Below are 278,121 nucleotides of genomic sequence, written 5' to 3' on the forward strand. Positions count from 1 at the left end.
TGACTTTCAGCGGAGGCCGATGACCATCGGCGTTGAAATAAGGGAACCCGAGGAAGGCAATGGATCGCCGAGGGTTCCCCGGCCACCACCCCAATCACCTCAAAAGACCCCTCCGCCACCTCCTGAGATGGAGGTGGATCAGAGAACTCCCGAATCTAAGGGAGGGGTCCAAGAAGCAATTCAGGAGAGTGCTGCTGAGCACAAAAATAAGGATGCCGTGATGCCCTGTGCTGAGGGTTTCACGGCAGACATTGCAAGAGAGGTTGAGGCTTTCGTCCTCACCCCTGAAGAAGAAGAGGTCATAGTAATTGACTCTTCTGAGAAGGATGATGTTGAGCCATCCAAAGCTAAAGAAGCTCCATCGTCATCCTTTCCTTCTTTCCAGACTCTGCAATCTAGAGAAATGGGTTTCTCGGCCCCCCGAATTCCAATCCCAGATCACACCTGGGACCTCATATGGGGTCAGAACCGTGAGGGTGCTGCAGCCTACTTCGGCGATTTTGCTGGCATGTCCGAAGTAGATAGGGCAAGAATCTGGTCGCTGAAGGCCACTGCTGGGATGGGCGAATCCAGCAGATCAGTTCCTGACCCAGCCAGGTCTAACCAACTGCTGATGATGCAGGTGATTTTCCTTGCCTTTATTTCCTCTAAAATTCAGCTCTATTTTTATTTACCTTTATTTTTTATTTTATTTTTTTTTAATTTGTGCTCCTTTTTTCAGTTCGTGCACAATCAGACTCTCACTGTAGAGCTGATAGATACCCTACAAGATAGGGTAGATGCTGCCGAGCACGACAAGAAGGTAGCTGAGGAGGAATTAAAGCTTGTTAAGCTAAAGCAAGCAGCAGCTGAAGAGAAGCAGCAGAAGGGTGAGGAGTACGAGAAAAAAGCTGCTGAAGCCCTCAAAACCTTCTGCGACGCTATGGAGAAGGAAGTTTTTCCCCCACTGATGGAAGGGGAAAAATTCCTCCAGGAGCACATGGGAGTGGACGTCTCCAAATTCAAGGCTGCCGTTGAGAGCCGTATTCAGGAAGGAGCTGCTGCACAAGCTGAAGTGCAGCAACGACTAGAAGCTCTTGAAGCCAGCCGAATGGCTGCTGAAGAGCTGCTCCAGGCCAGGGATGTCCAACTCTCAGAGGCTGCTGCTGCTGCTGAAGCTCAGAGAGCTAAACTCCATGAGGCTGAGGATCAACTGATGGCCAAAAAAGTTGAAGTGGCCCAGGCTCAGACACAGGCTTCCCAAGTTCAGCAGGAGCTGAATGAGCTGAAAGGTTCCTCCTCCAAGCTCGCCGATGAGCTGAAGAAATCCAAGGAAGACTTGGAGGAGACCCAGAAGAAGCTGGCTGATGCTGAGGCTCTACTCAAAGTCCGTGTCTATACCCAGGAAGAATATGAAATGGGTTTCAGAAACGGGTTCAGAGTATGCCGAAGAGTCTGCCTTCATGCTGAGCCGAAGCTGGACTGGTCCAAATGTGCTGAATGGGTCCAGAATCCCGAAGACCCTCATATGAAGTATGCAACTCCAGTCGAAACTGAAATTCTTAAGGCTGAGGAAGCCGAAGAGGAAGCTGAGAGAATGGAGTTGGAGGCTGAACAAAGGGAAAGGGAGGCTCGGCAGAGTGCAAAGCCTGCTTCTTCTGCTGCTGGGGCTGAGGCCACCATGGGGCTCAACAACGCTGATCAGTCTGATCCTCGGGCTGAAGCATAGGAACTCGGGCAGTCGTCTTCAGAATCTTGCGGTTCATCATGCGCTTAACTTTAGACTTGCCGCTTTCTGAATTTTTTGCCTTGTTTTTTGCTTCAGCTTGCCTTGTCGTACAACACTTTATTTTTTTGCTTATGTACGTATTTCGGCAGCTGTTATTTTCCGCTTGTGGGCGGCTGCCGATACAGTTTAATTGAACTTGTAGCTCAATTTCTGAGCATAAATTATTAATTTGATGCTCTTTTCTTCAGCTGCTTTGTTTTTTAATGCTTTATTGTTTCTTCAATTCTGCTGAACATAAACTTACTGAAGTTGGACTTCAGCTGAAAGACCTGTGTTCTTTAAAAGACGCATATCCGAAACACAGGGCCAACTGAAGGCAATGCTTCGGATAACGGATTTCTGAAACCCAGTTACCCGAAGGCGAAGGTTTCAGACGAGGCTGATTAAACAATTTTCAACTGTTGCTGTTATCCTTGATTTTCTGTCTATCTTTGAAAAATGGATACCCGAAACACAGGGCCAACTTAAGGCAATGTTTCAGATAATGGCTCTCTGGGATACAAGGCTCAGTTAAGGCAATATCCCAGAATTGTCCATGGACTCATGTCTTTGGAGAACAAGTCTTACTGAAGTTTGACTTCAGCTGAAAGACCAGTGTTCTTTAAAAAGACGAGTTTTGTCAGCAATCTGAAACCCAGTTACCCGAAGGCGAAGGTTTCAGACGAGGCTGATTAAACAATTTTCAACTGTTGCTGTTATCCTTGATTTTCTGTCTATCTTTGAAAAATGGATACCCGAAACACAGGGCCAACTTAAGGCAATGTTTCGGATAATGGCTCTCTGGGATACAAGGCTCAGTTAAGGCAATATCCCAGAATTGTCCATGGACTCATGTCTTTGGAGAACAAGTCTTACTGAAGTTTGACTTCAGCTAAAAGACCAGTGTTCTTTAAAAAGACGAGTTTTGTCAGCAATCTGAAACCCAGTTACCCGAAGGCGAAGGTTTCAGACGAGGCTGAATAAAAAACCCTTAAAGAGTAGATAGAACAAAGAAAATTTTGAAAGGATAAAAAGTTGTAAACATTTATATAAATGGCGGCTCTAAGGCCTTTCATTAGTTCAAAATGTACTTACAAAGATTGTTCTGCCCCGAAGGGTTTACACATGATATTTTTTCAGTACATCAGCGTTCCAGTGATTTTTCAACTCAGTTCCATCCAACTGCCGAAGTCGGTATGTCCCTGGCTGAAGCTCATCATAGATTTCATAAGGTCCTTCCCATGCAGCTGAGAGTTTCCCATGGATTCGGCCTTTCTGAACTGCAGCAGCATTCCGAAGGACAAGGTCTCCAATTTTGAGAGGCCTTGCATGGACCCTTCGGTTATAAAATTTGCTGATTCTCTGCTTATAGGCGGTCATTCTGTCTCGGGCTGAGTCTCTTACTTCGTCGAGGAAATCGAGAGATTCCATCATCAGTCGCTCATTCTCAGCCGAGAAGTGGTGCACTCGAAGGCTCTCAGAGCCAATTTCCACTGGAAGGACGGCTTCGGCACCATACACCAGTTCAAAAGGTGAGTGGCCCGTTGCCTCTTTTTCAGTTGTCCGAAGGGACCAAAGGGTTCCAGGGAGCTCCTCCAGCCACTTGGACTTTTGATCTTCCACCCTCTTCTTGAGGGCATTTAAGATCTGTTTATTTGCAGATTCGGCTTGTCCGTTACTTTGCGGGTGGCATACCGCTGAATATGCCAGTTTGATGCCGAACTGATCTGTATACCGCTTCAGCGGTAAGTTATCAAATTGCCTCCCATGATCGAAGACAAATACTCTCGGGATGCCAAAGCGAGTGATGATATTCTGCCAGATAAATTTCCTGACAGTTTGCTCTGTAATGTTCGAGGCTGCTTCGGCCTCGATCCATTTACTGAAGTAGTCAACTCCAACTATCAGCCATTTTTTCTGGTACACAGCCTCTGGAAATGGTCCCAGTATATCCAGTCCCCATTGGGCAAACGGGAGTGGATTAAGGATCGGCTGAAGATCCCTTGCTGGCTGATGGATAACTGGAGCGTATTTTTGACATTTTTCGCATTTCTGGACCAGCTCCTTAGCATCTGCGATCATGGTGGGCCAGTAATATCCAGCCCTCAATGCCTTGTGGGCTAAGGTTCTTCCCCCAATGTGGTTCCCACAGATGCCGAGGTGAATCTCCCGTAGGATATAATCTGCATCTGTTGGTCCCACGCATTTCAGCAATGGGGCTGAGAAGGACTTTTTCAGAAGTTCCCCCCTGAAGACAATGAACCTAGAGCTGGTTCTCTTCATCTTGGAGGCCAAAGCTTTATCTTCGGGAGTTTCTCCCCAAAGCTTGAAAGCTAGGATGGGGTCCATCCAACTAGGCTCTGGGTCACCGCAGCACACTTCAGGTGCTTCGTCGACACTTCTCTCTCGACGCACTTCTACATATACAGATCTGTTCAGCTCGGTAAGAGATGAACTGGCAAGTTTGGAGAGTGCATCGGCTTGAGTATTCTGACCCCTTGGGATCAGCTGAACCTCAAAAGTTTTCAGCTCTGCAATGACTGATTTGATCTTGGCAAGATAAGCTATCATGGAGGGCTCTTTGGCCTCGTAGCTGCCACTGATCTGATATGCAACTAGCTGAGAGTCTGTTTTTAGGCAGACATGATCGGCTTCCAATTCTAGGCCGGCGATTGCTGCCTCATACTCGGCTTCATTGTTCGAGGCCTTAAAAGAAAACTTTAGTGCATACTCAAAGGATTTGCCTTCGGGAGAAGTTATCACTACTCCTGCCCCTGAACCGTTTTCGGTGGAAGATCCATCCGTAAACACGGTCCAGACTTTCTTTTCACTGTCTAGCGCTTCTTGGTATGAGCATTCGGCCAAGAAATCCGCTAGAGCTTGAGCCTTAATGGCAGCCCTCGGACGGTAGCTGATGCTGAATTCGGTGAGCTCAAAAGCCCACTTGGCTAGCCTACCAGATTTTTCAACCTTGCCGAGAACTTTTTCCAACGGCTGATCAGTTAAGACCACTATCTGATGGTAATCAAAATAGGGCCTCAGCTTCCGAGCAGCTACTACTACCGCGAAAGCAACTTTCTCGAGTAGAGGATAGCGAGTCTCGGCATCCGTCAGTGTATGACTGACGAAGTAGATCGGTTGCTGACTTTTACTTTCTTCCTTCAGCAATACTGCGCTGATGGTGGCTGGGCTAACGGCCACATATAGGTACAAAGTTTCTCCTTCAGCTGGGCTAGCCAGCGTTGGGAGTTGAGCCAGATGCTCCCGAAGCTGTTTAAAGGCGTCTTTTTGCTCTTCCTCCCAAACGAGCTCTTTTGTTTTCGGGAGTTTCAGGGCTTTGAAGAAAGGTAACCCCTTATTCGAAGCTCTGGAAATGAACCTCGAGAGGGCTGCCATTCTTCCGGTGAGCCGCTGAACATCCTGCTTCGTTTTCGGCTCAAGAAGGTCGAGCGCCGCTTTGACTTTAGAGGGATTGGCATCAATCCCCCTTTTGCTGACTATGAACCCAAGGAATTTCCCTGACTTCACGCCGAAGACACACTTCTTCGGATTCAGCTTCATTTGATACTTTCTCAAGGTGGCGAAAGTTTCATCCAGGTCCTTTACATGGTCCTCTGGTTTTTTGCTTTTGACGATCGAATCGTCAACATAGACTTCCATGTTTCGGCCCTTTTGATCGGCAAAAACTTGATCCACCAGCCTTTGATAGGTTGCCCCCGCATTTTTCAATCCGAAGGGCATCATTTTGTAATTGTACACCCCAGCGTTCGTGACGAATGCTGTCTTTGCTCGATCGTCGGGGTGCATAAAGATCTGATGATACCCCGAGAATGCGTCCATGAAACTAAGCAAGGCATGGCCACTTGTCGAATCGACTAGCTGATCGATCCTCGGCAAGGGATAGAAATCCTTTGGACAAGCCTTATTTAGGTCCGTGAAGTCAACGCACATCCTCCAGGTACCATTGGGCTTCTGAACCATCACCACATTTGCCAGCCATTCTGGATATTGGCAAGGTTCGATGAATCCTGCCTCCAACAATTTTTTGACCTCGGCTGCGATGTCTCGGTTCTTATTGGCGGAGTAATTCCGCTTCTTTTGCTTAACTGGTCGACACGTCAGGTCAACATTAAGCTTATGGGAGATGAGGTCTGAACTTATCCCGGGCATATCAGCTGCCGAGAAAGCAAACACATCTCTGTTGTCCCGAAGGAGCTGAATAAGTTCACAACGGGTGTTCGGATCAAGGTCCATCCCGATTGTTACACATTTCTCAACGTCTCCTTCGGCCAACTCAATTGTTTCAGTTTGTTGGTCCATGTCCATTGCTGATGGACTGGACTCTTCATAATCTGGCTTGCTGCCAATGTCGGCAGGTGTCCCAGTCTTTTTGTTCTTCGGCTGGCTCTCTGAGTCTTGCGGCTCAGCTGAAGAGCTAGCCTTTTCCCTTTCGGGCCCTTCACCTCTGGGTACAGATCCTTGGGCCGAAGCACTTAGGCCTTTCGGCTTTTTTGTGCTCGGCTCTCTTTCTTTTTCTTTCTCCTCCTCATCCTTGTCATCTGGGCGACTATTGGATGGTTTGAGGTAGTTGCACCTTCGGGCGTCCTTTTGGTTGCCCTGTATCCTTTCGGGGAAGCCGGCGTCTGAGACGTAAATCAACAGCTGATGATAAGTTGAGACGACCCCTTGGATCTCATGAATTATGGGTCTCCCCAAAATCACGTTGTACACTGAAGGAGCGTCGATGACCAAAAATTCAATCATGACGTTCCTGGCTGCCTCATCGCAGCCGATGGTGACAGGAAGTGTCACCTTCCCATCTGGATAAGTTGAAGCCCCATTGAACCCGGATACCAGGTAGGGTACCGGCGTAAGGTGCTTGGGCTTCAGCTTGATTTGATTGTAGGCCTTTCGGAACATAATGTTTGCTCCGCTGCCACCGTCAACAAGGACCTTACTGACGTCGTGGTTGGCCACCGTGGCGATGATCACCAACGGATCCTCGTGAGGGAACGTAATCCCCCGGCAGTCGGCGGCTGTGAATGTCATGTTCGGCACCGGCGACTGGGGAGATTGAATGTCAGCGTTGTTCACCTGGTGAGTCAAAGCTCTAAGGTGTCGCTTGTGCTCCCTCCGAGAGTATATTCCTCCCGAGATAACATTGATCGGAGGGAATTTCCCCTCCGGCTTTTTACTGTTTTTCCGGGGTAAGTCGAGGTCTTGCCGAGAGTCCTTTGCTGACTTCTCGGATTCTTTTTTCTCGCGGTGATCCGCGATGTATTTTTTCAAGTATCCCTTCCGGACCATGTCCTCTATTTGGTCCTTCAGTTGGATACACTCCTCAGTGTTGTGTCCCGAAGACTCGTGGAACTCGCACCACTGATTTTTATTTTTTCGCTGATACCACTCTGAGAGTGGTCTCGGCTTTCGGTAACTCTGCTCCTCCTTCGTCACGCTGTAAATTTTGGCGCGTGGAAGAGAGAGCGGAGTGTAGGACTCGTATCTGCCTGTGTATGAGGCAGATCTTTCCTTCTTTGGGTCGCTGGCCAAAGATTGCTCCGAGGCCTTTGACTTTCCCTTTGCCTTATGGCCTTGGCCTTCATACAAGGGTATTTGCCTTTGTTTCCCTCCCCCAAATTGAGGTTGGGTTTTCGCTTTGTTCCATTCTTCAGCTCAGATGAACTTATCCGAGGCATTCAGAGCTTCCTCCAAGGTCTGCGGGGTATGCATGACCATGAAGTCTAGGAACTTTCCGGGTTGAAGGCCATTCTACATTGAAAAAACGGCTAGCCCCTGGTCCAGCTGAGAGACGCTGGATGACTCGTTACTGAAACGGGTCAGATAGTCTCGGAGGCTTTCGGTTTCCCCCTGTTGTAGACTCATGAGCTCTGCAGTAGTCTTCTCTCGGCGGTTTGCCGTGGAAAACTTGCTCCTGAACTTGGAGGACAGATCATCCCACCCTGTTATGGAGCCTTGCCTTACTCCCTTGGAGATCCACGCTTGCGCGATCCCCTTGAGAGTGGTTGGGAAATATTTGCACCAAGTCGCCTCGGATCTGGGGCAAAGATGCATATGAGTCTCATACGAGGCCACGTGATCCTTCGGATCCGATGTCCCGTCATATGTGATGTGCGACGGTATTTTAACCGTGGGTACGCGCTCTTCCAGTATCCATTGCTCGAATGGTGAACTGGCGGGTAGCATAACGGCCTTGCCCTTGTTCCTGGCCGAAGGGACCACGCTCCGCCCTCTTAGAGAGGTAGGAGTGGTTTTCGTCCCTGGCTGGGAAGTCTGGGCCTCGGCTGCAGGGAACGAGAGGCGACTGCGCACACTCGGTTCCTTGCCGCCGAGTCGGTCAAGGGCGCTTCGGCGAACAGTCTCAGGTTCTCGGTGAGTAGATTCTGGCCGAGAAGCTGAGCTGCTGCTCTTATGCGCTTCTGGTCTTGAGGATGAGGATCCTTTTAAAAATTGAGGGTTCTTTTTCCTCTCTTTTTCATTTTTCCAGGAATCCTCTTCCCACTCTTCCAGTTCCCGGAAGGAAGGAAGCTTCCCACCATCATGGTCTAACTTCCTCCGCTGATGCCGGGTATGCGGAGGAGTTCGATCACGAGGTGGTGGCATATTTTGTGCCCTCATCGCCTCCATGAGCACTGCCAGTGCTCTTGCCACCTCTTCCGAGCTGGGCCCCGTCAAAGGGGTCCTCGGCCGAGTATGGGAATGAGGGCGCGCAGCCGATGGTTAGCTTTGGGGCACTGAATGTGTCCTATGATCGGACTCACCCCTGCTAGACCGAGAGTGACTCGGCCTATAATGAGAGTCATGAATTACGGGAGAAAGGGAATCCTCCTTGTATGATCCTCCCCCCGAGCTGGCACCCTTGGGAGAGTTCCGGTCCGGCGAGGGTGATGGTGTAGGGGTTTTAGGCTTTTCGCCCGCTCCTTGACGGAGGCTTTTGCTCTTGCGGTTCTTAGCCATTGCTACTAAGATAATTGCAAGATGATCTTGGTTAGAAATTTGGCTTAAAGATTTTTGAAAGTCTTCCCCACAAACGGCGCCAAATTGTTTCGGGTGAAAACAATGGGACCTTGCCGAAGGTCCACTGAAACGGAGAAGACTGGATTCGGTCCAAGTTATGCTGGGCCGAAGGTTTCCTGCACAGTAAACACACGTAAACTAGCCTCGGGGGTGTTGCCGAGGAAGGCCCCTCCGATGCTAAAGTCAGTACAATGTGTAGAAAGAGAACACTATGCAAGAGAATTAGTTGCTTGTGGCTTTGCTTGAATATATCAGAATATATGAGAATGTATGAATGTGAATGTATGAATATTGATGGCTTTTATACCTCTTCATACATGGAGAGGTTGGGCCTTAGCCCAATTGGCTTGCTTTGAGGGCTGACCTTTGACTTTAGCACAATTGGAGAGTTGAACCTTGACCTTGGGCTTTTAATTGGATCATTTAATGCCTAGGCCCAATTGGACTAAATTGGACCCAAACATAAGTTATTATATTTGAAGTACAATTTGTACAATTGATAGTAGATAATATAAAAATACATAGATTAAGCAACTAATTGTATATATAATTGATATATACTAGTAGATTAATGGAAAGGGGAAATGGAATTCTTTAATGTTTGTATTATTAGTGTTGAAGTGTTCAGAGCTAAGAAGGCATGTTTCTTGCCTAATTGCTCATCATTGACTTCTTCTATATAATGATATTAGTACTATATAAAGCATGGTCCCTGTTATTAATTCTCAAACTTGCACCTAGACTTGAGTATAGTACCCTTCTTGTATTCATACACTTACAAGCCTATTGCAACGCTACGTAAACCTTCGAAATGGCCGGTGTTAGGGCAGTCGTCTTTGTTGTGCTGCTGGCATGTTCAATTGGGGCCTTTGCCAATGATCCAGACATGCTTCAAGATGTTTGTGTTGCTGATGCATCAGGTATATTCAAAGTAGCGAAAATATTGTACATTTTTAAGCACCTATGTTTCTTATTATGTGCATCAAAGAAATAGTTTGTACTATAAATATTACCCATTTGTTGCACATAATAAGAAACAGAGGTATATAGTATGTCAAACTCGTTTTTTATTACTTATGTCAACTCATATTTTGTATTGATCAATGTCACAGGAATACTAGTGAATGGATTTCCTTGCAAAAATATGGGCATGATAACCGCGGAAGACTTCTTCTTCATGGGGATTTCTAACCAGGCCAGATTACCAACAAAGTCCTTGGATCGAAAGTCACCGGGGCAAATGTTATGGACATCCCTGGCCTTAACACCTTAGGAGTCTCCATGGCTCGAGTCGACTTTGCTCCCTACGGTCTAAACCCACCTCACATTCATCCCCGTGCCACTGAGATAATCTACGTTCTTGAGGGTGAATTGTACGTTGCTTTCATAACAACCGGTAACAAACTCATTTCTAAGGTTGTTAAGACAGGTGAAGTATTTGTTTTTCCTAGAGGTTTGGCTCATTACCAGAAAAACAAGTCTAAATACCCGACTTCTGTTATAGCTGCCTTTAACAGCCAATTGCCAGGCACTCAACAGTTTGCTGCTGCTCTCTTTACTTCCAACCCTCCTGTGTCTAACGACGTATTGGCTCAAACATTTAACATCGACGAACACAATGTTGAGAAGATCAAGGCTGGCCTTGCTGCCTAAAATTAGCCTTAACGAATTTGAGTTCCTAAACACGTTTATTCATCACATTGACATTAATATTGCACGACTGTAAAGACCAAATTGGATTTTGATATCTTACGTTAATTCTATGTTTTCGTTGTTAAGATTGTTGTTCTTCATTGGTGTGTATTAATGCTATTTAATTTAACAGAATAAACGAAGTTGTTACTTGTTCAAACCTTCGTTCCTTGTATAATTTTGTGAAACTCCTTCGTTCCTTGTATAATTTTGTGAAACTACTAGTGGCTTTTGATGGGAAACTCCAACATCCTCATCCTCACCTATTTTTTTAATCCTTATAAGCAATTGACAACACGTCAACTTTTCAGCTGAAAACCGTAAAGATGGGGAAAACAGAAAGAGACGATCATGGAACTATACTAGGCACCTGATACAACAGACTAGTAGTAAAACAAAGAGATCGGGAACTAATATTAATACTCCAATTTTAATATTGGATCGACACAACAAAGTGAGGAGATAACACAAGAAAGTATTGATCTCCCTCTAGCAGCAAAAGAAAGCAGCAATCTATTTTATTCTACAATCATGGGACTATACTAGGCACCTGATAAAGCCAAGATGTCACAAGGAAATGAATGTTAAGCAGAAAACTAAATCCTGAGGCTCCTCCTGACTGGTGACTCCTTCAGCTTCAAGGGTGATAACTCCAGATCATGAAAATCCATACTCCAGTCAGGGGACCTTGGAGACTTTGGTGCTTGAGGACTTTCAGGAGCGCAGACATCCCAAGTTTCGATTTCCATCTCTTCGATCTCCATAGGAATTTCAAGCTGAAACATAGAAAACATGTGTACGATGAGCAAAACAGATAAAGAGGTGGGGCATGGGGGAGGAATAAGAGATGCAAGTCACATCATTATTAGGACAAACCTCCAGATTCGCGGCCTTAGACAGTTCAGGGTGCTGAGGAGTTGCAACTGATGCAGAATCTGAAATTGAAAACCATGTATAGTTTATCATCATAACAACCAAATCAGTAGAAAGTATATTATTATCCAGCTAGAAATTCTTTCTCTTAGGTATCATACCTCTTTTAAGGGCAACAGTTTCCAGGAAATAATCCAAGCTCATAGATTGTCGATTTGCCTTGATGCACTCATCATGGTTATGCAGAAAACCTTCCCCTAAAGCAAAACTCTGGACTTGCTCTTTCTTGACAGCAGCTGAAACACTCTGAGTGCAATTATTTTTAGCCGATTTCTCTTGAGCAGTCGGCTTCTTCGAGTTTGTTAGATCACCAAGAGGTTTCCTGCCAATCTTATTAGGCTGCAACACCTTCTCTGGAGCCTTGAAACCACTGATATTCTTCACTGATGACTTGTCCTTTGCAGTTGGCTTCCTAGAGTTGGTCATATCAGTAAGAGGTTTCCTGCCCACTCTAGGCTGCTGAATCTTCTCATGAGCTCTAAACGCATTTTCATCCATTCGAATGATAGGTTCAAACGACGTCATTGCTAAGTAATGGGCAGATTTCAGTATACTTCTGTTACAGAACTGCAAGGAAATCAACCAATGACACAATCAGAGTACAGATATAACCTTAACTTGCAAGAATCATCCTAACGGGGCAGTCAATTCGACAACACAACCACAATGCACACGATTACACAAAGAAAGACAGCACCACGAAAATACACAACAGACACAGAAATCCAGCAAATTTCACCACAATAAAGGCCAAAACTATGTATGCACTGAGAATATATTGAGTTGCCTAATTTACATCAAATAAATCCATTCCCAGAATTATATACGAGCTTTCATTTCCTAAACAATCCCGAAATAACAATTCGAGTAAGCAACAATTTTACAAAAGAACTGATCATGAATCATGATTAAGTAAATGACATAGACAGAAATCCTCTAAAATTATATCAATAAAACACTTTAAGTTTCAATAACATCAATTTTCTCATTTGCTTCCATTTACCGCAGTTGGACAATAATTCGTCAATCCATCAATAATAAGCTTTAATAGTGTTCTTTGAAAATTTGATTATAACCCACAAATAACAACCGATTTCTGACAAAGTATAAAGACACCCAAAATGATTGAAGCCGAAAAAACCCTAAAACCCTAACTGGAAATTTCGAAATTGCAGATTTCAAACACCAAGTGAAAAATTACCAAGATTTCTACAAAAAAATTTAATATTTTGCACATGATTTCAACAGAAACAATCAATAATTATGCTAACTTAATAATCAACCACTTTGACATATAATCGCTGCAGAAAATTTGTAAAAAAAAATTGTACCCAAAAAAAAATAGAGAAATTAGGGAAAGATTAAAGAAGAAATTGTTGCTTACTTATGTAAGAGCTTCTGTTGATCGAAAATTTGAGTGAATTTTCCGGCGCTTTATTCTTGATCTTCTCAACGGAACAAAAAACATCAAAGTATGAGTTTACAGGGAAAGAAAATGAAAGAGAGTTTGTTTGTGATGTGTGTATAAAAAGGCGGTCTTTGCTACAACGGTAACATTTTAAAGACGATTTACTATTTTACCCTTTTTGTTTCTTTACTTTTGTGGATCGTACTTCTTGGCCCATAAACTACTTGGATCATATAAATGGGCCGTTTGAGTTTATATGAATGAATGATCGGATTTGGACGAGTTTAATTACTAACTCTATGTTTGTATTATTGTATATAGACCCAAATTTAACTCAGTTCCTTTGTCAAAAGAAAAAAAAAATTAATTCAGTTCCACACTATTAATTAGTTTTATTTGTTTTCCAAAAAAAAAAAAAAATAGTTCTGTTAGATCCATAGTCGGAAGCAGAGGGGACTTTCAACCGGGGCCATTTTCGAGCCTGGCTTCCGGTAGATCATTGTAATTAATTAGTTTATGAACTTAAAAACTAATTTTACACAAAAAAAATATTACGACATGGGATAAGTATTAAGAAAACAGTAAAAGATTCGAATCCTTGCCCCTTTGTTTTATTTTTTTCCCTCGTCAAAAAAAAAAAAGTTTAAATCGAATCTCTTAGCTTTATCCTTGTTATACTTGCATAATATTCTATGTTAATTAGCCTGAATTGGTTCAGCTACAGCCCGCTTTTAGCCCAAAAAAAGATTACAGCCCCAATGCCCGAAATTGTTGGACCCTATCATTAGCTCCAATCCATACTTTATGTTTCTTAATAATACTTGTATAGTTGTATTGTTATATGAAGACAACGTATCGCAATAAACACAATCATTTTTATTAGTATAATATTTGGAAGGATGTAACTTAAGTTATAATTAATTGGATAATTTGCCAATTACTACCGCAAGTTAATACCACTTTGTAAATTACTACCGCAAATTTAAAAAGTTGTGAATTACTACCGCAAAAAATTTTAAAATGTTGCGATTACTACCAAACCCCCATTAAACCCAACTATGACGTCATTATATCCCTTTAACCCGTATTTGACCATGGTTAAGGGCTTTAACGAGCCCCCTCAAAAAAGAAAATGGATTAGGAATATAATGACGTCATGGTTAAGGGCTTTAACCATGGGTTAAAGTGATATAATGACGTCATAGTTGGGTTTAATGGGGGGTTTGGTAGTAATCGCAACATCTTAAAATTTTTTACGGTAGTAATTCACAACTTTTTTAATTTGCGGTAGTAGTTTACAAAGTAGTATTAACTTAAGGTAGTAATTGGCAAATTTTCCTAATTAATTATACAATAGTATCATAGTTAAAGTTTAAACTGTGAACCTTATATTATAACTGAATGAATAGAAAAATGCAAGTAGATGTGGAAATTTGTTAGGTAGAAATATAGTTGATTCTAGCTTCTAACAAAATTTCCATGACTTGCAACTTGAAATTAAAAAAAAAAAAAAAAAAAAAAAAAAAGGGTATAATTATAACGTGTGAAAGAATAAAGGTTTATTTTTAAATCCAAGTTTGTATGGAACGCTCTAGCTAGCTAGCATATACAGTAGTAAACAAAACTGTTAGTGAAAAAAAAAAATAGTAACACAATAAATTGTTTGTGAATTGTGATGCAATAAATGAATTTAAAACATTTATGAGGCTGGAAAGAAATGCAGTAACATTCTGTTACATCTTTTGGGTAATTTAGGCTCGCATAAGTACACGTACAAAATGTTGTTCTGTTGGAAACTAAATTTAGAATATTTGTTATTCCATTGGTTCTATAGTGGTTAAAAATTCTCTAAATACATTAGGAGTACGGAAAACTAATTTTTCTTGTTCAAATTTTGTCTTATTAAGGCCGATTGGTGAGCTTTATTTGTTATTACGACAATATTTACCGAGGAATAAGGATTTTCAATTCAAAAGTAGTCTACGAACTAAATAACAATTAAGATGGACAATTCGAACATGTAACTTGTGTAGTGTGTACACAAGCCCGGCCAATAAACCATTAGGCCAAGACCAAAAGACCTCACTAGTTTAGCGTGAAAGTTGTTGATTGTATTTAATAGGTCTAGTTTCTAAAATTTACTCTTATTGATATATTAATGACCGAAAATGAATCAAAAAAGATCGGTGATCCGCAACCTCTAATGGATAATATTGCTTAGTGTATCCTTTTGCTCAAATCACGTTGATACTACTTTTAATAAATGACTTTGTAATATTATTGAAATTGAAGATTGATATCTCCTTGAAGCAGATTAGCTGCATTTAGACTTGATCCTTAGTGGCCGCATAGTACAATTTGGCGTTGCATAGTTACATTGAGCGCAAATGAAGCAATTATTTTGGCATTAAGTAAAATAATATTTCCACATTGCATTCCATTCAAGGAAAATAAACTAACTTCCCCTTTTAGCTTGTTACAATCCATATCAGATGATAATAAGCTCTCATCTTTAATCCAAAGAAAGGCCAAATGAAAAATGTAGAAAGTACATACTAACATATTTTTACTCCGTTTTGCAATTTTCGGATTTTATAAAATTCATGTTTAACAACACTCGACTTTAACCATAAGTTGTAGCCAGTAGGGTTTGTTCAGTTCAACTCCTAATTTCTTTCTCTCATAAAATATTCAGTTCATTACATATGAACAGGCCCTTAGACTTGTAAATTACTAGATTAAAGTAATAAAAAGTTTACATTTTGAAATTTTGACTCAACAACAATTTTTTGTAAGATACATTATTATTACACAATAACCATAAAAAATGGTCACATTTATTAATCGTACAAAAACTTAAAAATAGTACATATAGTGAGAAACTTATAAAGTAATTGACGAGAGGATTGCCACGACTTATTATCTGTTTAATGTGATCGGTATTCTTTGTATTGCTAAAAGGTCAACGACCTAACAATGTACACTCGTACAAGTGATTAGTGAACCAACTAAATAATTGATGAGAGGAGTACGTATGAACTCCTATTAATTGCAAAAGTAAGTTAGATTTTTATATATCCTTAGAGAAATTTTTTAACCTCAACCAATCTTATTTATATGTGTAGTATGAGACTATGAGCGAGTATGTGTGCGTGCATCCAAAATGATACTAGTAATTAATTTGGCGAAATAAGTGCAACAAATAAATTCTAATTATAGTTGGTTGGCGTTTGACAAAATAAGTTGGCAACCAATTCGTGCTGACCTAACTTTTACATCTTGTTTGTACATGAATGAAGATAGAAAAATGCGAAAACCATTGTTGCAATTGTATCATAAATGATTATTGCAACTTGGTGAAAAAGATTAAAAAAAAATTGCCTGTTTAAGTCAAAGCATGCTTTAATAAGGCTCATAAACAACTTGCTATTCATAGCCCACAAAAGAAGGGAAAAAGGCCTAATCAATTATTTGTATTTTTTTTAATCAACTCGAGATATTATTAGGAAAAAAAAAAAAATTATTATTATCGTTCTACATTAGCCAATAAAAATAGGACAAGTAAACGCTATTTCTCTAACACAACCTTACATTTTGTTTGTTAAAAAGAACATATTCAAGCATATGATCCAAAGTATCCAATAACTTTATGATAAAAGAGAAAACAATTTATAAAAATATATACATACATGCCAAATAATAAAAAGGATATAATACAATAATAATAATAATAATACTTCAAATGCTAATAAAATAGTGGACCCCATTCAATATATTTTTGCCAATTAAGAGAAGAACCTATCCATACAAGTCAGCCCAATTTGCCAAACAAACTTTTCCAATTTCAACAATCCCTTAAATCCCACCTTCCTTTAACCACTTAAAATTAAAAATTAAAAACAAAATAAAATAATTGATCACAAGAATTTTCTCTCACATCCATCCAAACACTTCCCCCAACCTTCTTTTTATTACTTTGTTTGGTGGGGTTTTTCCCTCCTTACATTCCCCTCTCCCTAAAACAAAATTTAAAAAAGGAAAATTTGATTAAATATATAATACTAAAATTAAAATTAAGCATATACTATGACAATTGTGGGCAAAAGTAAGTAAACAATAATATACTAATACTAATTTTCCTTAAGGGTGTGTTTGGAAAGATAATGAGTGAAGTTAACGCCAAGCAGATGCGACGGTAAGAGTCCGACCCATCCACCCGAACCCGACCCCACCATTTTCTTCCTTAACCGTAAACCCCGGGTTCCCACCACGGGCCGAGTTTAACTTAGCCCGCATTGACTCCGCCACGCTCTGGCTAAGCGGTTTTAGCTCAAACCCAGCCATCCCCATCCGGGCCCGCCACTTTCCAAACACTTCCGCACGCTCCACGCGCTCCCTCCCTTCACACGCAATCGAATTCGACATCTTTCGCCCTAGCCCCTCCTCGACTCGAGCCCGGTCCGAATTCTCCTTAGGGAGGGTCGATTCGAGTGAATCCAACAAGGCTCCATAGTACGCACATGATTCATTCACGCGGGTCATAAAAGGAGCAGTATTCCCATTCATTTCCTGCTCCACTAACGTAACTGCGCGTGGGTTAAGCCCTTTCACGCGCCTAAGTAGCTCGTCACGTAAATTCTCCATTGAAACACTCTCATCCGGTACCCGGTGAAGCTTGAAAGCAAAATTCACAACAATCGCCTCTCCATCTTCGCACCCAAGTGACTCGCGACTCAATTCGGTGATCCTCCGAGTCAAACCCTGAAATTTCAAATTAATTCCAACCCGCTCAGCCAGCTTGATCAACCCTTCCTTCACAGACTCCTTAACCCGCGATTGTTAACCTCTGTCTCGACGACAGTAACCTTCAGCTCATAAGACCCGGCCCGGCCGATACGATTTGCGACCGACGCTCGGCCAGGGCGCGCAGCAGATTAATGTACTGCGCGCCGTGGCCGACGTCGAAGTCAATGACATGAACCTTAATCCCTTCCTGCAAAGCACTCGTGATTGCTTCCAACATCACGAGGTTTGCGGCCAATAGCCCGAACTTAAAGCAAGGGGAGATATCATACAGCGAGTACATCGCTAGCATTTGTTCCTCCGAGTAGAGTTCATGCACAGGGGCAGAGATCTCACTGGGGCACGCGCGACAACGTAGCGCGTTCCCCATGTAAAAGGCCAACCTTTGCTCCGAACTCCCTTTGGAGTTCGAAATTCGACTCAAACGAGCCAACAAATCAGTTGCTACCTCGTTCTTTCCTTCTGCGATAGTCATCGCTGCCTCGGCAATCAGTTGCTTAGCCGAGAGCGTCTCGGCCGGTGGTGGTTGTTGCTGCGGTGGAAGTGGTGGCGCAGACGTAGAGCAGCATGATGAAGTGGACGATGTTGGCGAAGGCGAAATCATGTTATTCTTATTGCTTGCAATGGTATTTGTATTATTGGTGTTGCTGCTCCCGCTTGTGCTGGAAGAAGCATGGTTGGTATTCGGGCTTGAGCTTGGACTCGGGCTTGGGTTCGGGTTCGGGTTTCCGCTCGGACTCACGAGATTCTGAAACGTTTCAGACCATTCACTGTTGGTGATTACCGAAACGGCATCGTTTTCATCGTCGTTGTCGTCGTCGTCGAGAAGCTGTTTCTCAAGCTCTTGAAGGGTGTTGAGAATCTTGTGATCTTCGGAATCCGCATCAATCTTGGGCTCAACGAGGTTGGGATTCTGCCCCAAATTTGAAAACCCAGAACCAGAAAAATTTTCGGGCTGAGGTTCGGGTTTTGGTTTGACCGAATTCGGCCCGTAATTTGAATACCCCATGTTCGGGTTTTGAATCGGGCTGATGAGATTATTGTTGGTATTATTAGAAAGGGTTGGGATTAAACAATTATTTGTGGGGTTGTTGAATTGGTTATGGTGGAGAAATTGGTGATTATTGTTGTTGTTATTGTTTAGGACAGAAATTGCTTGCTGTTGCTGGTGTTGTTGTAGTTGGTGTTGCTGTTGCAGTTGTTGTTGTTGACGGAGTTGCTGGTAAATCGGAACACCGAAACGAGTCGAGGATGAAGAGAGAGAATTGTTATTACTAGTAGGAGAACAAAGATCAATGGTTTGTGAAAGCGGAGAAATCGGGGAAGAAACAAAAGCATTGGTTCTTTGTTTTACCGATCGCATCAAGTATTGTTGTTGCAAGAACGACAACTGCTGATGAGATTGCTGTTGTTGTTGTTGCTGCTGCTGTTGCTGCGACTGTTGTTGTTTTTGCATATACAAAAGCGGATTCGGTTGCTGTTGTTGTTGCGGTTGTTGAAGGAGAATTTGTTGTTGGTAAAAATCACCAAAAGAGCGTTTACCCATCAACAAATCCGCTCTCCTTTGAGCGATCTGGTCAATCGGGGAGATTAACATCCCTTGCTGTTGTTGTTGTTGTTGCTGTTGTTGTCGAAAACCCGCCATCCCGGCTAACGACGACGGCCTTCCTGCACCCGTCCCTGCCCCTCCTCCGGCGTAGAAAAGATCACCGGAATACCCTGACGTCATCTTATTCTGGTGCTCTTTCAATTGATTGATTTGGGTAAAGAAATTGCTAATACATTAGAAACGGACAAAAGGAAGAGAAACAATTTAAGAGAGAGAAATTTCATACATTTGGTGTGATGTAAGGGAAGAAAGAAGGAGAGAGAATATCAATGTGAATGTTAAAAGAAGGGAGAGTTTCTCTTGCGATATTGAATTGATTCTCTTAATTATAACCCCCCAGGAGAGAGAAAACATTAGTTTCTTCTTAAAGCCTATGTGGTATTATTTTTTTATTTTTTTAAATTATTATTATTTCTTATTTTTGGAAATATTATAGGTACCCATCAAAGCGAGTTAAAGCAATAACACTGATCGACACGTAATTACTATGTACAACTTTCCTTTCATAATTCAAAATTATTATTCACTTATTGAATTAATTAAAATTAATACGGAGTATCATAAAGAATTATATAAAATATATTCAAAGCTCATACTTAATCACACTAATGCTGTAATAATGGTTGATTTTTTAAGATAAGGTGAAAGTTTTATCAAGTTAAAACCTCAGCACATGTCAATCCAATTCCAGAAAATATTGATGAAAAATTGTGGAAGAGTTGATTGCGTATTAGTGGCCGTTGGATTGGGTGTTAAGAGTGTTAGCGTCGATGAAAAGTAAATAACTCCGACGGTGCTGACTCACTAAACACGTATTCTATTTTGAAGTACTTAAAATTTTGTAGAGAATATTTTTAAATTAATTATTCATATAAATGGGTACAATTTCCAGCTCTTTCACACCACTACTAGCTATTAATTTCTTCACACACTCTCCTAACTTTGGCGCGTGTGGAATCATATAAATATTAAAAACACCTTTTCTTTTTTTTTTTTTTTTTGAACGCCTACTACAATTTGATGGGAAGGTATGTGGTCCCATGATAGTACATAGTTTCATATCAAAAGATTGGTACAAATTTAGCTTATCTTAAATTTGTTAAAATTGTTTTGGAATTATAGTGATACATCATAGGTAAGTGTGCAATAAATGTAAGATTTTAAAATTTTTGAAATTTACATAACTATTTACTTCTATTTTACCATGAAGAATATATAAATTGAAGGGGGTGAGAGTTGAACCCTATAAATCGTTGTTGGAAGTGAAAGTTTATCCATAGAAATATGGATTGTGTAATAAATTATACGGAGTACAAAATAGATATTTGTTTTATCGATAATGTGTTTGTGTGAATATAATATGAAATCTTTGATGGATACATTAGTTTGTAGTTTATTTTAGAATGTAAACTTATTAATAGTAATAAAGGGTAAAAAAAAAAATCAAATTTGGATTATTTTTTTTTTGAAGACAACAAATTTGGATAGTTGAATAGGGGTTACTTTGAATTTTTCTCATATTGATATTGTAAACATTATCATATCATTGATAGGTGTGTTGATCTCTAATTTATCTTATTGCATAAACTTAATCCAAAGGGTAAAACTTTTCTTTTTAAGGCGGAATAGGGTAAAAAAAATCTATGATTTATCCACCACCGGATTAACATAAACTAATGAGAAAAAATACCAGTAATCCATAAGTGTATAGTTGGTTTATATGTTTTTTGTTATTGGAAATTTTTGACATTCAATGTGACTGTATAAGTGTGTTTATTCAATGGACAATGTTGATTGATCAACTCTCATATCATTTTCAATGGCCAAACTTGATTACATGAGCATATACCGAACATATTAGCCTTTAGCTCCTCTAAAATCCGAGATGAGTGGTGAATAAAGAAAATCTTTGTATTTTACTTTTTTATAGGAAAATTTTAATTTGTGTAACTTTACTCAAGAGTACAACAATAAAATCCAATTATCGTGAATTTCTAAAAGAGAAAATTATTGAGAACTGTATTTTGTATACGACTTGAAAACTCACACACATTTGCATGACGGTTCATTATTTATAAGTAGAAACTGATCAATTAAATAGTTTTGGAGAAACAATCCGTTTAATACATGCATCCCATTTAAGTATTTAAGTGAAAATAAAGTAAGCATGAAAAAGGGCATTCCTTTTATTTTTTTATTTTTTTTATTAGATCTTCGTGTAAAATACGACCTAGCCAATAAAGAAAATTGAATGACATTTAGCTTCAATTGAACCCTTAGCTTTTTTTTTTTTTTTTTTTTTTTTTGGTGAATAGATCTTCGTGTAAAGTACAACCCAACCAATAGAGAAACTCGAATGACATTTAGCTTCAAAGCATCCCTTTATTTGCTAATCAACCAGCAACTATACTGCTTTCATCCCGCACGGTAGCTAGCAATGGAAAAATTAAAAGAAGCACTTTATGCTATTTAATCAATGTTAATTTAAAACTATGAATTGATTCAATAATGTGTGATAAAATCTCATATCAATCATATAGTATATTATTTTCACTAAAAGGTTGCATGTTAATTTTTTAAAATGAATTATATCTTTTCTCCTTGGTTTTATAAGCCATGTGGCCAAATGGGTATATAATTTTTAATTTATAAAGGTGCGTTAATATTAATCCCATTTATTTATTTATCCTTTCTAATAGAAATCTCAAATCCCATTCAAGATCTTTAGTGCGTGATGGAATTTTATAGAATAACAAATCACGAAATAACATTTAACGTGCACCCCCAAAAAAAAAAATTGTATCCACAAATCTTCATATTCGGACAAATCGGGTATGATTATGATTTTTTTTTTTAAATTAAAAAAAAAAATTGTTTGTGAGAGATTTACCGCCACGTGTCGGTGTGATCACGGGACTTTACGTCAAAATGCAAAATTTGAAACTAAAAAGGTAGCCATATGTTGGCCAAGCCCCAACCATTAAATTATTCCCACATATCCAACAACATTATTAGAGTATTAATCACGTATCATCCTCTATATACATATTCGACACTGTATTATTTTCCAACAATTATTTTTTTCCCTATAAAATATTTTAATAGTGACATTATTTAAAATATTATATCTCAATCGTTTATTTTTTAAGTGTTCCATTTGTGTGACATATAATTTACAACATTTAATTTACTTTATTATAATATGGAGTACAAATAAGTGATAAGTGGAGTAGTTTTGATGTTGAAACGTTATACGGTATCACTATATCATATAAAGAATATAGCTATTTGTTTGAGTCCGGCTTTAATATATTCATAATCACTTTCTTGTATCATACAAAAGGATTTTTTTTTTAATATGATTTATTTACAAAATAGAAAACATATATAATAATCAATAATATGTAGTTAATATCGCTAAGGAAATTCTTTCACACTAATCTTCATTGATGTGGTTTATTTTGAAAATAATTTTGGTCGGCCTTGTGGTAACAAATGTGTACGTATCAATATGGTTTGACTAATTAGGTTTTAAATTAATTTTCATAGGAAAAGAATGGTTACATATAAAAATATGATTAAAATTGACCATATTTCTCAGTGGCACTAGATACTTAAACTAACGACCTGTTTTCTTCAGCTTATTTTCAGTTTAGTTCAGTTCTTAATTTCCTTCTTTCATAAAATATTCAGTTCATCTCAGCTCTTTTTAGTAAATCAGAATAGGCGCTAAGTTAAATAAAAACCAACAAATTACTTTAACTATTGGAAAAAAAAAATAAGTATTATCATAAAATTGATATGGTAAATCCATCTCAAAATAATAATTAATAGAGTTAAAGAAAAATAGGAAAACTAATTACAAAAGGATGACAGACTACATCACTACATATTAATTTAATTTTTCTGAAACCAAGAATGAATAAGGTGGTGAAGGCAATCCATCTATCCAGGAGATCACCAATGCACGCAAGACAAGAAGCTAGGAAGAACTCCTTTCGATTTAATCATTAAAAATGTTTGTATATTAATCTCTAATTTCGTCTCTTTCTCTTGTATTTGCCATATCCGTAGGGCCAATTATGGTGTAACTCAATTAGTGGCTTGATTACCACCCTTAATGGGATTCATCGAGTATTCTAAACACTTACCCTCTTAACGCACTAGTTACCTTGGTGGAACTTGATTTGTTAGAATAATATCAATAATCCGATCAATATTCCTCTCGAAAATAAATAAAATCACAAACTTTTTTAAATGGTTCCTTCACGCGAGTTCTCAAATTTTTAAAGAAAATGTTGTCCCTGGCTAAGACAACCCTACTTCCATTTCAAGATTTTTAACTGATTAAGGTTAAAAATAAATAAAACCTTAAAATGTAGTAGGTCAAAGAAAAAAATAAATAATACGGAGTAATAAAAAAAAAAAATACTATTGAGTAGTTTTTCTTGAGATGATAACTAATTATTTTAATACATGGTATATTAAATTCACAAAAATCACGGTTAATTTAAAATTACATGATTGTCAAATGTCAACATGCATCTTTCATGCATGAAGAGTCAAATTCTCTTTCATTCACTTTTTTGCTTGTTCTTTTCCCCATTGATGATGATGAGGATGGTGAATAAGGTTTGTGAGGTGTTGACCACTTTTCCACAAGTTCCTTATTAGGGGGGTAAAATTTTGTTACTGCTACCTAAATTAATATAGAGTTTCACCTAATTTAAGATAACAGGGACTTGGGAAACACCGTATATATAAAGACTATATACTACCCCCGTTTTATATAATTTGCAACGATTAGACACTTTTTACACACACTTTATATCAAATCATTGAAAATAGTATGAAACGGGTGTAGTATGTGGATTATTATAGATATAATTAACGCTATGTTTAGTTCAAGTTATGAAGCTAATGCATACTTATATCATATGTACATGTATAATCAAATTAGATCAGATTATAATTTTTAAATCATCTAACCTCGCTAGCTAGTAATTATCGCTAAATATTCTTAGGGCCTATTCTGATTGACTGAAGTGAGCTGAATTGAACTAAACTGAATATTTTAAGAGAAGAAAATTAAGAACTGAACTGAACTAATTAGAGCTGAATTGAACTAAAAATAATTTGAAGAGAACAAGCCCTTAGTTTGTAAAAACAAAAATTGTAAAATTTTATTTGAAAATGTACACAATAACACGAGTACATGTATTATTGACGTACATAATTTTAATTATTCTAAATAGCAATATAATTGTAAGAACAAGGTCAAATTTAAGTCCGATTAGATCAAATAAAATCAATTCATAACCTAATAAATTAAGTGATTGTGATTTGATATGAAACAAGTTAAGATATGTTCGATAAAATAAATAGATCTGAACTCAATTTTTACTTTCCATGTTTTAGAGTTAATAAAAGCTGCGTGTTGCCGTGTTGGCAATAAAATAAGGACATTAGAAGAGATATAATTTGTAGTCTTATAAATAGAATATTTAAAGGGACAATCCACTGACAGTTGTCTAATAGTAAACCATGTTTAAGAAACTTGTACACTTGTTCAATTTTCCTGAAATGATCAAACCCTTTATTTAATTTGATTAATAATAATATATTATCTTCTAATTTAAATGGCTAAATACCAAACTACCCAGTTAATCTCCCTAATCCATACAGTGCCTTAGATTATTATAAACAAGTATTATTGTCTCACCAAACTCTCTCATTCTTTCTTTACCCTTTCCAATTTGCAACTAAGTTACAGCTAACTACCACTAATTAATAGGCGAAGGAACCACACGAAGGTCATGAGTTAATTAAATTTATTAATTAGTGCGGTTTATTTCATTTTTTTTTCTTTCATGAGATTAGTGTTGCAAAATTATTGTCATCATCATCATCAATATTTAGTTTTACAATTGTGTATCAGTGTATGTATTATTTGGAATACATTTCCCACTCCTCCTCCCTCTACCGCATATATATACATGTGTTGGGTCTTGTTTGATTATTCTCGACAAATAGTTTATTATTATTCAATTGTTATATATTTTATTAATATGTATTGTATATAAAAATAATATTTATGATCAAAGTAATGTGTAGACAACCCTATACGTTTAAAGCGGGAAGATTATTTTAAAACAGATTAATTATTTTTATAAAGGTATTTTTATTACATACATACGTAGTCCTAGCTACTACTCTACTAGAATACTAGGAGTATGTAATTAACTAATTTCTGAACCACATACAAAAAATACAATAAAATATTTATTTTTTGGTATTTATATATATATCAATGTGATCAACCACCAAAATAAGTATAATGTCAAATAGGGACTGCCTAACAGGAAAACGGATCACACACAAAGTCCAAATAGTCCCAACACGTTGCATCTGAAGGGTATGATGGTCATTTAACTGCTATTTTAAGGTCTTATTTCATTTGTTTAGCACAAATATTACAACATTTTCATTACTTGAAAAGTACTCAACTTTAATTGAAAAATGAATTGTTGTTATTGGCACTTTAATTTCTCTCTGTTTTTAAACTACAAGTAGACCTTTTTATTGGGTCCACAACATTATACCCTTTTAAAATTAATCATCATTTAGAATAATATAATTAATTACTCATAAAGCTACGGAATATATAATTATTGTACTCCGTATAAGCTAAGATGCAAAACTTTAAGATATACGAATTAATAAATACGAGTAGATTTTATAAATTATCTCGTCATTCATAGATTACAAAATTATATTGTAGTATATTTTACTCCGTATCAATGATTATTTCATGCGATATTTTATTTACGCAATTTGTAACTCTCGGAAATTTCATGTATGATACCATACATATTAGATACATAAACTTTCAAGTGCTTGATTTTTAATGATTATTTAATTACACAATTGTTAAAATGATAGTCCTTAAATCTAGAGTAACTTGTTTCTTAAATTAGTTGAATAAGTCAACTAGTTGTGACTAATTCTTAGAGCAATTAGAAAATGCGACAAATCTTATGCTTGTTAGACTGCATATATAATAAAAGACTAAATTTCTTAGACCTTGAAAATATTTTTTCCTAGCTGGTTTCAAACTTATAATTTTAGCTTACGCGTTGATGCGATTTTATGTGAGACGTTTTATAGTTTACACTATCACACATTATTTTAAGAGCAATAATATGTGCCCAAATTGTGAGATGCATGTGTTTAAAAAAAGAAAAAAAATAAAGAAGACATGTAAGATTATTTTTAGCATTTAAGAATACTCTGATTCTACATATTTGGATATTCATGTGTATTGCTTTAACATTTTTGGATATACGTATGTATATATAGAGAGAGGAAATTTCATTTTCTCAGGGATTATATATTTATACGTATCTTTATATTTTCTCGAATTCTAGGATGTGACTTTTTGTTAGAAAATTTTAATATTTTAACTTATAATTCATTATTAGCCTGAGTTGTGTAGGCTTTGTTTAATTTGGTATTTAAAGAGCTTTTTGAAAAGCTTTTAGCTTATTAAGCACTATTAGAGGTTTGACTATTTTAAAAAAGCTACTCGTAATTTGGGTGTTGGGTAAATTACTTACTAAAAGAGCTTTTTAGGTCCAAAAAACTCTTTTAGAAAAAGCTCATTATAAGAGCTTTGTGCAATTAGCTTATTGGGTAAATACACTAAGGGTCTGTTCTCTTCCGTTAAAATTCAGTTCAGTTCAGTTCATTTCAGCTCTTAATTTACGTCTAATGATATTGCTAATGATATAAAGCCAAATTTCATTCTTTTAAGCTCTTATTACAACGACGACGACAACAACGACGACGGCGGCGGCGGCGGCGGCGGCGGCGACGACGACGACGACAACAACAACAACAACAACAACAACAACAACAACAACAACAACAATAATAATAATCAATAATTAATAATAATAATAATATGCACATTTGTATATACACATATGTATAGTAATAAATAATCAATAAATAATCAAAGATCACTAATCCATATTTAAAAATCACTAATTAATAAGTTCAGTTAAGTTTAGTTCAGCTGAGTTCAGTCAATCGGAACAGGCCCTAAAACAACTATATATTGCAATAACAAATAGTTATTTACCAAACAGTGTTACATGATCAACTAATTATACCTGGCTAATATAACCAGCTAGTTAAACCATTTTATATAATTAGCTATATCAATTAGCTAAAAGATATATCTATTAAAGGTATTGGATATGTAATTTATGTGGGATATATTTGGGTAAATATATGGGGTTTGGGTGAATATTTTGAGCCTATCCTAAATAAAGACATTAAATTATTTGTGGCCTTATTAATTGAGAGAGGGTGTAAAATTGTACAAAATACTTAAAAGTGAATTAGCCAAACAGGTAATATAGAGGCCAGGGTTTAGTGAAAATAAGAATTTTGTATCTCACAAGAGTCACAACTGAGGGCAATTCTCACTAGCTAGGAGGCTATGAGCAGCTTAACTTAATTGAGGGCGGGGATTCTCTTACCTTCTCCCTTAGATTTTACCCACTAATTCGTGTTGGATTATCCTATAAAGGTTCGAGTTTGACGGGTACATTCTCTTTATTTCAATATAAATTAAAGAAAATAATACAGAATGCGTATGAATTCAAATTAACTAACTATTGATATTCATTTAAGGTTCTCCAAAAAAAAAAAATATCCATTCAAGATGATGCTTATTCTTCAATCATGAAAATATGTTAGTTGAAGTGTATATATTATTTTCTCAACATAGAAAAGTAATAATCACTTGTTCATATTAATCTCAATTAATTAGTCATATATTGAATATGATTACTTGCTTAACAAAAAATTTTAAAATCCCCCTAAGATTTTGAGGAGGAAAAATTGACATTTCTATGTTGCAGTTGAAAAATCTTATTATCTTACCACTTACGCAGACTTAAGAAGCTTTACCCATTCAATGCTAATTAAACTAAACTTGCACCATCTACTAATCCACATATTTTTATACCATATACCAAACTTTTTCTAAAATATAATTTTTTTTTTATTGAACTTTCAAGATAAATACCCTGGAAGTTTTTCATTCTAAGTAATAATTTATTATTGTTACATGATATATTCAAATACTGTATTTATCAATTCACAAATTACTGAGTTATGGAAAAAAGATAAACCAAATTATAACGATTAAAAAATATGTCTTTAGACTTTTTAATCTTAATTAAACTTTTGAGCAAGGCAAACATCATTGCTTTAAAAATCAAATCAACTAATAATAATCAAGTGCTAGACAGTAGACACTGGTAGCTGTTACCTGTTGGACGCAATTAACATATTTACAACTTAAGTTATGACCAAAACTTCAAAGTAACGTACGCAAATATTCAAATTAAACTAACCCTTTATATGTAACTATTACCCCCTCCGTCTCCTTTGATAGTCTTTTATGGACAAATTTGAGTCCCAAAATATTCACCTCATTTGCTTTTTCCAACAACTATTAGTATTAAATTTTTACCAAAATTTCCTCCAATTTGCAACAATATTTGTGCAAATTTAATTTTCGCATGTAAATTTTGTTTTCCCGTGTACTTTTATTACTTTCTCTCTCTACTTCTATTATTTTGTGTTTATTAATTCCCGTAAAAAATGCCCATAAGAAACTATCAAAAGGAGACGGAGGGAGTAACCTGTAAGGAAAATAATATATCAATTCATCCGTCATTTCTAAGAACTTATTTAACTCTGATCCGTTTTTAATACTTCTTCATTTCAAAATATCCTTTTTAAAAATATATCGAAGATTTAGGGCATGTTCTCATTGACTGAACTCAGCTGAACTGAATTGAATTGAACTGAACTGAGCTGAAGTGAACTGAAATGGAATGAATATTTTACAAGAGAAGGAAATTAGGAGCTGAATTGAACTGAACTGAAATGAGCTGAACTGAACTGAACTGAACTGAATTTCAACGTATGAGAACAAACCCTTAATTACTACACTGTGGAGTGTGAAAATAATTGAAGAGAAAAATTGTAACTAGGAGAGTACAGCGTTTGAAATAAGCTAGGCGGATCCAACAATTAAGATTATATAGGATAAAGAAATATTAATAATTCGCATGCTTAAATATTTTTAATGAACAACTCGAAACAAAAAGTATAAAGAAATTTAAGAAACATTTAGAGTATAAAATATGAGATTATCCAACACACCAACATCGTCTTTTAATATTTATGATTTAGATAAATTTCTTATAATTATATTAGGGTATTATTAGTAAAAGCAATATGAAGAGCAAGAGCTTCAAAGCAACCTTTGTTTGAAACGGTATAACTCGTATAAGCTATAGTCCTTAACGTGGCATGGACGAAGAGAGTTAATTAATTCTTTTATATTTGTTGCCGACATGTAATAAACAAGAGTATAATGTACGTATTATATCCTAAACTCATATGAAACACACACAAAAATAAGGGATTATTTAGATAGCCTGAATTTATACAAGTTTGATGTCATAAGTATTATTACTATTAAGGATCTGATCTCTTCAGCTTAATTTTAGTTCAGTTCAGTTCATTTTTTCCTTCTCTCATAAACAATTCAATTCAGTTCCTAATTTTCTTCTCTTATAAACAATTCAGTTCAGCTTCAATCAGTTCAGTTCAGCTTAGCTCAGCTCAGTAAATCAGAACATACCCTAAATCTCAATTCTACTCGACTTTTTTTTTTTTTTTTTCATTTTTTTCATTTTTTTTTACAATTTATTATTACGAGTAACATAAATAAATTTATTTGTAGGTATATGTACACCTTTGTCAAATTGTCAGTGCATAGCGTATCTACTACAAATACTTTTAATCATTATTTATTAATAATACGTAATTGTACAAAGTTGATATAATATATCAAGTACATTGAGATAAATTTAGTAAAATCTCGCATGAAAATATAGTCTTAAATCAAATAAAGCATGTAGATTGTACATAAAATCAATATGATTATATATCTAGAATCAAAAGAAGTATTACCTCCGTTAATTACTATCTGCAACTTTGAAATATTTTATATCTCACAAATAACAATACCCCAAAGTTGCAGATAACAATTAACGGAGGTACTAATTTTTTGCAATACGTACATTTATGAAAACTTACGTACTTTATGGAGTTATTTGTCATGACTCATGAAACATCTTAAACATTACGCTTTCGCCGCCTGATATACACATGTACGTATAAACGTATAAAGGCATTTTCATGTAAAAAAACGCGGAGATTTATATCATGCATAACTACCTACATCATTTTAATAAATAACAACCATAGCAAGAAAAAAGAAATTAGCTCGGATGCATTTTTCACCTGGTAAAATTAACTAATTTCACCTCAATAAGGATTTGTTCTCTTCAGCTTATTTTCAGTCGAGTTCAGTTTAGCTCCAATAAATTTAGTTTAATTCTTAATTTCCTTATGCAGTTCACTTCAACTTCAATAAATTCAGTTTAATAAATCAGAAACGTCATAGTCCATATTTTTTCTATACTACTAAGTTTTTGTTTTAATTAAATTTATAAATTATAGGTGCCGGCATAAAATTAATTAATATCCAAACTAAAATTCGAGTTAGTTAAAAGTCAAGAAAATTCATAAGTTGGGTAGAAGCTTTTATCCTTGGATTTCAGAACCGCCGCCCAATGGCTACACTCTACTCTTCACATCACTACTATTCCAAAGTTGATCACCTCACGCGCCGATTTCTGTTGAATATCACGCGCTTACAATATAAAAAATAAAAAATTAATAATAAGAAACGAATTTGGTAATTGACACACGCCAAATTGATTAATTTGACGGCATACGAAACCCCACAAATTACCAAATTATATAAGTTAACAGGTAATACCGGTTACCGGTCAACTCAATCCAACGATTTAGGTGTCTAGACTCTAGATCCAAAGACTTGGTTCAACCATACTTTAATTTTTAGTATTTTACAAATTTATTTTGATTTGAAAAATTAAAATTTTTATTTGATTTTGCCTACAATATGAAGCATCTACAGCTTTAACTACCCAACTAAGGGTTTGTATTTATTAATGATTCCAAAAAGACACCATCCCATAAAAAGGAGGATTATTTTCATGAATTTGTATTATTTTTGTTTTTCAAGGATTGCATTGCATAAGTGCCATTTTTGGGAACGTGTCTTCTCTTTTACTTGCATTGTCTTTAAAAACACTTTTAACTTCTTTTTTTTTTCTTCAATTTTTGTGGAATTTTATTTTGTAATTACTCCGAGTTTTATTCTCTAATTTCATATAAATTCGAGGTTTCAAGAGGTTTGGATGGTTGAGGAAACACTTATTTTGACAACAATCAATTATATGAGATGTTAAAGTATTTACATGAGTATTATATTCTTAACAACTATAATTGGTTATTTAAATTTTGAAATTTACGTTTCTGGTTATAGTTTATGAATTAAGGGTCTGTCCTCTTCCGTTGAAATTCGTTCAGCTCAGCTCAGTTCAGTTCAGTTCAGTTCAGTTCAGCTCTTAATTTACGTCTAATGATATAAAACCAAATTTCATTCTTTTAAGCTCTTATTACAACGATGACGACGACAACAACAACAACAACAACAACAATAATAATAAAATAATAATAATAATCAATAAGTAATAAATAATAATAATAATAATAATAATAATCAATAAATAATAATAATAATAATAATAAGGAAAAAGATATATGCAGCCCTAAGGGCTGCATATAAAAAGCTAAAAGTGCAAAGAATAAACATAAAATTAACATTTATTACACCGATTTACTCGTGAATTGTTGATAAATTCCCAACTTAATACTAAAAAAAGGAAGTATATTAAATGCTTATATGCAGCCCTAAGGGCTGCATATAGCATTACCCTAATAATAATAATAACAACAACAACAACAACAACAACAACAACAATAATAATAATAATAATAATAATAATAATCATCAATAATTAATTAATAATAATAATATTAATAATAATAATAATATGTACATTTGTATATACACATATGTATAGTAATAAATAATCAATAAATAATCAAAGATCACTAATCTGTAGTTAAAAATCACTAATTAATAAGTTTAGTTCAGTTCAGCTGAGTTCAGTCAATCGGAACAAGCCCTAAGTCAAGTTCAAGGTAAATCCTTGGTAAATTTTCAATGGAAAATATTCACATATAAGACGTGAGCATTAATAGTAGTCTTATATTAATGTCACTTGGATTTTACCCTTACATTGTTTGGGACAGCAAAAAAAATATATCTGACAATAATTACATTGCATGAAAATGTATGTGATAGAAGATTTGTTACTTATGAACTACCAAAAAGTATCACTTACCTACCACTAATAATAAGTTACTAGGGGGAAAAAAAGTTTTATAAATTATAAGACAAAGCTTTCATTAATTAATCTAGTCTTAATTGTATTCCTTAGCATAGAACAACGCTTGTTAAATGTTGGTATTTGGGAAACTTTCAGCTTTATTTTTCTAATACTATCTCCTATACGGCTATACGTATATTGGAGATCATGGGAAAGGGCATACGGTGTACAGCTCAAGTTGTTTAATTAAATTAGGAGTTGGTGAAGGTTCTTATTAATTAGACGGTATTCTATATTATATGCGTTAATCAAAGTTTATAAAAAAATAGAGTAGTCGAAACATGCATATTCACCAAGACTAATCCAACAATATATTACTAATCTAACAGAGTTCTAATTTTTATACATAATGTTTTTTTTTTAAATAAAAAAATAAAAAAATATTCATCATAGCACTTAATTTTTATTTTTATTTTTAAAAAGAATAGCACTTATAAAAGTAAGAGCATAGGAAATAGTTTAATAAAGCTTTATCCAATAAGATAGATTCTTCATCTCAATATTTTAATATCTCTACCAAACCAAACCAAATTATGTATATTGTGTTTATTATTTGGAAGGTCAAAGCTTTAAATAAATGACATTCTAGGGCACTACCTAATTGTGATTAGTTTGGTGTTTTACCCTACCAAGGGTAAGAAGGGGTGGGAAGGGAGGGTATTTTGAACATTAAGCATCCGATCCAACGTTAATTTAATAACTAAGTTCCTCAAAAACTAGTGCCATGTGTTGGAAATAATGCAAAGGAAGGTTTCTTATTTTTGGAGGAAAACTCTTTGTCCCACATTGGTGGGATAAGGAAGGTTTTACTTGGTTTAAATATGTGTCTTTATACTTTGGTGTTTGAAGTGCTTTCCCTATTGTTGTGGGCTAGAAGGGGGCATCCCCACGCGCATGCTGCCGCCCGACCGGTTCGGTTCGTGGCACGTGTGCGGTGGGGCTACCTTTTTGGGCCAAGTCGTAACTGATATTCCAGTTTTTATGAGATCGTTTAGTTACGAAAGCTCGCAACAACCACTAGTAGAAAAATGTACATTTGCGTCGCCATATTTGCGTCACTCATTCTAAGAAGCGAAGCAAATGTTTATTTTTACCATCCTTTTAAGTTATTTGCGTCGCATATTATTCAAGAAGCGACGCAAAACTCAAGTTCATTTCAACTTTCTATCATTTGCGTCGCTCTTATTTATTAAAGCGACGCAATTAATAAACTTATTTGCGTCACTCATTTGTTAACAAGCGGCGCAAATAAGTGATTGAGTAAATTGCGTCACTCTTTTACTAAATGAGCGACGCATATGAGCTGTGTACAACATTATAAACAAGGTTATTTGCGTCGCTTTTTTATAATAAAGTGACGCAAATAACTCTTTTGGCTTTAGGTTATTCTGCGTTTTTTGACCTTAGTTTTTCATCACGTACGTCTACATTCACTAAACAAAAAGAAAAAAAGCAAGAGTTATTCAATTCCAGTGAATTTCTACAGCAAAACACCCACAAATTCGTCTCTGAAATCCAACAAATTCGGCCAAAAAACTGTGATTCCCCAACAAATTTAACATCTAAAATCGCAGTCAAGTTGAAGACCCATAATCGGCAGCAAATCCGAGCAATTTAGACCAAAAACCCTAAGAAATTCGAACCCTTAAACCCAGAAAAATTGATTGTTTCCGACCAAAAATCCCCCATTTCGAGCAAAAAATCAACTCAAAAGCATATGAATTCGAACCCTAGAAACCCCAAAAAATTCAATTTCGGTCTTCAAGTTCGATTGGGGGATTTCGAGGGGGGATTTCTAGTGTTTTTGGCAGCGACGCAAAATACCCTAAGAAATTCGTCCCATTTCAGTCATAAATAGAAATTGTTCGAATTTCAGTCAAGAAATTACAGCAACAATAGTTGATTTCAAGAAATTACAGCAACAATAATTGTTCGAATTACGTCTTTTTCTGGGTTTAAGGGTTCGAAATCCCCTATTTCAGTCATAAATAGAAATTGTTCGAATTCCAGTCAAGAAATTACAGCAACAATAATTCGAGGAGGGATTTCGGCTTGACATTGTTGAATTTGTGAAGTCAATTTCACCTAAGGTAAGATTGCTTCTATTTATGTTCAATCTTTTCATGGTAGATAGAATGTAGCATTTAACTTGAACAATGACTTAGTTTAATTTCAGGTTTAGTGTTAGTTCATTAATTAGAAAATATATATGGCAGATTTTAGTTGAATATATAACTGGTTGCATCTTTGAGCTGCTGATTTTTGAGCTGCTGGTTTGCAATATATTATTGATTTCAAATATATAGCTGAAATCGAGTGCATAGTATGACTATGTGAGCGGTTTTGCAAAAATAGATAAGCCACGTGCTGTCGATCGTCATCCTGGCCATTAAATTCAGTAACATTGACCCTTGTTTTTCAACTGTCTTATCTTTAATTTGCTGTAAAAATGCTGCTAAATAAATTATAAAATACATGTAAAATCTATGACACAATAATGTTCATGGAATGTGCTCAAAATAAGCTTTTGCACCCTAGCGGCCTAGCATCAATGAAAACATATATGAAGCACATAAAGATAGATGCTATCTTGATCTAAATTTAAAAATAAATGTGTATGGTCTTTTACTTTTTGTTGGAAGCTATATATAAATGAATGTAACAACATTACTTACATAGATGAGATTAGATCCTAAATATTGATTACCATATACAAATTAATAGATGGAAGAGCTTAAATTTGAGGTGATGATTTGAGTTAAAAGGTTAAAAAATAGAAATATATATATATATATATATATATATATATATATATATATATATATATATATATATTTAGGGAATGTTATTAATTGAACTTATGGATTGGATGTCACGATTTCTCAAATTTCAACTCATAACAAACGTGGAAATTTTAACCTTTTAACTAAAATCATCACCTCAAATTTTAGCAATGTTGTTACATTCATTTATATATAGCTGTTATAAGGTTTTTTTATTCATTGGACTTTGATGGCAATATAACTTGGGATTTGTTAAACATCGCCCACAAATTACTACATAAAGCCCAAAAAATTCACTTGGTTTGACAAAATTGCCCTTGACCTTTAAAAAAAACACTCACACTCTCATCACTCACACTCTCATTGCTCATCTTCTTTCAACCTCTCTTAAAAAAAAAAATTCAAACAACGGCAATGTCGAGGCGGCAAGGCAAGGAATTGGCGGCGGCGGCGGAGGGAAGGATGTCCCAAGGTGGCAAGGTACAATTTCCTAAAAAAAAAAAAAAAAAAGGGAAAAACCGCTGTGACGGCGGTGGGGCGCCCTGGCTGGACGCCCAGCCAGCGGTGGTGGCGCCAGCTGCAGACGCCGCCACCAGTTGGCTGGCGCCTGGGCTGGACGCCATAGCCACGGTTGTGGCGTTTATTCAAGGCGCCGCAGCCGTGGCTGTGGCGTCCAGCCCAGGCGCCAGCCCACTGGTGGCGGCGTCTGCAGCTGGCGCCAGCCCACTGGTGGCGGCGTCTGCAGCTGGCGCCACCACCGCTGGCTGGGCGTCCAGCCAAGGCGCCCCCCCCCCCTTTTTTTTATATTTGTTTTAAAATATTGTTTTTTTTTTTGTGTAATATATTTTTGAATTGTTTTTATATTTTGTTGTTTATTTTTATAAATTTTTTCAATTTCGTTGTATTTTTTCTATGTTTATATTTTGTTTACAATTATTTGTATGTTTTTAGTTTATTTGATTTGGGAGTGGTAGCTATTTTTCGTATAAATTTTTGTATGTTTATATATTTTAAAATTTTGTGTAGAATTCACTGGGTCGTCATGGTGCGGGGAAGAATATAGAGCTTCTTAGTAGAAGCTATTCAGTGGAGAGGTCGGGGCATAGACATGTCAGATCCCGTGGTATTTCGGCCTCAACTCGTAGAGAACGGATCCACCGTCGGGATGAGGATGACGATGACGATGATGATGCTGAGGAGGGTGACCAGGAGGAGGAGCAGGAGGAGGGCGCAGATGAGGATGAGGATGTGGACGATGGCAGTGGACCGTATGATGATTACGATCCATTCAGTCAGAGGGTTGATGACATGTACGAGACACATATGGTGGAGGTGCGTAAGGGTAGGGGTGGTAGGTTTGTTAGTAGATCTGGCACATCATCTACATCCACTGTATCTGGGGCAAACAGGAAACGATCGAGGGCCGGTAATGATTCTTGGGTTGTTAGGAGTGAGGTGCCCGGTGGGCCTGTTGACGGGAGTGTGATTCCTAGCTTTCTAGGACACATAGCTGCCCGTATTTGGGAGGACCAGGAGAGGCCTTCAGTTACGGGGTTGTTGAAATGTCATACCCGGGAAAAGACTTGTAGCTTTTTGCGTACATGGGCTGAGGCCTGGCCGGCGGAGAGCGAGATGTTCGAGCGACTGGAGGGCACTGGGGTGAATCACGTTCCTGCCACCATGCACGATAAGATTGACAGTACGCTGATCACGGCTTTCATTGAGCGATGGCAGCCGGATACAAACTCTTTCCACCTTCCGTTCGGTGAGATGACGATCATGTTACATGACGTCGAGGCCATTCTGGGGATTCGTGTTGAGGGTAAACGACTTTGTGCTGTGGCTGATGCGGATCAGGCAGATTTGCTGGCGGAGTTGTTGGCGGTGGACAGGGCTGCACTGTACACCGAGGCGCTAGGTGTTTGGGAACACGGAGGTGTGAAGATCGCATCCGTGTTGCAGCGGTGTTTGTACCCCAGTGCACGCAGGACGCACGACGCACAACTGAGTGCTTATGTTTTTCTACTCCTCGGATGTACCTTGTTTCCGGATAAGAGCGGCGGAAACAAGCTCAGGCCACGCGACATAGTAGAGGCGTGTGACCCCGACAGTGTAGGCCAGTTTTCCTGGGGATCGGCTACGTTGGCGTATTTGTATCGCCAACTAGGATTTGCGAGTCGGGCTGACGCGGCAGGTATCACTGGGTGTCTGACTCTATTGCAGACCTGGATATACGAGTACTTTCCTGCATTGCGACCACATCGTGACCCAGTTCCTATTGATGAGGGGATGCCGCGTGCTTGTGCGTGGAGTCCGCGCTCGGAGAAGAAGTCCGTTGACCGCCTCCGATCGATACGGTTATTGCTGGACAGGCTGTCCCCCTTAGAGGTAACGTTTATAAATTGTTTCCACATTTTATTATTTGCACATATTATATTCATGTTATTAAATTTTATATGTTGTTATTGTACAGGTGAACTGGATGCCTTTCGGCCCGAACCCTAGTGTTAGGGTACCCAGGACCTTGTACACGGGACTCATTCAGTATCGTGAGATCGTCGAGGCGTACATGCCCCAGCGTTGTCTTCGCCAACTTGGATTTGTCCAAGTTGTCCCTCCTCCCCCGGCATGCCCGATGAAGGCGGTCCGACCTGCATCGTCGAGGGACTATGTCGTGCAATGGCCGGATATCATGACCGGGACGTGGGACCAGTTTCCGATGGTGGCCCGCTTATGGACTGCGGAGTTGCAGCGGCCGCCCTCTGGGGTTACTCCCATGTGTGACCATTACTACACGGAATGGTTCAACCGGTATTCGCACCCGAGGTTGATCGCAGATCTCGACCACAACGATGATGATTATGTGCCACCGCCTACTGCCACGGAAGCGGTATGTCTTTTATTATATTTATCGTTGTCTTTTAATTAAGTTTTATATGTTGTTATTGTATTTCATCTTCTGTTTTTTGTTGTATGCAGTGGATGGGAAAGATCATGCAGGACGTACAGAAACTCTCTCTTTAGAAGGACAGCATGAGTGCAACAGGGAGAGCTGTTGTTGATAGTCTGAAACAGACCCTTGCGCAGTGGGAGTCGTCATCGAGGAGGGATTACTGATGGTTTTGTCATTTTATTTATAGAGCATTATGTTGGACATTATGTTGTAAGATTGTAACATTTTAGATTGTTCTTTTAGCTTCCAACTTAAACATATTATCAGTGCTGTTTTTAAATTTTGATATAACCGTTCGTGGATCCGCGCAACTTACCCATGCAACATATAGAATGCAGTAAGCAATACAATATAAAATATTAATGTTCTCATTAAAAGAGCAACGTACAAATAAGATTACAAATAAAGAATGTAAACATGAAAAACTAAAATGCAGCTAGGGTGTTCCATTCGTGGATCCGGTCATGATATAGCGCATCCCAACCCTCTACGCTCGCTGTGCGAATGTTGTACCACCGAGGTATAATTGGTGGCACTGGAAAATCGGTTGACATGTCTAGTCGGATGAAATGTCTGTATGACGACCCAAGAAACGCAATAACTAGCTCTCTAACCGGTGTGGTGACAGTCTCACGCGACCGCCAAGGGAGAACCGTGGTACAAGGATAATAAGCTTGACTATGCACTCCCAGGCCGAAATGCATGACTGCGCATTTGTACGGAAACTGATCAACATCGTTTCTTCCTATTCACCATATAATTATAGACAGTTAAGAAGGCAGGAGTAACACTTTAAAACTATGTGCAATAAAAACAACCAAAACGTACCAGTTCTCAGGGGCATATTCACAGACGATGAAGATTGACTACGACTAGATGACGATGTCCGACCACGAGAACGACCACGACCAAGACCACGGATATACTTAAACGCACCCCTGTTCCGCCGTTGTCGACCTCGAGGACGGTCAACTCCTTCGGGTTCCTCATAATCTAAGGTAGACGGGTGGAACATGTCATGAAGTACATGAGTAGCGTCACGAATAATAGAAGGATGGCTGGAGGACACTCGGTCGTACATCGAACGAAACTGCTCCAACTCCTCCTGTTCACGGTCGACCGTTTGAGTGTCTGCATGCTCACCAATAACAAGCGTCCTCCGGAATGAATGGACCTGATCAATATGTAACGACGCCCTTTCTTCTGTAATAACGCGGTGAATGGTGCATGCGCAAGGTAATCCATGAGTTACTGAAATAGTACACACACACCGAGCATACACTTCGTCAGCCAAGTCCCTCACCCTGTTCAGCTCAGTGAGAATCAACCCCAAGCAGTAGTGCGACACACGACCATGGAGAATCTTAAATATAAATGGCTATACATCGTACCATGTCGTCGTCTGGAGTCCTCTAGAGAGTTCCTGATGTCGTTCTTCTGAGTTTCAATTGACTTGTTCAGTCTAGCGAACAGTGTATCCAAAGCAGCGGTCGATGAATCAATCCAGTCCTTGGTAGCTCTATGAGCGCTCTCAACTCTACATGTTGTAGTGTTCCCAAAATGAAGTACCTAGTTTGTCCAATATTTGACAAACTTTTCCCTGTGAGGGACCCATTGATGCATCACATAGTCCACCAGTGCCGGACACCACTGGTACGAATCCCTGAAGTTAGCCAATGCTCGCTCATACGCTTCCTCTGTGGTAGCCTGTAGGATCTTCCGCCACTTACCATTCACCAATCTCTCTGCCATTTCCAAATTCTTCTTGAAAAGGTTGTAGGCTTTCACTTTCACGCAGTTGTTGATGTGCCATGTGCACAATAAGTGGTTCGATTCGGGAAACAGCTCTGCTATGGGGGCAAAGTGACCTCCCTCGCAGTCGCTGACGATGGCTGCTGGATGAACATTAGGCCCGATGTAGTTTCTCAGCTTCTCCAACACCCAATAATAACTTGGAGCCGTCTCATCCTTGATGATTGCATGACCAATCAGAAAGTTCTGGTTCGTTGGAGCCATCCCAACCATCTCAACCAGTGGGAACTTGTACTTGTTTGACTTGTACGTTGAGTCGATCAAAATCACAAATGTCCAAGACTTGATCATATCAGCACAATCAGGATGCACAAGGAAAAGATGAGTCACCTCCGCTGTATCAGAATCAAACCAGAACAGGTAACCACGTGATTGTGCCTGGTGTAGCAGCTGTTGTATAGGGTTCCTTCCCTCTGACCGTTCAAACCTGAGTTGCTGTCTGACGTTGTAGATGTGTCTTCGGTTTGGATGGTCTTCTGGAAATTTCTCTAACACAGATGCTAATATTTTAGCAGGCTTCACTTGAGCATCACTCATTTCTTTCACAACTAGTTTCGCAGCAGGACTTAAGCCGCTCAGTTGTCGATGACCCTCTTCATATACTATCATCTCATGGTTGTGATACCCCCATTTAGAGTAACCAATCACTTCCCAACCGTCACGACTCCGTAGTTGTCGAACCTTTACTCTGAACTCACACCCACAACCTTTCCGCTTTGTATCAAACCGAGTGGTTGTACGAAAATCTCTTTCTTCTCTTTTGCGATAACGATCACATCTCAAAATGCGATCCATTCTACCATCCCGTTGAGATTTATGAGTTACTACTACCAAGCAAAATCCAGCTGCAATTGCAACCTGTTTTGCCCAATCAATCGCCTGTTGAGCTTCTTCGAATGGACCATCATGTCCAAATATCCCACTGTAATCATTTCCGTCTCCACCATATTCTTGCATCAATTATATATTACAATAAATACATTTAACGGATAATACATTTAATTTCTATATTTACACAGAATTAACACAAAAAAAAGCATAATTATATATAATCAAACTTAATTTTTATAAAAACCCAATTCGAATTTTCAAACTAAATTTAAAAATATACCATTTCGAATTTTCAAATTTAATTTTAAAAAAACCTATTTCGAATTTTCAAATTTAATTTAAAAAAAACCCATTTCGAATTTTTTTAAAAAATCATTTTCGATTTTTTTTTTTTAAAAAAAATTAAATAAAAAACAACAACAAAATCAAAAAAGAAAAAAAAATAATTTATAAGGGTGGCGTCTGCCAGGGCTGCCACAACCACTGGACTGGCGCCTGGCAGGGCCGCCTCACCCAGTGGAGTGGCGCCTGACCAGGACGCCAGTCTGGTGGTCTGGGCGTCTGGGCTGGACGCCACTCTAGTGGTTCTGGCGTCTGGCTTGGACGTCCAGGCTACGGTTTGGGCGTCCATCCTAGGCGTCGGAGCCACTCCGACGGTAAACCGTGAATTTTAACGGTGACTTACCTCGTTTTCCGTCGACGACGACGTACCTCCGGCGTCCCCCGCATCTCCGGCCTGCCCTCCGATCTCCCCCGGCGAGCCAGTACGGCTCCACATTTTTTACACCGAGATTATTTCAATTTTAGAAAATGGGCATAATGGTCAAATCATATCATATTTGTGGGCTTTATATGGTAAATTGCGGGCGATGTTTAGCGTTTCACTATAACTTTGATGGCAATAAAGACATGGATTAGTTTAAGATCTAAATACCTGCGGATGGCTTAACACTCGTTTCAGGTCTTCAAGTTTTACACCATGATTGGCTAATAAGCAATGCCGAATAACAACTTTTATTTCACATGGCAGATTAAGTTGAATCAACTATGTTGGTTTAATATATGTAATTTTTTATGGTAGATTCTTAATTATGCGGAAGTGAATACCACAAGTTGCTCGAGGTTCTGGTTGTGGACAAACGATTAAGGCGGTAGTACGCATATGAGATTGTCTTCACTTGTGGTATATATATCTAAACCATTCTTTGCAATATTAACTTATTTGTTCTGGTTGGTATAATGATTGTGAATTGTATGAGATTTTTAATTGTGATATAATTGATTGGAATTGCAATAATACTTGCATCATTGGCTTAGATACCCGTTCAGGGCTTACTCATTAGGAGTATGTCTTGAATAGTCCCCGGTTTGGGACTGTTCTTGAATGTTCTATCTCATTTAGGTGATAACTACTTGAATTGTTTTTGGGTCTAAGAAGATCATGGCTCACTATTTCCCGATTGTTCTCTGGGTACATATGTTGATAGCCGATTATCTACATTGTGTGCTCAAATCGAAGAAGATGAAGACAAGAAAAAAAAGGTCCTACGCACTTGTGATAAAACTTGGAGAGATTTTAAAACAAAATTGTTCAGTGGTTGGATCACATGTACTAGGAATATGCCGAAAGAGAAAAGAATGTTGTATGTACTCTATGATTTCATACATGAGGATATGTGGAAAACATTTGTGGAGGAGCATAGTACAGATGATTTTAAGGTTTGTGTGTATTAATATCAATGATCATGCGGGTTATTAATACTTTGTTAACGGATTCTTATGTACTAATCTTCATTTATGCTCGTGAAAATAGGAAATCAGTGAGAAGGCAAGACAAAGCCAGTCTTTCAACGAATACCCTCACCATTTAGGAGCCAAACCATATGGTGAAATGAATATTGTATGGCGTAGAAAAGGGTATATTCCCACGGCATCTTCAGCATCCAGTACTTCATCTTGTTCTTTGGTTGTGTCTAGTTTGTCGGATAGGACATATGCTTGGCTTCTAGAAAGATCAATAGAAGATGATAAGGGAAATCCTTATTTGCCGGATGAGAAAACAAGAGAGGTGAAAGAATCCATTGTAAGTATGTAATAAGTCTTTATTTCAATTTTGAATATATTTTGTTAAGTTTATGTATTGCAACCAAAGTTTTCTAACTTGAAGTCTTTGTGTAGGATAATTGGAGAAAGCAACAAGCTGATGGAAAATTTGTTCCTAATAGGCATGATGATATCTTATCTCGTGCCCTTGGGAAAAAAGATCGTAATGGTCGGGCAATAGCATTTGGCAGTGGAATTGGCATTAAAGCTGTATGGGGATCCGGAGAGAGGCGTAGTAGCCGACGGGGTAGGGAATTCGGAGATGATGAGTTGGAAGAATTAGAGGCAAAAGTAGCCCGGAGGGTATGAGAGGAGACTATGCAGGAGATGGATTCTAAAATGGATTCCATGGTTCAAGAGAAGTTTATGTTATTTGCTAAACAAATTGGTATTCAAATTCCAACTGAATTGATGGAAATGAATAACATAGGCCGGACGACTCAACAAAATCCTAGTAATAGCAAATCAGTGGGTGATGATCCATTTGCAAACATACAGGTATCCAAAACTTTGTTATTTTATATTTTTTTATCTTTTTTTTTAATGATTTATGACTGCGACATACTTTTAACTTTGTAACTCAGTTTTCTATTTTTTTAATAATGATTTTTTTCTATCTTTGTAAGGAACCGGTTCCTTGTCGGCTATCATTGTTGAAAAATGACTCTGAGAAAGTCATTGTCGCTGAAGGTACATATCATCCGGAGTTAATCCTTGATCATCACAATAACCTCCTTCCGGATCACGTGAGGGTAAGCTAAGTGTTGATGATTTTTTTGACGAGTTCAAAGAATTCTCGGTTCCAGTTCCTTCTTCAGTCATCAAGAAACTTAAGCATGCTCATGGTACATTTACCCAATGGTCGAAAGACTTGGTTTCACTCATGCATGACAAGGTAAATTATTTTTGTAACAATTTACATATAGTTTTCCATACAAAATATAGCAAATTGTTGAATAGATTTGCTTTACTATTGATTAGGAATTCATATCACATAAGAACGATGATAACAACAAAGCGGCCAAAGAAAACATGCAAGACAAACTGAAATTAGTTGAAAGTGGTCACGAAACAAAAGAGTCCAACACCAATCCAAAAAAAGTTTTTTTTATGGATTATGCTTTGGAAAACTTGTCTCAGAAGTGTGGGTCTTTGAATAGCTTGTTATCTTCATTACCCGAAGGTGAAACTATTAAGGTAAAGGTTGATGCTTGGACCTTTAGTTATGAAGATAGTAAGGACATCATTATCAAACGTGAAGATGTCAATCAACTTCTCACGGGAGCTTGGCTGAATATTTTAGTTTTGCAAGTTTTTATGATGTAAGATATTCAAATTTCACTCTTCCCATATATACTTATTTATTACCGTTTATAATGTTATTACATGATATATATGTAGGGACTTGAGTGACTTACTCGATACGGTGGATGTGGCTTCCATTGGATTCATGTGTCCGGAAATGATTTCAGAAACCTATTTGCATAGTGATGCAGATCGTATCCTACTATACATGACACATGTGATGGAAAAACAAAAATCTAAGCAGTTCATCTTATGCCCATACCATGAAAAGTATAAACTTTGAACTTATAAATATATTACATGTAGTGTCCTCAACAATTGGGTGGACGTGAGTGTGGCTACTACATCATGCGTTATATGTACGAAATACTTGAACATCACCATAGCAGTGAGGATCTTATTCGGGTATAAGTTGTCAAATATTTCATTTTTTGTTTGATAAATACAATTTGATGTTAGCTACAATCCTGAATAAAAACTTTCCTCTTGTTTATTTGTTGTGTTGATAGGATTTTTCAAGAACTACAATGTACACCGAGGAGGAGATAAATGAGATTCGAGATATTTGGGCAGAGTATTTTATATGTAATGTTGAACTTTAGATTTACACTTAGCGCATGTTGGACTCTTGTTTTGGATTATAGGCTTGACATGAATGATTTTGGTTAATTGGTGTTGGGATGATGAGTATAATGTCTATGATATTGAGATGTAAATTATTGGACAGGTTGTTAATATAATGTCGTCATTCCCAATTTTATGGGTAGGCCAAATTACAAAGGAGACTCTGCCGAAATTTACATTTGCATTATTCAATAATATTGCATTTTAATTTCAATTATATTAGCGTTAGCATATTACTTTATACCACTAGTAAGGAAAACGGGTACTACAAACATATACAAGGCAATTATTATATTTAAAAAAAAATTCACCTCATTTGCGTCACTCATTAAACAAACAAGTGACGCAAATAAAGCAATTTTGTATTGTCTAGTCAGTCATTTGCGTCACTCCTATATAAACAAGTGACGCAAATAACAAACAAGAAGTTTATCAGAAGAGTCATTTGCGTCGCTCCTTTATAAAGGAGTGACGCAAATAACAAAAAAGAAGTTTATAAAAGAGCGACGCAAATAACTCTTATTTGCGTCACTCCTTTATAAAGGAGCGACGCAAAATACAGTGGCGGATGTAGAATACTTAGTGTGGAGGGGCACTAAATAAAAAATATAAATAAAATGCTAGTATAAAGGCTTGAACCTAAGACTTTAAATTAGTCCAAACTAAATGCATTACCACTATGACAAAGCTAATTTGATGTTATTTATTGCATAAAAATTGTATTTAACTTATAAATCTATATATTTACTTAAATAAAAAAATAAAAAATAAAAAATTTGGGGGGGGGGGGGCGGTGCCACCCAGGCCCCTTCATAGATCCGCCAATGACGCAAATGACTCTTATTTGCGTCACGCCTAGGAGCGACGCAAATGACTTTTAAATCATTTGCGTCGCGAGCAGTTGCGTCGCTCATAAAAGCGACGCAAATACACTATAAATGAGCGACGCAAATGAGCCTTTTTCTACTAGTGAACGTTTGACTCGGTTTTTAAACGTTTGTAACTGCCCCTGATTTTTCTCCCACGAATTATTTTGTGGCTTGATTTTCTCCATCAGTTATGCCTTCCTTCTTCTATAAAAAACTGATTTTCGTGGCTTTCAAAATACACAAAAAAAAAACAATTTCCTTCTTCTCTCTATTTTTCTTCTAGTTTTCCTCTAAAATAATTCTGAGCATATTGTGAGTTCCTAGTCTCTCTTTTTTAGTGCACATTAAGAGAGATCGCTGTGTTAATTCTTGGGGGGCAACACCATCTCCGATTGCACCATAGTCGGGGCGAATTTTGCTTCTAAGACAGTGTTGTTAACACGTCACAACGTTTTACCTACATCAATCAAATTCGGCCTACATTTCAAACTATGTTTTTCTGATTTTACAGTACTTTATTTCTCACACCATGTACAATTAAATTACTTAGTCATATAGTGTACTCCGGAATTATGATTTGCACCCTAGCTTCAACATCACTTACACAATATATATTAATATTCGACACCAACATATCTACTGAGAAACAAATTAGGTAGTAAATTATTTACATCTAATTGAGAAACAAATTCAATACATAGTAGTTCCTCAAAAAAAAACAAAATCAATATATAGTAGATTATTTGTAAAACAAAATGCAATTTGATTTCTAATACATATAAATATAGTCCTTTAAAATGTACTCGTACTAGCTTGGTACAATAATTAATGTGTGTTCAGATGATAATGGTTGACTTTGGTTTTACAGTTTAACGGTGTTTAACCCCGGGTCAGAAATTCACGAACAAAAAAGAAGAGAGTGGAAGCATCATCATAGTTGACTTTGTTACTTGCATGCCTCAGTTAGCTGGCCCAAGCTATGCTAATTGCTAAGTTCTGTACTCTCTATACTATAATTAATACGAGTACGTATTAGTGTATAACTCTTTTCTGTTTAAAAAAAAAAATAAAAAAAAATAAAAAAAAAATCAGCTTTTTACTCCGTATTATAGAGTACTTGTATCATTGTATGGATGTACCCTTTTTTTCCCACCTTTTTTTTGGGTGATGCCAATTTTGGAGATAGTTGAAGAGTATTCTGAATTAACTAGATAGGTAAATATTACTTCGTAGAAGTTTTTACAGTTGATGTATGTATCGGAAAGGATATTGAAAGTTTGAAACTCACAGTAATTTCACTTATGAGTGTCTCACGTTGAGAAAAAAGATAAGTGTGTAGTTCTATTTTACAAGGTAAAGAAATTACTCATACTATCATCAGTTTGTTTTAATATGGAAACTTATTGGGCCTTGTAAGGTCCCATTCACTTCACCTCATTTTTGCCGAAATGAAATTATTTTTACTTAAAAAATTATTCTTGTTGAACTTAAATTATTTTTGTTGAGTTGAAATTATTTTACTGATTTTCTATTATATTTCTTCTTTAAAGTTACTAATTTTTACAGAAACGAACTTACTTTTGTTGAATTGAAATTATTTTTTTTTTTTATGATTTTCTATTATATTTCTTGTTTAAAGTTACTGATTTTTACATAATTGAACTTACTTTTGTTAAACTAAAATGCACAAGCAAGGTTACAATTTTAAAATGGTGGATGCGATTTATCCAATTAATGTTTTAGTTAGGAGTATGAAGTAATATTTCTCAGCTCTTTTTTTTTTTTTTTTTTTTTTTTTTTTTTTTTTTTTTTTTTTTTTCTCTTCTAATCGGTAAAAGGTTAAGGGCATGTTCGGCAAAATATAATTGTGAAGGTAGCTGTAGCTGTGAGTTGTGTATGTAGCTGTTAGCTGTCAACAAGCTGTTAGCTGTGAAGATAAATAATTTACATATGAGTGTTCGGTAAAGTAGCGGTTGACTAGCTGTTACATATAAAAATCAACATTTTATTTTTAAAAGTATAGATTAAATTTTCAACAACTACCTCAAAAGCTACCTCCAATTTCAAAAGCTAATCTTTCTAACTTTTCATAAAAGCTACCACCACCACTAAGGGGTTTTTTGACAATTGGCTTTTTGCCTAGCTTTTGGCTTTTAAGTTTGGTCAAACAGCCAAAAATTATGTTTGGTAGTTGGCTTTTAAGCTAGCTTTTTCCGCCAAAAGCTAATAAGAGTAGCCTTTTTTTTATTGGCTTTTGACTTGTTAACCCACTTTATCACTAATAAACAGCTAGCAATCATTTATAATTTTACCAAACACTTTTGAAAACAGCCAGCTTAACACAATAACTTAAAAAGCCAAGCAAACAAGCCAATAGCCAATAGTCAACCGCCGATTGCCAAACAACCCCTAAAAGCTATCTTAACCACTACTTTGCCAAACACCCACATTTTGTGTCAAGTAGTGATCTGACTTAGTCAAACCACTAAAAGCTACCTAAAAGTTACTCAAAAGCTAGCGCCGAACACGCCCTAAGGTATGAACATTATTTTAGCCTTTATAAAGTAGTACCGTACTCAACTACTCATTAGACATAGCCACATAAGTAACTATGAAAATTTTATTTAATTTTTTCTTTTATTTGATAAACTTATATAGGTGGTTAGACTTAAGTTTATAAGTAAAAAAATTACAAATCACAGGGTGAGTTTTCCATCATCTCCGCCTAGCAAGTTTGATTACTCCATATGATAATAGACATGTACAAGTGTATTTTCACAGCTCTACAAATATTTGTTGTATTTATAGAAAATTTTTAATCACAAAACCCAGCCCCTAAAAATCCAAAAAAATGGACAAAATTCCAGAATCTTAGGCAGTTTGCAATGATCAGTTAGCCAGATTCACCAGAAAAAGGGCACCAAAATGGAGGTGAGAGAAACCATCTTACGTTTCAGCTTCTCATTGGTTATAACTTTGAAAGATATCACGCATTACTTTTTAGAATTATTATTATTAATAATAATTTAAATTTAAAAATTTGATGATTCCATAATATCTGAGAAAATAAAACCGGTGACCCCTTTTTCTTTACTTAAAATCCAACTTGGAAAACTGATCCACGTAGCTTATTAACAAATGGTTATGATATTATGTGGTGCTCTTTAGCTGTCATTTTGTTAAGTCACTTTGTTGTACACGCAAATTCATCACAAACATAGTACATAGACAATTAGACATACCCTATTTCTATTTGCGGCTTTCAGTTTGTTTAACCCCCACAAACTCCCTTGTGGTTTTTTTATTTTTTTTTATTTTGTGAAACACATGCCGCGTTCGGTTTAATCACGGAAGTCGTAAATCTTTAATTGAATGTTTTGTGCACTAATCTTTTATCTTTCCTATATTTTGGTTATTATTTGAATAGGAAAAAAAAAAATTGTAGATTGTTACAACTTTGAGATTGGAGATTCAATTATCACTATGAGCTTTTTTAGGGTATGATCCTCTTTTAGCCTACTAATCTGAAACGGATTAACTTGTAAGAGATTTCAAACTTATAAAAAATTATGGAGTTACTAGAATCAATTATATACAAGTATTATGTTGTACTCCGTAATTATTAGACGTTTTTTACCCCTTAGGGTGTTAATATTTATTAGGGCTCCACTACCGTAAACAATGCATCACTCATTATCAACATTCATCTTATTTTACATGATTTAATTAGTAGCTTTAATATAAATTAATGGGTTATCTTAAAGTCAAGACAAGATTCTAAGAAAGATAACAAAATCTTATACTTTTACAAGAAGACATTGATTCTAACATCAAGAATATCAAAGTTCTTGATTGTGGAAATTATTAAAAAGACGAGATCATTGAACAAGTTTTGCACCCAACATTTTGATGAAGCATATTTAATTTAGACTGTATAAAACAAATGAAATACATATTATTTTACTACTTACACTATGTTAATTAAATAAATTGGAAAAAGAGTGTATGTGTACCGCGTTTAATTTGTTTACAAAATCTTCCCTAATCACAATCGTTGTCATCTAAAGGACTAAAACAATAAACTAATACTTGTACTCGTATAATGTATACTACTCTCTGCATAGAAGTCAAAGGATACGCACCTAGAAGAGAAAAATAAAAATTCAGTAGAAGTAGAAACACAAATTATATATAGTTGTGCTACGTATTGCACATGCATGTAGATTTCGTGTTATAATCTGTACTATATATTGTCCAACTTTGCTCAGTCCGCTAAAAATAATCCTAACTTTCGTTTATTTTTTATCAACCCCTACTTTATATGTACCCTGTTTGCCCAACTTTTATCTATTTTTTTTATACTAATCCCAACTTTGCTCTGTCCGCTGAAATAATTTTTTTTTAATTAATGATAAAATATGTATTAAATGAAAAGCACGTACTCAGTACAATACTGGTATAATACTACTACTACATTAGAAAGAAAATAATTTGAGTGGTAATAATATGCATTAATATTTTGGTAAGTTGGTGGCTCACTAGCATGGCTGATCATGATATAGTAATTGCTTTATGAAATCCAAAAAATAAAAAATTAATAACAACTACTGGTTGACGGAAAGAAAGGGCCATAAAATCATTATTATTACATGTATAATGTTTCATGAAGGGTCACATCTAAACAGCTTCTTTTATTTCCAGCTTATACTCGTATTATATATGATCCTTCTATGAACCTTGCAAATTAAATTTGCAACACGGAGTATTAACCTTATTAAATTATTAGTTTTTTTAATGATTAATATCGCATTGATCTTTTAATTAATTAATACGGGCCAAAAGTTTATTTTTAGAATTTAAGGCAGATTTGGTAGTGAATTAGTGATGTACGGATAAGATGAGATTTGCGTCGGTCTATTTTCATCCTTAATAATTCACAATCTATTTCCATTTAGATTAATTAAGTTTATACTTTGTAGAAAATAAGCTAGCATAAAAAAGGTTTAGACACAAAAACACGTACGCGTTACAATAAGTTTAGAAAATAATATGTTCGAATTAAATAAGTACACCATTTTTCATAATTCAAAAGAGAAAAGTTTAGACAAAATTTTTTAGATTATCATAAATATAGTTAAGTTAAACATCCGATGTAAAGTAACAAACTGCTTGATGATAAGAATATAGTTGATACTCGGATAATTTTGTAAATAATGTCGAATTAGTTCTTATTTCCTAAGCAATTTTAATTGGCATCACTAGAAGGGTCAAAACAATTATAGGCAGAATATTGTGTTGGTTGAAATAGCATCCACAAATATCTTAAAAAAATTGATGAATGTGGGTCGTCTTTTTTGATAAACGAATCATGTTCACAGATAAAATTTGTGATGTTATAGCAACTTGGATGCTAAAGTGTTAAAAGCTACGGTGTACTTTCTATTACGGTTACTACTTACGTACCAAATGAAAAGAGTTCGTATATCCTTCACCAAATTAACAACTAATCAAAACCATTCTAATTCTATTTAATAAACCAGTTATTGTTTAGTAGACGATTAATTATTCTAGTTTGTATTTACAATAATTGGAATGGTGAAGTGTCAAGTAAAATTTCACGCCTTGTTTGACGGTTTGTAATAAGCTAAGGTGATGCGAATGAATTAAATGTAAATTCGTAAGGGGAAATTCATGTTAATGTCTATGATAATGCTATATCATTCATATATTGCATTTCACTGTAACTATAAATGAAAATTTGTGAAGAAAACACTCAATTAAAAAAACACATTCTTATATTAATTTTTCTGATTGTTCCGGACCAATTAATACGTATTATGTTCACAAGCATTTCGAGTCGATGTATCAAATGTCTCACTACGTAGTATATTGAATTGAGCTAAGTACCTCTTAAGTCAACTAGGCTAACCATAACCCTAATGGCCTAGTCATAATGCATGCGCCAGCTGTAATGGGCACAAAAAGCAGTCGAACCACAATGTATAGATTTCATTGCAATTGTATCATATGATTGACGTATTTATTGTAAAAGAGCATAATCCAATATTTTCACCCATCTAATTTTTATTTATGTATTTTTCAATTTTTTTTTTTTTTTTTTTTAAAAAGCAAGCATAATCTAGTGAGATACCCATGACTTATAATTGGACATGATGGATCATTGGTGCGTTATATAATAAAATAATACAAAGATATAAAAAGACCTCTTTAGATATTTTAAATTATTAATGGTATTTTTTTATAAAGCTATAAAGGTCATGGGGTTTGTATGCGGCTTGTCGATTTTATTATCACTAGGGTATCATGAGAAAGAGAGAGCATAATTTCAAAGTTCAAATTAACACTTCTTATAGTATTAGACTATTAGTCCTAGAAGAGTAGTACCATATTACTATATCAAGAACAATTTAATTATTTCGTAGTATATGATTATAATTATATGGAAATTCATAATTATAACATTTCTATTTTTTACTTTTTTTATTTTGTGATGACCATTTTGAATAGATCTAATCATTGTACCACATGAACGATTTATGAGGCAAACTATGTACTTCAATATTCATAATATCATCTTAAGATTTTATACTATTTGATTGGTTTGCTGAAAAGCTGCATTCTCCAATTTAATTAAGTTTTTATTATGGAATAATTCTTGTTATCAAGATGGCTTTACAATATTGGTCCAAGGTATAAATGGTATAATGACATTAATTTTTCGATAGAGATTAAAATAGATGAGTGTTTTATTTTACAAAAATTATAGAAATAAATAATTCTTAAATCATAATTCTTGCACCATGTATAATGTTTGGTACGGGTAATAGATATAATTCATATATTAGCTCCGTTTCATATTATTTGCAACGATTAGACATTCTTGCACCATGTGTCAAATTATGCAAATAATACAAAACAGAGTAGTAAATGATAATGTGTCTTCATCCTCAATATTGAGTATCTTCATTTAACCAATTAAATTCTCATTACAATCTATAGCTAATTTATACTCACATTATCCGATGAGGTTTCAATGACTGTTTTTATTTCAAAAGATATAGTGAATTCTATGGAGTAACCAATTTAAATGATACAAAGTACTCGGTAGTATAAAGGCTAGATTTGTAAAATTATTTTTTCCTGTATACTATAAAGTGGTTTAGATTTTTCTCAAAAAAATTAAAGTGGTTTAGATTGGGCTCTTTTTTGGGGACACTTGAGGTTTAAGTCAGTTTCTTTCATTAAGGCTGTAAAATAAAAAGAACCTTAAAGTGTGCTTATGAATGATTTGGGCCTGGGTATTCCAATAAATTGGCCCATCGGGTCACTTTGGATAGCCACTGCATGGTTTCACACAATCTATGTTAAATTTGTAAGCCCAACAATACATATACTACCTCATTGATTCACACTCTAAATCTACTACCCCTGTTTTTTTTTTCGTTGATATGTTTTGACTTTAACATTATTCATACACCTTTCTTTGACCGTGTTCTATGATTTATATGTAATTTAAAATATAATCATGTGGAGTCTTGTTAGATTCGTCGCGAGATATATTTTCAAGATATCAACTTTTTATAATTTTTGCTTTTCGGTAATTAAAGATATTAACGATTGAGGTTGTGCATTGACAAACGTGACTAAAGAAACGTGTCAACTAAAAAGGAACCTTACAAACTTTGAGAAAGAAGAATATATGAAGCACGTAGTAGAATATTTATTTTAAATGATACATTTTTCTGCGACACTTTTCATGAAAATTTTAAAGTACAGCAGCCTGTACCTAGCAAGGTACAGACAAAAAACGCGGAAAGAACATGTAGTAGATTTTTAACGAACATAAAGTTGTTTTGTAAAGAACATATAATTGTTTTGTAAAGAACATTCAATTTTATGTTTTTTTATACATCTAAAGAACATCTGTAATATTTATAAAGAACATGACAATATTATGTAATGAACATTATTTATGTATATTCACCATAATTTAAAAAAAAAAAACATTTCACAATAAGTAATTAACATTATATCACAAATAAAAGTACATTACACTGACAATTAAAGAACATAAACATATGTTCTTCACTCTTTTTTAATATAAATATGTTCTTTTTATTTAGATAATATATGTTCATTACTTTTTAATACATTACAACGATATGTTCTTTACTTTTTAATAGTATGTTCTTTTCATTAGAACGATATGTTCTTTACATATGTGTAATATGTTCTTTTCGCGAAATGGCTGTACAATACAAGATACCCACGCCTGTAGGAACCACACATTGCTCATGGTTTAACTTATAGTTTTTTCTGTAGTACCCCATATTTTCATTTTCATCATATGAAAACATTGAAAAGAGTATTGACATAAATTCTTTGTTTCTTGTCTGGATTTATTAAAGATAATAGAAAAGGCCCATAATATTTTAATGTCTGGATCTGTTTCAGATATCAAGAAAGGCCCAAAAGGCCAAAATGAATTTATTGTCTTTGGACTGTTTATAGAAAAGGCCCAAAAAAGGTGTCTTTGTTTTAAAAAAATCAATTCTGTAATGGGTAATGTTATATTTCTTCCCTGAAAAGAGGAGATAAACCTTGTCTTTCGTAGAAGGTCGAAAAACCCTTGTCTTTCGAATTAGATCATAATTTCTTTCTTTTGAGGGAGAAAGTTTCCTCCCAAAAGAAGGAAAAATTATTATAAACCTAAATTTTTTATAAAAAAATCAATGATTGGAGCTTTTTAGCTACCTGTTAAAATCAATGGAAGCCCTTCAAACTTCAACAATGAAGGCTAGGATTTTGGAAAGGGGAGAAATTTTTACTGTGTATTATTCTTTTTTTTTTCTTTTTCGAACCCATCTAACTCATTTAATTTATAACTAAAATGTTAGCATACTTGATTTTGATATTGCCCGTATTTTTTTCTTTTTTTCTTTTGAGGGAGATATTGTCAAAGGCCCAATCAATCTAAAAGTTTGGTTGAGACATAAAATTATGTTTTATACTCTATCAGTATTGTCCATGTTTCATCTAATCTAATTAAACAAGTTAGTCATATTCATATACGACTATTAAAATATGTTTCTTATTAAGTAAAATCTTGTTCTTGAGCAGCTTGTTATTCCTGTACTCCTTAAATATATTACGTAGTACATCATTCTTGCCAATAAGTTTGAAACCCAAATAATTTCGGTAAAACTTTTTCTTAAAGAGTAATGATACAAAATTTCTGAACTGTTAGTCACAAGTTTAATTTACAAGTTTACAAAATTACAACTGATAATACGTAAGTTATTGATGTAATATTGTAAACCTCGTGATAACAGAGGTCATTGTCCCAAGAAAATTGCAAACTTTAAAGGTAAGGTAATTTGTAATATTGTTATAGTGTTGATTTCATTGAATCTGATCATACGACACTCTCTTGGTTTCATTAGCTATTCATCATGTCATGTTCTTCAGTTCTTGCAACAATGTCTAATAAAAATAATTATGGATGTTTTGTAGCTAATTTTCGATTTTTTTTTTTTAAAAAAGGTATTCTGTGATTCTTAATTGTGTAGTGTGAAATTTTTCCACATTAGTTAAAATAAAACATGGGCAATTAAAATGGCTTCTAATTAAAAAAGTTTACAATGAGAAGACTTAAAGTACATCAATCAATAACTTAACACTGCTTGTAAAAAAAAAAAAAACTTGTGAACACTAAAAGCGAAACCATGATGACATATGTTATCCACTGGTAAAAAAATTTCCCTCACTTTATCTTTCCTTTTACGGAGTACATATTAACATATGATAAAAATGACTATATAAGGAGGCAAATATTATAAAATCAGGTAAATTAAACTATCAAGGGATGATATACTTTTGCCTAATTGGGCAGAATTTGGGGATTGAAAGCAACACAATTAATGGGAAATGTTTTTTTATTTGTAAATAAAATCTGGCATAATTCCATTCTTATTACCTATAGAAAAAGAAACTCTCCTAATCTGAAAAAAGTCAGAATTATTTGCAGAATTAAGTATTGACTATTGAGTAAAAACTCTAAAATTCTCGTTTGCAATTATGTTCAGACATAACATTAGATCATTGATGCAACTTTTGCAATATTCATGTTGAATATATCTCAATCTATGCTCTAAAGTCCACAAGTATTTGTGTATATATTCTCTTAGTATCATAATATCTGGTTCTTTTATAGTAAGGGATAACTTAAATGGTTAGAATTTCTTACTCGGATTTAGAAGATCCTGAGATCAATTCGGTTTCGAAACACATTAAAAAAAAAAAAATTGGTTTTTTTCAACAAAAGAATAAAATAAAATGTACAACTCATATTTCATTTTTGAATGTTTTAAAAAACTCGAATTATTTTTACTTTTAGCAGTCCTCTGTGATCATCTTACCTCCCACATTTTGTCACACTTACAAATTTACTATATTTGCTTTTATAATAAAAATGAATATTAAGGGAGGAAGTAAGATTTTTTTTTTGAGTTGTTATGCTCAGTTGAAATTTGCCCTACTTTGCTTTTTTGACTCATGTTCAGTTTTGCTCTGTCCAAAAATACAAAAGCACAGGACCTAAATCACTTGTATGAATGGGATTATTTCGTTAATGATATAAAATTATTTCATTAGCATTATAAGGTTATTCAGTTAATGATATAATAGATTAATTTATTATTTTATAAGCGATCATCACATAGTAAGACCAATCTTTTTGGATATACATAAAAGAAATTAAGTTTGTATTGGCCATTGGCAGTTGATAAGAAATGATGATGATAGATTAATTGCAATTTGTTATATGCCATTGGCCATGTGTAACAAATTTTATTTTTGATGACTAAGCGTAATAGTTGGTTCCTACAGGCGCCTGTACGGTGCAACGTACAATCGTTTTGTAGGAAAGAACAAGATATATAAAAGTAACGAACATAAAGTTATAGTGAAAAGATTATACTATTAAAATGTAATGAACATATACCTGAAGTAAAAATAACATACTATCAAAATGTAATGAACATATACCTAGAGTAAAAAGAACATATTTGCACAAAAAAAATAAAAATAAAAAGAACATATGTTTATGACTTTATGTTCATTGATCAATCAGTGTAATGTACTTTATTTGCAACATATTGATCATTGCTTAATGTGAAAAGTTTATTAAATTTTATCTTCAAATTAGGGTGCTTATATATAGATAAAGTTTATTTAATATTATCATTTTTTTTATTAATATCACAAATGTTCTTTAGATATGAAAAAAATATATAAAATTGGATGTTCGTAACAAAACAACTATATGTTCTTTACAAAATAATTATATGCTCTTTACAAAAAAGTTACATGTTCTTTTTGCATTTTTTGACTGTACTAAGCAAGGTACAGCCGCCTGCACCTTAAAATTTTCAGACTAAGCGCAGCTACATTCAAAGAATTAATTACCATTATAACTTGTCTTATATAATTGTATCTATCAATCCTCTAATACTCTTAGTTACTATTCCAATAATGTAAACCAAAATTCATAAGAATCTCCGAAGACTCCGATCATAACATCCACTTCAACTCGTAATTTCTGAAATAAAGATGCAATTTCATTACTTTATCTGATACCTCTAGTCCCGAGTAATTATGCCATGCCATATAGGGCATGTACTCCATAGCGCACTAAATTACTAAAAATATATTAACAATACCTAAAAGAAAATAAAAAATAAATACTCGCAACTACATTAACAAACATACGTGCCAATGTATAAATTTGACCATTTATATATACGAAGTATAATTACATGTTAGTATTATGAAATTTCATATTAATAGTTTAATACATATCTAAAAACAATTTACCCATAATAATTACTATCCATAAATAAAAGGGTAATGTTATATGGCAAAAGCTAATGAGCGCCTCCGAGGCGTTAGATAAGAGAATTAAAGTGAAAATAGTAGAGTAAAATTAACATTAATTACACCGAACGACGCGTGATTTTGTCATGAATTCCTAACTTGATACCATTTCAACCAATATAATTTATCCTTATCTAACGCTCCGGGGCGCTCGTTGTATATAAGCATTTATACTCCTTTTTTAGTGTGAAGTTGAGAATTTATTAACAATTCACGAGTAATGGCCTGTTCTGATTTACTGAACTGAACTGGACTCAACTGAATATTTTACGAGAGAAGGAAATTAGGTATTGAATTAAATTGAATAATTTACAAAAAAAGGAAATTAGAAACTAAATTGAAGTGAACTGAACTAATTAGAACTGAACTGAATGGAGCTGGACTGAAACTCCATAAAAAACACATTCAAATTAAAAATTACTTGTACACTTGTTTATAGAACAAAATGTTACGCTCTCACGGTCTGACCCTCAATTCCTCAAAAATGAGAAGAAGCATTAAAATGAGCAAATACCCACCTCGTCCTTTATTTCGCCACATCAATTATGTGACATTAATTATAAAGAGCAATAAATAAATACGACACAATAGATTTGACAATCAATAATAATGAAAATTCAAGTCACAATATCACACTACAACAATAACATGTACAACAGTACAATAGATTTTTTTTTGGTGTTTCATCCGGTTTACTTTTTGGGCTAATATGAATTTAGAGATCAGTTATGAGTGATTATGTTCCACTCTGCTCTCAATTATTGTAACGAGAGATCGAATACGAGTTCTCCCTATCCCAATCCACAAAACATTAGATTATTTTTATATGTAAATAACAAGAATCCACGTGACAAAGTATAAACCAAAGCCTCTAACTACCCGCCCTAAAATCCTCCCAACGATACACCAGCTTCTTTAGGCGCTCATTTTGCCTTCTCTATTTATTCACCTTTTTCCGCTCTCAACACAACCAACTCTACACATCACATTTCTCACTTGATTTTTTAGAGAGAGAAACTCTCCCAAAAATCAAAACAGGAGAGAGAAACATAATACTCCAACAATGGATGCACCATTGTTAAACGGCGTTGATACGTCGGAGCCGCTTATCGCCGCCGTAAATGTTCCCGGAGAAGAAGGTGATTATCCGCCGATTACGAGTTTCAAGGATGCCACGTCGGTGTACTGGTCGGAATCGGTGAAACTCTGGAAAATTGGTGGTCCATTGGTGTTTAATATACTATGTCAGTTTGGTACTAATTCGCTCACTAATATATTCGTTGGACATATTGGAGACCTTGAGCTTTCTGCTATCTCCATTTCTCTCTCTGTTATCGGGACTTTCTCCTTCGGATTTCTGGTTTTTACTCCTATCTTTTCTCTTCTTTTTCGTTTTCAGAAATTTAATTGATTGATTGCATGTTGTTGTGTGATAAACTGATAATGAGTGGTTAGGGTGTTATGGTGTAAGTGTAATTGTAATTGTAAGGGTTTTGGTTCGTGGAATTTTGGTATGAGGTATGAGTTTGGTAAGGGAACACCGCTAACACGTATACCATGTGTTGTTGATTGACAAAATTAAACTCGTAAATGTGTTTTTATTTTATTTATTTATTTATTTTTTGAGTCACTTGGACGACATTTAAAAATGGATTTCAAGATCTTTTGGAATTGAGAGGAAACTCTAGCCATTTTACTTATTTCCAAAATTTTTGTAAATTTTAAATTCGTACTCATATTATGTCTTGTTTGTCCCGATTTCCTTTTTAACTCGTGACTTTAAGTTTGCTCGGTAATACTTTTGGTTGCGCTACTTTTCCCTCATCAATTTTTTTCAACCAAAAATTTAAAGGTGACTTTATGTCAAATAAAATGAGACGGAGGGACCTGTGATATTTAAAGATAGAGAGTCTAAGTTATATTACCCCGATTTCATTCATGATTTCAAAACCATACTACGGAGTATTTCTTAGCCAAATGACGACCCCTAATAGTATTCTAGCAATTTATTGTTTGGAGAATAATGTCTATATGTGTCTGGTATTTAAGGCAATTTTCTCATTATAGTACGTAGTACTCGAAGTTTGCCATTTTGATGTATAGAATGTCTTAAAGATCCGTAAAAAATAATAAGGAATCGAAAATGATTACTTTAAGATCAGAAAATACAAGTTTATCTTCCTGATAAATCGAAAAACGTTTATCTAGTGATATTTTTGTAAATAAAACAAAAACTTTTATCAAATGTGGACCCTAATAATGTTGATTTATTTCCAGAAACGACATGATGACTAGGATGTTATATCGATTTATTTACGGAATTACTATTAGATAAACTGGGGCTCCCTTAAGTGTTTTATTTACTGTGTACTGTATAAAATAAATCAGCATTTAATTAGTTTTTGTCATCGTGTTGATGAATTAATGATTACTTGATTAATATGGAATTAGTTGTTGATATCGAATGGTTGCTATAATTAGTTATCGATTAATTTTATAGAAACAACTACTAGCTGATGTTGTACTCTTATAGTTGGTAAGGGTTGTTATGCTATTTTTACAATCTTCATGGGTCCCTATGAAATTATATAAGGTGTAAAAGTCATAGTCTTAATTGTTCTTTGTTATTTGCCTTCGTGTTTAAGGTATCGTTATCTATGATTTAGATTATTAGAAGGTACCTTCATTGACATTGGGGTGCAATAGTGTGATTAAGTGATAAGAAATGAAAAGTACTCCTTTTATCTTGTACTTTGTATAAAGTATGAGATTTGACTTATAAATACAGTACTACGTATTTCAGTATTACTTTCTTTGTTTTTTCTAAGTCCACACAATTGCTATGTGCCTATATGTTATTAGAATCTGACCTCTAATTCTCTTTGATTCAAATTGAAAGTTATTTTATACTTTATATCAATTTCTAATACTACCATCAACATATGCATACTAAAGAGCAAATTCGTTATGAACCATTATCAGTGTTTTCCCTCGAAAATGCTCAGTGTCTTGTAAATTGAAACAGATGAAGAATTAATCAACTTTTATTACACTGTAACCACTATTTTACTCTTAATTATATTATCATCCATAGTTGAAGTTATGTTATTGAAGGAAACTTTAAATTTTGTCCACTTTACTGCCAGTACCAGGGCATTGTTTCTAGTAAATCATAGTTTACTTTATGATATCTGGAAGTTTTGACAAATTTATCCTATTATATAAAATACAAAGTACATTTTGGCACCCCCTCCGTGAGTTTCCTTGGGTTGACTTATTAATTTTGTCTAACTACAAGTTGTTTGCTAGTATAAATCATAGCAGCTAAAGGACCATTGCTTTTGTAGTATAAATAACTTTAGTCACTAATAAGTATAAACAAAATAGTGTTTTCTTGTATTGGTATAAGCTCTGCGATGTTAGGATTATTGGTTTGTGTAATTTTTCTTTTGCCAGCCTTGGAATTTTTTGTAAATTTGAAATGGTTGTTTGGTCCACAAATTAGTGGCCAAACAGGGATGGGTTTGAGTAAATAAGCATCTGTCTCTGGTACATGAATGTGGTCCATGGTTTTGAGTGTGTCCATTTTCATATTTAGATGAACTAGGTTATTTATGGCTGCATACCATAATTTTATACTTGGGGTATATTTCTACTGCATTGTTAATTTTGACAGTGTCCATATGTCTTAGTTTCTTAATGTCAAAGAGCATATAAATTCAATTTCTTGATGCAGTTATTGTCTCTATTTTGCATGAAGTTTGAAGATAGTGAAATATCTAGAAGAAGATAGTGGCCCGGTGGATAGTTGGGTGTGGGATCCAACGTTAGAGTCTAAAGTAGAGTGGAAAAACTTGTGGAGTAGTACTAAACATGGAAATATGGTTTTTCTAGACTATATTTTTTATTTGGAAGTGCAGTGCTATTAATGTCTTCGGAAAATTTATTGAGAGAGACCATTTTGGTTGACCCATATTATAAGCAGTCTGAGCACATTTCAATGTCTAGTATATACCCTTTTGTTGTCCTGCTGCAATGCTGCAACTAAGTTGTAGTTAACTAATGGCAAATCATTATGCCCTTGGTTGATTTCATTCTCTCTGTTGTAGACATTCAGTTTGAGGAACTTTTGAGTACTATATTTTGTTTCAGACTGTTATAGGATATATGACTAAAAGTACTAAGTGCAACTGATCATGGAATACACCCAAAACTGTTATTTTGATTCTTCAATATAATCTCAAATTACCATGTTAAGACAGTGAACATTTATACCTCTCCAACATGGGTACCGATACTTAACCCTGGATTTGGATTAAGTACATGTTCATATAACAGACATTAATTAGGGCTGACTTTGAGCTGCATGGCACTGATGGGCCATCTAGTTATATGTTATAGAATATACTATTACATCTTAAATGGGGTATATGGCAAGTTATAAGCATGCTTACCAAATCGGTTATGGAAACAACTTGAGAAGGTTATAAAGGTCAGACATTTTTTATTCCTCATCGAAATGTTACCACTTGCCACATCCCCTGAAATCTTCAGTTATTACTTGCACCTAACAAACACTAGGGGCGTACAGAGTATAATATTTCATATCTAAGTTTCTTTTATCTTTGTCAAATTTCTTTCCTTACTTGAGGACCGGATATGTTACGTAATTTTTCTAGAATTTTATCTTTTGAGATTTTAAGGGATCTAATATTGTTGTTGAATATTGTAGCTTGGTATGGGGAGCGCACTTGAGACATTGTGTGGCCAAGCTTTTGGTGCCGGACAAGTTTTTATGCTTGGAATTTACATGCAACGCTCTTGGATTATCCTGTTGATGAGCTGTCTTGTACTGTTACCTATATACATCTTCGCTGCACCATTATTAAAGCTTCTAGGACAGGACCATGATATAGCTGTTCTTGCCGGAAAGTTCACCCTTCTCACCATACCACAGCTATTCTCTCTGGCTATCAATTTTCCTACTCAGAAATTCCTACAAGCCCAGAGCAAGGTTGATGTACTGGCTTGGATTGGGTTTTTGGCTCTAATTGAGCATGTGGTGCTTCTCTGGCTTTTCATTTCTGTATTTGGCTGGGGTCTACTAGGGGCTGCAGCAGCTTTTAACTTCACAAGCTGGTTGGTTGCAATAGCCCAATTAGTTTATGTTTTTGGTTGGTGCAAGGATTCTTGGTCAGGGTTTTCATGGGCGGCTTTCAAGGAGATATGGGCCTTTGTTAGGCTTTCAATTGCCTCTGCTGTTATGCTTTGCCTTGAAATCTGGTATATGATGAGCATAACTCTCTTAGCCGGTCACCTTTCAAATGCCGTGATTGCTGTAGGGTCCTTATCTATCTGGTGAGTTGCATTGCTGAAACAATGCATGCCATTGTATGTTGCCAATCTGAACTTATAAGTTTTTTTCCCCTTTTATTATAGAATTATTAGTTCCAATTTTTTTTCATCATTCCTTTGAAGCACAACAGTTATCGGGAGATGAACAGTTGTATTATGTTGGATATTTCATGATTAAAGTTGTTAATGCGGTTCACTTATTTTTGTTTCAGCATGAATATAAACGGAATAGAAGCTATGATATTCATTGGAATAAATGCTGCTATAAGGTAAATTCTGCACTTTGTTAGAGACCTTTGATCCCTTCAATTCATTTGTTTTATTACTTGGATTCTGCAATATTATTTATTGGTTAGAAGACACTATGTAGACACAAAATTTTATTTGTACTTCGAGTTGTTACTTTACTCGATAAAATAAGTGATTAAGATGTTATGATTGGCTATTGCAAATATTTTATCCTTTCTGAAGTGGTTTTGCTCCCTTAATTCTAGTGTTCGTGTATCAAATGAGCTTGGATTGCTTCATCCAAGGGCAGCCAAATATAGCGTCTGTGTTGCAGTTGTCCAGTCTCTCGTCATTGGGCTTTTGAGCATGGTGGTCATCCTTGTTGCTAGAGACTATTTTGCTGTTATTTTCACTGACAGCGAGGTATTGCAGCAAGCAGTTTCCAGATTAGCTTGGCTTCTTGGTGTTACTATGGTTCTTAACAGCATTCAGCCAGTCATTTCAGGTACCAAACTTACATGTATAACCATCTTTTATATGCCTTGAACTTGCAGCAGAGTTTCCGTTCAATCAACACACCACTGATGGAATTCTGAACAATAATTTCCTTGCACATTTTTACCATTGACCTTCAACAATTGGTTTCTTTATTCAATTATTAAATGCTTATGATTTTTGTAGGAGTGGCTGTTGGAGGGGGATGGCAAAGTACTGTTGCAAATCTAAACTTAGCTTGCTATTATGCTTTTGGGCTACCTCTTGCTATTATTCTTGGCTATGTAGCAGATTTTGGAGTAATGGTACGGAAATTTCCTTTTGCAATTATGGGCCTTTCCTTCACCGGAGCAATCCCAGCTAGTTAGTTTCTGATATATTTTCCACTGATGATAGGGCATTTGGGGGGGCATGATTGCTGGAACTGCCCTGCAGACGATAATTCTACTCATCATTCTCTACCGAACAAACTGGACAAAAGAGGTGAGTTTGACAAAGCTTTCATTTGCTTTCATTTAAGGATTATATGCTCTTCACATTTAGATTTAGTGGATAACTGTTTTAAATGGACTAGATATTAGCATCTAGTTCATTGTAAAATCCCTTCAATTACCATTGTTGGATACTTGATGCTTCCATGTAGCCTCTTTTAGGTTTAATTGTATTAGATATGCAATGTTTTCATGAAGCTCCCAAATCAGGAACTTGTAGCAGAGTCCTTATATCAACTACTGTCTGTTATAGGCATAATTCATGATTGTCATTCCTTGTCAAGTTTATTATTTTCACATGTTAACAAATCACACTTCCATGCTTGGTATAGTAATTGCGTATTTGCATAATTGCATGATTAGCTATTTTTGGTTCATGTGGTCTAGGATTTTCTTTAATCACATTCCTTAAACTTGGCTTCTGCTGTTGGATGAGATACTGATCCAAGTCCAGTTATATATAAACATTTGTAACGCGGCCATATTGTGAAAATCTCTGTATGTTTTTACTTCGAACCCCAAAATTAGTCAAGTGTCATTGCATGTTAAATACTCTTAACATCTTAAGTGGAATTGTGGAGTATCTTATATGGAAGTCTGAGATAAATAAAAACTTGATTAATATTCTGGTATTATAGCTCTCCGGTGTTGTATTATAGCCACTGGAACAGTACACATACTATAAGGTTATTTACTTGCATCTGAACAAATAAACCCACCTTAGGTAAAATTATTTGTAGCAGTTGGTGGCTGATTAATACAAGGAGTGACTGCTGTCATCTACTCGAAATGTTCTGTTTAGATTTATAAGGAATGTAATGTGCAGGTTGAGGAAACAAGTAGCCGTATGCGGAAGTGGGGTGGCCAGGAGATCAAGACAGATAAGATTGCTAACAGCATATGACTGACTTATTGATAGTGATGTCGACTTAATGCTCTTTCATCACTCGATGTTTCACTGTCGGAGTTTTGGATCTTTTGACCGGAGCTTTCTTGCCAATGCCGTATTGTCTAAGAGGGTTGCAATCACTGTGCTGGTGAGAATAAAAGTTTATTTCACATAATGTGGAGTTACCAGATCTCTACTCCATTTTCCTTAGCTTATTTGTTTGCCTTCCATGTGCTGTTCTGAAGGAAATTTGCTCATTAAACTAGGGCATTGCTAGTCTAGAAGCCGAAGCAAGATCGTTGTTGGAATTTTTTGTGATTTCATTATTTAGCTGCAATTCCTTTAGTTAAACATGTATTATTGCACATCTTTGCAGCAGATATGGAATCAATCTACTCTCAATCTCTTCCTCACACTTTATTGAAACATCTTGAAGAAATTAATCATTTATATTTCGAGATTGAGCCTATCATAAATTAGTAGGATTATCCCTTTTTCCCCCTCTCTAGCATTCTTCATTCATGCAGTACTCTGTACTAAAGAAAATGAATCACAGACCAAAGATCCAACATGTGGCCAATCTTACGCGGTGAGATCCTTACGTCACTAGGTCAAGGACATGTATGTATAACACATTAACACCCTCTTAAGTTTTATCTAGAATGAAACTGATTATTGAACGAGTAATGTTTAGTGTTCTGTGCACATTAATAATCACGGTGTAGTCCAAAATTATAAATAGCAATATCCATCAGTAATTCAGTGAATTAGGGTAATTATTGAACACTTGAGGAGAAACTGTTAAAGGACCAACTCAACCAAAAGCTTAAACTGATGATTGAGACCTAGGAATATGTTTTTATACTCTATCAGAAACATGGTACAAAGTAAATGCCATAACTTGGGAGAATTACAATCGAATATCAATGAATAAATTTTAAAAGCTACTCCGTATTATTTACTATATGATTAACTTAATACTTTGTAGTTTCCTCAAAAAAAAAAAAAAAAAAAAAAACTTAATACTCTGTAGTAAATATTCATATTTTTTCTGCACGTACTAAATCCGACACTAGGAACATTAAGGAATAATTCAATAATATTTTAACAAGAAGAAATACAAAACTACTCAAGGCTTATCATTGCTAGGAAGGTGCTTAACTAGTGTTCCAATTTATTTTATATAAAACTATGGATATAATAAAGTTGATGTAATCAGCACTAAGTCAGGATGGCCGAGTGGTCTAAGGCGCCAGACTCAAGTTCTGGTCTTCTAACGAGGGCGTGGGTTCAAATCCCACTTCTGACATTTTCCACCCATTTTTTTTTTTTTTTTTTTTTTTTTTTTTTTTTTTTTTTAACAAACAAATGGTGCAATTCGTGTCACAATACAATCAATAAAGATTGTATATCAGAATCATGAAGATTTATGCACAAAACAAACATTGAAAAATGGAGATCAAATACTATAAAAAGCCGATATCTTTTACTCTTGCAAATTCATTATGGAAAACAACACAAATCTTCCACCTATATGGTGGGGTGGATCCAGACAGGGAGAGGGGAAGGGATATTCTCAGGTTCAGGAGACGGTATATAATTATACAGGACTACTTTCTTCCATATCACATATATACCACTGTCGTGGTGGCCATGGTACTGATAAAGGCGACGATTCATAGTGCTACCATCAGGGTAATCATCAGTGAAGTAAATGGAATTAGGAGTGACTTCAGGAAAATCAGCAGCTTTGACATAGAATGAGCTGTCATCTCCCAAGAACAATGCACCCTCGCCGATGTTGTGAACCATCATCCATTGAAATTGATTCACCAACTGGTACATCAGAAAACAGACGGTGTCTACAAAAGGCGTACCATCAGGATTAGTCAGAGTCTGCACCATCCTTATTGCTTGCAGGATGGTGGATCCATCATCTAATTTCACAATGTATCTTCGCGTTGTTTCTGCAAGCGTGGCTACAACAGCCTCAGTCATCACCTGGCAAGTCTTGCTGTTGGAATTCACATTACATATGTAAGCCTCACCCTTGTTATTGAGTGCAACAAAAGAGTGGCCTAGATAATACATGATATCATAGAAGGGAGATCCATTTGGGTGATCATGGACGTATGTCCAAGTTGCATCCTCCCCTGCCTTGTAATAAGCCAAGCCTTTTCTTTCGTTGTGAATCGCCATCACAATGAAATCAGAACAGGAAGAAGGATCGGCTGACAGTATAGCCTTACTGATGAATAAATCAGTATAGAAATCGCGTTGAATGATGGCCATCTTACTGTCATTGATTTTTCCTGCAGGCAGAAATGCAGGGAGTTTGATGGTTCCCTTGCTAAATCCAAAGTAGAACGGATTGTATAAAGTTATCACGAAAGACAGACTATCGATATAGATAAGCCAGCCATGAGAAGAGCCAATGCACCTGCTATTGACAGGTACTGATAACTTCAGATCATAAACTTCTCCTTTAGGAAGGCTATAGAGATTGCGCGAATTCTCATTGCTGTCATCTGTTGGTATCAGAAGCATAGGAGCGCGTCTTCTGAAGGACATTTTGGGAGTGATGTTGAGTAATTTGAGTTTGCGTTTAGAGACAGAATACCAGCTGCTGCAGACACACCCAAAGGAAATGATATCTGACAGCAGAAGATGGCTTAGGATCAGCAGAAGCACATCTTCAGCCATTATAGCCCAATCGGGCATTTCAGAAGAAAATGAGGAAGAGTTTTGAGAAGAATCCATTGCTAGAATGTGCTTTGAAAATAAAAGACTAAAAATAAGTACAGGACATAGAAAAAACACACATATATATACCAAAAAAAAAAAAAAAAAAAAATGCTTACTAATGAATTTACATCGTAAGCAACAGCAAATAATATTACGGTACATGCTTAATAATCACTTGATTAAAATTGTTGTTACGTAAATCAAATTTTCTTACGAATTAGTTTTATTAACATGCACGTACCGTTAGGCTAACCTAATACCGAACTTTTCCTAAGGAAAGATCAGTTCACTAAGATGCATTCGATTTAGAAGTGTATGTTATCGTGTATTTCCTTACTAATAGTTGTAAATTTGTAACCGATATGCAATGCTTATTTGTTAAGAATCAGCACAAGTACATCTCAAGTCTACTTCTATGGAATTAAGTGCTTGATATTTTTTTTTTTTTTTACTAATTTCTTATGGAATATCTCCTATGATACACTAGTTGTTACAAAGTGTGAACATTGCAGTATTAGCATCACATTTATGTTTTCTCAACACTTGTTACTATGATTTCATTCACACTAAGCAGATGCATTATATAAGCTTAATAAGGTAGAAAATATGTTATATATATGGAAGTATATCAGAACTCATTTATTCCATTCGAAATCTTGGTCAAAACATTTTACACGTTGCAGTTCGAATCAGTTGAGATCAACACAAAATAACCCATCAATAATGAGACAGATTCTTAAGATATATACAGAACTAAATGGCTAGCATTCTAGCAAATGATAATATTGCGAACAATTTTATAGCACGACAACTTGAAAGAACTAGATGATATAATTACAGACTAATGTTAACATCAACTATATGACTAAATGTTTATATAACTTCAATAAAATGACATCTTTATTATTACAAGAAAACACGAATTTAATCTTTTTATAAGCGGATATTTCACTAGACAGTTGGGAGGATCCAAACTGGTGGAGGCATGTGATATTTCTCCAGAAGAGGAATGTCCAATCTCTCGACAGTTTTATCATCCAATCGATACATACCAATGTCAAGAGGGCCAGTAAACTGGTACGGATTGAGCAGCATAGCATCCGTATCATGGTAATCATCTGTGAAATAGATTGAATTTGCTCTACATCCAGGGTATTTAGAAGCCGTAACATAAAGAGAATGATTATCTCCTAAAAACAATGCACCATCATTCAAGTTCGTAACTAAAATCCAAAGACTTTCACCATCTTCATCCACCTTATTCTCGAATATGAAGAAGCCAATTGTAAAAATCGGACTAGTTAAGGCACACATCCTACTAGTCTTTAACATCCTTATAACTTGTAACACAACTTTATTTGGTAATTCTACAATGTACCTTCGACAAAATGTTCCTAAGAGACCAAATTGCGGAGCACTTACCATTTGCAAGTTATAAGGAGGGTAGGCCTCATCATCGAGCTTACACGAGTAAACTTGTCCTAAGGTATTGACTGCTAGAAATCGATCTTCTACATAGATAATGTCCAAGAACATAGGGAGAGACCAAGCAATATATGTCCAATTTTCGGCACCTGGCTTCCAATAGGCCAACATTTTCATCTCACCATAGATAACCATTAATACAAAATTGTTTGGACACGAAACAGGATCAGAGGATAAAACAGCTTTACATATAAAATACTCGGAATTAAAACCATAATTACCATGTTCTTTTTGCATTTCTGAAGCAGCAGAAAACTGAGGAATACGAATTATTCCATTGCTGATACTACTAAAATAAAAAGGGTTAATGAGGATTACCTCGAAAGAGTCCTCATCGAGGGTGATCAGCCAACCATGAGAGGAGCCGAAGATTCTTTTATTGGAAGGAACTCGGAGCTGAAGATCATAAACCTCACTTTTATTGATGCTGTATAAACTTCGGATGAAGTCATTGTTCTCTGTACATGGTAAAAGTAACAAAGGAAAATTTCGATTGAAGTACATGTTAGGACAGAGTTTGAACTTTTGTAACGCGTCTTTTGCAACTGAATGCCAATTAGTACATACACTACTAAACATAATCATGTCAGAGAGAAGTAGGAGCTTGTTTAGAATAATGTAAAGCAAGTCTCGAGGGAGACTTGACCAATCAGTACCGGATTCAGAGGAACAAGAAGAGGAGGAAGAGGCCGAGGCAGAGGCAGAGGCAGAGGCCGAGGAGGAGAGGGGTTTGGTTGCTGTCATATTTGAAGATTAACAGCTAGAAAGAAGAAAGATTTGAAAAAAGTTTGCACTTTTCATTGAATTCATAGCTCCATTATATAGGTGAAAAATGGTTACATACTAGGAAAGCAATCATCTAAGGCCTAAATCTACCTCGAATCGATTTTTTTCTCTGTATCTGAACTGATTGCAGTGATCTGCTTGACAATAATTCATCAAATTACATTCATACAAGAAAAAGGCTATCAAAAAAGATGATTAACTTTAATAATAAAATAAGCCTACTAAACACTTAATTTGCATAAGTATTAAGGTTGATTTAATAATCTTATTTGATAGTATAAATAATGTGATAAAAAAAATGTTAACTTGTTATGGGATAGGATTATATCCTACATGATAGAAATCTATAGGATTATTAACTTTTTATGATGTTTATCACATCTCATCACCATACTTACTGAAGTCTAATGAAATTCAACAGTAGTCATCCTTAAACTTGGTTCACCATCTAAAAATGTGTGGATATTAGCTTTCAATTTTGGAATTTTTGACTATTTTTCGCCTGTAAATAAAAATTGCCGAAATATTTACCATGGTCCCTAATACAATCTGGGAGACCAATTAGGTGGGTGGAAACATCCAATTTGCCTTTAAATGGCGAATTTACTGGTTTGCAACTTACACCGATTTCATTAACTCAAGCCTACCAAGAACATTTATGACAACATATAATGATCATTTATGGTTTAAAATAGTATTATATGACCCCGAGATGTATCCCCTAAAATTTTAAAGCTTTTCGACACCAGGCCCCGAAACCTAAGAAATTTCTCAAAACTCGTGGATATTATCCTTCAATTTTGGAATTTTTTAACTTTTTTTTGCCCGAAAATAAAAATTTCCGAAATGTTTACCATGGTCCCTAATACCCTCCGGTATTCCAATTGGGTGGGTGGAACCATCCAATTTTCATTTAAACATCCAATTTACCGATTTACAACTTGCACTTATTTCATTAACTCAAGCCTAACAAGAATGGCTTCAATTGACAACATATAATGGTCATAAATGGCTTCAAACGTCATTATATGACCCCGAGATGTATCTAATAAAATCTCATTTCTTCTCGACACATGGCCCAAAACCTTCGAAATTTCTCAAAAAGCGTGGATATTAGCCTTCGAATTTAGGAATTTTTTGACTTTTTTTTGCCCCGAAAAAAATATTGCTGAAATGTTTATAATGGCCCTAATTTTCTTCGGGAGTCCAATTGGGTGGGTGGAACCATCCAATTTGCCTTTAACCAACCAATTTACGGGTTTAAAACTTGCACCGATTTCATTAATTCAAGCCTACCATGAACATTTATGAAAACGTATAATGATCATATATGATTCCAAACGGCGTTATAGGCCCCCAAGAGGTATCCCTTAGAATTTAAAGAATTTTCGACATCGGGCTCCGAAACCTCAAAAATTCTCAAAACGCGTGGATATTATCATTCACTTTTGGAATTTTTAACTTTTTTTCGCCCGAAAATAAAAATTGATGAAATTTTTTTCATGGTCCTTAATACCCTCCGGAGTCCAATTGGGTGGGTGGAACCATCTAATTTGCATTTAAACGGCCAATTTATCGATTTACAACTTGTACTTATTTCATTGACTCAACCCTACCACGAACATTTATGACAACATATAATGGTCATTTATGGTTTCAAACGCCATTATATGACCACGAGATGTATCTAATAAAATCTTATTTCTTTTCGACACCTAGCCCCGAAACTTCGAAATTTCTCAAAAAGCGTGAATTAGCCTTCAATTTAGGAAATTTTTTGACTTTTTTTCACCCGGAAACAAAAATTGCCAAAAATTTTCCCATGGTCCCTAATACCTTCCGGTAGTCCAATTGGGTGGGTGGAACCATATAATTTGTCTTTAAACTACCAATTTACTGGTTTACAACTTGCACCGATTTCATTAATTCAAACCTACCACGAACATTTATGACAACAAATAATGATCATATATGGTTCCAAACGGCATTATATGACCCCGAGATGTATCCCATAGAATTTCAAGAATTTTCGACACCTGGCCCCGAAATCTCCAAAATTTCTCAAAAAAAGTGGATATTAGCCTTTAATTTTGGAATTTTTTGACTTTTTTTCGCTCGGAAATAAAAATTGTCGAAATGTTTACCATTGTCCTTAGTACCATTCGGAGTCCAATCTAGTGTGTGGGACCATTCAATTTGCTTTTAAATGGCCAATTTACCGGTTTACAACTTGCACCGATTTATCGGTTTATAACGGCCAATTTAATTAACTTGCACCGAACTCACTTGAACATAAATTGACTCAAACCCGTTTTAACCTGTCAAAACACCCGAATTTAACCCGACTTGTTACTAACCTTATTTGAATTCAACCCGATCGGTTCCTAACCCGACTCGAAATTAACCCAACATGTTACAAACCTGACCTGAAATCAACCCGACTTGTTATTGACCTGACCCGAATTCAATCCAAATTGTTATTGACTTGACTCGAATTTTACCATACCTATTACTTACCCAACCCAAAAATTCAACCTAATATGTTACTAATCCGACTCGAAATTAACACGACTTGTTATTTACCTGAACTAAATTCAACCCAAATTGTTCTGACCCGATTTCAAATCACCTTAAATGCAATCTAGACCACCTTATTATTGTTGATCAAAGCATTTTGTCTTGGGGGACCAAGTCGGTCCAGGCCAGCAAAAGAAAGGAGCATCATCCTCAAATTTAAGAGTTAAATATAGTATATATTTGTTGTATGGGTCAAAGGAGATAATTATCTTCCTAAATTATAGACTATAGTTCCCCAGTATATTGCCATATATATTATAGTCAAAGGAAATAATTAGCTTGATAAAAATGATAATTATCTATTTATAGTTAGTTTAATTCGAATATGACCTGACTTGGAAATGACCTGACCTGATTGTAACCTGCAAATTATTGACTTGACATAACCCGACTTGAATCCGAGAATGACCCGACTTGGAAATGACCCAACCTGATTATAACCCGCTAATTATTGACTTGAACCGAACCGGACTTGAACCCGGGAATGACCCAACTTGAAAATGACCCGACCTAATTATAATCCGCAAATGATTGACTTGAACCGAACCCGACTCAAACCCGAGAATGACCTGACCTGATTCTAACCCGCAAATTATTGACTTGAACCGAACCCAACTCCAATCCGAGAATTACCCTAACCCGTTTTAACCCGAATTAAATCCGACCTATTTGTTCACACTCGACCTGAATGTAACTCGACCTGTTATTAACCTAACCTTAACGCGATCCAAACCCGATAAGAAGTATGACCCGACGTGACCCGACTCAAGCATGAACCAATCCAAACCCGACCCGCATAGGTTATGGAATTAATTTAAATTGACACGACCTAAGTTGACCCGACCCACTCTTACCGGACCCAAACCCGACCCATTTACCCGAATTGACAGCTATACATAGTCTACGTTAGCTTCTTTATTGAACTGAGAAGTGAAGCATTAGCAGATAAATAAAGTAAAAGCCAAAATATAGTAAGGCAAGACCGCAAGAGTGCTAAGAGACTGAGAGGTTGTTTTGGGTATAGTCAAGGACTCAAGGTGTATTCCTTAGCTTGATGGTTTAATAACACTTTGATCTTAATATTAAGTATTACTTGCATATAAATACGATTTGACTAGTTGTGACCAAATAGTAAAATTGAATGCACTTTAGGATTTTTTTGGGGAAGATGACGAAATTGATCTCAAGATTTCCTAGAAGAAAACTTTAACCACTTCACCTATCCCTCACTCTAACCATCTCAAATGCCATTGACGGTTAGGACATTCACCTTTGACTTTTATACTTGACTCGAAAGACTGATAATTTTGGGGCTTTTTAATGAAGAGAGTTTGGGCTTATATTTCAACTGTTCGTGTAAATTAGTCTAACAGAATCTTTATGATTCAATTAATCTTTATGATTCAAGAGAAGGAACACTAAAATAACACAGTGAATGAATATGATCCTACTACAGAATCAATAATCACATTCAGAGTTCAAAGAGGTCAGATGCATAATTTCTGGGATCCCACATATTTCAACAACATTACACAATTCATAAAATATAATGATGCATTCAAAAACCACAGGAGAAAAATAAAAAAAACACTGATAGCAAAAATTCTATGATCCAACTACATTAACACAAAAAGCTTGGACAATGTATCTCACATGATTCATAGGTAACACTAAGTTGTACAAGAAGTTGACCATAGTCACGGCCTATACTAATACTTTGGGTGATAAAAGAACTACAGTTTTCTACTTCTCGGCCTTCTGCTTCTTGGGCACACGGTAAGCACCAACAACACAAGCATGGTCACGCTCAAATGGCTCAAGAGTGACTTGCTCCATGGGTTTGAATTGCTCTTGTTGTAGCTTCTTCACTTCCGCAGCAAAAACTGCCTCGGCAGGACTTGTTGAATCAATACAGTTAGCCTGCAATATTCAAAACCAAATCCATTATATTGAGAAACGAGGATAAATCATACATGGGACCAAACCAGCTCTACAAAGAACAATGACAAACCTTGATGGAAATAACAAAGTGGCCACCCGCTTTCAAGAAATATGTTGCATTGAGTGCCAAAATCCTAGCCTGTATGAAAGAAAAACAGAGTGCCATAAGGACAAGCAACAACATTGGTTCACTTCAACTCAACAATGCTGGAATCATAAAAGCATGAAGAGTTGGTGATAACTCACCACCACAAGACCTTAAAAAGCTGTTTTCGGGAGATATATAGTTCAATTCCACAATTAAAAGACTAGTATGAACTCAATTACAGTTGCATTCCAAATATTCTGGAAATCAATTAGGAAGGGGGCTCGTGTATAGAGCATGGTCGATAAGGACACGAGACGTAGGAAAAAATACGACGGGAAATAAACAGCACATAAGAAAAGACTTTATTTTCCAAGCACAAATTAGAAAGAGAAACATATTTCTCAACACAAATATACAAGTAGATCATAAGCTTCATGAGGAAATAACAGTACATAGTAACACAATTTGAACTCTTCATAGAAATGAAGTCAGAAAAGAGAGCACACTTATTTCATTCAAGCAGTAACAAATGTAATTACACTCCCATCCCAAAACAGATATTTGTAGGAGGGAATTTTATAAACACAAAGGAAAACAAGTAAGCATTTCAGAATGAATTTGAATGTCATAACAACCCATCAAGAATATCATGGTACAAAAAAAGTGAGAAAAGGCATCATAAATATATGGCACCAAGTATTAAACTAGGGATGTAAAAGGATCGAGTTCCCATTTAATCTCCTCAAGGTAGGACATCAAATACTTATGGTTGCACCAATATGACCATTACACTATCACCTCAAAATCAAACTTGTACATTAATACTGTACACAACTACACCACAAGTCCACAAGTAGCAACAGCTTACGAGCAGGTTATTTCTGATTACTCTACTGATCACAAGTAAAATGTTTGAAAAATAAAGAAGAAGCAATAAGTGAAACATTAAGTGGTACAAAAAAAACATGTTGATTTATAGAACAAAATCACTATGAAACACAAACAACAATTTGACAAAACAGATACTTGGAGTTTAACATCAACAACTGAGTCTCATAAGTGAAGAAAACAAAAACAGCAAGTGATAAAATAGATCCAGACAAAAACAAGCCATTTAACAAAATTCAAAAATGCAAAATAATTAAATATATTTTGGCGCATCAGATAATCGGAGTTTACATCACCCAGTAAGTCTTGAAGGGGAATCCGATAAACTCATCAGATACTTAGTCTAATTAACATCAACCATTAATTGCTAGTGCAAGCTAGTGCAAAGGTTTGGAAAAAATTTCATGATTTAAAAAAGGTTGCATCAGATAATCGGAGTTTACATCACCCAGTAAGTCTTGAAGGGGAATCCGATAAACTCATCATATGCATGATTTTATGATAAGCGATAAACGCAAAAGGAAAAAAGAACTCCAAAAACAACAAACTTGGAAGATAGCTTTTAAAAACAAGTCAGAAATTTGAAGCATTGATTTAGTTAGAAATAAATCAACACACCCAAAATGACACTGCCACACCAAATAATATTTGTATTGAAAATGAGTCAAGTATAAATATCACCAGAAACCACTACAGCTATAGAACAAGGACAAGGTAAAAAAAGAAAACAAAAATGTCAATTTGCGCCGAAAGATTAGCAAAAATATTAGCATGAAGAAGAAGGCAGCTATAATAGAAAACAAGGTAAACAACGAGAAGTTAATTATTCAGCACAACGCCAAGCTAGATCAATAAAAGAAATCAAGACCTGATCAGGCTGAGCAACATCAGAAAAGATGACATCAACCATGCCAACCAACATCCTGTATTTGGCTGGATGCCTAGCATCTTCGATGATGGGGATAACATTAGTTCTTTTCTTTGCCATGTTAACCAAATCTCTACCACTTCTGTGTGAAAATTCAACTGCATAGACAACACCCTCCTGCAAAGAGAATAAATTGCTCAAATCCAACTCTAAAATAAGCAAACATCTAGCTTAAACATTCGATGTTCGACAATCCACTTACAGGGCCAACAAGATCAGACACATGGGATACTGTTGTTCCGGAAGCAGCACCCAAATACAAGACTTTGGCACCAGGTTGCTGCAATCATATACAAATTGAAGTTACATCAGTCAATATACATTGCACACCAAAGTAATTAGCTTTTTACAAAACTCCCAAAAATCAAATACTTACAATCCAAATATTGTCAACACCACCAAGAATGGCAGCTGCCAACTTTGACCTAAAGGGATTCCAAACCCTGTATTCAACCTTTGTTCCATCTTCTTGCTGTAATGAAAAAACAACGATTCAAAACACGAACAATATAACCCATAAACAAATTGTACCACATTATCAAACGTAACTCAACCAACAATCAACAAATTTAACATTAGTACAGAACCACCACCAAAACAAATCATTCAAAAGTTTTACAAAATGAATCAAAAGGCAAACAACTTTTACAATCAATAAAACATTAACATAAAAATTAAGCAGCAACCTATCTCCTCATTAAAAAAAAATACCCAAACAAACCATACATATCATAAACCATGATTAAAACATAACATATAATTTGGTGTCCATAATCAAATATAATCATCATTAAAACATAATACATAGTTTCATATCCAGAAAGAAATCAAAATTAGAGGAAGAAAGAACAATTACCGGAACAGAGATTCTCTTCTCATTGTAAACAGAATCACCAGGAACCATATTCTTAGTAACAAGAGCATCTTCTTTACCCTTAGCAATAAACACACCCTTATGTCTATGTTGCTCAACTATCACTTTACTTCCACCCTTCATCCCTCCACCTCTTCCTCCTCCACCACGACCTCCGCCTCTTCCACGACCACCTCTGTCACCTCGACCACCTCCTCTCGGCTTCATTATTCCACCACGCGCACCCATTCCTCGGCCACCGCCGCCGCCGCCTCGGCCGCCTCTTCCGCCGAATCCACCTCTTCCTGTAACACAATAATTATAACTCATTATTATCAGAAAATATAAAAATCGGGAAAATTAAATTAGTAGAACAATGAATTGGGGAAATGTGATTTACCTCCTCTTCCTGGTGGTGCCATCTTTGAGTAAGCAAGATTGCAGAGAAAATTAGGGTTTAAGGAGAATGGAGGAAAGAGAGTGGAGAAGACGACTTGGGGTTTAGAGAATGTTATAAAGGAGGTAGTGAGTTTGATTTTAGGGTTTAGGGTTTTCAGGTTTTGACATTTTGGGGTAAGAGGACAATTGTGCCCTTATTGGGCTTCGTTTTCTTTTCTAGACTTGGATTTGGTCGTTTTTCATGGGTCTAGAATGGGCCATATTAGGATGAATTATTGAATTTCCAACCTTTTGAGATTTGGACTTCTGAGCACTATAGAAGATTTGTTTAGATGTGTAAGGTTAATGACATTAAAAAAAAAAAAGGGTAATGTTATATGGGGCTACGGAGTATATATAAGCATTAAATATGCTCTTGTAAATTGTATAAAATTAGGAATTTATGACATAAACACGCATAAATCAGTGTTATTAGTGTTTATATTTTGATGACTTCTTAATTTTTTTACGATTTTTAATTGTAAATTTAATGCTTATATGTAACCCTAAGGGCTATGTATAACATTTTCCTAAAAAAACCTCAAAAAAAAATGTTAAAAAAAATAAAAATTACTAAGCCAAATAAGTTGAAGATAACAAAGCCAAATTTAATGCAATAAGGAGTATACTTTGATTTCGTTATCAATTCCTCTTTTTCTAATGATTCTTTTATTAGGGAGTATTGAAAAAAGTGTGATTAAAGGTCATAATTTATTTTGTAACAAAAATTGTGGCAACTCTCTTAAGATACCCACCTTTAAGGGTCTGTTGTCTTTGGCTTAATTTCAGTTCAGTTTCTAATTTTCCAGTTCAGTTCAGCTCTAATCAGCTCAGTTCAATAAATCATAATAGGCCCTAAATGACCAACTACATCATATATCATTCCAAATAAATGTTATGAAGTATATGATTACGAGATGCAATCCCTACAATCTTGAGATTTTACAATATCGGGTCCTAAAACCTCCAAATTTACTCCAAAAGTGTGGATTATAGCCTTTCTTTTTGGATAATTTTGGACTTAAATGTTGAAACAAAAAAGGTCGCATGGGGGTGTATCAGCTTAAATACAATGATGTTTGGGCTTGTTACTGCTTTTTGGTGAACAATGGTTCCATTGATAATGTTACGTTATTAACAACTAATATTTGAAAAATCAAACATAGTTTATGGCTTCATGTAACATAAAATCCAAGAAGTTATAAATCCAAGTCATCTACTACTCACTTTGATGAATAAGCAAAAATAAAGTAGTATTATTATAATTTTAAGAAACCTTCAACTTAACATGAAACATGCTGTAACATTATGCCACTTTTGCGTTCATGAATTATTCATGGAGCTTAAAAGTCAACTTTATATAAACTTTGTAACATCACAATACACATTTTAGTAAGTGCATTATTTCAACATCTCAGATTAATTAAGCAGTAAAAGTTAACAACCAAGCTAATGCAATTGTCACAATTGATTTAGCATTATGCACATACACCAATTCAATTCAATTAATTAATCACTTTATTCATCATCTTCATCACCAAGATCATCCTCAACTTGTTCAGCAGCTTCATCTGCAATATGATCCTCTAGTTGATCAAACCCTTCAGCTAACGCTATACCACCCACCACCCCTGCTACTGCACCTATTGCCAACCCCGTCCCCATTCCTCCGAACCCGCTCTTATTTTTCTCCTCCGGTTGCTCGTACCCGTACCCGGCTGGCTGCCCATACCCGTACGTGGGCTGCTCATACCCCGGGTTACCATATGGTGCAGGCTGCCCATATGGGTACGGTGGGGCATTATATTCGACGTGTTGGGGTGTAGGGTACGGATCTGGACCACGGTATCTATGATCACGTACCATGATCTCGAGCTCAAGCTTCCCCTGGGGCCTCCCAGAGGGACGCTTGAGCTTGAGACTACGTGTTACACTAGCTCCAATACCAACGTTGTCCACAATGTTACAAAGATCGACCTTTGCTGAGCCGATGAGGGGCTTGGTGTCCTCATCGGGAGACGAGTAATGGACCACGTCTAAAAAAAGGGTGGCATCCTCAATGGGACGGACGAGGGGGACAATTAGTGATTGGTTCCACTCTGGACTCGTGTCCCCCTCATCATCAACCCGGCTTGTAACTTTATGACCTGGGTCAACCCATACCACAACGTACGGCCTTATGGGGCCATAACGCCAATTGATATTCTTGAGATCCTTAGCGGATGATAACGTTATCTCTAATTCGTATGCCATTATATAGTATGGTACCTTCTATAACTTTTGTATGAAGATTTCTTGTAGATGGGTAGTAATGTGGACTACAAATTGACATCCCATGTATATTTGGCTATTTATACTAAAGTTTGTGGACTCAATTACTTTATTTATTAATTCCTCAAAAAAAAAAAAAAGTTATTTCTTTTTTTTTAAATCAATGTTCTCTTGGAGATTTTTAGGTAGTGAGTGCACACTAAAGTACATATATATGTGCGAAGCATATTCGTTTATTTATATATAAATATAGTGTATTTTAAATTTGGCATTAATTTTTTGTTTTTTTAAAAATGTATTAGGGGACCAAATTGTTCCTCAGAAATATAGAATAGCTTAGCCGTGTTATTTCCGCGGGTGGCAGAATAGCTTGAACACCAATCCTTTGGTTTGATGTTCCATGCCTTCTTTGACAATTTATTATAGAAAAATGGTCTTTATTCTTTAACAAAGAATAAGAAAACGACTACTCATCATCAAATTGCCAATGAGCTGATCCATTTGTGATTTATTTTTCTTTTTTAAGAATCCGAAATTATAATTCAAGCAATCATCTAATTGAAAGGTGTGACAAGTGATGTCAACATGCACTTATGCGATATTAATTTTTCCTATTGATAATTAGATATATATGAAAATTCATTGTCACATGGATAATGGGTACCGGTCCTAGAATAATGGGTACATATTACTAATTTACTATCATTTTGCAGTTGATTTGTAAGAAAATAAAATGAGTAAAAGAAAAATTGAAAAAGAAAATAAAATGAGTAAAAGAAAAATCCAAATTGTTTTTTATTTACTGAAAACAATTGAGTGCGTGGAACTCAACTGGCTGGAGCTTGATTGAATTGAATTTGAATAGATTTATGAGAGAATGAAATTAGGAACTGAACTGATTGGAGTTGAATTAAATTGATTGGAGTTGAACTAAACCGATTAGCTAGAGCTCAACTGATCAAAATTAAAATTAAGCCGAAATGAACTTACTTAAGTTATTTTCCTTTTATATACTCCGTATTTTTTTTTTTTTGTATGTGAGTTGTTTTAGGGCATGTTCACATTTTCTTAATTTCATTTCAGTTCAGTTCAGCTCTTAATTTCCCTCTCATAAAATATTCATTTCAGCTCATTTCAGTTCAGCTCCGATCAGTTCAGTTCATCTCCAATCAGTTCAGTTCAGTTCAGTTAAGCTCAATTCAGTAAATGTAAACAGATCCTTAATTCAACCTTTATGTTGACTAAGCTTGATTTTTTATTTTTATTTTTATTTTCTAAAATTTTTTTTGATTTTTTTTTTTTCAGTCATATGTTGCACTAACATTTATAATTTGACATAACATGAATTTAGGCCTTATTCACTTCACCTTATTTTTGCTAAATTGAAAATATTTTTACGGAATTAAAATTATTTTTGTTGAATATTTTTTTTAAAAGTGAAATGAACATGGAATTAGAATGCATGTTTCATAGATATTTGGATATTATCCTTTACACTCTTCTAACTATTTTATGTACACTTGAATTCATATGGGATTCCGATCCCCAATTAACATTGTGGTTCCCATGATCATTTAATTTCAAAATGTATGAAACAATTGTATGCGTAGCCTTTACCGAAATCCAATTCAGGGGTGACAAAATCCTTTTTTGTGCAAACAATCCCAATTTATTATTTGTTCAATAATCCATTAATCCCCAAATTAATTATGTTTAAATTTAGACTCTATCTCAGTTAGCAAGTTTGACTTAATCAAAATTTTCCAATTGTTTCAAACTTGTACAAGTTACTAGAAACATCAAAAGCATATACTACATTGTTCGACAATCAATCTATACAATAACAGTAAAATTTAGGTGGGGCATTAAACAACAAGGATCATTAATTTATTGGACCATTTTTAAAGCAGTAACCTTTATTCCACTTTGATAACATCCATTTCCCAAATGCATAACATTTACATGATCATAATTCATAAATGTAAAATTAAAATTAAAATCAAAGGATTAAAGCTATGATCAGATGTATTTGATTATACATTAGGAAATCAAGACAAAATGAAATAATCTACCAATCATCCCCACCATAATCAGCATCATCATAACCAGCATCATCAGCAGCAAGATCATCTTCAACTCTTTCAGCAGCTTCATCAGCAATATGATCTTCTAATTTGTCAAAACCTTCTGCTAATGCCAGTCCACCCAATGCTCCTGCTACAGCACCCACAGCCAATCCTGTCCCCATCCCTCCAAACTTACTCTTCTTCTTTTCTTCCACTGGGACCCCCTGCCCGTAACCACCGTACCCGCCTCCTGACTGCCCGTAGCTCGGTTGCCCATATGCGGGCTGACCGTAACTCGGGGGCTGCGCATATTCGGGTTGCCCAACCCCGTATGCAGAACCTGCATACGAGGGTTGGGCATATGGGCGCTGCCCGTATGGGTAGCCCCCAGGTGGGGGACCTGCATTTGGATACCCAGAAGGTGGGGCCGCATGCGGGTACCCTGATGGTGGGGCCGCATAAGGAGCGCTGCCGCTATATGATGTTTCTCTAGAAACACCATATGGCGGCGCGCTGTAAGGGTCGGGGGCGTGGTACCTTGGTTGACGTACCACGACCTCGACCTCGAGTTTCCCATGTGGCCTACCAGAAGGACGCTTGAGCTTTAAGCTAAGGGTGATGCGCCCGCCTATACCAACATCATCGACCACCTCCTGAAGAGGGAGCTTAGCTGAGCCGATGAGCGGCTTGGTGTCCTCGGCCGCATAAGCGTGGACGATGTCGATGTGAAGGGTGGCATCCTCGATGGGACGATCGAGGGGAACCAATAGTGTTTGGTTCCATTGTGGGGAAGTGTCCCCCTCCTCATCGACCCGGCTCGATATTTTTCGATCCGGGTCGACCCAAATAACGGCATACGGCTTAATGGGGCCGTGACGCCAATTGACGTTCTTGAGGTCCTTGGCAGATGACAAGGTCACCTCTACCTCAAATCTTGACGCCATTTAGATAGATGATCAAGAGGAGACAATTTTGAGAAAATTCTAATGAGAAAGAGCCTTGTTTTATAGAAAAAGACTATCTAATGAATAGAATATTGTAGGCTGTCAACATGTATTTATAGTCCAATTCCTTTTTTTTTTCATAAAACACCCTCATTTTGTGTGACATTTACGCGGAAACATCAATAGTGTGGGATGTGTATGCAATTTTTTATTTTTTATTTTATTTTTGAGAAAAACAAAAAATGACAAAATCTCATCCCATAAGGTTTCTTCCCTTATTAGAGTCTGATTGGTAGTAAAAGAGGTGTATACCTGATTTTTTGAAATCTTAATTACTTTGTATGATTTTTATTTCTTATCTTATAGATTACTTTGTATGATTTTGAAGTAACAAGATAACGTATCTTATCCAATTATATATATTGTGATTTGTAAATATATCTTGGCTTAATGGAAAAAAAGCAAAATAATATGATCAAATATCATAGAAAATCTCAAATCATGATATTATTAGAGATTTTTTAGGGTATAGTAATTGAAATCAGTAGAGATTTAACATGGTGATCCTTCATTTTAGGCCACTAACATCTAGTATGATTCACGCTATCATAAAAAGATTTGGACTAGTTGATATCCTAGGTAGGCTGTTTTCTCTTTTGGAATCTTGGATTGTGTGAGAAGGTTCTTTAAAAAAAAAAAAAAAATAAAGTCTGCTCGATTCAATTAGAAACTAGTGGCTTGCTAAAGTTGACGAGTATGACGATTGACACTTGACCAAGTTCCTTAGCATTGAATAGTACTCTCCAACCTCCCAATTGTTTATTAACATATTGTTTGCCTTCATTAAAAAATAAATTAAAAATTTTGGCTTTACTTATGCGATGATATTAATTAAATTTCACTAAATTATTGAAAGGTTATTTTATTTGTGTAATTGTATGTTTTAAAAATTATAATTCTGGTAATCAAGCATTTATAAGTTTGTAAGATATTGAAGTTCTATTGATTAACAATCAATAGCTCTTTCATACGCCAATTATGACAGAACTATATTAACTATATAAATATTAAAAAGCCAATCTATATTCATTTGTCTCAATAATTACATACGATGCTACTTTAGTACTTTATATATGTCATCGTTACGGATATATATTTATTAATAAAACGGAAAAGTTGACAAAAATATACGAAGTAATATTTTCATCAATCCAATCAATATATACGAAATGTTTATATAGAGTTTTAATTTAAAAGGTTGAACGCTTAAACATATAATTACGCTTAAAATTTTAGCGCAATTTGCAAAAGCAATTGATTAGCTAAGGTTGGTGAACTTTTACAAGCGAATTTACAAAGTTGATCACTTATCAGAATAGAACGAAGGAAGAAAGGCATAATTCAACGTGACAGACCATAACGAGAATAATTGCAACTAACGTAAAGTGTCCAAATTGGGTTTGGACTGAAGGTAATTATTCTGGGCTTGCACAACTTAGTCTGGGTTCTAGGCCTAGCCCACCAGAAATTTAGACCAGATCTTTTACAGGCCCAATGCATGTGAACGAGGATGTGAAACAAACAAACATGGGATACTTCCTATGCTTTGGATGGAGGATTCGAACTTGGGCCATAAAGTTATGGAGTACCGAACGAGTGAATGAATAATAGTCCTGTAAAATACATTCTTCTTTAATTCACTTTTAGTTGCAACACTTTAACTTAAATTAGATGTTGTCGAAATAAGTTGGAAGTTTAGACTTTAAAGAAACAAACAGGTTGACGATTGAATCAAATCCAAGGAGGAGGGGGTACAGGGTACTTCTATGATTAATCTCAATCGAAAATGAGTAGCTTCTCTAAAGATTATAGCATACTAATGCTATTGCTACCACGAACTAATCTACGTCTCTTAGCTAAAGTGCTAAAACTAAGGAAAGATAAAGTGAAAGTAAAATGCGCATATTCTTAGGTACAAACTCTTGCACCTAGAAATAGGTGTAACAACAGCACAATATGAACATTAGCTTTTCAGAATGTGAACATAGGCATAAAAAATATGAACATTAGCTTTTCAGAAAGTAAGCATAGGCATAAAAATGTGTGATTTTCGATTTCTTATGTGGTGACTTTGTGATTAACTTTGATTGATTAGGTTATACTACCTCCGTCAACATTTAGTTGCAACTTTGGGGTATTATTTGAGAGATATAAAATATTCCAAAGTTGCAACTAAATGTTAACGGAGGTTGTATATGATTTTCTTAATTCTAATAAATTGAATTTTATCTGATTTTCTGCATTTTTTTTTATCAGTGAACATAATCATGAAAAATATGAACATATGCATAGGTTCCCTTAAATGTGAACATTAACTTTTCAGAAAGTGAACATAGGCATAAAAAATATGAACTTATGCATTTCAGAAAGTGAACATAACATTTCAAAATATGAACGTAAGCATTGATTTTCTTAAAGTGAATATAAGCATTTAAAAAGTGAATATATAAGTAAAAAAATATGAACATAAATATTTAAGAAAGACAACATATGCATAAACAGATTTAATTAATATTTCATGAACAACACTATATATTTCCATTATGAATATTTGAAATTATATATGAACATATAAAATATTATTATGAATATAATGCATTTAATTATGAACATAAAAATTTGAAGTAATAAAAAATAATATGATTATAAAACATATGCATTATAAGTATTAAATGTTCATTTTTTTTACGTGTTCATTTTTTATTATTAAATGTTCATTTTTTTCATGTTCATATTTTTTACTAATTGTTCATATTTTTTTTACTGAATGTTCATTTTGTAGAGCTTAGTGTTGATTTTTTTGCGTTGTTACACCTATCTAAGGTGCACAAGGGTGTACCTTAGACTAATTGAGTAAAATGTACTCATTGGGCCCTAATTGACTTCGTAGGCCATCGTATATTTAAGTTATTTGGTCTCAATATTGAGCTTTATTAAATCCATAATATATCGTTGATTGAGCTTGTACCCTTAAAGTCAAACAAAATAAAATAAAAATGAATTTAAGAACAACTTATTTCATGAATATTAATTAATCATCGATATTTATGATAAGTTACGAGCTTGTACAAAACCCAATTGTTTAAAGAAAATGACAATGTATAAACACCTTTTTTTTTCTATGGTAAGGAGAAAGACCCTGACCATACCTCAACTCTCACGATTTTTTTGGTCCGGTATTTTCAAGTCAGACACTTTGAGAATGAGGGGGAAGGGTAAGGAATCCCCACCCTCAAAGTGTCCCTAGTGGGGATTGAACCCCCAGCCTCATAATTAAAAGGTGACAATCTTACCACTAGACCAAGCTTAACTTGGTATGTATAAACACGGTTTACAGGACTAAAACGAACTCTAAACAAGTAAACAGTCATTGTAATCAATATATACACTTGTACCTTCACACAAGTACATAACGCCACAAAAGGCATAAAATTATATCGTTGCGTTTAGGCGGAACTATGTAATAATGCTAGGAAGATACATGCTACTTAAAAAATAACCTCCCAAATCACAGCAAAGTTAGAGTGACGAATGTTTCAAAAAAAAAAGTTAGAGTGACGAATTGATGATTCTGTTTTTAGACATAATTTATGTATGAATGAATGTATGATTTCCTATTTTCCTTAGATCCTCTTATCTTGTTCTTAGTCGGTTATTGCTAGTAATTGCTTCTTGATTAACTTTCACAACAAGTTCCAATTTACACCACTTTATTTTATCACAATATTATAGTCTATACAAGTCTACATCATCAACATGAGATAAAATGAGCACCACTAACATTTACACAAAATAATATTGTGCTTTTTTTTTTTTTTTTTTTTTTTATATATATATATATTGCTTCTAAGTTTCAAGTACATGACGTGTGATTAATTATAGTTAGCTTATATTATAAGTTCAAAAACTTGAGGTTATTAATCAATGCTTAATTTTTCTCTTCAATTTCCCTTTAAAGCAATCTATACAATATTGCGTTATATAAACCTGCCTCTTCCATTTCTCTCACTTTTCTTAATTCTGCCCTTTTATTTTCTACAAATTTTTCTTTTCTTCCAAACAACTTAATATATAATTATTCTCTCTTTAATTCCTTAATTTTAAGGTTTGTCTTTATTTTCCCAAATAACATTTTTTGTTTTAATGTTTCATTTATTCTTATACAATTATAGTACTAAATCGTTATCGTTTATCATTGCAGTGATATTTTAAGAGTCTATTATAAATGGGTAAGATGAGGAGAATAATTTTGCGAACAAAAAAGGCCTTTTCTTGCAACGGTAAATTTTCTTACCCTTCCTTATTTATTTATTTATTATTATCAATTTTTTAAACCACTTTTACCATATGTCTTTATGGTTTTGCTTAAATAGTTTGAAGTAATTGTAATATAAAATGTTTTTGTACGATGAAATTACTCCCTCGGTTCCTTTTTGTTTGCACTATAAGGCTGCTTTTTGGATCAAATGGTGCAAATAATAAGGGATGAAGAAAGTAGTTAATAGGAGTGACTATTTGTCTCGTTAAATAATACGAAGTATGTAGTAATTGATTTTAGATATTCCATTGCATGTTTTTATTCTGGGCCAGCCTCTTTATATCTGTCCATTTTTTAACTATGCTGGCCCAAATTTAACATAAAAATAGGCCCATCAATGAAAGACTAACAAGATCTCTGTATGTTCCTAAATTAGTCCACCATTTCTTAGGCCTATTGGTCTTGACCGGGTATGTTGCAACATACTTCGTATTAGCAATTTTGTGATATTGGTCAATAGCTAAATACGAGGATCGTGTTATCTCGGCTCCTTCTAAATGAGTTACAAAGAGAATACAAATTATAATTTATATAATTAAGGGAATTTTAGACATATCGTATATTGACCTTCAATTTTAAACAATTAAGCCAAGATTTCATTGGTTAAGTATTAACTTTTTTGACATAAATTTACTGTATTATTTCACCTTATAATTGTTGTACTAGACTACTAGTTGTTAGTTTTTTTTTTTTTTTTTAGCTGTACTAGTTGGTAGCTAGTTATTACTTGACTACTTGTACTTTGTAGTTGTTAAGGCTTTAAGGGGTAGATGTTAGTAGTCAAAAAGATAGTGTTAAGTACTCCATATGATTAGATATGGTAATAATCTTTTGGAAAATTTGCAAATTGCAGCCATTTAAATTTCGTATTTTGTAAATTGCAGCCATTTAAATTTTTTTTTGCAAATTGTAGCTCAAAAGTTCGTATAAATTGTAAATTGCAGCCCAATTCAATTTTGTCATCGGTTTACATGTTGAAAAATCTTCAATTAAGGTTTCAGGGGTCATTTTAGCTCTTAGGGGCCCGAATTGAGCTCGGAATCAGCAAAAAAAACGTAAGTGTCTCATATTTACAGTTTCCCACAAATCGATACATTTTTGTGACGTAAAACGAGATACTTACATTATTTTTTTGTTAATTCTGAGCTCAATTCGGCCCCTAAGAACTAAAATGACCCCTAAAACCTTAACCGAAGATTTTTCAACATGTAAACCGATGAAAAAATTGAATCGTGCTGTAATTTACAGTTTATACGAACTTTTGGGCTGCAATTTGCAAAAAAAATTTAAATGGCTGCAATTTGCAAAATACGAACTTTAAATGGCTGCAATTTGCAAATTTTCCTAATCTTTTTAAAAAGTACTCTGTAGTCAGTGTGATTAAATATGGTGATAAATTATATGTATAAATTTGTACATCTATAAATACTTTTAATTTCATTTTAAAATTAAGCAATATTTGAAAATTTTTATATATATCCGGGTACAAGGTGCACCTAAGGATATTTTGTGCTTAATTAACTTTTTTTTTTTCTTATTTTAATAAAAACAAAAAAAAAAAAATTATCAAATTAAACAAGTAAAAAAAAAACACCTTAGGTGCACCTAATTTTATGTGCAATTGGATGTATATAAAAGATTATTTGCTACATTAACTTCAAAAGGTTCCGGTTAAAAAAAAAAAAAAAAAAAAAAAAAAAAAAAAACTTCAAAAGGTAGTATTTTGAAACCTATCTCAAGTCTTTAACTACTACAGGAGTTAACTAATCGGCATCATAAAACACAATTTCTACCAAACATAACTTTTTTACTTCTAGTAAAGGTTTTTACTTTTTACTTATTTAAAAGCTTTTTGAAAACTTGTTGTTGGTCATGTCTAAAATAATGTCTTAAAAACCATTATTAAATTACTTTATTTATAATGTGTACCTGAAAAAAAAAATTAAATTAAATGGTCGACATTCTGATGAAAGTGTACAATTTTAACGTAAAAGTTAATTCCATCTAAGTTGAGTCGTCACACAACATAAAAATATTTTAATGTAAATTACTCTAAAAAGAAATTATAAAAAAACTAAGGTTACAAAAGTAGTATTTTGTCTGACTTAGCTTGAAGAAGCCAATATAGAGATAATTTTGGAAGGATAATAAATATTTGATGGTTTTGGAAGATTTTATGTCTACCTAATAAAAGGCCCGAGTTAAATCAGCCACCAACAAACTATCTACAATCATGGTGTTTGATGAGAAATTATAATTCATCTGCATTATAAATGTTAGAAAAGAGTCCACATCAATGGATTAATAATGATTGGATTTTTAAATCTAAAAAAATAAGTCAATGAAAGATATATAGTACATATAAATTAAAATTGTACTTGTTTAATCTAATTAGATGCAAGTATGTAACCCTTTTTTGTGGCAAACCTCAATTGTAAGAACTAATCATATTAAGGAGTATAAAAATCTACTATAAAAAATCCTACACATTTTTTTTTAACAATATCATGGTACGTAAAATTTTAAATTTACTAAGGCTTAGTTGAATTGAAGTGAACTAAACTGAACTGGATTGTTTATGAAAGAAGAAAATTAGGAACTAAATTGAAATTAAGCTGAAGAGAATAGGTACTAATTATTGTATTTTAAAAATTACAATACGTACATTTCTATCTAATATAGGACTATAGGTCATCTCAAAATATTCATTACATGTGTGAATAGTGTTAAAAAAAAAAAAAAAAAAAAGTCCCACCTAGATAAAAACGGTTGAAGTATAATGTATACCGTAGTGTGTGAAATATGCATGCATTAATGAGCAGGCAAATATAGTTAAACCCTGCTCTCATTTTGATCACTTACAACATGTATGTAGTCCCTTCTTGGTCCCAGAATGAGGAATTATCATCTCTCTAATGTACCCCAAGTCCCCAACTCAATCTTTAGGTAGTTGTTACCTTAATTATAAGGTGGATATGTATAGTAATGAAATAATACGATCAATTGTTTTCAAAAAAAAGTTGTACGATCAATCACTAAATCGAAGTTCGTTTGTGAAATTAACCTAATAAACCATTCGGCGGTAAATGAAAATTTGTTTGGACTAGGTTATTTAGAGGAACTCAAGAAAGGAGAATGAAGATATATAGATAAACCTAGCTATTTAATTTATACGTCTCTAGAAAATTTAATTATAGAGAACTTGGTTTTAATTAAAAGTTTTAATTTATAAGATAAATAACTAACTTGTCAATAAAACAATTATGAGTCACGCCTCATAAACTAAAACAATATAATTAAGTCACCCTTCAAATGTGTAACACATTGTCACCAAACCAAACGCTATCATTAATTAAATAATTGAGATCAAGAGATCCACGAATATTAACAATTTATATAAACATAATTTAACAACCAACAATCTAGCAATAATGTCTGGCTTTATATGAAACAAGAAGTTATAGTCAACAAAACAAACTTTAAAAACGAAAAATGTCCAAAAATACTAAATATGTTTTAGACAATGACAACATACTTCTAACTTCCTTGCATTCTTCTATCAAATTTCTTATAAAGAATTTGTCGAAAATAGGTTAGACCTTAGACTTCATTGTAAGTAAGTTCATTCAAACTATGGCGGTGCTACTAGGTGCTTTTGATGTCATATCATTAAGTTTGAATTTGTGTAATTTCAATGCTTTTAAGACCCTATTTAAAAAGGCTTTTATTAGGCCAATTAGGGAAAATTGTTTTTGTCAAATCATTAAATTTGATTTTGTTTTGTTTCAATGCTTTTAATTTAAGACCCTATTTTTTTTTTTTTTTAAAAAAAGCTTTTATTAGGGTAAGTTGTTATAAAACGGATTCAGGTAGTGATAAAAAATATAAATAATTATTCCGTACTTACAACCACATAGGAATAGGACCAAGAACACTTAAAAAAAAAAATCAAGTCCGAACTTTACCCAATCACAAGGATCGATCAATTAGGAGTTTCTACTAACTCGATCATTCATTAAAATTTTAATTTAAAACATTGAATCAACTTATTGTTCTTATTTAACTACTTGTTGTACTTTTTATTTTAGTCAAAGATAGTTTCTACTTTAGACGACTGAGAATAAATTGCATGGATGTGTTACTATATATATAAAGATTGCGCAACACACTGTAAAATGTAAATTCATTATTCATACTAGTAGTAGAATAATAATCATAGCAAGTCCAGTGGTTGAAGCAACAGCTAGATAAGATAGATTAGGTAGTTGGTTGGTTGTTTAAAAATTATTCACATTCATGTTATTAGTGTTGCTGGATTTTATTTTTTTGTGGCTTAATGTTTATATTCACATCTCTTTCATACTATTATGTCATTGTCACACTTTACTCTTGGTATAATCTAACATCAAGTATTCAACTAACTAATTTGTGATACCCATAATTTGTCACAACAACATGAAGAAGATCACATTCACATATTTCCTGATATTGAATTTCAGTAATTATGTACGAATGTAAATTAGTTTTTCATTAAGTAAATTATTTATTGGCTAACCAACTTTTATTTCAAACATTTCATATAATGCAGTTTCAACATCGAATGAACTTCATGTCCCTTTTAACGTGGATGTTAGAGAGGAATATGCAAATGCCTTTAGAACCGAATCATATAATGAGTTTTGGGCTCGTGTTTTGGCACTAACACATAAAGAGTCTCTCTCAAAAAAATCTTTGGGATCAACCTCGACAACACGATTGCTTTCTTATAGGATTTTTGTTGATCATCTCTTAGACCCTGATCAATCTACCGTGACAAAATTGTTATCCTTAACCAAAAACCGGCCCAAAATCATGTCTCTTCTTACTAACTATTTTGAGCATACTGCTAACGCATCTTTTTTATGTGGTCAATTACTAAAAGACACAGACAGATTACGTATTAAGTATCGTTCCCTTAAGAAAACCCTAGAATCATTTGATTTTCCTCAATTTTCATCATCATCCTCTAACCATTTACCTATAATTTTACCACGGCTAACCGAAATCACTAAATCTATTAACCCATTTGTAAATTCTTCTTCTTCATTAGCTCGATTTCAAGCCGTGAAGTCTAACTGTTCCGAGCTACTCAAACGGCTCGAGTCCCAACGTGATAGGGTTAAAGCCAAGCTACATGTACTAAATAGCTTTAAAGTAAGCTCGGCTGTTTTTCTTGTAGCCCTAACAACTTCAATTACAATAATTGTCATAACTCATTTTGTAGCCATGTCTATGGCTGTTCCGGGCCTTATAATTGCGTTTAGAGGCTCAACTTCAACAAAACAACTAGCCAAGACGTCGGCTCAGCTTGATGCAGCTGCCAAAGGAACCTACATTTTGAATAGGGATTTGGATACAATTAGTCGGCTTGTGGCTCGGCTTGATGATGAGCTAGAGCATATTCGAGCCATGGTCGAGTTTTGGATGGATCGAGTTGATGATCACTTACACGCTCAAGCCGGTGAAGAAGTGGCTCGCCAACTTAAGAGAAATGACGCAAAGTTTATGGATCAATTAGATGAACTTGAAGAGCACCTATATCTTTGTTTTATGACCATTAATAGGGCTAGGAATTTAGTGGTAAAAGAAATATTAGACTTACATCCAAGATGACACAAAACAAATTAAATGTTTTGTTACATGTAATAATGTATATATAATATATATTCATTGTAATAGAAAGTATTTCTCTTTCATTTTCTTATAAAATCTCTTGTTATGTCTTCCCTTAATTGTGGTATGTAATCATTTGAAAGGATATATAGATGATAGCCTATTTAATTGTTAAGAATTGATTTTTTTTTATTTTTTTTTTGACACGTAAGAATTGATTTTGAATTGTCATAATTTTATTTTGATCGTATAATAACTCCGAAACCTCATAAATTTCTCAAAAAGCATGGATATTAGCCTTCAATTTTGGAATTTTTTCACCCGAAAATAAAAATTGTCGAAATGTTTACCATGGTCCTTAATACCCCCCAGGAGTCCAATTGGGTGGGTGGAACTATCCAATTTGCCTTTATACGACCAATTTACCGGTTTACAACTTATATAGATTTCATTAATTCAAGCCTACCACGAACATTTATGACAACAAATAATGATCAGATATGGTTCCAAACGACATTATATGACCCCGAGATATATATATTCCCTAAAATTTTGAGCCATTTCGACACCGGGCTCCAAAAACTCCAAAAATTCTCAAAAAGTGTGGATATAGCCTTCAATTTTTAACTTTTTTCACCCGGAAAAAAAAAATTGCCGAAATATTTACCAAGTTCTCTAATATTTTCCGGGAGTCCAATTGGGTAGATGGAACCATCCAATTTGCCTTTAAACGGCCAATTTACCGGTTTACAACTTGCGCCGATTTCATTAACTCAAGCCTACCACAAACATTTATCACAACATATAATGATCATATATGGTACCAAACGACATTATATGACATCGAGATATATCCCCTAAAATTTAAAGGCTTTTTGACACCGAGCCCCGAAACCTCCAAAATTTGTCAAAAAGCGTGGATATTAGCCTTCAATTTTGGATTTTTTTGAATTTTTTCGCCCGGAAATAAAAATTGCCGAAATTTTTCTCGTGGTCCCTAGATAATACCCTACGGGAGTCCAATTGGTTGGGTGTATCCATTAAAATTTGCCTTTAAACGACTAATTTATCGGTTTACAACTTGCGCCGAATTCATTAAATCAATTCTACCACGAACATTTATGACAACATATAATGATCATAAATGGTTTCAAACAGAATTATATGACCCTGAGATGTATCTCCTAAAATTTTAAGGCTTTTCAATACCGGGCCTCGAAACCACCAAAATTTCTTTAAAAGCATGGAACTTAGCCTTCAATTTTATTTGGAATTTTTTGACTTTTTCGCTCAAAAATAAAAATTGCCGAAATGTTTACCATGGTCCCTATTATCATCCAGGATTCCAATTGGGAGGATAGAACCATCCAATTTGCCTTTAAACAATCAATTTACCGGTTTACATTTTGCACTGATTTTATTAACTCAAGCCTACTGCCTACCACTAACATCTATGACAACATATCATGATCATATATGGTTCCAAATAGCATTATATGACCCCCACATGTATTCCGTAAATTTTCAAAACTTTGCGACATCAGGCTCTAAAACCTCCAAAGTATCTAAAAAAAAGTGGACATCAACCTTTAATTTTGGAAAATTTTGACTTTTTTTCGCCAGAAAATAAAAATTGCCGAAATATTTAACATGGTCCCTTATACCCTCCGATAGTCAAATTGGGTGGATGGGACCATCCAATTTGCCTTTAAACGACCAATTTACTAGTTTACAACTTGCACCGATTTCATTAACTCAAGCCTACCACGAACATTTATGACAACAAATAGTGACCATATATGGTCCCAAACGACATTATATGACCCCGAGATGTATTTCCTAAAATCTCAAGGATTTTCGATACCGGACCCTTAAACCTCCAAAATTTCTCAAAAAGCATGGATATTAGCCTTTCATTTTGGAATTTTTAGACTTTTTTTTCGCTCAGAAATAATAATTGCCGAAATATTTACCATGGTCCCTAGCACCCTTCGAAATTCCAATTCGGTGGGTGGAGCCATTCAATTTGCCTTTAAACGACCTATTTACCGCTTTATAACTTGCATCGATTTCTTTAATTCAAGCCTACAACGAACATTTATGACAAAAAATAATGATCATTTATAGTTCCAAACGGCATTAAATGACCACGAAATGTATCCCCTAGATTTTTAAGACTTTTTGACACCGGGCCCCGAATCCTCCAAAATTTCTCAAAAAGCGTGGATATTAGCCTTCAATTTTGAAATTTTTTACTTTTTTTTCGCCCGCAAATAAAATTGCTGAAATGTTTACCATGGTCCCTAATACCGTCCGGGAGTCCCATTGGGTTGGTGGAACCATTCACTTTGCCTTTAAACGACCAATTTAACGGTTTACAACTTGCACCAATTTCATTAACTCAAGCCTACCATGAACATTTATGACAACAAATTAATGATCATTTATGGTCCAAACAGCATTATATGACCCCGACATGTATCCTCTAAAATTTCAAGACTTTTCGATACCGGGTCCCGAAACCTCCAAAATTTCTCAAAAAACGTGTATATTAGTCTTCAATTTAGGAATTTTTTGACTTTTTTTCGCCCGGAAATAAAAATTGCCAAAATGTTTACCATGGTCTCTAATATTCTTCGGGAGTCCAATTGGGTTGGTGGAACCATCCAATTTGACTTTAAACGGTCAATTTAATTACTGGTTTACAACTTGCACGGATTTCATTAACTCAAGCCTACTACAAACATTTATGGCAACATATAATAATCATATATGGTTCTTAATGGCATTATATGACCCCGAGATGTATTTTATAAAATATTAATACTTTTCTACACCGGGCCCTAAAACCTTTAATTTTGAATTTTTTTTTGTCCCGAAATAATAATTGCCGAAATGTTTATCATTGTCCCTAATATCTTTCGGGAGTCCAATTGGGTGGGTGAAACCATCCAATTTGCCTTTAAACGACCAATTTACCCGTTTACAACTTGCACCGATTTCATTAATTCAGGTCTACCATGAACATTTTTGACAACAATATAATTATCATATATGGTTTCAAACGGCATTATATGACCCCGAGATGTATCCCATAGAATATCAAGACTTTTTGACACCGGGAACTGAGACCTCCAAAATTTCTTAAAAAGCGTGGATATTAGCCTTTAATTCTGGTATTTTTTTGACTTTTTTGCACCCGAAAATAAAAATTGCCGAAATATTTACCATGCTCCCTAATAACCTCCGGGAGTCCAATTGGATGTGTGGAACCATTCAATTTTCTTTTAAACGGCCAATTTACCGGTTTACAACTTGCACCGATTTACCGGTTTACAACGGCCAATTTAAATAACTTGCACCGAACTCGACTTGAACCAAAATTGACCCAAAACCCGTTTTAACCCGTCAAAACCCAAATTTAACCCGATTTGTTACTTACTGACCTGAATTCAACCCGACCCATTCCTAACCTGACCCGAATTTAACACAACTTGTTATAAATCCGACCTGAAATCAACCCGACTTGTTATTGACCTAACCCAAATTCAACCTAACTTATTATTGACCCAACCCGAATTTTACCATACCTATTACTAACCCAACCCGATCTGTTACTAACCCGACTCGAAATTAACACGACTTGTTATTGACTCGACCTAAATTCAAACCAAGTTCTTCCTGACCCGATTTCAAATCACCTTAAATGCAATTTAGACCACCTTATTATTGTTGATCAAAGCATTTTGTCTTGGGAGACCAAGTCGGTCTAGGCTATCAAAAGAAAGAAGCCTCATCCTCAAATTTAAGAGTTAACTATAGTATATATTTGTTGTATGGTCAAAGAAGATAATTATCTTCCTAAATTATAGACTATAGTTCCCTAGTATATTGCCATATATATTATAGTCAAAGGAAATAATTAGCTTGATAAAAATCATAATTATCTATTTATAGTTAGTTGAACCCGAATATGACCTGACTTGGAAATGACCCGACCTGAATCTAACCTGCAAATTATTGACTTGAACATAACCCGACTTGAATCCGAGAATGACCCGACTTGGAAATGATCCAATCTAATTATAACCCGCAAATTATTGACATGAACTTAACCCGACTTGAACCCGAGAATGACCCGACTTGAAAATGACCCGACCTGATTATAATCCGCAAATTATTGACTTGAACCGAACTCGACTCAAACCCGAGAATGTCCCGACCTGATTCTAACCCGCAAATTGTTGACTTGAACCGAACCCGACTCGAACCCGAGAATTACCCTAACCCATTTTAACTCGTGAAACCTCGAATTAAACTCGACCTATTGTTCACCCGACCTGTTATTAACCCGACCCAAACCCGATAAGAAGTATGACCCAATGTGACCCGACTCAAGCATGACCCAACCCAAACCCGACCCACATAGGTTATGGAATTAATCTGAATTGACCCAACCCGAGTTGACGCGACTCACTCTTACCCGACCCGTTTACCCCAATTAGCAGCTCTAATAATAAGTAGCCTTATTATTTGGAATTGAAGATGACATTTCATACATACTACACACATTATTTTCATAAAAGTAGTAGTATAATTCTTAAGGTAATACTGAATGTCTGAATATTTTTTACTACTTATAAAACCTTCATAAAAATGAAAAACAGAGAAATTATGAGCTGATACAGCTAGTTTTATTAAATGCACAGCATAGGCGTACCCTTTATAAAACAAGTAATCAATCATAATCGACTTTAATACTCCATTCAAATTGGAGTACAACTGTTCAAGTGTAAGTCCATTTTTAGGTTTAAAGATGTTCAATGCTGACAAAATTATGCTCGTAAATTTTAGAGAGTAGAGACACTAAACTAGTAAAGTGTAAGAGTCTCTAATAACTAAAATAGACAAGCCCGTTGTAATCTATGAAGACAAACTAAAGCCTCATAGAGTCATAGTATAGCACCAAACTCCTAATAGTACTCGTATTAGCATTATCAAGGAACCAACTCATTCCTGTTCGTTGTGCATCTTTAAAGCATGATTCATCTATGTGCATCGCTACTATAGCCTGACCAATTCCGGTGGGGGTATTGCATCAATTGAGAGGCATGAAGAGACCTGAAGAAAGTACTCCGTGGTAAAATGTTTAGAATCGATCATAATGTATATTTTCAAATGTTATAACTTTATAATTTTTACTCATGTCAATAATATCAATTGGTTTTTGGTTAAAATAGTGCATTGATAAATGTAAATGACAAAATGTTGCTAGTATTAATAAGAAATGAAGGAAATTTATCATAGTGCATGTAAATTAACTGAGTCACAAAATTTCATACAATTAGAAATTTTGCAAATTTATGTGCTACAAGCCTACAACTACCGTACAAGCCTACAAGAAACAAGAGTAGTAATGTGAAAGACGTCAAAAGTACTAAAGCCACAAGGCCCACAACATAGGCCCCATTTATATAATGTATTAATGTGTACTCCACATAAATTGATAAGACTGAGAAAATTTTTAATAACCATGATCCCATAACATAGAATAAGCACATAATTTAACAAGATGTGAGCATGTGACTATTAAAAAAACAGTGACCCATATGAGGAGAAAATTAGAGAAATTATTTTGCAAAAAATTTTTTAAAAAAAAAAATCATTACATTATTAAAAATTCAATTATATTTGACCTCTGCACATACAGTGCCAAAACTAATTTACGTGTAGGTCAACTAGTTTGATATGAGTAGGTGTGGTGTCCAATAAAGAGTAGTGTCTTGGTTCACATTAGGGTTATATTCGAAAAGGTTAAAATGAGCAAGAGTCGAGGCAAGGTAAGAAATTACTTTAAACTATAATATTTGAACTTATGTTAGCTATAACAAAATGTAAACTTCATGTAATTACGTCAGTTATTTTATATGAATTTATGTATAACTTAATTTGTTTAAATTCATATCAAATTATAACTTCACATCTAAGGAACATAACGATGAGTTAATTAATAATTACATATTTGCATTTGGTTGCTTTAAATTTTTAAGTAAATGACAAATGGGGACAGAGGGATTGTGTGACAGCGGAAATGATTAATGGAGTAAACCAGAATCAAATCTAGTGGAGATTATAAAGAAAATAAGAGTAATAAATACTGAAAAATATTATTAATTGGCACTCCAATCCCACAACATGGGGCTGTAAGAATTTTTGGCACTTGAAACTTCAGATCATGTGCTTCAATGTAGTATGACAATTCAAAGAGAAGAAAATAATGATAATAATAATGAAAAAAAAAATTGAAAATAAATAAAGTGGCATTTTGGTTAGGAGCAGTGCACAACTACCGAGACTGATACTACTTCCTCTATTTTTATTTTTATTTTTTATTTTTTTAAAAAAAAAAATCATATATATAGCTCTGTATATAAGAAGACACGCTTTCAATATGTATTCTGTATTTACCAATATTAAAGATATAATATGATATGTAAGTAGTTTATTCATTTTAAGGATACTAATAACAAGACACACTTTAAATATATATTTACCAATATTCAAAAATATATATCAATTAGTAAAATGTTTTTGGATTTGTCTTTCAAAATATACAATTTTATAATTATTAACAATAATTAATTAACACACGTATAAATTAAAGTTTTTAAATAACAACCTACCGACGTTTAACCGGTAACCACTTGTATAGACCTAAAATGTTATATACTTATATATATTCACATATAAAAAAAATCACTTTGTATATTAATTGCGACACTACCTAAAACTAACAAAATAGGCAACGCTTTTTTTGACTTTGTAATAAGGCTTAAAATAATGTTTGACGTTTCTGCGAAAAATCGCATGTAACTATCAACGAAGCCCACAACACACTTTTGAGTCATAAAATCATAATACAATATACGTCGTCTATTTTCTTTAGTCCTAAATAATGTGACCAATTCATTGCTATAGGGAGTCGAATATGGTAGCGGATTGGCTAGCCAATTTCGGTGTTTCACTTGACCAAAAGTTTATGATTTTTGAGGCGGTCCCGGTAGACCTTCGTGCTGTTTTATTGGAGGATTTGGGGGGCAAGGCGATTCCGAGAAGCATCCCTCGTCGTGATGAAGCTTACTCTCGCTAACTAGTGTTTTTTATTTCTCGTTTTGTTTTTGTTTTTTGCTTTCTGCTCTTTTATTTTCTAGCTTCTAGTTTCTCTTTGTTGTGGGGCTTGCCCCTCGTCTTCACCAAAAAAAAAAAAAAAATGTGATCAATTAGGAAAAAGAAAATTTTGTCAATTAAAAACTATGTCTCCATTTTGTGTTCATTTTTTGAAAGAGAAACAATAACGTAACCACTTGATAAAGAAGGGTTTTAAAGCATACGAGGTATAGTGTCAATTTATGATGAAGTAGCTGTCAAAAATAAAAAAATAAAAAATAAACAAAATAATAATAAAAAAAATAAATAAATTATGATGAAGTATGTATATTGTGCTAATTTAACATACAAAGTTGTGTGACCACTTGTTAGGATTCGCATAATTAAGTAGGTTTACATACTCGGACAATTCAATAACGAAATTTCAAATTATCATTAGATTGTTATATCTTAATATGTGTAGGGGAATAATTCAGATGTGGAGAAAGACTAAAAGTCTAACAAAGAAAGAGACTGATGTGATACTTTGGCTATTTTAATTGATATTTTATTATACATTAATAAATTATCATTGAATAGTACAAATAATGAAATATCAAACGCAGATTCGTGCAAATTAAACCCTCTTTTATTTTATTTTATTGTATAGGTACTTTGTCCTTATAATACCTAATGTATCGAATAGGTTACTAGATCACAATTACCACATTTAGTGATTTTTGTTTTTTTGAGAGCCACATGGGCGATTGATGAGAATCGATCTCAAGATCGCCTGAAACCGAAAGAGAACCTTTAACCACTTGAGTTATTCCACATCCTCATTTACTCATATAGGTTTATGTGTAGAACTCTTCAATCATCCTATTTTTTTATGTTGCTAAGAATTGTCACAATTTTTTTTTTTTTTACCTAATATTACCGAATTAAGATGCATAGATTTGACAGAATATGGACCCAATAATAATTGGGCCAACCCAAATTTACCTAGTATGGGCTGAAAAGTGTTAAAACAGCAAGGGATGGCAACAGTTAAATAAAATGGGGCCCGTATTTTAGAATTAATCACCGTCTTTAATAAACGGGCCGGGTGAAGTTAATTGGCACCTCCAAAGTTAGTTGGATTTGTGGTTTTAATTTGGTATACTCTTAGACGTAGCATTCTATACACCATACATCGTATTCCTTCATAATTATACACCAAATCTTCCACAGTTCACTTCCCATGCCATGCATGCATGACTGACAGTTACTCTCACTTCACACTTCAATCCATCAAAAAAGTGTCTCACGTTCTCTTGGTTGACAGGGTGGACGATATCGGATATTCACACCTAATCATCGACTAGTACGTACTAATGTGAAACGGTCTCATATCATAAGATAATAATAGAAAGATCTAATAAAATGCAAAACCTTCATATATTCTATTATTAGATTAGAGCCTACCTAATAGTCTTATATTGATGTTAATCATGTTATATTCTTGTTCATCAATCTACAAATAGGGTTGCTAGAATTGGCAAACAAAAACTAAATCTAACCCTGTTGGAGACAGCGGAAGTATAATGGGTGATTGGATCAGATTAATAAGTAATATTTATAAACTATATGAGAAACGAGTAGAGCTACCGCACCTACTTATATTTATTCTTGAAAATGAAATAATACCGAAGAACATGTTTTCTTTTATTATATTCTCTTATATTGAAAATGATATCAATTACAGTTTATATAGGAAAAACTCATCCTAAATAAATAGTGATAGAAAATTTAGGAGCATTATATGCTTTACATTTTATTTAGGTTTTACTATTTTATTATTAGTTTTTCTTAATTTTACTTATCTTAACATAGTTTATACATTGCACAATTAACTTTTATCTCACAAATTCCCGCTCTTAATTTGCAATGTTTAATAATGTTTTAAATTTCTCGAACTTTTCTGTTGTTATAGCTTTGGTAAGCATATCTGCTGGCTGATCATTAGTGTTGATGAACTCGAGCTGTATTTCTTCTTTATTGACTAATTCACGTATAAAATGATGTCGAATCTCAATGTGTTTACTTCTAGCATGAAACACTGGATTCTTTGTCATAGCGATAGCAGACATATTGTCACAAAATATCATCGTGGGGCTTTCTTGCTGAAGACCCAAGTCTTTAAAATTCTTCGTACCCAAACTGCTTCACATGCTGCTTCAGTAGCAGACATGTATTCTGCTTCTGCAGAAGAAAGTGCTATTGTTTGTTGTTTCTTTGAATTCCATGATATTATCTTAGTGCCTAAACAGAAAATGTAGGCTGATGTACTCTTACGATCATCAATGGAACCAGCCCAATCACTGTCAGTATAACCAATCAATTCTTTATCAACTTCACTCTGGTATCTTAGACCTACTTTCTTAGTACCTTGAAGATATCGTAATATCCTTTTTGCGGCAGCAAAATGTAATTTGCTAGGATTATTCATAAATCTTGATACCATATTCACTGCTTGAGCTATGTCAGGTCTTGTATGAGTTAAGTATAGTAAAGAACCTACCAAACTTCTGTACACATTACCATCGACCTTACTAGCTCCATCATCTTGACTTAATTTTTCATTCAATGGCATAGGAGTATTCACTGGTTTGCAATTTTCCATATGAAATTTCTTTAGGAGATCCACAGTATATTTTTCTTGATTAAAGAAAATTTCTCCCTTGGTTTACGTAACTTGAATTCCAAGAAAGTATTTCATGAGTCCTAAGTCTGTCATTTCAAATTCTTGCATCATAGACTCTTTGAACTCATTAATGAGTTTCATATCATTTCCAGTGTAGATTAGATCATCAACATAAAGACAAACAATGAGAAAATGCCCATCATTGTTTTCTTTAATGTAAAGTGATGGTTCACTTGGACTCTTTTTGAATCCGTTATTCATAAAATATTTGTCAATTCTACTATTCCAAGCTCTTGGCGCTTGCTTAAGCCCATAGAGCGCTTTATGTAAACGATAAACTTTATCTTCTTGCCCTTGAATTTCATAACCTTGTGGTTGCTCCACATACACTTCTTCTTCTAATACACCATTCAGAAATGCGGATTTCACATCAAGCTGATAAACATATAATTCTTTTTGTGCAGCTATGGCTAACACTGTCCTAATGGTTTCAATACGAGCTACTGGAGCAAATGTTTCATTGAAATCAACTCCGGATTTTTGAGCATATCCTTTGACAACAAGCCTTGCTTTGTGTTTTTGAATATTTCCGTCTTGGTCTAGTTTTGTTTTATAAACCCATTTTAGACCAATAATATCTTTACCTTCAGGGTAATCAACAAGCTCCCATGTCTTGTTTTTCTCAATCATAGCAATTTCTTCATCCATTGCTTTTATCCAAACATCGTCATTTGATGCTTCTTTATAGCTAGAAGGCTCACTTGCAAATAAAGCTAATGTTTCCGTGTCATTTGCTTTAGATAAATAGCACTCGTAATCATCCAAATAAGAAGGCCTTTTTCTAATTCTTCCTGGTTGATTTAAAAGTGGAGAAGATGAGGTTTCTTGTGTTTGTGTATTTGACACATTATTAGGAGATCTATGCGGACTGTTTGCTTCATTATTTATTGTTGTTGGAGCTGGGTTACGAGAATTTATAGCTTCTTCTTGCACAGGAAAATGAACTATTTCATCATCCCATTTCCATTTTGCCGATTCTTCAAATATAACGTCTCTGGAGACTATTAGCTTCTTAGCTTGTGGGTCTAAGAGACGATAGCCTTTTGATTCATCACTATACCCCACAAAAAGATACTTTCTCCCTTTGGGATCGAACTTGTCTTTACCTTGATCTTTGTTTAAGGCATATGCAATACATCCAAAAACTTTTAAATGACTAACAACCGGTTTTCTACCATTCCAAGCTTCATAAGGAGTCTTGTTACTAACTGCTTTAGTTGGTGAACGGTTGAGTATGTAAATAGCTGTATTTACAGCTTCAGCCCATAATGTTTTAGGAAGAGTCTTTTCTTCCATCATGCTTCTTGCCATTTCTACAATTGTGCGATTCTTTCTCTCTGCTACACCATTCTGCTGAGGTGTTCGTGAGACTGTCAATTGTCTTTTTATTCCTTCATTTCTACAATGCTCCATAAAAGGGTTATATATAAATTCACCCCCTCTATCAGTTCTCAATGTCTTTATCATATAACCACTTTGTCTTTCAACTAATGCTTTAAATTGGAGAAATACATTGAAAGCATTTGACTTTTGATCAATAAAATATATCCACATCATACGAGTGTAATCATCGACAAATAATAGAAAATACCTCTTATTTTGTAGAGAATGATTTATTGTGGGGCCAAATATATCTGCATGTACTAATTCAAGAGGAGCTTTAGCTCTCCATGAAGTTTTTGGGAATGGAAGATGATGCATTTTTCCATATATACATCCTTCACAAACTTGAATATTTCTATCAATGTGTGGTAATCCCACGACCATGTCTTTTTGTTTCAATAATTGTAATCCTTTTTGGTTCAAGTGTCCATATCGTAAGTGCCATAGATAAGATTCATCCATAACATTTGCTTGCAATGCCAGCTTCTTTTGTGGCATATGAAGCGGGAAAACTTTATTATCAGCCATTTGTACTTTCGCCAATATAGTACCAGATTTTTTGTCCGTAACAATGCATTCCCCATTGTCAAAATTTTCTGAATATCCTCGTTGAACAAGTTGCCCAACACTTAGGAGATTATGTGTCAATTTAGGCACATAAAGAACATCATGTATGTATTTTGTGTTATTTGCTTTGCTATTAACAACAATGACTCCTCGTCCTTCGACGTTTGCCTTTTTTCCATCACCTAAGGTGACTTGATTTTGTGGTTGATGAACATGTCCTTATTTCCTGTCATGTGGTTGCTACAACCACTATCGAGAAACCATAAATTGCTAGACTTATTTTGTGCATCCATGCACGTAAGAAATAATTGTTCACCTTCAGCGTTAGCGGTGAAATTCGCTTCATTTGTATTATTTCATTTTGATGCCAACAATCTTTTTGAGAATGATTTGAATTACGACATCTCTTACATTTAAAATAACATTCAGATGATTGATGGTTAGACTTACCACAAATACGTCAAGAATTATTTGACCTTTGTTGATAAATTTGATATTGTCCGCGACCTCTTCCTCTACTTTGTCCTCGGCCACGGCTAAAATTTTGGGTACCACGGCCTCTACCATATTGATGTCCTCTTTGGTTTCCCCCTCTTTTCTCTGACTCTCCTTGATATTGTTTGTTTGATATGTTAAGTTGGGATTGAAACGCTTGATCTACAAGTTGATCGGTATTTGCATTTCTTTTCAATTTTTGATCATGTGATTCCAAAGATCCCATCAACTCATGCATTGTGAGAGTTGACAAGTCCTTAGACTCTTCTATTATAAATGTGGCAGAATTATATTTTTCTGTCATACTTCTTAATACTTTTCGAACAACTCTTTTTTCTTCTAATGTATCACCGAGACTTCTTATTTGATTTAACTATTTCCGTGACTCGTGAAAAATAAACTTGGATATTTTCTGTCTTTTGCATTTCCAGATTATCAAAATCTCTCCATAGATTTTGTAATCTAACAGCAACAACTTTTTCATTTCCTAGAAATCCTTGTTTTAATGTATCCCAAGCTTCTTTGGATTTTTTCAATCCATATAAGCGGGGAAATATAGTTTTACTCACGGCTGCATGAATATATCGTAAAGCAAGTGCATCTTTTTTCTTGTTTTCCTTGTGTAGTTTTTGTTGTGCTTCATTAGGATTTTCTGGAAGGTCTTCATAGCCTCCTTCCACGAGCTCCCATAAATCTTGGGATATAAAGAATGTTTGCATTTGACTACTCCAATAGTCATAATGTTCTCTATCAAAGATAGGAAGTGTCGGTTGGGAATAAGAGAAAAATGGTGTTGATGTACTGGAAGCCATGATATAATTATTCCGGCTCTGATACCAAATTTGTTGGAGACAGCGGAAGTATAATGGGTGATTGGATCAGATTAATAAGTAATATTTATAAACTATATGAGAAACGAGTAGAGCTGCCGCACCTACTTATATTTATTCTTGAAAATGAAATAATACCGAAGAATATGTTTTCTTTTATTATATTCTCTTATATTGAAAATGATATCAATTACAGTTTATATAGGAAAAACTCATCCTAAATAAATAGTGATAGAAAATTTAGAAGCATTATATGCTTTACATTTTATTTAGGTTTTACTATTTTATTATTAGTTTTAATTTTACTTATCTTAATATAGTTTATACATTGCACAATTAACTTTTATCTCACAAACCCGCCTTATTGTTTAATACGCGCGTTGCTTAGAGGTTGTAGGATCATTCAATTATTAGTCTCTGTCATCGACGCTCAATTTATATCAAGATTTTTCAATTATACATGAAACTAAATACCATAATTAAAATATATACAATACAAATATATTGCTAGATTAATTGCATATTCATAATTTTCTTCCTATTTTCTTCCCGAGTGATGTCCGTGGGTGTGGGACTAGTCATTTCCACTACGCAACTATTGCATAAAATTCCAATTATATATCACGACTTTCCACTTAAATATACATCACTACTATCAAGAAAATGAACCATGAGTTTCTCTATTATTAGTCTCTGTGATTGGTGCTCAAAATATATAATGCTTCCTCAATTTTATTTATTTATTTACGGTTTTACTTTTACACTATTATATACTCCAGTGTAATTAGTTTATGGTGATTTATAAGTTTGGAAAAATATAACTATGTGAGATCTTGTTAGTATTAAAAAGCAGAGGAAGAAGGTAATAAGAAACTTAGAAAGAAGATTATATAAACAACCTATTTTCTTCTTGATGCCCCTGTCCCGTGGGTTTTGGACTAGTCAATCCCACTAGCGTATTAGATACCACAACTTTCCACTATACATCATTCCTATCAAGAAAATAAGCCAATAGTTTCTCTTTCATTAGTCTATTTGATTGATGCATGCTTAAAAAGTAGTAAAGATTTTCTAATTGTACATTAAACTAAATATTACAAACAAATAAAAAAAAAAAAACAAAACATTGAGATACAAATTTATAGCCAGACTAATTTCACATTCAATAATTTCATTGCATAAATTTTTAATTATTTATCACAAATATCTACTTAGCCTAATATACATTATTTCTATGTCAAGGGAATAAATTAAACCGCGAATTTCTTTATGTCATGGAGTTAGATTAATTTCTTAATTTAACCCATTCTCACAATTTCCACACAAAATATAGTAATTAACCCAAGTCTCAAACCTAAAAATATATAAATTTTTTTTGCAATAAACACAAAAAGTTTCACCCTAAAAACAAAACATGAAAATAGCAATTAAGCATGTACACTCAAGTTCCCTACCAAAAAAAGGCACATAAGAAAAGAACGAGAAGTAAGAAATTAAATGTTCCCACAGCTACCCCTGTGATTACCCATTTAATGCCACCCCCCCTTGAGCCAACTATAAGCTTTGAAATTCTCCTCTATAAATTTCACCTCCATTTTTTAATCTTTAACCCATTCTTCTCATTCATCATCTTTTTGATTTCTAATTTATTCTTAGCTTAAATTCAACCCTTTTGTTTCCTTAATTTTCTACAAAAAAAACCCACCAAAAAGAAACAAGAAATTTTAATTTTAACCATGGAAAATGGAATTAAGGAGAAAAACATAGATTTAGATTCATCAATTAAGGTGAAAATCACCCAAACAAGTCATGTTCAACCCAAAAAGAAAATTGGAAGAAGGGAATGTCAATTGATCACATTTGATCTTCCTTACTTGGGTTTTTTCTACAACCAAAAGTTGTTGATTTACAAAGCAAATAGTGATGATTTTGAGGAAATTGTGAAGAAATTGAAGGAAGGTATGAGTGCTGTTTTGGAAGAGTTTTACCAATTAGCTGGTAAACTAGGAAGAGATGATGATGGTGTGTTTAAAGTCATGTATGATGATGACATGGATGGTGTTGAAGTTTTAGATGCCATTGTTGAAGTTAATCATGATGGTGTCATGGTTAGTGTTGATGAATTATCATCAAAAGATGAGTTTACTGTGATGAAAGATTTGGTTCCTTACAATGGTATCCTTAATTTGGAGGGTCTCCAACGTCCCCTCCTGGCTATTCAGGTAATGAATCATCCTTTAAACATTTTTTACTCGCATGTCATAATATATGTTACTCGATTGATATATTAAGTAACGTTCTTACGTGCTGAGTAATTTATATCTATATCTATACTAATATTTTATCGACCGGTTATTTTATTATCGGGGAACACTCTAGATAGATACTTTCTAGTGAAGAGGGGTGTTTGTTCACTGACATGTAAAATGAAGTAGGGTTTGATTTAATCTAGATAGTAGTTATGGTACATCTTTCTTTCAAATATAAATGCTCTTCTTTTTGGCTAACAAGCCACGTTGTACAAATCTTCAGTAAAATTTATGCATGACTATTATTTGCTTATTACTATGGGTGGTTGAATACAAAGGTCTAACCTTTTGAAATAAATAAAAAAAAATAATGGGTTTGAAAGTCAGACCAAGCATTTACTTGGATCATATAGTTAGCCACAAAATTTAGATGTGGCAATTGATTTCAGTGGGGTCCGAATTCACCAATTGGATACATTTTTGTTCTTCATTCTAGTAATTTAATTCTTGATTTCATGTTTTATTTTTTCATTATTGTAAGGTTTAATTTGTCACCAAGATTATATAAAGTGCTAGTAAATTAGTTCTTTTTTTTTTTTTTTGATAAGAAAATTAATGTTCAACTCTTTGACTACATTACATGCATCTTACTCTCTTGAACATAATCATGTTCGCGCGCACACTACACATATAGTATTATTTCACGTCCACTTAGAGTCGATATAAGCTAAAAAGTGTATTTATATTTTATAATATGAAATTTTAATTTATATTTTAATTTCAAACCCATACTACAAGCTAGGTTCCTAGCTTGACTATGTAAGACTAGAAAGAATGTCTTATTTTTATAAATAATTAATTAAATGCGTCAAATACTACTTATAATTAAAAATACAAATATTAGTATACAAATATTTTGCCATATCTAATTACTTGACTTCACATGCATGATAAATAACGTTAGCTGTCTTTCTAGTCTTGGAAATAGAAAGTAATGGCCGTGGTTGAGGAGGACTTGTCCTCATTGTCTTATTTTTAAAGTCATAAAAAAAAAAAAAAATTTTTAAAGTGTAAGGTTGATATATATATATATATATATATATATTTTTAATAATAATTACTTTTATAAAATGGATTGAATTAAATAAATTATTCAGAGAATGCTTCATCAACCCACGAATATAAAATTATAAAAGTATAGATACTAATAAGACTTCCATCTATTAATTGTTGTTTTACATGTTGGTAGATAGTTCTTGCAAGTCAAAATTAGTCAAAATATTTACATACTTGTCAATTTTTGGTCTCCCTTATATTCTTCACCAAACTTATAAACTAAAAAAATATTTCCCTAGTGTAGATCGTTTAATTATTAGGTCAGAGTTTTTTTTATTGTACCATTGTACAATTGAAGAATGTCCAAATTTGGATAAAGCTTAAGGTCATAGCCAAAAAATGTATGAAATATATTATTTTATATTTCTAACGGTGTGTGATTTACTTCGTAAGTTCGTATAGATCATAATATTACGCATAATTTGTTTTGGTTAAAATTCTAGCATATAAAAGTTGAATGTAATAAGAGTTTACATGAATATGATGTTAGCAACACAACTACAATAACGGCTCAACTTTGTCCTATATAGATTGATACGGAGTAATTTAATATTTCTGCCTAACTTTTCGGTCAAATATTAATTGCAAAAAAAAAAAAAAAAAAAAAAAAAATCAATGTCGCTACTAATGGGCTTATTGATGGTACTGAATAGTGATCATTAATAGGGTCCTTTCAATTTTGCGGTTTAAAATTTTCCATATTTATTTATGAAAAGCTAAAATTGAAAAGGCCCACTGGACTAATTTTCTCTCTCCTATTTTTGTGATGTAACAGTTTACCAAGCTTCGAGATGGGCTGGCAATTGGGCTAGCATTTAACCATGCTGTACTAGATGGGTCCGCTACTTGGCACTTCATGAGTTCATGGGCCGAACTTTGCAATGGGGCCCAATCAATCTCTAAACTTCCTGTCTTGGACCGTGTCAAAGTCCGCCCCACGCGCGTCAGCCTTGAGATTCCTGACGCGCCGCCGCAGCCTGATCTCATCGCTGCTGCCGCTGCTGCGCCAAAGCTTCGCGAGAAGCTTTTTAAGTTCTCGGGTGCCGCGATTGAGAAAATTAAGGCGGCCCATAATGATGTTGGGCCCACTAATGGGACTACTGCCCCGGCTGGACCGCCTTTCTCCACCTTCCAGGCTTTGTCCTCCCACCTATGGCGGGCTGTCACGGAGGCGCGTGAGCTCAAACCTGAGGAACCTACTGTTTTCACCATCTTTGCTGACTGCCGGAAAAGGGTGGACCCACCCATGCCGGAAAGTTACTTCGGAAACCTGATTCAGGCGATCTTCACCGGAACTGCCGCCGGATTATTGCTCGGCCACCCGCCGGAGTTCGCCGCCGGGATGGTCAAGGCGGCGATTGGGGCACACGATAATGTGGCGATTGATAAGAGGTGCAAGGAGTGGGAGGATAAGCCTATTATTTTCCAATACAAGGATGCCGGGATGAATTGTGTGGCGGTCGGCAGCTCGCCGAGGTTTAAGGTTTACGACGTCGATTTTGGGTTCGGAAAACCCGAGCGGGTTAGAAGCGGGGCGAATAACCGGTTTGATGGGATGGTTTATTTGTACCCGGAGAAGGATGGAGAGAAAGGGATTGATGTGGAGATTAGTTTGGAAACTAAGGCAATGGATAATTTGGAGAGGGATAAGAAGTTCTTGATGGATGGTGAAGTGGTTTAATTTGATTGTTTGATCATTAAAGAAATGTTGGTAATTTGATGTTTTAATTATTTTAAGATATAAGTTTTAATTTTATGATTGTGGATTGGTATTATTTGATGATGAAAAAGGCTACAACAAAAATGGTGTTAGGCAAAAATAATGGACAATTGATAGTGGGAAAGACTTTACTTTTGCCTAGCTCCATTTTTCTTGTCTTTAGGAGCCTTTGTAATAAGGATATTAGTTGTAAGATTTTAGTTTTGAATTCTTGTTGATATAATTGGAATGTGTCTCTAAAGAAATGTATCCTTTTACCTTTTTTACTTTATAAAAATTAAATTGTGTTACCGAGTTTGGTTGATAAATTATTAGTCTTTTATATTTGTATAGGAATATAGGTATATTGTCTATTTTTGATTTAGTTGTTTTTATAATAAAGACATGTTGAATAAATTTGTATTACTAACCTTGAAATTCTTTGAAATTATAATAAGAGGATTTATTTATTTATTTTCCAATATTTTGCAAATAATATTGCCAATATTGTCATTGTGAAGCCACACAATTCAACAATTTGGAACAAAAAAATGTGTTCACCAATATTGCGGACTTGCGGAGTACAAGACAGTATATCTTAAAGCTGACGAAATAAACGTTGTACTGTCTACAAACTAAAGAAAAGATTACATGACTTATAGAACAATGAATATGTAACGCAATTTCGTTACCAATTTCACCATTAACAACCTTGACAAGCGAATATATAACACAATTCCGTTACCACTTTCACCATTTACAACCTGTAGAACAAGCGAATATGTAATGCAATAGGGACGAAAGCCTGGTTAAATTGGATGATAAAACACTCAGAAGTGGGAAATAAAATACACATGGCAGAACATTACGTCTTTACCACTAGTAGCTGAGTACCATCCAATTATCTTGGCAGAGAGAAGAATTATGAATTTATGAGAGAAATTAAAGGCAAAATTGTTTGAACATATTACAACACAACCGAGCCAAAATTGCATATTCTTACATTTGCTCATCTATTAAATGAATTACCAAGAGTTTCACATGGAAATTGACTTGAGAAAATACTCAAGAGCGCTTTAGAACACAGTTCTCTCTTGGTTCTGATACTCGGCGTAGTTGTCCCACCTCCATACCATGTGTTCTATTCGAGTTGCAATAAGAATCCGGTGAATAGTGTACAGTGAACTGTGCAGCTTCATACTACAATGTCTTCGAAGATACCGTCTTTAGCAGCTTCTTCATATTCCTCTTCTGTTCACTTTCACCATGCTTTACTTATGCATGTAAACATGCATGAATCTCTTATTATGAAGGCAGCAATGTGCCCCTGCTTCCAAGATCACCAAATAACAATTGCTAAGACTAATGATACATTCCCTCTGAGAGACATGTCTACTCACATATATCGTGATCTACTTCATACCTTTCTTCCCAAACCAGCATTTGCTTTCACAGCCTATTGTGATATGGAAAAAAAGGCACTTGGCTGTTGATTACTCTCAAAGAGTTGACAAGGATCTCGTTACATCATATTCATCATCCTCTGAGCTTCAAAATCAAGAAACTCCCCATTTGGCGGCATTGGATGCATGTTATAACCATACATGTCAAAAGCATTCTCGTTGGGACCTTTGAAGCCCTCCATTGGGGGAGCCCAGGGTGGAGGATGGTTTGAACTAGAAGCTTCCTGATTAAGGCTAAAAGCTGCCGGATTTTGAGGAGAATTTCCTGTGGCTCTTCTGCCGCTGGAATTTGCTGTTGTAAGAGAAATGGAGTTAGACTGCTGTTGCTGCATTTGCTGCTGATTCTTCATAGGTGACTTGGGTCGAAGAGCCTCTATTTCAGGTGTTGTCTGGACAAGATGAGGTGCATCTGGTGGTGGGTTCCTTCCTCCCCCACCCTGCCAGACCTTCCCTTCCTTGTCCGAAAAGGTCCTTGTATATGCCTGCAAAAGAGCCCATGAACTAACTCAGTACTTTGCATGGACAGAGAACAAAGACCTAGTTTGATAAACTTACATAATCAGAGACCAAAATATGATGGCTGGCTACTCTTCTCCTCTAGTCCCTTAGGTTGGGAAACAGAAATCCTTTCTTTTTTTATACTCCGTAAATAAAATGTACAGAAATCTTATCTACTTTTAGAGACTAGCAACGCAAAAGGAGTGGAAGGTTAGGACCTGGCAAGCAGTCTACTGAGACAGAATACCTCTTAATTCAAGGGGCATTTCATACAAAGTGACTCAGTTGGGACCTACAAGTTGCCTACTACTGGTACCTCTTAGCACTAGGAAGGTATTAGCAGACACAACACAATCCCCTCTCATCAGAATTGCACAACTACCACCCTGTCCACCCATTATCCCAGAAAAAAGTGTCCAATTCCGATTTCAAGAATACTAGTGATACTACTGAAATTTTAACCAAAGAAAAATACAAGAAAATTTCACTGTATGGACAGAACTGGAGAATAAAACCCAAGAATAAAATTTGTTCTCTCATGAAGTGAGAAACTAGCCTTCAACTGTTTGTTTCCGCCAAAATAACCAAACACATCTAATAACAATGTTAAAAGTATGTTACTACTTACTACTTTACTAGACTCTCAGGTCACAAGAATACTTGAGTTTCTACCTTCAACTGGCACAACAATACTAAAAAAATCCTAATGCAACCTTAAGGCATACCCCAGACATTTGATACATTCTTTAAAACCAATCACCACACAAAGATCTGAATTTATTCACCAATGCCCTAACCTACAGTTGACCCATTAATGTCACAACCATTTTACTCGGAAAGAAGAAGAAAATGACAGCTACATAAAAAGAAATAACCTGTATAATTCCTGATCCAACCATCATCTTTTCTGTAAAGAAGGAGGGGCTTTAAATCTTTCTAATGTACATCAAGATACAGATCAAATGTATGTGCAAATTTTAGAAGTCCCATCCATGTTTCATAAACTAATGTCAACCTATGGTAAAGCCTAGAAATCAATAGCTTGGGAATAAGAATTCAATAGCTTCCTATTATTTTTGTATTTTATATTGGTAAAAAAATAGGGAACATTAGGAGATAGTTTCCTATCATTACTGCATCAATCGAAGCACTTTTCATTCCTTGCTAAATTAGATGATACTATTGACCCTGGAAATCCTTGCTCCACATCTCTTTTCTTTTAAATTGGATTGGGGAAAGCACCTAGTTTCCTCTGTGTGTGTGTGTGTGTGTATGCATCTATATATTCAGAATTCAATTGCGTTTTAAAGTTCAAGCACTTGACCTCAGTATTAAAGTTTGACGAAGATAGCTCCTTTCCAACTGTCAGCCATCCTGATCGGATATTGTGATCTTCACCAAAGAGCTCAATCCTTCTACGACCAAGTGCAAAATGCTCAATAATCCGATACATTTCATCGGGCTTAGCTGTGGAACCTACATAAATATTGATGACCAGACCCTCATTAAGTCCTTGTCAATAACTTAAATCAACAGATATATAGAAGTAACTCTCAATCGAGCATTGGTGCACGTAAAAACAAATTTAAACAAAATTCTGTTGTCAACACAAGCAAAAACCAAAACCCTTTCAGAAAGAGTCTCCTCACAACTATTAATATCCGGGAAAAGAAACATTATCATTATTCCACATCTGCTTCAATAGATTACATTAATAAAGTTAAACATGTAGATGCAGATACCTTCCTAAAATCAAAGCCCAAAAGTTTAGCAAACTAAAATAAAATTTTATAAGGTCATAGGTGATACCAAAAAGAATGGGGAAAAAACCAGCATACCATAAGGAGGTTCCTCCGCGATAATCACATCAGTGTCTATATTGGCATGGATTATATGCCCATCAGTACTGCGGCGAACAGTTCCCTTTATGCCCATTAGACAGTGTTCCTTCACCATGATTCATAGCACAGTTTCAGGGCACAAACAATTCTGTTAAAATGATATCAACTTATCAAGATGAGATTATGACTAACCTTAGTGTGCTGGAATAAGGTATGAGAATCATGTCGCAAAGCTGGAGTTGCTGTGTTTTTGTTTGTCTTTACCCAACATATGTCTTCGCACCTCCTAAACCCCCACTGATTATACAAATGGAGAAAGAAATGATAAGTGTAAACATTAATGTCTGTAGTCTCTGTAAGGCCTCAAAGCCAAAAGAATGGCTCTACTTACTTACCTTCTTGAGACACTGTCGCCCTTGCTCAAGGCCCACACCATCACCCACCCAAAGAAATATAAAAGATGGTGTGTCTGCTATTGCCTGCAAGCCATCAATAAAGTGTTACAGATTTGGGCCAACATACAAACAAGCCATTAACAATGTTTTTGTGTCAATTCACAACACAGATTTAATCAAACACAATTTTGGGGTATGCAAAACATTAGTTATCTAATCTAAATAGAATATCATCAATTCCACTTTATTGTCCACTTATTTAACTTATTTTGTTCCATGTCATTTACATTATCAATACAAAATACTTGTCAGATCAAAAAACCACTATGTCTATGTGTACATAACCTGATGCGCCAACAAAGGGCAGACTTATTCATGATGAAATTTCACACGATGCCTCTACTTTTAGATTAGATGGTGGAGAGAGTTTTGGAATGGTGAAACTATCTTTATTGGAAACAGTTTCGAAGTACTAATATATCGCAACTAATGAGGGGGAAACACAATGTGACAACTATCATTGGACGAAGGGGATATGTAAATAAACATCTATGGAAAAATACCTCAATTTTCAGATTCATTATCTCTTCAAATGTCCAGTACTCCATGTGGTCTGTCACGCCAGGTGCTCGATGAACATATTCCTCCCAAGGTGGGTCCACAAGAATAACATCAAACTTGGTCCCAAAAAACTCTGGAGACAGAACAAACTCTCGAAGATCACATTTATGATACATGGGAGGAGTAGATGCTTTTGAAACAATTTCATCCTTCTTCTGTATTAGCTCCCGAAGCTTTGGATAATCTTCAACATTAGTAAGTTCCAGTTCTCGAATAAAATTTTGGGGCCGCAATCCAGTGTCAACAAAATTTTGCGAGTAATCATTTTGCTCTCCTCTAGATGGCCCCTTACCTGCAGGCCCACCACTTTTAGAGGGACCCAACCACCAGAGCTTTTATCGTTTGAATTCACACGACCAACAGGCACAATGGCATTAAACCCTGGGCCAGATGCACCAGGAGGCACTTCTCTTCCTTGGCCTGGTTGATTGAAAAACATACCAGGATTAGGAGGAGCTCCCATATTTGGTGAATATCGCTGTCCAGGTGGCCCAGGAGGAAGTGAGGAAACACCAGGGGACACAGGTAACAAGCTCATATCAACTCCCCGACCACCAGACCAAACAACTGGTGGAGAAAATGGTGAAACAAACATGCCAGGGGGAACTGGAGGACCTGGACCAGGGGATAAACCAGGGTTCATGGGCTGCATTGGACCAGGTGGTGGCATACCTAGATGTCCAAAGGGAGACCCCATCAACGGCACTGGAATGTTGACCTGCTGGTTGTCTCTTCCAGGCGGCCTGATTCTACCTCCTCTACCCGGCCTATTGCCTTTAGGACCCTGCTGCATCATCCTGCCAAAGCTACTCGGCTCTTGATTGCTATTAGGAGGCTGAGAACCACCACCAGAATTTTGGCTAGCAGAAGGTCGGGCAGATGAAGAACCTTGTGAACCCCTTGGTCTCCCTTGCCTACCATCAGCATCATCCCTCCATGCATTTTGATCTTGTGAAGATGCAGCTTCATCCACATACTTTACACTTGAATCATCAGTAGTTGCCTCATCTGCATCAGCCCTTCGTAGATCATCTTGTGAACGTCCCCATTCATCAGGAATATTTGATTTTGGATCATGCAGTGGAACAGCTTCTGTTCTCCTAGAAAAACCAGATCCAGGATCGTCTCTTCCATAGTCAAGAGGCTTAGGTTGTATCTCTATAACGTCATAGTTCTCAGTTGAAATTCCAAAATTCGAAGAGGCCTTCACAGCTTCGCTCCTCCCATCCTTTCTATTTCCAGCTCTACCTAGACTCCTATCGTTATCCATCCTATCACGACCACGTCTGGGCAAGTCACGATCTCTGTCACGATCATGAACTAAATCCATATCCCTGTCATTGCCAGGCTGCTGCCTTCTTTTCCAGCCTTCTCTGGAGCCTTCCCTTTCTCTATTCCTGTCGCTCCAGCTATTCTCTCTGGCTTTTGCTCTATCATCTCCTCTAAAATTATCCTTCTCTACATCTTTGCGCTTTAAACTGCTACCTCTTTCGTATTCCATCTCAGAGTTCTCCAACTCATGGCGATGCCGACCACTTCTCTCAGGGCTTCCTGATCGCCGAGAATGCCCAACCTCTCTTGCAATTTTGTCCCTCATCCAGGGATTGACATCCTCTTCCAGATTAGATGACCTATCTCGGCTATCTATAGCTTCACGACCAGAAGATTTCAGCTCCTTATGTCTATCATTTTTCTCCTTACCAATTTTATCTTCACGACTTAAAGAACTAGTTTTGCTATCGTCTTCTACAACATCTGATCGTCTGCTCTTGGACCTATCCGCATCAATCCTCCTTTCCTCCTTGCTGTAGGATTTACTCTTGTCACTGGTTGACTCCAACACTCTCTCTTTTCCTTCACCTGTATCAAGTCTAGTGGATGCACTCCTTTCACGAGAGGACTCATGCTTGGATTCAGACACTGTCCCGCCTTTTGGATCAGATTTACCCAAGAAACTACTGTCCTCAGCTTTCATGGATGCATCAGAGTCATCCCATCTTCTCCTGTTCTTTACCTCTTCAGTAAAACCATGACCCTTCTCTCGACTGCTTTCTTTCCTTTCTGAATGATATGAATCTTTTTCCAGTGCCTTTTCATCCTCCCCGTCACGAGCTCGTTCGTCCCTGCTTCTACTACTCCTATGAGAGCCTTCATGATCAGAGAATTTTGAAGTTGTTTTCCTTAACACACTCCGTTCATTATCATCACTTCTAGTATGGCTTCTAGTTCCAGACTTATCTCCCGCATCATGCCTGTTTTCTAAATCCCCATCTTGATACCAGTTGCTCAATTTTTCCAAAGCACTGACCTCCTGCTTCTTCCTTACCAGCTTGGAGCTTGAATCCTTTTTCGCATCATAATCACCATCATCCAGATCCCCTCTGGTGGATCCGCTTGACATCCTCCTACTCTCATTTCTATCTCCAGAGCTCTTCCTCCTCCCACTACTATCCCATCCATCAACATCTTCTCCATTACTAGCTCTTCTTGATTTGCTGCTTAACCTATGCCTCCTTTTTCCATTCCCCTCCCATTCCTCTTCATCACCACCTATCTCCCTCTTGCCATCCACACTATCCTCCGTTTCCCTTTTGGCATAACCTCGACTCCTCTCAGGTGAATCCATCACCAAATACTACCAAAATTAACAATGATTCTTGACTCGGTGTCTTGATTTGCTCCTATCAATTTTTATAAGAAAATATATAGAATCAAGAAAAAAACAATTAAGGGAAATTCTCAAAAGAAAATAAAGTTGCAGCTAGTCATCAATCACCACACGAAGGAGTGTCCTCACAAAAACCGACAACCCGAAAGATTTTAACTTGTCACTTGCCCTGCCTCGCCTGGTGCCCCTCTCCCAAAATCACCAGAGAAAAAGTAAACCATAACTCCATTTCTCTTCCCTTGCTTCATACATCATCACACTTAATCACACTAACTATGAATGCAACGAAAATTAAAACCCTAATTGTTCAGGCCCATCCCTAATCAAAGGTCCATTTTCATGGTTTTGTCCTGACATTAAAGAGTTATACAGTATAAACCAAACCCTGCAACACATTAACGAGCAAAGTTCACTCGATTATCAAACTAGGCTCCAATAATTAGGTTTAAATCTTGAAGTATTTATAACCAATAGTTCAATAATCCACCTAAGAAGAACCCTAAATTGACAATACTGCCAATTAAATTAACGATTAACACAAGATTGCAAAATTGATATTCGATAATTAAAAAAAAAAAACATCTTACCTCAGAAGAGAAGCTGGTTTAATGGAGGAGAGAAAGCTCGGAAGCCGCTTCAATGGAGAATTCAAAGTATGCTTCAATGGAGGAGAGAGAGAGAGGGGAAGAGGAGTGCAGCGGGCAGCGCAAACGTGAAATACATCCAAACGGGGAAAAAAAGAAAATAAAGATCTAGTCTACGAGAAGTGAACTGCTTCTCATTTTATGCTAACGCTCCCTTTTTGACATGAAAAGACGATATTGCCTTTAGTGTAAGTTGTAGTGCGTAATGGTATAATATCATTCCCGACCTCTCCACTTACTACCACGCAGTAAAAAAATTCCTGACACTACACCTGAAGCTTCGTCGGAGGATTATGTAAGCTGTCGTACTTTTTATAAAAAAATTTGAAATAAAACATCCACCTAAAAATTAGGATCCACCTAAGTATGTATCAATGTATGTACGATATTGATGTCAATTTTTTAATAATTTTAAAAACTTGAATAAGATTATTTTTACTAAAATAAAAGGATTGGAATTCTCAAATATTGAATATTGAGATACTAAAGCAGTAAAGCTTCCTTCAAAAAAAAAAGGCAGTAAAGCTACTATTAAAAAAAAAAGAAAAAAAAAAACAGTAAAGCTAATGGTTTAAAAAAAAAAAAACAAATACTAAGCTAAAAATCAATGGTCCAACTAGTAACAGTTGCAAGATTAATAGAGGCCTAATAATTGGTTACAACTTACAATTGTCGAAAAAAGATTAAAAAAAACTGTGAAATTTGGATAAAATAAACTTAGTGCAGATTACAAACAAACTCAGCTATACAAATTAAATTTTGCTATATATACTCAATCTCATATTAATAAACTACCCACTAGGTAACTATAGCAAGGTTTAAAGATAAGTAAAAGGTGAACCCTACACCCGGTCTAAATTACAATTTAAGTAACAGAAGATGTATGCTTCATTTCCTTCCCCTGCTCCAAGCTGGTGCAGAAATAATGTTCACAACAATCATCACTTTGATCTTCTCTGTGAAGGCCAACTTCTGAACTTCGAATATCCGCTTAGTCTCAGCACAACCAAAAATGCAACAGAATGATTGAGCTCTGAGATAGAACATTCATTGAATTTCAAGTGCCTGTGTAAGCAACTTAGCAACTTCATGTCACTGCAGGAGGGATTATTTTGCAGACTTCTGCAGTGAAACCACAATCCATCAATGTAAGCAACCATGCTCGCTGTTGTTCAGAGAGTCGATCTCTAGGGCCTTTGACTTCAACAAGTTTCGCTTCACCCTTGTACTCTCCATGAAAGCGCCATAACAGTAGATCAGGCATTCCACTAGTCCAACTACGGTAATCCTGAGCCAAAAGCCGGCAAAGATTTGCTAGGCAAGGCCCACCGATGCATGTAACAGCTGCACGAAGCTCAGAAAGTGAATTCCTTTCCCAATTAACACCCCTGCAAAGAGTTCCAAAATGCAACTCCCACGACATTATGAGGATAGCCTCAGCCATACCCTCATGAATCTTTTGCAAGTGAAGTTCAATAATACTCTTTCTGGCAACATAGAAATCGTCACTGTCCATATCTAAAGGTGCATTCTGCAAACAAATAAAACTTATTTAATCAAGCACCTTAATACTTTCAAAACGTGGCAGATCGAGGAAAAAAAAATGTTGTAAAGCGGTCAATTTTTTTAAGAAAAAATTTAAAATTTCCAGATTTCATAAGATATTAAGATGTAATTCCAAAACTCAAATTTATGCCCCATAACTCGCAATTTGGCTCTACTCCTTTCAATTACAACTAAAAACAAGAGTATGAATTTGTTATACCTGAAATTTAGTGCGGAAGGTATTTGGTACATCTGAAAAAATTACATCCCACATAAGAAGACCATAAATAGTCAGCCAAATGCCACTCTCTGTATGGACACCCTGCCAGCCACCACCTTCTCCAGCATAGAACTGTAAAGCAAGCTCTTCTACTCCACATTGCTCACCATCTTCACCATAAAATCTGCTCTTCATTCCTACTTTTCCATTCAGTGGTCTTCCTTGGATATGGACCTATGTAGATAGATAATGCTTCAATTTCAAATTCTTTTAATTTCAAGCTCTTAAAATAACAACTATTAGAATCTCTATACAGCTACCTCAGTGATCTTTCTTTTGACAGAAGCAGCATAGCCTGGGACTTTCCACCGCCTTGGTGGCTTACCCAAGCGTATGACCCGCCTCTGCAATGCCATTCTTGAGCCAGCACGAACCCAAGGGTCCAGTATCCCATCTTCTGCAACACAGAGACTCTCTTCAATACAGCCCATGTGCTCTAAATCAACTGACAATCTTAACGTCCAGTATCCCCTTCTTCCATCAGAAGCACAACTGTTGAGCAACAGCTTCAATAATTTGATGGCGTCTTGGTACCTATAAATAAAGTTCAATTCAGCTATATCACCTTCTAAAAGCATCACAAAACATCACAACAGGAATACAACTGTCTACCTTGGACATTATGTCATACAGATATATCATAGAAGAGCTGATTGCAGCACTTAATTTCTACTCAGCAAATTAAGAAAGTACAAACATGCAGAAAAAATCCAAAGGACTTGCATATATCTGAATCTTAAGTTCATGAATGGAAGTATTCTTCACCCTTCAACAATTTAAATAAATATTCCCTACACATCGAAATAACCTACGATGTGTACAGTTGTGGCGTGTGCACTGCCTTTTATTTAACATTATGTTCATCTGATGATTACACACACGCCCAAATCATAGAAAACAATTGAAAATTGAAGCACACATACCTGCGTTCTTGTTCATGGAAGGAAACACCAAGCAAGACTATTTTAGAATTGACCCAAGCTGCAGAAAAGCACTGAAGAAATGGTGCCTTTGATTCCAAAGGCAATGATTGATCTTTAATTCTAATATAGTTTGACAATTGCAATTCAGCTATCTCTATACATTGTAACACCAATTTCGAGTTGCCTTCGTCAAGGGATTGGTCCATGATTTGTGCAACTTCAATGGCCTACACTAACAAAACACTGATTGGAAAAGACAATGTGTATACAATATTTATTGGCATAGACTAGAGGTTAACCTCTTCATAAGCAAGCAAATCACTTCTGGCAAAGAATACTGGATGGGAAATAGTACATTTGTACTCTGGATACTTAAGTATTCGCAAGTCAACTAGAAGGAAAGCAGACAGATCCTGCTCTCCATCCAGGAAAAATAATCTCTGCATAAAAAAAAAAAAAAAAAAAAAAAAAAAAAAAAAAAAACTGAAATATTGAGGAAGAAGAATAATACCAAAAGAAAGAAAGAAAAAGGAGCCTACTATTTGCATGTCTTAGCCATCACCTGAACACGCCACAGAAGAGATTCAGCAAACGATGAAATTCGAACACATGTTGAAGTTCTATCAATCAATAGACTTGGGAGGAGTGGACTGCATAAGTACCATAAAAAGACTCATCACATACAGATAACAGGTAAAATAAATACATATATTCCTTCAAAGTTGAATATTCATCATCATACCAGAGTCCATCTTTATATGAAGAATGAAGTGATTCAATGAGTTCCTTCTTCCTCAAACCAACTTTGAAATCCTGAACCCAAATGAAAGCACAACTATCACAACTCACAAAACATAACATTGCCCAACTATGAGAAAAACTGAAAAACCATAATCCAATTATCCCAATGCCTTATCTTATCCCTTCTTTTAATTCTGCAAGCATCACATTTTCTTTCAAGGGAGGAAGAAGAGGAGGAAAATGGAGAATCGGAAAAAGAGACAGTATCATCACAATTTACATAAATACTGTAAAATCCTCATGATCTGAAGCAGCTAAGGGTTTGGTCTAGATATCTAGCTTAAGTCTTCAGTTGAATACCAAAGTATTCCATGTCAGGATTTTCATCTTCATATTGAAATTAAAAATAATAAATCAATGGTTAGGTTCTCTCTGAACACCAACCAATCACTAATTAATTATCTTTCATTTTTCTTGGGTGTAAAATACAACAAATATAAAATTGACTTTGCTCTAGGAAATTCTAGCTTAATAATACAAATACTCACCAGCCAATTACTACAGCTCACAGGGGTAGGAAGGGTCTTTCAAATCATGACATGAAGTAGCCACCTTTTTCTTTCTTGAATAGAAGCTCAAAATGCTAGAAATACTATATTAAGAAACTACCCTTGTAACACATCAAGAGGATGCAATAATAGATCTAGGTCAACCAAAAATTATTAAATCTAGTCTTTGAATGTTTGGCCCGTATCTGTCCACACAGCATATCTCTTACTATGTAGTCATCAGAAGTCAAATAACTTTAGGAGCATTCATCAGGAAATCATCCAATCTTTAGAAAGATTCATCCATCATGCTCCAACATCTATACCTTGCCTCTACACTTGAGGAGAGTATTAACATAATGAACATTTATGGAGCACACATCTAAGCATTTACATGATAGTAATATAATAACACAATTCATCAGACAATATAGCAGATAGCAGGCCAAAAATAACACTGGACTATCATCAGGCCTAGAATAATTTTGCATTGAAATGACAAAAATAGAACCCACCTTATTTTATCCAGATAACAAAGGAAGCTAAGCTTCTTGTAACTCTTTTTAATAAGCAATGACAGAATAGAATATAGAAAAAATTGTGATTATGACAGTGTGAATGTTAATGATAAGTATCATCTACTAAAATTATGGGATTAACCAGGATAAGAAGAATAACTATTATCAAATCAGCAGGCATCAAAGCAAATATTTTCAAAAAAATTTAACAAATATAAGGAAACAATGAGTACCTTTTTGAGTACTTTCAAGATCTCACACAGCTCATTCACTGTAAGAATGTGCAAAAGTTCTTCCAGAACATTGTCAATAATTTCACTCTTATAGCCAAAAGAACAAACATAGGATGCTTCTGTTGGACAATATCATACAACAGATCCACCATTCAATCTTGATAGCCAGAAATACACATCTCACAAGCACATGCTGACACGAAAATTTACCTGACAACTCATTAACTGCTTGTTGGTAATCCAATATTTCTGGATATGTAAGACTAGATATGCGAAACCATGGTCCTGAAAGAAAAATTATAATAAAAAATCCATATAGGAATAACTAGTGTGCACTTTGCAGAATGTCATTTATTCATGCATCACAACTGCATCTCCCAATGTCAATTAAGTATTCTTTTGAAGAATTAAAAGTAAGCCAAGGGAGTGATGCGGAAAAAAGAAAAAAAAAAAACACCTTTTATTCTTTGTATGTTTTATCATTATCTGATTATTTGAAGATAAGAAAAATAACCTAAGTGTGTAAGCCCTAAGCCCCAGAACGCTGTAGAGGGAACTTTACAAAAATATGATACAAGAAAAACACCAATGCAACTGAAAACACAATGTTCAACTGCTTTCAGAATTTTTTTGGCCCTGGCAATCTTCAATGCAACAGATATACACATAACAGAAACCACAGAAGATAAAATAATATGTATACAATCAAAATAAGATGTATCAAAACATCTCCAGCAAAGCACACATTGACACTATCAGTTTGTTTCACTAGGAGTCTGGTTTCCAACATGTATGTATGAATGTATGGTAAAACCTGGTTTTGACGGCAACTTCTATACTATCCAAATGTTATATGTATGTGGTGGAGAATTTCACCAAACATGCAAATGCAATTATTTGTTTACATTTTGTGAATTCTATGAAATTTGAAAAGATGGTGACATGGATGGAACCTTTTCTTGTGTAGAGTCGTACAAAAAGTCTTTGGCTGTCATCTGACATCGAGCTGAAAGAATCTGGTAACAATGAAACATTATTTCAAAACGATCAAGTGATACAAATATGAAATAGCTGTTAAATATGGAGGTTGAGCTGAGTGTAAAAGGGAATAGCCTACCTAAGAATAACTTCTCAGCATCTGTGAAAAGACAAAGGTTTCCCCTTAAAGCCTCTTCAATCATGAGCCTAAAATTCTGCTGGTACTTTATGGGGCTCTGTGGACATATCTCACCAGACTTCATCAGACGAAAAATATTTATACATGATGAATTCAACATAGGTATGTCATCCTTTGCCACTTCGTTACAAGATGGTGTATTTAGGCACATCATCTCAATAGGCACAATATCCAGGGAATTTTTCGGGACTGAAGTGATGGCTCCCTGCAGCATAACATATGACAAACATTGTAGTTATCATATTGAGAGCAAAGAACAATTAATTAAGATACTGCCAAGTGCCAACAATGGAGTTAGAAAAAACTTGAGTTTATCAAAGGCATTCCTAGTACATAACAAGCTTCTAAACAGTGTTTGCACAAGACCAACACCATCTTTTGCTTAGAACTTTGGAAAACAAAAAAAAAAAAAACTACCTAGAAAATGTCCCCATTTGCGAAATTTCCACCATTCTTATCTTCCTTCGTAAGATCATACTAATCACGGCGTTATTGATGTTTTTTTTTAATTTGAGCAAATTTAGTGACAAAAATTGGTGTTCAGGGCAAAAGAATGCAATTTTTGTCTAGGCCAAAAACATGACCATTGAAATCAAGAACAGCACTTGGGAAAAATCTTCATTGAAGATACATTTTGAAAAGTTAGATGCTAAACTTGGAGGGGGGGGGGAATTAATATACAAGAAAAAAGGTTTATACAGCAACAGCCAAAATGAATGAAAAATAAAAAAGCCAACTTAGCGAGCAAGATATTAAATTCATGGTATAAGCAAAGAAGATGATTGTTTGTGTCCCTGAAAAGGGGGAGGGTAGAATTGAGAAACAGAAGAAAATAAAGAACTAAAACATTTGATAGATTAGTAACAAACTACCTTGAAATTGATCTGATACTTGTCAATCAAAGGAGACATATACTGAGCTAATTCCCGAGGAAGAAAACCTAGGACTGTTCCACTGCCGGAATCTGGAGAAACAACCTGGCCTCAGTGGACCATACAGTCTATACCAAAATTAGCAACATAACAAGCTTAACAAAGAAGAAAACTGAGATAGTAGGTATAAACCTTGATAGCATTAGGATCTTTAATGTTGGTAGGGTCTCTGAGAAAATAAATGCTAGCTCCAGAAACAATTTCTGCTGCATCTACATACTTACGACCCACAATGCATGTCTTAAAAACCATACCAGATAGCTCACTAAGAATTCCTTCCATATCAAAGTTTGATGCTCCAGATTCAAGGTCCACAGAATAAGTATCAACCATGTCATTTATACTATCATCAACAATGTTTAAACTATCTTCCTGTTGTGAAATAGAATCTAAAGCTAACGATGACTTCAATGAGGTTCCATCATCAGGTCCACTGATTTCACATTGACTTATGGCACAAGTTGCTTTATCATTGCTAATGCTGGCCAACTGGGAAATATCATTCTTCATGGGTTCACTGTCTTGAATCACATTAGTTTCAGCAAGAACCCCCTCATCCACACACTTATTATCTTTGAGTTTCGAGCAGAAGCTGAACTGAAGAAGAGTGCTTTGACTCAGCTTTCGCTTTGTGCTTCTGACAAGACACATATCTGAAGTGATCAATGAAAAGTTAGAACGGATTGCACTATTACAAACAAGTCTAAGCCAAATGAAGTACAAGAAACTACATATCTATTAAGAAGAATTACGGTACTTTTGTGAAAAAGAAAGAAAAAAGATTTGAGCCATACTCTGTATCTAATAACTCATTAGTCATGACAAAGCCATACTCCCAACATAAATGTTAGGAGAGCAAATGACACAACTCTATTCTTACCAGTGTATGGTGTGAATGTATTTGACTACTTCAATGAAGAACAGACAGAAAAATAATTGACTTTAGTGGTTATTGTAGACAAAGAATAGCATTGAATATAATAAGTAAGATTGCGCGTGTATTAGCGATAATAGCAGCAGGATCAAAATGCAAAGATGGATTCAATACAAGAAGTAGAGCTCATTAAGGATGTCATCCTCTTAATCACAGTGACATTGGGTATTTGGATTATAGATATTATCATTTGACTTCTTTATCATGCCCATACATTGATCTTCACTACTAGCATTCAAATTTGAAGGAAAAGACAAGCGAAAAAGCTTGTTTCCACTTGTAATCTTTCAACCTTTTAGGAAACCGCCTCTCCAAGACCTTACACTAATCAATTGTCAAGATGAATTCGGCAACCTCAACAAAAGTTGCATCTTTGCCAATGCCAACTAAAACTAGTAAACATATCAACCAACTCAACAACAGCTCAATTGTATTAAGTTTGTAACTATATTCCATCAAATTCAAATCTGACAACACCAATTAGTTGCAACAAAATCCTATAAACAACATTTTCTAACCAATAACATAATCAAATAAACCAAACTTTCAGCCAAATTACAAATCATAAACTTTCAGCCAAATTACAAATCATAAACCAAACAAAAAATGAGATAATTAAGAAAAATTTGAACTCAAATTAGACTAACCAAGATGTGAATTAACAGAGCGATCGTCGCTGCGAATCTGAATGCTACAAACTGGACAAATAACGAATTCATTACCAGAAGTTACAGCTTCTGAATCATCGTCGATTTTCTTCGATTCTGCCTTTGTAATTGCAGAATCATTAATTATAAACTTTTCATCATTTTCAACTTTCAGAGAATTCGACGATGATGAGGAAGAAGAAGAGAGGATGCGAGAGAGATTAGGGAGAAATCTCCTTCGTTTTCCGATGATTCTTTTCAGGCTTTCTCTTCCTCTTAGCATTTTTTCCCCAGAAATTTGGGGAAATGTGATTAGCGTAGTACTAGGGTTTAAGAAACTTTGCCCTAATTTTGAAATTGGATTAAATATCGGGGATCGTACTTGGCCTTTACCCTCTTCCCGCCATTTTTTTAGGGATCTAACTCCTCATTTCTAAGTCTTTCCTAATTTTACATTATAACAAACTTGTAATTTTACAAATTTGGTTAGGATTGCTTATTTGTTTATTGGATGATGAGAGGAAAAGTAAAAGGTTGCACCCCGTTATTTCTGTATAATTTTACACCCGAGTGTATAATAGAAATTGTATGAGACAAGTTTTGTCCTTACTATTGCTCAAAAAACTTGTTTGTAAAAAGTTCAAATAAGCTAAAGTGATGATGAAATAATAGTCAAAGATTCATAACTTTCTTGAGGTGAGTGGAATACATACGAGTCGTGGGTTAAAAGTGCCGAGGAGGTGGGTATTAAGGACTTGGGCATTGGTGATATGGATGTAGGTTAGCCATACTCTAGTATAGGCTCTAAAAACTCTGGTATCTTTGTCTTCTTTAGGGACCGGAGGTGGTAGGTTTATCAACCAGTTCGAGGAGGGCTATTAACCTATTAGCCTCTAACCTAACTCACTTCTCTAGGTTGCTCAAGGGAAAGGAAGAAGCACAAGAAGGCACCTCTAAAAGAGCCGTGGACCTTGAGCACCACAAATGTTGGCTATGCTATGTTGATATTACACATACTCAAGTCCTATAATGTAGTCTCCCTTTTGTGTATATTATTGTGCTGATGCCACAGCCTCTGAATTCAGTCATTACGAATTTACGATCAGATCTCAAGGCTAGCGAGAACAGCAAATATCTTGTTATGAACATACGGAGTAAGAATTAATACTTAATGCGGAGTTGTATATTAGTATGCAGTGAAAAACATAAGCTAAGATGATAAGTTTGTGTTAGTTCATTAAAATAGATTTTGAACCTTCACATTCTGTACCTCAAGTCCTCAAACAATCTATTAAAAAGAATCCTATTAACCAGCTATCCTCTCTTCATTACATTTCTAGCTTCCAGCACAAATACAACAAACATTTACAAGATGAATGTTTCATCAATACAATAACAAGTGCGCTATCTAACACTGACTGATGCAACAAAATGAGAACATCTTCGGTTTTACAAAGCTCAAGAAGATCAAAATTTCATGAACTACTCCTCTAATGTCAAAAGGCTCAGCATCCAGCAGCACGTACATTAATCTTCCCAGTGAACAAAATAACCAAACATCTAGGTGCTCAGACTGCCTCATTGTTCCCCGCTGAGATCAATAAATACACTGATCAGCAAGAAAAAAAATTCATGCAGATTGTGGGATCCAAGCAACCCCAAGGAATAGCTCATGAATCGATCTCAGATTTCTGAACTGAAGGCGCAGCAGGTGCAGTTTCTTGAACAACTAAAATCCAATCAGTTAAGCGTCAGCATAAATATTTTATTTTTTGGAGGGAAGTAGTTGGTGGGAAAGAAAAATGTAAAATTTGAATGCACAAACCTTGAGGTTGGCTGTCAGGTTCAATTGTGTTTTCTGGTGGAGATGACACATCTTCCTGCTGTACAACTGCATATGTTATCAATACAGCATCAGTGGTTTTCCCTATTAAAACTCTTCTTTGTTTTGATGGGGTAAAGGAGGGAGGAATGATTGCAAGTTTGCAACTACTCTGAGATCAAGTTGGAAAGCACAGACCTTGAGCTTGACTCACAGGACCAATCTGGGTTTCTGGTGGAGAGGACATGACATCTTGCTGTAAAGCTGTTTATTAACAATCTGTCAGCATCCTTTTTAGCTTTATACGAAGTATAGTATTACAATCGGGGGGTCGGGAGACAATAGTGATTTGGAGTAAAGTGAGAATTATAAACCTTGCAACTGACTCTCAGGTTCAACCTGGCTTTCTGATGGAGCGGACATGGCTTCCTGCTGCGCTTTCAGCTGCTGTTCTGTAATCCTTAAGTAATCCTCACTAGAATATGCTTTGTTAGACAGAGAACCATCTGCAGAAAAAGAAAAGCATGGGAGTCAAACAATGATGAAGTTTCACTTATTTTTATGAAAAAACAATCACATCAAGTCTATCTGATACAAATATTTATTTGTTCAAGAGGTGGTGATTGCAAAAGTATGGCCCATCTTTCTTGATGCAGCTTTCAACAGTTTCTCATTGTGTCAATCAGCATTCATGCTACAGGAATTGAAAGAGCATAAATAGAGAAAGGTTTCTAGTTCTATTCAAGCAACACGACTATTGATCATGACTACTGCAGAAGACTAATGCTAAAGAGAGAGGGAGAGAGAGAGAAGAGAAGAGAAAAACAAATATAAATACACCCCATTCCTAGCATCATACGAAGTATGAAGAGCCCTTCAAGAATTTGGCTGTTTAAGCAGTATAAAGATGGGTAGCCATGTAGGTAAACTACCCTGTCTTTAGTTATTACAAAGATGGAAGATGCATCAAATCTACTCAATTAAGGCTTCTGAGTTCTGACAACAGCTTTATTCATGATCCGAGAATAAGAATTTAAAGTATTTCCTGTGTTTGATGGATCAAAGGTCAGACCAAGAGCTAAGAGCCCAGTAGCTTTAGCATTTTTAGAGGATGATAAATGAGTGTTCAACCTTAAAGGGAAAAAACGTTTGGCTAATTTCTTTGTGGTCGTTAACTGGTCAAAAACATTAAGAGGTCAATGTGCTAGCTTAAGGCCGAGGTAACAGTAGCATGAAAACTTTTTTAAAGCTTCAGGAACCAGGATGCTTGCTGCTTTAGCTTCAGTTACTGTATAATAATTATATAAAAAATAAAAAAAAATAAAAAATAAAAACTTAAGGCTAAAGCTACCACAAAACAAGCCAATATACTAACTTGGGTCAGAGAAAGGCACAGTTTGAGACTCCTCTGTGCTGGAATTTGATGAATTTGGGGTGAAATCTGCTGGGTTTGATTCATAAGTGGGTCTTACTTTCCTTGGTTCATCATCATCAAGACCAATTTCCCGCTCTAGGGTGCTTTTGAAATCCCTAGAAACATCCTACATAGAGATATAATAGATTAATCGACATCACCAAGCAGAAGATAGAGTCAAAACCTCTAAAATAATTATTTCAAAGGAACCTGAAGCTCTCTAATGGTAGGCTGAAAAGCACGCAAGGTTTTACCCAGATTTCGAGCAACCTGCATTCCATCACAATACAATGTTATAATCTATAAGAGCAAGATTCAAATGCAGGCATGTCAAAGTGTAAATAGCTTGACAGTAAATTCAACCACGTATATGAAAAAATAACTTAAGGTATTACATTACATTCACCTAACCTCTCTGTCCTGACATATACATCTGTAATTTCATTTTAGGATAACCCAAAATGCATACCTCTTTCTTTTAATAACATTATCTATTGATTTTCACCCTATTAACCCTTTTTAGTGGATGATATAAACACAAAGGAGAAGCATATTCATTATCCAGTCCAAACTTTAACTAGTTTCTCAACTTGAGTGTTTTGTCAACCGATACCAAAGTAAACACTGCTTAACCACCTTAATTTACAATTTACAACAGCAGGCCTAACACTGCAGACTCTAGCCAAGGGATCTACAATTCCATTTCTTCATTACACAGAAGTCTATAGGTGAGTGTAATTAAGTTTGATGAGGAATCACAAGGAACACAATTACTACAAGTTGGGAGGGTAAAAGAACTAACACACTCCTTACATAAGTCAAAATCCATTGGAATGCCGGTTGGGGGAAGGAGGGGACAAGGGAGGGGGAATCATTTGAGGAAGAAACTGCCAAAGTAAGCCATGCGAACCTAAACCCATGCTGAAAAGTGAGAAGGCCACAGGAACATGTAACAGTGAAACTGAAGGTACTATGTAGTAACAACATCTTTAATTCTTTATCACTATGATAAATCACAAACTATCTTGCTCTCACTAGCATTCCCTATAGACATACTCACACACATAACAGGTCAAAATCGTCAAAGCCAGACTAAATTAATAACTACAGTAGTGGTTCTAATAATTAACGGAGGTAGTACATTCATCAGTAAGGCGCGCTGCAATTATTATAACCATTATTATTGCCTTGTGTACTTTGCAGATGTTTATCTGGATTTTAAACCCGCCACTGAATAATTAAGAATTCACCAAATAAAGATGTATTTATGTGAGTTAAAAGTTAATGCCATCCATTGTCCCTATAGTCCTCGTGCTGCTGTTTTTGCAATTAAAAATTGTAAATCTACTTCCAATTCTCCAAGAGTTATATACAATCAATCATAGATGTCTAGAGCACCATAAGATCTAAGTAGTGCCTACTTCATATTGTAGCCTAGCTATAAACAATCTGCCACCGCATATTCACATAACGTATTACATCTCTCCAACACCCCGCGATTTGCAGCTTTGTTTACCAATCCCCAATCAAATATTCATCAGACCTCCCCATTTCTTCTGAGTTCTGACTATTATCCATCAAAAACTTCTCTTCAACACCCATTTGGGAATTGCGAGTAGTACAAACTACTGACCAATGTTCAGAAGATCGTCTACTTCTCTAGCAACTTAATCAACAACAGCAACTACAGTACCACACTACTATTCAGTCAGCATAATCAAATTAACACCCATTATCCCATTTACTATTAAAAGCAACAAATATACTGCAAAAAATTCAGAAAACTGAAGGAAGAAAACCAGCTAAAAAAGAAGTAACTAACCTCAGCAAGTCCTTTAGGCCCAAAAACCAGCAAAGCAACAACCCCAATTACCAAAGCTTCAGGAGCTCCCACACCAAACAATGAAGCATGAACAACCTTCCCCCTACATTTAGCTCTCTTTCCTACAACTCAAACCCAATTCCAATTTCAGCAAGTTCATATAAAATCAAGCATACTTAAATCCAAAAACAGCATAAAACAACAGAAATTCAATAACCCAGATGAGAAAAAATTACCAATTTTTTGAGGTTTTGCTGAAATTGAAATACCCAAGTGTTTCAGACCATTCCAGGGAGTAAAATTGCACAAACCCATTTGAGAAAATCGTGAAGAGGATGAAAAATTGAGGGTTTTGAGGCATGAATTTGTAGAAGAGGAACAAGAACAAGGAGGGAGAGAAAACATAGTTGTTTTATTACTCAAAGATGATGAACAATGAAAAGAAACAGTACAAAGTGCAGAAGAAGTAGCCATGGATTCTGGGTAATAATTTCTTAAGCAGTTTGAAGAATTTGTGGTTCAATTAAAGTTTTGATTTGATTTTCATGGATTACTTGGTGATGGGCACTAGACATTTGGGTGAAATTGGACAAGAAGAAGAGGTAGGAGAGAGAAAAATGTTGAAGAATCATTGATAGTAGATGCTTAAGATTTGGGCTGGGTTGAACATACAATTATACAAAGCCATAAATCATTAAATTGTTCTTGGAAAAGTATGATCCATCAAGTATATATGTTGGGCTTTTAAAATAGTGTTATCTCAGACTTAGCCATTTAGCCATTAAGGGTAGTTAAAGGATGATTTTGGGTTGTTGAACTAAGGGTCTCTTCTGATATGATTATTTTCAGTTCAGTTCAGCTCCGAATTTCCTTCTTTTATAAAATATTCATTTCAGTTCAGTTCAGTTCAGCTCCTAATTTCCTTCTTTTATAAAATATTCATTTCATTTCAGTTCAGCTCAATTCAGTTATGAGAACAGACCCTAACATACTTCCTCGGAATCTACAAGTTCAAATTAGGTGCATTTTATGATTTAGAAAAAAAAAAGAAAAAACTTATTGTGATGTTATTGGATTAATGGATTCCTCTCAATGTAAGTTATCAAAATTTATCAATTCTATAATTTTCACATATAAGTTGATGGGGATATTGATAGTCAAATATGTACATTAAAGGTCATGTAAAGGTAAGTAAAAAAAAAAAAACTTAAAAGTACCAATAGGAGTAAATTTTTATGAGTAAAAGTATGAATTTATACAGGAGTGTAGGATGAACACCTTATCAAACTAAACATTTGAGAATTATTAACAAGACTACAATTACCTTATTAATAAAACTAATAGAAGTAAAATTTCTAAGAGCTCCTATGATCAAACATTTGCAAAAGCAAGAAATAGAGAATTTGATACAAAAGTGTGGTGCTTAATTTTCCTTACTCGTGATGCATATCTATTATTACTAACTCCTGGAAATTAGGTGTTTAAATTTTGAACTATCTAAATTATCCTAAACTCTTTATTCTCTTAAACTGAAATAAATTTAATCATTGTTAATTAAGGTCCATCAATTCAATGTTAGCGTGTACAACAATACAAGTAATTTTTTGTAACCTTGTACATGTAATTTTTTTTTCCCCTTTTTGTATACATGCATACATATGATTACAATATCTTTTAATTATGACTTTGCATGATCGATCAACTAAAATATAATACTATCTGTTAGAATATATGGATGGATATATATTCTGGTTTGACTTTGTATATAACTAATTTGGTTAGTGTATATTTCCTAGCCTTGTTTATAGCCTAATTTGTAGCTAATTAGTAGGCATGATTATCTCTTGTAATTTGTATATTTATACCCAAAGATAATCAATGAGAAAACAAAGATCATATTAGTTATATACAAAATCAAACTAGAATATATATCCATATATTCTAACACTATCTCCGGTTCAAATTACTCGCAACTTTAAAATATTTAATACCCCAAAATTCGTTGCGAGTAATTTGAACCTGAGATAGTATAAATTAGATTTCTTACTAAATGACCACTAGGGGGGGTGAGAAGACATGCATAAACAATGCGCAGAAATTTTGCAAAAAAAAATAATAATAAATAAAAAAAAAAAGTGATGGACAACAAGCAAACAACTTTCTCAGTGTTTTCTAGCAGCCTTGTTGAATTGCTGCTATTGGCAGTTATTGCCATGCATGCACCTAAAGCACGTATATTGCCGTATGCTTCACTCCACAAACATAGGTTTCTCTTTGTTATTCACTTTTTTACTTGAACAAGTTGCTCAAACTTGTTCCAATCCTTCTTGACCTTGGACCCAACCTTGCTTGTCCCACCCATGCATAAAACCCATGCATGCATGCATCTTTATGCCGGCCTTGTACTAACCAACCATGTAACCGATATAGCTAGCTTGACCCGACTCTAATAAAAGCCGCCTAACCTATCATTATTGAGTATTGACATAATACAACCAACAAGATTAATTAGCTACACATGGCCCAATCATAATTATTCTCATTCTGTACACAGTATCAATAATAACTTAGAGCAACTTAATCACTATGATCAAATTGCAAAATTACATATATACTCGGTCACAAAGATAGTATTGAAGATAATACAAATGAGTGTGTGTGACCATACCCCCAACCGACCCTTTGATTTTCAATATATAATATCAATTATTATAATATGTGCATGCCAAATAGTTTGCAACCAATCCGATCCAAAACTTGTCATCACATAACAAAACATAAGACAAACACCCACAAGTAGCTAATAAGATTCACATTTAATTTAAATGATACTCCTATATTATATGAGTCTCTTTGAAATAATGTGTATAGTATACATATGATCTAAACAGAAGTAGCATTGATGTGTCTTGTAATAAATAATCGTGTATTGGGTATATATATTAATATATACTTCATGTAGAAGTAGCTGTTAATTGTTCAAATACAATGTATTAAGTGTCCATACTATGGACCAACCACTTCACCTACTAGCTAAAACATGTGGTATGCTGCTTAAGCCTTTACAATGTAGGACCATATTTAATTTATATATATTATATCAAAATTTATAAATAAAATTTTATAATATATGATATCATTTATCACTAGGATTAGCTTAACACCTTTAATGAAAGCTCCAGCTAGTGAAATATCCCACCATCTATCCCATCTATAGTGGGTATGTATGCCCTCCAATTTATGGACCCTTTCTTTTTTGGCTAACATGATAGCAACTTATTCTGGTTTTTTATTAGACACCATATAAAATAAATAATAATATGGAGTAGTATATATAAATATATCATCATATCTTTCTTTTTTGCTTTTCTTAAAGGTTTCTTTTTTATTACGTGGGGGTGGATTTATCTACCAAAGTGGTTAATCATCGATTTTTGGAAGTACCCCTTACCCCACCCTTAGCTAGCTCTACTGTTTGATTCTTCTTCATGGTGAATTAATAATTGACTTTTTCTATTTTTTTTGGGGGGTTTACTTGTACCCTATTATTTAGATCAACTGTTTTATTTAACATCGAACAAATAATTATAACACGAGAGTGAAATATAGCTCAAGGGGTTAGAGCTTCACTTTCGGTTTCAGGAGATCTGCTTGACATCGATTTTCATTACCTGCCCTTGTGATTCTCTAAACACCAAAAAAAAAATAAAAAAAAATATATAACATCAATAATATGTGCCATTTTAAAGTAGATGATATATATTGTGAGCATTTGACGTACTCACTTGTATATCTACTTGATGTGGAAATCTTGCTACATGTACAATTATCAAAAGAATTAAATTACGTTATCATCCACATATATGTCAAATAATGGACTATAATATATAGATCGAATGTAGTTGTTTTATAATGTCATCACACATTAGTTTGTTATAAAATTTAACGGGCGTCCTTCGAAAATCCGAATTCGAGGTTGGGGCGAATTCGGTTTTCTTCAGGTGCACAAATTGATTAATCATTTCAAAAATCATTGCAACTATGTGCATAGAAAGTAGACAAGTTTGTAATTTTCTTTCACAAAGTGTGTTAACTTTGTGTCAAAAATCACACAAATTTTTGGGAAAACTTTTCTAAACACGTCAAGCTTTAGAAGGGTAAAAAGTAACCCCAGTACAAGAGTGAAAAGTTGAAGTAAAAAAAAAAAAAAAAGAGCAAAAGTTGGAGCATGTTGGGATATCATTATCATGTTTTATGGAGAGGATAATGAGGAGATGGGACTAAAAAAAAATATTAAAAAAATAATAATTAATTTTATTTGTATTTTTTTAAAAAAAAGTGATGTGTACAGTGTCATTATCTTTTTAGGTTCACTAAAAATTTAGCAAACAAGTGGAGTTAGATGCACACGTGCATGATTCCACCACCTAAAAGGCCTCATGCCATACTATTTACACCCTTTACAAGTAAGGCCCAAGTTATGGAATTAATTTATTAAATATTCTTTACTTAATGCCTACAATAAGAGCTTAATTTAATTAAATACAAGTATATTGAGCAAATAAAGGGAGGAAAAGGAAAGGCACTATGATGTCTAGATCAAGACCTTTCTAATTTATTTATTCTCACACGCCCATTCTTGTAGTAATTATGAGAAAATACCCATCCTTGTAATAATTATGAGAAAGTAGTGTTTGTACATATTATATTACTCGTATAACATATAAGTTGTTATATCATGGACATGTGTGCACGATGCTTACCATGCACTAAAGAACACAAGTGCATGCAAATGATTGTGATATTGTGAATAAAAATCATATACTTGTATTATTTTCTCCATCCATTTATATGTATAGTACAATAATCAACAAATTAATCTTCATGTTTGTCAATTTACTGTAAACTTTAACTATTAATATCAATATATCATTGTTTAACCTTCTTGTAATAACTTTGACTATTGATATCACTAATTTCCTCCAATTAAACAATGTTACCATAATGTACACGTGGTAACATTGTTTGGAAATTAGTAGTTGATAATTTGATATAGATAGCGACTTTTATCAGACAATCGAACGTATTATTGTTTTAACAACTTCTCTACAACATCGATCATTTTTTCCATGCATTCATATTGAAATAATATCTTAACAAAATCTTAAATGAAGTAACATTTTTTGTTTTTGACGAAGAAGTAACACTCTCTTTATTTACTACCATTCCCGATCCGTACTATTTTATACCCAATTATGATAGCTATTTAATAATCTAGCCTCATCTATATAAAAAGTTGTACACCCAAAAAAAAAGACCTAAACGTACCATCATATACCCTACTCTATTCCTTGGCCCAATATCATAAGAAGAAAAAAGAAAAAGGAAATGTCGTACCATCCAACATAAATGTAAGCAACAAAATTGAATGTGGTAGAATGATGCAGATAAACAGATGAGATATATATAAGTGACTATAATTGTGAAAAATGGGGTGATGAATGAAGGTCACGGCAGTCACGTGCCTCCCGCCGTTATAAAAAAAAAAAAAAAAAAAAAAAAAAAAAAAAAAAAAAAACAGCAAATCACGAGTTTCTTGCATCAGATCAGGCTGCTGTTATGCTGGGCTCAGTTCAGAACGTTCCGTTGCTAATTTAAGGTTCCCTTTTTCAGTAGTTATACTAATAGTAGTAGTGTCTACTAGGCTGTATTATAATTATTGTTCTACTCCTTTTATCTTTTTTGCCATATATAGCCCGCTGACAAAACGGTTTTTGTTCAATCTAGTGCCCCTCGATCTGCTTGTAGGGTTGTTTTTCCCTTCTACTCCCCGTTTCGATACAATTGTCACGTTACTGGTTCAATCTGTATAATTTATACGAATATTGTTTTTCAAATGAATAAAAATTTAAATAATAGGAAATGTGTCGTCCTTAACATGAACTTAACGTTGGCTCTTGAGTGAGTTTATACTTGTATATAAACTTTGTATGAATTTATCTTATTTAACTTTGTTTACCATTGACTAAAATTATCCTTCCTAAATTATTTAAACTACTTTGAAGCAATTGGTTAACTTAGGGCCTGTTCTCATTGACTGAACTCAGTTGAACTGAACTGAACTGAACTGAACGGAGCTGAACTGAAATGAATATTTTATAAGAGAAGGAAATTAGGAGCTGAATTGAATTGAACTGAATTGAGCTGAGCTGAGCCGAAATGAACTGAATTTCAACGTATGAGAACATGCCCTTACTCAACTTTTTTTTTTTTTTTTTTTTTTGACGAGATTAATTTACTCAACTAATTTAATGTTATGTTATTATATTAAGATGGGAAATACATGAAATAGCTCAAGATATACTACATTCATTATAAAATAATCGCAACACGTGTGTTTACTCGGGTTTTATAAGAATAAGTTGTTAGTAAATGAAAATTAAAATTCAGTGTGTAACCAAAGTCTAATGTTAATGAAGTTATTTAAGTACAAATCATTGCAAATATTGAAAGAACGGTCAAGTAATACAAGTGTTGTAACTATTTAGAAACCAAGACCATGATATATTACATGGGCTCACTGAGGAAACAGAAACCAACTCGATCCGAAAAAATCAAATTTTAATTTCATTTATCTTAACACAATAATTTAGCTTGATTAAAGTTAAAAAAAAAGAGTCAACCCATCCCGACTTTACTGAATCTGACCCAAACATCCGAATTCACAAAGGGGCATAATAGTAATTGAAAGACATGCTTCCGAATAATCCGTTATCTTGCACACGGAACCACCAAAGCACAAGAGAATAACAGGCACAACAGCAGCTCATATAAATAGATATATCCATGTAATTAAATATTTCCCAAAACAAATTTTACAAGTTTACATATACACTTCGCCTTTTTTTAATAATTCACGAATCATTTCATTTTACTTTCCAACTAGAGAGAGAAAAATAAATTAAAAAATCTCATAGAGATTATTCCGAAAAATCATATACGCTTTCTTAGTAATTTTGGAGACGCTTTTACTTTGATCTCCTTGTTTTATGCTCAAATTTTGGGAATTTCTTCCAGAAATTTAGTGCTTTTTTCGTGATCGCCGCTGGTTGAATTATTCCTGGATTGTAGATCTTGAATTCCTGTTTTTTTTGGCGCTATTACTGAATTTCAGGTGGTTTTCCGGTGACTTTCTGGAGTAGTTAAGCTGTTTTCCGGTTTATTAGTGGTTTTCCGATGATATGATGGCGAGAGTAAATAATAGCGTGGATACTGTGAACGCCGCCGCCGCCGCGATCGTCTCCGCTGAGAGCCGTGTACAACCTGGTTCACTTCAGGTAGTTGTTCATAGACTCATAGTTTAATTTTGGAATTTTTATAATTGAGAATTTTGTGTGTTTAATTGTTAAATATAAGCACAATTTGTTGATAAATTAGCGATTTACCACAAAAAAGGTTGAATTAAGGTATTGTGGAGTATTCTAGAAGTTGATGTCTTTGTACCTTTTGGTAATTTTAGTCAGGGTTGAATTAAGTATGATTAGCTACTTTTTAAGGTTTAATCTACTTTGTTAGTTAACTAGCTTTTCTGTTAGTGAAAAAGGTGTAAATTTCATTTTCATTGCGAAATTATGCTGCTTTTGAATTTGTTGGATTTCATGAAAAAGGGGTTGGAGTGTGGGGAACTTGTGTTAAAACTTAAAAGTAAGATAACTATAAGTTACATCGGGAAGAGTACCGATGTTTTACGAATTTTGGGAAAATCTTCGTTTACCCACTGGATAATCGACCCACATGAAATAGATACAGGTTACGGAATAAATGTGAAACCATGTTTTGTTGAGTTATTATTAGGTGGGTAGATGTCAAAATGTGAAATAAAATAGGAACTGTGGACTTTTTAAAATTGGTTTATTAATTATATATGAGAAAGCTTAGCTTGTTTTGGAATATGATGAGCTATATTGTTTGTGAGATGGGTTATGCAAATCATGCACATGAGCTGTGCAAGCTGGAAGTCCAGCAACTATGAAATTTCAGGATGACTAGTAGGAAGGAAGCAAGGATATTTTAAAGAAATGTAGTATTTCTACTAGCCTTTGAGTGGAAGTTGCAAAGACTATAATTGATTTTACTTGGAGTTAAGGTATTTTGATCAAATTTTAGTGTGATTGGCATGCTGGAATATTTGACTGGGCAATCTTAGCGAACTAGGCAATTCCTGGTAACATATGTTGGAGTTTTGGAGAACGATTTTGCAAGACTGAAGGACAGTAGACAGGTCATTTTGTTATCTTGGAGGAAAGGTTGAACTAATATATCTCACTCTAAATTTCTGAATTCTGAGAGTCCTATTTTCGGTTAGCAGAACCAGGGCATTCTTGCTAGATCCTCTTTCGCTCTGTCACTTGATTTTTGAAGCATTTATAGAAAGTTTAGACATTTGGATGATGCATAAAAGCTATAGTTGCAATACATGAACATTAGATAATTCTTCCTAACAGTGTTATTTGCTGAGTATGGGATGAGTATCTGGGGTTTATGTGAAGGTTTTGCTGAACATAGTGCTTCTGTCTAACAAGTCTTGTCAGTTATTGATAATGCAAACATATGGATCTCATGAAGATGATTATTTCACTTAAGAATTTGCTCTTAATTTTGTTGATGTATCAATAATTAATTTCACCCTTTTGTTCAATGTGTCAAAGTTAGAGAAATGGTAAAGCTACAATGCATTGATTTTCATGATCTTGATAGCTGGAGTTAGAATAATCCCCTTTTAATAATAACAAGTTGATCCTCATTCTCAGTGCTTGGATTTGTTGTTAGCTCATATATCTTCCACATTTGATGCACAGCATGTATAGAAATCTAATAACAATCTTGGTTAATTATTACAGAAGAGAAGATGGGGAAGCTGTTGGAATCTTTACTGGTGCTTTGGGTCTCTTAAAACCAGCAAGAGGATAAGCCATGCAACCCTTGTCCCAGAGCCCACTGTTACTGAGAGTACAGAGGCCATTACCGACAACCCAAACCCTTCAACCTCCATAGTACTTCCGTTTATTGCGCCCCCATCCTCTCCAACTTCTTTTCTGCAATCAGATCCACCAACTGCAACTCACTCACCTGGTGGATTGCTTACCGTAACTCCCCTTTCTGCAAATGCCTTTTCCTGTTCTGGGAATGCTCATATGTTTACCATTGGTCCCTATGCCCATGAGACTCAACTAGTCTCACCCCCTGTATTTTCTGCTTTTACCTCTGAGCCATCCACTGCTGCTGTGACTCCCCCTCCTGAACCTGTGCAGTTTACCACTCCATCATCACCTGAAGTTCCATTTGCCCAATTGCTCACCTCATCACTCAAGCGTTCGAAAAGGAACAGTGGGACTAATCACAAACTTGCATTATCCTGCTATGAAGTTCATCATCTCATATCTCCTGGCTCGGCAAATTCAGCATCTGGCACATCTTCTCCTTATTTTGATAGGCGTCCAGTGCTTGAGTTCCGAATGGTAGATGCTTCCAAGTTGTTCGACTCAAAGAGTTTTTCTACTCGTAAATGGGGCTCAAGACTAGGATCGGGTTCTCTTACTCCAGATGGTGCAGGATTTGCACCCTATGATGGTCTACTTCTGGAAAATCAAATCTCAGAGGTGGCATCACTTGCTAACTCAGAAACTGGATCCCCTATTGCCGAGGCTCTCATTGATCACAGAGTTTCCTTTGAGCTTTGCCGGGAAGATGTTTCGACATATTTTGAAAAGAAAGTGACGGAAGGTCAGCATAAAACAAGGGACCAATACACAAGAATTAATGAAGCCTCCCACAAAGTTGAAAATTGTTGTCTCTGTTCTCATGAGGTCTTAAGTGAAACCCATGAGTCAACTTCAGATGTTACAAAAGATTGTCAACACAAGAAATCCTCTCTTTCTCTTGGATCAGTTAAAGAATTCAATTTCGACAGTAGGAACAGAGAATCCACTGGTAATTCAAATCTTAGCTCGGAATGGTGGGCTGATGAGAATGTTGGGAAGGAAATTGGGGCTCAAAGCAACTGGTCTTTCTTTCCATTGCTTCAGCCAGGAGTCAGTTGACATTCTCTCACCGGAATGCATGGCTTGTAACTTTTCTGGTCCTCCATTTAGTGCTGAATATACAATCCCAGACAGTCAAGCAACAGAAACGAATCAAGTCAAATGTTTATACAAAGATACGTTCTTTTGCAGCCTGACAAATGCTGATAATGGTGCACTGATCAATGAATCTGTGGATGATGCATTTGCACAATGTTTCCAGGCATGATAAATAGGTTGGTGCTCTTTTGGTATTACAATTATTTCCTATTCTACTTCGTATCACTTATCCCGATGTCATACATAAAATAGGGTTTTGTTATTAGCATGACTTCATAAATGTATGTATTTTTATCATTCAGTGAGAATGATCATAACTTTATTCAATCCAATTACATAGCTACTGCTAATTCTACCAGCATAGTTATATGCTACCCTGACTAAGTATTAAATCTGGTCTTCATTTGCTACTTTTTTGTCCTTCAGCAGCACAATGAAACACATGCTTTCAAACAGTTTGATTGTCACAACTCACAAAAAAGATGCATGTCCGGGGTATGAATATGGATAAAATTACACAAGGGAAAAATCTCACGAATCTCATGTCTGATGTCCTCATCTGTTTTTTAGCCTGTTGAAGTGTCAGATTTAATTTTATAACTCATTGATTGAAACTAGCACACAAATATTTCAGGTGTGAAGGGAGAATCCATCATGAACTTCAGTTGGACAACCTATTGTTCATGCAATATTCTCTTTTCACAATTCAGTTAGTTAAGCAATAGATTATTCATAATATTTCAATTAGTTAAGCTATAGATGAAAGGTATAGAATGCCAAACGGCTGTTGTTGGCTTCTTTGACTAGTTGGCAGTGCCTAGTGCGAGCTATTTGTATTGGTTGTTTGTTTAAGACTTTTAAGTCAATAATTGCATGTTGGTAGCTTATAAGCATAATTGCCAAAAGGTGTCGTAATAAAAGTTGCAGACGCCTTTATCTTGGTTTACATAACAAAGGAAAGATCGGAGCAGACCATGCCCAAAGTATGATTCGAAAGGGAGATTAGCTAGATTCAAACTGCAGTTTGCACTGAAAATGAGCCCTTTACATTACATTAGATGAATGACACTAGATTTGGATTGAGAGTTTTGTCTGATATTAGCAACTTTTGTTATGCTGTCTGGAATCTGGACCAGATGCACTGTTTCTTTTTACTTACAGGCTGTATCCTGGAAAGAGAATAAAAATTTAGCTGGCCCATCTTTTTTTTTTAACTATACTAGTGACTGCGGAACGTGCTTCTGGAAATGTTGGTCTTTATTCAACTTATTCTTTTAGATACTGTAGATTTTAAGGCTCTTTTCTGTTTATTTTAATTAAATTTATTCTCGTCAGATAAGTTTGGAGAATTTCAAGTGTTGGGTTAGAATCTGATACCCCTTTTTTTTTTTTAATTACATTTTGTTACTTAGCAAAAGATTTGAACTGTATAATCAGATGTAAAAATAAAATGGATTCTAACGTGAGCACGATAGAAATTTCATGCAGCAATAGGCTGGGGCTTATGAGCCTATCTCCCTTGAGAATGTGTTAATCCCTCAGGTTAATAATTTCATCCAGAGGCAGTGAACAGTGGCTGACATATCTGGGATTGTATTTGTTTTTTCACCAAAGAGGTAGCAATTGACTTTATGAATTATGATCCTAGTTTTGTACTGCAAGTCTTTTTCCAGTCATGAAGATTGACAAGTATCAAATGATACAAGCAAATCTGATCTTGAGCCTCATTTTTAATTACGTTATGTTTTTTCTGTTTAATTATGCTTTAGGCTAGTAATTTCTGTATCAGCAGGTTGAGCATTTTAGTTCATTAAGCCATATAACACGCTGATGATGTGCAATTGTGCATACTGCATACACAGGTCAAAAGCAGGGTTTATAATCCCGATTCTAATGCCCAATTGATAAGCGGTTATAGATAGTAAGAATGACAATGAATTTGTATGTAAGTTTTAGCAACACGTGTTCTTTACTTTTATTCAACTCCGTATAATTCAACAATAGCTTGTCTCTCCTGTCAAAAAAAAAAAACAATAGCTTGTCTCATTCCAAAAGATAGCTATCTATGATCCACGAGACAACGCTCAAAGTCAATAGGTACAAATAATCACCGGCAACAAATGCTTCACAAGTTACAACGGCGATTGACAATAATTATGAAGAGCTTAGCATTATAGCCTTGTTGCTAATGCTTCATTAGGCCTCAATAATGTTGGCCGCCAACTCGACTCATTGGTGTGGCCTTAATGCTAGACACTAGCTAGCGTTCACACAGTGACACAGATGCTTATGTGATTGTAGTATCTAGTAGGGTAAATAGCACAAATAGACATCAGCTCAAGGCTTGGCCGATTTGCCAAAACCTTAAACAAAATCCTCTTGTTACTGCTTGTTGAAAGAAAATGGTGAAGGGAGTCAAGTACAACTCTTGAACCATATTAGTATATCACAAAATTTCAAGATAGAAAAAGACGGGGGTTTATCTTGATCCCAAAAATTAATCTAAATTTTGAAAGAAATTGACGTGTTTACAACTATACAAGTGTATGCAAAAAGTCCAAGAAAGGGTTACCCAAAAAATAAAACACGGGTTATTAGAAGAAAATAATCGTTTAAAGAATTGTTTTTCAATGTAATAAATCCGATTGCTGTAATTTGCAAACCTTATCCACCCCTTTCTTATTCACAACCTAACAGTTCTCAAAATGGCGTGACTTCTTTTACAACTGCTGAAATCAACAATAAACCAAATCTGGATTTATCCCCCCAAAAAAGTAATCAATTCAATCAGTAGCTTCTTATGTTCAAGCTTCACCATTTTTTACATTGAACATGTGGCTTAGATTATGCAATATGCAAAAATTGCAACCTCTTTCTCTCTCTTCTCTGTGGTCTGCCCCACCACAAGATCTGTCACAAGTAAAGTGAGTATAATTTTATAGTTACACCCATATAAAACAATCAACCTATATTTATTTAATCATCAAAAGAAAGTGTCACAGGTTCAGTTGAATTTATCTTCATAAAATGCTGATTAATCACTTTTCATTGATTTTGGCCAACTTTATACTGAGTAATATACTATAGTGTTGACTTTTGTTCGTCTGAGAAAACTTAGTTTGTGCGTGGCTTCTTTGTTGCAGACTTGCAGGTGAGATTCTTTGTTGAATCCTACTTTGTGAATACTTTGAGTTTTGCTGCTTTAAAAAATTGAATTTTTTGATCTGGGTATTTCTTGGTTTTTCAAATTTCAGCTAGAAAGTCTTTGTACAAGTTACTAAGATCATATTTCTTTTTTAATAATTTTGAATGGTGCAGCAACGTTTCCCCAGATGTGTATTCAGAATTTCAGGGTTATATGGTGTAATAATTTGACTGGAATTGATATTGTAATGTGTTACAGATATTGACTCGTTAACGGTTTTATTATTCATGTGTGTGAAACGAATCAATCTGGGAAATTACCAATACCATAGATTTCTCTTCTATACTATTATTATAAGACTTATTTCTGTCAATGATTGTCAGCATTGCATGTCACAACGTTGACTTTAATATGTGGAGTGATTATGATCCAATATAGTGCTTTAATTTGCTTTCTGTTTTCAGGCTAACTGTGAATTGAACTAAGAAGTTGTGATCATCATGTTTTGAACATTTGGGGATAAGAGTTAGTAGCAAGAGTTTGTTAGATCAGCAAAAATGGCTTTGGCTCCTACAGTCAAGGTGGTTTTAGGGTCAATTGCCTTTGCAGTCTTTTGGGTAATGGCAGTTTTCCCTGCAGTCCCTTTTCTACCCATTGGAAGAACAGCAGGAACACTCCTGGGAGCCATGCTTATGGTAATTTTTCGAGTTATAACCCCGGATCAAGCATATGCTGCAATCGATCTTCCGATACTTGGGCTTCTGTTTGGCACAATGGTAGTTAGTGTTTATCTTGAAAGAGCTGATATGTTCAAATACTTGGGTAAATTGGTTGAATGGAAAAGTAGAGGACCTAAGGACTTGATTTTCAGAATCTGTCTGATATCTGCTCTTTCTAGTGCTTTCTTCACAAATGATACAGCTTGTGTAGTTCTGACTGAGTTTGTATTGAAGATTGCTAGGCAACACAATTTGCCCCCTCATCCCTTTTTACTAGCTCTTGCTTCTAGTGCAAATATTGGATCTTCTGCAACACCAATTGGTAACCCCCAAAATCTTGTTATAGCTGTTCTAAGTAAGATATCATTCGGAACGTTTTTAGTAGGACTGTTACCGGCTATGCTTGTGGGTGTTTTGGTTAACGCCTTGATCGTATTAGGCATGTTTTGGAAGCTGTTGTCAGTTCACAAGGATGAGGAAGATGCTGCTCCTGAGGTGGTTAATGAAGGAGAATATACTTCTCATCGATTTTCACCTGCAACAATGTCGTCTCATTTATCTCCTTCCAATTCTATAGTATTGGATAACCATAGTTCCCCTAGTGTAAGAGGACATTCAGATCATGCAGATAATCTAAGAAATCGGTTATCTTCTGATACTGAATTTCACAGTTTCGAGTCTTCAAGAATGTCAGATGCATCTAAGGACATGGTGGTCGATGAAACAATCCAAGCTGAGACTCCTGAAACAGTAAAGGGAGAGTTCATTACACAACTGAAGCTGTTCTTAAGTGGGAAAGTAGTTAGTGAAAAGTGGAAGCACACGATTTGGAAGATATGTGTTTATCTTGTTACCTTAGGCATGCTAATTGCTCTGCTCTGTGGTTTAAATATGTCGTGGACTGCGATCACTGCTGCACTGGCTCTTGTAGTTCTTGATTTCAAGGATGCTCGCCCCTCACTAGAGAAGGTTACAATTTCTAAATTCAAGTTTGCACGGACTCTTAGCTATTGGAGTGAATTTTAACTGAAATTTGTAGGTTGCATTCTGACCTGTTTCTAACTTCTCAACCAGGTCTCATATTCACTTCTGATATTCTTTTGTGGAATGTTCATCACGGTTGATGGATTCAACAAGACAGGCATTCCTGGCAAAGTATGGGACATTATGGAGCCGCATTCTCAGGTTGATCGTGTTGGTGGAATTGCAGTTCTCGCACTGGTCATTCTAGTCCTCTCAAACTTAGTATCAAATGTTCCAACTGGTATGACTTTCTACTTGTTCTCATATTTGTTTTAAAATTTGAATCTTGTGAAATTGCTAGTAAAAAAATCCCACTACTAGGGTTAGGTTAAGTTTCTAGCATAAGCAAAGGGTTACACTGCATCCTTATTGAGTTTTCGGTAACTATTCTTGGAGCAGAAGCATCACAGATTCACATAGTTTTCTGTTCTTGAATTCTGGCTGTGCTTCGGATGGTCAGATCTTTAATTACTCTCTCCGTCCCTAAATAATAAGTGCACCCTTTTAATGCGGTCATATCAGAGATATTAGGATTGGAAAATATAAAATACTTTCCATATATACGAAGATTTATATCTTGTTTAAGAAGTATAATATATACGAAGTATTAGATTTCTAGTAGGTTTAGCCGTTTAGGAAAGTATAGGCCTTATTTTCCAAGCTATAGTACCGTTTGTAACCTATGCTCTTAATCCTATAAATATTACTCCATAAGCAAGAGATATTATTTCATAAAAAAAACCTAGGCCGTTTTTCCCTTCTCCCACAGACCCCTTTCTCTCTCAATCATGCCTTCCGCCAATTTTCTCCTTGAAGAGCCTATCAGGATGGCATCAATTCTCGAGCCATCGAAATCTTCGTTTTTCCCTGCATTGACAAAGATTGTAGGAACTCTTGGTCCACGGTCCGAATCTGTTGAAGTTATCTCCAGTTTGCTAAAGGCTGGGATGTCAGTGGCAAGATTTGATTTTTCATGGGGAGACGCGGATACTCATCGTAAGACTCTTGAGAATTTAAAGGCCGCTGCTAGGACTACTAACAAACTCTGTGCTGTCATGCTCGAGACAGTTGGGCCTGAGTTGCAAATTATTAACAAGACTGGGAAAGAAATCTCTCTTGAGGAAAACAATGCTGTTACACTTATGCCTGATCTCGGAACAGAAGCCTCCTCGGAACTGTTGCCTATAAACTTTAATGGACTCGCAAAGGCGGTGAAGAAGGGAGATATGATCTTTATTGGTAAATATTTGTTCAATGGAAGCGAAACTACATCTGTTTGGCTGCAGGTATCTGAGGTGAAAGGGGATGATGTGGTATGTGTGATCAATAATTCTGCAACATTGGATGGAACTCTCTTTACTTTGCACGCTTCACAAGTTCGTATTGATAAGCCTACTTTGTCAGAGAAGGATAAGGAGGTTATAAGAACTTGGGGTGTCCAAAACAAGATCGACATTCTTTCACTGTCATATACTCGTCATGCAGAAGATGTTCGCCAAGCACGGGATCTTTTATCGAGTTTAGGTGATCTCAGTCAGACTCAGATATATGCCAAGATTGATAATGTAGAGGGTTTGACACATTTTGATGAAATACTACAAGAAGCAGATGGAATTGTTCTTTCTCGCGGTAACTTAGGCATAGATCTTCCTCCTCATAAGGTTTTCTTGTTTCAGAAAGCTGCTATACACAAATGCAATATGGCAGGGAAGCCTGCAGTTGTTACTAGTGTTGTTGATAGTATGACCAATAACCTCAGACCTACGCGTGCTGAGGCAACTGATGTTGCTAATGCTGTATTAGATGGTAGTGATGCAATTCTTCTTGGAGCTGAGACACACCGAGGTTTATATCCTGTTGATGCTGTTAGAACTGTTGACAGGATTTGTTTTGAGGCTGAAAAGGTTTTCAATCAAGAACGATACTTCAAGAAAGCTTTTAAGTATGCAGGAGAGACAATGTCTCACCTTGAATCCATCAGTGGTTCTGCAGTGAGTGCTGCCATCAAGGCAAAGGCGTCTGTGATCATCTGCTTCACTTCTTCTGGGAAGGCTGCAAGGTTGCTTGCAAAATATCGGCCACCAATGCCAATTCTCTCTGTTGTGATCCCTCGTGTTAAGACCAAACAACTAAAATGGAGTATTACTGGTCTCTTTGAAGCAAGGCAGTCATTGATAGTTAGAGGCCTTTTCCCCATGCTTGCTGATCCTGGACACCCAGCTGACTCAACTAGTGCGACCAACGAAACTGTCTTGAAGGCTGCAACAGAACATGGGAAGGCACTGGGAATCATTAAATCACATGATCAAGTTGTCATATGCCAAAAGCTTGGTGATTCATACGTGGTTAAGATCATCGAGTTGGAGGAATAGACCTTTGGTTGTATTCAGCAACTTAGCATAGTAACATAAGCTATAATAGTTTGTTGTTAGAGCTCATTAAACGTCATAATCCTATCTGAGTATTTCCTAAACACGACATAATGCTATAACACAAGCTGTAATGACAGCGTGGTTGTCTAACTTTTCTTGACTAGCCTTTACCTGCAGAAACCTTTAGTTTATTTAAGCTTCTTATTCTCCATCAGCCTGTGTTTTTATTTTGCTTTCGAATTTTTAGTATTATTATCTGTGAAATAAATGACAATTGTGAATTGTTGCTCAAATTATCTACTCGCAAATTGCAGTCTGTCAATCTTACGTTGTTATTGACAAAAGTCACAAACTGAACGAGCTTAGATCACAGATTCACAGTATAAATCTGATGCAGACTGCTCAGAAAATTTCCGTTTCTACATGATTATTTCACATATGCATACTAATATAGCATCCTTGATTGTGTGAATGCCTTGTTGTGAACCCTGCAGGGCATGTATTATGTATAGATAGCATTTTAGATAAGAATGTGGTTCGAGTTATTCATAATACTGTATATTGTTTACAGTTCTGTTGCTAGGAGGACAAGTAGCAGCATCTGCGGCAGCAATATCTGCATCAGAAGAAAGAAAAGCATGGCTGATCTTAGCTTGGGTAAGCACTGTGGCAGGAAACTTGTCTCTCCTAGGATCAGCAGCCAACTTAATCGTGTGCGAACAGGCTCGACAAGCCCCTTATTTGGGATACAATCTCACTTTCTGGAGACACCTTAAATTTGGAGTTCCATCCACACTTGTTGTCACAGCTATTGGCTTGATTCTGATCAGAGGTTGATGCTATTAGTTCTTCAACTTTGTAACTTTACACAACAAAACTCTCTCTATCAATGCAATTTCAAAGAAGGATGAACTATTCTATGTGCCTATGATACGAAATCGTGTACAAAAGAGTTGTATATAGTACATTAGTACCTGCTTGTTATAGGACTTGTCTCATTTGAGTCATTAGTCTCATTACTCAGTTTTGTAACACAGTTATGTATCAATTATTTGTACAAAAATTAAGGATAATGGATGGCTTCATTCCCTTCAAAGAATGGTTTTTAAGCTCTTGTATCATTTAAAACTTGTGTTAATGCACGAGAAACATCGTTTAAGAAGAAAGATAATTTCGCTATTAGGTTAGTTAATTTATTAATCGTAATATACTAATTAATCATGACTTCTTGATTTAAAAATCAAATTTTCACATTAATTTATTTTTTTGACAGAATCAAATTTTCATTTCAGAATATTATAATACATTTAAAAAAAAAAGAAAAAAGAAAAAAAAAGAAGCATGATAATATACTCTTATGATGTTGCATAAAGTCCTTTGCAGCCCATTTATAAGGCCCATATATGGATTCCGAGTTGCGTATGTACTCCGTGAGTCCACATGCATTCATGCATGCCCAACTAGTCTTTGTTAATAAGATAAGTTTTTTTGTTAAATTAAAAAATTAAAATAAAAATTAGATAATTTTTTTTGTTAACAAAGATCAATTTGCTCTTATTTTTTGTTTTATTATATAAACTTAACTTATCTTGAAGTAATATAATTGGTGTGTTCTATTCATCCTTTTAAAAAAAAAGTCCATTCAAATAAGTTACAAATTAGATTAAATTAAAAAAAAAAAAAACTTACAATTCAGAGAGTGAGGAATAGCACAAGGGGTCAGAGCTTTCTTTCGATTCCAGAAATTTATGGGATAGATTCTCATCATCTACCGCCCTATCTCGAATATGTTTTTGTTGTTTTTAACTTAGATAGTCTTGGTATTCCTTAATTTAACTTTTATTTCTTAATAAAATGACATGAGAAGAGCACAGTGTTGAGTCCAACAACAATTTATATGATATGGAGTAATTTTTTACAATTTTTTTTTTTCTTATTGTTCCCATAAAATGAAGAGGCACAAAAGATAATGAATTAATGATATAGACTAATTGTAAACCATATACTTCGGTGCGAAGTATTATCGTGAAACAATCTAAATTTGACATTGCACCAAAATACAAAAATGAAATATATAGTCGTCATTGCCAACATCTTCAAAGAAAGTTCTAAGATCTTACTTATAGAAATATCAAAGAAAGAAAGACTTACAAATAATTGATATATAGTACATAACTACATCAGTTTAGTGCATGCACTTAGTCAAACTTTTTTTATGTAAAAATAACAGCCGTCTAATTCGCTTTTGGTCTTTTGGAAACTAATGCTAATATAATTATTTCTACTTTAATATAGTTGTATTGAATAATAGCTGAGGTATACTCTTTATACATCACTTATTATAAAATTGATGATGTAATGTATTGATAGTTTTTTTTTCCTTCATGATCGAGTGAATCCAACTATATTGTCACCCTCTTATCATGTGTCTTTTTTCCATGTGACGCTAAAGTCTAACCTTGTATTTTTTGTCAAACATTGAGAGTTAGTTGGATGCAAGCTAGGGAAGATCAAGATGACTTAGGACAATATTTGAGAGTTGGATGCAAGGGACGATCAAGATGACTTAGGACAATATATGGGATACAACAAAAAACATATCTCTTGTGCTAATTATAGAATCGACATGTTTTATGTTTCTCTTAATTGACATTAACGCTTTATGTGTGAGATTGTGCTATAGATTTATTATTATTATTATTTTCTTTCTTTTAACAAGTGTGCTATAGATGTTAATGAACATTATTCTTAGCGCAAATTCACTATACAATTATTCTACAACTAGCCTACTACTTTGGTTTTCTAAAATCAGGGGAAAAAATTCATTTAATTTTGTGGTCAAAATGAATTTTTATATATTTATTTATTTATTTATTATTATTATTATTGGCAATCTCTTGTAAATGCAAGTGTTACGTTACCATGTGGCATTTGTTAGATATGTTCCTTTAAAATGTCAATTACGTCCTATACTTCTCGTAAAAAATAACTTTTCTATTCACTTAAAATTTTTGGTTTCCACCAAAACGTCTCCGAAACAAATAATAAGACGCTTGCCAAACTGGAAAGCTCCAATCCTGCGTTCTAATAAGACTTTGGGACACCTCTTGGCTGATTCCCTAAAATAGGTTGGGCACGAGCTATCTTTCAACTATATCCTCTAAAAAAACGCACATACTCGTGGATCTCCCTGCATGCATCTCAGGCCATTTAAGGAGGCTCAACCAACGTTTAATTTCTATGGACCAACAGTCAATTAATTGAGACTGCTCAACCTCGGAAGCAAATTCGCATGTAGGCACCGTTGTCTGTACCATTGACTATATTTGTTATTGGAATTTTCTTATATAATATGAACTAGTTTAATACAATAATTTTGACTATCCTATCCAAGATCAATTCTATTTTCACTCATAAAATTGCATGTTAGGTTTAAGCCAATAACCATGAAGGTCTCACTTTGGTTCGAACCCAATATATTAAATTGTATCTGTTGTTTTCCTAATGATTAAGTAGTTTTCTACCTATGTATTCAATTCATTAACTAGTCGGTTATAGATCAACCATACTTAACAATTTTCATTTTGAAACGCCAAATTGACTTGTTACCCACGAAATACACAACCCAAAAAACTGCTAAATATAAAACATCTGCGAATTTTCATGTTCGGATCAGATACCGTATCACTCCTTAAACACACTTAAATACTCCATGTATAAATCAACAATTTCCATTTAAAATTTGTAGTCACATCATTTCTCCTCCAAAGCATTTGCTTATGACATCTAGGGGACCCAAATTAAAAAATCAATGTTTTTTTTGGTAATGAGAAGAAAAGATTTGATGAGCTTGACTATATCAAAACTTAATTATGAAAAAAAATTAATATAAAAAAAAAACAAAATAAAAGCGGAAAATCAACGCTCAGACAAAAACTTCCATTGCTCAAGGAAGGAGACACAAAACAACGCAACACTCACTTTCTCTCTCCTCTTTTCTCATTTTCTCTCTCTAAAACACTCTAAATTCTATCATATTCTCTACATCTGTCAATCCTTTTGCTCTCTTTTAGTTTTTTTCTTCTTCCCGAATTTATAATTTTACATTTTTTTGGCTAAAGATTTCTAGGGTTTCATTTTTCATTTTCCGCTGAATTTCCAGTTCAATTTACACCCTTTTCAGTTTAATCAATTAATTTTTAGTCTTATCAACTAGGTTTGTAACCCTTGATTTCTCAGGTTATACAATTTTTTTTTTAATAATTCTTTTTTATTATTATTATTTTTTGCTTCAGTGTAACGCCTTTAATGGTGGACAATTTTGCTTGAATTTTCGACTTGAAAAGTTTACTGCTTTAGTTAGTTTTTGTTGAAGCTAAGGAAATGGAATGATTGAGATTCGTCGTCAATTTGGTGCTGATTTTTGGTTAGTTCAATTTACTGCTGTTTGATTTTGGATCTGTTTTTATTTCTGGGAGTGTTCAGATCGAGCTTATTATATACATGAAATGCTATAATTTGAGTGTTCAATGTTGAAATTCTATTTAAATTTGGTTTTAATTTTCTGGGTAGTTTTAGTTACTCGTATAATTTTGTTTATTTAAGTATTGGATAAGTTTGGAAAATTTGAAGACTGTCTTTGACGTTCTAGGAACTTTAGATTCTTACAATGATTAGGTTTTTATTTTTAATTATTTTTTTATGGAATGGTATATCGGAGACCTGGTTTCAAAATTAATTGGAGTTGACAATGGACTTGAAATAATTGAAGAAATCTAGCCTAACTTTGAATTTAGTTAATTTGTTATGGGTCGAAATTGTGGAATTAGTCAAGTTTTAATTTTTCAGCACATATGGTGACGCAGAACCCTTGAACTCTTCAAGGAGAGTAAACTAGTAAAGCTTTCCCGTCCCACCCCATCTCCCTTACCCCGGGTTTCGGGTGGGTGTCGATTTGGGATTTGCCGAAGGATGATAAGTTGATCATTCCATCTCTAAGAACACTTGTGGGTATTTATGTGTTATGTACTTATGTGGACTATTTGGCAGCAGTTTTGGAATATCTCTAACTTAATGGGAGGCATTTTGGGAGAGGATCTCCTGTTAGTGTACTCTTGATTCCATTCTAGGAATATTAGAGTTACCATTTCTTGGGTTTGTCTAGTTAAATTTGTAGGTGTGAACCTATCACTACCTTACGGAATATCGATAGTCTTGACCTTGAAATAGTAATATGTGCCTGGTTAAGATGTCCATTGGCCTGTTGATAGAGAATATAGTGAGTTGATGAATGGAATTTAAGTTTTGTTTTTGAGAGAAGCAGTATGGTAGCTTCTTTCATTTTTGGACAATGGATAAACAAGTTTTGAATGATATATCGGGAAAGAGTTATATTAATGTCACTCCTCATTTTAGCTTTATCAATAGTCCATGTCTTTGCATAAATCATGTTCACCAAATTTTGCGGTTTGATAGTAGGGTTGATTACTGATTGGTTTGATCTAGTATATTTTCTTTTTAATTTGCAAGCAGTGTGTATTGTAACTGCATTACTGAATTGTATTCCACATTAGCAAGGAAGTTTGTCATTGATCTATTATTCCCCCCATTATTTCCAGGTGATCTTTTGAAATTGTTTCTACTTTGTACTCAAATCCAGTTAATACAACCATCGGTAACAATGCTGCAACTTGAAGTGTTTATGGAGGTTTATGTTGGTGCTCAAAATTAATTGTGTTGACGTACTATGATAACTTATACTTGTATAACTTGATGAACTTGGACTGGACTTGTTACCAGAGAATCTTCCCTTGACTTGGTTTAGTTAGTTAATTGAAAACAAAGCTATGCCTTCATGGTGGGGGAAGACATCATCTAAAGAAGCAAAGAAAAAGTCTGGTGATGAAACAATCCTTGATGCAATACGACGGAAATTCAGAAATTTATCTGATGTGAAATTAGATGGTAGCTCAGGAGCATCTCGTCGACATTGCATCGATACAGTTTCAGAGAGGGGTGCTCAATCTAGGGCGGAGTCCAGATCCCCTTCACCTTCGAAAGAATCTAAACATGTTGGGAGGTGTCAAAGTTTTGCTGAAAGGCCTCATGCCCAGCCACTTCCACTTCCTGGTCTGCATCCTGCACATGTAAGTCGCACTGACTCTGGAATTAGTTTGTCATCAAAACCAAGAATAGAAAAGAGCTCCAAGTCATCATTATTTCTCCCTCTTCCAAGACCTTCCTGCATTAGGAGCAGGGCAGATCCTGCAGAGTTGGACAGTGATTTGGTTACTGCTTCTGTTTCGAGTGCGAGCTCTGTAGAAAGTGGACCTGAGTCGCGGCTATGTAGTCCCCAAGCATTGGACCTTGACATTGGGGCAAGAGCAACTGCTGGAAGCCCTTCTAGGTGAGGATGAACTTTATCTGTTCCCTTCGTTGATGCCTTTGTTATGGATTTTCTTTGGCATTCTTTTCTCTTTGTTCCAGGGTTTTTGAACGAAGACATATATAAAAGAAAACTGACAATTTGATTTACTGTTTTTCTTTTTCCTAGTGCGCACAAGGATCAATCATTCAAAGCTGCTCAAAATCCTCAAATTGATCATGTAGAAGCACAAAGACCTGTTAGTATTTCATTGAGCAATCAAAGTACGAGTGCTGTCCCAAGAAGAAGAAGGCCTTTGGGTGTGCCCAATTTGCAGGTTCCCCCACATGGTGCTTTTTGTAGTGCTCCTGACAGCTCGATGTCTAGTCCTTCCAGAAGCCCAATAAGAACTCCCAATTCTGAGCAAGTGTTGAATGCTGCCTTCTGGGCTAGTAAACCTTACCCTGATGTTATTTTACTTGGATCCGGTCACTGCTCTAGTCCAGGTTCAGGCCACAACTCTGGCCATAATTCTATGGGAGGGGATATATCAGGTCAGCTGTTTTGGCAACAACCAAGCAGAGGCAGTCCAGAGTATTCTCCAATACCTAGTCCCAGAATGACTAGCCCAGGGCCAAGTTCTAGAGTTCAAAGTGGTGCTGTGACTCCTATTCATCCAAGAGCTGTAGGTTCGGGATCTGAAATGCATGCAAGCTGGGGTGATGATGGAAAACAACAGAGTCATCGTTTGCCTCTTCCTCCTGTAACCATTCCAATTCCTTCTCCATTCTCCCATGGAAATTCAGCAGCCACATCTCCCTCTGTTCCAAGAAGCCCAGCTAGAGGAGAGAATCTTCCGAGCCCCACTTCACGCTGGAAAAAGGGGAGGTTACTTGGTAGAGGAACATTTGGACATGTATATCTTGGGTTTAATAGGTGGTTACCATTCTAAATTATCGTTTTTTTTTTTATTTATTTTATTTATTTATTTATTTATTTTTATATATATTCATTAATTGATGGACATATTGAGGACAATATCCTGATTAAGTCATTTATATGTGTGACTTAGTGAAACGGGTGAAATGTGTGCCATGAAGGAGGTTACACTATTTTCTGATGATCCAAAGTCGAAGGAAAGTGCAAAGCAGCTTCAACAGGTATTTGGCCTCCTCTCCCATTGTAGCCTTGGAGTATTTTGCTGCATTGAAAATGTGCATGAACAAGCCACAGAGGTTTTATTTTCTTGCTTAATACGAAGTATACGGGTCATCAACTCATCATTTATTTTTATTTGGTGCAATTGGAATCTCTAGTTTGTACGATGCTTTAGGTGGCTGTTCATGTGAGCCTACTTCCATAAGCTTCTTCCCCTTGTCTGAGATTTGTTCAAATACTTAAGAGCAAGAAGATCTCTGGCACATCACAGGTGTGCTTAATGGCGCACCAAATGGTTATATTACCTAAATAATTTGAACCCACAAAATCTATAATTAAGTGTGAAACTATCGCAAAATGTGCAGGAAAGTGCAAAAAACTGGAATAATTGTGCTGTGTGGACTGGGTTTCAGGTTATTATGCTAGGTTCACTGTAATGTGATTTATTTGTTTATTTAATTTTTACGTAATATGTAAAGTGTGAATAAGTGTTAGATTGTTATGCTGGGCTGTCAACTTTGAAACTTTGCCAGTATTTCCACCATTTGTTGTATTCCCTTGATTTTGTAAGTTGTATGCTGCCGCTATCCGTTCTTAATGTATGCCTGTATATAATAAAAACGTGACTATCTGCTAATATAAATGTTTTCACCACTTGTGCAGGAAATTGCTTTGTTGGGGCGTCTTAGACATCCAAATATTGTGCAGTATTATGGTTCAGAAACTGTAAGTCTGAGATGTTTTCTTAGATTTTATAGAGCGTACACTTGTTTTTCCCTTCATTTTTGCATTAATTGTAGATACCTTTTTTTTTTTTTTTTTTTTTTTTTTGCCTTTTTAGGTATAGCTTTATGCAACGAGGATATAGATACTATGACTCTATAAGCATTTACTTTTACCATTTCTTTATTGTTTCATTTTCATAAAACCTTTTAATTTTATTTTTTTACAGGTTGATGATAAATTGTATATATACTTGGAATTTGTGTCTGGTGGGTCTATCTATAAGCTTTTACAAGAATATGGACAGCTTGGTGAACTTGCAATACGTAGTTATACCCAACAAATACTATCCGGGCTTGCATTCCTCCATGGAAAAAACACTGTTCATAGGTGAAATCTGTTAGACGAATGTTTTAAGTTGTCTGATACTATTCTGTATCATGAAGTTCTGTTTTGCAATTTCAGTGGAGGAAAGAGTTTATGTTATTTATGTTTACCTTGTCTTATTCAGGGATATCAAAGGTGCAAATATACTTGTTGACCCCAATGGTCGTGTTAAGTTGGCAGATTTTGGTATGGCAAAGCATGTAAGTACTGTATCCACTTTGGATATTCCATGAAAAATATAGATAAGAGATATTAGGTTGATTCAGGGTTGTTCAGATCACCTTTGTTTCCAAGGAAAGTCAGAAATTTAAAAACCCTTTTTATGATTGTTTTTCCAGATCACTGGACAGTCGTGCCCATTGTCATTCAAGGGAAGCCCATACTGGATGGCACCAGAGGTTAGCATCTGAATGTGATCTCCAACCATAACTTCAGCTGTTTTCCCGTTGTGTTCTCAGCTTTTCTTTTTTTTAAATGCAGGTTATAAAAAATTCAAATGGTTGCAACCTTGCTGTTGACATATGGAGCCTTGGCTGTACAGTCTTGGAAATGGCAACAACCAAACCACCTTGGAGTCAATATGAAGGGGTCTGTGCTTTTATAATTAAGTTATACAAAGTTGATATTCAAATAAAATCCTGTTATATATCTTTTTTTTTGTTAAAATCACTTATGACAATTAACGAGGACCTTGATGGGTGGTTTGGAGTATGTTCAATGCTCAGTTTTGGGTCTGTTATTTGAAACTACCCTAGTCTTTAAGCTAAGCTTCAATTGATGGTTCTCATGTTCTTAATATCTTCATCAATGCCTTAACTCTGTAACTGTTTATGATATATTTTGGGTGCTTGTTGTGGGATCTAGATTATGAGTTTCAGTTTTGTAACCACGCCTTTTGCTTATGAAAATTCACATGTTTTCACTGCATACTCCAGGTATGTTATACCCTTCCCTGGATGCCAACATGGTTGTATTAATCTGTGTCAGATCTTACAAATCAAATCTGTTTTGAAGCTGTTATCTTCACCAATTATTTATTTATTTATTATTATTTTTTAATAATGCTTCCATTCTTTTTGTGGGTTATATATGATCATCATCTGTGTCAGTTTGTCATATAACACTAATGTGTATATGTGTCCTTTGCATTGACATGATGCTGATTTTTGCAGGTTGCTGCTATGTTCAAAATTGGTAACAGCAAAGAGTTACCAGCTATTCCGGATCATTTATCTGATGAAGGAAAAGATTTTGTGAAGCTCTGTTTGCAGCGAGATCCACAACAGCGTTGCACAGCGGCTCAGCTACTTGAGCACCCATTTGTCAAGAATACTGTTCCTCTGGAGAGGCCTATTCCAAGTCCTGAGCCAACTGACACTCCAATTAGTGCTTCAAATGGGATGAGGTCTTTGGTATGTATTATTTTCTATGTCGTTATCTAGTCCTTTCCATTTATTTAGATGTTCTGCCTTCGCTGATCCAAATTGCCATAAAATGATTGAAATTCCTGCACCACCCCTCTTTTTTCTTTTTTTTTTTTTCCTTATTTGTTTCTTATTTTATTAAATTTTTATTTCTGATGGACATCTCGTAGAGATTGTGCATTTTAGCATGGATGGTTGGCTCTCTTTATTGGATAGATGGTGTCTCCCTGTGGACCCTATTACAGACATCTTTATTGCTTTTTAAAATAATGTAGTGGATCCACATATTCTACAATGACCTCAGTTTCATCTTTTGTCACATATATCATCTTCAGGGGGTTGGACTTGAGAGGAATCTTTCCAGCTTGGACTCAGAAAGACTTGCTGTTCATTCATCCAGGGTTTCACCAGCGCGACCTCGCTCCAGGTTTCATTTGAACTCTTTTTTCTTAAACTTCTGCTCATGCAGTTGGTCAATTTTTATGTACTGAGTACTGACGCCAACTGAATCTTTTTTTCTCCACGATCGTGGGAAAAAAAGAGAGTAAGTATTACTTAATATTATGATGCATGTAATATTATGATCTGATTTTGGTCCTTTTTTTTTAATTGTTTGTGTTCTTAGTGAGTATCACATTCCGCGGAACATATCTTGTCCCGTTTCACCAATTGGTAGCCCACTGTTGCATCCAAGGTCACCTCAGCACCTGAATGGTATGATGTCACCTTCTCCTATATCCAGCCCTCGTACTACGTCGGGCTCATCAACTCCCCTCACTGGTGCTAGTGGTGCTATTCCATATCACCATTCAAATCAGTCTCATGATATGCAAGAGGGTTTCGGTGCATTGCCTAAATCTCCAAACAGTGTTTTCCTCAACGGGCCATATGATCCAAGCCCAAATATTCTTCGAGGGATGCAATCTGGACCCCATGGTTTAACATTAGTGAGTTCTGAAAATGAAATCCGTATAAAGCAGGTCGAAAGAGAAAGACCCTATCAAGGGAACCCATTTAATGGACGCACGGTGTTGGCTGATCGTGTATCCAAGCAGCTCTTGCGGGAGCATGTAAAGCTAAATCCTTCTGTTGAATTTAGTCCCCGCTCAACATTGCCTAGTCGAACTCATGGCCTGTAGTTTCATTTGCCCCTAGATACCGAATAATTCTATTGTTTTGGCCTTAAGATTTTTGAAAGGGAAAATGAGGAACAGAGTTCGGGTGATGTTTGAAACTGGGATTGATCTTTTAGAAATGATATGGCTCAGATAATCTTCTGCCCCTTGTTCTGGCAAGTTCCTCAGCTTCAATGCAAATGTTGTGGATTAATCTGCATTGGTGGCAACATCACAGCTCGGGATTTGCAGCTCAACTTGGCTTTGCTAATGAAAATTTAGATATGGGAGGTGATTGGTGCATGGCAAAGTAAGCTGTCATGCCTTGTACAAATTCAGAACTCTGATCTGTTGTAGAATCATTAAATCTACAAGACTTCTAAAATCAGCTCAACAAAAGTTATGTCCTGCAGTTCTAAAGAGGTTTCAAAGTTTTGGATGGACCTGCGTTTTTCTTGGTCATCTCAGACAAGTTAGAATCAAGCTGGGATTTTGTATGGTTTAGTTTATGTTGTACAGGAGCCTAATTTGGATATACAGCCAGGGAGTCAGGCATTTCAGAATTTGTTTAGCCAAGGGATTTCAGTCTCTTTGGAGCCCGTTTATACCCGCTCTGATGTAATTGTCCATATATTATTATGTAGTAATGTTGTTACCGTGTTTATGTACATTTACTAAATTAGTACAGAAATGTACTTATTCAGACTGTAATTTACTTTTGACAGCAGTCATATTTGATGAAAGAAACGTTTCTGTGGCTCTTCTAAGCTGATGAACCAAGTCTATTGCGTGTGTGCCAATGATGATGCTACCCAGTATCCACAATACTGAAATATGCTTGGCCTGTTTAGAGCCGATGTTAGGCTAGTTAACTAATTTGAGTCGTATTTTTTTTTAATATATATAAGTATATTTTTTAAACTAACTAATATTTCTAAAAAACAACCATTTTTTTTTATCTTATTATTATATACTTGTGACCCGACAATTTCCACCAGGTATTAGTGTAAACAAAGTTGATTTGGTTGCAAAGACTATTGTTGATTACTTTTAATATTGAACTGTAAAATGTCTAACCCAAACTACCTGCTTAAGTATATATGAGTATGATGTATTGTATACTGCCCTTGCAAGCTATGACAAAATCTATTAAAGGTACACAAGAAAAAAAGAGTCATCATGAGATACACCTCTCCTTTAAAACACCTAGTTACCACTTTCAATTAGTACTCTCTATACAAGGTAATTCACTTGACAAGATCTGTGCTGAAATCCCACAATTTCCTTGCTAGATCAGCATCGTTACTCTGTGAACTTGCTTTGGTTATATCACAATCACCAAAATATTTTCCACAAACCCCTTTCACGTTGGGGTGTAATGCTACATAGCATGTTGTTGCTGCACCCTGCGAAATGAATCCAACTGATACATGTGTATGCTTCCTTGCCAACTACAAAACAATTTGCTAACTAGCTGTTCCTGTACATAAGGAATGTGAATTCAGCATTTACCTGTTGTACACTTTTGACAATTAATTGGCCAACGAGATTAACTAGACCTGCACAGATAGAGAAGAAAAAAGGTATAAATACATCAAATGATGATCTTGCACTGTAGGATTCAAGAATTCAAAAGAGGTTTGGATCATACCACAAGAATAACAGAATTTGGGGAAAACACAGAAGGGATAAAAAGGCAATAGGAGTATGACCCCTAACACCATATTCACGGAGATACGATTTCTCTAATATGGCCTCGATGAATATTGAATACTAAGAAAATTTTGAGCTAGTGAATTACCAAATTTCAATCAACAGATCACCAATGGAGCAAAATCTGTTACCTCTAAAAAGGCTGTGATGGCGAAAAATATCAGTGTCAACAACTCCTGGGTGAACTGAATTGGCTGTTATCTCCACCCCATCTTCCTGCACAACAAAGTAGTGTCACATGAAAGACTTCCAAATGACATTATTACAATCATCTCACTCTGACAATTCCTTTTATTATAGTATTGGAGAGCTCACATCTTGACAACATTGTATCAATATAGCTCAAAGGTGTAAAAAAATTACCCAAGACATGCTATGTCAAGGGGAACCAAAAACCCCTAAGAAATGGGCAAATGGCTAGATTATAATAGATAAATGACCATATTTGATCATGTATTCAAGAGGCTGTAATTATAAGATCTCTTTTTGTGATAGTATATCTTACGTGTTTATCTGCAGCTACAACTACGCACCTTTAAACGCCTAGCAAGTTCATTAGCATGCAAAACATTTGCAAGCTTTGACTGACCATAGGCAGATAAGCTGTGATACCTGTGAATGATCACAGAGAAATTTCACAATGAGAAATGGGGCATAATGATATTTTAGGTTGCTACGGAGTAGTTAGTTTTCGGTAAATCTAATATGCTAGTATAGACGTATAGTTATGTGTGTGTTTGAATGAATCGTAAAAATGTACACCAAGCCTTCATCAAATCAGATCTAAAAAAAAAACCCCTATTACAAATACAATTGAATCATATTCTGACAAAATGTACCCTGTGGGGTCATTTATTTTGCCAAAACGAATTCCTTCAGGATATGATAGCTGGTGGCGTCGTGATGACACATTTATAATCCTTCCTTCTCTATTGCTATCTAGTGCAGTCCTTTTCATTCTCTCAAGCAATAAATTTGTCAAAAGAAAGTGTCCTGCAAGATGGATTTATTACAGATTACACCTATTGAAGATATTACCAGGACTGAAAGTAAGCTTATTGAATGACAGGCCAAGAGAAGAAGATCAATAATATTCAAGAGTCAAATGTGCTAAGATAGTAATATACATGTATGTTCAATAGAAAAAATTATTTAAAAACCAGAAAGATAGTGATAATTTTCCAATCTGTGACTGACATTTCAAGAATCTATAGTTATAAGCAGTCTGTCAAGATCAAAATAATCAAAATTTACCCAATCCAAGCCAACTATCATTAATGGATATGTTGCCTTACCTAAATGGTTGGTGGCAAATTGTAACTCAATCCCGTCCTTGGAAAGCATGAAAGGGGTAGCCATTATGCCAGCATTGTTACTTGAAGACAGGAAAAGGAAAGATTAAAAATAAAAAAGTAAAGGAAGACTGATTATCTGTGAGTGTTAGTCCAAATAGAAAACAAGAACCAATATATAAGGGAAACATTAAACATATCTATTCTGCAATATGAAAACTCTTATTCATGATGGAAAGTGCAATGAGGCCAAGACAAATTCATGATGCACCAGTAAGATGGTTGTGGATCCTTGTGCCTTATCTATTTGCATGCAGATAAGGTAGATCCTACACTGTTGTCAGTTCTGTATCTGTATTATATTTGCATTTAAACAGACTCCAAAATTCAACTGACCCACCTAGAAGGATATCTCTGATATGAAAGCATCATTTCATCTAAGGGTTTCTATTATTTTTGGCAATGAACACATCTAGATTATTTCTTCTAGCTATATACTGGTATACAAGTAGGTTAGGCTGAATCAATGCCGAATAAACAAGGGTAAGGTAGAGGAATAAATAAGTCAAGCATGCTTTAAAGCCTACTCCTAGTCAGTGTCTCAATTTCACAGTTTAAATGGTAATCTAAAAGGAGAAAAAGGCCCGACTTATCACACTATCCTTTCAGCTATATCATCAGTTGGACTTACATAAGCAGATTAAGTGGAAGACCTGAAGAGTTAAATTCTGAAGCAAATTTTCTAACAGAAGCCATAGAGCTGAGGTCTAGTTCCATAGCATCAATTTTCGCAGATGGGATATCTCTTTCCATTACTTCTTTCACGTCCCTAGCCGCAGCCATATTCCTTACTGCCATTATAACATGAACACCACGCAATGCAAGCACACGGGCAGTTTCTGCTCCAATACCACTTGTTGCTCCTGGAAAACAAAATTTTGAAAAGGGATACTATAAACATAACAAAAATTTAAGACCAGCTGCTCATAAACATTACAAAATTTTAAAACAAATTCACCATAGCAAAAGCAAATCAGCAATTGATGTTTTACATATGATATCATTTGAGAACGAGGGGCTATAAATTCCAATTTCTACAGACTAACAAGATTCCTGTCCTGTATTCACTACGAAGGACAGACAGCCTATACAGCAAGCGATTAGAGGCTTATGGGGCATATGGTACCGCGAATAACAAATTGAATACCCTGATGTTTGTTGATTTGACTCTTAATGAATGAGAGTTTCCTCCATAATCCACATACATCAGAAATTGTAAAAGGAAAACAAAAGACTCTAATTTCAAGCTAAATTATATAACTTCGTTCATAATTGCCTTACATATGCTTCTTTTTGCCATACAAATTCATCACATTGTTGCATATTATGAATTCCTTGGAAATTTCTAACAAATTGGTTTATGTAAAACACTATTTGCACCAAAATAAATAAATTGGTTTAGTTCAACCATTTCATAATACCAAAACAAACAATGCGATTAAATAAAAAGAGGAGCAAGTAATATTCATCAACAATTGAATAAACCCATAAAAAAATCCAGTATTATAAAATTGAAGATGAAGCTCAAAATACTCTAAAATCTTTCTATATTTCAGAAAATCCAATTAAATAACTGGGGTTTTGCTTGAACTTTATAATCAAGAACAGAATTGAAGAAGGGGAAAATGATGAACCTGTGACAATGGCGGTAAGACCGTTGCCAATGATTTCCTGAGTAACTTCCTCAGCTGTCGAATATCCTGAGAATCCAGACGACCCTTTTCGGCTAAACAACCACATTCTTCTCTTCTTTCTCTCTCCGTTGATCTTTGAGCATTGACCGATAGAGTTTAGGTGGAGAAAATGGATTAAAGATGTTGCGGGAACCAGAGTTATGAATGATCAACACTGGAAAGTACGGAGTAATCCCCCCCCCCCCTATATTTTAATCTAATTATTTCTACAGCTATCGATTCGGATAAACGGGTCGGGTTTTGGGTTGGGTAAGAATGGGTCGGGTCAACTCGGATCGGGTTAATTCAGATTAATTTCATAACCTATACGGGTCGGGTTTGGGTTAGGTCATGCTTGAGTCGGGTCATACTTCTTATTGGGTTTGGGTCGGGTTTAAGTAAGGTTAATAAAAGGTCGAGTTACATTCGGATCGGGTGAACAACAGGTCGGGTTTAATTCGAGTTCTCACGGGTTAAAACGGGCTAGGGTAATTCTCTGGTTCGATTCAAGTCAATAATTTGAGGGTTAGAATCAGGTTAGGTCATTCTCGGGTTTGAGTCGGGTTCGGTTCAAGTCAATAATTTGTGGGTTATAATCAGGTTGGGTCATTTCCAAGTCGGGTCATTCTCGGATTCAATTCGGGTTATGTTCAAGTCAATAATTTGCAGGGTACAATTAGGCCGGGTCATTTCCAAGTCAGGTCATATTCGGGTTCAACTAAATATAAATAGATAATTATCATTTTGATCAAACTAATTATTTCCTTTGACTAAAATATACAAGTATATGGCAATATACTAGGGATAGTCTATAATTTAGGAAGATAATTATCTCATTTGACCATACAACAAATATATACTATATTTAACTTTTAAATTTGAGGATCATGCTCCTTTCTTTTGCTTGCATGGACCGACTTGGTCTCCCAAGACAAAATGCATGCTTTGATCAACAATAATAAGGTGGTCTAAATTGCATTTAAGGTGATTTAAAATCGGGTCAGGAACAATTTGGGTTGAATTTAGGTCGGGTCAATAACAGGTCGTGTTAATTTCGAGTCGGATTAGTAACCAATCGGGTTGAATTTTTTGGTTAGGTAAGTAATAGGTATGGTAAAATTCGGGTCAGGTCAATAACAAGTCGGTTTTAGTTTGGGCCAGGTCAATAACAAGTCGGGTTGATTTCGGGTCGGGTTTGTAACATGTTGGGTTAAATTGGGTCGGGTTAGGAAATGGTTGGGTTGAATTTAGGTCAGGTTAACAACAAGTCGGTTTAAATTTGGGTTTTGACGGGTTAAAATGGGTTTAGGTCAATTTCGGTTCAAGTCGGGTTCGTTGCAAGTCAATTAAATTGCCGTTAGTTGTAAACCGGTAAATCGGTGCAAGTTGTAAACTAGTAAATTGGCCGTTTAAAAGCAAATTGAATGGTTTCACACACACAATTGGACTCCCGGAGGATATCAGGGACCATGGTAAACATTTCGGCAACTTCTATTTCCGGGCAAAAAAAGTCAAAAAAAATCCAAAACTGAAGGTTTCGGGGCCCGGTGTCGAAAAGTCTTGAAATTCTATGGGATACATCTCGGGGTCATAAAATGTCATTTGGAGCCATATATGATCATTATTTGTTTTCATAAATGTACGTGGTAGGCTTGAATTAATTAAATCGGTGCAAGTTGTAAACTAGTAAATTGGTCGTTAAAGGCAAATTGGATGGTTCCACCCACCCAATTGGACTCTCGGAGGGTATTAGGGACAATGGTAAACATTTCGGCAATTTTTATTTCCGGGCAAAAAAAAAAATCAAAAAATTTCAAAATTGAAGGCTAATATCCACGTTTTTTGAGATATTTTTGAGATTTCGGGGCCCGGTGTAGAAAAGTATTAATATTTTTAGGAGATACATCTCGGGGTCATAAAATGCCGTTTGGAACCATTTATGATCATTATTTTTTGTCATAATTGTTCGTGGTAGGCTTGAATTAATTAAATCGGTGCAAGTTGTAAACTAGTAAATTGGTCGTTAAAGGCAAATTGGATGGTTCCACCCACCCAATTGGACTCTCGGATGGTATTAGGGACAATGGTAAAACATTTCGGCAATTTTTATTTCCGGGCAAAAAAATTCAAAAAATTTCAAAATTGAAGGCTAATATCCACACTTTTTGAGAAATTTTTGAGTTTTTGGGGCCCTAGAAAAGTATTAATATTTTATGGGATACATCTTGGGGTCATATAATGTCGTTTGGAACCATATATGATCATTATATGTTGTCATAAATGTTCGTAGTAGGCTTGAGTTAAATTGATGAAATCTGTGCAAGTTGTAAATCGGTAATTAAATTGGTTGTTTAAATGCAAATTGGATGGTTCCACCAATCCAATTGTACTTCCGGAGGATATTAGGGACCATGGTAAACATTTTGACAATTTTTATTTCCGAGCAAAAAAAGGTAAAAAAGATTCCAAAATTGAAGGCTAATATCCACACTTTTTGAGAAATTTTGGAGGTTTCAGGGCCCGGTGTCGAAAAGTCTTAAAATTCTAAGGGATACATCTCGGGGTCATATAATGCCGTTTGGAACCATATATGATCATTATTTGTTGATATAAATGTTCGTGGTAGGCTTGAGTTAATGAAATTGGTGCAAGTTGTAAACCGGTAAATTGGTCGTTTAAAGGCAAATTGGATGGTTCCACCCACCCAATTGAACTCGCGGCGGGTATTAGGGACCATGGTAAACATTTTGTCAATTTTTATTTCCGGGCGTAAAAAAGTAAAAAAATTCCAAAATTGAAATCCACGCTTTTTGAGAAATTTGGGATGTTTCGAGGCCTGGTGTCAAATTTTTTTGAGATTTAAGGGATACATATCAGAGTCATATAATGCCGTTTGGAACCATATATGATCATTACATGTTGTCATAAATGTTCGTAGTAGGCTTGAGTTAATTAAATTGGTGCAAGTTGTAAACAGGTAAATTAGTCGTTTAAAGGCAAATAGGATGGTTCCACCCACCCAATTGGTCTCCCACATACTATTAGGGATCATGGTAAACATTTCGGCAATTTTTATTTGTGGGCGAAAAAAAAAAGTAAAAAAATTCCAAAATTGAAGGCTATATCCATGCATTTTGAGAAATTTCGAGGGTTCCGGGGCTGGTGTCGAAAAGAAATGAGATTTTAGGGAATACATCTCGGGGTCATATAATGCCGTTTGGAACCATGAATGATCATTATATGTTGTCATAAATGTTTGTGGTAGGCTTGAGTTAATGAAATCGGTGCAAGTTGAAATCGGTAAATTAGCCGTTTAAAGGCAAATTGGTTGGTTCCACCCATCCAATTGGACTCCCGGTGGGTATAAGGGACCATGGTAAACATTTCGGCTATTTTTATTTCCGGGCGAAAAAAAGTAAAAAAATTCCAAAATTGAAGGCTAATATAATATCCACGTTTTTTTGAGAAATTTGGGATGTTTCGAGGCCCGGTGTCGAAAAGTTTTGAGATTTAAGGGGATACATCTCGGGGTCATATAATGTCGTTTGGAACCATATATAATCATTATATGTTCTCACAAAAGTTCGTAGTGGGTTTGAGTTAATTTAATCGGTGCAAGTTGTAAACCAGTAAATTAGTCGTTTAAAGGCAAATTGGATGGTTCGGTGGTTCCACCCACCCAATTGGACTCTCGGAGGGTATTTGAGACCATGGTAAACATTTCGGCAATTTCAATTTTTGGGTGAAAAAAAGTAAAAAAAAAATCCAAATTTGAAGGCTAATTCACACTTTTTGAGAAATTTCGGAGGTTTCAGGTAAAGTTGTCAATTCGGGTAAACGGGTCGGGTTTGGGTCGGTAAGAGTGGGTCGGGTCAACTTGGGTCGGGTCGGTTCGATTCGGATTAATTCCATAACCTATGCAGGTCGGGTTTGGGTTGGGTCATGCTTGAGTCGGGTCACGTCGTGTCCTATTTCTTATCGGGTTTAGGTCAGGTTAATAACATGTCGGGTTACATTCGAGTCGGGTGAACAATAGGTCATGTTTAATTCGGGTTTTCACGGGTTAAAACGGGTTAGGGTAATTCTCGGTTTTGAGTCAGGTTCGATTCAAGTCAATTATTTGCGGTTAGAATCAGGTCGGTTCATTCTCGGGTTTGAGTCGGGTTCGGTTCAAGTCAATAATTTGCGGGTTATAATCAGGTTGGGTCATTTCCAAGTCGGGTCATTCTCGGAGTCTAGTCGGGTTATGTTCAAGTCAATAATTTTGCAGGGTATAATCAGGTCGAGTCATTTTCAAGTCAGGTCATATTCGGGTTCAACCAAGTATAACTAGATAATTATCATTTTTATCAAGCTAATTATTTCCTTTGACTATAATATATAAATAGATAACAAAAAATAAACTTGAACTTAGGAGCGTCTACGTTTATTGGGCTCCCCATAATTTCTCTTTTGATAGCTTATCAGTATATTGACTATAATAAGTAACCCATATTTATTTGACATTTTTAAGTTACATAAATTCATATATTATCTCCGTTTCTTTTTAGTGGACACGTATTCCTTTTTAGTGGACACGTATTCCTTTTTAGGAAGTTTTTTTAGTTGATACCTTTCCTTTTAGGGTAATTTTTTTACCTTGCATTTACAAGCTACCCCAATAGCTTTTTCATTTTCTCCCCTCTCTCTCTCCTCTCCTTAATATACATGATTAAAATCAAACGCGTCAACTAAATAGAAACAAAGGAAGTTATGTGGCTAACAAAATAACAACATAAGGGTTACTTCGTTAGTGTTATAGTTTTATAGGGATTACTCAGCCAATATTCATCATTTTATAGACAATTATGATGTAAATTGGTCAATTTTTTCAAATTTTATTTTTTAATGAGAATTGGTCAGTATGATCACTACCATAAAATATAAATAGACTTTTGCTAGGCTAGAAATAATAGTTTGAAAAATATTAAAATAATCATTAAAAAAACGAACAAATTACCTATGGTAAACTTTTAGTTTTTGAGTAAAATGATGAACATCATAGGATTGAAAAGGTCGAATATGGGTAACCTTATAAGGGGTTCTGGGTTCAACTCTTCAAGTTAAGCTTATAATTTTTCAGTAAAATTAAGTATGTAGCCAACATCAGTATCTCATGTTTTATCTTTTCAGTAACTATCTTCAAACAAGAAATCACACCATATATATATATGAATATTTCTGTTTATAAATCTCATTGCAGGTACAATCTTTAATCAGCATCAAAGGATTCAAAGCACTGCAAATTGTACATTACAAATCAACCAGTTCTTTAAGCTCCAAGAATGAGCCTACACTTTTCTTTGTTTTCTGTTCGTTATAATTGAATCATACATTGAGTGTACTAAAGAAATATCATTAAACATTGATCAATTTCATGCTAAAGTCCCAAAGTTTTTGGGCCAAGGTAGCATCTTTAGCTTGTGAAGTAGTCTTGGCTATGTTGCAGTCACTGAAATATTCACCACTTACGCCCTTGACCTGTGGATGCATAGCAACATAACAAGTTGTAGCAGCTCCCTGAAATTATAAGCTCTGGATTAGAGAGAACATTTTCAGAAGTACTGTTTAATCGACAGGAACATGATGTTTCTAATTACAATCAGACTAAATATCCTCTAGTTTCAGATAAACAAGTAGAGGCTACAATTCTACAGAGCATTTGGTCATCCTGAAACCTACCTGTGGAACATTTTTCAAGACATACTTGCCAACCGTACTAGTAATACCTGCCACATTGAATCACCATAAAATGAGATCAACTTTAAAAAAGAACGCTGAATCCTCTGTATATGATATAGATTTGAGTAACACGTGTAAAATCAGCAAGAACTACCCCTAAGCAGAGTACCGGTCATCCATCTGTTATGGCGGAAAAGATTTGTAGAAATTGCCCCGGGATGAAGAGAGTTTGCAGTTATATTGGCCCCTTCATCCTGATCAACAAATGCATTATCACCTTAGATAACTTCATATGAAAGTTACAACAAATTAATAGCAAATCTATTTAACCTACATCCGGAACATCTCGTCATCTCTAAGGCAACCAAAACTTAGAAGTTCTAACTTAAAATAGTTTGACAAGATCAATACATCAAAAAATCCATAGCCCCTCTCTCCTCCACTCCCAATTAAGAATAATAAGATGAGATAGTGACTGAAAGAAGGAAGATATTAACTATTGAACAACTTTATTCTGAGGTAGAGGTCAAAGAAGAGTACCTTTAAACGTTTTGCAAGCTCATTAGCATGCAGAATGTTAGCAAGCTTTGATTGACCATAAGCACGCCAACTGCTGTACCTGTACAGTTCATGAAAATACTACGGAGTGTCATGAAGAATCAACTATGTAACATATTAGAATATCACCACGGAATTGGGTGGGGGGGGGGGGGTGGGGGGCTGGGTGAACTTTACATATAATTATCTGTGCAACACAAATTTCCTGGTATCAAGGATAAGACAACAGAAGGGTTGGATGAGAAGCATAAGGCTCCATACATTTGGACCGCCCAGGCTTCCAGAATCCAGACCCTATGTCGACAAAATATACCCAGAAGGGTTGACAAACAATAGTCAGGAATTAACATATTACCCTGATGGATCATTAAGTTTGTCAAAACGAATTCCTTCGGAATATGCAAAACGGTGAGCCTCTGATGAGACATTAACGATCCTTCCTTCCTTACCACTAACCTGAGCTGCTTTCTTCATGGTGTCCAACAGAAGATGTGTCAGAAGAAAATGACCTGTAAAAAGAGGTAAGAAAATGTTCAGTGGATGATTTTTAAGGTCAGAAAAATGAATCCAGAAATTCATGCTATTATATAATCTCTCATCAAAATCTGATTGACATCAGTAACAGCAAATTTTGAAAATTAAACTTAATCAGGAAGGCATAGGTGATACTCTCCTCACATAAGATAACAGCAACAGGAAAGATAAATTCTGGATACTTTGAACAAGATAAACCCATTAATGTATACCAATGACAAAATACTACCGTCACACTTATTACACCAACTTACCTAAGTGGTTTGTTGCAAACTGAAGCTCTATGTTGTCTTTAGAGAGCATGAAAGGGGTGGCCATTATTCCTGCATTGTTACTTAAAATGATGAAGGCAGGTTAAGAGTATACTCAAAAAAAGGTTGAAACACAGCACATATGTATGAACCAAGTAATTAATAAATGACACACCACTACCAAGTCTACCAGGCACTCAGGCAGTGCCAACATGCTCATATAGGGGGAGAGGAATACAAGGATGATAGCTAAAAATTAAAGAAATTTGAAAGTTGAAAGCTCAGAAACAAAAAAACCACAATTATAAAGGAGTTTCTTACATTAAAAGGTTAAGTGGCCGCTTTGAGGATTTATAATCTGATGCAAATTTCCTTACAGATGCCATTGAGCTCAAATCCAACTCCATAGTATCAACTTTAGCATTGGGGATTTCCTGAACTATTCTATCCTTGACCTCTTTGCCTGCATCCATATTCCTAACACCCATGATAACATGTACACCGCGTAATGCAAGTACACGTGAGGTTTCGGCTCCAATCCCACTTGACGCTCCTATTCAATAGTTGAGTCAAGTAAAAATTAGTACAGAAGACATGAAATTTGCTTTAGCTACATAAATTTGCATCCAGAAAAAACAACACTGTTCACCACAAAATATTGAGTAAAAAGAAAAAGAAATGTCTCTGGAATGGACCTTAATTCTAGTTTTCATTTAAACATCTGGCACCATAATCCATAAACCAATCTCCAGCAAATAAGGGTTTAGTCATAGTACAAATTAGTAAGGTAAATTCATTTGGAAAAAAAAAAAGTTTCACAGTTCCAAGGTGCCACTGTACCAGTAGCATCCGCTTTATTCTAAGCAGCAGCAAGACAATGGAAAGTTAAAAGTTTTCTTAGAACCATCTGAACCCATATCACTTAGTGAACCAAATGTTACCTTGGTGGATCCAACATTGGTCATGATTTAACCTTTTACTCATATTTATCAGCTGAAAATAAAGAAGCTAAAAAAAATCTAAGTGCAAAGCCAACATACACCGGCAAGACAATGTGAGATGAACCATTCTGCTGTGACTCACTTCCATTTGATTAACCATGAGAATCTAACTTTCTTCATAAAAACAAGCAGCCAGACTTCCAGTAAATTGTAGGCTAGCTTTGATAGACATACATCATCAACAACAACTTCCACATCACTCCCTGGTTTCCCTCTATCCCTGAAACAAGTTAACACTCATGATCTCCATGACACACCTTTTACCCTTAAAATATCAACAAATGTAAAGTTGATCTTTTGCATCGAAACAAATCCAAAAACATTCCACACGACGGTTCCAAAACCGGACAATCACAACCTCTAAAAATTGTACCAACACACTTCTAGCTTCTTCATACTACCCATTCTCAAACTTTCCACATCCACTTGAATTTCACACTAAAGCAAACTGGGGTTTTTGATTTTGCTGCTTTTTTTTTTTTTTTTTTTGGCAACATATACATATTGATCACAAAAGAACATATGCACAATTGCAGTATTGCACAAAAATCACACAAACAACATGAATCAAATCAAGGTACCCAACTATAACAAACACATGAATATTGCACTAATGAACTATACGATTTAGGGTTTGTAGCTAAATTTGGCATCAAATTGAACCCATCAAACAATCAACTACAATTAACAAAATCATAACAAAAATCATATACCCATTTACCAAAAAATTGAAAATTTGCCAAAAATAAAAGCTTGAAAATGCATATAAAATAAAGAAAACAAACCTGTAACAATGGCAGTGAGATCGGTACCATCAATTCCATTGGTAACTTGTTCAGCAGTTGATGAACTAGAAAACCCAGATGCCCCTTTGCCCCCAAAGAACCACATTTTCTCTCTTCAATGATTCAATCAATGAGCCAATCAATTTACGAACAACTCAATAATCGGCTAATCTTACCTAAAAGATCGACTGTTTTTTTTTTCTTTTTTTTTTGTTTGTTTCTTTTCCCAATTAATTTATTTTAGGATTACCAAAAAGGGTAAATCATTGATTCATTGATACGGAGTACCAAACATATTAGGCTGAATTTGTTTTATCTAGTAATATAATGTGATGTCAATTATTCAATAAAGTATTCAACTATGGTTTATGACTTTATGGCGTGTGTATTGTGCTCGTGTCGTTTTATGCTTTACTAGTTTTTTTGGGTGGTTATAGTCATATTACCATATTGTAGGTATTGTAGGAAAATTAGTGGTTTATGTTAGGTTCTATACACTTACTTTGATTTAAATTTTCCGTCAAAAAAAAAAATGATTTAAATTTGATTTGATTTCAAGTCTCATCTGATCTTTTGATTTACTAAATTGAAAGAATAAGTGAGCAAAAACTAACCCACACCATGCACCGAAGTGTATATAATTATATACATGCAAGTCATCGCTTGGGAGTAGAGGCTTAGAGGCTAGAGGGGGAGAGGAGAGTTAAGAGAATCCCCCTACTCCCAAACATTTATATAGTTGATGGAGCTCGAACTTGGGACAAAGTGAGTTCCTCACCAACTCCATCAAGCATGCTTGGTTAAAATTTCTTTCTCTTTACACGGTCTCCACTTATATTTGATTTTTTTCCCCTCACATACCTTATTTTATACGAAGTAATACTAATTAGTAAATTATTATTCCACTATCTCTATTATATTTTGTTTTTTTTTTTGTGGAGATTATATTTTGATTCTCAGAACCCACTTATACAATTTTTTTTTTTTGAACGGCACTTATACAATATTTTACTACATCTAATACATTATCTTAAAATTATGTGCCGATTAAACTGATTACTCATCTAACCATCATAGCACTATTACTTTCTATAATTGTAAATAAATTTGAAGATTACTTCAAATTATAAAGATTATAAACAAGAATAATAATAATAACACGGAGTTAAAAGGGGGGGGGGTACCATATTACAAAACAGGAGTACAGGACGTTAACTTGGATTATTTTGTACCAAATACATGAAAAGAATTATAATATTTATGATTGAGTTTCAATGTTATATTGCATTACACTTAGTTTTAACATCAAAAACCAACAAATTAACAGTTATATTCACCACATTATTTGACCAATTCCATGCTAAACTCCCACAACTTCCTAGCCAAGGTGATATCCTGAGCTTGCTTAGAAGGCTTGGCTAAATCACAGTTATTGAAATATTCACCACTTATGCCTTTTACTTGTGGATGCAAGGCCACATAGCATGTCGTCGCTGCTCCCTGCAACGAACGAGTTTATCACCAGAAGAGACGAAGGATGAAACATTGCAAAGTTTGATCATGTATGTATGTTTCAAGACACTTACTTGTGGAATATCTTTCATGAATAAACAATTAATAATAGGTCTCGAAAGCGTGTTTATAACTGCCGCATCCACGCAATGCATAATTAAACCACAACTCCGTCCCAAAAAAAAATGTCACACGCATATATAAGAGTAGGCTAAGGCAAGATATTAGATATACAACAATTTGCAAAAAAAAAAGTGAATACCATCTAATAATCTGCTTTTTGATATATTTGTATAAACATATCCAGGATGAACTGCATTAACTGTTATATCAACCCCATCATCCTGATCAACAAAGGGATTTTCATCAGAATAATCAAAGTTGTATTCTGAGAGCTGCAGAGCAGTACAGGATCAGAGGGGCTAATGTCATTTTCTTACGAAATTAATCAGTGTCGAATGTGTTACCTTAAGCTGTTTTGCTAGCTCTCTGGTATGCAAGATAATAGCAAGTTTTGATTGACAATATGCAGCAAATCTAGAGTACCTGCATAAGTGGATGAGTGCAATCAATTTAAAGTTACAACTCTTAATTATGCACATGTGTATGTCTGGAAGAATGTACTAATGTTAAATTTACCTTAATGGATTGTTGAGTTCATCAAAAAGGATTCCTTCACGATATGTGAATCGATGGCCTTCTGATGCAATATTAACAATCCTCCCCTCTTTACCACTTTCAAGTACAGTGTTTTTCATTGTGTCCAACAGCAGATGTGTCAGCAGAAAATGACCTACAGATAATAATTAAAAACTTTTGTATACACCCGGTTTACACTAATATTAGTGTAAATCGAATTAGTGTAAATCGAGCTGTATAAGGGTAACTTTTTGCCTTTTTTTATGGGTAACTTTAAACACAATACAATTTTTATATAAATAGACAACAAGAAAAATTTTACAAAGGTAATTTAATTATATTAAATCACTAATAATTGATTTTTTTCATTTCAGAGGCAACTTTTATTCACTTTAGGCTATCTTTATAATGGATGTATTGTACACCTGTTTTTTTTTTTTTTGAAGTTTGTGGATAATAATAAGGCAATGCAAGAAACAACGTTAACCATAAATAAAATCATGGAAGCTGAGGTGTACATAATTAGCCTGTAGATCACAATTTCTTTGATTCTTTTATGTAAATAGAATTTATCTTGTGAATATTCTTTTGTATATGGTATCAAGAGTCAAATATTTTCTAATATCTCATATCTCTAATGGGGAAACGATGGATGCACTTGCACTAAACATCCCCATATATATGTTTTAAGCTTTTAAATCTCCATTAGAATCAAAATGGCAAAAACCAAAAACAAAAAATCCCATACTTAATGTCTTAATTAATCTCTACCTCCTTTCTATTTAGCTAGATTGCTCACCCAAGTAGTTTACCGCGAATTGCAGTTCTATGTTGTCTTGGGAGAGAGTAAAAGGGCAGCCTAACACTCCTGCATTGTTTCTAAGTAACAAAAGGGGCAAATTTATTGTTACTATGTAATTAAGAATTTATAGTAAGACTCAAGAAAAATTAAAGATGGATGATTAATTAGATGGTTTTCTTACATGAGAATGTTCAAGGGTTGATTAAGAGACTTAAATTCTGATGCAAATTTTCTAATAGATGCCATTGAGCTCAAATCCAACTCCACAATATCGACCTTAGCACTCGGAGTTTCTTCGAGTATTTTAGTCCTAACCTTTGTTCCAGTAGCCAGGTTCTTATCTAACATGATAACATGAACACCGCGTAAAGCAAGAACTCGTGATGTTTCAGCACCAATGCCACTCGATGCTCCTGCAGATCGTGGATCAATCGATAAATGTGAAACATCCTTTGTTTAACAAATCAATACTACAAAGTTATTATTGCACATTATTTTACCATCTTAATTATTTTGCACAATTAAAAGCTATTTAAAAACAACATGAAAGCATCATTTCCATAATCAAGCACCTTATGTTAGGCCGTTAGGGTAATATTAGCCAAATAGCAAAGAAAGCAAAAGAAATATCATAAGTCTGATCCATTATCTTTATTACGAGCTATGTTACATGGACTTGAATACTCGTGTCTGACACAGTTATATGTCCAAGCGTCCGACTTAGCTATTTTGTGAAAAAAAAAATTCCTTGATTTTGAATTAAAAGTTAAGTGTCCAGGGGCGGATCTTGGTTAGGGCGGGTAAGGGATCGCCCCCCCCCCCCCTTAAGTATATTTGACTTATTGATTATAAGTAATATGATGTCTAATAATTACAAATAAAATGTTGTGGTATAATGGTTAAATATTGTTATTTTTATGCAAAAGGTTGAAGGATCTCCCACTAACTTTTTGGCTCAAGATCCGCCACTGAAAATGTCTAAGTATCATACTCATGTCTGAGTGTCGAGGGTCCAACATAGATAGGAAAAAACACAAAGGAACAAAAATGGTAAATTAAATAACTACAGAGTACAATTCAAGTAGTATTAATAGTATTAACAAGGACCTGTGACAATGGCAGTGAGGCCGGTACCATGAATTCCATGAGTAACATCTTCTGCTGTAGACCACCCAGAAAATCCAGATGAATTTTTTCTTCCAAAAAACCACATTTTGATTATTGATTGTATATTTTAAATGTTAGCAAGTAGAAATACTCTTGAAAAGAAGAATAGATCAATATTTGTGATAACCAATAAAGATTGAGCCTCGTTTATATAGAGCCATCAACAGAAATGTCAACCAAGTGGTGTTTTTGAAAATAAAGAGAGCAGTAACTTTTGCCAGCTCACCAAATTGCTCTGTCATTCAAATGACTTAAAACACAATGTCAAATCATAATGAAGTTAGTGGTTATTTTTTAACGTCTTCTTCGACTTCGACATCATCAAATTTATTAGGAGGTGGTTAGTGGTTATTTTTATCTCATACTACGTAATACTCATATTACCCCATTTGCCCACTATTAGATCTTGATCAACAGGCAAAACCTTACCCCTACGACGTCGTAGCAGTATAGAGAAGTGGTAGCGGAGAGTGGTGGTGGTGGTGGTGGAAGTTATGGCGGTGGAGGAGAAGAGAGAGTCGGGACTCGGGAGGCATACTTGTCTGGGGACGTCAACTCGTGAAGCGACTGCGCGGGAGGCGGGGTGGGTGTGAGTTGGGAATTAATGTTTATTTATTAATCCATCTGTCCCTAAATTAAAGTATCTTTCTCTTTATTACGTGAGTAATAAATGTTAGAAAGAGGCTTTGTATTAAGAATCGTGAGAGTTATTTGCATTTTTTTTTTGTTTTATAAGCTAAATTGAATATTCATAGATCTATTAATTTTTGGGTAATGGTATATGTAGTCCTAAGGGCTATATGTAAGCATTAAATATATTTTTGGAATTGTATAAAATTAGGAATTCATGACAAAACACACGCGTAAATCAGTGTAATTAGTGTTTATATATTTATGATTACTCAATTTTTATTATTTTCAAATGTGAATTTAATGCTTATATGTACCTACGTACAACATTTTCCTTAACTTTTTTGCCGGTTTGATCGATCCAAACTTAACCCATTTTGTGGGTTTAGAACAAAAAAATTTTGACCCAAAATCCAATGTAACCCGTAAATTTGCAGGTCAAACCCGAATCGATCCCCATCCTACATTCTTTTCTCTCTCTCACTACGGATCGGAGTATCTGATCTATCTCATATAACTCTCTCTTAGATCCACATACACCAACCACATCTTACATAAACCATCAACTTACAACTAGAGGTGGGCAGCATGCTACCGCAGGCCATGGCCATGCTTGGTGGTGGCTCATGTCGTGCCGTGTCAGGCCGCCGCGGGCCATGCCTGGTGGTGGCTCGCGCCGGGGCACCATTTGGCACACCACAGCCCACGACACGACCCACGTGCATGGCGTGTCGTGTTGTGTCGGGCACTGGTTCGCCCATAATATTTTTAATTTTAAAAAAAAAAATCAATATATGTTTTTTTAACAACTTTTAAAATGGATATCTATTTATTTTTTTTTATTAATTTATATTTATGTTTTATTATTATTATATTATTATTATTGTTCTTTTTATTACTACTTATTATAACTTATTATAGTACTTTATTATTATCTATGTTATTTTTATGGTCGTGTTGGGTCGTGTCTAGCGAGCCTGCTGGCGGGCCAAACTACCGTGCTGTCAGCCGGTTTGTGCCGTGCTCGTGCCAAATTTTCGAAATCGTGTTCACAACAAGTCCCATGGCCCCATTGTTCGCTCATCGTGCCGCTAGCGGACTCGTGTCGTGCCGGGCCAATCTCGTGTCAGGCCCGTGCTAGGCCGTGCCTAGCGTGCTGTGCTCGCGGGCCAAACTACTGTGCCGCAAGCCGGTTCGTACTTTGCTCGTGCTGAATTTTTCAAAATTGTGTTCACAGCACGACCCATGCCCCATTGCTCGGTCACCGTGCCGCTGGCGGGTTCGTGCCGTGCCGGGCCAATCTCGTGTCGGGCCGTGCCTAATAACATGTCGTGCTGGCGGGCCAAACTACCGTGCCACCCGCCGGTTCGTGTCGTGCTGGTGCCGATTTTTCAAAATCATGTCCACGGCATGACCCATGGCCCACTGCTCAGTCAACGTGCCGATGGTGGACTCGTGCCGTGCTGGGCCAATCTCGTGTCCTCGTGCCGCCCGCGGGCCGGCACGGCCTAGCTCTACCTACAACAATTGCATTTATATGGCCCACATTACCATTATGCCACCATAACCGCCACACATCGCTATTAAATGGTTTATAGTTTAAATTTTGTATAGCCAACGTTTTTTACATTATATTTTTATTTTCGTAAGAAAAATTTAAAGGGAACACTGACGTTATCAGTCCCAACTCCCAACTATGAACATTCTTCATCAAGCGGTCTAAAGTCTAAACTATTGATTAACCGATGGCTGTCCCAACTTTACAAATTGTGAATTTTTTAACATTCTCCTTTTGTTACTAATTTTTATGAATTGTGAATTTTTGAAGGCCTCTTCTAACTATCAATTTGTCTAGTAATCTTTTCATGCCCTTATTTTTTCAGTCTCTATCTATTTTACCTTACTTATATTTGAGGTTTTTTTTTTAGTTAGTCTCTACCTACTTGCTCCCTCTCTCAGTGTACCACTATCCTTTCCTCCCCCTACACTAAAACTCACTGCTATCTACTAGATATCTCTTTTAAGTTCTTCTTTACAATCCATGTGTCTTAAAAAATATTATGTTTTTTTTTCACAAGTTTGATGTCTTATTAAAGGTATGTTTCAACACTGAAAATCATCCACAAAGTTCTCATTTGACTTTTATGATTTTGCAAATTTTACTACTCCTCCCATTCCCCCCTTCTCATATCTTTTACGATCTTGCAAATTTTACAAATTATTGTATTACTTGCTATACCCCCTCTTCTCCTCCTCCCTTCTCATTTCCTTTTCCACTAAAGACTCTATCTCCTAGTGTTCCTCTTTTTTTATGGATAGTGAATTTTAGAAGGCCTCTTACTCTTTGATATCCATTAATATATTAATTTTTCTTAACAGACCCTTGTTTTCTCACTTCTTTTCTCTCTTCCCACTCAAATTTAGGGTTGATTAAGGGACTTGAATTCTGATGCAAATGTTCTAATAGATGCCATTGAGCTCAAATCCAACTCCACAATATCAACCTTAGCACTCGGAGTTTCTTCGAGTATTTTAGTCCTAACCTTTGTTCCGGCTGCCATATTCTTATCCACCATGATAACATTAATGAGGGCAAATAAGTAAAAAAAAAATGTACTCCACAATTATATATTTATATAAATACAAGTCCAAATGTTTTCATTAAAAATGTACTCACAATTATTGATTTTTCTACCAAATTAGGACTAATTGACTATTATGTAATTTTTCAGATTGGTTTACAATTTTGCCACTTAATTAATTAATTTGCATATTTTATAAATCAAAAGTGCTAGATCGGCTTAGCCTCTAATAAAAATAAAAACCTTATACTTTGAGGCTTGAACCACAATTCAACTGTTTAATTAAGTTGGGTGTTCCATAACACATTATTTGATCACATCCATGGTAAAATCCCACAACTTCCGCGCCAAAGTGATATCTTGAGATAACTTTGAAGGCTTGGCTATTTTACAGTCGCTGAAATATTCACCACTTATGCCTTCCACTTCTGGATTCAAAGCCACATAACATGTTGTTGCAGCTCCCTATAATAATTTTAGATCATCGTTAGAAGATCGATATGAGCTAAATCAATCGCGCTTATATTTGTAAGCTAAGTGTGGTGATCATGATCTGATCTTGGTCTGTGGTTTAAGCTAATAAGGTAACTTACTTGATGTACATCTTTGAAAATAAACATGCCAAGCATACGAAAAATGCCTGTTCAATCAAGCAATGTATTTTTAAAACCATCATAAGTAAAATGTACAAGATCGAGTTAAGCGCTACTATAGGAAAGAAAAACTTACTGTCTAACAAGCTTGTATAGCGGAAAATATTTGTATATATTCCTCCAGGATGAAGAGAATTAGCAGTTATCTGAACCCTGTCATTCTGTTTATCAAATTACAAAATACAGTTAAAATAACAACGAATACATTAGAAAATTGCCTAAAAGGGGCCAATGTATGAATAATGTATGGTTTTTGTCAAGGAAAAGACTACCTTGAAACGTCTTGCTAGCTCATTAGCATGCAAATTGTTGGCGAGTTTTGATTGGCAATATGCTAAAAGGCCGAAATACCTGTGCATACTAACAACCATTAGGCTTATACAAATGAGCGGTCAATGAAGGTTCAATTCCATCAGTGTGAGATGTTGCAACTAGACATCCGAATTGATAATAATGTCCAATAACGCGAAAACAAATACTTTTAGCAAGTGAAAGAGTATGTAATAAGAAACTACTGTATTTCTATACCCTGATGAATTGTTTAGCCTATCAAAAGAAATTCCTCCACGAATTGTGTATCGATGAGCTTCAGATGAAACATTAACAATCCTCCCCTCTTTACCACTTTCAAGTGCAGTATTTTTCATAGTGTCCAACAAAAGATGTGTTAGAAGGAAATGACCTGCAGAATTGAAGGTTATTATAATATAAGAACCTGTTATAAACTAAACGACTGATAGCTCAAAGATTAACACTACTTACCCAAGTAATTTGTCGCGAATTGCAGCTCTATGTTGTCTTCAGAGAGAGTAAAAGGGGGAGCACACACTCCTGCATTGTTTCTAAGAAATAACCAAAAAATCAATACTGCAGTAGTTTCTTTTAACAAACCATAGGTGTATGTTTAATCACAGCAAATCAAAGTTCTTACATTAGAAGGTTCAGGGGAAGAGTAGTAGACTTGTAATCTGATGCGAATGTTCTAACAGATGCCATTGAGCTCAAATCTAACTCCATTATATCAATTTTAGCACTCGGAACTTCATTAAGTATTTTTGCCCTGATTTCTCTTCCATTAGCAATATTCCTAATCGCCATAATAACATGAACACCACGTAAAGCAAGAACTCGCGTTGTTTCAGCACCAAGGCCACTTGATGCTCCTTCGTACGTACAACGATACAAGTCATAGTTATATCATATTGATTACTTTGTATCAAATGCGGGCAAATTAATCTGTCAAAGCATGAATTAAAAAATGGACCTGTAACAATGGCAGTAAGGCCGGTACCATCAATTCCATGTGTAACTTCTTCTGCTGTTGAAGACCCTGAAAATCCAGATGAATTATTTGTTCCAAAAAACCACATTTTGATTTTTGATTATATCTTTTGAGTGTTAGCAAGTAGAAATGCTGAGGATGCTCATCAAAATAAGAGTACATCAATATTTGTAATGCTCCATTGCTCCCATCTTTTAAATTATTTTTTACCAATAAAAATTAAGTTTATCTATACATTAATGTTTTGGTAGTTTCTTACGAAATATTGAAGTTATAACCACTATTTTGGGAGGGATATCTCACATTAAAATCTTTGACAACTAAAATGGGACAGCAAGAATAATAAATAGACCACCCTCCTATCCTCCATGATCTAGTTGTTTGTACTACTGACTTTAATGTATACATACCTCCTCCGTATTTTATTAATTGCACCATTTGTAAATTTACATTATTCACACAACCTCTTTTGTTACATTGGCAAGCATGAAATGGCAAATGGTGCAATTATAAAAACAGAGGAAGTATTTATTCAACGATAAGTTAGCCTAATTAGACGGCCACCATGCATAATATATCCAGTTTCCTATGTGCCAACTTCCAATTTTTAATTCTTTTCTAAGGGAAAGATAGAGTGGACTTGACTTATCATTAGATTAATTCAATCTCAGCTCCGCTAAAATTGTTAAACTTTTCAGAAAGCAAAGGTACCTATACAAACTCTTTCAAGATCAATATTGATATCCCACCTAGCAATAGACTATATGAAATGCTTTTCTAACATGTGACAAATTAACGAAATCGAAAGAAGTACTATCTAGCTTGCTTGATATCTTTATAGATTAGATGGATAGGAGAAACACCATGACTCACATGACCCCTTCAAAGCATGATAGTACCAGCATCATTTTCAAGATCAATATCGATATCCCATCTCTATTGTTATCTTCATTTTTTTTAAATTCATTTTTTGTTCTTATATATACAGAAAAGAATTGCTCCATTAATTGATTTTATATTAATTGCTAGACTGTATAGTTTATAATCCATTCCTTTTCCGCTATCATTATCTTCATTTATCCTATACCAAAATCGGACGATCACAGCCTCTAAAAATCGTAACAACACACTTCTAGTCTCTTCAATTCTTCATACTACCAATTCTCAAACTTTCCCCACCATTTGAATTTCACTCTAAAAGCAAATTAGGGTTTTGATTTTGCTTTCTTGGCAACATCATATATATTCATCACAAATCACAAATGAACATATGCGAAATTGCACAAACATCACAAAAATAACCTGAACAAAATCAAGGTACCCAACTATAACAACACTATTGAACTTTTAGGGTTTATAGCTAAATTTGGCATCAAATTCAACTCATCAAGCAATTAATTATACAATTAACAATATTTAAACATAAATCAAATACCCAATTACCTAAAAAATGGAAATTTGGCATAAATTAATGCATATAAAATGAAGAAATCAAACCTGTAACATGGCAGTGAGATCGCCACCAAACAACACAAATGGCCCTTTTCCCCCCAAACAACTACATATTCTGTCTTCAATCTGATTCACCGAGCCAATTAATTTACGAAGAATTCAATAATCGGATAATAATAATACTAAAAACAATCGCCTGTATTTTTTTTTTTATTTCAGTGAATTATACCAGTATATCTGACGTCCTATGTAACGTACTAAACGTAGTAACGTAAGTACGAACTAGGCTGAATTTGTTTTATGACTTTATCAGCTAGCCTATATTTGAGATAAATGATGGGACTCATGGGAGTAAGTTGTGTGCCTTACCGTGAGAAAAATAAAACAAAAAAAAAAAAAAAAAGGCCTGTGGTGTAGCTAGGGTCATTTGCTTAGATAAGTTGAACAGAGCATAGACATTGCTGTAGAATTCATATAGTTATGACATAGATCTAACCATAAGGGTTAATACCATCTCCGATTCTTGTTACTTGCGAGTTGCAACTTTCAAGAGGCATTGCGGACTTGTAGACAAAATTTTTAAGGAGTGTTAATGAATTGTACAGGCATGTAATTAATGAAATATTAAAAGGACAAAGTAAGTGTCACCAAATTACGTAGCATTATTACATACTACGTACGAAATATTTCATATTATGCATTGCATTACAGGTCAATATAACATTTTTAACAAAAACATACAGATGTATATGAATCAGGTTACTGCATAATATGTCAAATCATTTCGAATTGAGTTACTTCAAATAAAATCGAATGGGATCAATTTATGACACATGGACGAGGTTGCACAAGATAGAACACACGAATAAGACCTACAGTAGAAACAAACCCAGTAGTTCAACCTCTGAAATTCTTCCCCAAGTTTGCTACCCCTCATTTCTTCTTCGATCTCTTTCTCTCTCCTCCCCACACTCTCTCTTTGCCACCAACTTCACTCCATATTCGCCGCCGTCAATTCCTCCATTTCTTCGCCGCCGGCGTATGCTTCTCGCCGGACTTCATCTCCCATTGCTCATTTCAAGGTCATTTCTACTTTTTCCTTCTTCTAATTACTCGCTATTTGATTGATTATTCAACGTAATTTGCTTTTAATTTACTAATTAGCTTTGTTTAATGGTATCTGGGTTATCATTTTCTTGATTAATTTGCAAATTTACGCCAATTTGAGCATTTTATTGCTTTTTTTAATCAATTTAAAAATGCCATTTTGAAGTGTTTGGTTGTTCAATTGATAAAATGAATTTGTATTCAATGTGTTGATGTTATTGTTGAGATTGTTTTTAAGTGAATTGAGCTGTTTTTCTAGATGTTTAGTGTTTTTCTTTGCCGGTGTTTATTTGTAAATGTTATTATTTTAGTGTTTTATAGTGTTGAATTTTGATTCATTTAGTTGATTGAGAAGTATGGTAGTTGAATTAGTAATCGTCGATTGTTTAGTTGATGAAAATGGTGATGGGTTTACTCTTGAGACTGTTGCTATCCGTTGCTTTAAGTGAAATGCATTTTTGGGTGTGATTTTGAATTGATTAATGAATTGTTTTAGCTTTTTTATTGTCATTAAATGTGAACATAATTTGACAAGAATATATTCTTCATGGGACATGCCTCTATTTGCTGAAAATTGAAACTTGCCGAAAACTTAAAACTGGAAGGTGTTGTCACATACCGAAATGAAGATTCGTAAGGTGCAAGCAGGATTGTGTGTCCACGCGAAGGAGCTTTTGAAACATAACTCGTTTTCAAATTTGATTAGATTAAAGCATTGTCTTATCAAATATCGGAATTTTTTGTTTGTAGTTGTGGAACTTAGCTTCACAAGATGATAAATCTAGTGACTTGTGCATACTGGAAGATAGGGCAATATGGAACCTTTTTTTAGATTGTTCAATTTGCTGTAATCAGAAATAGTTCTTAATTATTTCATGATGACAGGGCCAGATGAAACCTTCTTTTAATATTGTTTGTTTTGCTGTAATTTGAAGTAGTTCTTAAATATTCATCTACTGTATAATCACATGTATGTTGCTATTAGGTGACAGTAAAGAAAAGGATTATTTTTTATTGGTATACGTTTTGGCAATTTTAAGAACTTGGAAGATGTAAATACAGGTTTTTTTAAGGCTGGAAATAGGTGACCAAATGTGGCTGTAATTAAAAGGCTGTTATGCTTGATTTGGCCATGAGGAAATTAAGTGGTGTGCATAATATTCATTACTACACCCTACACCAAAAAATATCAGTTTTTCTGAAAAAATTGTTGATTAACAAAGATATCTTAGTATACTTCTAAACAAGTCTTCAAAACAAGGTTTAGGAGCTCTGAATGAGGATAGCTTTGTCACTTACTACTAACTAAAGGTACCAACTTGTTAAATAAACTTGTATCAAAAAAAAAAAAAAAAAAAACCCTTGTAAAAATGTAAAATAAAGGTAATAAGCCATAAACTAAAGGTATATCGGAACTTCAGAAGTTATTTGAAAGTAATATGAAAAGAACATATCCAATGCATGTGTTTCTTTTGTTTTTCCATCGAATGACCTATGCACATGGATTCACCAGCTTACTAAACCTTGATATTGATGTCCTGCTTGTCTCATTGCAGGAGTACTGTGTCAGGTGTCATGGTCACATCCTTTCCTTGTTTAAGGCTAGGTGACATAGTGGATGAAAGTTGTGAACAAGGAATTAAGACTTTTATAACCATAATAAAGTTTGTTGTGTGAAGGGGAATAAAGTCAACTATATTTCAAATTGGTGATTGCTTTTCTAAATTTCTTCTCACAAGAAACCAGAGACTATTTTCATCATCAAGCTACACGTAAGGGTATAGTCTAATGCCAGAAGGAGCAATGGCAGTGGTCAAATCAGAGGTATGTTCAATAACTTGTTTGTAGGGCATCCCAACCTTTTCGGAGGCCGTGTGCAAATAAGAAGTACAAAACTTGGCCTTCCATTCAAATTACCATTTAAAAGAAATAGAATTTCTAAACTCATCATTGCTTCGCAAAAAAAGCTTTTATACTCCCAGCTTATTTTTATAATTTTTTCTAAAAAAATTAAGAAAGCAAAGCCCTTGATTTATCCCCACACAAAGAACAAATTATATTAATGTTGTAATCACCAAAAATGAAATATAAAGGCATTAGTTATGGACTATGTTAAAAAATGAAATGTATAATAGGCATTAATTGCTTTTTCCAAAAAATGGGAAAAATAAGGTAATCAATGGGAATTTGAACTGGAGATTTTTGTTATGTACTTCGTATCTTAAAGCACTAAACTATTATGCCACATTTAGTATATACTATATTAGTGCCCGTGCGATGCACAGTAGTAATAGTCCTTTTTTTCATCCATTAATTTGTGATATAATATGAAAATGAAGCAACTCATGTGGAATTATTAACAAATGCAATTATGAGGCAATAAATATTAAAACTACAATTGAGAAAAAAAATTATATTTTATTAGTCGTGTTGATAAATAGTATGCATTATGTTACATTAATGAAGTATGTTATTCCCAATAAAACTATACAATGTAGATGTTGTATGACTTTTTATTAATAAATTAATTTAGTTAAAAAAAAAAACACTATAGTACTTCCAATAAATAAGCTAAGTAGAATAACTAAAAATAATTAAAGCTGAAATCATATATTTTATTGTCGAGAAATTTTTTAAGGATAGCGACTATGTCCAAATCGATCGATGTAAGTAAGACCTGCTTTAGTAATAGTTAATTGATTTTTTAAAGGAAAAAAAGTTATAAGTTACAAAAAAAAATTATTACAGGAACATTTAATAGATAACTAACTCAATTATTATTATTTTATAAGATTTTACAAGTATATAATGGTAATTTTTGCCTAAAAAAAATATAATGGTAATTTAAATGTTAATATTGTAATTTTTTGGCTTCGTTAGTTTATACTTGATCTCCACCATATATCAAGCTTCTAAATTATAATTTAATCTCCATTAATTAAAAGGTCTCAAAATCTGTTGTAACTATTTTAAATAAATAGAACACAAACTAAAAAGGAATATAATTATTATAAAGATAATATATAGGATTAGGAATAATATATATTATAATTGTATTATACAAATATTACAAAAATAGAAGATTTGTTTTGCTAAAAAAGGAGAGGGGGTTTTGGAGGGAAAAAACAGCACCAGGAAGTGACACGTGTCATTTATGTGTCTGTTTTAGTATTATATTATTGATTATTGATGTCTATTAATTGCAGTATATATATTATTTATATTTTTCTACTGATTGAGGCCCCAATCAAATTTGGGCCCTTTGTGCTGCACTGGCTAAGGATCAGCCTTGTCAATATCATCATTTGCTTGCCAAAAGATGGGCTATTTTAAAGTATAACTTGTAGGTCCTTTACTCTTTAAGGGCTTTTTCTAAATTACAGTTGGTTTGTGATTTTATTAATGTAGTTGATGATTTTAAAACAACTTTTATTTGTCCCATTTCTAAATTAATGGAAGACCAACCTTGATTATTTATTGTGGCTTTAGAAATTGATGGAAGAAAACATATATTGTGACACACTTTAGTCATCCCTAGGATCTGATTTGTAATTTCATTCATGCAGATGAAGTCTTATGTTTGGTTACAGACTGCTGATGGGTCAATTCAGCAAGTTGAGGAAGAAGTTGCTATGTTTTGCCCCGTTATATGCCGAGAAATACTTCAAAAAGGCATGGGGTCCTCCAAATTAAATGCTATTGTACTTCCAGAACGGGTTAATCCAGCAACCCTGGGTTTAATTCTGGATTATTGTCGATTCCATCAAGTGCCTGGCCACTCTATTAAGGTGCTTTACTGTGGAAGAATATTGTGTTAAGTTGCTTGTAGATTTCATTTTGTTTGTTTCATTAAATATTAATGATCAGGCATGAAGAACATCTTATGTCTTGTGCTAGAGGCTATATGACTCATTTTCTTCCCTTCTTTGTTTATTTTAGGAGCGGAAGGCATTTGATGATAGGTTTATCAGATTAGATACCAAAAAATTATGCGAGTTAACATCTGCTGCAGATAGCCTTCAATTAAAACCCTTGGTTGATCTTACAAGCCGCACACTTGCTCGAATAATTGAAGGAAAGACTCCAGAGGAGATACGTGAGATATTCAATTTACCTGATGATCTTACAGAGGTTAATTTTTGTTGGTAGCAAGACAAATATGTATACAACATGTGGCTCACTTCGTGTTGACATAAAATATTTTGTGTATCACAGGAAGAGAAGTTGGAACCTTTAAAAAATGTGACTGATGATCCCCGCATTCGACTGCTGAATCGATTGTATGCTAGAAAGAGGAAGGAATTAAAAGAAAGAGAACAGAAGAAGGTGCTTGCTACTGTCGTGTCCGTGTCTTTATTTTTTTACTCTATTTATGATTTTCAAAGTACTAGCTATGGTTAAGGAAGCTGGATTTAGGAACCATGATATTAAAATTTTGATTTAAGAGATGTAATACACCTATGGTCTCTCACTTGCTCCTGCCTATATGGGGTACACAGTTTCACCGGGATTAGACTGGGGTTTCAGATGTACTGCAATCTAATATTATAATACCATCATCCCTAATTCGTTACACCGCTTTTTGTTGAAAACCATTTGAAATGTAGAGACTATGTATCTAATTTTGTATAAGATAATACTTCGTAGTCTTCGTAGTTGTTTTCAGCTTCCTCAGGGTTGATTTATGTTTATCATGCCTGGTGGGACAATTCTATTTCACTAGGCTCCAGGGCATACTGGTAATTATTACATACAAATGGCAATATGGATGCTCATCAGTACCAAAATTTGGCTGCATGGGTCACCACCTTTAATTAATGATCAGAATCTTGTTTTATAAAGCTGTTTGCGTTATGACATGTGTATCTTAATGTCTGATAATAAATTCAGTTTCGACATGCTGAGCATTAATATCTTTTGTGTGTTTTGTCATGTATTTCAGATTGAAGTTGAAGAAGAGCATGTTGATAAACGCTCTGTTGATGATCTTTTGTCATTTATAAATGGTGGAGAGAACGGTAAAATTGAAACTTATGTTTATATATAGTATAACGCATGCTTATTAATTGGTTTGAAGAAGTATCTTAGGAAACTGAGTGCACAATTTGTGATCTACCTTAAACTATTTGGTGCTGCCATGTGTGAGAGGCATCCTCGGAGAATTTTGAGCTGCAATTAAATTTGTTGCCTCTCTTTGTTGGTTCTTACTTTCTTTAATATTTGTTTATAACTGGGTGGTAAGACCATAAGAGTGACTTGATGTGGGAGTTTGGTGAGTTTCTTTGGTAACTGTAAGTCTTGCCCAATTTATTTTGGCGGGGGATTAGGGTTGCATTTTAATTAGGTAACTGAGAGAGCCTTGTTCATCTTGAACGGACGAGCAAGATTCTATCCAACCCTTTTAGGTGATTTTATGTGTAAGTGAGGTTTGACTTGAACATATTCTTTTTGTTCGAGTACGCGTACAGTAAAATTTGGCTGTTTTCTCAATACGTCATTTGATAAGCTTTGTCAGTTTAGTCCTATGAAAATGTATTACTACTGTAATGAAATAGAAGATATGCAGTAATGTTATATTAAATAGTAATAAAATATTCAGTCATTATAATTTATATATACATTAAAACCATACCATGTTTACACTATTAAATCAGTAATAATCAGTTTATTAGTAACAATCATTTTTAATCAAGAAAAGTAACTTTAGTTCAGTAAAGATCTGTTGAAATAAACAGGGCCTTGCCTTATACTTCTGATGACACTTGCTAATGCATGAAACTTTTTTATGATTAGTGGGCAGATTTAGTATTTATGTGGATCAAGGAGCAATTTTTGGATTTTATAGTGTATTAGGTAGAGAAAGGGAAAGGAAAAAGAGGGGAAGGAGAGGGAGGGGGAGGGGAAGGGGAGGGGGATGATGGGTTTTCATCAATTTCTTACAATTTAATCCTTCTATTTTTCTCCCCTCCAATTACCTTCCTTCCTCATTTGTTATTCAAATGAAAGATAATTCATCACTCCATTTCCCTTCTCTTCGAGATTTCCTTCAACCCAAATAAAGTGTTAACTTCTCAAATGCCCAAAGATTTCGTCTTTGTAGGATTTTTTTTTCTCCTATGGGAAATAATCAATTCAAAACTGTAATCTTGCATCTGATTTGGCCTTTGCTTGAAAGCTGATCAGGACTTAAATTATGAAATTTTATCACTAGTCGTACATAGCACAACAAATCTTGTTTCCCAAAAGTGGTAGGAGTGCAGTTATTCTTCTAATTTACCCTTGCATATTTTTGGTGTGTGGGGTTGGAGTTTAGAATTTAGATTGTATAGCATGTACGGGAAGAAGTAACAGTACTATACTAAGCGACTCCTGCTGACTACTCCCTCAATTTTTTATTTTTATTTTTTTTAAGCGTTCTAGTTTGACTTTTTGTACTATTTGTGCTCTCCACTTTGACACGAGGTGATGTTTTCGGACAATTTTTACACTATTTTTCCTTTTTTTCGAACCTGGAATTATTTGCCGAGATGCTTCCCATGGACCCTAAAACACCCCAAAAGTCCATTTGGGTGGGTAAAACCATCCAATATGCTTTTAATTTGTCAATTTACCTGTTTACAATTTGCACCGATTTCACAAACTCAAGCCTACCACGGACATTTATGACAGCATATAATGATCGTATATGGTTCCAAATGACATTATATTACCCTCGGATGCATCCCTTAATATCTCGGTCCGGAAACCTCAAAAAATTCCTATAAAGCGTGAATAGCCTTCAGTTTTCCAAATTTTCAACTTTTTTTTGACCTCGAAACAAAAATTGCCCAGAAGTTCCCTATAGTCCCTAATACTTTCCGGGAGTCCAATTGGGTGGGTGGAACTATCCAATTTGCCTTAAAGTATCCGATTTACCCGTTTTCATACACGCCTCTTATATAGGCTATAAGCTTTCAAGAGGCCTTTATGTAGCAGACTAATAGTCGTATATGGGTCAAAATAACACTGTAGGACCTCAAGATGCATCTCGTAGAATTCCGTGAAATTCTGACACCTCCTTAATTGCTCCAGTTTAGAATTTAGGTTGTATAGCACGTACTGGAAGAAGTAACAGTACTATACTAAGCGAATCCTGTTGACTACTCCCTCCATTTTTTTTAAGCGTCCTAGTTTGACTTTTTGCACTATTTGTGCACTCCACTTTGACACAAGGTGATGATTTCGAACAATTTTTGCACTATTTTTCACTTTTTCGGGCTAAGAAAAATAATTTGCCGAGATGCTTTCCATGGACCCTAAAACACCCCAAAAGTCCGTTTGGGTGGGTAAAACCATCCAATATGCCTTTAATTTGTCAATTTACCTGTTTACAACTTGCATCGATTTCTTAGACTCAAGCCTACCACGGACATTTATGACAGCATATAATGATCGTATATGGTTCCAAATGACATTATATTACCATGGATGCATCCCCTAATATCTCGAGACTTTCCAACACCAGGTCCGAAATTGCCCAAAAATCGTGAATTATAGCCTTCAGTTTTCCAAATTTTAACCTTTTTTTGAGCTCGAAACAAAAATTGCCCAGAAGCTTCCTATAGTCCCTAATACCTTCCGGGAGTCCAATTGGGTGGGTTAAACTATCCAATTTGCCTTAAAGTATTCGATTTACCCGTTTTCATACAGGCCTCTTGTATAGGCTATAAGCTTTCAAGAGGCCTTTATGTAGCCGAATAATGTCCGTATATGGGTCATAATAACATTGTATGACCTCGGGATGCATCCCGTAGAATTCATTGAAATTCTAACACCGGGTCCCAACACCTCCTTAATTGCTCCAGTTTAGAATTTAGATTGTATAGCACGTATTGGAAGAAATAACATTACTATACTAAGCGAACCTTGTTGACTACTCCCTCCATTTTTTTTTATTTTAACCGTCCTAGTTTGACTTTTTGCACTATTTGTGCACTCCATTTTTACCATGGTATAAAAACAAGGCCGCGACGTCTTGGTTGGGCCGTTTTGTAAAGAAAATTCAATTGACCGAACCGATATTATCCGCATCAACAAGGGGTATTAAAATACCCCGCGATTTTGTCCGAATCAAACATTTCAACCCTAAATCACCTCGCATTGAAAGTTACATTTATTATTTCACACAAAACTTACTTTCTATCAAAAAATATAGTGAAAGATTCCCCCATATCTCCCCACTAATGGCTCAAATCTTTTATTATGCCCCCATATCACCTCACTAATGGCTCTAATCCTCTACTACCTTGAAATCAAATTTGCATCGAGACAACTGTGACATGGTCCGCAATCAACGCATCATAAGCGTTCCCGCGACACCGTAACCTTTCCCCTGATCGTAATCGAAACCGCATTTTCGAACCATGATTTTGACACAAGGTGATGATTTCAGACAATTTTTGCACTATTTTTCTCATTTTCGGACCAGGAAAAATAGTTTGTCGAGATGCTTCTCATGGACCCTAAAACATCCCGGAAGTCCATTTGGGTGGGTAAAACCATCCAATATGCCTTTCATTTGTCAATTTATCCTTTACAATTTGCATCGATTTCACAAACTCAAGCCTACCACGGACATTTATGACAGCATATAATGATCGTATATGGTTCCAAATGACATTATAATACCATGGGATGTATCCCCTAATATCTCGAGACTTTCCAACACCGGGTCCGGAAACCTTTGAAATTGCCCAAAAAGCGTGAATTATAGCCTTCAGTTTTCTAAATTTTCAACTTTTTTTGACCTCGAAACAAAAATTGCTCAGAAGTTTCCTATAGTCCCTAATGCCTTCCGGGAGTCCAATTGGTTGGGTGAAACTATCCAATTTGCCTTAAAGTATCCGATTTACCCGTTTTCATACACGCCTCTTGTATAGGCTATAAGCTTTCAAGAGGCCTTTACGTAGCCGACTAATGGTCGTATATGGGTCAAAATAACATTGTATGACCTCGGGATGCATCTCGTAGAATTCCTTGAAATTCTGACACCGGGTCACGACACCTCCTTAATTGCTCCAGTTTAGAATTTAGATTGTATAGCACGTACAGGAAGAAGTAACAGTACTATACTAAGCGACTCTTGTTGACTATTCCCTCAATTTTTTTTAACGTCCTAGTTTGACTTTTTGCACTGTTTGTGCACTCCACTTTGACACAAGGTGATGAATTCGGACAATTTTTGCACTATTTTTCACTTTTTCGGGCCTGGAAAAATAATTTGCCGAGATGCTTTCTATGGACCCTAAAACACTCCAGAAGTCCATTTGGGTGGGTAAAACCATCCAATATGCCTTTAATTTGTTTATTTAACCCGTTTACAATTTGCACCGATTTCACAAAGTCAAACCTATTACGGACATTTATGACAACATATAATGATTATATATGGTTCCAAATGACATTATATTACCCTGGGATGCGTCTCCTAATATCTCGAGACTTTCCAACACCGGGTCTTGAAACCTCTGAAATTGCCCAAAAAGCGTGAATTATAGCCTTCAGTTTCCAAATTTTCAACTTTTTTGACCTCGAATCAAAAATTGCCCAGAAGCTTCCTATAGTCTCTAATACCTTCCGAGAGTCCAATTGGGTGGGTGGAACTATCCAATATGCCTTAAAGTATTCGATTTACCCGATTTCATACACGCCTCTTGTATAGGCTATAAGATTTCAAGAGGCCTTTATGTAGCTGACTAATGGTCGTATATGGGTCAAAATAACATTGTATGACCTCAGGATGCATCCCGTAGAATTCCCTGAAATTTTGACACCGGGTCCCGACACCTCCTTAATTGCTCCAATTTAGAATTTAGATTGAATAGCACGTACTGGAAGAAGTAACAGTACTATACTAAGCGACTCTTGTTGACTACTCCCTCCATTTTTTTTAATTAAGCGTTCTAGTTTGACTTTTTGCACTGTTTGTAAACTCCGCTTTGACACAAGGTGATGATTTCAGACAATTTCTGCACTATTTTTTCACTTTTTTGGACCTGGAAAAATAATTTGCTGAGATGCTTCCCATGGACCCTAAAACATCCTAGAAGTCCATTTGGGTGGGTAAAACCGTCCAATATGCCTTTAATTTGTCAATTTACCCGTTTACAATTTGCATCGATTTCACAAACTCAAGCCTACCACGGACATTTATGACAGTATATAATGATCGTATATGGTTCCAAATGACATTATATTACCCTTGGATGCATCCCCTAATATCTCTAGACTTTCCAACACCAGGTCCGAAATTGCCCAAAAAGCGTGAATTATAGCCTTTATTTTTCCAAATTTTCAACTTTTTTTGACCTCGAAACAAAAATTTCCCAGAAGTTTCCTATAGTCCCTAATACCTCCCGGGAGTCCAATTGGGTGGGTGGAACTATCCAATTTGCCTTAAAGTATCAGATTTACCCGTTTTCATACACGCCTCTTGTATAGGCTATAAGCTTTCAAGAGGCCTTTATGTAGCCGACTAATGGTCGTATATGGGTCAAAATAACATTGTATGACCTCGGGATGCATCCCGTAGAATTCCTTGAAATTCTGACACAGGGTCCCGACACCTCCTTAATTGCTCCAATTTCGTGTGTTATAGGCTTCAAATTTGGCTTCCATTAAACATTTTTTCACGTGGTGAGGTTATGTATCTAGGTGCTTCCATGGGTTCCCAAAGGGCCTTTGGAGTCATGAATAGTGCCCGGAACCATCTTATTCATCCTTGATCATCATGTCTTAAGGCAAAGACGACATACCTTCAAATGACAAAACTATTTTTTTGTATGCCTTGTCCTAGGTTCACATGTCTTGTGCACTTGTCACAAGCCCCCTTGCACTATCCAACAGCCCAACACTTAGACTTTGTGACTTGTCTTCATCCCGTTCTTAGCATTTATAAGCATATAAGATGCACTGGTAACCTCATTTTCCAAAATATAGGTGTTTTTAAGGAATAGAGTGGTGGGAGGGACGAATCCAAGCGCCATAGGGTTGAATCTCAGTGTATCGTGGCAGTAAGGCTACTTTGCCTTCAATTTGGCATAAGAAATAAATAGTCGTGTAGGGTCTTATCAGAATTGTCTCACTATATAGTTTTTAAATTTCAAGTTTTTCGTAATTCATACTTGTTGATAATTAAATCTATTATTGGTTGATGTTTCATATTGCCATATGTATCCAAAAATCGGGGCACTTGAAAAAAAAATTCGCAAATGAATGTAGGTTTTGGGAGCTATAATGTGTACATATGTTAATGTATCACTTGTTTAAAGTGTCGATGCTACCTAGGTTTTGTGGCTATCTTTTACCTTATTTGGGGCTTGACTTGATAGCTTTTCTACTAAATTTTGAACTAAATTTTCTTCCCGTTGGTAGGAAATCATTCCAACCATTGCCCCGTAGCCTCCATAAGGTTTTTCTAGCTAATTTTTATCACTTCTCCATATACCTTGTGCTATAATAACATCCTCAATTAAAATTGTCTTGAAAACCAAGGTTTAACAGTCTTGTAACTAGAGATGTCAATGGGGTGAGACCTGACGTCCATCCGCCGAGGTAAGTGGAGATGGGATAGAAAATGTACCCGCTATGGGTCGCGAGGCGGGTTGGGATCTAGGATGTACCCGCCCTGCTCCATTCTTTCCCACTCCGAATTCTACTAGTTTTAAATTTATTATTATTTCATGTTAAAAACAATACTTTTCAAAATTATTATGGATTAAAAACAAGTATATAACTTTGGTCATTGAATTATATTAAGCTATTATGTTTTTAGGTTTAGTAAATGTTTGTGTTGAAATTAGAACTTATTTGACATGCAAGGTGAACATAAGAGCATATAAAATAGGTGTTGAAGTGGGTAATGTCTAATGTGGGTATTAGAAAAGGAAGGATACCAATTGGGTAATGGGGCGGGTATGGATTTAGTTTTGCACTTAGCGAGGTGGAGATGGGGATGAAAATTTAAGGTGGGGATGGGAAGAGTAACATTAGCATCTGACCGAGTGACCTCCCTGTTGAAATGACATCCTTACGTTGTCACCTTCTCAAGATAGATTTCTGTTCTCCATGATAAGTAGATTATATTTTTCTTTTTTCACCTCCCTAACTGGTGATATTGTAAAATATAATAGAGCTTTTCACTTGCTGGATGAAATCTGGATTTGAGCCTCCTTTGCGATCTTCTTCCCTCCACCCCTCCTTTAGTACTTCGTATATCCTAAGAGTAAAGAAAGTGTGTATTTCAAAGTTTATATTGTCGTAATTACTATGCCACATTGTTGGTCAAATTTTGTAGATTACATTGGTTATGATTCTTATGAAGCTCCTCCATTAAGCTGTACCTGCAGTTTGAAAGAATTCTGGAATTTAAAATGTGTGTTATGTTTTGGGTTTTGTATAATGTCTTCTGAGCTCACCTTGATTTAACTTTAGTCTACAATCTTTATCTGGGTTTTGCCTCGCAGATTCAAAAGGAGCTAAAACTAATAAAAGCAAAAAGAAAAATCGTCGGAAGAAAACACACTCTAAAGTGTCCTCAAACAGTGAAAATGGAGACCACAAGGTTACTGACCTCCCTTTTCTTCTACTCATTTCTATCTGTCCTACACTCTTAACAACGTATACTTGTTTGCTTGTGATAATCAGGTGGCTAATGGTATATCCCATATCAATGAAAATGGCAAAGCTAATGATGGAATGGTGTTGGATTCTGGTCCTAGTTCGGTGGATCCTTTGAGCTCTTTTTCACCTAAGCTTGAATTTGATGAGGCTGATATTGATGATGAGCTGGATCCAGCAATGAAGGAAGAACTTGACAGGTTTGTGGGAACTTTTGGCATGCATCCATGACCAACCTTTTTACTTAAATGCTACACTCATTTTGCTATACAAAATATCAGAATATGATTCTATTGACCTAAGTAAATAGAAGTTTTAGGGTAAAACTAAAATATTTTTTCTTAAAAAAATTGTTAAGGGGTTTTGCTGGGAACATCCTATTACCTGGGAAATTATCCAGTATTATTCAACCACAAATAAATTCTTCCAGCAACATTTTATTACATGCAATTATGCAAATTCTTCCATCAATAATTCTACCATTGATTCAAATGGTCAAACAAGATGATAGGATTCCCTGATTGGCCTCAGAAGGAACATCCAGCCATCAAAATTTCTATGATTTTTTTTTAAAAAAATTGTTTAAGTAGTATGATTTTCTGAACGCTAGAAAGAACTATAACATTTTTTAAAACATGATAGAAAGAAACATGTTTCCGATGATATATATTTCTTTTCTAAGAAAAAACAACAAACATTAACATTATGACATACAACTTTACAAGTTACAATTGAAGTTCTGCAGATAAGTTGGGTCCTGTTTTCTTCAAGTTTTATTGACGAGCCTAGATAAATTAGCAGCAGTAGGGTACGATCAGATGAATTCAGGAGAAAGAATAGGATCTTGAACCGGAAAAGGAAATTAAGCTGCTGGGGCATCCCACTGTTTTTTCAAATTTTAGATGTGCAGATGAGCATTGCACCAACAGAATAATCTGCATCAAATGCTACTCAAACATTTGTTTCATGTAGAAGTATTCATTCATGATAGTTTACTTTTCAAACACAATGACCTGATCTTATTTCTTGTGTACGCTTTTACTATAGGGAGGTAGAGGACTTTGCTCGGAGATTAAATTCAGATTGGCCTGAAAGAATGCAAGAGATTCTTTCTTTGGGCCAAGGAAAACGACTTACCCCCATATCTGCAAGTGGCAATGGCTCTACACAAAGATATACAGGTTAGCCGTTGTAGTGTTTTTGAGGGATATGATTGTGTCTTGACATGTCCTTTCTGGGCTTCTGGCTGAAACAGTTCATCTATGTGACCAGGTTTACAACAAAGATAATAATGACATGAGGGAGGCTGAGCTCCCTCTCTGTGGGTTAGCTGTTCGTCCTAAGCGTGTGCATATATTTATATCTTGCACGCTGTATTTGCCATGCTTAAGCGATGGAAAATGGGCGATTAGGCTATTAGTTGCAAAAGTTTGTATATTGTTGAGGTTGGGAAATAACTTGGTTATGAACATTTGTATACCTTCAGTTACACCATAGGCTCATAGATTTGTTGTTTGCACATTTTTCCCCTGGATTTTAAGTGTCCTTTCTATTTATTTTTTATTTTTTTATACAAGTTCGTGAGTTTCTTGTTGAATGCAATGCTTTCTGTATCCGTTCGAACTAGCAAATGTTTTAACACACACCAGAAAATCGACTGTAAATCTATCTTTCCATTTTTAGATTTTTATTTGTACCATTGTCTTTACATATATCCGGAAAAAAATTAGCCATCTTGTCGAACAGATCGATCATGAGTTATACTACGTAGTATTTAGCTATAAATTTGTCAATAAAGTATCTTTAATATGCACCTCAATGGATAATTTCATTCCAAGTTTATTATATTTTGGAATGAGTGAGATCAAAATATGAGTAACTAAAATTTGCATAAAACTACACATACAAATTAGCAGTCTAATTTCTCCATTATGCCAATATGATTCTGCTACTTGTAGTATGATACAAATTATCAGCTTGCAAAAAACTATACAACACATTACATATACCACACCGGAAGGGCTAATCACAAAACCCGCCAAATTTCGAGTCAAGTCGAGTCAGTTTTTGATATCTCTCACTCACTCCTCCTTGGAAGTAGTAGTTGAACCATTACCAGAGTAATATTTCTTAAATGATCTTGGAAGATAAACAGGCAACAAAAACCCAAACAAATTATAAGACCACAATGTAACATTAGCAATAGCAAGAGCTCTTCCAACCCACAACCTAGCATAAGACCCACCATTCCAACCTTCACCACCCTTCATAATCTCCTCCATAAGCCACTTTTTCAGAGTGATCAACCTACACGAATTGAAAAATACGGGTATAAAAACCCGAATAGGCAACGAAAACCGATCCGAAACCGAAACACCTTCCATAAACACCTGACTTGCTAGTAAAAAGACATGAGGAACAGCTGCTTTGATCCCTTCTTTATCACCCTCTAATATACCATGTGAAATGTACAATATGGGTAAAAACAACCCGATAACCGCGGCAAAGAGGATGTATAACCCAAGAATCTTGCTATTCGGGTCAAAAACGGGTTTTTGTTGGGTGGTAAATATTTGAGTAGGGAAGGCAAATTTGGAGAGAAAGAACATGTAAATAGCAGAGAAAATAAAAACACCAAAATCTTCAAGACTAACCATACCACTAGCAGCTAATACAATCATTATGACTAAACAGTTTAACTGGCGTAAAGTTAAGAAGAAAATTTTGCCAGTTTTTTTGGGGTTTTTTGATGTTAAATTTGGGGGTGTTTCAAGGGTTTGTTCTTGTTTTGGGAAGGTTATATCACAGGTTGGACCAACTCCACCTGACATTGTTAAGATTAAGAAAAAGATGTGAAATTTTGAGAGGTTTTTTTGGGATGAAGAAATGATAAAGATTAGAGTTTTCTGGGTTGTAAAAGGATGAGAGTAAGAGGGAAGACAAGTGGCGAGGAAAGAGGATTGTTGTGTGGATAGAACACAAGACGTGGTATACAAAGAGGAATTCATGTTGTCTTATTGACATACAAGTATTTATTAGTTGTTAATATTGGTAATTTGGGATCTTAAAAGTGGCTACTTTGGTAGGAACACGGTTGTGTGTGGCCCGAGTTTGTAATAAGTTGTGACAAGAGTTGTAAACACGTACGAGTAGCGAGGTTAACATTAGTAATTGAAACTTAACCCTGTAAATTTCGTACAGTTAAAAAGAGTAGACACATATGTGAACAACAAATTGATCGAGGTTGTCCAGTATGTAGAGCTGTCAATTCGGGTAAACAGGTCGGGTCAATTCGGATTAATTTTATAACCTATGCGGGTCAGGTTCAACTAAATATAAATGGATAATTATCATTTTTATCAAGCTAATTATTTCCTTTGATTATAATATATATGACAATATACTAGGGAACTACAATCTACTCCCTCCGTTTCAATATGATAGTCCCATATGGAATCAATCACATAAAATAAGAAAAATATTTGGAATCTAACATTAAATTAAAAAATAATTCATAAATAGTTTTGCCTTATTTAATTTTTTTTAGGAAAGTTTTAGTCATATTTGCATAAATCAAGGGAGTAATTTCTTTACTTAGAGTCATGTCATTAATTCACAATCAATTAATCTAACCAATCAGAATTTAATATGAATAAAATAGGAAATAAAAACTAAGTTAAAAGTGGAATACATTCAATATGGGTATATCTTTTTGAAACATCCAAAATAGTATATGGGACTAACAAATTGAAACGGAGGGAGTATAATTTAAGAAGATAATTATCTCCTTTGACCATACAACAAATATATACTATATTTAACTCTTAAATTTGAGGATAATGCTCCTTTCTTTTGCTGGCCTGGACCGACTTGGTCTCCCTAGACAAAGTGCTTTGATAAACAATAATAAGGTGATCTAAATTGTATTTAAGGTGATTTGAAATCGGGTTAGGAATAATTTAGGTTTAATTTAGGTCGGGTCAATAACAAGTCGTGTTAATTTCGAGTCAGGTTAGTAACAAATTGGGTTAAATTTTTGGGTGGGGTAAGTAATAGGTCTGGTAAAATTCGGGTTGGGTCAATAACAAGTCGGGTTGAATTTGGGTCACGTCAATAACAAATAAGGTTAATAACAGCAGATCGGATGGTTCTACACACCCAGTTGGACTACCGCAGGGTATTAAAGACCATGGTAAAACATTTTGGCAATTTTTATTTCCGAGCAAAAAAAAGTCAAAAATATTCCAAAATTGCAGGATTTTTGAGAAATTTTGGAAGTTTTGTAGGCTTGATTTAATGAAATCCACGTTTTTTTGAAAAATTTTAGAGGTTTCGGGGACTAGTGTAGAAAAGTCTTGATATTTTAGGGAATACATCTCGGGGTCATATAATGCCGTTTAGAACCATACATGATCATTATATGTTGTCATAAATGTTCGTAGTATGCTTGAGTTAATGAAATTTGTGCAAGTTTTAAATCAATAAATTGGTCGTTTAAAAGCAAATTGGATGGTTCAACCAACCCAATTGGACTACCGGAGGATATTAGTGACCATGGTAAACATTTTGGCAATTTTTATTTCCGGGTGAAAAAAGTCAAAAATATTCCAAAATTGAAGCCCATATATGATTTAAAGGGGAAATCCACTTATTTGAGAAATTTTGTAGATTTCTGGGCCCGGTGTCGAAAAGTCTTAAAATTTTAGGGGATACATCTCGGGGTCATATAATTCCATTTTGAACCATATATGATCATTATTTGTTGTCATAAATGTTCGTGGTAGACTTGAGTTAATCAAATCGGTGCAAGTTGTAAACCGGTAAATTGGTCGTTTAAAGGCAAATCGGATGGTTCCACCCACCCAATGAGACTCCCAGACGGGGTTAGGAATCATGGTAAACATTTCGGCAATTTTCGGGCGAAAAAAGTCAATAATTACAAAATTGAAGGCTAATATCCACGCTTTTTGAGAAATTTTGGAGGATTCGAGACCCGGTGTCAAAAAGTCTTGAAATTCTAGGGGGTACATTTCGGGGGCATATAATGCCGTTTGGAGCCATTTATGATCATTATATGTTGTCATAAATGTTCGTGATAGGCTTTATTTAATGAAATCGGTGCAAGTTGTAAACCGATAAATTGGTCGTTTAAAGGCAAATTGGATAGTTCAACCCACCCAATTGGACTCCCGGAGGATATTAGGGAATATGGTAAAAATTTCGGCAATTTTTGTTTCCAGCCGAAAAAAAGTCAAAAATTTTAAAAATTAAAGGCTTATATTCACGTTTTTTGATAAATTTTGGAGGTTTCGGGGCACGGTGTCGAAAAGCCTTGAGATTTTAGGGTATAAATCTCGGGGTCATATAATAACGTTTGCAACCATATATGATCATTGTATGTTGTCATTAATTTTCATGGAAGACTTGATTTAATGAAATCGCTGCAAATTATAAACCGATGAATAGGTCGTTTAAAGACCAATCAGATGGTTGCACCCACCGCATTTGACTCCCGAAGGATATTAAGGACCATGATAAACATTTCGGCAATTATTATTTCTGGCGAAAAAAGTCTAAAAATACCAAAAATAAAGGCTAATATCCACGTTTTTTTTAGAAATTTAGGAGGTTTCGAGGCCCAGTATCAAAAAGCCTTGAGATTCTAGAGAATACATCTCAGGGTCATATAATGTCGTTTGGAACTATATATGATCATTATTTGTTGTCATAAATGTTCGTGGTAGGCGTGAGTTAATGAAATCGGTGCAAGTTGTAAATCGGTAATAAATTGGCCGTTTAAAGGCATTGGATGATTCCACCCACCCAATTGGACTATCGGAGGGTATTAAGGACTATGGTAAAAATTCCGGCAATTTTTATTTTCAGGCGAAAAAAAGTCAAAATTTTCCAAAATTGAAGGTTAATGTTCACATTTTTAGAGAAATTTTAGAGATTTCGCGGCCCAGTGTCGAAAAGTCTTGAGATTTTAGGGATTACATATGGGGTCATATAATGCCATTTGGAACCATATATGATCATTATATGTTGTCATATATGTTCGTGGTAGGCTTGAATTAATGAAATCGGTGCAATTTGTATACCGGTAAATTGGTTGTTTAAAGGCAAATTGGATGGTTCCACCCACCCAATTGGACTCTCGGAGGGAATTATTGACCATGGTAAACATTTCGGGAATTTTTGTTTTCAAGCGAAAAAAGTCAAAAAAATTCAAAACTTGAAGGCTAAGATCCACTATTTTGAGAAATTTTGCAGGTTTCGAGGTCCGGTGTCGAAAAACCTTTAAATTTTAGGGGATACATCTCGGCGTCATATAATGCCATTTGGAACCATTTATTGTCAGTATATGTTGTTATAAATGTTCTTGGTAGGCTTGATTTAATGAAATCGGTGCATGTTGTAAACCGGTAAATTGGTCGTTTAAAGGCAAATTAGATATTTCAACCCATCCAATTGAACTCCTGGAGGGTATTAGGAACCATTGTAAAAATTTTGGCAATTTTTATTTTCGGGTGAAAAAAAGTCAAAAAAATTCAAAAATTGAAGGCTTATATCCATGCTTTTTGAGAAATTTTGGAGGTTTCGGGTCACGGTTTCGAAAAGTCTTGAAATTTTAGGGAATACATCTCGGGGTCATATAATGACGTTTGGAAGCATATATGATCATTATATGATGCGATAAATGTTCGTGGTAGGTTTGATTTAATGAAATCGTTGCAAGTTGTAAATTGGTAAATTGGTCGTTTAAAGGAAAATTGGATGGTTCCACCCACCCAATTGGACTCTCGAAGGGTATTAGTGACCATGGTAAACATTTCGTCAATTTTTATTTTCGGGCGAGAAAAAGTCAAAAAATTTCAAAATTGAAGGCTAATATCCACGCTTTTTCAGCAATTTTGGAGATTTCAAGACCCGGTGTCGAAAAGTCTCGAAAATTTAAGAGATACATCTCGAGGTCATATAATACCATTTGGAATCATATATAATCCTTATATGTTGTCATAAATGTTCGTGGTAGGCCTGGTTAATGAAATCGGTGTAAGATGTATACCAATAAATTAGCCGTTTACAGGCAAATTGGATGTTTCCATCCACCCAATAGGACTCCCGGTGGGTATTAAGGACTATGGTAAACAATTCGACAATTTTTATTTCCGGGCGAAAATAAGTCAAAAAATTCCAAAATTAAAGGCAATATCCACACTTTTTGAGAAATTTTTGAGGTTTCGGGGCCCGATGTCGAAAAGTCTTAAAATTCTAGGGGATATATCTCGGGGTCATATAATGCCGTTGGATCAATATATGTTCATGATTTGTTGTCGTAAATGTTCGTGGCAGGTTGTAAATCGGTAAATTGGTTGTTTAAAGAAAATTGTATGGTTCCACCCACCCAATTGGACTCTCGGAGGGTATTAGGGACCATGGTAAAAGTTTCGTCAATTTTTATTTTCAGGTGAATAAAATTCAAAAATTGAAGTCTAATATCCACGCTTTTTGAGAAATTTTGGAGGTTTCGGGGTCCGTTGACGAAAAGACCTGAGATTTTAGGGGACACATCTCGGGGTCATATATTTCCGTTTGGAACCTTATATAATCATTATATGTTGTCATAAATGTTTGTGGTATGCTTGAATTAATGAAATCGGTGTAAGTTGTAAATCGGTAAATTGGCCATTTAAAGGCAAATTGGATGGTTCCACATACCAAATTGGACTCCCGGAGGGTATTAGGGACCATGGTAAATATTTCGGCAATTTTTATTTCTGGGCGAAAAAAAGTCAAAAAATTCAAAAATTGAAGGCTAATATCCACGCTTTTTATGAAATTTTAGAGTTTTCAGGGTCGATGTCTAAAAGTCTAGAAATTCGAGGGAATATATTTCGTGGTCATATAATGTAGTTTGGACCCATATATAATAATTATTTGTAGTCATAAATGTTTGTGGCAGGCTTGAGTTAATGAAATCGGTGCAAGTTGTAAACCGGTAAATTGGTCGTTTAAAGGAAAATTGGATGGTTCCACCCACCCAATAGGACTCCCGGGTGGTATTAGGGAACACGGTAAAATTTTCGGTAATTTTTAATTCCAAAATTGAAGGCTAATATCCTTGCTTTTTTTAGAACTTTCGAAAGTTTCAGGCCTTGGTGTCCAAAAGAAATAAGATTTTGGAGATACATTTCGGTGTCATATAATGCCATTTGGAACCATAAATGATCATTATATTTTGTCATAAATGTTCGTGGTAGACTTGAATTAATGAAATCGATGCAAGTTGTAATTCGGTAAATTGGCTGTTTAAAGGCATATTGGATGATTCCACCTACCTAATTGGACTCCAAGAGGGTATAAGGGATCATGGTAAACATTTCGGCAATTTTTATTTCCGGACGAAAAAAAGTTAAGAAATTCAAAAATTGAAGTCTAATATCCACGCATTTTGAAAATTTTAGAGGTTTCGGGGGTTGGTGTCGAAAAGCCTTGAATTTTAGGGAATATATCTCGGGGTCATATAATATCGTTTGGAACCATATATGATCATTATTTATTGTCATAAATGTTCGTGGTAGGCTTGAGTTAATGAAATCGGTGCAAGTTGTAAACCGGTAAATTGGTCTTTTAAAGGCAAATTGGATGGTTCCACCCACCCAATTGGACTCCCGGAGGGTTTTAGGGACAATGGTAAACATTTCGGCAATTATATTTTCGGGCGTCAAAATTTTCAAAAATTGAAGGCTATATCCACGCTTTTTGAGAATTTTTGGAGTCTTTGAGGCCAGGTGTCGAAAAGTTTTGAAATTTTAGGGAATACATCTTGGGTCATATAATGTCTTTTGGAACCATATATGATCATTATTTGTTGTCATAATTGTTCGTGGTAGGCTTGAATTAATGAAATTGATGCAAGTTGTAAATATGTAAATTGGTCGTTTAAAAGCAAATTGAATGGTGTCACCCACCCAATTGGACTCCCGGAGGGTATTAGGGACCGTGGTAAGCATTTTGGAAATTTTTATATCCGGGAGAAAAAAAAGTTAAAAAATTCCAAAATTGAAGGCTAATATCCACGTTTTTAGAGAAATTTCGAATGTTTCGGGGCCCGGTGTCGAAAAGCATTGAGATTTTAGGGGATACATTTCGGGGTCAACTGCTGCCGTTTGGAACCATATATGATTATTATATGTTGTCATAAATGTTTGTGGTAGATTTGACTTAATGAAATCGGTGCAATTTGTAAACTGGTAAATTGGTCATTTAAAGGCAAATTGGATGGTTCATCCTAGCCAATTAGACTCTCGGAAGGTATTAGGTACCATGGTAAAAATTTCGGCAATTTTTATTTCCGGGTGAAAAAAAGTCAAAAAATTTTAAAATTGAAGACTATTATCCACGCTTTTTGAGAAATTTTGGAGGTTTCGGGTAGAGATGTCAATTCGGGTAAATAAGTCGGGTTATGGTCGATAAGAGTTGGTCGAGTAAACTCGGGTCGGGTCAATTCGGATTAATTCCATAACCTATACTGCTCGGGTTTGGGTTGGGTCATTCTTTAGTCGGGTCACGTCGGGTCATAGTTCTTATCGGGTTTAGGTCGGGTTAATAACAGGCCGAGTTACATTCGGGTCGGGTGAACAACAGGTCGGGTTTAATTCGGGTTTTCACAGGTTAAAACAGGTCAGGGTAATTCTCGGTTTCAAGTCAGATTCGGTTCAAGTCAATAATTTGCGGGTTATAATCAGGTCGGGTCATTCTTGGGTTTTAGTCGGGTTCGTTTCAAGTCAATAATTTGCAGGTTATAATCAGGTCGGGTCATTTTCAAGTCGGGTCATTCTTGGGTTCAAGTCGGGTTTGGTTTAAGTCAATAATTTGCGGGTTATAATCAGGTTGGGTTATATTCAAGTCGGGTCATTCTCGGATTCAAGTCAGGTTATATTCAAGTCAATAATTTGCAGGTTACAATCAGGTCGGGTCATTTCCAAGTGAGGTGATATTCGGGTTCAGCTAATTATAAATAGATAATTATCATTTTTAGCAAGCTAATTATTTACTTTGACTATAATATATATGGGAATATAATAGGGAACTATAGTCTATAATTTAGGAAGATAATTATCTCCTTTGACCATACAACAAATATATACTATATTTAATTCTTAAATTTGAGGATGATGCTTCTTTCTTTTGCTTGCCTGGACCGATTTGGTCTCCCTAGATAAAATGCTTTGATCAACAATAATAAGGTGGTCTAAATTTCATTTAAGGTGATTTTAAATTGGGTCAGGAACAATTTGGGTTGAATTTAGGTCGGGTCAATAACAAGTTGTGTTGATTTCAAGTCGGGTTATTAACAGATCGGGTTGAACTTTTGGGTCGGGTTAGTAATAGATCTGGTAAAATTCGGGTCGAGTCAATAACAAGTCGGGTTGATTTTGGGTCAGGTCAATAACAAGTCGGGTTAAATTCGGGTCGGGTTAGGAACGAGTCGGGTTAAATTCAGGTCAGGTTAGTAACAAGTCGGGTTAAATTTGAGTTTTGACGGGTTAAAACGGGTTTAGGTCAATTTAAGTTCAAGTCGGGTTCGGTTCAGGTCAATAATTTACGGGATACATACGGGTCGGGTCATCTCTAGGTCAGTTCATATTCGGGTTCGTTTCAGGTCAATAATTTACGGGTTTCATACGGGTCGGGTCATCTCTAGGTCAGTTCATGTTCGGGTTCGTTTCAGGTCAATAATTTACGGATTACATACGGGTCAGGTCATCTCTAGGTTAGTTCATGTTCGGATTCGGGTCTCACATATTCGGGTCAACTCGGGTCTAGGGTTGGTTTCAGGTCGGGTTTGGGTCACCATTTTTTTGAGTTCAAATGAGTCTGTTAATAATCGGGTTTGAGTCGGTATTTCGGGTCGGATCAACTTTTAACCACTCTACCAGTATGTCCACATCTAGGCCTATCCACATAGAACTTTTCAAAACATAACATAAAACGCACATATAAATTAATCAATCAATAAACAAGAACTTTTTACAAACCTTATTACTTGAATATAAAGTTTTATTACAAACTTACAGTACTAAAGAAAATACATCAACACAACATGTGTAATCATATAAACTATCAGACCCTTTAAAATTAGAGAAAGAGGCATTAAGAATCCTCACCCTAAAGTGTAGTGAGATTTGATCCCACAACCTCATGATTGTGAGATGCAAACCTTTTCACTATTAGCTTTCAATTAAGTATTGGATCAGTAGATAAGATACTATACATACTAACATCCAAACACTCCCCATCATCTAATACAGCATAATGTCTTAGGACACCTTCCTTGGTGAAACCCACCTTTTGGAGCACCCTCTCAGACGCCTTGTTTCTGGCACCAACAAGAGCTTGAATCCTAACAAGATAAGTAAACTCATGAAAAGCAGAAGAGAGAGCCATTCTTAATGCAGTAGATGAGATGCCCCTGCCCCAATATTCGCGGCCTATAGCATAGGATAGGTCAGCCCTACCCCTTTCATAGTCATACTTACCAGCTAGCAATTCGAGTACAACGAAGCCAATGGGACGGCCATCCAAGCAGATGGCTTGGTAGCATGGATGGTTGACGACCACTTTTTTGAAATAGCTTACAGCTTGTTCCCTTGAAGAGTTGGGTTTTATCCAAAGTTGCAATTGGATGTATTCAAGCACTTCTGAGTTACATGCCCATTGCATAAAATCATCAACATCGGATAGTTGGTATGGCCTAAGACTGATTTTTGACATTTCAAAAATATGAGTTTTTGACAATATTCATCCATCAAAGATTAGTACTTGTATATATAATACAAATAACTTAAGAAGAAAATTCTTGCGTAGGAACCAAGCAGGAATTTTCCTAAGGACTTTTCCTAAGTAAATGCCTGGAATTTTCACAATTGAAAAAGCTTAACAAAATAATCATTATCCTTGAAAAACACAAGAGATAAAACAAATGAATAGCAAAGGAACACAAGATGTAGTTGACAAAGAGGAATTTATGTTGTCTTTTAACATAAAAGTGTTTTTAACTTGTTATTATTGGAGATTTGGGATCTTAAAAGTTGTTATGGAGTGCTTAGGTAGAAACTCGTTGTGGCGTGCATGAGTTCCTAATAAGTTGTATTAGAGTTGTATAACACGTACGAGTAGTGAGGTTAACTCTAGTAATTGTCTAACTGATACTTAATCCTTTGAATATAGTACCCCCTCCGTCTCTTTATTAGTGTCCACTTTCTATCATTTATTACTCACATAATATAAAGTGGACATTAATAAAGAGATGGAGGGAGTACGTATTATAAAAAAGAGTAAACACATACGTGATTAATAAATTGTTTAAGTTGTCCACATTTAACCCAATTGACATAGAAAGAACTTTTCAAATAACAAGAAAATTTTATAAATCTTACTTAAATATAAACTTTGAAAATTCATCAATACAACTTATCCATCAAACAACATATAAGGTCCTTTACTCCTTTGAAAGCGGGGGAAAAGGGTATGGAAATCTTCATTCCAAAGTGTAGGGCCTCTGGTGAAGTTTGATCCGATCTCACAACTTCATGTCGTGAGATGCAAACCTTTTCACTAGATCAAGCTTTAGCAACTTTCAATTAAGCATTGGATCGATGGATAAGATACTATACATACTAATATCTAAACACTCCCCATCAGCTAATACAACATACTGTCTTAGGACCAACTCAATTATAGGCTGGTAATGATTGAATGCGAAACTTGTTAGAAAATGACACTTTCAAAATTGAGTTATTTTAAATTATTATGTCCATACAAGTTGAAATCTGAATCACTGGGTTGAATTACTAAGATTTTATTTTCATTTTCGGAACTTATATTAACATGTTTAGGATATTAAACTGTTAATAAAGAGGAGACGATATTATACAACCGGTCCATCAAACAAGCTTGATGAATACAGTAGTAATACAAGAAACACAGCTACGATATACATCATAAAATTATAGTGTATAGAAAGCTGGTTTCAATTAAGTATTGGATCAGTGGATATAATGCTATAGATAATAAGATCTATACCCTCCCCATCTACTACCACAGCATACTGTCGTAAAACACCTTCCTTAGAAAAACCAACCTTTTGGAGCACCCTTTCAGACGCCTTGTTTTCGAGATCAACAAAAGCTTGAATCCTAACAAGATTAGTAAGCTTCTGGAAAGCAGAAGAGAGAGCCATTCTCAATGCAATAGGGGTGATGCCTCGGCCCCAATGCTCACGGCCTAAAGCATAGGATAGTTGAGCTCTACCCCTATCAACACCAAACTTACCAGCTTGTGTTTCCAGTACTATGTAGCCAATGGGACGGCCATCCAAGCAGATGGCTTGGTACCATGGATGGTTAATGACCACTTCTTTGAAGTAGCTCACAACTTCTTCCCTTGACGAGTTGACTTTTATCCAAAACTGCAATGGGATGTATTCAAGCACTTCTGAGTTACAAGCCCATTGCATAAAATCATCGATGTCGGATAGCTGGTATGGCCTAAGGGTGATTTTCGACATCTGAATAATATGAGTCGCGAAAATTATTCTGATTTTGATCTTAAAATTTTTGAAGACTAAGCTCAAGTTTCATTTGTAAAGGGTTGACATACAATATTTATAAGGTAGCAAACTCTATTGTACGCAATGAATTAATGATCTTATTGAATGCAAGACCAATAGAAAATAAATACAAGTTTACTGAAGTATTTTATAATTAACATACATCCTCCATTGCACCCTATAGAAATAATTTTAATACCTATCCTTGGAATAATTACGTGTTTTATGTGCAGGATGCTTAAATAGAATATGCAATTTGCTTGATATAATATTGAATATTATTTCTACTTAACGTATAATGTGCTCATTAATTTATTAAGTACGACTATAAACTAGCACAAGTCAGAGTATTTTACAAACAAACAACTTCTTGGCATGTAAAATAGAAATATGCAGCATAACGTAATGCCAGATCAGAAATGTGAAGCGTGACGAAATGCCAGATCAGAAATGTGCAGCGTAATCTTATAACATGTCATATATGCTAGGAATGCTACCATAAACGTGTGAGTAAGAAAAACTTGAGACGACTATTATAATCTTCTCAACAAGCTACTCCAAGTATTATACTAGTATCCCTGTGACTAAAATAATACACATTCACTCTCTTTGCTTAAAAATAAGCCATTTTGACTGAGGGTTTGTTTTCAAGAAGACTTAACACTGCACAAATGAACAATACATACATTTTACTCTGTAGAGATGCAGCATAGATATCATATCATTAAACCATAGGAATAACAGGAAAGAATGATAGATGCACAAATTTTTCTATGACATCAATTGGTCAGGTCCGAAGTCTCCTAAGTCCTAACTAGTACTATACTAAACTTATCATCTTGAACTTCGGAAGCTATACACTTTCGCATTTTAAAGAGAAGAGACGCAAAACTATAAATTGCCAACAAAAAGCCAGAGGGTAAAATCTGCAACATCACTTATAAAAACCCCAGTTTATTACATGAGGAAAAAAATCTAACCTATTGAAGGCAAAAATAGAGGTTACTGCATCCTGAAACCAGAAAAGAAACTAGATTGCTACTAAATAATCACTTCCCCAAAAATTTTCGGACAGAAGACCGCTGTTAAAACTGGAACCTCTGCTAAGAATGTAAGATATAGTAAATGAAAACTGCACATATGCTATACCACCTATGAATCCCAGAATTTCAATAAGCACTTTTTTGTTTTGGAATGTATTTCACCTTACTGCCCTTCTCTGCCTTAGCTCTGGTTTTTGACTTGACAGCCACTGAATGTTCAAGGTTTGTGTAATTCTCCAAACGGTTCTCTGCACTATGAAGGATGCGACGATGTTCCAACCTGGACGAACCTTTGTTTTCATTCTGCACATCAGGGCCTTCAGGAGGTCTAGCTTCAGGAAGTAAGACTAGCTTCACATGGTTTGATGCAATAGCCTCCTTCCACCCTATATGAGTTTTGGTGCAAAACATGTTAACAAAAGACCATTTGTACACTAATTTATGAGTAGATATGCGCTTTACACTCAGACCTTTTAAATATCTCAAAAAATTACACGTCACTTTATTACTCCCTCTGTCACTTTTCTATGGTTATGTTTGGTTTTTTACGCGGGTATTAAGAACCAAACTTTGGGAGAATGAAAAATGAGAATATTTGTTTTGGGAGTAGGTAAATAAATATATATACTTTGGGAGTAAGTAAATATTTTGGTAAATGGAAATAAATAAGCAAATATTTTGGTAAATGAGAATACTTGCCTTTGAAGTAGGTAATATGAGGGTGAGTGTTTAGGAGTGTGAAAAATATGGGGGTAGATGTATAAAATTAGTATTCTATTTTAGGAAAGTTTAGATATGTAACCTTGAAAACGAAACACCAAAATCGAATACGTAACCATAGAAAAGTGACGGGGAGTATTATTATTAATTTTCACAATTCCAAAAATGTTTTTCCCATTATTCTCTGGAAAATATGAACCTATTTCATTCCCCAATATACCCTTAGGATGCAAATCTAAACTATTCTCCCTCTCCACAGATTACCCATATCTAATTTTTAAGAAAATTCAGAATTATATCATCCATCACATGCTATGCCTTACCAACTTTTAGCCCAGATATATATACATCAAACCCTACAGTGAAACATCGAGAGTCAAAAATAGTAAAACAATTGACATATTACTAAATCTTAATGACATATCACTACTAGCATCTATTCCAACACATCACATCAGCTCATGCCATAGATTCTACTAACTTTAATCACCCTAACTGGTGTCATTAACGAAAACACACTCCCTTATATCTACAAAAGAAGTTAGGAAGAGCATGCAAGGCTATAAAGCAAAGCACAAAGTCCTCTACATATAGCTATACAGCTAGTATTCAATAACTGAGATGTTCTAGAGAGAGAGAGAGAGAGAGAGAGAGAGAGAGAGATGGGCATTTGAAAACATACTTTTTGCAAGAAAAGCTTCGGCCACATGGCTGGAAAACCTTGAACCTCTCTCAAGTCCACCTTCAACAGAAGCATAATTGTCTTCACGGCAATTCGAGTAAGTCTCTGCTTCACATGTCTGCTGGACCTCATTACAGTCATTGCAAGGGATGCTACCAAGTTCACAAGCACTACCACCATTTTGGATGGGGAGCTGGCCCCCCTTATGTGAACGAATTGCAGTACCCTGAATTGCCTCATTTTTCATAGGCTTCTCATTAATACCATTTACGTTTGGTGTGGAGACCTCCAAGGCACTGCTTTCTAAATTTCGAACAAGATCTTCGTCATGTTGCGGGTTATTACAATTTCCAAGTGTGACAGATATTGAACCAATTAGAACTTCATGCTTTTTATCCTGGCCAGGTGGATTTGGTGCTTCAATCTGTAACCTATGCTTGCAACCCTCTTCATCAGTGTCTAATTTTGGTTTTGGGGTCCAAACTTTAATGCCAATGGTTGCAGCAGAACGGGAATCCCTGGAAGAAGCATGCTTTTGCGTGGGTCCAAGCTTTGGTGCCTGATTGTTGTGACTGGTATGGAAGCCATTAGGTGTTCTCTGCAATTTTTGTACTTGCCAACGAGAGTTAACTGTGTACCTTCGGCCATTTCGATGCGATGTTCTATGCTCAACATTATGGTAAGTAACCAAATCAGGATAAACATTTTGAGAAGTATCAAAATCTGCATATTCATATTCTTGAATTTTGGTGCTATCTGCTTCCACATTCATTATTTGAACAGGCTCAGAAGATAAAGTTAAGTTGTGAAGAATTTCTGGAACATCCAGAATAGAGTCAGGGGTGTTAACAGGGCTTGATGTTGGCGGAGAAGAGGAACTTTCTTCTGGAGAATCATCTATTTCCGCAATGGCTTGCTCCTTTGCCCTTTGCTCCTTCTGCCTAATTTTCTTCTGTCTTTTCTTTTCCATAAGAGCAGCTTGTCTGTAACAATGTATACCAAGGCATATCAGTTAAAAAGGGCTCAGTCTACACACACACAATGTTGAGATAGTGTATATATCACTTTAGTGAACTATTAAGTCAAGAAAGTCGCAAAAACATAATGACAGCAAGATACCTCTTTTGAGCAGCTTCTTCTTCCTCCACAAGCAATTTCTGGTACCTTAAAGCTTCAGCCTCCTTATCAGCAAGGCATGCCTTGACCTGCTCATGAACAGATAATAAACATTTGCAAATTGCAAAATAGTAGATCAGATGAAATATCCAAACACAAATCATGAAAAAAGGACACTTTAGGAAAAATGCTTGTAAAGAAAACATCACAAATCTGAAGAATCAGTCAAGTCTGTACCACTTTCTGCTCAACAAGGAAACTGGTACAAGCAACCAAGTTCCTCATCTCAAGCCCAATCTTCCCAGCCTCACCGTCAAACACATACTTCTGTAATGATGTAGCTGTGCCAGCACATAAAAAGGTTTTCTCGCTTGCATCATCTAAAATACTAAACAGCTCTTGTGACGATATCGGGAACCTGGAAGGTCTACCCTGGACAAGGTCCTGCAATTTTTAATAATCAGTGTTAAAGCTAAGATTATCCTGTTAACAAGCTAGATATAACAGAAAAAGGTTTTGATTGGAGACAAAAAAAAAAACAAGAGAGAACAGCAGCAGCTAGTGGTCAAAATATAATCAGAAACACAACTAGTTTCTTACCAGGAGTGCAGACCCAGATCTTACATAAATCTGTGGAAGAGAAGTGAATCCAGGTTTCCGAATAAATGATGTCAATGCCTTCACAATCGAGCACCCACTAACTCCCTAGAGAGATCAATGAAAAAGATAATTAGTGTATAATTCAGGTGTTCCAAACATGCTAAGTAAATGTCAAAATGGAGATAATTATATTAAAAAATTTACAAATAGAAGAGATAGTATGAAAATTCAAGTGCCCGCTATTATTAATTCTAAACTCATATGTGATATGCCTATACTCTCTTGTTTCTATATCACATTTCCAAACCAATAAGCTCTAGCTATGAGATTATGTACATGAAAGTAATTCGAAAGTAACTCTTGAACCTAGCATGTTAATTTTAATATATTATGGACTTTGAAAAGGTTAGGAGTAAACCACTGCTGCAGATAATTGCTAAATAGTGCAAAAAACCAATAAACCCTATGATCATTAACTACGAAGTAATATTTAAGCAGCCACAAACTTGTGAATCCGACCATGATCCCAGACAAAGTTCTTACCTCAAGAGAAACGTCATCAAATGAGATAACCTCCATGGCTTCTCCCGGACAAAGCTGCGACAAAAGAACCAGAAATTACAGATTTAAATCGAGCTTCCAACAGAAATGACCCAGAGGTGACACAAAAAATAGAAAATTACGTACCTTATCCCAAAAAGCTTGCAACAGGCCCCTGTTTTTCATAGTTGAATCCTGTAGAACGTGCATAAACATAAGCCAAGGTAGAGGGTACTAATCAAAGCTTAATAAAAAAAAAAATTAAAAAATAAATAAAAATTGGGCGACAATGAGGTTTAACAGATTCGTTTTTCTAATGAGAATAATTTAGCAACCATTTTGTGACTTCTGTATAACACAACTTCAGCTAAGTGACAAAAGGTATATGTAAGAAAGGATACCTTATCAATGTTCAAATTCCTCCTATGGAGGCGCATATGCCTTCGGTAATTGATAGTTGAACAAAATTCACGAGAACATTTATCACATTTCTGCATTTGAACCTTCAATGGAGATAACAAAGGCCACCCTGGCAAATCTGCCATGGAAGATATAGAAGGAAAAATTCAGAAAAAAGCGCTACTACACAAATCACACCATTATCCTAGCCTCTGAGACCTGCTAGAAACGTACACATTTTCAGACTCGCCATAGGCCTTAGCATGGACCCAGAAAATTGTAAAGCATTCTTTGCATCTTTATTGTGTCAACCTCATTTAACATAGAGAAAAGATTCTTTTGAACTAGTAACCTCAGATGTATGAGAGACTTGTAACGAAGACATGCTCTAGAACTTCTCCTTCAATTCTATCCTATTACACTCTAGACCACTAGAAAATTGCTAGTACCTTGTTGATCCAAGGCATGAAGTAACTGAATCCACTGAACTGGACTGTCATTTGCCCTGGAGAAAGAAAGAAAAGGCTCTTTCCCTATTGCTTGTCTGATGAACGTGTCTAAAGAGTCATTTCCATCTTCCATCTTCATTGCATCTGCTGCACCAGCGGCCTTGATCTGTGGAAGTGGCATTTATCTTCCAAGTGCTACTGTAACGGTTGCAACCTTAGGATAATGTTCTGCATTAAAAAAATTCTTTAATAACAATAGTATGGATCTATGGAATGCAGGTAAGACCTCAACAATTGAATCAAAGTCATCTGACATAAAGAAGACAAATAAATTGAAGTATTGTACACACGACTTCATCAGAATATTAGACATGCTTGTTCAAAGCTCTAAATTCACCAATAATTTTTCTTTTGGTCAAAAAACACATTGATGAAAAATAAAGATATCACAAGTTATTATTTCTCCCAAATGTCTTTGTCATAATCACCGTTTCCATATCTTTAACAAGCTAAGATTAAGAGAGCCCATTGCTGCCAAAATCTCCAGATACCAGATATCTTTCCATTAAATGAGCATACAAATTGATCTGAGCCCAATTTCTAAAATTCTGAAATTAACGGGTAAATAGGCTAAACCTAATTTATGAGCAGTGAACAGGTTACAGATATGTACTTCACTAGCACCAAAATATCAAAGCCACCTGTAGCGTTCTAGCGTAAACTGTAAAGAAGACAATCAGAAGTTTACTCCAAATATTTTGAACTGCAGATCTCCAACCCCCCAAGACGATAGACATGCCAAGCGGCCATCATTTAGTGAGATGATAACGAAATAGAAAGGAACAAAAGATATAGCTACTTTTGCTGGATAGAAAATTCCTTGGGACTTCACGAGATCACATTTTGGTAGCAACCCATAGATAGAAGCCAAACTTTAGGACAGCTATATGGCTGCTTAATTTCTTATGCTCCACTTTCAGGAGCCAATAACGTGTTGATACCTCACATGGAAAAGAGCTACATACTAACCTTGATGTAAAACATCTCTTTAATTCATCCATCTTTCCTTGTTGAGAACAGCTTTATTCCCTTGGCATCCTCTTATAACAAAACAGCTAAAATCATTTCAGCATACTGATAACATAGCTTTTTCTCATGGTAAAGAAGCTCATGTATATTACCCATTCTATTGGTTCCTAGACCAGCCACAAGTGATTTCCAATTCCTTCCTTATTAAAGCCGAGCCCAAATTCATTCTCAAAAACTGCATTTCCAAATAATTTAAGGCTTATATTAATCCTTGAAAGCTTTGAGTACACTGCATAGCTTTTCAATGAGACGAGAGCGGAAATGGCGGAACAAATAAAAGTTCAAAACAACTACAAAGTAAGACTTTCCAATCAACCTGATCACCACCAGACAAGAGGGTGTTTTCCGCCATTTCTAATAATTGTTTGAGATCTTCTACACAAGGCAAGGTACTAAACCATGACTGCTCAACCAAACATACTTGACTAGTCCGGGCAATCAAGCAATGTATTCCATATATGCAAAAGTAATCGAAAACAATTCAAACAACAATGTCTCAAAAAATTCCACACAATACAAATTTGCCAACAACATACAGCACAATGTACAGAAATATTCACCAAAAAAACCTAAAACAAACAACAAAAAAGACCACTCTTTAATAACAAAAGCACGAATCAAATCAAGCAATTGCACTTAATAACTTACAAAATGAATTAAATGTACAGGGAAAATCAGAATACAAAACCCACCAAAACACCCAAAATTAATGAGCTAAAATCAAATTAAGCAAAAACCTACGATACCCACAGTCTACATTGGATCCACGATGATCCCAAATCAACAAAAAAACCCTAAGAAATCAAAATACCAACTACAACCCTTCAAAACAAAAGGGTGCAGATCACCAAAATTCCAAAACCCCAGAAAAATCAGATCAAATTCAAACAACTTTACAAAGTTTGAGGCGTCAAATGACCTGGGAAGGCATAAAATACAACAATGAATAATGAAATCATAATCATTTATCAAAAAAATATAGCAGAATAGTTTGAAAAAAAAGTGTGACGTACCCAGTGATGAGTTGACACTTTATGATTCAAAGGAGAGAGAATCAGAAGCGTCGATCGATAGAGAATGGCCTGCGCTTTTCAGGGTTGAAGAGGAGAGAGAAAACGAAAGAAGTTTCTGGAAGAAAAAGGGCACGAACGTGAAGAAAGATGGTCGGCGAAAGCTTAGAGACGGTGAGAAAGAAGAAGAAGAGCAAGGGAAATGCCACCTTTGGTAAATCTCTCCTTGTGTTTTTTATTTTCTCTTTTTAATTTTATTTTAACATTTTTTAAGCCTTTAATAATAGAAAGATCTCCAATATTTTTCAAGGAAAATTACAAAGAGAAATACAAATCTCATTTTATTTTTCTCATCTAGTATTTGATTTAAAATTCTCTAAAGTCTTAAGTAAACATGTTTAACAATAGGTTACTCGTATAAGATTGTGTTAAATTATTAATTGGTGGTATTAATATTTCTTATTTAATTGAAGCTATAATATTTTCCTTTTCAACCGAGAACAAACACATGTTAATAATCTTGAATTTACTTTGGTCAATATCTCATGGTTTAGGCAATTAAACGTTCGAATTTGAGTGAAATTAATGCATCAATAATATATACTTCCTATAAAGAATCCTATTTACTATTGTAACTTTTTACGAGTAAATATTATAGTTTTTTTTTATTTTTTTATTAGCGGTTCCATTCTAACTTAGCATATTTGTAAAGCATAATTTTGATCCTTATATCTATAACTATAAAGATTTAAGACTCAACTATAATTTTCATTATGTACCCCGTATAATTTTTACGAAGTACAAGATGGACAAAATGAATTGGGTGAATATTAGAATTTATTGTGAGTTTTTTTTTAATTTTTTTTTTAAAAGAATTTTATTGTGATTTAAGGCTACTTTAGGTGATTAACTTTTCCAATTTTTTAACTAATAATGTAGTTACCTAGGGTTAACCAATGAGAATTCACCATTTGCATTTACTTTGTCATTTACTATTGTTGATTTATGTTATTATAAACAACTGTGTATTTAACAAGATCTCATGTGATTATAATTTTCTTACATATAGGTGAAAATTAATAGTCAATTATGTAATTTTCTAACCTTGAAAAACAATGTTACAGAGTACGATTATTTTGAAACGTGCGGACCAATATCTTTTCAAATATCACCTATACATAAATTTCCTTTATCTTTTGAGCTAATAGATTTCATTATTGATTGAACTTTACACCAAATAATAATGGTGAAAAGCTGAGGGAAAGAATGAAAGATAGGCAACTCTCATCATCATACAACATACCCATGGAAAAAAAGGGGAACCTGCCAGCCCAATCAAATGAGTCCCATCTACTTTCATCAATGTGGAGCAAAGAGTTCTTTATCAACCAACTTTGCTAAGATGAGTTCCTCTCCACAATTAGCGCCTTTTTCATAACGCATATTATTATCTAAGGTTACATACACCCACTTCACGTCTCCACCCCTCTCTCTTAAGTGAGTTGAGACTTGAAGGGCAAATGGGCATGCACAAGACCGCAGGCTAGCTAGTTAGCTACTAACTTTCTCCTGTTCTTTAAGACATTGGTATGACTAAAATGAGCAATGCGCCAACCAAAACATTTTTGCACACTGAGACAAGACTCTGATAATTAGACAGGAGGCAGGTAATAAATGCCTACAATAATAAATCATATCAATAAACCTTATTGTATCATGGATTATTAGAAAATTATTAGATTAAAAAGAAGATAAAAACTCTTGATCACATGAAGGGAACACGAGTAAATGTTAGTTATCCCCTAATCCCTTATAACACTGATCCAACTTAAGTAGAGCTTCACTGTACTGCAGAGCTATCTAACTATCAGTGTAACTATTGCTAAAATCGTCTATAAGTTGGAGTATATCTTAATGATAGTAATTATATTATGTAAATTTAGATACTCCAGTATAATATAATTACTAACATTAGATATCTTCCAACAGTATGCATTTGGTCATTCTTGGGTTCCAACAGTATGTATGCATAACTAGACCAAGTATGACAGATAAAAGAATTACAGAAGTATACCCTGTAGCCATATTATGTGCAACCTTAAGGCAAGAGATGTGTAGAATGTACAATTATGAGCCCTGCAGCCATTCTTGGATTGCATACTGAAGAGCGTGATTGGGGATCAGATCACAGGTTGAAAGTTTCAGGTTTGTCATGGGTGAAGTTGTATGGCCGCTGTCTAACCATCCTCTTATTGCTTCTCCTTCGTAGGTGTAGCCATCTTCTGCTGTACACGGATCCATCATAACATCCTGCAGATTAAGTTACAAAAGCAAATAGTTAAGAGCTTAAATTGTGCCCCTAAATTCATTTTATCAGGCAACTTAACTACTTTTATTCCATCTTATCCTGCAATGCAGAAATATGCATTAGTCATCAGTTTTATATTCCAGCACATCATAATTGTGAGCTAAACTTATTCGAGTAGGTATAAGATAATTGTTTACTCTAATATGGATTTTCATATATAATTATATACTGGTGGAAAAAGTTGCAAATATGGCATTTTAATAACTTAATATACCTGATAAATTGGACACAGGAAGTGAGAGGGGGGCCGGCGGTTTTCCTTCTTCTGCAAGCATGATGCTCGAGTGTCACATGACTTTTTCAATGGCTCAAGAACACTCCAGATATCCGAAGCTAGGTCAGGTCGTTTTGATGGTTTTCTATCACAGCACTGTAGTGCCATTTGAGCCAGTGTTCTTGCTTGATTAATCGGCCAGTCTCCAGCTGAAAAATCCAATACAAACTCAAGCTTATCTTTCTGCAAGGCACATTTGACATCCTTCACAATTCCTGAAGAAGATCTACCAGTTAAAAGTCGTAAAAGTATCATCCCAAATGAATATATGTCTGATTCTCGAGTAACTACTCCAGTCTCAAGAAACTCTGGGTCAATATACAGAGAGGTACAGTGTTGGCTTTTGATAGGAATCTCATTTTGTGGGATCAAAAAGAAGATGCCCAAGTCACCAAGTTTGCTCTTAAAATTGGCATCAAGAAGGACCTTAGTGGGCTTTAAATTCCCATGTATAATTGGAGGGTTATTTGTATGAAGGAAGATCAGGGCAGAGCACAGTTCTATTGCAATGCGAACTCGAGTTTGCCACTGCAGAGGCGGAGTTTTCCCACTGCATGCTAGTTGGTCTTCCAAACTACCTCTTTTAAGGTACTCATATATTATAGTACGCGCTTCTGGACAAATCCCCATAAGTGTCACTATGTTTGGATGCCGTATTCTGCTAAGAATTTCAACCTGCAATTCCCAACCCATAAGAAGTAATAAATGTCTGCTCCTTATTAAAAGATATGTTACTCGGACTTGGCTATTATTTTGAAAAGTGATGTGTCAAGTCTCCACAATCCAACATGGATACTTGAGGCAAAATAAAGAGTCCGGATAACATAGCTAATATGTGAGGTTCAGATTGATTATATAAAAAGAAGAAACGATTGTACAAACTTAAGGTACATATACGATTTTACCCAATGTTCAAACATCTGTTGGCTCAAGAACCCATCATTTGGCAGCATCCTTATAGCAACATCTACATGTCGAAGGATACCTCTATAAATGCTTCCACATCTCCCATCTCCAATTCTTTTACAAGGGTCAAAACTGCAAGTTGCTTCACCAATCTCCACTAAGGAGAATTTTGAAAATTGTAGGCCGGACAATGCTGCAGTTCTCTGTTGCTTCAAATTCTCCAGATTCTTCAGTTCTAGGACAGCCTTATCACGCTCCAGCTGTAACTGGTCCCTCTGATTTTTGAAAGATATCAAGAGCTCAACAGCTGAAATTATTTTCTCCTCCAGCTCCTTAGCTGCAGTTTCAGATTCTGTGATCTGGCTTTTTAGGCCAAAACATTGATCTTGGACCTTTGGAAGTTCTTTCTTACACTTCTCATATTCTTCTTTGATTCTTCCACAATCTAGGTTCCTTTTTAACAAAGCTTCCTCCATTGCTTTTCTTTGTTTCACCATCTCAATATATTTACTTTTTGCAGCATCAGCCTGCAACAATAGAGAAATTTAGAGTAATCAGTCTGATCACAGTAAATTTAATTGACAAGGGTCGGGGTCTACCCAATAATCAGATCGTTGCCTTCCACTGCATTCATATCTTCCTGCTTTATAGTAGGACAATCAAAAAGTTAGAGAAAAAAGAAGATGATAGTATTTTATAGCGCAAGATACCTTTCTCTTAGCATCAACAGCTTCGTCCTCAGCTTTCCATCGCTTGACTGATTCCTCAAACGCTAACTGTTTCAAGTTTTCAGCATCAGAAATGGCTTGTTCCAGTCTATCATGGGTTTCTCTCGGTGTTTGCAGTTTAGCTTTTCCTGCCTGTGCAAACATTTATCAACCACAGTGAGCTTTCAAAGAGAAGTTTTCCTATCAGTCAGTGTTTCGAAGGACAAAAGGACTCAGAACATCATAGTCCTGTTCATTTCTTCAAAAATAGCCAACTCTCTTTTAGCATGTCATATTTCAGCAACTCAGAGCTATAAGATTAACATGCAATTGCTAGAGATTTCATGAGGCCTACCATTTTGCCTTCAGACGACAATGATTTGAATGAAGAACGAAATTTGAACAACTGCAACTTGCTATCATATCCACGGTCCTCTTTCTCTTTGTCTATGCAATCATTTGTAGTCCTACAATTGTTTGGAGATTTTAACATCGTATCCTTCTTCATATCAGAGCTGAAATCATCAGAAAAGGCTCGGAGGATGGAGCCACGTTCCCGAAATGTCAGACACGGGGGTGATCCGTGGTCATCAGCCATACAATCCATTCTCACAGGCCCTGATTCTTTTACGCCAACACGTTCTACTTCTTCTTCAGTCATTGCATCCGATTCTACATATTCTGACTCGGATTCTTCAGATGAAATATCTGAATCCAATGATAGTCCACCTACGAGACGATCTTCTACTCTCGGAAGAATCACGCCACAAAAATCTAGTGGTTGTGAAATTGGGGGGTATTCTGCACCAGGACAGCCTAATCTTATCTTCTCCGATTCTTTGGTGGCCATATTAGAATCTTGTGTACTGGCAGGAAGATTGTTAACTCTGACACGTGCTACTTCTTCAGTCATCACGTCTGATTCTAGAGATTCTGACACAGACCCCTCAGATGAAACATCTGAATCCAATGATAGTCCACCTACGAGACGATCTACTCTCAGATGTTCTACTTCTCCAGCCACACCACTCAAATCTAGAGGTTGTGAAATTGGGGGATATTCTGCACCAGGACCACCTAATCTTATTTTTTCAGTTTCTTTGGTGGCCATATTAGAATCTTGTGATTCAGCAGCTTCTGACATATCCATCCCAGGATAGTTTTTAATACCCTCCCTGTTTATATAAGCTTTTTAAAGTTATTCAGAACACCAAGAGTAGATAGGACTGGAATATGCAATAAAGAAGAGGAAAGGTAACAAATTTGCAATGACATCTGCTTACGGAAGGAATATATAAAACAAGAGGGAAAAGAAGGAACCTTGTACAGATAAGCTTTCCCCTACAAATAAACCATATGTGACAGGAAACCAGGGCTTGTTCATAGACATATTTTGCCTTTTTGGACTTCAGGTCAGCCATTTCCCTGCATATTCGTTTAGTTAAAATATTTAGTTCTATTTAATATCCTCCAGCTAATATGATATCTTAACAAACCAAACCATACAAACTCAAAAAGCTCCACATACTTTGTGTAATTTTTGTCTGCCGCTGCTCCCATCACTAGCCATTTGATACCATGCTGAGCAATCATCTTGACTATTCCATCCTCAACAGTCTCCATTTCTATCCACATCCTATCTGCACGCACCTAGGGACACAAGTCAATCCAGTCAACTGCCTTATATAGATGGACAAACCAACAAAAACATTTTCAAAAAATAAAAAATGCAATAAACAGTGTAAAGTACATCTGGATAAAGAAAGTGAGCATTACCCCCATTTGAGAAACAAAAGAAACATATTGACTGATGAGTTTATGGAGTTTCTGCATATGTGATTCATGGAGTGCCTTGACTGCTCTTTGTTTGAATTTGCTGATTGATAACTTCCCATCTACTGAAGTATTTTAAACAGTAGATATACAGGAATACTTCTATTAGTAATGGCTCACAATGATAATTATCAAGCGATAAAAAGTTGCTCAAATGCAGCAAATAAGCAATCCAATAATCAAAACTGCCAAGATATTTGGTTGTGAGCTGATGGTGGCATTAATGGACGAGGGAATTTTATTTCACTATAAGCAGTTTCATCACAGGAAACTTGACAGTTTGGCATTGGCCTAGTTATACACTCAAAATGCCGCAGCAAAGGATCCCTAAGTCCATCATATAAGAGATAGAGAATAATAAAGTATCAGAAATGCCATTGTAGACACCCAAAAACTAGTTTCTGAATTGAATAGGTCATAAGGTCAATGAATTCAATTAGTCATGGCCTCATGGGGCTCATGGCTGCGTCCACCTCTCTTCAACCATTAAGATGTTCAAGTTGAAAATAAATCTCATAGTTCACACTTAAATGGACAGTGATGTATGGTGGATTTGATTTTAAAACTCCAATATAAAAGGGGTCTAAAGGTTGGACTATGCTTAAGGAAGATTTCCATGTTTTTGGTTCAACTTGAAGTGCCAAAGTGTCATTATATATCCACTGTACGACAATCAGGCTTATCCTTAATATTGTAAAACAGAGAAATTATTCCTAATAAAGCCAGTGTATATGCAACCATGCCATACTATATTCAAGTGCAACTGCAATGAAGGATCAACTACTTCAGCAATTGGCAGTCAAATTCATTACTACGATAATTCTAGCTACTAAGACGACAATAAGCTAAAACACAACATATCATTTTCTACCATTAAGTAGGTCAATCCTAACTTGCTCACAAGCCTCAACATTACCTCAATACATCTAAACAGGCTCCTCTGACTACCAGGGTAGCACGGGCTGGGTAAGGGAAACTACGACGTGAGCAATTTCACCCGTGTGAAAAAAATGTGATGCCAAATGAAGCTAGTTTCACTTATCCTTTGGTCCGAATTCCAAACACGGACATCTGCTACCTCACCATGAATGAAGTGCAAGCAGTTCCAAAGAGCCCCTTGAAATATTCCATTAGTATAATCCAAACCCAAAGTTAACTACTCTTTTGGCTTCATTCCAATGGGAAAATTAACCCATTCTTATAACCTTATTTTAATAAAAAAAACTTAATAATTATAAATTAAATACTTAATAATTCGGACTGAATTCCCCAAAGAGTGTTAGAATTAAGGCAATCAATAGCAACCCAAAACTACAAATTCCACTACTCCATATATTACCTCCAATCAGTCCTCCCGCGATTTATTACCACCTACCAAACGAGTCATAAACTCAAATCACTGTTCCATTAGATCGTGAAGTAAACAAGGGTCTAACAATATAATGGAGTCAATCACACTTAACATCAAAAGAAATCACTATTTCTTAGATCAGTACCAAAACACACCAAATTCAACCTCTAAATATCATAAGAAATTCACAAATCCAAAATTCTCAATAAAAAATTAGTGAGATTGAGGAGAGAGAAAGAAGATGAAGAACTTACAAAAACTGAGCAAGTGAGGTTGATGAACATGAAGAATGCAAATTCTCTTCTTCCCACCAAATTTCTTTACTGCCCATGTCAACACAGATTCACTCTCCTTGAAATTCTTTCCCACAGCAACAAATACAGTATTTTCAGCATAATAATTGACCATTTGCTCACTATTTTCTCTCTCAATTTTACTTTCCATTGTAAATTGAGAATTACCCAGTTCCTGATTCAATCGGTTCAACTTAACCCAGAAATTTTCTTCAATTTCTTTGACAAAATAATAAGATTGAAAATTTAATGGGTTTTTGTTGAAATTGAAGATTTGTTGAAAATTTTACATTGGATTTGTGGAATCTGATGAGAAAAGGGGAAACTTTTTCTTTATGCTATTGATTGTGAGTTTGTTTATAGTGAGAATTATGGTTGCTTTTGAAAAAAATTGAATTTATTGGTTGAGAAAAGGGGGAAAGATGAGAAGAAATTTTTTTACTGCAATGGTGGTCTCTGACATGACAGAGTTTTCCAATTCCAAGTGGCAGTTTTACAAGAGCTTTTCTTTGGTAATGCTTGTAGTAGAAGGATCAAGGATAGCATTTTTTTTTTTTTTTTTTTTTTTTTTATGTATCTTCTGACTCTTCTCTTTCTTAGTACCTAGAAAAAAAAAAAACATACCTTAAAAATTAAAACTTTTTAAATAAAGTAAGGGCATGTTTACATTTACTGAACTGCGCTGAATTGTACTAAATTGATTGGAGTTGAACTGAACTGAACTGAAATTAAGTAAATGTGAATAGACCTTAAAATTGAATTTGAGATGGATAGTGAAATTGTTTAGGGCCTGTTCCGATTGACTGAACTCAGCTGAACTGAACTGAACTAAACTAAACTGAGCTGAACTGAACTGAAACTGAACTTATTAATTAGTGATTTTTAACTACGGATTAGTGATCTTTGGTTATTTATTGATTATTTATTACTATACATATGTGTATATACAAATGTACATATTATTATTAATTATTGATGATTATTATTATTATTATTTATTGATTATTATTATTATTAGTATTATTATTATTATCATTTATTGATGATTATTATTATTATTATTATTAGTATTATTATTTCAATTATTATTGTTATTATTATTATTATTATTTATTGATGATGATTATTATTATTATTTATTACTTATTGATTATTGATTATTGTTATTGTTATTGTTATTGTTATTGTTATTGTTATTGTTATTGTTATTGTTATTGTTATTGTTATTGTTATTGTTATTGTTATTGTTATTGTTATTATTATTATTATTATTATTATTATTATTATTATTATTATTATTATTATTATTATTATTATTATTATTATTGTTTTTGTTATTATTGTTTTTTGTTGTTGTTGTTGTTGTTGTTGTTGTTGTAATAAGAGCTTAAAATAATGAAATTTGGCTTTATATCATTAGCAATATCATTAGACGTAAATTAAGAGGTGAACTGAATTGAACTGAATTTCAACAGAAGAGAACAGGCCCTTAATCTATACTCCAAATTTTAAAAATAAAAGGAAAAAATATATAATTAGTATTTTATAGGTATATTTACCATATCGACAAATTTCTTATATATTAGTGGTGTAGGAAAGGTAGATTTCTTACTGTTTTCATTTTGATTTCTAACTTGTAATGTTAATGTCGTTTAGATCTAGAGACTAAAATGAAGACAACTTAATTGATAATAAAACACTTGATTATGACTTATAATTGTATCCTAAAGCACTCTATTACTCCGTAATTTATTCCAAGATGTTGAAAATGAGTCTTTTGCTACAACATTCTCTCATTTTTTGTACTTGCATTTCCTTTTCTTATGTTGTTGAGAAAGTGTTGGTTATTAGGCCACTGGGTCACGTAATGTAAGCTAGAATTATTGGGCTTTCTTTCTATGTCGACTGGGTCCAGTTGCTTATTTGCTAAATGATAAACTTCTATGGGCCTTAAATTGCGTAAATGCTTTTTTTTTTTTTTTTTTTTTTTTGAGGTCACTTCTTTATTTTTCCTACCTTTTTAACATTGCAAATTATTTTATTTCCTTGTGTGTTTTTTAGTTGTATCACTTTTTTTAAATACAAGTTTTAAATTACTTGCATGTTGCATCGCTTTTGTTATTAGTTAATTAATTCTCTCTATCGATCTATTATTAGTTATTACATGGGTTCATTTTCATTAGTCTCTCCATCTCTCTCACTTTTAAAAATTGCCCATACATCCTTAATTTATAAAATGAAACAAGGAAAAAAAAAGGAAGTATAAATAATAGCTATTTTCAGCGGTAACACAAATATTTAGAGAGCTACAAAAACTTCATGGGTCACATATTGGGTCTTGTCGTACCATTAGGTTTTATGTTAAAATATGTTGTCGTACATGTCATAAATCATGGATCCTGATGCCAACCTCAACAATAACCTAGGCACGGCCAAAACAACATTGTGTAGTACAATCAATGTCACCCCCAGCAGCCCCCAGGCCCCAGCCCGCTTCCTAAATGCCACACATTATTATTCATGGTAGAAGATGAAAGTCATGTCAAGATCATGACTACAAACTCTAAAGTCCAATGGTAGATAGGAAAGTAGGAATATGTTATTTGACCATTATTTGCGTTAAACATGAGTTTTAGATTTACGTACTTAAGGAAATTTATTGCAACATACGTGATGTTTAAGGCATGCACTTGTTTTTTCTACCAATAGTGACTCAATGAGCTACTAGTTTGAATCAAAATTCTCCTGTGGGCCCAATGGTAACCTTGTAACGGTCCAAATATTTTGGGCCTTACAGCCGCCAGGTGGGCCCACAATTCAACATTTAAGTTCGTTTATTTAAAAAATAAAAAGCCAATTTATCCTAATCTCCTTGATAGGCTTGATTAGTGTACTGAACATACTCAAAGAACGTCTATGTCAATAAGGGTGGTTATTTAACCCTCTAAACCATTCCTATAATGTTATAAACATGAAAATATATGTATATAATTATAAATTATAAGGTCTAATTTTTTTTTTTTAAAAAAAAAAAAAAAAGAAACACCATAAGTATGAAATACATACACTATGCATATAATCACACGGAATAATTAAAAGTAGTAACTTGGTGTAACGCTCAACCTACACACGCTAAAGGACTACACACTAGCTCGGACTACTCAAACTGACTTCCCATTAACCTTGGAAAATTTGCAATAACCCCTTGATGGTATTTGAAATTTAGAGGGGACCTATTATCGATCAAGCTAATTTCCACCAGTTTTCCATTAAATGATAACGTATATATGTTGAGTATATTATCATATGTGATCTTGTATATTTTCTAAACATGCGTGATTATGTTGAGTATATTATCATATGTGATCTTGTATATTTTCTAACCATGCGTGATTATTTTTTTTTATTTTTTGTATTTGTTAATATGAAACCAAATATATTAATGGTTAATAATTAATGTACATTTGAGAGTGAAAATCAAAAGAGATATATATGGAGTGTATTAGTGACTTAGTGTACAAACATACACAGAGTAACTGTTTATTTTTTTGGGTGAAATATACAGGAGGCATAAAATGTACAAATTAGGTACAACATAGAGTATTTGAGATAATTTTGGTGACAATATTTGTGAATGATGGTAATTTATTAAGAATTAGGATAACATAAAATTCATTTATATACCATTATCCTTTACAATCTATCAGAAAAGATTGATGTATGGTGTTCAGAATATAAAAACAATAATATTCACACGGAATTATATTATTCTATGATGTGCCTAATTTCTTAATGAAATGTACGTTTATTATTGATAAGGTAAAATGTCACAGTTCACAAGATATATGATTCGCACTATAATATTATGTAAGCTTTATTATTACTTTTTATTTTGGCCTCTGGATAAGGATTGATTCTGATCTAAGCATGCTAACATTAGGTTTCTACCAATTTAGTAAGAGAATCTTTATATTTTCTACATACTTTACTTACCATGCATATTTTAGTATTTCTCCATCCCACTAGAATTGCTTCATATTATTTTATACGTTTAGTTTAATTACTTTGTCTCGTAGCATAAATTTTTTAATGATTACTATGTTACTTTCACATATGCGATTTCTTGTCTCACCGAGTTTTTCGAGAGTTTTCATCAACTTTATTAGACCAAAATTTGAAACTGTAACCAAATTTTTCATTATTGTTCGAATGAGTCACTATAACAATATAAATTACAATAAGGGTCGAGATTTGAACCTGTATTTTGTTAACTATTGTACACAACCCTTCTTCATTCTTAAACACGCACGCACTAGCTAGGTAAATACCCTATTACGAGAAGTTATTAATGTTCTATGTGTAAATGTGTTTCAAGTACAAATGCACATGCAACTAGACTGTATAGTAATATAGTATAGATTTATAGAAGCACTCTTTATATGATGATATTGATAGTAGTTCGAGATGCATTTTTAGAGTTTTAAGCTACTCGTACTTACCAAGGTTGTTAGATAACTTCTTTTTTCGTTAAACATCAAGTTAACTTAATACACAAAACATTCTTTTGTTTGTTTTCTTCTTCGAATTAGCAATTAGTTATTTCGATGAGTTACTTTATTTTCCTATGCCTGATTTAGCAATGTAGTACACTAGTACGGAGTACTTTGCTAAAGTTTTATTATTATTTCATTATATATATAGTGGCACCAAACTATATATTAATATATTGGTTTATTACAAATATATTGGTTGGTCCAACATTAATTATTGTTATCGTCATATAGCACCGCGGATATGATGATGTTACTCCACGATCATATAATATAATGCAAAAACACGATCAATATGGCTTAGTTAGGTTTATTTCTTTGATTTTGGCTATATATGTTCGATTGTTCATCATATCAAACTTTGATCATATTTGACATACTGTGCACTAATTCTTAAGATAATAAAATTATTAAAAATAATACTTATTAGATTCATATTATGTACTTTTAATTTTCAAATATAATTTTTTTTTAATTACAAAATTAAAGATGTTCAATGATAATTAAATACAAATAAAATACTCCGTCCTTTTTCATAGAGTTTAACACGTTGCACTGTATGTGGCTTAGCTAATGTCATACAGTGTTAATTAATCGTCACTGTGTATACTAATATATTATAAATAAAATAGCATACACATGCAATGTATTTAGAAACAATGGGAAAAACAATATGTTATGGTAATGCCATAAATCTTCTACTCTTTAAGGAAATGCGTAGGGATTATTTAGCTGCCAATTTTGATTTTATTACAAATATCACTTTCCACCAGCATATATAGTACTTCATAGTTCATATGCTTTATCTCCACCAAAAAAAAAAAAAAAAAAAAGTTCATATGCTTTATAATTGTTTTTGAGTGTTGCACTGTCTTAATTATTTTTTTTATTTTTATTTTTAAAGTGTTCACTACAAAAATAAAAGCTTTTTAGCAACTAAGTTTGGCAACATATTTTTAAAATTTTGCTAAATAGCAACGAATCTAAATTTTTTCATTGCCTAATAAAAAACGACATTTTATGCTTTAGATTTTAATAAACAATGGCTACATATTTTTGATTTGTTGCTTTTTAAAACAAATTGTCTTACTAGTTGTTACTAGACGGCATCATATTTTTCTCTTGTTGCCAAATAGTAACAAACTATGACAACAAATATTTTAGTTGTATTGATTTAGAAACAAACAAATACAATGAATTTTTGAATTGTTTCCATTAGAAACAAGTCTTCTAAATTATTGTTGCTAATTGATAACGCATTATTTTGTTTGTTGTCATTGGAAACGAGTTGTGTTACATATTGTTGTTAATTTATATGTAAGCCACTTTTTGTTGTAATGTATAAAATTATTTGTTGCTAAAATGACATCAAATAGAGACGGATTTCAATTTTGTCTCTAATTTAGAGACGAATTTTTGATTTTGTCCCAAATTTGGAGACAAATTTTTCAATTTCGTCTCTAATATTTTGTTCACTTATTATAAATTATATGCATAGAAGTAAACAAATAGTACTTGGTATAGTTGGTAAGAGATTCACCATCTGACTTTGAGGTCGCAAGTTCGACTTCTACCAAATGCGATTCTTGAGACTGGGGATTCAAAGAGTCTTACATGCAAAGTCGAGCCGAGTTGACCTAACTTGAGTGAGGTTTCAGATTGGTAAAGGCCGAGATCGGGTTGAACCGAATTGCTAATAGGGATGGGTTTTTGTCTCGTAGTGTTGATAGCAACAAATATTAATGATTTGTAGCTATTTTTATGAACCAACTTTAATAATTTGTTGCTATTTTTAGGAACCAACATTAATAATTTGTTGCTATTTTAGGATCTAACATTAATAATTTGTTGCTAATATTAGCAACAATCAATGGTAATCTAATGCCAAAGTTGGCAACGAATGCACCAAAAACAGCAACAATCATGGAAACTATATTTAAATTGATGCTATATTGCAACAAAATTGCTTTGCAACTGGTTTCCAAAATCCCATGGCAACAAAGCCTTTTAGCAACAACAAATTTTTATTTCCAACCCGTTGCTAAAAAGAGTTGGGAACGGATTTTTGGTGAATAGCAACAAATTTTAGTTGATGCTATATTGATTTTTTTTGTAGTGGTTATACTTTACCTTCTCTATTCTTTCTAGTTGATACATTTGTGATTTATAATTTTAATAAGCATAGTTATGTGACACCTTGTTTGAATTGCCTTATGTGGTAAAATATATTTTTATAGTATAACTTCTTTAAATATCTGCATGTATGTTATTAAAGTTATTAATAGTTAAACTTATGCGTTGCTATACGTGATAAAAATTGTGTCAATTTAAAAAGAATGGAGGAGATATAGTACTACAGATTAGTAACTAAATTGTGTGCCAGTTAAATAAAAAAAATAAAAACTAAAACAAATATAAAGAAGATTTTAGATAGTGGCAAACTTGTGTTTTATAGTGGTGTTGAACTTTCCTATGCTTTCATTTTGGTAGTAAATTTTTTTTTCAAAAAGTGTTTTTTTTTAAAAAAAAAAAATTACTACCAAAATGAAAGCATAGGAAAGTGTAACACCAAAAAAAAATTTACTACCAAAATGAAAGCATAGGAAAGTTCAACACCACTATAAAACACAAGTTTGCCACTATCTTAAATCTTCTTTATATTTGTTTTAGTTTTTATTTATTTTTTATTTATTTTTTTTTTTTTAATGTTGCTACACATATTAATTGATGATTTCAAATGTATGTGGCCTACACAAAAACATAGAAAGTGACAGACAAAAATCCTGCTTTACTTAACAACCAACCATACAGAAAATACCACTAAAGCAGACCGCAGAAAGTGACAACCATAAACAAAAATTCCCCTGTACTTGCATTGTACAATTTCAATTGAAAAAGACATTACTATTTAATTTGTTTATCTTTTTACATCAAATCTTTCATTCTTTTCCCCTATAAATATGTAACTTTGACATTTATTAACTCTCATAAATCATCCCACTACTCATTTGCTATTAGCATAAAACATATGCAAATGCAAAGCATAACATTTTACCACAAAAATCATGGGGTTTACTACTAGTGATCATGTTATTAGTCACAATGATAAAATTAGCCTTGTATCGCGAGTATGGTGTTGGCTCCATCACTTGCCAAAGAGGTTAGTCGCGAAGGTTGTTGGCATCGCGACAATGATGAGAAACTTAGCTAGGGATGATCCAAGAAGGGTTATTCATTCATTCAAAGTTGGACTAGCTATAACTTTGGTGTCTTTGTTTTACTATTTTCAACCTCTTTATAATAGCTTTGGCGTTTCTGCCATGTGGGCTGTTATGACCGTAGTTGTTGTCTTTGAATTTACTGTTGGTAAGTATATACTAATTTGGCCCGTTTAAATAAAATGTTAGGTAAATGCATTTTTTTACTAATTAAATTAACTTATCGGTTAATTTTTTTCAGGCGCAACATTAGGAAAAGGATTAAATAGGGCTCTAGCAACTTTACTAGCAGGTGCTCTAGGAGTTGGGGCGCATCACTTGGCTAGTCTTTGTGGCAAGATTGGTGAACCTGTCCTTATTGGATTATTTGTCTACATATTTGGTACATACGAGTAATAAAAACATTACATTAAACAAAATTTGTTCAGCCATAAAATATATAGCTTATTAAGATGTATACATGATGCTAACTATATGAAATTATTTGGTTGACAAAAATACAGCCGCAGCATCAACATTCATGCGATTTTTCCCAAAAATCAAGGCGCGATATGATTATGGATTCTTGATATTCATATTGACATTCAGCTTCGTATCCATATCAGGGTATAGAGCAGATGAAATCGTAGAATTGGCACACAAAAGATTGTCAACTATCGCGATAGGTGGATCCGTTAGCCTACTTATAAACTCACTCATTTTTCCTGTTTGGGCCGGTGAAGAATTACATAACTCAGTTGCTTCTAATATGGAAAAATTAGGGCTTTTCTTAGAAGGTACACATATAATTAAATTAGCCATCTTTACTATAAAAAATTAAAGTGCATGCATACATAACGTAAGTATGTAACATCATGTTGTATAATTAAGTAACGTAACTAATTTAAATACTATTTTTGCAGGATTTGGAGCTATATACTTGAAATCATCTGAAGGTGAAGTTAAATCTAAGGATGGAAATAAGTCATCTTTTCAAGGCTACAAAAGTGTTCTAAATTCCAAAAGTGTGGAAGACACCATGGTAAGTTTTTATGCCTTTCTTTTCATCGTTTCGATCTCCTAGAGAATGATTCCTAGCTAGAATTCATCGAAATGACATGTATTTTTTTTTATTTTTTTTTTTCGAATTTTAGGCAAATTTTGCGAGGTGGGAGCCAGGACACGGGCACTTTAGATACCATCATCCATGGAATCAATACCTTAAACTAGGAGGCCTTGTTAGGCAATGCGCCTACAGAATTGATGCTCTTAATGCTTATTTTGATCCTCAAACACAGGTATATGGTCAAAAAAACATACAATCTATTTAATATCAATAATTTTATAAACCTTACATTTAAATAGTTTTACTAAATGATAAGAGAGTTTGTTCTTATCAACTTATTTTTACTCAATTTAACTAAATATCTCGTTTATTTTACTAAATTAATGAAATCTTTTTTTTTTGTACGTACAAATACAACTAGTTGTAAGTTGTAACAATATTTAACTTTTGTTGTGTGATTTTGTTACAGAAACCACAAAAGTTCCCAGAAGAAATAAGAGAAGCATGCACCAAAATAAGTTTGGAATCAAGCAAAACCCTAAAAAAGTTAGGATCATGCATAAGAAAAATGGCATATCCTTCTACTTCAATTAATGCACACATTGTTAGCTCAAAAGCAGCCGTGAAAAGCCTCAAGACGTTCCTCAAATCCGGCTCATCATATAATCAACACGCCGAGTTGTTACAAATCATACCAATCGCGACATTAGCCTCTCTACTTATCGACATTGTTGATTGCACGGAGAAAATTGCTGAGTCTACGTATGATCTTGCAATACTCGCACATTTTAAAAAGGCCAAGATTAAGGAGAAAAATGTTGTAGAAAAATCAAAACCCGAAAATGTTACAAAACATGATGAAGCTGTTAATAATCATGTTTCTAATGCTGTTGATTGTCCTCAAGTTGTGATTACAATTGCTGAATTAACATTAATAACTTCGAATTCATCAACTCAAGGAAACTTTGGGGAGGCGAATTCGGATGGCCAGCATACTCTAGATGATTAGTACGTAACTACGTACTTACAAGGAGTAGAATATATATATGTATAGGGAATTAGAGATGATTAGTACTTAATTATACGGAGTAGAATATAACAAATTTGTTCATTTCCTTAATGAGACAATATTCAACTAATTGAGATCATTATATAATATATGATCCATGTTAGTTGAATTTTTTAATTTAATGAATTAGAATAAGTAGCCAATGAGGCCTTAATCTAAAGGTTAAGACCGAGGTTCGATCCTGATATATTAGATATGAGATTTCAATTTTTCCCCGGTTATATATATGTACATAGGTAGATGTTGTCACGTTGATATGTTAGTCTCTATGCCTTTTTTTGAGCCAATAAATATAAAATATCAGCCTATGTTTTCAATTGAGACAATCAATTTTAATTTTTATCTTGTTGTACTTGTACGTGCCTTAAAAGTGTACAAAGAAGGTGATAATTAAGTTCTATTCTCTTATATCACATCTTTCTTCAAAGCTGATACGCAAGCCCTTAGCTTATCGATCAGATAGCTTTAAGATTAATATACATGCATATGTAAGATGTAATTTCTTGCCCTCTTCAAATAATTAATAAATTTTTTGTTGTATCATAAACAGTCTTATCTTATTGTAAAAAGTGTACAAATTAATAACCACATTCGTCAAAGGTAAAAAGGAAAGATATCACAAAACATTACCTAAGTTCGAATAATTCTTTTGTATATATAATTCAAAGATGTTGCTTGTATAGTTGTGTACACCTGATAAAAAGTTTCATTAGACTTATTATTGTTGAAAAAAGTTAACCAAGTGGTATAATACATTAGATTTGATATTGATTTCACTACCTTTTGATAAGCCCTCTAACACCGATAAATTTCTAAAAACAAGAATAAAACAGGAAGAACAACATCGAACGAGTTAAACTTACGTGCATATGCGCGATTTAATTGTGATTTACTACTAATATATTGTACATGAAAAGATCACACAAGTCGTCAAGTTGCAAAAAAAAAAACTCCTGATAGAGAAGGCAAAAAGGAGCAAAGTGAAGCAGAAGATGGAACTAGTCAAATTATGGTGTGTGGTGCTGATGCATGCATGTATATGTTGCTGCAATATAGTATTGCTAGCTGTCTTCTTCGACCATGCTATAGAAAATAATCAAATATGTAACGTTTATAGTATTGTTTTTTAGAACTATATTGTAAAGAGAAATAAGAAACATATCTTTCAAAGAAAAGGTGCCATGATGTATAGTAACATAAATTATTAGTTGTACACTGGAATATTGTAAAGCATAAGGGAATATTATGTTTCTAGTGCATTGGTACATAAGATAGATAATTCAAGTGATAAATGAAATTTCGATGAAAGGAGGTTTCTCATCATTATATGTTGCAACTTGATTGTAACTTATACTAAGCTACTAACATACATCATATCAAATTAGATTAATTACTACATGTCTATTATATATATCGATCTGTAAATTGGATTGGGTTGTCAGACATTTCCGTTTTAAGATTAATGAATTATATGTAACACTTTACATCATCAATTAGCTTTATAAGAACAAACACATAGGATATCTAGATTACACTTGTAAGTAATCTTAATAAATCTCGTCTTGTCTTTATGGTTGACATAATTGGCTAAGTCTAGATTGTTTCATACAAAGTAATTTGTATATTAATCAAGATGATTTAACTAGAAGATTGTTTTGTCTTGATATAAGATGAATAGTGTTGTTGGGTTTAATGGGTTAGTGGCAGTAGTCACTACTGAAACTTGTGAAAATATTCTCTGGCATGATCTTTTGGACTAATAAAATGGCAGAAGTCAATTTTTGATCTGACAACCACTAGGTTGACTCAGATCAAGTTGTTTAGGGGATTGAGTACCTTGCAAATTGTAGTTGATAAGTTGAATTTTCACAAATAGTTGTATATAACAAACTTGTATACTGTACAAGTTTATATAAATTGAATAAAAAAATCGTAACTCCCCACCGTGCACATGTTGCCAACAAAAGTAGAATTAATTATTTAATTATTATAATATGCACTTTTTATCATATTCAGTATATTCAATAATTAAAGTTATGGAATATTAAGTTTGCGCATAATTCACTTGATAATAAGCACTTTGTATGAGTTATGTATGCATTTTCAAATTACAAAATTTATTTTGATTAAACATACTTTATTTTAATTTTGAAAGTTGTAAATGAACCTTTTATTCATATTTTCTTTGATTTTTAAGCTATAATGATTTTTAATTATACAAGCAAAAGTGAAAAGAAGGCCTTCAACACTTCAACCACGGCACATGATTTTTTTTCCCCTCGGTACCTCTCTTCTAGTACACCATACTTATCTAGTTACCTAGCATAACAACATGTTGCAATAATGAAAGAAAAGAGAAAATACTAAATTTTGTGCAAAATTATCCATGAAACTTCAAAATAATATATCTATTTGTACAATTTATATTTTAGAACTAAGGTGATAATTTGGGAAAATTAAAAAAAGAGAAAACAAATTAGGAAATGCAGACAAAACAACTTTTTATGTTTAAACTTGGTGCATTGTGAGTTGTTTTCCACTACAAAATAAAGAAGTAATTTGACTAATTGCAAAAATTAAATAATAAAAAAATAATATTTTGAAGTGGACAAAGCAAAAATTGCACATGCTTATAGAGTAGGTTAGTGAGATCTTAATGCACTTATCAAAGTAAAAGTGAACCTTCGTATCCCACCTCTCAATTTTCAACCGTTAGTCCTTATCAGGAAATCCTTTTAAAATTTGGCTAATTATAGTTTTTTTTTAGCTTATCTTTTTGACTTTTGGAAAAAAAAAAAACAGTAAACTGATGAAATACATGAATTCAACTGGTAAAACAGAGGACAGCAAGCATTACCCACTAACAAAAGCTTTTGGTCTACTTTTGTCCTTGTGTCATCATTATTTTTATAGCTTTGGTTAATTATTAGTCTATGTTACCTAATTATGCTAATGAATGATTTTGAACTTTGTATGCATCATCTTTTGTGTTAGTCTGTTCCCCATAAGAATTGTTTATTTCATGAGATCAATGTTTTAAGGTGTCGTTATAAATTAGTGTGAGACGGTCTCATCTAAGATTTGATTTTTTATTTTTTAATTTTAATCTTTACATATAAAAGCGAGGGATACTTGTTAAACTATTAGATAGGTAGAGATAAGTGTTGTTCTTTTTGGTTAAGCTAGGAGACAATTAAGATATTGTATGGTATATATGGTCTCAAAGACGTCTAAGAAGTTGGATTATTTAGAGTGCTCTTCCCTTTGATCAAAGTTGAACTATCATGTACCTCTACTGAAGGTATAAATTGCTCTTTCCTAGATCAAACAAGCATTTTCCATGTCTTTGACGGATAAAGGTTGTGTGGATTAGACAAAGGTCTCCTCAAAATTGAATTTCTTCCACATTCGGACTAGTTTAGCCATTCATAAGGTAATCCTATACGTCTAATGTTTAAATAGGAAATCAAACGTTCTTTAACTTGTAAATCTAATACTTGTACGAAGTAGTCCGAGTTATATTTAGCCACGGTCTTTATGACTTTGAAACAATACAATAATTTTTATCAGTTCAGATGTCTTTAGTAACAAAACAGATGCAGTAGATCTGGTAAAAGGCACAATAAAATTGAAGTACATTATTTGATTAGAAGAATTGTGCTTGAATAACATATATATAATCCGGGTAAAAGTTTATTTTTCTTATAGGAATTTGTTCACTGAATATCACTTCATCTTTTTGCATCAGCAAAATCTGTGCTTTATAATCTTCACCTCCAAAAAATTCTCCTATTCCTATGATAATTCCCTTAATTTTATCTTAGTCTCTAATATTGACAAGTAGAGCCACAAGGATATGGACAATCGATCAGCTTTGTCTCGTTTCGTTCAAAATACCAATCGCCAACAGCCTCTGCAATGGTCTGCAGGATATACAGAGTACAATTACTAGTTAGTATGTATACTTCAGAAATCCCAAGTGATAACACAAATTATATATGCAAACTAATATACTAAGCAGCAACGTTAGTATATATCTACGCCGTAACAAAAAGGGTGTAGATACTAGGATACGTATAGCATGATCGATGCTGTAGTAAGAGTGAAAAATGACTTACTACTAGGACTCATACATAAGAAAAAACCATGAAGGAAAGAATAATAAAGTACCTTATTTTGCATTCTAGGGGAGTTAGCGGCGAACCAAGTTTCCTGATGCTGAGTTTGGCAATGTGCAAAACATGAATTTATGAACATTCCTCCACTTGTTGAAGATTTATAGAAAGAGTTTGTAGCATTGAGCATGTCTAGTCGAAAATCTGAATAACAGGTGCATCATAACCTTTGTATATATTAAACCTTGTAGTACTATCTAAAAACAGGTTTGAAAATTGGTAATAAGCGACTAGTTTAACCTTGTAGTGTCTGAATTTGACTGTCAGTGCAAGTTGTTAAATTTTTCTTGCAAGAATTCCATACTCCTCCCGGATCAGCCGAAGATGGTACCAAGACGTTATAAAACTGCCAAAGTATATAATCAAAAACCAATAAGAAAATTCTAATACAGTAGATAAGTTCAACAGATTTAAGAAATACACAGAAACTAAGAGATGTAACACTACCTGCCATGTATCATATGCAGTGTTTAAGATGAAAATCGGAGTCTTGATGTAACTCAGGAAATATTGTGGGAAAAAGCACTGATAAAATTCAGATCAGAACCTTATTATAATGTGATCAAAAGCAAGCAAATTATTATGTGAATATTTCAAGCAATTTGCATAATCATACTTGCTTAGGATCGATTTGAGAACTGGTGCAGTTTTGGTTGAGATTTTGTTCTACTCCTTGAAGAGAAACGACATCATGGTACAAAGTTCTAATCATTTCACTCTTGGCTACATCTTTTCTGCAAGCATGACAAAGGTCTGAAATCAGAAAACATAGGGTAGGGTAACAGAAGGCGAAAATTTGAAGGACATAAGAGTTAATAAGATGACACTCACACGTCTAAGAAAAAAACCGGCATCACTGATACATTTGACAGTAGCACTTCCTGGTAGAAACCTGGAGAAGTTGTCACAGTGCAGAAACACTGCTAAACCCCCTGCCGAGCAGCCAGAAAGCAAAGCCTGCAGAGTGCAGATCAGAGTACGCGTAAATGTCATATGCCTAGGCCTTTTGTAAGGTTAAGATTAGAAATTTATCTCAATAATATACCTTCTCTGCATGTGCCAACCCTTGTGGAAGAAGATCAGAAATAATTGCCTGCCAAATTTTTTGCCCTCTAAAGTAAAGCGATGAGTTCTGTCGAATGTTAGCATACACAAATTAGAAAGAACAGAAAATCATTTACTGATATTGTGAGATCAGCCTGGCCTACACAGAAAATTGATCTGAAAAGAGATCAGGCTCAAATATATTTACCCCATTTTGGTACATGGAATTGCCAGCAAAGGAAGCTCCATCACAGTATCTTAGCATAACGCGATTCCAATTGTAGAAGTCTGTTATCGACATTACATGAAGCATATATAGCAACTTGCCATCAATAATGAGTACATAATTATAGTATAAAGTTTCGTGGAACAAATATTAACCAAAAATTTATAACAAACCAAGCAAGCAATAAGTCAAGTATGAAATAAGAACCTGGGTTGAGGGATTGATTGTTGCTTAGGATCCCAGAAAAGACATTCTCAGTCATGTAGCTTGAAGAACCAATTCGAGTAGTAGCCCTCTCCAAGCATGATTTTACATCATTGCACCATCCACCACCCTACCAAAACATAATATCATTTTTTACACCATCATATGTATCGAGTGATCGAAATCCATTGTCAAAGCTAGCTAGCTTCCATTCATCAAAGTCTTTGTTTCGTAAGTACAACTCTTAGTAATCCCAATCTCCGTCTCCAAGTTAAACTACTACCTCTGTTAACTTTTAGTTGCAAGTTTTGGAATATTATATATCTCACAAATAATACACCAAAGTTGCAACTGTAAGTTGACGGAGGTAGTATAAAAGTCTTAAACACTCTTGCCTTTTGTTTTCACTATGATTTTTAATTATTCCCAATAATTAAGATAAGAACAAATTATTACAGCAAATTATGATTTTGTACCATTTTAGTATATTTAAAATTATTCTTAAATACAGCACGTACTACAGCTAATACAAGCAAATCATAAAAAAAAATTAAAAAAAAAAAAAAAAAAAAGAAATCATGGTTTATTACAAATCATGATAATTTATAAGTACCTTTTTAGTACGATCCTAATTCAATTATTTAATATCAACCTCAATATAGAAGCAAATTATTATAATTTTCTATCCAGTAGCAAATCACAATTACTCTCAATCCATTTACAGCAAATCATGATTTTATGAAAAAAAAAATGATTTTACCGAATCAAGGCTATTTTTTTTGTCTATGTTAGGAACATGAAAAAAAAACCTTTGCTTTACCATCATGAACAAAGTACAATCAGTTGTATACTTGTATATAAAAAATTGCTGTAAATTCAAAGATAATAATTATCAACTTATGTAAAGACAAGTAATTAAAATTGGTTCTAATTACTCCTAATGTACTAAAATCTTTAACGCGTAATTAATAAAAAATTAACAAAATTCACTATTTTTAGACTTATATATAGTAGCATTATTATTATGAATTAGTGAATTACCTCAATGTGCAAAAGCCAGTTGCTTGCTCCAGAACCAAATCCTTTGCTGAACTGATATGCAGGTAAACTCCCATCCAAGCAATCTTCACCCACATAATTAAATTTCCCCATTTTAATAAAAAATAAGGTTTAATATAAATAACAAAAATCAATAAAAAAAATAACAAATTTCACCATTTTTAGACTTATAGTAGCTACGTAAATTTAAGTCATTTGTAGGTTAAGACTTACATGCTCCAAGTTCTTTGGCAGTAGTATTTTTCACCAATGTTATGCCAACCAAAGGTGATTGTGCGTAAGCACACCACAGCGCGAATGGCAGCAGAAGCAACACAGCCACACTTAGCCTTAACATCATCATTTTCGTACGTACAAAAACAAATTTCTAGTAGATGGAGGAATTTTATTAGGACGTATAATTTTATTAAATCAAATCAAGATCCGCCCCTAGTAGATGGAGGAATGAATTAGAATGAGCTATATCTCTATATATATATATATGTAGATGAGTAACAACATAAATGTCCTAATATATATGGAAAGATACGAGGGAAATGCTACCGTGCGTCTAATTCCTAATATAAGTTTGTAGCATAAGGTATGGGTTGACGTATGAGCTGAGTATGATTAGTGGGTTGACTCAATTAAATTACAAGTCAAATGCAGTAACGTTTGGACCAGAGTAATCATATCATTTCTTCCATTCAAGTATGAGTTGAATGATTACTAGACTAAAACATAATTTGAGCATTTAGATTCTTGAATGACATATGAGATACGACGCTCTCACATTAAAAAAATTCCCGCTCTTTTAGATGTACACGAAATCAATTACTGGTTCATTAGTAAATCATGCCATTGTAGGGTTTGAGAAGTGCAACATCTATGGTGCATGTTAAGCTATTTTCTTTGCTCATTTAGATTTACTCGTACTACATTACTCTGAAAGGCAAAGTATACGAAGTAATTATCATCAACTGCCGGGGAGGGGGGGGGTGCACGATGATCACGCTCAACGTGTGAAAAACACGTAATGACATCTCCGTCAATGTCCTCCCCACAGCCCCTTTTATCAGAAACATCTAAGGTTACATGCAATGCCACTTTCAAGCTGTACCCTGAGAAGGAGATGGAAATATACACCTCATTTGCGGTCACAAAAACGTAGATAGCTCAAACGAAAACCACAAGCTCTGAAAATTTCAGTTAAATTTAGCACAGAACAATGACAATTTTCAGAAACTAAAGGTAGAATAAAATAGGAGCTTCCTGCGCTTCAAAACACAAAAACTGGTAAAAAAAAAAGCTTACGAAAGTTAGAAGCTTACAACTAATCAGTTCAGTTAGTTTAATTGAAACCAGAACTTCTACCAAGAAATAAAAGAATAATGATAAGACGGAAACAATTTAGACTATTTAGTTTTAGAACCTTGGGGCAAAATTTTTCAGATGATCAAAACAAATTAACGAACTCCGCGATTAAGGCTGACCATACGGGCTGAAGAATCAGTGTGTTGTCCTCGCATGGATGCACGCCCATAAGAGCCTGCCCCTCTTGCATGACCACCATGATCTTTTGAATATCCACCTGCAGAAAACTGTCCTGGATTCATCGTCTTTCCTCCATATCCTGAACGCCCACCAGGTCTTCCTTGCTGGTACGAGTTGTCATGCCACCTACCACCACCAGAAGAGGCAACTGCAGAATAATCTGGTCCATCTCTTCTCCTGGGAGGCAAACCATCCAAAGTACCACCACCCAGCTTGGCCTCCATAGCTCGCTCATTATTTTCTGCGAAGTAATTTAGCTTCTCAGTCAGTTGGAAAGCAAGAGCCTGCAATCTAGTGTGCTCAACCTCATGGAAGATGATGCACCGCGTAGGCTGGTCCCATGAAGCACGCAACTCCTCATTAACCATCATCTTGCTCACAACGCTGTGTATCTGAGGCTCTGACAGTTCAAACATCTTAGACAGCTGGTCAAGGCTCAGAGAACTGTAAGAAACAGCATGAGTAAATAGGTAAGTCTTTAGGGCTGCTTCTTTGATCTTGGATTTCAGCATCTCAAAGACACTCTCTTTGTTTTTCAGGAGCTTCCACACATCCAGAGATGTGATGACATCAAAGGCCTTTTGAAAGTCTCCTTGAGTGAGGCCTCTAGTAGCAGCCATAGCATGATCCCGGACATTTTCAGGTGGGCCCCGCAATGTTTGTCTCTCACTAGCATCGAGCAATCTCCGGAAAGTCTTGCTTATAATCCTGCGCTGTGACTCAAAGGTGTTGGCAGCCATGTAAGGGACCTCCAACAGCATGGCACAAGTCAAATGAACTGCCTCCAAGAGTTCCAAATTGATGTGCATGTGGTATGGCATCTGCTGTCTTTTTTCTCTCATCTCCTGGTAATATTGAAAAATCACGAGTGAGCTTTAAAAAACAATAAAAGAAGGCAAGCATTAACGTGATATTGCATTCTTGAAAACATAAAAAAAGTTTTTAGTATAAAGTTAATTTAAAACACTAAATTTATGGGATGTCTCTTTGTTGCTTAAAGCATAGCTAATTCCCCCTCATATGCAGATCCCCACTACAGCACTTGGCCACAGCCTGGTGTAGATTTACATCCATTTTTTCTATCAAATTGACAGTTCTGCACACTACATTGGAAGTAAGATATCCACAACTCTTAAATTTGACTCTTTTGCAAACAATGTTTTCTTTACAGATGACATAAACTCAAAGTGCATTCTAAAAATTTCATGAATAAAATCATCATAGAAGGGCCTTGATTATTACAGTAACAGGACACTAAAATTGGCTACTAAAAATCAATACCTACTTTCAACGCAACAAGAATGAATATACCAAATCACATAAGAGGGAAATCTAGGAATTAAATTGATCAGTAAACGCAGAGAATATTCTAATGACGTAGTCCTATTAAATTCTTCCTAAAATTCATCAGAAAAGAAGCCACTGCAAATCTGCAACTATCATGATCTGACTAGTGACAACTATACCCTGCAAAATTTGCTTAAAATTCCAACCAGAAGACCAGAACAACCACTGTATACAATAGCATTACAGATAACAGTCTCAAATATGAGCAGTCATACCTGTTCAGGGGTTTTCTCATGGTAACGGCTTTGAGAGAAACCTTGTGCAAGCAATTCTCTCACTCTACCAGTGGAATATATTTCAGAAAGGCAACCATGTCCTTCTGCAATCAGACCACTCCTAAAAGCACATAGACCGAGCTGAGCCATAGCTCTATTGAACAATATCTGGGTTGAAATATCCATGTGTTGAATTGTGTCTTGCAAATGACTCATAAGCAACAAATCACGAGCAACTGAAAATTCATCCATAAGAGCATGGTGGTATATATTGCAAAGCATTGCACGGGCCTTTGTTCGCTCATCTCCAAATTGATAAATGAGAGAAACTAAGCTATCCATCAAGGCCCTACTGCGCTCTGGAAATGTAGATTTCCGTGGCACAAGCTCAGGAGTAACTACAAACAAAGGGGGGCCCCTACCTAGATCAGCCCCCTTGGATTCCTCACCTACTGCTTCATCATTTTCTTCTTCTGATTGTTCAGCCAATTTCCTCATTGCCTCATAAACTTCTTGAGGCTTATAGTACACAAACTCAGCACGTCTCAGGGCTACTTTCGCAGCTGCCTTCAGATTACCACTTTTCTCCAAGTACTCTTGGACGTTTTGTGCCAGGACCAAAAATAAAGGCTCATCTCTGAGTCTTTCAACAAATTCACGTGTATAAGGATCTATAACTTGCAAGCTCTTGAAGAACTCAATATCTATTCTCTCAAGGAAGGCTACCAAGTTTCCCCATACTCGGATGGTACCCTTATGGTCTGGACCCTTCTGGGTTTCGTTTTCTTCAGGTTCTACTGAATCATCCACCAATATGTTAGGATACTGAGTGAGAATATCAAGTATAACAAACATATTCTGCACGCATTTCTTCCACACATTTATTGGCAAATGACCACTGAGACTAGGATTAATATCAAATTGGGCAGAAACAACACTGAAAAGGATCTCCAGCTTCTGAGCTGGTGTCTTTGCAACCCTAGTCAAGAAGGTGAGCCGCTCAACTAGCTCAATTTTCACAGTTCCCTTCCTACCACGTCCAGCAACAATTTCTTTGACTTTCTTGTTCACTGTATCCCACGTGATCTCATTTGGATTTTTCAGTAACTTGGAATCTATAAGCTTATTGTTCTTCCCTGGCTTCTGCCAATCGCCATCCTCATCCTCAACATCATCCTCCCTGGTGTCATCCTCCTTATCAGTCTCTTCAGTTTCTGACTCAGGTTCGTCAGAAAATTCTGATACATCGTCCGCCTCATCCTCTTCATCCCTTTCATCTTCAGACTCAGGATTTTCCCTGAATTTGTTAATCAGATCTTCATATTGCTTGTTGTTCTTCTTCAGATTCTGCTTCATTTTATTTAATGCTTTTGCATTGCTGGTGCTCATCTTTTTCTTAGCCTCCTTATTTGACAAAGTTTCATTCAGAAAATCCTCCAACAGTACAAGGGCCTTTATATAGACGTTGGGAACAATACCCGTCTCCACAACACGCATAACTTTTTCGAGTTGTTTATTAATCTTATCAAAGCTCTCTTGTAGGCTCACCCAGTCATTGATCTTAATGGCATTCTTCATCTGCTCAACAGTAGCAGACATCTCCTGGAAGCGCTTATCCTTAGTAGAAACAACTACTCGCTTATGGTCATCTGAATCCTCACTGTCATTATTATTATCAACATAATACTTACTTCCACCAGTTTCATCTGCATCAACCTCCTCTTCCTCATCATAATTACTCTCCTCCTCATCCTCAGTATCACTGTTACCCTACAGAAAGGGAAAAAGAAACAATTTTTCACTGGATGGAGAGCAAATTGAATAAAGATCGAGTAAGATTGGTTAAATAATGGCATACCTGATCCCAAAACCGCGAACTCATATTTCTTCCTTGTAAATATTTCAACAACTTCTAGTTTAATCAATCTGCAAAGCAAGGTATAGAAACTCATATCTTTAGCAGTCAAATAAACAACTATGAGCAGAAATTCTTCAAAATCAAGTAACAAAGGAACACCAGATGATGCAAATTACAGAAAATCAGATATCACTAGCAACAATTCAATTCACGACATTAAAATAAAAAAATAAATAAAAAGATCCTCACAGTCACAGTCATTAAAAACAGACAGAACAAATTAGCTGGAAAACTAAACACAATGCTGATTCCATCTTCACATTACTAAGAGGATGCATTCACCAATAACATGTAATCATTAAAAGGAAAGAAACAAGCTAAAGGGATGCATTGTCCTGTTACTATTCCCCAGACAATGTTCAAAAGAGGATGATAAGTAAAGCAAATATCATAAAATAACATCTCCCAACTCATGTCGGATTTGCAAACCCTAACCTTTCAAACACAAAACAAACTCCTAAACCCCACAAATACTTCTCATGAATTAACTAGCCTCCATCTGCTTTCCCCCTCTACTTGGCTCGGTACACCGATATCATAAATTTATAATCTGCTTTTCCCCTCTACTCGAACTGGGTACACCAATATCATAATTGAAAGGTGAATAAGTTATTACAATAAGAAAGATAAAACAAACTTTTATAATGCGAAATAGTTTTGGGTATCAAACACAAATTCTTCAATCCAAACCCTCCCAAATTCCGCAAAATCACTCACTAAATTAACTACAATCAACGTTTAACTATGGTATGAGGGTAAATTGCATCAATTCTACAGAATAACAGCAAATTTTCTCAATTATAATCCCACAAAAGCGTACATATATCAATTTCAGAACAAATAGGCAAATAAAAATCTTTGTAAAGCAATTCAGAATCCAGCGTAAGAATCTGGGTAAAGGGATTATTGGGAATTTAACCTAATTAAAGCGTAAATCCCAAGCTGATTGAATTAATTCGAAAAAAATGCATAAGAAAGATCAAAACTTTAGAATAGAACATACGTTCAAAAGAATTAATAAACAGGAATTTCTAATTAGAGCAGAAACAAATAACAAAAACAAGATTTGAAACCCAGGAAATTAAAATTAGAAGAAAAATACTCCGTACCTTAGAATTGAAGAGTGATTGCTGAAGCAGAGAGATAAAGTTTCGGAATTGGGATTTATGGAGACTATTGGAATTTGGAAAACTCCCCAAAACTAACGGGCTTAAGGGCCTAAAAGCTGTGTTTGATTACTCTGTATATCAAAATTTAACCTTATAGTCCAATTCCTTTTAGAATTAACTTAACAGGTAAATATTTAATAATGTACGGAGTATATGATAATATTTGTACTTTATTATCTTATAAAAAGAACTATGGTCAAAGTTAATAGAAACAACTGTGGTCAAATTTAATACTTGAAATATTATTGGTGTAGAAACAATGAAAATAGGCTATATATGTCAATTATCTTGGTGTAAAGAGAGTATACAATAATTGGCTGGCAATCCCTGACTTGACCCAATGATCCAACCGAACCCTACCAAAAGCTATTGAGAAAAACCTGAACGCAGTCTAAACCAAATCTAATCTAATATATATAATATATATAAATAAAGTAGGCATTTTTCGGGAGCATTCGATGCGCCACATAAGAAAAGGTATTATTTTGACCAATGAAATTTTAGATTAATAATTTATTTTAGAATTAAAAAATTCACTCGCCACCTAACCTAAGAAAAAGTGACGAATAAGGTTTAAGAATTTTGCCATCTACGTAAAAATAACGAATAATGAACAATTAAAATTTAAATTATTTAAAAAACTAATAATTATCTTTTTTACATATATGAATGTAAATCTTTGATCGTAAATATCTTTAATCTCTCCCTATCAAATATTATAAAAATTAGATATTAATAATGTACTCATCGAAACGAATAAAACTAAATCTCATATCACTATGTTTTTCTTATATATAGAGAGAAATTTAATTAGAAGATTCCCCTAATTTTTTATAGAGAGAAATTTAATTAGAAGATTCCCCTAATTTTTTTAATAGTTAAAATATTTTAGATGAGACTAACATTTTAAAAGAGTACGATTATATAAAAAAACGCATTTGCAAAGAACTTATTTTAACCAATAAATAAAATGATTTGTCATTTATTTTTTATTAAAAAAATTAAATTGTCACCTAAGCAAAATTAAAGAATAAGATTTGGAATTATAAATTCAAGCGCCACGTAAAATAAATAAACCTACAAAAGATAACTTTAGTGTTAATTTTTTTTTTTTTAAAATTATCTTATGATATTAGGAATTTTATCCAAATACCTAATGAATGATCTTTATAAAAAAAAATCTTAAATTAATAAAAATATTTACTAGAACCATGCATCGAATGGGCTTATATCCAGTCTGGATAATTGGAATATAACCCGATAGTTTTAAAGCACAACTGAAATCGACCCGTGATTTACCCGAACCCAACATGTCTGTAAAACGGCAACGTATGGTGTATTTTTTTTTAATACAGGTACTCCGTACTATATAAGCTAAAGTGAATTAATAATGAGTAGGTTTCAAAAAAAAAAAATAATAATAATAATAATAATAATAATAATAATAATAATGAGTATTGCCCAACTATTAAATATCCTCTTATGAACTGAAATAAACAATAAGGTACCAAACATTGCATGATTACTGGATTAGGGACTAGGGAGCATAGGGACTAGTTGGGGATTTGTCTCAAGGGAAGAATTGCCGATTAGAACAAAAAATATATTTAGTTCGTTGATGAACAAAGAGTCAAATTATAAAATTGATAAAAGGAATTAAAAGTTACATATATATAATTATAAGAATTATAATCTATAGTTCTAGCCTATTCTCCGATCCCATGAGAGGTGAAACAAGAGTTTCAACAAGTGAGCACACGAGGCGGGCACAATGAAGTTTATCTAGTTGAATACATTTGTGTCTCCCATCATTGCTTCGGTAGATAAACCAACCAAAAGACTGCAACATACACATCAAATATTGATAACTCTCCTTATAAATATTAGAAGCAAAACCATCCAACTCCTGTATATCTCTAATTTCAAAACCATCTTGTTTAGGACAAAGCTCAACAATCTTCTTCCATGATCCCCATTCTCCATATCGTTTTAGCTCCCAAACTACTCGATAACACACCCGGCCACTTCCGTCGCCGGACCTATATTCGGCTTCAAAACACAGATTGTCCTTAACACTACTCAAATTATAAGAAACATACTCACATAATATAATGTCTTGGGGAAGTTGTACCTCATCGAAGGTCTCCGTCACCATATCGAACGCTAATATGAACGGCACTCCAAAGGTAATCTCATTCCATTTATATATCAACCAATGTGATACATTATTCAACAACACAATCCCAAGAATGTAATGCGTGTTCAACCGTAGATTTTTAACGATATCAGCAGATAATGAATCTGACATGTATTGAACCCATTTATTAGTCCTTAATGTATATACGCTTACCTGAAATCTAATTCGATCATGTGACGAACACAGATTTAGATTGACTAGTTTGTGATCATCTATTGACGGAAGGTAGGCTAATCCCCATAAACCCGGATTCACATCATATACATAAGGTTCCATCATTATTGATGGTTTCGAAACGAATCGATGCTCCTGCGTGACAGGATTCCAAATTATGACCCCTTTACAACAAACATATAAGCAAACCAACCCGTTACACGAGCCCAATATGCTGAAACCCTCGTCAGCTATTGAGGGAGGAAATTTATAATGTTGAAAGGTGACACCTAACAAATTATCGTGGCGTAAAACTACAATTCCTTTGTTAAAGATTGGTGACCGCCTTGTTTCGATGAGAACCCCGTGATTGTGGTCATTGGTGTTTGTTGTTCGTTGGGCATGTAAATTGATGAATTTGCGGCTTGAGATTGTTGATAGCCATTGTTTCGAAACAGTTTTGAATCGAATTAGCGATTTTGGAGGTAGCCTAGTGAGGATTTCAATCGACAAGAGATCAAAAGGTATAATAGGGTTGGTTGTTAGATTCATCTGCTCCATCTTAAGAGACGCTACTTCTATCTCTTCCCTATTTTTTTTTTTTTTTTTTGTTGAAGTGGTTTTTCTATACTCATCAAACAATGACATGTATGATATATATAATGTATACCTGTTTTGAAACCTAGAATGATAAAAGTATAATATAAAAAATAAATAAAAAAAATAATAAAAAATTGAAAACTTATCAAATCATTAGCCTAATCAATTAGTGAAAACCAAAAAAAAAAAAAAAAAAAAAAAAAAAAAAAAAAACCTCTAATTTTGGCACTAATATTTTTACTTATCTTAGAGAAAATATATTCAGATCAAATCATCGTTTTAGGTGTAGTTTTTTATTGCTAAATATTTTTAATTTTGTAATGAAAAAAATTTATGAATATCACAAAATAATAAAATACACATTATAAAAAATCTAACAAGACCCCATTTGATATAATTTTTTCCGTATAAATTATCATATATTTTTGGTCAAATTTAACATTTAGATCAAAAAAAAAAAACAGATTAGATGAGTTTAGATAAACAAGTCCTAAATGCACCATAATATTACAGAGTATTCATTAATTCTACACAGGCCCATTAAATAAAAGCATAAAGCCCAGGCTAATACTCAACCCCACTTTAATTTTCCTGTAAACTTCACTGAAATTTGAAGACCGTGTTTTTTTTTTTTTTTTTTTTTTCCTCTAATTTCCCGATCTTCAAAAACTTAGAACTGCCACCGGCAGCTCATTCACCGGCGGTGGAGGCGAAGTCTTTGTTGCTCTCAAACTTGAATTGGTATGTTAATTTCAATTTCACAACTGTTTTAATTCAAATTCATATTTATTTTCAACACCATCGATTTTCGTATTATATATTCTCATCTCATTCAATCTCAAGTGAACAATCAATTGTAATATAGATTTTAAGATGTTTCCTAAAGAATTCTTAATTTTGGGAACTGAATAAACTATTGAATAAAATCAATTAATTTCTAATGTAGTGCTTAATCAATTTATGTAATTACATTTTGAGCCATGAAAATCCGGGCAATTTCTATTGTAAAACTGATTTAACAGTCGACTGTGTAGTTAATAGGGTATATCTTTCATCCTGGTAAGAAAGTAATAGCGTTAGCTTATTCAATTGTAACTGTACCTTAAAAAATTCAATTGTAATTGTACCTAAAAAATTAAATTAAGAGTTTTGGATTTTATGGCTGATTTTTATGAAGTGTTTAAAATACTGTTGTTGAGGAGTTTTTAATGATGATGTGAGTTTTTCATGTTGTAGGGATTGTGCACAATGGATCAAAACACTGGGAATGTAGCTTCGAAGAAGATTATGTCACCGTGTGATGTCGAGGCTCTCAAGAAATGCTTAGAGGAAAACAAAGGTGATTATGTAAAGTGCCAAGCACAAATTGAAGCTTTCAAGTCTGCGTGTTCTATCAAAAAACAAGATTCTTCGTCGATTGCAACTAGTAACAATAGTGTCTCCAGATAAACTGAAACATTCTTGCTTTCACATGCTAAACTAATTCTGTATGTGAGAAATTGTACTACTGTTTTCACCTCAAGAATGGGTGCTAAATTTTGTTACTTATGGTCTTTAAGACAAATGTTGGAGGTTGACATTCTGAATCACGTTTCAGGGCAATAAAATTTACAATAGATAGTTCTACTTGTTGCTGTATTGTTCACAGATTTTGATTGGAATTTTAGAATTCTGTATTGCTCTGATCTCATCGATCAGCTGATTTTTTTTAACACGGACTGACAGGAGTATGAAAACCTGGCTCCAATAGTTAGCTCATTCAAGTATCGTGTTCATATAACTTCAAACATGAGAATTTGCTGCAGTGCAGTTGCAAAACTTTGTCAGTTTAAATAAGCAGTCATCAGATATAATTCCATTGTCTGAAAGTGATCCCTGCATATTTGGAGATTGAAAAACAGATTTTCTTTGCAGAAGAGGGGAAAACAATGTTGAAATTACATTAGTATATAACTCCATCTAGGTCAAAAGCAAAAGAAAAATTCTATCCTTTTTTTTTTCCCAACTATTTCATCTGAAATTTCTGAAAAAATAAATATGGTCCAACTTTGTGAATCCACTGAATCATGCACAATGACATTCGATAGCTGCTGGAAAAATAATAGTAGGTTAGTGTCATACTAAGTTACTAACAGAGGAATTGTAACTTATATTTGTAGAGAAAAGAGTTGGCAGCAAATTTATGTCGGAGTGCTGCATCCCCGTAAATTATATCAATAGAGAAAATAGAAAATACAAAGGTACCATACTTGGTGTACAATAGCAGCAAAGGAAAACCAAGTTGGTTAAAAAGATCTTACATACAACCATCTTATTTACAAGTTAATACAACAACACATCTGATGCATTTGTCGTACGAACTTGGACTTACTACTACTATGCTATAGCCACTTATATATGGTGGATGTAATACAATAACTATCTTAATTATTATTCCTCAACTTAGCCATCCTAACAGCAATAGCCACATACAACCAGTCATGCATATCTTCAACACGCCTAAAGAAAGCATGCCTCCAACTCTTTTTCAGAAACAAACTACCTACAACTCCCCAAAATCCAGTTGCAACCCCCGACATCACCACCAGGTAGAACCACATTGTCTCACGCTTGTCCTCGCTGTCTTCGTCTTGGTTGTCTTGGCTGTCTTCCTCCTGAACCACATTTCTTGGGAAGTGGGTCTCCACAAAGATAAGGATTGCCGGCGTAAATTGAGGGGTCGTTGAAGGTTTGCAATTGGCTTCCAGTTGGGATTTCGCCGGAGAGATTATTGTAGGATAAGTCAAGGGACTCCAAGGAAGTTATTGCACCCAAGCTTGTTGGGATCGATCCCGAGAGTTTGTTTCTTGATAAATCAAGAGAGATCACCGACTTCAAGCCACCTATGTTCCTTGGGATTTGTCCTGACAACTGATTGTAGGATATGTTCAAGCTGAGCAAGTAGGAGAGATTTGTGATCCCATCTGGAATGCTGCCGACCAGTTTATTACATGAAAGGTCGATGTTCACTAACAACCCTAAGTTGGATGTGTATTCAAGCTCAATTCCATGGAGGATCTCCTTGATGTTGTTTAAGTCAATCTTATTTGCAACTGGAGGATAATTATAATCTTCTAAAACAGTCTTCATCGTCGTAAGGTTGCTGAGACAATTAGGGATGGTTCCAGTTAAATAATTATGACCAAGGTCTAAGATTTTGAGTTTAGACAATGAACACAGCTGATGAGGGATACTGCCTTTGAGTTTATTATTTCTCAACCGAAGTATTTGCAACTCTGGAACAATTTGTGTTGGCACCTCGCCTGATAGATTATTCTCACCAGCATCCAAAAAACTTAAAAAGTTATGAAACCATTTTGGCAACACCCCTTGAATTTTAGAGTTAGATAACTCCAACCATGTGAGGTTCTTCTGTGTTTTAAGCCATTTAGGGAATTGACCATTGAGTTTGCAGGTGCTAGCACGCAATTCATCAAGGTGGAAGGGAGGCACCCATATCGTTAAGAAGGTTTCTCCCATATCCACAAATGTCAAGCTTGAAAGATTAGCAAAGTGAGTTTCAGACAAAACTACTTCTTCCAAAGGATTGTTGAATATTGTTAATTTCTCCAAGGCTGACAACATGCCCAGAGAATTTGAGATAGGACCTGATATGTTGTTATCATAAAGTGAGAGAGACTTTAGGCTTCGAAACTCTTCTCCTAACCAAGCACCTATACTTCCACTAATGAATGAATTTCCACCTATATTATAGCAGTGCCTTCCTTTCAGAAGGTATACACCCCAACTGGCTGTTGTTGAAGTACCCACTACAACTACACAATATTATAGCCTTCATAAACAACAGAATTGTAATAAGATAACAATTCATTTTGATCATATTTTGTTTTTGGTGATTTGTATGGCAAAGCTGTATTATGGAGCAAGTGAAGTGTTTTAGAGTGATAAATGCAAAATGAAAACTCTTGTCATCACACTTTTATAGACAAAACCAACTCTTGCTCAGTCAAACTTACAAACACATTGTTTGGTATAATTTCCATGTCACGTAAGCCAACAAGAAATTGATCGGATTGTGACGCAACTAATGTGGTGCGAGTATTGAAAAAGAAGAGTCACGGTTATTTCTCCAAACTTTTGCAAGTAGTGAATTTTTAAAAAAGAAATATCATTTTTAATGCACAAATTCTTTTATATGACTCGCCACATTCTCTTATACGAGTTATTCTGTTAGTGTTACAAGGGTTCATTACTTCGTCAATATTGTAGACGTTACTCGCTTAGTATTTTAGGGTTACTCAGTCAGTGTTATAGGGACTATTTTGTTTTTTTACAAGCGAATATATGATGTGGCCAACCATAAGTATAGTGGTAGTCATTTTAAAAATGACTAATGTAGAATTTTCATTATTATTAAGGGTTTTCTTTGAAGTCAACCAGGTCAAGATAACATGGGCCAAGAACACTAGCTTTCATCTTTCAATAGGCCAAAAGTAATATTATTGCTGAGTTTTATTTGTTAATTTGTGGATGGAGGGGATAGGAATATAGGATAATGATTTTGTGGATCGGAGATGGTACTAAAAACTGAGACCACTCATTACATTGAGAATTTGATATGGTTTGTAGAATTGTAGCAAGTATACTTTTTTTAAAAAAAAACTTTAAAACATTGTTATAATGACCAGCAATAATTTTGTACTTCGCACTTCCGTAGTAAATTGTATCGTCTCTCCAGTGAACAATTAAGTATAAATTATCATATAAATATAGATTTCAAGAATTTTCCTAAAGAATTCTTAATTTTAGGGATTGGATAAACTAATGATGGAATCAATAATTAATTTCTAGTGTGTTTCTGCAATTACATTTTGAGCCATGAAAATCCAGGCAATTCTGTGGTAGTAACATTAGCTAATTCAATTGTACTTGTACCCTCAAAACCAATTTATGGTTTGTTTTTATGAAGTGTTTAAGATCCTGTTGAGGATTGTGCACAATGGATCAAAACATTGGGAGTGTAGCTTCGAAGAAGATTATGTCACCGTGTGATGTGGAAAATTTAAAGTCTTCTTTACAGTCAAAGTCTTCTTCACAGTCAAAGTCTTCTACCAAGTTACTTAGCTGCCAAAAAAAAAAAGTTATAGTACTCCTTACATCCTAAAGGAAACAATGTATCAATATAACAATCCTATGACTATTAGTCTTCCTCTTTTCTACATTGTTATAATATTGTACCGTCTCTCAAAAGTGAACAATAAATACGAAGTATTGATTATTATAGAAATATAGATTTCATAAATTTTCCTAAGGAATTCTTAATTTTAGGGAGTTTATCAATATGATAAACAAAATTTGTTTATCAAATGGCAAAATTGTAAATAAATCAACAACTTTTTAGTAAATATGGGTCCCAATGTTGTTGATATATTTACGTAAATGTCATGATGACCGGGCATTTACGTTGTTTTATTTACCATTTTGCTATTTGATAAACAAATTTTGTTTATCAAATTGATAAACTGGGGCTTCCTCTAAAATAAACGAGAAAATAAACTAATGATGGAATCAATTAATTTCTAGTGTATTTCTGTAATTACAATTTGGGCCATGAAAATCCAGGCAATATCTATGGTAGTAGCATTAGCTAAATCAATTGTGCTTGTACCCTCAAAATTAATTTTTGATTTATTTTTGTTATGCCCATGAGAAAATTCACGTGTGAGTGGTGTGTTGTCCCACATTGAAGAGTGTAGAAAGTGTTGGAAAGTGTATCCCACATTGAAGAAATAAGAAAATTGTGTCCACTTTATAATGCTAAGAGCAAGTTTAACCCCAAGTCTTTAGATTTGAATGTGACATCATTTTTTGTGGTCTCCATCGAAAATGATGTCATCAAATTCTTGTTAACACTCACTAAGACTTGCCCAAATTTATCACTTTAGCCTTTAGACTCAAATATATGACATATATGTAGAAAAGTGTAATAATAAAAAAATAAATAAAATAAAAAATAAAAATATTGAGGTGGGTCTCAATCTCAAGTCTTAAGAGACTTGCTTGAGACTTAAGGAGAAAAATGGGGAAAATCTTAAGACTTGGAGCTAAACTTGCTCTTGGGGCTCCTCCCCTTATTGTCATATGGTTTTGAGGTGGAGCCTCCTTGGTCGTATAAAGTGGACAGTTGTGTTGAGTGTGGCCCAAGCCTGTTTATCAATTTTTATGAAGTGTTCAAGATCCTGTTGAGGAGCTTTCAAGTCTTCGTGTTCTATCAGTAAACTAGATTCTTCGTCGATTATGAGTAGTAACAATAGTGTCTCGAACTAAACTGAAACATTCTTGCTTTCAGATGCTAAACTAATCTTGTATGTAAGAAATAGTACTACTGTTTCCACCTGAAGAGTAGGTGCAAAATTTTGTAATTCTTAGTCTTTTTGACCAATATTATTGGTGGTTGAAATTCTGAATCACCTTTCATGGCAATAATATTTACAATAGTTTGTTCTACTTGTTTCTGTATTGTTCACAGATTTTGATTGGAAATTTGGAATTCTGTGTTTCTCTGATATCATCAATCAGCTGATTTTCTTTAAGATGTACTAACGGAGTATGAAAACCTGGCTCCAAAAGTTAGCTCAATCAAGTATCGTGTTAATAACTTCAAACATAAGAACTTGCTGCAGTGCAGTTACAAAACTTTGTCAAGCTCGTAAGATTAGCAGTTTCATTCATGATATCTGCCAATCGAGTTATAGAGATGCACATGGATATGGATTTCAAAGAAGAAAAAATACTAAACCTAACCGGCTACCACTAAATCCTGCTAAAAGCTTCTTGACTGTAATTCAATGAATCAGCAAACATGACAGCTCCTCCTACACGTCCCATAATAATCAGGAGAACCAACCATGAATGTTGGATTCTTTTGACATTCACCAAGTGCAGCCCATTGTGGGCAATTTTCATCTTCATCGCTGCAGTCACTGTTGTCTGACTCAGATAGAATGTTTCTCTTACTTACTATTGATCGTATGTGAAAGAATTTGGTGGCACACCACAATTCACCCTCAAGAACAGGATTTCTCTCATGGCGACTGCTTTTGTCAGGAGATGCGTTGGGGCGGACACTGAAAAACAGAATAGCGTTCCCTTTGATAGGTCTTAGCAGCTTGTCATGGTTAGTAGACCACACTCTGGTCCTCAATCGAGAGGCTTTGAGCTGCAAATTTAATCACAAGTTGATTAACCAGCTATATATTAATGATAAAATACCATCTAATTCGTGTAATGTTCTTAGAAAAAATAAATAAATAAATAAAAGCAGCAAACAGTTCAGTGGCTTGCATATGACAATGCCCAGCCTCATTGCTAAGATCATTTGTTATCAAACAGGGTACTGAATTGAAAATTAGTAGAGAATTCCCTTTGCCTAAAGAATCATTGTTCAGTCGAGTTGAAGACTGAAGAGAATCATACATTAAGAACTACAAAAAGCAAATGTTCAGTAAAATTTACAAGTTTGAGCAGTCATCAGATATACTTCCTTTGTCTGAAAATGTTCATCACATATTCGAAGATCGTATAAACAGATTTTCTTTGCAGTGGAGGGAAAAAGAACATTAGAATTGCACTAAAAATTCCATCTAGGTCAAAAACAAAAGAAAAGTGATCATGAGGTCATTGTTACCTGTGACTCAGGGAAGGAAATCTCACCACCTCGAGACACGTCTGAAAGAAACAAGATAACAGTTGCCATCAAAGGTTCACTAACTTGCCAGGCAGACTGATTCCCAAAATAGTCATTTTTCTGTTTGGCTTCTTCATTCCCATAATGCTGAACTTCTAAAGCCCTACTATTCTCTGTTAACACAACAAAGTAGAGAAGACTATAAGGGTAAGGTACCTTATATTATTAGTTTCAAAGTTCAGATGATACCCTCGAATAAGAGAGAATACCTAGAGGAAGAAGAGTCCATGCTGAAATTTTTTCCTCTATTCTTGCAACTACTTCATCCTAGAGAAGAATGAACATGGTAAAATATTTTACATACATTTCTTAAAACTAGCCCAAACAGCTGCAAGCACTTATTAGGCAATAAAATAATAAATCACTTCATACCAAACATGGGAGCTTACTTTCACATCAAGAGTGACTAGTGATCTTGTACTCAGTCCTTGGGTGTCACTGACCACAGAGTTGGCTCCTTCGCTCTGTCCATGTGCCTAATAAATTAGTAAGGAACGGCATCAAGACCAATTCAGGCACAAATTGGCAATTTTGACTCGGTGATGCAAAGAGACTTACCAGAGAGATGAGATGGTCACAATCCTCTTCAGAGATAAAATCTCTATAAACAAAGACCCTGTCCCATTTAAAAACTTTCAATCAATTTCCGAGTAGAGAAAAGGTGATACGCAATACGAAAATTCCATACATACACTATGCTAGTAGCTAGTATGTATAGTAACTTCTAGTTCTTCACAAACAACACATAATGAATAGCATATCTTTTCTCGCCTTGCATTAGAGAAAATACTACAATTCAGGTAAGGGAAGATCTAAAGCAATTTGACAGCAATTCGTGTGCCAAAATACCTGACCTTGGTTGCCAAGACAGCTGAACAACCCTTGATGGATCGATCCTGCTCGACTTTACAAGATTTTCCTGGATTGTTTCTTTACTTCTTACTTCCTTTCTGCTACTACTGAACAACAAAAGCACAGTGCATTGACCATTCAGAAACTTTTACATCTGAAACTACTCGAAACTACCGAAAACGAAATCAATGACTGAGTAGCATATTCTATTAACAAAACTAGGAGTAACAAATATCTTGAAAGATCAATTTATCAATCAATCCTAAATTTGAACATCAATTACTCCATAATAGATTCTTCCCCACACAATTAAGCACAGAAATCAGTATTAACCTTCTAAAAAATTCTCCAATCTAAATAAATTTCACATCAGTCAAAATTTTAATGCATTATCAGCTGAGCAGCAATCAAGTAATGATTTATACTAAATCAGTGAGTTAACATGATGTATTTACAGAAAATGAATAAACAAATCAATCCAAAATCAGTGCACTTCTAAAAAAAACCCCAAAAATCAAAGAACATAATCTAACTTTCACAATAAACAAGAACTGAAGTAACTATTGAAATTATACAGTGCAAAAAGATGCATATAATTTCAAATAAATGAGCACCCAGATCAAATATAGTAAATCAAGACAAAATCAAACCAAATTAACTGATACCCAGTAATCGAATCAACCAAATTAACTTACATTTCAGCTGAGGAACTCGAGAAAAAATTCATAAAAGCAAAAAAGAGAAGAATTTGAAGCAACGATGCCATTATCTTTGAGAAAGATTGAGAGAGGACAAAAAAGGGAAAAAAATTAATAGAGGAATTAAAAATGAGAAGGAAAAAAAATTGGAATTGAAACTTCGGAGAGTACGGATGTTGTGACACTGAAAAATTGAAATGAAGTAACTTTATCAACCGATTTAGCTGTCATGAAATGAAACAGGTTTTTTTAAGCAATTGAAAAAAAGGTGTTATTTTTTGAAATTTTAAAATTTTTTTTTTTCAATATAAGTGTATTTGGTAATCCAAAGCCAATTGGATTCCGGCTAATCCGGATTAGAACCAATTGAAGGAAAAGCTTTCTCAACAAGTGTTGTTGTGTCCTCAAGTCTCAAACTCGAGATCTTGGTTAAGCTAGAACAACTCTTTTTACGAGCTGATCTAAACACTTGTTGGTAGTTAAAGAAAATCATTGTTCCTAGTTGTTCACTCAACCAACCTTGAGTCAATATATAGTTTTGAAGCTTATTACATGACTACCCCTAAAATGTACTCATAAATGCATAAATCAATAAATGTAGTATCCACTCATAATTGTCATAAATGTTTCAAAATTAAAATTACTCCGTACATAATCTCAATTCATCGCTTTAATTAGAGCATTGTACTCCCTAAGACAATATTAAAGGCAATATCCTACTTAACAAAAGAATACAGGATGTTAAAATCACTTTGAAAGCTGAGCAGTACTGCAAATCTACAATCAAACATGGTACTCAGGGCTCAGTTCTATCTTCCCTATCACAACACTTGCATCAAGCTTCGATCTTGATGACATGTCAACTGTCTAATTGCCAACTTTCAGAGACCCAATCGACATCGAAGATTAACTTCATTTTCGTCACTCATTTGCAAATGTACCTGCTCAATCTTATACAATTACTGAAATTTGACCAGAGCAACTCCTGACATAGATTATAATAGAGGAATGTTGCAGCCATTGTCATATCATCTACTAAGTTTAATGCCTCTAACAAAGTGGAACAACTCTTTTAATTATGTTCGAGAAACAAATGCCAAATCCGGGAAAACAATTGGTAAAGAATAGAAAGAATAACTCATAACACAACAATACAACATACACATGGTAGTTCTAAATACTAAGAGCCTTTTTTGGGGATGAGATGACCAGTTTCATCCTTGTCGAAAAGACGTGCAACTAATTCATCCCAGCTTTCCTTCTTTTTGCTTCCCTTAGATGATTCCTCAGAAGGTGTCCCTTGGAAAGATCCATCTGAATGCTCACTTTCGTCATCAAGATCCTCAAAAGTTCCATATTGGGAAGGAAGAATTGCATGAGGTACAGATAACGTGACAGCTCTCTGCAACGCTGCTTTGTGTTCTTGACTATGTTCTCTGGCCAAAGTCTCCTGCCTCTCCATCTTTTGCTTAACTGGAATTTCCATTACATCATCTTTCTCTTGCATCAGCTGTATTCAGGGGAAGTGAGGTAAATCAATAGTTAGAACTTAGAAACTCATTACTGTAATAAACTAATAATCTGCAGTGATTCTGAAGGAATCGAACTATAATATAGAATTAGTCCCAAAATGAATCTTGCCTACCCACAAAGGAGTTTTTTTAATCTATTTTTTAAGAGCATTTGATATAAGATATCAAGAATAAGTTTATCAAAAAAAGAAAAAAGAAATCAAGAATAAGGCATTATGTCATTTCACCCATAAAACAGTAAGATTCGGGGAAAAAATATATATTTTCAGATAAGAGCCAATCAGTTCAGAAATTTTAGAGAAGGGCAAATAGGTTCAGACAAGTCTAAGGGTTAATAAGAACATAAGTTATAAAATTCATTATGGCTACTAAGTTCAGAAAGTGGTTTAAGGTTAAATGAATTAAGACTAACGTTATGATTCTCGAAAAGCCATATAAATTTAAAATTTTAAAATGACCTAGAACAAAAATAACAGAATACACCCAATAGGAAACACAGCTACTGCAGAAGATCTATTTCAATTGTCAAGGAAAAGTAAGCATTGACTGTGGTGTCTTTTAAGCTTATTGCTCATCTTCACTTAAAATAATTTCTAGTGATCAAATTGACATGCACGCATGGACTGTAGAACAACCAAGATAAAGTAATGAAAATCTTAGCTAATTCAGTTGTAGAGACTAGAGAGTGCCAAAGAATTTCAGACAGTGAGTACAGGCTCCCAAATCATGGTTTATGATCTATATCAGTATAGCTATTAGCTACCCAAACCCTTTTGAGGGCAAGTGGAATGAATGTGCAAACCGAGTTGTTGTAAACATATGTCATTGGGAACAAAAATTAGACCACTTTGGATCATTACAATGTTTAAAAAAACACTTTGACCCTTTCCTCACTGATGGATCATAGAGTGGACTATTTTACCAAAATTTATCTACAGAAGCTGTAAGGAAATTGTGACTGACCTCCAATGCCCTTTTGGCTTCCCTTTCTATCCAAATGATAGCATGGTCAGAAGTTGCATTACAGGAAAGAACAATATGCTCAAACCTTCCATCTACAGGAACTGCTGTCCTAACAACTGGAGGGAACCTTCCACATCTGCCATACAATTAATAAAGTGAATAGAATCCCACTAGATATCATCACAATCAAAGTTATACTTCGTCAATGAGAAATGATAAAGGTTCTCCACTAAGGAGCCTCTGATATTAGGAAGTACTTGTATTAAATATTTGAATGTGATGACTAGTTTGGTGAAAGATTCATAGTAATTGCAGTCTTGTAATGAGTCCATAAGGAGCCTCTGATATCTACCTGAATAATTTTCTCTCAACAATGTGATACAGACGACCAGGTGCATACAACCTTCTTGGATCTCTGAGCTTCTTTTCCTCTGATATGCATGTATCCCTCATACACCTTAAGCATAGTAAGCACGGTAAACTGTGGAACAAGAATAGCAGAAAAAAGGTGATAGAATGAGACAAAGGTGACAGAATATCATTAAGTAAATTGTCATTCATAGAATCAAACAAATGAAACATAGGATGTTTGATCTTGTAGGAGTATGCTAGCATGAAAATAACATTACCCAATAAACATATTTATCATGCTACTTAAGCCAATATAGATTTTATATAAGAAAAAAATTACCAAAAAAGTGATTTGAATATGTCTTCTAGAGGCGTTGCTGTCCTTGGCAAAAAGTCATCCTGGTTTATACAGAAATGCATGTTAGAGGTCTGTAGTATGCAAGGGAAAGAAAGGGCTGTGGAAAATTGAAAGGAAAGAAGTAGAATATGCACAACATGTTTCAACATCTCTGTTTAATTATCATGAGAAAAAGCCTATTGTAAATAAGAGGGTGGGGGATTAACTTGTAAGGACTTCCTCCACAAATAAGCTAGATAAGAGAAAGAAGACAGTCTATCAATATATCATGCCATAGAATAGTATGCAATGAATAAAAATATCAAAGATTCATCATTTATCCTTTCTCAGCCATCTTAAAGACCAAAGATCAATGTAGGTGTCCAATAAATCAGGAACATTTTTTTTTTTCCAGACTCAATACGTGGACCTTTCTTCTGAATGAATTACTTGATTGCCTCAAAGAGCCCAAGGGCAATCTTCTTCGTGGTCAACATCTCCTAATTTTTTGAAATAGGTTACCCATCAAGCACATTATGTCCTCTCTAAGTCACAACTCACAATTATATTTCTACAGTCATGTTGATGCTTCATCTTGTTCTAACCGGTAGCATATATTCAGATTATCTGTATTATTAACTGTGATAGTCTATAGAAAAACTAGCTCTTTGTTTTGACCTCTCAAGCATGTTAGTTGACATAATTGCTATGATTACATCACTCAAAAACAATCAACAAATCAAACAACATGGTTGGCTCATATTCAAGGAATGTTGACACGACACAACACATAATCCATAAGACTCCTGAGTTGATCACCATGAATGGACCCCAAGAAGGTCTATTGTGAAACAAAAGCACACAAACGGGTCCTCTTACTCTGTTCCACAAACCCAAATTTTTAAAAGTTAAAATAAAAAATGTAAGTTCAATACTTTTGAGAGTCCCACAAGCATACAGGAAGTGAAGATTAATAAAAGCCAAAGCCCAATTCACCACGTGAAAGTTCGTCACTAATTCACATACATTTAGGATCAATTTCAAGGAACTTCTACACAACAATTAAAATGTGCTTTAAAAGAGCTCAGAAAAGTACTGAATAATGTTTCCACTTAGAGTGTGCCTATCACCTAGATAATTATGCTGTGGAGACAAGGAGTAGTTATCATGAGATTTTTCTCACACAAAGGAAAATACAGTAACATATTTAAGCTAATTGATTGCATGATAAAAATGTATGTTTATGGACTTATGGTAAACATAAACCACTCAATAACAAATCTTCCAACAATTTGACAACTAAAGGATCACATGGATTCCTTACCTGAAGCACAACAGAGTTGATGACATCTGCATATCTTACAGCAAGATTTAGTGAAACGCTCCTAGCAGGTGCAATAGCATAGCCTCTAACCTTTTTCCTGTCAATATTTCCCAATTTTTCTAGGTTATGCACAGCCACCATTGTCAGAAGTGTTGCAACACCCGACCCAAGGGAGTGACCAGCAAAAGTCAATGTATAATCTGGATGTTTTTCAATCAGCTCCCTCAACAAATCACCCTCTTTCTCCAAAACCCAAACAGCAGCTCTAAATAGACCATTATGCACATAACCTCCATCGAATTTCTTTTTTCCCAACTTATTATCCAAAAGGACTTTATAATCACTTTCCTTAGCCATATTTAACCCCCTAAAGGCAAGAACTATATCACCATGATCATGATCAAGGTACACTATATACGGAGGCGCATGTTTTTGTGTATCTTTGTATGTCCTTTTAGTTACTAAACAATCCGAGTCCATTCCATAACCTCCAGGTGGTGCAAAGAGAGGGTTTCGTAGATCATCCTCGTAAACAGAAAGAATGTACCGACACAATCGAGGTACAGGCTCAAATTCCTCAGCAGTAGCAATCCCCCAATCCTCACTATCATGGCCAGCCGTGTGAAGACACCGCTTCCACGCCCAACGAGCACAGCCTAGGCAGTATACACACTCAATAAGAGGTAAACCACAGAGGATCGACATCTTCCTCTACAGTACAAGGCTGTTTCTCTAGTACTTAGCATATATCAATAAGTCAGATGGTTTTGGCTAGGGAATTTGCAGCATCCATAAACTTATATGCATCATCAAACATGAATTTTAGTACATGGGATTTATGAGCAAGTACAGGAACTCAAATTTGAGCTAATTGGAATCTTCAACAAAATGGGATAACTGGAAAAGATTATAAATTAAACTAAATAAGCAAGATCAAAGCTCAAAAGGGTACAATTTTATAGCATTCTAAGATTTCTAACTTCAAACAGAGAACCCCACCAAAAAAAAAGGTATCAAAAGCAAATTGTTGCCAACAGAATAAGCAAGTTAAAAACTGCAAAAAGGGAATTTGATGATTTTGATCTATAAGATTGATATGATCATCCACAAAAGTGTAAAAAATCAACAATTAAACCCCAATATTCAAAATTATGGGAAATGTAGGTGCTTTTTCTAGATAATTACCCACTTTGAAAATAAAAATGGTACTTATAAAAAGCTTGAAAACTTGTAATCTAAGGTGAGAGAAAATATGAATGTACAACTAAATCAAGATAAGGTAGAGTGGTAGAGGTACCTGGAGTCAGCGAAGATTTTGGAAAATTGTCAAAAAAATGAGTTTAAATGTTAAAAATCAAGGCTTAAGATTAGATGAGTTGGTGTAATTTTTGTGATTTGATTGGCATTCCGGTGGCACGGCGGCTCCGTTGTAAGAAGATTCCGAGAGCTGGCTGTTGGTTGTTTCTTTTTCAACCATAAAAACACGTGACATCTACATTTTTCACGTTTCTTGGGGTTTAGCCAACAATACAGGTACTTCTTCCGTTCTAAATTAGATGACACTCATGACACGGTTTAAATATGTTCACTATTTACATAAGTTGCTTTGAGTTTGTTTTGTGATTTCGTGTTGAGAAAAATAGTCATTTTGGGTCTTATTAAGTTCGTCTCAACATCTATTTTTTAAATACTAGTATAATTATAAAATTATAAAAAAAAAAAAAAAATACTTCCTCCGTTCTATTAATATTGCAACAAGGAGGGAATTACGCATGTCAATGCACATTTTATATGCTAGATATCTATAATTGTGTAAGAATAAAAATTATAAAAAGTTGATATTGTGAAAGTATTTTATGAGACGAATCCATCAAGATCTCACATGACCATATTTTGCATAATGTATAAATCATATTATATGGTCAAACAAGAGTGATGAATAGTGCAAAAAGTCCATTGTTGCAATATTAACAGAACGGAAGAAGTATTGGAGATTTGTTCAACAAAACTCTAATAAAACTCTACTTAAACTTATACGGCCGAAACCTCCAAAATTTCTCAAAAAAACGTGGATATTAGCCTTTTTGGAATTTTTTTTTGACTTTTTTCACCTGGAAATAAAAATTGCTGAAATATTTACCATGGTCCCTAATACCCTCCGAGAGTCCAATTGGCTAGGTGAAACCATCAAATATTAGCCTTTAAACGGCCAATTTACCGGTTTACAAGTTGCACCGATTTCATTAATTTCAAGCCTACCATGAACATTTATGACAACAAAAAATTATCATATATGGGACCATACGTCATTATATGATGTTGTGTTGTATTCCCTAGAATTTCAAGACTTTAGACACCGGGTCCCTAAGAATCCAAAATTTCTCAAAAAGCGTGGATATTAGTCTTTAATTTTTGAATTTTTTGACACTTTTTCGCCCGAAAATAATAAATGCCGAAATATTTATCATTGTCCCTAATACCCTCCGGGAGTCCAAATGGGTAAGTGGAACCATCCAATTTGCCTTTAAACGGTCAATTTACCGATTTACAGCTTGCACAGATTTCATTAATTCAAGCTTACCACGAACATTTATGACAACAAATAATGATCATATATGGTTCCAAACGACATTATATGACCCCGAGATGTATTCCCTAAAATTTCAAGACTTTTCTACAACAGACCCCGAAACCTCCAAAATTTCACAAAAAACGTGGATATTAGACTTCAATTTTGGAACTTTTTGACTTTTTTCGCCCGAATATAAAAATTGCCGAAATGTTTACCATGGTCCTTAATACCCTCCGGGAGTCCATTTAGGTGGGTGGAACTTTGCCTGTAAACGACCAATTCACCAATTTACAACTTGTACTGATATCATTAACTCAAGCCTACCACAAACATTTATGACAACATATAATGATCATATATGGTTCCAACAACATTATATGACCCCCGATAAGTATTTCCTAAAATTTCAAGACTTTTCAACATCGGGTCCCAAAACCTCCAAAACTTCTCAAAAAGCGTGGATATTAGACTTCAATTTTGGAACTTTTTGATTTTTTTTTCGCCCGAAAATAAAAATTGTCGAAATGTTTACCATGGTCCCTAATACCCTCCGGGAGTCCAATTAGGTGGGTGGAACCATCCAATTTGCCTGTAAACGAACAATTTACCAATTTACAACTTGTACTGATTTCATTAACTCAAACCTACCACGAACATTTATGACAACAAATAATGAAAATATATGGATCCAACAGCATTATATGACCCAGAGATGTATCCCCTAGAATTTCAAGACTTTTCAACACCGGGACACGAAACCTCCAAAATTTCACAAAAAGCGTGGATATTAGCCTTCAATTTTGGAATTTTTTGACTTATTTTAGCCAGGAAATAAAAATTTCCGAAATGTTTCCCATGGTCCCAAATACCCTCCGGGCGTCCAATTGGGTGGGTGGAACTATCCAATTTGCCTTTAAACGGTCAATTTACCGGTTTACAACTTGCACCGATTTCATCAACCCAAGCCTACCACGAACATCCATGACAACATATAATGATCATATATAGTTCCAAACAGCATTATATGACGCCCATATGTATTTCTTAAAATCTCAAGACTTTGCGACACTAGGCCCCGAAACCTCCAAAATTTCTCAAAAAGCGCGGACAATTAGCATACAATTTTGGAATTTTTTGACTTTTTTTCGGTTCCAAAATTAAAATTGCCGAAATGTTTACCATGGTCCCTTATACCCTTTGATAGTCCAATTGGGTGGGTGAAACCATCCAATTTTCCTTTAAACGACCAATTTATCTGTTTACAACTTGCACCGATTTTATTAATTCAAGCCTACCACAAACATTTATGACAACAAATAATGATCATATGTGGTTCCAAACGACATTATATGACCTCGAGATGTATGCTCTAGAATCTCAAGGCTTTTCGATGTTGGGTCCAAAAACCTCCAAAATTTCTCAAAAAACGTGGATATTAGCCTTTATTTTTGGAATTTTTAAACTTTTTTCTCCCAGAAATAATAATTGTCGAAATATTTACTATGGTCTCTAATACCCTTCGGGAGTCCATTTGGGTGGGTGGAACCATCCAATTTGCCTTTAAACGACCTATTTACCGGTTTATAACTTGCACTGATTTCATTAAATCAAGCCTACCACGAACATTTATGACAACAAATAATGATCAAATATGGCTCCAAACGACATTATATGATCCTCAGATGCATCCCCTAGAATTTCAAGACTTTTCGACAACGGGCCCCGAATTCTCCTAAATTTCTCAAAAAACGTGGATATTAGCCTTCAATTTTGGAACTTTTTGACTTTTTTTTCGCCCAGAAATAAAAATTGCTGAAATATTTACCACGATCCCTAATACTGTCCGGGAGTCCCATTGGGTGGGTAGAACCGTCTAATTTGCCTTTAAACCACCAATTTACCAATTTACAACTTGCTCTGATTTCATTAACTCAAGCCTACCACGAACATTTATGACAACAAATAATGATCATATGTGGTTCCAAACGACATTATATGACCTCTAGATGTATGCTCTAGAATCTCAAGGCTTTTCGATACCGGGTCCAAAAACCTCCAAAATTTCTCAAAAAACGTGGATATTAGCCTTAATTTTTGGAATTTTTAAACTTTTTTCTCCCAGAAATAATAATTGCCGAAATATTTACAATGGTCCCTAATATCCTTCGGGAGTCCAATTGGGTGGGTGGAACCATCCAATTTGCCTTTAAACGGCCTATTTACCGGTTTATAACTTGCACCAATTTCATTAAATCAAGCCTACCACGAACATTTATGACAAAAAATAATGATCAAATATGGTTCCAAACGGCATTATGTGACCCCGAGATGCATCCCCTAGAATTTCAAGACTTTTCGACACCGGCCTTGAATCCTCCTAAATTTCTCAAAAAACGTGGATATTAGCCTTCAATTTTGAAATTTTGACTTTTTTTCGCCCGAAAATATAAATTGCCGAAATGTTTACCATGATCCCTTATACTGTCCAGGAGTTCCATTGGGTGGGTGGAAAACATCCAATTTGCCTTTAAACGACCAATTTATCGATTTACAACTTGCACCGATTTCATTAACTCAAGCCTACCCCGAACATTTATGACAACAAATAATGATCATAAATGGTTCCAAACGGCATTATATGACCCCGAGATGTATCCCCTAGAATTTCAAGACTTTTTGACATTGGGCCCCGAAACCTCCTAAATTTCTCAAAAAGCGTGAATATTAGTCTTCAATTTTGGAATTTTTTAATTTTTTTTGCCCCGATATAAAAATGGCCGAAATATTTACCATTGTATCTAATACCTTTCGGGAGTCCAATTAGGTTGGTGGAACCATCCAATTTGCCTTTAAACGACCAATTTACCAGTTTACAACTTGCACGTATTTCATTAAATCAAGCATACTACAAACACTTATGACAACATATAATGATCATATATGGTTCCAAACGGCATTGTATAACCTCGAGATTTATTCCCTAAAATACCAAGATTTTTCTACACTTGGCCCCGAAATCTCCAAAAATTTTCAAAAAACGTGGATATTAGCCTTCGATTTTGAAATTATTTGACTTTTTTTCGCCTGGAAATAAAAATTTCCGATACATTTACCATGGTCCCTATTACCCTCTGAGAGTTTAATTGGGTGGTTGGAACCATCCAATTTGCCTTTAAATGACCAATTTACCAGTTTACAATTTGCACTGATTTCATTAATTCAAGTCTACCACGAACATTTATGACAACAAATAATGATCATATATGGTTCCGAATGACATTATATGACCCCGAGATGTATCCCATAGAATTTCAAGAATTTTCGACCCCGAGCCCTCAAACCTCTAAAATTTCTCAAAAAGCGTGGATATTAGTCTTCAATTTTGGAATTTTTTGAATTTATTTCGCCCAGAAATAAAAATTGCCGAAATGTTCACCATGGTCTCTAATATCCTATGGGAGTCCAATTGGGTGTGTGGAACCATCCAATTTGCTTTTAAACGGCCAATTTATCGGTTTACAACTTGCACCGATTTACCGGTTTACAATAGCCAATTTAATCAACTTGCACCGAACCCGATTTGAACTAAAATTGACCCAAACCCGTTTTAACACGTCAAAACCTGAATTTAACCCAACTTGTTACTAACCTAACCTGAATTCAACTTGACTTGTTCCTTACTCGATCCAAATTTAACCTCACTTGTTACAAACCTGACCCAAAATCAACCCAACTTGTTCCTTACTCGACCCAAATTTAACCTCACCTGTTACAAACCCGACCCAAAATCAATCCGACTTGTTATTGACCTGACCCAAATTGAACCCGACTATTTATTGACCCGACCCGAATTTTACCAGACCTATTACTAACCCGACCCAAAAATTGAACCCGATCTATTACTAACTCGACTTGAAATTAACAAGACTTGTTATTGACCCGACGTAAATTCAAACCAAATTATTCCTGACCCGATTTCAAATCCCCTTAAATGCAATTTAGACCACCTTATTATTGTTGATCACATTAAAGCATTTTGTCTAGGGAGACCAAATCGGTCCAGGCAAGCAAAAGAAGGGAGCATCATCCTCAAATTTAAGAGTTAAATATAGTATATATTTGTTGTATGGTCAAAGGAGATAATTATCTTCCTAAATTATAGACTATATTTCCCTAGTATATTGTCATATATGTTATAGTCAAAGGAAATAATTAGCTTGATAAAAATGATAATTATATATTTATAATCAGTTGAACCCGAATATAACCTAACTTGGAATGACCCGACCTGATTGTAACCTGCAAATTATTTACTTGAACATAACCCGACTTGAATCTGAGAATGACCCGACTTGAAAATGACCCAATTTGATTATTACCCGCAAATTATTGACTTGAATCGAACCCGACTTGAACCCGAGAATGACCCAACTTGAAAATGATCCGATCTGATTATAATCTGCAAGTTATTGACTTGAACCGAACCCGACTCAAACCCGAGAATGACCCGACCTGGTTCTAACCCGCAAATTATTGACTTGAACCGAACCCGACTCGAACCCAAAAATTACCCTAACCCGTGAAAACCCGATGACAGGGTAAAGTCGTATCCCCTAATCAAAAATAATTCCTAAATTCTCTAACTAAAGTAGATAGGGAAGTAGGGTCGATCTCCACAGGGAAACAAGTCTTTTTAATCCTAATTAATTAATATAATCTAAATTATCCAAGTAACCAATATTTTAAATATGATTTCTATACTACGAAGGGTGAATTTAGGGAGAAAAGAATCAATAATAAGGAAATCTAGGGTCGCAGGTTCACCAATAATTAATATTCCGGGATAGAACGAAGCAATCAATAATTAACAATGCATCAATAACATGATTAACAGGCTCTCGCAATTTATTAACCAACATGGATCTAACAGGCTCTCGCAATTTATTAGACCTAAGTTCCTATTAAAAATAGCCTTTAATATTAAATCAACATCTGCTCGATTCATCAGTTCAATATTGCTAAACATTCACAATCAAATTACATCTGCTCGATTCATAATCTAATTGCAAAGAATTAAAACAATTCAATAGGAAATTATCATGCAATATCAACAATCAATAATAACAAACTATCCCTTCATATTAATTATGGATCCCCATGAACCCTAGAATTAAACTACTCACTAATCATCATAACTAATCCAATCAAATAAACAATTAAAAACATAGACAAGAAAAAATTAAAATAGCTGAAATTAAAGAGGGAAGAAATTGTACCAAAACAAATCTGGAATTAATGAAGGAATTAAGTACAAGAGTTGAGAGAGAATTCTAGAGAGAGAAAAATACCAAGTAGAGAGAGAAAATCTAAGAGAAAGAAAGTCCTAAATTAACCGTACAAAACGAATATATATCTCTCCTAAAACACGAATTAAACAAAGCTTAATCAGGTTCTAACAAAACACGCGCCCGATCGGGCGAAGGGGGCGCCCGATCGGGCCCGCCTTTTTTCCTATGCCCATCCTTCAGTGCTGCGCCCGATCGAGCCTACGCTCACCCGATCGGGCGCGCATCTCCTTGGCAGCTGGCATGCGCGCAGCTCGCCCGATCGGGCATAAGCTTGCCCGATCGGGCCCGGCTTCATCTTCAAGGTTTGGACTTCGATTTGGGCTAGATTTCTCGGCCCAATCCATATTTCCTCTCGGGTCTCGAATACGTGGTCCAATTACCTCGTGATCCAAATAACCGAGCCCTTAATCACCGGCTCGATGGCTCTAGCCGACCTTGGGCTCTAAAAATGGTCGTGTTCCTCCAATGCTCGTAGTCGCTTCATAAAAATCCCGGGAAAATGCTCCAAAGGTGAAATTCCCTGCAAAACTTAACCAAAACTACGAAAACACTAGAAAACACATATTAGTAATAAAAGTGGCCCTAAAGGGCCAAAAACACTACTAATTATGACCAAGGGACGGGGGTAAAATACTATATAAAATAGACATATCACCCGAATTAAACTCGACCTATTGTTCACCCGACCCGAATGTAACCTGACCTGTTATTAACCCGACCTAAACCCGACCCAAACCTGATAAGAAGTATGGCCCAACATGACCCGACTCAAGCATGACCCAACCCAAACCCGACCCGCATAGGTTATGGAATTAATCTAAATTGACCCGACCTACTCTTACCCGACCCGTTTACTCGAATTTACAGCCCTACTTTTATATTATGTGTTGAATATGAGAAACATATTGGAGGTTTCCAATTAATGTGATACTACTTTTAATAGGTTTTCTCATAATTTTAACTCATTATATTTATATGCTCCGATTTAAATCTTATTTCTCAAAGGAGTGTGTATCAACTCTCAAGTGCACATACAATTGAATTGCACCATAGTATTATGTGCACCATGGTGCACCTAGAAATAGTTGCACCACGACTATACTTGTGAACATTTAGTGAAAAAAAGTGAACATTTTACAAAAAATGAACATGTAGTAAAAAGAATATGAACACGTCACAAAAATTGAACATAAACATGCAATTTTTATGTTCATATTTTATCAAGAAATGTTCATTTTGTATACATTAAATGTTCAGTTTATATTACAAAACTATTGAATTATTACGAGTCAGTTCAAAATTTGTTTGACTCGTAATAATTCAAAATTTGCGATAGTTCAGATTTTTTTTTACTAAATGTTCAAAAAAATTTATTGTTAATATTTTTATTACTAAAAATTCAAAATTATAGATGTGGTGCATTGCGATTGTTCAGATTTTTTTACTAAATGTTCAAAATTGTGATGTTCAAATTTTTTAACTAAATGTTCAAAATTCTTGATTGTTCAGATTTCTTTTACTAAATGTTCAAAAGTATAGGCATGATGCATTGCAATTGTTCAGCTTTTTTAACTAAATGTTCAAAATTTGCGATGTTCAGATGTTTTTACTACATGTTCAAAATTTGCAATTGTTTAGATTTTTTTTTACCGATTGTTCAAAAGTATAGGCGTGGTGCACCTAGAAATAGGTGCACCATGGTGCA

At 34.9% G+C, this 278,121-nt stretch overlaps 34 protein-coding genes, 1 long non-coding RNA gene, 1 other non-coding gene and 1 pseudogene across 55 annotated transcripts; 12 read left to right on the forward strand and 25 right to left on the reverse strand.

The window, feature by feature from the left end:
• The first annotated feature begins 9,524 nt into the window (after positions 1-9,524).
• On the forward strand, positions 9,525-10,761 carry LOC110729609 (annotated as a pseudogene).
• A 103-nt stretch (positions 10,762-10,864) lies between these two features.
• LOC110729608 (protein PATRONUS 2) lies at positions 10,865-12,924 on the reverse strand. The gene is made up of 4 exons (XM_021909362.1): positions 12,792-12,924; positions 11,509-11,974; positions 11,351-11,409; positions 10,865-11,250 (listed from the first exon to the last, which is right to left on the reverse strand). The coding sequence occupies exons 2-4, from the start codon at positions 11,930-11,932 to the stop codon at positions 11,071-11,073; spliced, it is 663 nt and encodes a 220-aa protein (XP_021765054.1). The 5' UTR covers positions 11,933-11,974; positions 12,792-12,924; the 3' UTR covers positions 10,865-11,070.
• A 3,613-nt stretch (positions 12,925-16,537) lies between these two features.
• On the reverse strand, positions 16,538-19,651 carry LOC110729611 (scarecrow-like protein 8). The gene is given in 3 exon segments (XM_021909363.1): positions 16,538-17,641; positions 17,644-17,700; positions 17,703-19,651. Coding segments are annotated over 3 exon segments (2,355 nt in total). The 5' UTR covers positions 19,348-19,651; the 3' UTR covers positions 16,538-16,988.
• A 15,098-nt stretch (positions 19,652-34,749) lies between these two features.
• LOC110729612 lies at positions 34,750-44,888 on the forward strand. Its single transcript, XR_002512929.1, has 3 exons — positions 34,750-34,792; positions 42,163-42,264; positions 44,796-44,888. It is a non-coding gene; the product is annotated as an uncharacterized LOC110729612 (long non-coding RNA).
• Positions 44,889-58,845: 13,957 nt separating this feature from the next.
• Positions 58,846-65,860, forward strand: LOC110729613 (protein DETOXIFICATION 35-like). Its single transcript, XM_021909364.1, has 7 exons — positions 58,846-59,297; positions 62,670-63,295; positions 63,505-63,561; positions 63,787-64,025; positions 64,202-64,320; positions 64,412-64,498; positions 65,333-65,860. The coding sequence occupies exons 1-7, from the start codon at positions 59,001-59,003 to the stop codon at positions 65,408-65,410; spliced, it is 1,503 nt and encodes a 500-aa protein (XP_021765056.1). The 5' UTR covers positions 58,846-59,000; the 3' UTR covers positions 65,411-65,860.
• A 760-nt stretch (positions 65,861-66,620) lies between these two features.
• TRNAL-CAA lies at positions 66,621-66,704 on the forward strand. The gene has a single exon. It is a non-coding gene; the product is annotated as a tRNA-Leu (tRNA).
• Positions 66,705-66,925: 221 nt separating this feature from the next.
• LOC110729481 lies at positions 66,926-68,155 on the reverse strand. Its single transcript, XM_021909214.1, has one exon. It carries the CDS (start codon positions 68,153-68,155, stop codon positions 66,926-66,928), a length of 1,230 nt encoding a protein of 409 aa, XP_021764906.1.
• A 936-nt stretch (positions 68,156-69,091) lies between these two features.
• Positions 69,092-70,369, reverse strand: LOC110729482 (F-box protein At2g26160-like). Its single transcript, XM_021909215.1, has one exon. The coding sequence runs from the start codon at positions 70,367-70,369 to the stop codon at positions 69,092-69,094; it is 1,278 nt and encodes a 425-aa protein (XP_021764907.1).
• Positions 70,370-74,462: 4,093 nt separating this feature from the next.
• Positions 74,463-78,243, reverse strand: LOC110729614 (mediator of RNA polymerase II transcription subunit 36a-like). Its single transcript, XM_021909366.1, has 7 exons — positions 78,087-78,243; positions 77,690-77,991; positions 77,210-77,305; positions 77,036-77,113; positions 76,774-76,950; positions 75,000-75,068; positions 74,463-74,908 (listed from the first exon to the last, which is right to left on the reverse strand). Exons 1-7 carry the CDS (start codon positions 78,106-78,108, stop codon positions 74,732-74,734), a joined length of 921 nt encoding a protein of 306 aa, XP_021765058.1. The 5' UTR covers positions 78,109-78,243; the 3' UTR covers positions 74,463-74,731.
• A 1,203-nt stretch (positions 78,244-79,446) lies between these two features.
• LOC110729615 (protein SRC2-like) lies at positions 79,447-80,491 on the reverse strand. Its single transcript, XM_021909367.1, has one exon. It carries the CDS (start codon positions 80,375-80,377, stop codon positions 79,643-79,645), a length of 735 nt encoding a protein of 244 aa, XP_021765059.1. The 5' UTR covers positions 80,378-80,491; the 3' UTR covers positions 79,447-79,642.
• A 1,769-nt stretch (positions 80,492-82,260) lies between these two features.
• LOC110729616 (protein SRC2-like) lies at positions 82,261-83,633 on the reverse strand. Its single transcript, XM_021909368.1, has one exon. It carries the CDS (start codon positions 83,403-83,405, stop codon positions 82,464-82,466), a length of 942 nt encoding a protein of 313 aa, XP_021765060.1. The 5' UTR covers positions 83,406-83,633; the 3' UTR covers positions 82,261-82,463.
• Positions 83,634-87,280: 3,647 nt separating this feature from the next.
• Positions 87,281-93,771, forward strand: LOC110729617 (UPF0496 protein At3g49070-like). The gene is made up of 3 exons (XM_021909369.1): positions 87,281-87,570; positions 87,667-87,745; positions 92,372-93,771. Exons 2-3 carry the CDS (start codon positions 87,691-87,693, stop codon positions 93,433-93,435), a joined length of 1,119 nt encoding a protein of 372 aa, XP_021765061.1. The 5' UTR covers positions 87,281-87,570; positions 87,667-87,690; the 3' UTR covers positions 93,436-93,771.
• Positions 93,772-107,975: 14,204 nt separating this feature from the next.
• On the forward strand, positions 107,976-111,977 carry LOC110729620 (BAHD acyltransferase DCR-like). Its single transcript, XM_021909372.1, has 2 exons — positions 107,976-108,824; positions 110,743-111,977. Exons 1-2 carry the CDS (start codon positions 108,339-108,341, stop codon positions 111,646-111,648), a joined length of 1,392 nt encoding a protein of 463 aa, XP_021765064.1. The 5' UTR covers positions 107,976-108,338; the 3' UTR covers positions 111,649-111,977.
• A 469-nt stretch (positions 111,978-112,446) lies between these two features.
• On the reverse strand, positions 112,447-119,894 carry LOC110729618 (methyltransferase-like protein 1). The gene is given in 8 exon segments (XM_021909370.1): positions 112,447-113,611; positions 114,952-115,103; positions 115,466-115,574; positions 115,661-115,765; positions 115,864-115,947; positions 116,427-116,797; positions 116,800-119,165; positions 119,740-119,894. Coding segments are annotated over 7 exon segments (3,555 nt in total). The 5' UTR covers positions 119,111-119,165; positions 119,740-119,894; the 3' UTR covers positions 112,447-113,188.
• A 500-nt stretch (positions 119,895-120,394) lies between these two features.
• Positions 120,395-128,691, reverse strand: LOC110729619 (fanconi-associated nuclease 1 homolog). The gene is made up of 14 exons (XM_021909371.1): positions 128,275-128,691; positions 126,826-127,346; positions 126,634-126,738; positions 125,702-125,966; positions 125,538-125,600; positions 124,795-124,869; positions 124,585-124,703; positions 123,287-123,357; positions 123,107-123,194; positions 122,844-122,984; positions 122,545-122,771; positions 121,882-122,155; positions 121,562-121,795; positions 120,395-121,327 (listed from the first exon to the last, which is right to left on the reverse strand). Exons 1-14 carry the CDS (start codon positions 128,555-128,557, stop codon positions 120,884-120,886), a joined length of 2,910 nt encoding a protein of 969 aa, XP_021765063.1. The 5' UTR covers positions 128,558-128,691; the 3' UTR covers positions 120,395-120,883.
• A 797-nt stretch (positions 128,692-129,488) lies between these two features.
• LOC110729622 (sec-independent protein translocase protein TATB, chloroplastic-like) lies at positions 129,489-133,973 on the reverse strand. Its single transcript, XM_021909373.1, has 8 exons — positions 133,569-133,973; positions 133,333-133,454; positions 131,721-131,780; positions 131,472-131,637; positions 130,471-130,602; positions 130,295-130,360; positions 130,100-130,165; positions 129,489-130,003 (listed from the first exon to the last, which is right to left on the reverse strand). The coding sequence occupies exons 1-8, from the start codon at positions 133,804-133,806 to the stop codon at positions 129,945-129,947; spliced, it is 909 nt and encodes a 302-aa protein (XP_021765065.1). The 5' UTR covers positions 133,807-133,973; the 3' UTR covers positions 129,489-129,944.
• A 6,209-nt stretch (positions 133,974-140,182) lies between these two features.
• Positions 140,183-143,803, forward strand: LOC110729623. The gene is made up of 2 exons (XM_021909374.1): positions 140,183-140,669; positions 142,233-143,803. The coding sequence occupies exons 1-2, from the start codon at positions 140,574-140,576 to the stop codon at positions 143,430-143,432; spliced, it is 1,296 nt and encodes a 431-aa protein (XP_021765066.1). The 5' UTR covers positions 140,183-140,573; the 3' UTR covers positions 143,433-143,803.
• Positions 143,804-146,098: 2,295 nt separating this feature from the next.
• Positions 146,099-151,839, forward strand: LOC110729624 (silicon efflux transporter LSI2-like). 3 transcript variants are annotated; one of them, XM_021909377.1, is made up of 4 exons: positions 146,099-146,395; positions 147,081-148,304; positions 148,410-148,599; positions 151,302-151,567. In XM_021909377.1, the coding sequence occupies exons 2-4, from the start codon at positions 147,174-147,176 to the stop codon at positions 151,565-151,567; spliced, it is 1,587 nt and encodes a 528-aa protein (XP_021765069.1). In that variant the 5' UTR covers positions 146,099-146,395; positions 147,081-147,173. The 3 variants fall into 3 exon arrangements, with proteins under 3 accessions (XP_021765069.1, XP_021765067.1, XP_021765070.1); XM_021909375.1 differs by lacking the exon at positions 146,099-146,395 and adding an exon at positions 146,410-146,622; XM_021909378.1 differs by lacking the exon at positions 146,099-146,395 and having other exon boundaries at positions 147,174-148,304; positions 151,302-151,839.
• On the forward strand, positions 148,613-151,283 carry LOC110729625 (pyruvate kinase 1, cytosolic-like). The gene has a single exon (XM_021909379.1). It carries the CDS (start codon positions 149,147-149,149, stop codon positions 150,728-150,730), a length of 1,584 nt encoding a protein of 527 aa, XP_021765071.1. The 5' UTR covers positions 148,613-149,146; the 3' UTR covers positions 150,731-151,283.
• A 2,678-nt stretch (positions 151,840-154,517) lies between the features above and the next one.
• Positions 154,518-162,673, forward strand: LOC110729626 (mitogen-activated protein kinase kinase kinase YODA-like). The gene is made up of 12 exons (XM_021909380.1): positions 154,518-155,156; positions 156,349-157,136; positions 157,284-158,030; positions 158,167-158,254; positions 158,916-158,978; positions 159,205-159,365; positions 159,487-159,562; positions 159,701-159,760; positions 159,843-159,950; positions 160,535-160,774; positions 161,122-161,213; positions 161,412-162,673. The coding sequence occupies exons 2-12, from the start codon at positions 156,577-156,579 to the stop codon at positions 161,923-161,925; spliced, it is 2,709 nt and encodes a 902-aa protein (XP_021765072.1). The 5' UTR covers positions 154,518-155,156; positions 156,349-156,576; the 3' UTR covers positions 161,926-162,673.
• Positions 162,674-162,970: 297 nt separating this feature from the next.
• On the reverse strand, positions 162,971-166,829 carry LOC110729627 (short-chain dehydrogenase TIC 32, chloroplastic-like). 3 transcript variants are annotated; one of them, XM_021909381.1, is made up of 8 exons: positions 166,601-166,829; positions 165,598-165,829; positions 164,910-164,989; positions 164,454-164,607; positions 164,148-164,226; positions 163,746-163,830; positions 163,414-163,460; positions 162,971-163,307 (listed from the first exon to the last, which is right to left on the reverse strand). In XM_021909381.1, the coding sequence occupies exons 1-8, from the start codon at positions 166,704-166,706 to the stop codon at positions 163,149-163,151; spliced, it is 942 nt and encodes a 313-aa protein (XP_021765073.1). In that variant the 5' UTR covers positions 166,707-166,829; the 3' UTR covers positions 162,971-163,148. The 3 variants fall into 3 exon arrangements, with proteins under 3 accessions (XP_021765073.1, XP_021765075.1, XP_021765074.1); XM_021909383.1 differs by having other exon boundaries at positions 162,971-163,352; XM_021909382.1 differs by lacking the exon at positions 163,414-163,460 and having other exon boundaries at positions 163,208-163,381.
• A 5,015-nt stretch (positions 166,830-171,844) lies between these two features.
• Positions 171,845-175,654, reverse strand: LOC110729628 (short-chain dehydrogenase TIC 32, chloroplastic-like). 2 transcript variants are annotated; one of them, XM_021909385.1, is made up of 8 exons: positions 175,490-175,654; positions 174,025-174,256; positions 173,707-173,786; positions 173,274-173,427; positions 172,901-172,979; positions 172,530-172,614; positions 172,361-172,407; positions 171,845-172,198 (listed from the first exon to the last, which is right to left on the reverse strand). In XM_021909385.1, exons 1-8 carry the CDS (start codon positions 175,593-175,595, stop codon positions 172,037-172,039), a joined length of 945 nt encoding a protein of 314 aa, XP_021765077.1. In that variant the 5' UTR covers positions 175,596-175,654; the 3' UTR covers positions 171,845-172,036. The 2 variants fall into 2 exon arrangements, with proteins under 2 accessions (XP_021765077.1, XP_021765076.1); XM_021909384.1 differs by having other exon boundaries at positions 172,515-172,614.
• A 759-nt stretch (positions 175,655-176,413) lies between these two features.
• LOC110729630 (short-chain dehydrogenase TIC 32, chloroplastic-like) lies at positions 176,414-179,741 on the reverse strand. Of its 2 annotated transcripts, XM_021909386.1 has the most exons (8): positions 179,550-179,741; positions 178,624-178,855; positions 178,440-178,519; positions 177,641-177,794; positions 177,469-177,547; positions 177,264-177,345; positions 177,076-177,134; positions 176,414-176,989 (listed from the first exon to the last, which is right to left on the reverse strand). In XM_021909386.1, the coding sequence occupies exons 1-8, from the start codon at positions 179,653-179,655 to the stop codon at positions 176,831-176,833; spliced, it is 951 nt and encodes a 316-aa protein (XP_021765078.1). In that variant the 5' UTR covers positions 179,656-179,741; the 3' UTR covers positions 176,414-176,830. The 2 variants fall into 2 exon arrangements, with proteins under 2 accessions (XP_021765078.1, XP_021765079.1); XM_021909387.1 differs by lacking the exon at positions 177,076-177,134.
• A 3,096-nt stretch (positions 179,742-182,837) lies between these two features.
• On the reverse strand, positions 182,838-186,714 carry LOC110729631 (short-chain dehydrogenase TIC 32, chloroplastic-like). 4 transcript variants are annotated; one of them, XM_021909388.1, is made up of 8 exons: positions 184,739-185,396; positions 184,406-184,637; positions 184,237-184,316; positions 184,003-184,156; positions 183,747-183,825; positions 183,551-183,635; positions 183,415-183,461; positions 182,839-183,286 (listed from the first exon to the last, which is right to left on the reverse strand). In XM_021909388.1, the coding sequence occupies exons 1-8, from the start codon at positions 184,842-184,844 to the stop codon at positions 183,128-183,130; spliced, it is 942 nt and encodes a 313-aa protein (XP_021765080.1). In that variant the 5' UTR covers positions 184,845-185,396; the 3' UTR covers positions 182,839-183,127. The 4 variants fall into 4 exon arrangements, with proteins under 4 accessions (XP_021765082.1, XP_021765080.1, XP_021765084.1 ...); XM_021909392.1 differs by adding an exon at positions 186,254-186,714 and having other exon boundaries at positions 182,840-183,286; positions 184,406-184,792; XM_021909391.1 differs by adding an exon at positions 186,254-186,714 and having other exon boundaries at positions 182,840-183,286; positions 184,406-184,804.
• A 341-nt stretch (positions 186,715-187,055) lies between these two features.
• Positions 187,056-201,660, forward strand: LOC110729632 (SKP1-like protein 21). 2 transcript variants are annotated; one of them, XM_021909393.1, is made up of 10 exons: positions 187,056-187,290; positions 188,872-189,139; positions 190,882-191,103; positions 191,255-191,446; positions 191,531-191,641; positions 192,258-192,333; positions 199,819-199,916; positions 200,000-200,172; positions 201,020-201,153; positions 201,245-201,660. In XM_021909393.1, exons 2-10 carry the CDS (start codon positions 189,104-189,106, stop codon positions 201,259-201,261), a joined length of 1,059 nt encoding a protein of 352 aa, XP_021765085.1. In that variant the 5' UTR covers positions 187,056-187,290; positions 188,872-189,103; the 3' UTR covers positions 201,262-201,660. The 2 variants fall into 2 exon arrangements, with proteins under 2 accessions (XP_021765085.1, XP_021765086.1); XM_021909394.1 differs by lacking the exon at positions 188,872-189,139.
• A 393-nt stretch (positions 201,661-202,053) lies between these two features.
• Positions 202,054-202,653, reverse strand: LOC110729484. Its single transcript, XM_021909216.1, has one exon. The coding sequence runs from the start codon at positions 202,651-202,653 to the stop codon at positions 202,054-202,056; it is 600 nt and encodes a 199-aa protein (XP_021764908.1).
• An 8,563-nt stretch (positions 202,654-211,216) lies between these two features.
• On the reverse strand, positions 211,217-211,753 carry LOC110729485 (uncharacterized N-acetyltransferase p20-like). Its single transcript, XM_021909217.1, has one exon. It carries the CDS (start codon positions 211,751-211,753, stop codon positions 211,217-211,219), a length of 537 nt encoding a protein of 178 aa, XP_021764909.1.
• A 1,258-nt stretch (positions 211,754-213,011) lies between these two features.
• LOC110729486 (uncharacterized N-acetyltransferase p20-like) lies at positions 213,012-213,548 on the reverse strand. Its single transcript, XM_021909218.1, has one exon. The coding sequence runs from the start codon at positions 213,546-213,548 to the stop codon at positions 213,012-213,014; it is 537 nt and encodes a 178-aa protein (XP_021764910.1).
• Positions 213,549-214,293: 745 nt separating this feature from the next.
• On the reverse strand, positions 214,294-221,538 carry LOC110729635. 3 transcript variants are annotated; one of them, XM_021909401.1, is made up of 12 exons: positions 221,242-221,538; positions 220,321-220,403; positions 220,169-220,239; positions 219,140-219,367; positions 218,693-218,829; positions 218,439-218,486; positions 218,295-218,348; positions 217,752-217,856; positions 217,389-217,595; positions 217,155-217,240; positions 216,036-217,018; positions 214,294-215,019 (listed from the first exon to the last, which is right to left on the reverse strand). In XM_021909401.1, exons 4-12 carry the CDS (start codon positions 219,318-219,320, stop codon positions 214,760-214,762), a joined length of 2,061 nt encoding a protein of 686 aa, XP_021765093.1. In that variant the 5' UTR covers positions 219,321-219,367; positions 220,169-220,239; positions 220,321-220,403; positions 221,242-221,538; the 3' UTR covers positions 214,294-214,759. The 3 variants fall into 3 exon arrangements, with proteins under 3 accessions (XP_021765093.1, XP_021765092.1, XP_021765091.1); XM_021909400.1 differs by having other exon boundaries at positions 220,169-220,254; XM_021909399.1 differs by lacking the exons at positions 220,169-220,239; positions 220,321-220,403.
• Positions 221,539-222,925: 1,387 nt separating this feature from the next.
• Positions 222,926-229,526, reverse strand: LOC110729633 (U-box domain-containing protein 33-like). 4 transcript variants are annotated; one of them, XM_021909398.1, is made up of 10 exons: positions 228,932-229,024; positions 228,666-228,697; positions 227,270-227,391; positions 227,022-227,133; positions 226,814-226,918; positions 225,849-226,668; positions 225,497-225,646; positions 224,786-225,313; positions 223,821-224,555; positions 222,926-223,548 (listed from the first exon to the last, which is right to left on the reverse strand). In XM_021909398.1, exons 4-10 carry the CDS (start codon positions 227,126-227,128, stop codon positions 223,366-223,368), a joined length of 2,628 nt encoding a protein of 875 aa, XP_021765090.1. In that variant the 5' UTR covers positions 227,129-227,133; positions 227,270-227,391; positions 228,666-228,697; positions 228,932-229,024; the 3' UTR covers positions 222,926-223,365. The 4 variants fall into 4 exon arrangements, with proteins under 4 accessions (XP_021765090.1, XP_021765089.1, XP_021765088.1 ...); XM_021909397.1 differs by having other exon boundaries at positions 227,022-227,143; XM_021909396.1 differs by lacking the exon at positions 228,666-228,697 and having other exon boundaries at positions 227,022-227,143; positions 227,270-227,388; positions 228,932-229,526.
• Positions 229,527-236,529: 7,003 nt separating this feature from the next.
• Positions 236,530-239,155, forward strand: LOC110729448 (aluminum-activated malate transporter 2-like). Its single transcript, XM_021909181.1, has 6 exons — positions 236,530-236,886; positions 236,980-237,120; positions 237,242-237,514; positions 237,641-237,759; positions 237,872-238,015; positions 238,253-239,155. Exons 1-6 carry the CDS (start codon positions 236,586-236,588, stop codon positions 238,790-238,792), a joined length of 1,518 nt encoding a protein of 505 aa, XP_021764873.1. The 5' UTR covers positions 236,530-236,585; the 3' UTR covers positions 238,793-239,155.
• A 3,346-nt stretch (positions 239,156-242,501) lies between these two features.
• On the reverse strand, positions 242,502-245,900 carry LOC110729449 (pectin acetylesterase 9-like). Its single transcript, XM_021909183.1, has 11 exons — positions 245,774-245,900; positions 245,543-245,625; positions 244,505-244,631; positions 244,280-244,359; positions 244,073-244,159; positions 243,855-243,984; positions 243,644-243,756; positions 243,475-243,552; positions 243,268-243,373; positions 243,023-243,171; positions 242,502-242,775 (listed from the first exon to the last, which is right to left on the reverse strand). The coding sequence occupies exons 1-11, from the start codon at positions 245,898-245,900 to the stop codon at positions 242,680-242,682; spliced, it is 1,176 nt and encodes a 391-aa protein (XP_021764875.1). The 3' UTR covers positions 242,502-242,679.
• Positions 245,901-246,731: 831 nt separating this feature from the next.
• LOC110729636 (eukaryotic translation initiation factor 3 subunit C-like) lies at positions 246,732-251,806 on the reverse strand. The gene is made up of 4 exons (XM_021909402.1): positions 251,683-251,806; positions 250,514-250,581; positions 248,656-250,425; positions 246,732-247,938 (listed from the first exon to the last, which is right to left on the reverse strand). Exons 2-4 carry the CDS (start codon positions 250,535-250,537, stop codon positions 247,006-247,008), a joined length of 2,727 nt encoding a protein of 908 aa, XP_021765094.1. The 5' UTR covers positions 250,538-250,581; positions 251,683-251,806; the 3' UTR covers positions 246,732-247,005.
• A 1,629-nt stretch (positions 251,807-253,435) lies between these two features.
• Positions 253,436-254,218, reverse strand: LOC110729487. The gene has a single exon (XM_021909219.1). It carries the CDS (start codon positions 254,216-254,218, stop codon positions 253,436-253,438), a length of 783 nt encoding a protein of 260 aa, XP_021764911.1.
• Positions 254,219-256,860: 2,642 nt separating this feature from the next.
• LOC110729637 (systemin receptor SR160-like) lies at positions 256,861-258,654 on the reverse strand. Its single transcript, XM_021909404.1, has one exon. The coding sequence runs from the start codon at positions 258,314-258,316 to the stop codon at positions 257,297-257,299; it is 1,020 nt and encodes a 339-aa protein (XP_021765096.1). The 5' UTR covers positions 258,317-258,654; the 3' UTR covers positions 256,861-257,296.
• Positions 258,655-261,322: 2,668 nt separating this feature from the next.
• LOC110729639 (probable prolyl 4-hydroxylase 12) lies at positions 261,323-264,454 on the reverse strand. 3 transcript variants are annotated; one of them, XM_021909410.1, is made up of 7 exons: positions 263,987-264,454; positions 263,294-263,398; positions 262,998-263,055; positions 262,829-262,903; positions 262,649-262,706; positions 262,380-262,552; positions 261,323-261,911 (listed from the first exon to the last, which is right to left on the reverse strand). In XM_021909410.1, the coding sequence occupies exons 1-7, from the start codon at positions 264,055-264,057 to the stop codon at positions 261,546-261,548; spliced, it is 906 nt and encodes a 301-aa protein (XP_021765102.1). In that variant the 5' UTR covers positions 264,058-264,454; the 3' UTR covers positions 261,323-261,545. The 3 variants fall into 3 exon arrangements, with proteins under 3 accessions (XP_021765102.1, XP_021765101.1, XP_021765100.1); XM_021909409.1 differs by having other exon boundaries at positions 262,829-262,915; positions 263,294-263,395; positions 263,987-264,453; XM_021909408.1 differs by having other exon boundaries at positions 262,829-262,915; positions 263,987-264,448.
• Positions 264,455-264,940: 486 nt separating this feature from the next.
• Positions 264,941-270,025, reverse strand: LOC110729638. 3 transcript variants are annotated; one of them, XM_021909406.1, is made up of 6 exons: positions 269,794-270,025; positions 268,497-269,234; positions 267,176-267,234; positions 266,837-266,965; positions 266,485-266,620; positions 264,941-265,499 (listed from the first exon to the last, which is right to left on the reverse strand). In XM_021909406.1, exons 2-6 carry the CDS (start codon positions 269,199-269,201, stop codon positions 265,170-265,172), a joined length of 1,359 nt encoding a protein of 452 aa, XP_021765098.1. In that variant the 5' UTR covers positions 269,202-269,234; positions 269,794-270,025; the 3' UTR covers positions 264,941-265,169. The 3 variants fall into 3 exon arrangements, with proteins under 3 accessions (XP_021765098.1, XP_021765097.1, XP_021765099.1); XM_021909405.1 differs by having other exon boundaries at positions 268,497-269,393; XM_021909407.1 differs by having other exon boundaries at positions 268,497-269,152; positions 269,794-270,018.
• Positions 270,026-278,121: the final 8,096 nt, after the last annotated feature.

Source organism: Chenopodium quinoa, unplaced genomic scaffold, assembly GCF_001683475.1.
Source record: "Chenopodium quinoa cultivar QQ74 unplaced genomic scaffold, ASM168347v1, whole genome shotgun sequence".
Lineage (NCBI taxonomy): Eukaryota > Viridiplantae > Streptophyta > Magnoliopsida > Caryophyllales > Amaranthaceae > Chenopodium > Chenopodium quinoa.

Coding starts and splice junctions, on each gene's coding strand:
- LOC110729627 (XM_021909383.1), bottom strand. CDS start 166,706: ATGTGGTTGTTTAGCCGAAAAGGGTCGTCTGGATTCTCAGGATATTCG. Junction 164,227..164,453: donor AAAATAAATGACCCCACAGG/GTACATTTTGTC, acceptor GATCATTCACAG/GTATCACAGCTTATCTGCCT. Junction 163,831..164,147: donor AACTTGCTAGGCGTTTAAAG/GTGCGTAGTTGT, acceptor TTTGTTGTGCAG/GAAGATGGGGTGGAGATAAC.
- LOC110729631 (XM_021909388.1), bottom strand. CDS start 184,844: ATGTGGTTTTTTGGAACAAATAATTCATCTGGATTTTCAGGGTCTTCA. Junction 183,636..183,746: donor AGCTAGCAAGACGTTTCAAG/GTAGTCTTTTCC, acceptor TTTGATAAACAG/AATGACAGGGTTCAGATAAC. Junction 183,462..183,550: donor CTATACAAGCTTGTTAGACA/GTAAGTTTTTCT, acceptor TTGATTGAACAG/GCATTTTTCGTATGCTTGGC.
- LOC110729486 (XM_021909218.1), bottom strand. CDS start 213,548: ATGTCGAAAATCACCCTTAGGCCATACCAGCTATCCGACATCGATGAT.
- LOC110729614 (XM_021909366.1), bottom strand. CDS start 78,108: ATGGCACCACCAGGAAGAGGAG. Junction 77,992..78,086: donor GGCACCACCAGGAAGAGGAG/GTAAATCACATT, acceptor ATTGTGTTACAG/GAAGAGGTGGATTCGGCGGA. Junction 76,951..77,035: donor TGTCTGATCTTGTTGGCCCT/GTAAGTGGATTG, acceptor TTCTCTTTGCAG/GAGGGTGTTGTCTATGCAGT.
- LOC110729626 (XM_021909380.1), top strand. CDS start 156,577: ATGCCTTCATGGTGGGGGAAGACATCATCTAAAGAAGCAAAGAAAAAG. Junction 158,255..158,915: donor GTGCAAAGCAGCTTCAACAG/GTATTTGGCCTC, acceptor CCACTTGTGCAG/GAAATTGCTTTGTTGGGGCG. Junction 158,979..159,204: donor AGTATTATGGTTCAGAAACT/GTAAGTCTGAGA, acceptor ATTTTTTTACAG/GTTGATGATAAATTGTATAT.
- LOC110729448 (XM_021909181.1), top strand. CDS start 236,586: ATGGGGTTTACTACTAGTGATCATGTTATTAGTCACAATGATAAAATT. Junction 237,515..237,640: donor ATTAGGGCTTTTCTTAGAAG/GTACACATATAA, acceptor CTATTTTTGCAG/GATTTGGAGCTATATACTTG. Junction 237,760..237,871: donor AAAGTGTGGAAGACACCATG/GTAAGTTTTTAT, acceptor TTCGAATTTTAG/GCAAATTTTGCGAGGTGGGA.
- LOC110729628 (XM_021909384.1), bottom strand. CDS start 175,595: ATGTGGTTCTTTGGGGGCAAAGGGGCATCTGGGTTTTCTAGTTCATCA. Junction 173,428..173,706: donor GTTTGCAACAAACCACTTAG/GTAAGTTGGTGT, acceptor CTCTTTTTACAG/GTCATTTTCTTCTGACACAT. Junction 172,615..172,900: donor AGCTTGCAAAACGTTTAAAG/GTACTCTTCTTT, acceptor TTTGTTGATCAG/GATGAAGGGGCCAATATAAC.
- LOC110729617 (XM_021909369.1), top strand. CDS start 87,691: ATGGGTAAGATGAGGAGAATAATTTTGCGAACAAAAAAGGCCTTTTCT. Junction 87,746..92,371: donor AAAGGCCTTTTCTTGCAACG/GTAAATTTTCTT, acceptor CATATAATGCAG/TTTCAACATCGAATGAACTT.
- LOC110729622 (XM_021909373.1), bottom strand. CDS start 133,806: ATGGCTACTTCTTCTGCACTTTGTACTGTTTCTTTTCATTGTTCATCA. Junction 133,455..133,568: donor AGCAAAACCTCAAAAAATTG/GTAATTTTTTCT, acceptor TTTGAGTTGTAG/GAAAGAGAGCTAAATGTAGG. Junction 130,166..130,294: donor TCCTGTGAGTCAAGCTCAAG/GTCTGTGCTTTC, acceptor TAACATATGCAG/TTGTACAGCAGGAAGATGTG.
- LOC110729625 (XM_021909379.1), top strand. CDS start 149,147: ATGCCTTCCGCCAATTTTCTCCTTGAAGAGCCTATCAGGATGGCATCA.
- LOC110729613 (XM_021909364.1), top strand. CDS start 59,001: ATGGATGCACCATTGTTAAACGGCGTTGATACGTCGGAGCCGCTTATC. Junction 63,562..63,786: donor GGAATAAATGCTGCTATAAG/GTAAATTCTGCA, acceptor CCTTAATTCTAG/TGTTCGTGTATCAAATGAGC. Junction 64,499..65,332: donor GAACAAACTGGACAAAAGAG/GTGAGTTTGACA, acceptor TGTAATGTGCAG/GTTGAGGAAACAAGTAGCCG.
- LOC110729639 (XM_021909408.1), bottom strand. CDS start 264,057: ATGGCATCGTTGCTTCAAATTCTTCTCTTTTTTGCTTTTATGAATTTT. Junction 263,399..263,986: donor TCGAGTTCCTCAGCTGAAAT/GTAAGTTAATTT, acceptor TTTGTTGTTCAG/TAGTAGCAGAAAGGAAGTAA. Junction 261,912..262,379: donor TTTCCTTCCCTGAGTCACAG/GTAACAATGACC, acceptor TTAAATTTGCAG/CTCAAAGCCTCTCGATTGAG.
- LOC110729608 (XM_021909362.1), bottom strand. CDS start 11,932: ATGACGTCGTTTGAACCTATCATTCGAATGGATGAAAATGCGTTTAGA. Junction 11,410..11,508: donor AACTGTTGCCCTTAAAAGAG/GTATGATACCTA, acceptor TTTCAATTTCAG/ATTCTGCATCAGTTGCAACT. Junction 11,251..11,350: donor CTAAGGCCGCGAATCTGGAG/GTTTGTCCTAAT, acceptor TCTATGTTTCAG/CTTGAAATTCCTATGGAGAT.
- LOC110729485 (XM_021909217.1), bottom strand. CDS start 211,753: ATGTCAAAAATCAGTCTTAGGCCATACCAACTATCCGATGTTGATGAT.
- LOC110729449 (XM_021909183.1), bottom strand. CDS start 245,900: ATGATGTTAAGGCTAAGTGTGGCTGTGTTGCTTCTGCTGCCATTCGCG. Junction 244,632..245,542: donor ACTGGCTTTTGCACATTGAG/GTAATTCACTAA, acceptor ATGTTTTGGTAG/GGTGGTGGATGGTGCAATGA. Junction 244,360..244,504: donor CAATCAATCCCTCAACCCAG/GTTCTTATTTCA, acceptor TGTCGATAACAG/ACTTCTACAATTGGAATCGC.
- LOC110729616 (XM_021909368.1), bottom strand. CDS start 83,405: ATGGCGTCAAGATTTGAGGTAGAGGTGACCTTGTCATCTGCCAAGGAC.
- LOC110729635 (XM_021909399.1), bottom strand. CDS start 219,320: ATGCCACTTCCACAGATCAAGGCCGCTGGTGCAGCAGATGCAATGAAG. Junction 218,830..219,139: donor TCATGCCTTGGATCAACAAG/GTACTAGCAATT, acceptor CTTCCATGGCAG/ATTTGCCAGGGTGGCCTTTG. Junction 217,596..217,751: donor GATCTGGGTCTGCACTCCTG/GTAAGAAACTAG, acceptor TAAAAATTGCAG/GACCTTGTCCAGGGTAGACC.
- LOC110729630 (XM_021909386.1), bottom strand. CDS start 179,655: ATGTGGTTTTTTGGAAGAAAAAATTCATCTGGATTTTCTGGGTGGTCT. Junction 178,520..178,623: donor CAACCCTTGAACATTCTCAT/GTAAGAAAACCA, acceptor TTTGTTACTTAG/AAACAATGCAGGAGTGTTAG. Junction 177,346..177,468: donor AGCTAGCAAAACAGCTTAAG/GTAACACATTCG, acceptor TTTGTTGATCAG/GATGATGGGGTTGATATAAC.
- LOC110729487 (XM_021909219.1), bottom strand. CDS start 254,218: ATGATGGAACCTTATGTATATGATGTGAATCCGGGTTTATGGGGATTA.
- LOC110729484 (XM_021909216.1), bottom strand. CDS start 202,653: ATGATTGTATTAGCTGCTAGTGGTATGGTTAGTCTTGAAGATTTTGGT.
- LOC110729623 (XM_021909374.1), top strand. CDS start 140,574: ATGATGGCGAGAGTAAATAATAGCGTGGATACTGTGAACGCCGCCGCC. Junction 140,670..142,232: donor TACAACCTGGTTCACTTCAG/GTAGTTGTTCAT, acceptor TAATTATTACAG/AAGAGAAGATGGGGAAGCTG.
- LOC110729633 (XM_021909395.1), bottom strand. CDS start 229,121: ATGGAAAGTAAAATTGAGAGAGAAAATAGTGAGCAAATGGTCAATTAT. Junction 225,314..225,496: donor CTGTTGATGCTAAGAGAAAG/GTATCTTGCGCT, acceptor CTATTGTTGCAG/GCTGATGCTGCAAAAAGTAA. Junction 224,556..224,785: donor AACAGATGTTTGAACATTGG/GTAAAATCGTAT, acceptor TGGGAATTGCAG/GTTGAAATTCTTAGCAGAAT.
- LOC110729619 (XM_021909371.1), bottom strand. CDS start 128,557: ATGCTAAGAGGAAGAGAAAGCCTGAAAAGAATCATCGGAAAACGAAGG. Junction 124,704..124,794: donor AGCAGTTAATGAGTTGTCAG/GTAAATTTTCGT, acceptor ATTGTCCAACAG/AAGCATCCTATGTTTGTTCT. Junction 123,195..123,286: donor TCATATAAAGATGGACTCTG/GTATGATGATGA, acceptor GTACTTATGCAG/TCCACTCCTCCCAAGTCTAT.
- LOC110729637 (XM_021909404.1), bottom strand. CDS start 258,316: ATGTTGTCAGCCTTGGAGAAATTAACAATATTCAACAATCCTTTGGAA.
- LOC110729632 (XM_021909393.1), top strand. CDS start 189,104: ATGCCAGAAGGAGCAATGGCAGTGGTCAAATCAGAG. Junction 191,104..191,254: donor TGCCTGGCCACTCTATTAAG/GTGCTTTACTGT, acceptor TGTTTATTTTAG/GAGCGGAAGGCATTTGATGA. Junction 192,334..199,818: donor TATAAATGGTGGAGAGAACG/GTAAAATTGAAA, acceptor TTTGCCTCGCAG/ATTCAAAAGGAGCTAAAACT.
- LOC110729481 (XM_021909214.1), bottom strand. CDS start 68,155: ATGGATTCTTCTCAAAACTCTTCCTCATTTTCTTCTGAAATGCCCGAT.
- LOC110729615 (XM_021909367.1), bottom strand. CDS start 80,377: ATGGCATACGAATTAGAGATAACGTTATCATCCGCTAAGGATCTCAAG.
- LOC110729624 (XM_021909377.1), top strand. CDS start 147,174: ATGGCTTTGGCTCCTACAGTCAAGGTGGTTTTAGGGTCAATTGCCTTT. Junction 148,305..148,409: donor CTCGCCCCTCACTAGAGAAG/GTTACAATTTCT, acceptor CTTCTCAACCAG/GTCTCATATTCACTTCTGAT. Junction 148,600..151,301: donor AGTATCAAATGTTCCAACTG/GTATGACTTTCT, acceptor TATTGTTTACAG/TTCTGTTGCTAGGAGGACAA.
- LOC110729638 (XM_021909406.1), bottom strand. CDS start 269,201: ATGTCGATCCTCTGTGGTTTACCTCTTATTGAGTGTGTATACTGCCTA. Junction 266,621..266,836: donor GTTGAGAGAAAATTATTCAG/GTAGATATCAGA, acceptor ATTGTATGGCAG/ATGTGGAAGGTTCCCTCCAG. Junction 265,500..266,484: donor AAGCCAAAAGGGCATTGGAG/GTCAGTCACAAT, acceptor CCCTGAATACAG/CTGATGCAAGAGAAAGATGA.
- LOC110729482 (XM_021909215.1), bottom strand. CDS start 70,369: ATGACAGCAACCAAACCCCTCTCCTCCTCGGCCTCTGCCTCTGCCTCT.
- LOC110729636 (XM_021909402.1), bottom strand. CDS start 250,537: ATGAGTTCGCGGTTTTGGGATCAG. Junction 250,426..250,513: donor GTTCGCGGTTTTGGGATCAG/GTATGCCATTAT, acceptor CCCTTTCTGTAG/GGTAACAGTGATACTGAGGA. Junction 247,939..248,655: donor ATGAGAAAACCCCTGAACAG/GTATGACTGCTC, acceptor CAATATTACCAG/GAGATGAGAGAAAAAAGACA.
- LOC110729620 (XM_021909372.1), top strand. CDS start 108,339: ATGGAAAATGGAATTAAGGAGAAAAACATAGATTTAGATTCATCAATT. Junction 108,825..110,742: donor GTCCCCTCCTGGCTATTCAG/GTAATGAATCAT, acceptor GTGATGTAACAG/TTTACCAAGCTTCGAGATGG.